The sequence below is a fragment of the Rhopalosiphum padi genome, chromosome 1 (genome assembly GCF_020882245.1).
Source record: "Rhopalosiphum padi isolate XX-2018 chromosome 1, ASM2088224v1, whole genome shotgun sequence".
Lineage (NCBI taxonomy): Eukaryota > Metazoa > Arthropoda > Insecta > Hemiptera > Aphididae > Rhopalosiphum > Rhopalosiphum padi.
The window spans coordinates 89,832,018-90,120,375 of NC_083597.1; the positions used below are offsets into that span (position 1 = coordinate 89,832,018).

A 288,358-nucleotide genomic window follows, 5' to 3' on the forward strand; every position below is an offset into this window, starting at 1 on the left:
TTTCTATGATGCAATAAAATGATTTAAATTTGATGGAATAATATCGATATCGAAATTAGAAGTAAGGATCATAAATAATGACCGCTATTTAAAAGGTGACCGTCCTATAGAGGTAACAGCACCGAAAGTATATATTAGTATTAAGAATATATAAATTGATAATTCAATTTGCGTATCTATTTGTAACTGTTTTGTTTGTCTATAGACTATTCCGGTGCTGGCGGTAATTTTTATTTTGATACCGATATCCGGTGTTTGTAAACCACCGGTATCTACGGGATTACCGGTGATACAGTATTTTCAGTAATTATTCGGTAATTACCAAACTACGGTAATTACCGAAAATTTCGAACTTCGGTTATTACAGAAACATACAATTAACAGCTACCGGAGGTATCATATAAAATGACCACTAATTAGAGGTGACCGTCCTATAGAGGTAACAGCACCGAAAGTATTTATTAGTATTAAGTATATATATATTGATAATTCAATTTGCGTATCTATTTGAAACTGTTTATTCAAATAAAGAACGCTATTCAGAGGTGACCGTCCTATAGAGGTAACAGCACCGAAAGTGTTACTGTATATATATATTATCAGCCGATAATATATATATACAGTATATTTATATTGATAATTCAATTTGCGTATCTATTTGTAACTTTTTTTGTAGGTCCATAGGCTATTCTAGGGCTGGCGGTGTATTCGGTATACCGGTAATTACCGGTACTTAAAAATCACCGGTATCCTATATTTTCGGTATTACAGAATACCGGTATACCGTGATTCGGTAATTACCGAAAATCGTGTATGGAAGATAATTCATAGTCCTACTTTAGGGATGGCGGTGATTTGTACTTTGATACCGGTATCCGGTATTCGTATACAACCGGTATCTACGGTATTACCGTAGATACGGTATTTTCGGTAATTATTCGGTAATTACCAAACTACGGAAATTACCGAAAATGCCGAACTTCGGTTATTACAGAAAATACCGAACTTCGGTAATTACCGGATCTTTTTGAATTTATAAATGTTTCGGTGTTTCTAGTCTAGAAATATGTAATTTGAATATCTGTTTTAAAAGTCATGTTAAAATAATTGAGTTCTACCAAAATTTTTTAATTATCTAATATTTAAATACTTAATTAATAGTTATTTCAACTATAATAATACATACTTCTTTGTATTTGCGACCGATCTCTATATTTTGTGATTTGTTGAGTATGCTTTTTTCGACTTGTTTTTCCCATTTATATCTATCTTAATTAAATATGTTACTGGGTTAATTTTTTTCAATATTGTACAAGGGCCTTCATTTATATATGCAAATTTAACATTCCCTACGTTAATTTTTAACAAAACTTTCTCTCCTACATAAAAGTTTATATCTTGTTTTCCTCTGTCTGCGTAACATTTCTGTTTATCAAAAACGTTTAGAAGAATGTTTGCTAATTTTTCTCAAATTGAATTAAGTTCTTGTATTTCTATGATGCAATAAAATGATTTAAATTTGATGGAATAATATCGATATCGAAATTAGAAGTAAGGATCATAAATAATGACCGCTATTTAAAAGGTGACCGTCCTATAGAGGTAACAGCACCGAAAGTATATATTAGTATTAAGAATATATAAATTGATAATTCAATTTGCGTATCTATTTGTAACTGTTTTGTTTGTCTATAGACTATTCCGGTGCTGGCGGTAATTTTTATTTTGATACCGATATCCGGTGTTTGTAAACCACCGGTATCTACGGGATTACCGGTGATACAGTATTTTCAGTAATTATTCGGTAATTACCAAACTACGGTAATTACCGAAAATACCGAACTTCGGTTATTACAGAAACATACAATTAACAGCTACCGGAGGTATCATATAAAATGACCACTAATTAGAGGTGACCGTCCTATAGAGGTAACAGCACCGAAAGTATTTATTAGTATTAAGTATATATATATTGATAATTCAATTTGCGTATCTATTTGAAACTGTTTATTCAAATAAAGAACGCTATTCAGAGGTGACCGTCCTATAGAGGTAACAGCACCGAAAGTGTTACTGTATATATATATTATCAGCCGATAATATATATATACAGTATATTTATATTGATAATTCAATTTGCGTATCTATTTGTAACTTTTTTTGTAGGTCCATAGGCTATTCTAGGGCTGGCGGTGTATTCGGTATACCGGTAATTACCGGTACTTAAAAATCACCGGTATCCTATATTTTCGGTATTACAGAATACCGGTATACCGTGATTCGGTAATTACCGAAAATCGTGTATGGAAGATAATTCATAGTCCTACTTTAGGGATGGCGGTGATTTGTACTTTGATACCGGTATCCGGTATTCGTATACAACCGGTATCTACGGTATTACCGTAGATACGGTATTTTCGGTAATTATTCGGTAATTACCAAACTACGGAAATTACCGAAAATGCCGAACTTCGGTTATTACAGAAAATACCGAACTTCGGTAATTACCGGATCTTTTTGAATTTATAAATGTTTCGGTGTTTCTAGTCTAGAAATATGTAATTTGAAAATCTGTTTTAAAAGTCATGTTAAAATAATTGAGTTCTACCAAAATTTTTTAATTATCTAATATTTAAATACTTAATTAATAGTTATTTCAACTATAATAATACATACTTCTTTGTATTTGCGACCGATCTCTATATTTTGTGATTTGTTGAGTATGCTTTTTTCGACTTGTTTTTCCCATTTATATCTATCTTAATTAAATATGTTACTGGGTTAATTTTTTTCAATATTGTACAAGGGCCTTCATTTATATATGCAAATTTAACATTCCCTACGTTAATTTTTAACAAAACTTTCTCTCCTACATAAAAGTTTATATCTTGTTTTCCTCTGTCTGCGTAACATTTCTGTTTATCAAAAACGTTTAGAAGAATGTTTGCTAATTTTTCTCAAATTGAATTAAGTTCTTGTATTTCTATGATGCAACAAAATGATTTAAATTTGATGGAATAATATCGATATCGAAATTAGAAGTAAGGATCATAAATAATGACCGCTATTTAAAAGGTGACCGTCCTATAGAGGTAACAGCACCGAAAGTATATATTAGTATTAAGAATATATAAATTGATAATTCAATTTGCGTATCTATTTGTAACTGTTTTGTTTGTCTATAGACTATTCCGGTGCTGGCGGTAATTTTTATTTTGATACCGATATCCGGTGTTTGTAAACCACCGGTATCTACGGGATTACCGGTGATACAGTATTTTCAGTAATTATTCGGTAATTACCAAACTACGGTAATTACCGAAAATACCGAACTTCGGTTATTACAGAAACATACAATTAACAGCTACCGGAGGTATCATATAAAATGACCACTAATTAGAGGTGACCGTCCTATAGAGGTAACAGCACCGAAAGTATTTATTAGTATTAAGTATATATATATTGATAATTCAATTTGCGTATCTATTTGAAACTGTTTATTCAAATAAAGAACGCTATTCAGAGGTGACCGTCCTATAGAGGTAACAGCACCGAAAGTGTTACTGTATATATATATTATCAGCCGATAATATATATATACAGTATATTTATATTGATAATTCAATTTGCGTATCTATTTGTAACTTTTTTTGTAGGTCCATAGGCTATTCTAGGGCTGGCGGTGTATTCGGTATACCGGTAATTACCGGTACTTAAAAATCACCGGTATCCTATATTTTCGGTATTACAGAATACCGGTATACCGTGATTCGGTAATTACCGAAAATCGTGTATGGAAGATAATTCATAGTCCTACTTTAGGGATGGCGGTGATTTGTACTTTGATACCGGTATCCGGTATTCGTATACAACCGGTATCTACGGTATTACCGTAGATACGGTATTTTCGGTAATTATTCGGTAATTACCAAACTACGGAAATTACCGAAAATGCCGAACTTCGGTTATTACAGAAAATACCGAACTTCGGTAATTACCGGATCTTTTTGAATTTATAAATGTTTCGGTGTTTCTAGTCTAGAAATATGTAATTTGAAAATCTGTTTTAAAAGTCATGTTAAAATAATTGAGTTCTACCAAAATTTTTTAATTATCTAATATTTAAATACTTAATTAATAGTTATTTCAACTATAATAATACATACTTCTTTGTATTTGCGACCGATCTCTATATTTTGTGATTTGTTGAGTATGCTTTTTTCGACTTGTTTTTCCCATTTATATCTATCTTAATTAAATATGTTACTGGGTTAATTTTTTTCAATATTGTACAAGGGCCTTCATTTATATATGCAAATTTAACATTCCCTACGTTAATTTTTAACAAAACTTTCTCTCCTACATAAAAGTTTATATCTTGTTTTCCTCTGTCTGCGTAACATTTCTGTTTATCAAAAACGTTTAGAAGAATGTTTGCTAATTTTTCTCAAATTGAATTAAGTTCTTGTATTTCTATGATGCAACAAAATGATTTAAATTTGATGGAATAATATCGATATCGAAATTAGAAGTAAGGATCATAAATAATGACCGCTATTTAAAAGGTGACCGTCCTATAGAGGTAACAGCACCGAAAGTATATATTAGTATTAAGAATATATAAATTGATAATTCAATTTGCGTATCTATTTGTAACTGTTTTGTTGGTGTATAGACTATTCCGGTGCTGGCGGTAATTTTTATTTTGATACCGATATCCGGTGTTTGTAAACCACCGGTATCTACGGGATTACCGGTGATACAGTATTTTCAGTAATTATTCGGTAATTACCAAACTACGGTAATTACCGAAAATACCGAACTTCGGTTATTACAGAAACATACAATTAACAGCTACCGGAGGTATCATATAAAATGACCACTAATTAGAGGTGACCGTCCTATAGAGGTAACAGCACCGAAACTATTTATTAGTATTAAGTTTATATATATTGATAATTCAATTTGCGTATCTATTTGAAACTGTTTATTCAAATAAAGACCGCTATTCAGAGGTGACCGTCCTATAGAGGTAACAGCACCGAAAGTGTTACTGTATATATATATTATCAGCCGATAATATATATATACAGTATATTTATATTGATAATTCAATTTGCGTATCTATTTGTAACTTTTTTTGTAGGTCCATAGGCTATTCTAGGGCTGGCGGTGTATTCGGTATACCGGTAATTACCGGTACTTAAAAATCACCGGTATCCTATATTTTCGGTATTACAGAATACCGGTATACCGTGATTCGGTAATTACCGAAAATCGTGTATGGAAGATAATTCATAGTCCTACTTTAGGGATGGCGGTGATTTGTACTTTGATACCGGTATCCGGTATTCGTATACAACCGGTATCTACGGTATTACCGTAGATACGGTATTTTCGGTAATTATTCGGTAATTACCAAACTACGGAAATTACCGAAAATGCCGAACTTCGGTTATTACAGAAAATACCGAACTTCGGTAATTACCGGATCTTTTTGAATTTATAAATGTTTCGGTGTTTCTAGTCTAGAAATATGTAATTTGAAAATCTGTTTTAAAAGTCATGTTAAAATAATTGAGTTCTACCAAAATTTTTTAATTATCTAATATTTAAATACTTAATTAATAGTTATTTCAACTATAATAATACATACTTCTTTGTATTTGCGACCGATCTCTATATTTTGTGATTTGTTGAGTATGCTTTTTTCGACTTGTTTTTCCCATTTATATCTATCTTAATTAAATATGTTACTGGGTTAATTTTTTTCAATATTGTACAAGGGCCTTCATTTATATATGCAAATTTAACATTCCCTACGTTAATTTTTAACAAAACTTTCTCTCCTACATAAAAGTTTATATCTTGTTTTCCTCTGTCTGCGTAACATTTCTGTTTATCAAAAACGTTTAGAAGAATGTTTGCTAATTTTTCTCAAATTGAATTAAGTTCTTGTATTTCTATGATGCAACAAAATGATTTAAATTTGATGGAATAATATCGATATCGAAATTAGAAGTAAGGATCATAAATAATGACCGCTATTTAAAAGGTGACCGTCCTATAGAGGTAACAGCACCGAAAGTATATATTAGTATTAAGAATATATAAATTGATAATTCAATTTGCGTATCTATTTGTAACTGTTTTGTTTGTCTATAGACTATTCCGGTGCTGGCGGTAATTTTTATTTTGATACCGATATCCGGTGTTTGTAAACCACCGGTATCTACGGGATTACCGGTGATACAGTATTTTCAGTAATTATTCGGTAATTACCAAACTACGGTAATTACCGAAAATACCGAACTTCGGTTATTACAGAAACATACAATTAACAGCTACCGGAGGTATCATATAAAATGACCACTAATTAGAGGTGACCGTCCTATAGAGGTAACAGCACCGAAAGTATTTATTAGTATTAAGTATATATATATTGATAATTCAATTTGCGTATCTATTTGAAACTGTTTATTCAAATAAAGAACGCTATTCAGAGGTGACCGTCCTATAGAGGTAACAGCACCGAAAGTGTTACTGTATATATATATTATCAGCCGATAATATATATATACAGTATATTTATATTGATAATTCAATTTGCGTATCTATTTGTAACTTTTTTTGTAGGTCCATAGGCTATTCTAGGGCTGGCGGTGTATTCGGTATACCGGTAATTACCGGTACTTAAAAATCACCGGTATCCTATATTTTCGGTATTACAGAATACCGGTATACCGTGATTCGGTAATTACCGAAAATCGTGTATGGAAGATAATTCATAGTCCTACTTTAGGGATGGCGGTGATTTGTACTTTGATACCGGTATCCGGTATTCGTATACAACCGGTATCTACGGTATTACCGTAGATACGGTATTTTCGGTAATTATTCGGTAATTACCAAACTACGGAAATTACCGAAAATGGCGAACTTCGGTTATTACAGAAAATACCGAACTTCGGTAATTACCGGATCTTTTTGAATTTATAAATGTTTCGGTGTTTCTAGTCTAGAAATATGTAATTTGAAAATCTGTTTTAAAAGTCATGTTAAAATAATTGAGTTCTACCAAAATTTTTTAATTATCTAATATTTAAATACTTAATTAATAGTTATTTCAACTATAATAATACATACTTCTTTGTATTTGCGACCGATCTCTATATTTTGTGATTTGTTGAGTATGCTTTTTTCGACTTGTTTTTCCCATTTATATCTATCTTAATTAAATATGTTACTGGGTTAATTTTTTTCAATATTGTACAAGGGCCTTCATTTATATATGCAAATTTAACATTCCCTACGTTAATTTTTAACAAAACTTTCTCTCCTACATAAAAGTTTATATCTTGTTTTCCTCTGTCTGCGTAACATTTCTGTTTATCAAAAACGTTTAGAAGAATGTTTGCTAATTTTTCTCAAATTGAATTAAGTTCTTGTATTTCTATGATGCAATAAAATGATTTAAATTTGATGGAATAATATCGATATCGAAATTAGAAGTAAGGATCATAAATAATGACCGCTATTTAAAAGGTGACTGTCCTATAGAGGTAACAGCACCGAAAGTATTTATTAGTATTAAGTATATATATATTGATAATTCAATTTGCGTATCTATTTGAAACTGTTTATTCAAATAAAGACCGCTATTCAGAGGTGACCGTCCTATAGAGGTAACAGCACCGAAAGTGTTACTGTATATATATATTATCAGCCGATAATATATATATACAGTATATTTATATTGATAATTCAATTTGCGTATCTATTTGTAACTTTTTTTGTAGGTCCATAGGCTATTCTAGGGCTGGCGGTATATTCGGTATACCGGTAATTACCGGTACTTAAAAATCACCGGTATCCTATATTTTCGGTATTACAGAATACCGGTATACCGTGATTCGGTAATTACCGAAAATCGTGTATGGAAGATAATTCATAGTCCTACTTTAGGGATGGCGGTGATTTGTACTTTGATACCGGTATCCGGTATTCGTATACAACCGGTATCTACGGTATTACCGTAGATACGGTATTTTCGGTAATTATTCGGTAATTACCAAACTACGGAAATTACCGAAAATGCCGAACTTCGGTTATTACAGAAAATACCGAACTTCGGTAATTACCGGATCTTTTTGAATTTATAAATGTTTCGGTGTTTCTAGTGTAGAAATATGTAATTTGAAAATCTGTTTTAAAAGTCATGTTAAAATAATTGAGTTCTACCAAAATTTTTTAATTATCTAATATTTAAATACTTAATTAATAGTTATTTCAACTATAATAATACATACTTCTTTGTATTTGCGACCGATCTCTATATTTTGTGATTTGTTGAGTATGCTTTTTTCGACTTGTTTTTCCCATTTATATCTATCTTAATTAAATATGTTACTGGGTTAATTTTTTTCAATATTGTACAAGGGCCTTCATTTATATATGCAAATTTAACATTCCCTACGTTAATTTTTAACAAAACTTTCTCTCCTACATAAAAGTTTATATCTTGTTTTCCTCTGTCTGCGTAACATTTCTGTTTATCAAAAACGTTTAGAAGAATGTTTGCTAATTTTTCTCAAATTGAATTAAGTTCTTGTATTTCTATGATGCAATAAAATGATTTAAATTTGATGGAATAATATCGATATCGAAATTAGAAGTAAGGATCATAAATAATGACCGCTATTTAAAAGGTGACTGTCCTATAGAGGTAACAGCACCGAAAGTATTTATTAGTATTAAGTATATATATATTGACAATTCAATTTGCGTATCTATTTGAAACTGTTTATTCAAATAAAGACCGCTATTCAGAGGTGACCGTCCTATAGAGGTAACAGCACCGAAAGTGGTACTGTATATATATATTATCACCCGATAATATATATATACAGTATATTTATATTGATAATTCAATTTGCGTATCTATTTGTAACTTTTTTTGTAGGTCCATAGGCTATTCTAGGGCTGGCGGTATATTCGGTATACCGGTAATTATCGGTACTTAAAAATCACCGGTATCCTATATTTTCGGTATTACAGAATACCGGTATACCGTGATTCGGTAATTACCGAAAATCGTGTATGGAAGATAATTCATAGTCCTACTTTAGGGCTGGCGGTGATTTGTATTTTGATACCGGTATCCGGTATTTGTAAACCACCGGTATCTACGGTATTACTGGTTATACGGTATTTTCGGTTATTATTCGGTAATTACCCAAAATACTGAAAATTTAATTTGAACATCTATTTTAAAAATCATGTTTGTAATTATTCATTATTGTTAAAATCGTTTAAGTCTAAAAATATTTTGTAATATTGCAAAATTGGAAGAGGAATTTTCTTCAAAAACAATAAAGCCCAAAAGTGCTACATATTTACAATCAGATCAAGAATACTAGATCAGTGAATCTCAAGTCTTTAAGTAAAATAGTGGAGCAGCATATAATTTACTAATTATGGAAAATACCGTATAACCAGTAATACCTTAGATACCGGTGGTATACAAATACTGGATACTGGTATCAAAATTTGAAATACCGCCAGCTCTTGTCTATTCCCTCCTTTTTAAAGCTTATAATAACTGTGAAATTACTTTTCCCGTGAAACGCGTACCATTATCAGATCTTACTATTCTCGGTAAGTAGTATTTTAATAATAAATCTAATAAAAATTGTGTACCTAGTCGATTTATCATCTGCATTTTTGTATGGTTTAGCGTAGCAAAATTTTGTTGCTCGACATGTAGCAACTAATATATTATATTTACAGTTTTTACACCCTCTTGGGCCCAGCATAGGTCCTATATAATCGGTATTAATTTCTTTGAACGGAACACCATTTTTTTTTTTATTTTATTGTAATTTTCCAACCGGTAGCCGTTTATCCTGTTTATGCTGTTGACATATTTTGCAAGAAACTGCATAATTGTTTGTATCGTTTTACATAGTAGGCCAGTGATATCGTGATCTTATTTTATTAAATACTTTATGGATGCTTAAACGCGCACCAGCCAGTTTTTCATTTTAAAAATGTTCAATCACTTCGTTGACTAAACTTACTTGTAATGCCATTACCCGTTTTGGCGCACCTTTTTAAATCTCTATAATACACTAGCCCAGCGTTTTCCAAACTGTGGTCCGCGGACCCCTAGGGGTCCGCACGTATACCGGAGGGGTCCGCGAACGTAAATAATTAAAAATACACAAAGTATCTATCTGTAAAAATGAAAATACTGATGTTAATATTCGTATAACGTGGGAAATTTTTATTTTAATTAAGGGGTCCGCGATCATTTTTATTATCTCGAAGGGGTCCGGCAGAGAAATAGTTCGGGAAACGCTGCACTAGCCTATCGTCGTTAATGCTGTACGATTTAGCCTTTCTAATCCATTTTATTTCTGATGACTTGGGATTATTATCATTATTATTATCCTATTATAGTTAGTTTTTTGTAAAAAATTGTCACGTGTTTGCAACAAATGAACGTTAATAGGTTCAACCGACGATACATTATGCTGTAGTGGCGTAAATATTGAAATTATTATGTCAATTGCTGTGTCACAAAAAAGTATTTTATCATATTAAAAACAATTAACCAATTTAATTCACCTGAGTCGCATGCAATCCTTGACATCGGTAGTTTTTTTATGTTATAAGTGCTATACAATAATTTTTTTTTTAAAACAATTTTAAGGAAGTAAATAATATTTTGTACGTAGTTTTATCAAAAATTGTTGATTTTGTAATTAAATAGATTTATAAATGACTATTAAAATTTAAATGGGCAATATGACCGATTATTTGTTTTATGCTTTTAATTCGTTTACGTGTCTAAATTTGTTTTTGAAATTAACACTTTCATTCATTCATCAAATTAAATGTTTTATCGAAGTATTCACTAAACAAATTTTGATTTACTTGTTTAATACTAAAATTAAATGTAACCCCTTTGCCATTATTATATATAAAATCATCATAAAAAATTGGATTGTACAATTTTTCAGTATAGAATTGATATTTATCAAAATTAAATCTAAATCGATATCGTAATTAATTTTTGCAGATTTATCAAACCTATTGGATGTCTCGATAAAAAATGTACTGCTTTGTTAAAAATAGGTACTTTGTTTTTATATTATGTTAAAATTCATATCCTATTAGTTTTGTTCTTACACGATTAAATTTATGTGATTCTGATTTTATTTTTTGGCCTCGGTCCCAGTTGCATACACACAACGATTAAGCGATTATAAGAATAATATTATTGATATGTCAAACGAAAAAAAAAAAAATTAAAGCAAAGAATTATTCATATTGCCTACCCATTGCGCCGGTTGATAACTATTTTGGATTGCATAATAATATTATAATATTTTAATATTATGTATCATTTTTCATCTTACACCATAAACATTAATAGGTGGCAAAGTATGTTTATTTTATTTCAATATGTGTCAATTTTCAATTGAATATTAAACCATAATACCATATTATAATATTATAATTTTTGTGTCTTTTTACTTTTTGTCAAACTTGTATTAACTATTAACAATAATAATTTTATGATTTCACGGAATACTTATAAAAATAGTTTTACTGATTTTTAAAAATATTTGCTGCTCCTTAAGTTATTTTAAAACAAATTTTAAACAGACTAATATATTTCGCTTACAATAAACTTTTTTTTTACTTTTACTTTTACTTTTAGAATCTATTTTTATGTATAATAATAAGCAAATTTGAGGAGAGCAGTAATAATTTAGACTTTTGAGTTAGGAAGCCACCCATTAGTTTGAGTTTTTATCTCTATAAGTGTTTTGAAACTATTTTTTATAATTTTATTTTATATATTTTTAATAATTAAATAATTTTATCGTTATGTTTTCTTGGTATCTTGTAGATACTCGTACATTGCAATGGCACGTACTGTGATTTTAACCGTAAAGTTTTCAAATACCGAATACAAGCTGTTGTTTTAATTTACAGCTCTCGTTGTTACTTAAAATTAGTTTAAGATAGTAATTAGTATATCGATACTAAACATTCAAAATTATATCGGTGTTATGAGGGACATTTTCTAACGTCTTTATAAAATATTATATATCATTATTTACTCGTTAAAATTGAATTATTTAAGTATTTAACTATGTACTCGTATTATAATAGTTGTAATATTAGTCTTAAATTTAAGTTATTGATGAAAATATTATTTTTAAGAATTAGGATTACAATTTATTATATTATTTATTTATGTATTATGTTATGTTATAAATTAGTACGTGAAAACGGAGATGAGTCAATAATGTTATTAAGTAGAGTTAATAATATAACATGCACATTTTATAGTTATGAAAAATATGATTTACTAGTAGATATATAAAATTCGTATGTGCCTTAACACGTTTTCATAAACACAAAAAATAAAAATAAACGACAATATTATAATGCGCTGTGGCCAATTAACTTAAAAAAATATATTATATTCACATAGAATAAAATAAAAATACTACCAGATTGTGATTTCGAATCAATTAGAAGATGAGCAAGAATTAATATATCATTTTAATGACTATAGTTTGAGGATACAAATAATTAATTTCAAACTGTTATACCATTACATTACATATTACATAATGATTATAGTGGAATATCAAACCGTTTTAAGTATACATCGGTAGAAGGCAAGATTCTCATGACACTAAAAGCGATGATGACCATTGTCATATTTTACAATTTTTCACTTTGCCTATCAAGTAGATTGTTTTTTTTATTTCTGTTAAGGACGTATGTGTGATTAAATATAATAACAAAAGAAAAATACGGTGTGTATATAATAAAAACCGTTTTGATAAAATAGTATCACAATTAAAGTTAAAATAAAATAAAAACAAAATATTGTTAACCATAAGAAATAGCCATAACCCTTAAAGACATTATCATTATATATATATACACATGTGTTTTTCATATAATAGAGCTGTAATGATATTTGTACAATAAAAAATAAAATAAAACAACAGAATATCTATATGAATCGATTAACATAAACATAAATCCTATAAGACTTTAAATAATAATATAATAAGCTAATAAGTATCGTTAAAAATGTAAAACTTGTTTAATATAATGTATAATATGAACAATAACGCTAAAAGTATTAATATGTACGTACGAAAAGGTAGTGATAACACAATTTATTTCGAAAATAATTCATTCCTCGACGAGGTCATAATAATAATAATAATAATATTTCACCACCTAAAACTTTAAATGTGTGTGCATTATTCATCGTAAATACAACGTATACAATAATAATAATAATAATAATATAAACAGAACACGCGGTATATTACGTGTATTATAATACTACTACTACTTATAATAATAATAATAATAACAATAATACGAATTTACTCATTAAAACAATATACTCTAATATCATGCGTATCATTTGCGCGTGTGTATAACAATAATAATAAACAATAATCATAATAATAATAATAATAATAATAATAATAATAATAATAATCGTATTCGTGTCATCACGACGGTGAAACATAATATTATAAAAGAAACGGGTTCGGGACAATCGTCATTTCCGATTTTCGTCTTAATACGTTCTGAGATAATTTTTTTTTTTTTTTAATTTGGTTTAAAAATAACAACGAAAAGATTTAGGTTTTTTTTACGATCCCATCTTGAGCGTCGACCATGATATAGCCCCGAGGCATTACACACCCCGTCAATGCATATCCGCGTCATCTTCTTCTTCACCCGACTTCAGCTCATCGCGGTTGTTCTCTCCCACGTCAATCATCTCTTCGTCGTCGTCGTCGTCTCTTTCGCGGTGTTCCGTTTTCACACTCACCTCGTCCCCGTCTTCCTCCACTTTGATCGGATTCTCGGACCGTTCGCATCCGTCCAAAGGCCGTGTTTCCGCGTTACCGTTAACACCGCTCATTTCTTGTTTGACGTCTATCGGTTCTGGCAGCGGTGCGTCTTTCTGTGGCCGATGGTGGTCGTACACGTGACACTGTAAGTCGGCTTGTGTCAAGAAGCTCTGATAGCACTCGGCGCACTTGAACGACAGTTTTTCGCAGATGGACATAAGCTTGTTTTGGTACTTGTAGAAATTCATCTGAAAATATATAAACGTTTAATATTTTGATAAAATAACTAACAAGTATAAATTATATGACATCATACTATACATCGCGCCCCACCATAGCAATATAAGTTAAACTCATAACAAGACCGTTTACTTAACTTTACGGACCGCATCCAAGTAGATATATAATATTATATCGCTAGTTCACACCTCAATAGGGGCTCATTAAGTTTTAGTTCATTTTTGTTATTTATTAAGCTAAAATATATATTAGGCTAAAATATAAATTGTCATCTAAAATTAATTTCAAAAGGATAATTTACAGAAGAGAAAGTATTTTTTTTATCGAAGAACCAAAAAAATGGATATACATAAAACAAATGGCTAAAAAGTAAAGTAAATATTGTAGTTTTAATTTCTGGAATCTCATTGCGATTAATCATTAATTACTGTACTATTTATATTATTTTTTAATACCCGATACGGCAATATCGCTTTGCCCCTATGCTGCGGCATGAATACGTACACTAAAACAACGACCGCGTTCGCGGTCATTCCTGTCGCGGTCGAATATCGTCATACACGTCAGACGCGCGCAGTTCCATCGAGGACCTGTCAAGTGTCCTGCGTTATACGAAATACTCACGTTGGCCAGGACGTCTTGTCCCTGGTGCTCGAGCGTGTGCCGGTCCAGCTCGGCGGTGAAGAAGAACTTGGCCTGACACCCGGGCCTCGGGCAGTCGTACGGCGGCGTTTCGGCCGAGTGGTCGACGGTCATGTGCGCCTGGAGACCGGTGGGTGCGGTGAATATGGCCGAGCACAGGTAGCACGTGAACGCCTTGCAGCCGGCGAACGTGTGCTCGATCAGGTGCGTCTGGAGACTGTTGGCCGTGGGCAGCACGCACGGACACAGGCCGCACTCGATGCCGTCCACGGAACCGTTGAGCGTGGCCAGGTGCGTGCCCAAATGGATCGTGGCTTCCTGTTGCGACTCGAAACCGATCTGCGGGGCAAAAACGGAATGTAAGTCGTCGGTCGAAAAAAAAATAACGTCATAGTGTGCAGTATACGACGGCGACGAGTCACGCCGCGGCGGTGCACTACGTCATCGTTTGTTGATACGATCGTACTCGTATCGGGTTAGACGTGCGCGTAATGTGTCACGTCATCGTATTCAAAAATAAAACCTGTTTAATCCTTCAAACTCCACTTCGAAGCCGTACGCGCGATTACGATCCTACAGCAGTGGAAACGTAATCGTTCTCTAAAACTACCAGGGTGACGGTGACACGTAGCGGACATTAATTTTTTTTTGAGGTTTCGTATAATTTAATGTAAATTTCCACGAAAATCCCAGATGCGGTCAGGTGTGGTAAACGAAAATCTACTCAGTGCATCAGCGTATATAAATTACTCGACTCGAGTGATACTACTGATAATCGAACTACTTAAATAGTAATTTGGTCTTCTCGCGGTGTAATAGTTGACGTTGATAATATAATATTATATACCCGTTTAGTGACAGTTTTAACATATTATACGTACGGGATTCAGTGCAGAAGTGAGATTTAGATTTTATATTTTAAATTAATATTTTGAAACGATTGAAATTCCAATAAGCGCGAACCTTGCAATGACATTATTTTTACGCGTAACACACTACGAGATCGGTCCACGACGGTCAACGAAATACAACAATTTGGTATGCAAATGCGCACCGCATCGACCGCCGTCTGTGCATAGTCGTGTAGTGATGTTTTTTCAGTTTTTGAGGCGCTTTACGAACGGGACAACGTACGCGATGTGCGTGAAATGATTTCGCTCTTACCTTGCACTTGAAACAGTGAAACGGTTTCCTGTGGACGGTAGTCAGGTGGTGTTGCAGCGTGCCGAAAGCGTCGAACGCCGCACCGCAGTCGGGACATCGTTCCGCCGCACTGTTTCTGGCCGGGTTGCAGCCGGCGCACGGCGACGACGCTGACCGCTTGTACCGGTTGCAGTTTCCGCACACGGCCGGAGATTCTTTGAGCCGGGACAGGTGATAGTGCACGTGCACCTTCACTTCGATGTCTGAGACGAGCGTTTGCCTGCATATTATGCACGACGTGGGGAACGCCACTTGGCCGCCGTTCGCGTTCGCCGGATTGCAGTGCTTCAGGAGGTGTTGATGGAACTGGTCCTCGTTGTCAATAATCATTTTGCAGTGACTACACACGGTACTCGTGGCTACCTGCGAATCGGAATAAGAAGAATGAGATGAAAATAAAGAATCGATTAATCGATCGAAATAGTTTCGGAGCTGACATGTAAATCGCGCGTATAATTGCCGTGTACCTATATATTATTATTATAAATATGCATACATTATAATATAATATGGTTTTGTGATGGAAATATGCCTAATATATAGTTCACTACGCGTGTCAACTAATAAATATCAAAATATATTATATCCACTCGGGAATGACCGTCAAGTATAATATATTATATTGTATACGAAAAAATATAATATTGTTTGTATCTACTAAAATCCACAATTACGCGAAATATAGGTTACACAAATAAAGTAAACAACAGGCGGATAAAGGTCAAGGACGCAATTAGAATGTAACGGTAAAACATAAATTATGGGGGTGAGAGGGGGCGATGTACACACTCTACCTGTCTCATAACATCATAAAAAATGATATCCAATAATACGATAAAAGCATAATATAGTATTTATTATTTTACTAGTATATTTGTATAGCCTTATAATCAACTTAATTGTTTTTTTTAAACTTTTTTTTTATTCTATATACTAACGCATTATAAGAGCATTCAATTTTACCAGTGCTAATTTATTATTTTCCGGTTCTAAATACCACCATGCCGGTGACCCCTCATAATTGTTCTAATGATAAAAATATCTAATTTCACACATATAGTTTTAATATATTTTAATCAAATAATAATTATTAAGATTTGGCCTTTTCTGATATAATATTGACTTAACTATAATCACTATAAAATAAATATACATACCTTGCAATGAGTGAGTTTGTGTTCGGCTAAGCTGATCGCGGACTGATAAATTTCGTCGCAAATGTTGCACTTGTGTTTTCCGACGTTCGAGCCGTGTTGTGAATGCGTCTTCATGTGGTTCTCCAACTCTGTTCTCGATTTGCAGTTTTCGTTACAATATGCGCAATGTAAGCTCACCTGTAACGGGCGTTTGAGAACGAACGGTTAAGTTGTTTTTGTTTTTTTTTTTTTTTGTAACTTAATCGCTTAGGATTATTATCTCACCTTTGTAGAAAGATTTGTAGGTTTCACCTGGTGCATCGTTCTTTTGTGGGCAATCAAGTCCAATTCGTTTCGAAAATCATTTTTCTCGCATATATCACACGCGTTCGTGCCGTTTTCCGTCGGATGCTTACCGCCGTCCGACGTCCTGGAAATGTACGTGGGCGACGTACACATGGAATTTGGCGATTCCCTGTGGTTCCGGTTGAGGTGACTTAAAATCTGTAATCATTCACAATGTATCGTTATTAATTTTCTGCCTCCGGCCTCCAACCCAACTGCGCACGGCTCAGCGACTTACGCTCGAACTGTGATGCGTTTGTATGTGTCTGTCCAACAAAAACTCGATGTGGAACGCTTCCGAACAAAATTGGCATTGGAATTGTTTGGAGTGACTAGCTAAATGTTGTTCCATATCGGACTGCGTGTTGAACGTAGCGTGGCATACCAAACACCTAAGCATCTGAAAAGAACACAGAGAGAGAGAGAGACGAGCAACATATTAATAAATTGTTTTCTACACAATCTCGTCGTATATAATCTATCGTGTTAATATACTGTGTAAATCTCCACCCCTCTACGACGACCAGACCATTTAACTATAACATAACTCACCAAGTTCGGTTGGACCGGCGGTGGCGATCTCGCGGAGTAATGGGCGTTGCGCAGGTGATCGATGAACTCGATTTCCGTCTGGAACAGCGGCCGGGACAGTCCCGTGCAGTTGTTGCAGCGGAACATTCGGTGTTCGCTGCCGTGGTTCATGCTGAAGTGCACCTTCAGGGCCGACTTGGTCGGGAACACTTCTTTGCACAGCATGCACCGGTAAAAGTTCTGCGCGTGCGTTTCCATCAGATGTTTCTGCACGTGTTCGGACGTGGCGAACGAAGTGGAACACTCCTGGCACGAGTACTCGGCGGCGGCCATGAGAAAGTGTCCGATGACATGCTGCTGATAGTCTTCGAAGAGCGCGAACGTCAGATGGCAGTGCGGACACGGCAATTGGATCTTGTTGTTGTTGGCGTGAATGATGTTGTTGTTGTTGTTGTTGTTGTTGTGGCCGGGGACGCCGGAGATCTGCGATGACGGTCGAGCCGGGGCCGGCTGCGGTTGCTGGTGTTTGCCGTCGTAAGCGTTGTGGCGTTCCTGTTTTATGTGCCGCTGGTCGGTCGCCGACGGATCGCGGCTGGGCGACGAACGGGACTTTTTGCTGGTCGCGTGGTGCCGCTGGTCGTCGGCCGACTTGTGCTTGCCCGACGACGACGAGTGATGGTGCTTGCCACCGCCGCCACCGTGCTTGGACGACGACAGCGACAAGTCCGTGGGACCCGTCTGAACGGTTTCCTCGGGCAACAGACCGCCGCCCGACGTGGAGTGCCGCTGGTGGTGGTTGTGGTTATGGTATCCGTTCGCTCCGGTTATTACCGGCCAGTTGTACAAGGGCATCGCACCGGTTCCGCCTTTGCAGCCGTTGGTGTTATTATTGTTGTTGCTGTTGCTATTGTTGTTATTGTTGTTGGTGTTTTGTATGTTGTTGTTGAGGACGGAACTCAGATAGTGGGCGGTCGTAAAGTGTTTTTGTAACGAAGTGACGGACGGGAATTGGCTCATACACAACCGGCACGAGTACGGTGGCAGGGCAAGGGCCGGCGAGTCGGCAAAGTTGAGCCACGGGAACGCGGCCGCCGGCGGTACGGCCGAGAAGACGTCCTCTTGCGGCTTGCCGTTGACGATCGCGGCTGTGGACAAGCGAAATCCGACGGTTAGGTTGGGAACTATAATTATTTTTATATGCCTTGTCGCATACGAAGGATTTCGGTGACTTACAGTGTTTGGTCTGGAAGTGTTGTTGCAGCGCGTCCATGCTGGACACTTCTTTGGTGCAGTACATGCAAATATACTGGTTGGGCGTTTTCGGCGGCGTCGAACGTTTCGAGCTCCGGGAGTTGGACGACAGTTGCTCGCCAAGATGATGCGTCGCAGTGTGATTCTGTGTACAGACGAATGATATTACAGGGTTGTTGGACGATTTCGTTAAGTGTAGGGTTTTTTTTTAAATAAATCGTTAAGTCGAAGACGTGGTAAGGATAATATCGTGGCCAAAACATTATTGTTCGTCGCAATTGAACGCTTTTGTCGGATTTCAATAAACGTTATAATTTTTTAAAAATATACGCGTAGAAATTGTCGGCATGATGCCACATTAAAATACTTGCGGTGTACCAATGCTTATCGTATTCGAAAACAAACTTTTCCGCTGTAATATATGCACCCGATAATTGCAGAACTGACGCTCTAAACCACCTACTTCAATATTGAGAATTCGCACTTAAAGTGAACACGGTTGACTAATGCAATGTCTTAATTTAAATGTTTTGTACAATAATAGATAATACCATTGAGTATATAATATACTCAATGATAATACGTAATATGCTATTGACGTACATTTTACTGTGCAATTTGAACGGTGCAAGAATAAAATATTTTATATTTCTACAGTACTATCTAGCGGTGATCGCGTCAAACAGATAAAATACTGAAAAACGCTAAACGTAACTTTCTGATGTTTACAACTTTCATTCAAAGTGACGAGTTTTTTTAAAATTAAGAAAGAATACAATATTGATATTAATAATAAGATAAAAATATTTTTTCCTCAAATTATTGCATAGAAGATAGAACCTATTTCACGTTTCTCCGGTTACATAATTATGTTGACGCATTATCAACGTTATCGCATTATCTGGGTTACAAAAATATTAAACAATCCAATATTATTACTTCGTGAATATTATGATTACAGGATAATTATCACATTATTTTTTTCAAACAAGTTATAGCACCTTTTTCGTATGAGCTTTTATTTGCTTAATATTATTTAACGATACGGGTTCAACAATTCGATTCTAGACTATTCAATAAGTCTTAACTTTTTATGACTCCTTTGTAAACAAACAAAACGGTTATTGTTTCGATTTCGGTTAATAAGTTTTTTTGCTGTGTCCCCCTAGTTTTTTATCCGGTTATTTCACTACGTAGGTACCTAAATAAATAATCATGATCTCCGATGTAATGTGCTTATTCTATTCTTAACCAAATTTGATACGGTCTGAAAGTATTGAAAAGTACATTTAACTGGAAACCTTCGGACTGACGGGTAACCTACTACCTAACTAATATCGTTTACAATACGAGACCGTATCAATAAGAGGGTAATGGAATAAAATCTTTTCCGGGAATCGCGTACGGGTGTATAAACGAGTTTACCAACCCCGTGTGAATTCCACAATATTTATCAGTCGTGATCAGGGGCGTTGGGTGTCGGGGGTGTCGTGTGGTAAGCGCGTGGGGAAGGGCGTGGGCATACGTCTGCTATCGCGGGGCGGGTGAATAAACATTAACATTAACATTTCATCGGGTACCGACCTGAAGCTCGTCGGGTTTGCGGAATATCTGCGTGCACTGCAGACACTTGTACGAGGGGCCGGATATCTGCGGCGAGTTTGCCCGTTCCGCAGCCCGTTTGTGGTGGTTCTGCATGTGCGACGTGAGCGCGGCCGCTGTGCTGTAACCTCTGTTGCAAACCGTACACTGGAACGGTTTTTGATTGTCGTGCGTTTTCATGTGGATCTTCAAGTGATCGCTAATTTCGCATAAAAAATAACCGATTATAGTGGGCATACGACGAATCGTCATAACATCGACAATAATTATTATACTATGACGGGGTCGCGCAATATTATAATAACAGGTGTGGCCAACCAATCGAACGTGATCGACCGGTCGAGATGGATTTGAGTCGATTGCGACACCCTTTAAATTTTGATTTATTTTTTCAGAAAACAATTAAAATATTTTTTTTTTTTTTGTAAATTTGTATATCTTTGTATATCCCAGGAATATAAAAATTATATTTAGAAAAAAAGCAATAAATAACTATGAAAAACGAGATTATACACAGATATTGGAATAAAAGAAGTGTAACAAGCTCGTACATAATATATTATAATATTATATTAACAATTTTTTTTTTTTTTGGTCGATCGCAAGTCTATGAAAGTTGGCCATCACCCCTGGTATATAATATCATAAAATTATGTATTTTGGTCGACAATCCGGACCCGCAGTGTTGTTTTCTAGATATTTTACGAATCGTCTATCGAATTAGTGTTGGTGACGACTTTATAGAAGTGTGCTCGGATTTGAAAAAAAAAATAAATAAATAAAAAAAATCGTATTTCATCACACGATTGTGCGTGCGTACGTACGTCCGTGTGTGTGAGGACACACGTCTTCTCAGTTCAATGTACTTGCGGCCACACGTCCACTCGGCGGCGGTGGCTGCACACAATAGTTTGTTAGCACATACATATATATACACCGTGTATTGTATACATATATACGCGAGCGCGGAGACGCGCGAGCGCCGACGATAATATTCTTTAGCATTGTATTCGGGAGCACGTCTGCATGACATTTTTTGGGTGGGCGTGCTTATATATATACACATGTGTGCAGGTATGACGTATTATAATGTGTGTGTGTGTGTGTGTGTGTGCATTTTGTCCGTCTGTTTGACAAGTTCACGACCGTATACACGACATGTACTTATACCTCTGTGTGTGTGTGTGTGTCTCTCCCCGTGGATAATTGTCGGACGCGTGGCCATCGGTAATTACGTAGGAAAAAAAATCAAAAAAAAAAAAAAAAAATCGAAAAAATAAAGAAAATAACCTATTGAATTCGGCGAGTATATTATAAGTCAACTAGGTACCAAATATCTTTATACGACGTACGTGACTATGAATTCACAATGGAAAACCGTGCGTCGTAGTCGCCGCGTGTAATACATATAATATTATGTGTTATACATATATATATATATATATATATGCACGCGCGCGTGTATGTGTGTGTGTGTGTTGTTATGTGGTCGCCGGTCGATACGGACAAGTCTCCGATAAATATATATATATATATATACATAATATATGTCTAATAATAATATATATATGATATAGTCATTACGTTCGGAACACACATAATATATATTATACACATATATACGCACGCGCACGTCTCGCTGCTGCAGGTATAGGTATAGGTACTCACCTCCTTGAAAAAGCATGGTCACATTGAGTACACTTGTACTTCTTGTCCCCCGTGTGTAATTTCACGTGCCGGTCTCGGCTGCGCTTGTGTTTAAACAGCCTCCGGCAGAATTGACACTTGAACGGCATTGATTCTCCATGAGTCTGAAATCAAACAACGAAAAATAAAACCGTCACTATATACAACTACTACATATATATGTTTGTGTGTGTGTGTCTGTGTAATGTTATTATTGTTATCATCGTCGTTGTCGTCGTCATCGTCATAACCGTCATCGTTACGATATAAATGTAATATATACACGGCGACTGTGCGACCGTTGCACCGAACCGGACTCTCGTAACCGGGCGACCAGCTACAGCGGAATATAAGCGATCGATTATCTGTATTGGATTCGGATATTCGTTGTCGATGAGCGACTTCGGTTAGAGACATTTCATCGTCGAGACACAAAACCCAAGTAATTTGGCCGTTATACAGGTTATTATATCGTTTAGTAACGAATATACAAACTTTTAGATTGACTACATTTTTATGTGATCTAATGACTTTTAATAATGTTTCATTTAAATTGTTTCCACGCAATGAATAATATATACTAATATAATGCTAATTAATTATACAAATTTTTCACGCGTTCAGCACTTTTATAGGGAACCATATAAAGAAACCCAAAACTCTCCGTCAGTGGCAAATCAAATATTTTTCTGATTTTTTTTTCACAATGTTCCGTGAACGGTAACCAAGTTGCATCGCTTTTAATGTGATTTATAGTGACATGTATATGTAGACTTTTTAATTATAATTACATAAATAAAAATAGTAAATAGTAAAAATATGTTTATAAACACTAATCACTGTAACTAAGCCGGTAAAACAATACGTAATTAATTGTGTATATAAATCGTATAGTTACTATCACACTGATATCTGCAAGTAATATTAGACGAAAACTTCGAGACTGAATCGACAGAAATATTTCGGACGGTGAACTATTACTGCGACACTGTGTTAAACGGACGGCCGACGCCATAATTTTTATCGTCGTAATGTGTTGTGTATACATCACTAATTGTGTATACAGGGTTACAGTCTATATCAGTGGCGTATTTATGGGGTAGGGGGTACAAAGGCGCCTCTCCTCCCACCATTGTCCATCCGTATGTATGATTTGATCAAAATATCAAGTACTACTATACAGGTAGCTGTTTAGTCTATACTCCTCTGTTTATAAACATAGAATATATAATATCGTGTTACTATCGAACACGACGTATTATGTATAGGTGCCTACTGATGATGTTAAACAAAGTGTACATTTTTAAACGGTGATTATACCTGAATGTACAATATTATGTACATGTTTGGTTGTTTTTTTTTTTTTTTGTGCCCCCTTCCCATTGTCTGTTTCGTACGTCCCTGGCCCGTAGGTATACAGCATAATCTGGACGTTTCATTGTACGCGGTCAGAACACTGCTATAGGACGGCTCACGTATAATATACAGGCATGATACACGACGATAATAATATAATATATACATAACGCGTGTAATTGGCGAGTATAGCGGATTGTATATTGTGTATATAGTGTTATTGTCGTGCGTTTTGTACGGACACGTTTTTAAAATTCAAACTGCGATTTCGTTGAAGTTTACGCGCAAAAGTTTTTCTCTCTTCGTCGGCGTCCGGCACCGATGACCTTACGACGTCCGCGGTGTGTGCGAATTTTACTGATGTTATGGACGCAGTTTTGAGATTTGGATCGCGGACGCCGCCAACGATAACTCCAATATTATTATTATGCGCACTGTACGTTCGACGCGTTTGAAGTACAAAAATCGAGCGTAATGGGTACCGCAAAAACGTGTTCTCTTTATGTGATTTTTTTTTTTTACATAATAATATTTACATTATACATTTGGGTGAGATTTTATAATGCGATCGGACAAATATGATTATTGGCATACTTGAAATAGTATGCAGCGTGCGAGATTTACAAAATGCATTCTTCTTATATCGTTTTAATGACTTATAGTAACCAAAATACGGTTATGGATTAAAAATTAAAAATGTTATATTAAAGTCTTTAGGAATTTTTATCGAATTCCACATAGAATGCTTCTATTGATATATTTAAAGTCCACGTGGAATATTTCCTTTTGAAAACGTGTTAACGATTTTAACATTGTGTTTTACATAAAATACAATAATTTTTGGTTTTTTTTTTCATTTTTTCATTTTCTATTTACCCGTTTGAATTGTACTTTAGCCACTTTAGAGCATTCGTAGGTATAGGTATACCATCGAGGAAATCCTAAAAAATAAAATTTTTAGAGTACCATTAATAATTGACGATAAATGACAATCCGTCTGTGCATGGTGTCACACAAAATGACAAAACTCGAGCACTATTCCAACTCGAAATGACGCTTCTCGGAAAAATAAAAGTAAAAAACCAACGACACACTGCTCGCTTGGCAGAGGATCTGAAGGAGAACAAAACAGGTGAAATAGTGATGACTGATGACGACGTGACGATTGGGTTTTTATTTTAGGATTAATCGATAATATTATTGTTATTCTACGCGCGCGCCGGATTTGGGTCGCGCGGTGAAAAGCGCGGTGACGATAGCACCTGTTGTTGTCGACGCCGCCGCAGCTGCAGGTGCAACGCGGTCCACGACGTCGCACGTCGACAGCTATAGCGTATAGTATATATTATACTTACCAAAACATAAATAACAATATATATATATATATATATGTATATATAGTTACCTATTATTATTATTATTATTATTTCGTTTTTTTTATTTTTTTACTACGACGTCGACGATGGCGGTGACCGCCTGCACCGCCGCGGATTCTGGGCACGCGCCCATCCGGCGAACCGCGTCCGGCGAGGGGGGAAAACGACTTTAAACTCGATTACACACGCACACTTACAGAATCACACGCGCGCACTTTGTACAAGACATCGCAACCGCGTTTCGAGGTCCACCACCACCGCCACCACCACCTGTCGGCAGATGGGTATCTACAATTGTTATTAGCGGAGCCGAAGGTGTCTTTGACGGCGTCGGCGTCGTGTTTTATTTCGGTTCCGTATCTGCTGCCACGGTTCTTATATGCATACACATTTTGTACGATTATGATATTATAATGTAACGCGTCGTATATGTGACGGCCGTAATATAAAATATCGTATACATTACTATGTATCTAATATCAAATATGTCGTGGTATACATCATACGTGCGTAGGCGCTTATTTTCCCGACCGTGTGACCCAAACGGTTTTTACGTGTTTTATATCGTACACGTAGGTATATATATATATTACGAATTTTATTATTTTATTTCTTCATCTGTAGCCGACTTTTGTGATCGTACCTGTTAGTCTTCGCGCGCGCGAGTGATGAAAAAAAAGAACGTGACGTCTTTCGGGAACCAACCGTCATCCGCGGTCTATACACGACGGACCTTAAAACTTCGCACGTTTAAAAAAAAAAAAACCATCACTCGCAGAACGCGTTTACGGGACCGTTTCATTTGGTATCCCACTCGGCCCCCACCCCCAGAGAGGAGGTTTGTCGGAAAAAAAAACCAAGTGACAAAGACGTCTTTCGCCTTAATACTTAATACTTGACATTAGTCGTTTGTTTTTGTTATCACTGCGAGATAGCTGAAACCACTGTGCTCACACCACGTGCTGCACGTGCAGCAGAGCACTGTGTACATATTATAATATATGTATAAATAATGTGTTGTATGATACGTCTGCGATTAAAAATTTAAAGTGAAAATAGTCGTGATTTATCATTTTTACAACATATTATATATAATATTATCCTCCATAATATGTATGTAGGTACAACGTACAAGGAAAATAAACGTAGAAATATTTGCAAAAGTAACTATTCGTTCAATTACTATCCAGTAATAAGACTAAATTTGAAATAACATTTGAAGTATTTCGAAACAAACTGTTTAACAAAAAAGTATATGGTTAAAAGACCTATTTTCATTCCGACGTACCAATCAATCTAATTATACCATATAGATTTTACAAACAATTTTTTATTCTATATAGTCTTGTTATTTATTTACATCCTATAAGCGACTCCTAAACAAATCAGATCTCGGTTTAAAAAATATATACATTAATAAGAATTAATATTAAACATATTTTTGTTAGTTCATCTACAATTAAGGCTTTAAAATTCACTATAAGATTCCTCGTACGTTGATATTCGGTAATTATAAAAAGAAATATATTATACAATGGACAATTAACCTAAATTTGCTTTTACTTGATTATTAGTATCAGAGTTTCTAAGCATCTAAGCGCCATCAAAAATCATAATCAAAGTTATATTTTAAATTTCACATTTCGAGCAACATTAATACCCTCGCATCCAACATGACCCAAGTGTATATTAGTTTTTTCAATTAGTTTTCTTTATATCGCTTCCCTAGAAAATATAATATAATAATACCATAATGCACGTATAGCGATACTGCATATACACCGACATAATCACCATAACCCCGAGAAACTAAAATTATTACCGAGATTTAACAGTTGACTAAGAAGTTTTACCATACAAGTTATGACTATAGCTGACTATACAGTATTAAAAGCGCACTACTCGGGAAGAACTTTAATGTATAATTATACAGTAGGTACCTATTATATATAGTCAAAGTCTCATAAACGACGACAGACTGCAGTGAATTTATCATTGTATTATCTCGTAGTTGGTCTGATGCGCTTTTACGGTTTTGTCGACGACTAAAATTTCGATAAATTTATCGCAAACGAAAAACCATTTAATAGGTATACACATAATTTTGTTCGTACATCACAGTGCGTTTATAAGTCTAAAGTGAATTGTCATATGCATACAATGACATTTGGCTTTCACAGTTTTTCGTCGGCCCGCTTTCTACGAAAAAGAGGAAAAATTAGAGCATGATAATATCAATTGAGCGATTTCTTTCACAGTTTCGCGTGTCGTTGGCGAAATATGACGATTCGACGACAGTTTTCGTGGATAGCGTTCCGCGACTCGCAATAGTATTATGTAAACGGCGTGACACTGTTAAACACACACGGCTATTAAGACTGTCACGAAAAGCAGCGACGAGTTTTTATCCGCCGACGGGAATATTATATCGCAATATACCAATATCTATATTATGCCTACACGTTTACATAACTATTTATTATACACATATTGTACACATTACAACAGGATTGAAGAAATATTAGTAGGTAAACAATTATGGAGCATTGTGGGCTCTTCGGAATTTTGTTCTTATAATGTTTATGATTTATGTTTATTCTTATTTATCGTATTTCGTATTGTACAGTGTAATCAGAAATCGGTCATCCCATAGTATAGTGGGAATGCGTGATGAATAATTATGTCTAACTATATTAATCGAATTATGTCAGTATATAAATAATAGTTATATTAAAAACTTGGCAAATAAAATTTAAAAACAATGTTATTCGGATCGTTATTGAGCTGTACGTCGCAAAACGGTATTCTCGAGTTCGCATAACTGATTACTATTTTCGGTTTGAACCATTTATTCAGCAACTGCATACGAGGTCTATAACATATATAGTTATGTAAATGTGTTTGATAAAACGCAAATATTGTCCGAGTTCGTAAGCCTAATAATATAATACTCATTCGGTGTGCCGTGTTTGTGGTGTGCCTATCAGTTTATTTATAATAAGCAATCAAACGAACACGGGCCGCGGCATCGTTTTATTACAATAAATCGGAGTGTGAAATGATTTCACTGACTAATTTTTATACGGCGGTGATGGTTATTTCTCATCGTTTTAGTTTATTTTTCGTGTTCGTGTAATATAATATATATATATATATATGATAACGAATAGCGTACAAAGACGATCTCTTGTGCGCATCTATTGTCTTCGTGTATGCATCATAATACATGCCGTATATAACACGCGTACAATATATTTTATGGTGGAACCGTCCGTGTCCTCGCGATCGCATAATAAAAATAATAGTACCTACTTAATATCTATATAGTATGATAATAATGTGTATATATACGTTTAGTGTGCGGCGGTAAACGGACGCGCAACGACAGAAATTCGTGTGAACCACTCGACTTCGCGTGTGGGGGCGGTGGCGGCCGGGGGGGACACGGACGTGATGGCATCGGGTCCGGCGCAATAATATGTCACCGCCGCGATCGTGTCGACGGGTTACTATTTTTTTTTCTCTTTTTTTTTTTCGTCCCCTTCAGTGCCCGAGCGTGTATGATAATACGTAAGCACGCGTATAAAAATAAAAGTAAGGCCCCGGGCGATAAATAAAAAATGTGTACGGGTACCTGCCTGGCTACATATATACATACGCGTGAAACCAGTTTTCGAGCCCATTTACAAACAAACAAGGACGCCGCGCGCGCTCGAGAGCACCAACCACCCAGGGGCGACGGCAGTGGCGGCGACGATGACGAGTGACGGACGTGATCCTCCGTCTCGGCGGTGGCGGTGGCGGCGTCGGCGGCAGCGCGACAGAAAGAGAGTGCGAGTGACGGAGACCGGGGAGAATACAATAATAATAATAATAATAATAATATATTATCGTTGCCATTTCCGTCCGCAGATGCTGCACATTGCTGCAACTTTGGCACCGCCGTTCTCCTCGAGCGCATTAGAAACGCATTACAGGTTTATATATATAGGTATACATAATATACGCGCAGAGCTGCATGACGTCGTTACGTGCACCGTCGTCGAACTAGACTGTTCTTATGCCATTTTTTTCTCCGGTTTTTGACATTCAATCGGTTCGAGATAATATACTGCAATTTCGTTCTTCTTATTGTCCGTCATATATTATATAGATCAATCGTGTCTGCGCAAATATTATATGTTATTGCAGTGTACGGGAGTCATAAAACGCAAACACGTTTCGTATAATATAAAAACTACACCCACGCCCACGCATTATTGAGTACATACACATAATATATATATATTTATATATGTATTATGTAATGCCAATAATCGTATTGTTTTTCCTTGAATTCCAATGCAAGACAGATATACGTTTAAGAGCGATTTGTGCAATTGTACTTTTTGTTTGTTATAAATGAAAACAAAAAATGCAGTCACGGAAGTGCTCGAGCAATGACAAAATTGTTTTTGTGTTTCATCGCATTTCTCGATCTTAGAGTTATGATAATATATAAACGATGACAATCCGAATGTGTATATAATATTGTTCTCGAATATGATATATTATATTTGACGACTGTCGTATCAGCCCGAGGACCACTCGAGATACCTACCAGGGCACCCGCATTTGACTTCCATTCTAATATCGAAAAATGAACACACATTATATTTTATACACAAGTGGCCAACCATCGTCCACCCGGGCAGTAATAACATTAATCATAATTCAGTTATCCCAAACAATTGAAAAATGACTCTTATATAATATTGATTTTAAAATATGTTGTATAACAATTATTGGTAAGCAATTTTTATTTTTCCTCATAATAGCTACTTGTATTTGTTATTTTAGTAACCATAGTTTTTATTTATTTTTTTTTAAACAGTGACCCCACTATGATAATTATAGGTATAATAAGAATAATATTATGATATTATTGTATGTTTATTGTTTAAAGATTTCATTTATTTTTACATTATTATAGTTTTATTTGTATAGCATGATTTTAACTATATGACAAACATTATTTATTTATTTAAATATTTAAGAAACTTTTTCAATAATTTTATAATACGATAAACGAATTGTCTCTTAATAACCGAAATATAATAACTTTAGTACAAATCAAGTAACAACAATTTTTAAGTGTCAGCAACTTATTGGTGGAACAAAACAATGTTGTATGTTTTAACATTTTTGCATTTACTGAAAAAAATGGATTTCTTAAATGTTCATATAATATAGAATGTAAACAAATAATAGGTAGGTATATTACAGGCACTTATTTAAAGACGAGCGTCTAAATGGAACGGTAGCTCATTAAATAAATTACGTCAAAAGAATTTAATATTATTTTTTTCTGTTAAACGGGTTAAGTCACTTCCCAAAGCCAGTATACCTAATCTAACTTATCAAAAAACACGGTGTCAATTTTAGTAGTTGCATGATGTATAAAAGATGAGTTGTATTTTAAAATTAAATAGTCGACGACGAGCCAGTCGATGTCAAAACACTTATCTGCATTTATATCCCGATATCTGACATTCATTATTCAACCTTAGAAATGTTTTTTTTCTCTTGATCGATCAATAATATTTTTATTACCCTACCGTATTTTATCCATCGGTGGCTATAATAATATTATCGAATATGGCGTTAACATTTTAAATTCAATGCAATTATAATAAATTATAGGTTTCAGTTATGTTGCGAATTTCAGCTTTGGTTTTATTAAAATTCTAAACGAAACTTTGTTTAGATTTAATGACTTTGTATATGGATTACGAATAAGTAAAAATTTGAATATGATTTAATATTAAACACGATCTAAATTTATCGTAATGATTTCGATATTTTTCAAAACACGTATAATAGGTAAATATTTTAAATATTATATAGTGCACGAATAAATTCATCCGAAACGCAATAAAGATTTTAAATGTAAATCGCTTGTAATTCACTACATCATCAACGTTTTTTTTTCATCTCGCGTGGTCCCTGCGTGGTCTTGAGAAATCTTTAATCTCTACTGTAATATGCATAACTACACACACACACACACACATACACAACGAAACACAATTTTTTTTTAATACATAATATACGTGTAAGTAAATCGGTCGAGTATTTTTTTTTTCGTGTGTGTACGCGCATGCCGCAGTTGTAGCTATAGTAATTTATATAATACGTATATAATATTAATACAAATGATAACGTGTGAACCGACGGTGACAGAAAAAAAAAACAGAAATCTACTCCTAACCGCTGCGCCACTAGGGGATCCCAATGGTGATCGCGCAGCAGATGCTGCACAGACGGCAGTAAACATAATAATAATAATGTAGGCGATTTTTCGAAGCACATGCAACTATCGTCGTACGGAGGTCGGTCGTCCGACGTATACGACACACGCACACTTGGTGTTTTAGGTCACACGCAAAGCCGCGTGTTGAACGCGAATAATAATAATAATAAATACACACATGATGAAAACAATAATATTAATATAATACGACACGGTTAGGTGTGCGCGTGTGTGTATGTGTATGCCTTCATGATACTCTATATATAATGTTATAGGTACCGCGGACATCTTCGGGCGAGTTGAGCGCCTTCACACCTTATCGGACGAGGCCGGGGCCGATTTCAGGCCTCGGTCAGCTATATATATATTGCCTGTTTGCCTTCTTCTTCGTCTTCTCGTCGTATTTATTATAGTAATATTATACGATATAATAATATATACATATATACCTACATAACTCGTAATATGCGCGCCATTTTATGTTCGAAACGCGAATAGTTTATGATGTTAGTTAACTTTATTAAGTTGTGTACAACTCATTACCTACTTAGTATACTTATGTTACCCACAATGATATCGTTGTCAATGTTACACCTATTGAATAATAACTATATTATATTATTGCGCTTCACGTGTAGGCAAAGCCCATTCTATAATAATATATTATTAGTTATTGTTTTAATAACACACACACATATATAATATATATATACATGACACAAAGTGCTTAGTGATCATCCCCTCCCTCTATGCTGCTAATACGATGGCCGACGAAACGCTACTACATACTAACATTATGCGAACATTAGGCGTAAGAAATTATGTTTTAATTATAATAATAGTATCCGGTGATAATAAAAAATATATTGGTATCAAATCAAATAAATAAGTTTTTCGTAAATCGGGTAAATTATAAATAAAAAAAAATATCGACCTAAATTAAAATCGCAACCATAAATGTATTTATTGGTTTTAAAATGATTATCGTTTTTATTTTTATACATATATGAATCTTTATTGTTATCACGTTTTAGTGGTTTTTCAACTATAGTCTTCATTTTTATGATTGGTTTTGGTATAGGTACCAAATTGAATCTTACCATAGAAACTCAAAACATTCCACTTTTAATTCAAATTAGAATTAAAATGTTTTATTCATAATGCAATTTTTAAAATATATTAAGACTAATATTAATCTATTATTTATAAATTTAAATTTAAAACGTTCAAAAATTTGTATTTGTTTTTTTTTATTATTATTAACAAATATTGATAATCTTTTGTCTTGATCTAAAATTTACAAAGCCAGAAAATGTAATACAAGACACAATTTAAAATAACCATTTTTTCCAAATAATTTTAGTTATTTCGTTCTAATTCTAAAAATAATAATTGTAGACTTGAAACTTGTTGCCATTATTATATTTTTTTGCACAATGAAATATTTTGACTAATTTTAAACTATTTATGCAAACATTTAAACGACATTCTACGTACGTTAAGCATATTGTTTATATTGGTTTTTAATTGTTATTGTTATAATATATTATATAATTTATATAAAACAGTGGTTCTCAGCCTTTTTTGATTCATATTACCTTTATCCGCTAGAATTAAACACTGCGTCACCCTAACATCAAAATAATAAGCAATCTTGAGTGCATATTTTAGAATTATTCTTTCAATAAAAAAAAAAAAAAACAGTATTCAGAAAAATAATAACTATACACTTTATTTGAGTTACTGGGCTTAATAAACGTTGACACTTTTAACTTTAAATTGGCAGATAGAAAAAAAAATAAGAGTAATAACAATTATTTGTACACATTTAATAGGGAATTTGATCCTGGTGGAGATTTCGTGTCACTCCTAAGCTGGGTCCATGTCACTTTTGGGTGACATGTCAGCCCGGTTGAGAACCACTGTAATATATGATGATTTTGTAAAAAAAAAAAATAGTGCACGTTTAACATTTCAACTACGGTATTACTTGTAGAAAAATGAACATTAGTAATAAAATTATAAAAATATAATATTATAAAAACCCTTAAGAAAAAGTAATCGAAGCTGACGCCTATGGTGTGCTTTTACTCAGAATTGGTCACACATATATTTTATCTGCACTAATAATGCTGTGACCTACTCAACAACAATGTACACTCAATATTTACTATGTCGAAGATCGAGTTTCCTGGTTTTTTTCACGTGATATCTTAAGCTAAATTATTCATTCAAAAAAATACTATTATTCGTCGAAATGACATTTTTTTGTATTTATATTAATCATTAAACGCTGTTTTAAATTATCGCTGGACAATCACGTTCTTTTAAAATTGTATATATTTTGTTTTGATTTATTATAATTTATTTTTGACAATGAAAAAAAAATACATGCAATAACGGTGACTGCGTATATACGAAATAAGTGTCACTCTTGAGTTGGGGGTTCGCTATTATTGGTGCGTCTGTTTTAACAGAGATATGATTTCAAATCCATCGGAATTACTGGATTGTTCATTTTATTTTGTGTTTCCGACTTAAGCTTTTCCCGGGATTCGCGTTTATTAGGAAAATTTGTGGACACTTCTAGTCTACCTATATATAATATAATATAGCTGGTGTATAAAGTAAGTGCAGCGTGAGTTGAAAAAGTTTAACGTACTATACGTATATTATTAATGTGTTTATAATAATAATAATAATAATAATAAAGTTATGTGAACGCACAAGCGTAAAAGCAAAATCAAAACAAAACAAAACTCCTCTGTTCCCGAAAAAGGTCGTTTATTGTTGTGATTGTGCTCGAATTTATGGAATATTAAAAGAATTAAATAAAACAAAACAATAATCTCATCGTGGGTATACCTACTTTTATACATAGGTAAACAATATTATTTGAAAAACACCCCAGCTGCACTGTATTACACGCACCGCGTGTATATTGTAATGCAATAATATTATATCGTCATTATAATGAATGTATGTAGGACGTGTTTACAGCACATGCTGCACCGGCCCCCCGAGGAACGGTTTTCCCCCACTATGTCTAAAAAAACGATAAATTTCATCAAGCTGGCCCCGACGACACCCTACCAGTATAATAAATAATAATAAATAATATATAATAGTACGTATTACGCGTATATCAGGTGTACGAATCGGGAATCTCGATAAAAATATCCGCATAGATATAATGCTCATAATGTCGAGATAAAAAATGTTGTAAAACAGATTTAACATCATTAATTAAAAAAGTAAAATTCAAGACGTTTAAGTGATCTATCATATACACATTTATATATATATATATATTTATCCGATGTAGATCAGACCTCCGAGAAAAATTGTCGATTCGTCAAATTATCGATAATGAGGGATGTACTTGTACATTTTTTTTTTTTTTTTTGGTCAAAAGGAGTTATCTGATCACCTTATGATTATAATATTATATCTGCTACCCGTGATTACAAATTTGATATAGTTTAATATTTAAGAAAAAAGTAGCAAGTGCCATTTTTCATAAACCAATTTTGTATGTTCTATTGTACTTAATTTAAATTAATCAAAACTAGAGACTGAAACCCGTAAAAACTTCTTATACTACAAATAGGATTGAATTTTCAGTAACGAATTTTACTTAAATTTATTTTTATTAATATTTAAAAAGTAGACGTTTATTTTATTTTAATTAGTAACTAATAATTATATTATATCCATTATATTTAAAAAATGTTTAATCGACTAATTGTTTGATCATTTATAAAAATTGAGTTTTGTCTTAATAATCTGGCGCGTCGTTCGCGGTAATTATTGTTATACTTGTACCTAGACAGGTAAAATACAAAAAACGAAAAAAAAAACGAAACCGAAACCCACCTGTTCGTGTTTTTTCAGATAGCTGCCTCGGGGAAACGTCTTGTCGCAGTATTGGCATGCGTATGGGTTGGCGTCGGTGGAGTTCGCTGCGGCTGTGACAGCGGCGACGGCAGCGGCGGCAGCGGCACCGGCCGTTGCGTACGACGGCGGACGGCTGTGGCGATCGCGTCGGTGGTCGACCGTGGAACCGGGCCGGCTGTTGCTCGTGGCGCAGCTGTCCGGCGACGTGTGGTCCTCCGATACGGCCGAACTCCACGACGAAGCTGCCTCTTCGGTGCTCGCCTCGCCCGCGCCACTCAGTGCTTCTGTGAAAAATCGCAACGACAATTATATTAAATTACCATTTTAACTTTGGTTTGGCAAGTATTTGATATCGAATAAAACTTTTATATACATCGAAATACATCGATTCACCTGAGAAAACGAAACGATCTCACGAGTTAAAAGTGTCTCGCACCGCATTCGTTTCCGTTATAGTTATACTATTTTTCTACTACATTATTGTTTTAAACTTTAAAACACGAAAACTGATAACATTGTCGGTATGACAGATTATAATATAAGTTACTAATATTGTTCATTAGTATAATTTACAGTATTTTTTTTTTTATACTCGAGATAAGAAAATTAAAATGTGTGTTCTCGTCTTTCTCCTAACCCAAGACGGCCAATTTATTTATATATTCTAAAAGTTTAATCACTTATTCCATTAAGTATTCAAATAGTTAAGTATGTTTGTGAAAGTTTAGGCAGAAAGTTAATATATAAGAAGTACATGTAGTACTCGGGCAACTGGTATCTTCTAAGGACGATCACGGTGAGACATTCTGTATAAGTATGTGTGCGGGTTATTGAGCACACAAAATACACCATATTGAGCACTAAACAAGTAGAGATGACACTAACGATACGGCAACGTTATAATAATATGATTACGCTAACACGATATAGTCTCGACTCCCAAGTGGCCAGTGGATACAGCCGCTATAATATGTGTATGTACAACGCGTTTCGTTCGAGGAGCGTGATATTATATTGTTATTATTACAACAGCATCGTCTCATCGATGATAAGCTGTATCGTTTCGCTACTGTATATAAATTATTCGTATTAAATAATATCTGTGTATTATGAAAAAACACGAATTAAAAAAAATATATATTGATACGTTATCGTCATTTCACAACACCGAAATTGTCGTCATAAAAGACAGTTAAATAGTTATTTAATTTATCACTTATTTTTATAGTATTCAGAGATATTATGACTAATACAAGTACAACGTGAAAAGTCAACCGACAAAAATTCGCCTAAATGACAAATAGATTGTTATGATATTGTGATTTGCAAATATTGTAATACAACATTCAGGAATACCCATCACACCACAGTTAAATATATGTTTCATGAGAAACGCATCATATCATTATTGTTGTTGTTTATCGGAAATAAATAACCAATTTAAATTATATTACCATTCACCAATGAAATGTACCAATACAAACATATATATTTTTTTAAGTTATATTCAAAGAATTTTAATGTTTTTGTTTCAGTATTTACCGAAATCCGATTACTATTACATGAATAAAAAGCATTTTTTTCTACATTGGACACAATTATAACTAATAATATGCCTAAAATTATAACATCAGTTTTTTTTTTTGTTCATAATGTATTAAAGATGTACTTTAGATATTATAAATAATATTAAAGAAAAATAAAGTATATCATTACCTTAGTGTAGAATAAGCATTTCAAAAATAATATAGTAATAGGAATATTATGAGTTATGATAGCTTGTGTCATTTATTTATACGAAAGATCATTGTGACTTATTGGCAAACTATTTCAACTGAACACTTAATACATTTAGCTTGACGTGTTTTATTGTTATCTTTCTCTACGATAAAATTGTTCTAAATGTTATACCTGCCATCACCTACGGCCAACGTCTTATTCCTTCTTTCGATAGTATTGCAGACACTATATTAGTTTCGACGTAAATATTAAAAACTAAATTTTACGAGAACTATAGCTACTAGCTAGTTTAATAAAGAATGCATGATATTATATTATTATTCAGACCCATCGGTTTTAATATTTCGCGATACCTTTTTACAGATTACAGTTATCACTTATCTAATAGCGTAAAGTCTTATTAGGTAGTTAAAAATAAAAAAAATAAAAACTATATATAAGTACCTGTTATCTGCAGATTTCACACCAGACGAAAAATGATAACGATTGAAACCAAAATACAATAATATGTATTATGACAATCAACTGTGTCACTAACAGTAATCGTGCGAAAAAAAAATTAACTAAAAATATTTTTGACACTGACAACCGTATATTTAAACGTTGGTTAATCGGTCTACATTAATCGTTAAAAACACGTGTTTGAAACAAAATATCCGTAGCCCTTGACACAAAACGCTTTGCAACCCCTATATGCAGTGATAGGCATCGGATGAGGGTTAGATTTAAAAGAAAAACATTTTCAAAAAAAAACTTAGCTATCGACGACGAAGACGGGACTTGTGGCGCGCGCTTTTATAATGTAAGTACGACTGCGCGCGACTAACGACGACACGTTATTATTATATTCCGCCCGAACGCCACGTCGTGATAATAACGTATTATTATTATTATTATGTCTACGCGTAAATATTATATTAACCGCGTTGAGGTATATAATAGGTACGTATGCTATAATCCCAAATATTATTGGGCACACAATAATATTATTATGTGCGTGCGGACGCGCGATTTGTACGTAACGACGACGAAAGGGGAACGCGCGATATTGTTGTCGTCGTGGTAAGCGTCTGCTGCAGGCCGCCGGCGACAGACACGCACCAACAGCGACACCACCACCGCCACCGCCACTGTGCAACTCTGCGTGGTGCAGTAGGCGTCAATTATTATTTTGATCGTTACGCGAGACGGGTCGCCGCATCCGCACGACGCGCCGGCCGTGTGTGGTAGATGATGATGGTCCGCCGCGCGTTGCCTACGCGTGCCTCACACACGCCTACTCGGTCCGGTCGTCGTCGTTTTCCGCGTTCGTCGTGCGTGCGTGCTGTATAGGAATATCTCGTAGGTACGTGTACGTCATCGTACGATATCGCATACATAGGTATACGATGCATTATACCTTATAGGTATATATATATATATTATATTATAATGTGTTCTGTTATAATATATAGTATTCGTATTATTCATATTATTATTATGATTATTGTTATAATTTAGCAGCCGTCGTTTTAGTGTCTTTAATATAATCACCGTAGTTCCGTAGATTATTAATCGCGTTTAATGACCGGACGCTATTTGTAAAACAGAAATAATATTCCGTTTCAAAACGAATATCCCTCCGCCCGTTTTTCACCCTTCCCTCGTCGCGCGTTCCGAATGTATATATATATATACACGTACACGCGACGTCTCCTCAATCATCTTTCATTGCACAATTGCATATATGCCTAACGTTCACCGACTCATATTATTGTTTATAACAATAAATATTATTTTATTAAATAGAAACACGTTGTACAGTGTCTGTATAATGTATAACACTATGACTTTATACTTGTAGTCGCGTACGCGGCGCAGTGTTTGAATCGGAATAAAGGTAAAAAGATGGCCTAAAAATCTTCTGAAGATTTAAAGACTTAAACGTCATTTAGAAAAATCATAAGGACGATCGCTGCAGTTATAATAATTTTATGTCGTTTTAAAATGTTTAATTGTGTACGTATATACTAATTACTGTATAACAGACCGCCATCGCCACCGAAGAATCCGGTGCGAATAATTACAGCAACGGAAATTATTGCATCGCGCATAGTAGTGATGCGATACGATTCACGTTTATTAATAATTATTGACATTGTACTCGCGACACCCGAAGTCGTTCTAATAAAAGTCTGTTTAAATTGAATTATGCTCGTTTTATATGACGTTGGCGGTTTAATTTTATTAAGTGATCTTGGGCCGTGGTACGATGGGACTTGGAGGGTTGGTGAAGATCGTTGTTATTGGCCCTGAGGTGTTTCTCGCCGTGTGCCGCTATAAGGGGACAGTGGACCATTATAGGAACGAAATTGGTTGACTAGATTATCGCGCTACGATAGGTGGGTGTAGAACGGTAAGGATATATGTTTTAGAGTAAAGTTCGTGTAAGCATTAGTTTTTGAGACCTTGGGGATAGAAAAGTCATTTAGTATAACGTGTCCCCTCGGGTAGAAAATGCCAGCCACTGTTTTTTCTTTTGCTTAATTTTTTTTAGAGTATAAAAAAAATACGACTTTTTACCCCATAGGTAACTCCGGCATCTAGATTAACAGAGTTGAACACTTGGATGATACGCACAATTGTAAGATCATATCGTTTAGCATTAGCAAAAGTTTATTAACAAATAATAGCAATAACTTAAGATTGGACATTATATTATTTACAGTACTTACGACTATACTTTATCAAACACGAGAATAAAACGATTTAAATGCATTTCGTATGCTTACTTTTCGTATCATAGACAATATTTTTTTACGGAAAATCACCCGGTATGGCAGCCATAAATAAAATATATACTTTATAGTGTAATTCGAATTATTATTATTGAACCAAGTTATAACCAATTGATATTGACATATTTATATAACTTGGTTTTTACCTAAATATTACCAATTATGTTGTAATTTTTGAGATTTAATATATTTTTTGATATTATTTCTTCACATAGACTACTTATCTACATATAAATTTAGATCAATAATAAGGATATATTATTAATTATATATAACCATATATCTAGGTGATTGGGGTAATATACTAAACATATACTAATATATACATAAAAATGTGAACTTCGATTTACAATTTCAAAATATTTTAATATATCAATAAACCATACTATATCTACCCTGTTACTGAGTAAAAAATATTTAAAAAAATTCATAAAATGTATTCATGTAGCTTGGAATTAAGTTTACGGTAGTTAAAATATAGGTATCTTTAAAAGTGTCGTATTTATTTAATAAATCTTTTTTTTATCCACTTACGAAAGCAGTGCAGTATTAACATATTTTATAACTTGATAAAATTATAAATGCACGAAAAAAGGTAACCATTATAATAAGTAACAAATAATTAAACTGTAGTTGTATATATTTATATTACATACAAAACACAGTATAATACTTTACTTAATAGATTAACAAAAGCTGTAATGCTAATATTGGAATAGTTTATTGTTTTATTTATATAACGAATGCGCAATCTCTAATCTATAATGATTGATATTAAATAAAGTATATATTATATTATATCATGTCATCTTACTATGCATAACAAATAAATAATATTCATTAGCTTAATTTATATTTTATAATTGGTATTAAAATATAGCATTCAATTATTATTACAAGTTAATAATAATTTAGAAGTAAACAATCTAACAAATAATATTTTAATCGTATTATCGAACTATAAATATTATCATTGATGAAAATTTGACCTGTGTCATTGATTACTTAAATAATAAAAATAAATATTAATGTTCGACATTTTTTAACACATATATTTGTTTAAGGAGGTGATATTAAACAAAATACAAAATACTTTGTTAGTTTAATAAATTCAAATAATAAAGTAAAAGCAATTAACATTATTGTTTAACAAAAATAACTTATCAAAAGTGCCTGATAATAATATTGTAAATCATATTTTAATTGTCTTAAATGTTTATAACAAATTATTTTAAAAGAATTTTTGTTAAAAAATTAGTTTTAAAAAATAACACAATACTTAATTGAATCTTTACAAAACTCTATTTAAAGATATTTTAGAGACTCGTAATTAATTGTCTACTATATTTTTGATATTTGTAATCACTATTGATAATTTAATATAATTATTAAATTGAATACTCATATATTGTTATATTATTATTATAACTACATAATAATAAAACAATTAAATACAACGAATTCCAATTCGATATGGATTATATTATTACCATTATTATACTACTACTATAACATTAATATATGCTTTTAAATGTTAATAATATGAGTTTCATGGTTTTGTATAAAATGTATTTATTTATAACTTATATTATTGTACTCTACAAAATCGTGTTAAAATATTTTGCTAATTAAAGTGTAATACTAAATATGAATACTATATGATTCAAGCATTAATAATAAAAACAAAACTAAATATTGATAACTGTAGTAAATTCCAAAAGTTTAATACCAATTTAAGACATTTTTGGCATAGCACCCTTTAAAACAAGCTGCGTGTTAATTGTATACAATTCTATTAAATTTGTATCGTAATATTATTTTAGTGTAATTTTAATTTATATGGAAAAATTATTACGATTGAATTAATTGATTTACGATGTATAATAAAATATGTACTTCTACCATGCACACCAATTCAGTTGTTTAATTGTAATACTAACCGAAACGATTGAAAAACATTTTAAAATCATTATCAGGCTACATAATTAATATAAAGTTTTAGCATAATTTATCTATTTTATTAAGAAAGTAATACGATTTAAAATGTAAGCAACTGTTTTAAATTATTATTTGTTCTTTTTTTTAAATACATAACCGTTTTGTATTCAATTTTTTAATGGTGAATTGACACTTGAACTACATCAAAAATATGTTTTAAAAGGTAGACAAGTATATACCTTTCTGCTTGTTGAGTGGGTCACTTTAATGGGTATGTTAAATTTGAATCCAATGATGTATCATTGTATACGAAAAATTATTTTAAGCAAAAATATTGAATGGTTTTTTTTTTGTTATAGCTGTTAAAAGGTTTATGTAATTTTAGATAATATAGTATTCAATTATTATAAATATATACATTTATACCATATTATAAAAATATAAATATAAACCAAAATGTAATGAATTTTTTTTATTAATACAGTAAAACAACTAAAATAGGTTCATAATATAAAAAAAATAATATTTTTAAATAAATTAAAAATGTCATTGCGTATAGTAAAATTTATAATAGTATAATATATGTAAAAGCTCTAGGGTTTTACGAATTATGTTTTTAAATTATAACAAATTAATTAACATCATTATTTATCGTTTAAATTAATAATTTTGTCAAAATTCGAATTTGATATGTTTATAAAAATAATTGCTTTCAAATATTTTTAGATTATATCGTTTCAGTATGAATTACTTATCATGAGAAATCTTGTATTAAATTTTCAAGCATGTTTACCCAATCATAATAATTATTGTTTAAGAGACATTTATAATCGAAAACTTCATTTGTCAATAAATAATTCTAAAAAGTCAAAATATTTTGAAAATTATACCACATACAAAGAATAATAATATAAATATTTGGCAAAATGTTTAAGTTTCTGTGGTTTTCAATCTGGTTAAAACGTAAAAATTCACTTTTTTCCTTCATTTCTTTTTTCTACGGATTATGAAAGAAAAATACTAGTAATTTTAATTTTGAGTTCTCTAAAGTACAAACTAGTTCTAATGTTTTATCTAAAACCATTCTCAAAGTTTAAAATTAACTTGAAAAAACATACCCTGGTAAAATATATACATTCAGTACTTCGCTCAGAATCTAAAAGTTAAAAAAATATAATATGCTGACTCAGTGTCAAAATTCGCAATATCATATTTAAAACACATGTCGGCATTTTTAAAATTTATTTTTTTTGCTGGCCAAAGAAAATGTTATAAAAATAATTATGTTAATCACACCCTGCACCTTCCTCTCATACAAATTAGTTTCTAGTAATACAACTAGTATGAATTAAGTAATGTACTAGTTGCACAAACCAGTCTCTTATAAAAAAAAATATATTATATACAAATAATTTATTATTTTTGACAATAATATTATAAATTACAATAATGTATTACGATTTTAATTATTGGCAGCTGAAAGCTATACCGCCAATACTTAAATAATACATATATATTTAATTTACGTAAATTCCTTCGTAATAAAACAAGAATACTGAATGCGTATACTAATCGAATATTTCTCGAATAATGTTTATAAATTACTATTATAATAATATTTGAGTAAAAATAAAAAATATATATAAACACGCTGAAAAATTAAAAGGGTTAATCTTAACTATACATTTTCAATTTATTTTTATATGAAAAATATAGTTAATATTATAAAAAAAAAAAAAAACGTGAAAATCATAGCATTTCAAATTATTGTAATGCGACACGCTTACTATCATAAGTTTCGGTAGTCTGCAGATTTAAATATTTAAGCTGAGTAAATTTATTTATTATTATTTTATCAGTCAGTTTTTTTTAACTTAAATTAAACATCATTATGGAGCTATTTATAATATAAATGTGATGTGTTTACTATAAGATTAACAGAAATTTCAATAATGTATTTAGATTCTAGACTAGGTAATCATTGCGTATTATTATCAAAACAGTAAAATGCAGTGTTTTTAATTTTCATATCAAATTGACTAATATACAAAGTATCAAGTATTCAAGTATAATCAATAGGTAAAATCAATACAAATTATTAACTCTTTATTCGTTACCAATCTGATTTCAATTTCTATACTGCAACTAAGTGCAGGTCCACGTCACACCCTTTTGTTTAAGAAAGAAGGGGGGAGGTATTCCCTAGGGTGTCTCAATAATAGCTCACAGAAAATTTCAACCTTATCGTAAATTGTATGTTGTCTCTATATATCGGTTAAGTATTCATATTTACTGTTTAGCGCTTTATATATATCTACTCACCAAAACCCTGCGCACGTGTCGAATTTCCCGCGCGAAAATCCATATAGAACCAAACGGCCAAAATTATTCAATAAAACTACAAATATTTATTAAAAATTGTATTGACGTTAACAACAGATAGCCATCATTCACGTATAACTAATATTTCCATTGATCGTCGGATGTTTATCGTATTTTTCAACAATTATAAAGTAAAACGGATTATGTTCCAATAGAAAAACTACTCCAAAACATCAGTGCACGTAAAAATAACACAGAATTTTACATTCCTATAATGTTTACAAGCAATAACCCAATAAAGTACAAGACTTGGCGCCACCCCGGTGTTGATATTAAAATAAACTGTGTACAATTATTCGTACAGGGTGCACAATGCACATATTACGTATATTTTAGATTATACTTTGATAGTATATACCTACTTCATACGTCTATAATATGCATACTTGTAAGTATCTAAATTAAAATGTAAATATTATTTATTTAATTTACGAATCACATGAACCTTCGTTGGATCGTTAATAAATCGTTCTGCCTACATATAATATTGAAACACGCGCAACAAGTGCAAAACAAGAGCAAAAGCAATAACAGATCGCAGAAACCTATATATATATTCTATAACCTCGGGGTGAATCGCGAGAACACGCGTCTCGCATCGATATCGCGGCTTTGATATAATATATATATACGTGTATTCAATAATATATACCTTCTATGTCTTGTTCGTCGTTGTTGTCCTTGTTGTTGGACTGTATCTTTTCGATGAGCAACTGTAGGCGACTACTGTTACCTTTGAACAGCATCACTGGTGCACGCGAAAAATTCGTAAATTATTATAAACTTATATGATTTATTATTGTCGTTGTTGTGACGCGTATACGCGGACGGGCGATGTCGGGAAACGTAAAAAAAAACAAAAAATAATAAACAAACCGTCGAATTGTAGAACGACGCGCGTCGGGGTGGGCGCGCACGAGAGACGTATAGGTACACCACGCAGACTCGCTGTCGGCGGCGGTGTGTGAGCGAGCGACGTCTCCGCGAGAGACGCGCGTACGACGCGGCGGCGGCACCCTCGTCGTCGGCGGCAGCGGCGGCGGTCGAGATAGAGGGAGAGACGGACGGACGGACGGAGACGGACCTTACGCGCGGCGGTAAATGCCGTGCGCGATGTTCGCGTCGGTCGTCGCGGTCGTCGTCCGCTGCGGATCTCGTGGTGTGCGCGCACCGGTCGAGGTGGACCGGAGGATTGGATGCTGGTGCCCCGGGTCCAGCCGATTGGACGGTCACCCAGCGGCCCGGGCGGGGCGTGCTGCCCCCACCGCCACAGCCGCGCACACACGCCGTCTTGTACGGCGGACCGGTTCGGTCGTACGCGCGCCGCCTCGCCCGCCTGCACAGGTATAATAATAATAATAATAATATAACATTATCGTACGTTGTGTTATGTTGTGCCGCACGTACGCGCGCGCGTTCTTCTCGCCGTACCGTCGTGGTATACGCCCGCCGCATCGGTCGGCCAAGGGTATATATACGAACGGCGCGGGCACAGATCTGCAATATCACTAGTATATATTATTCCTCATCTCCTACATTATAATATTATTATAGGCTTAAGAGGCCGTCAGGGGCGGCTTGTTACAAGAATACTAGGAGCGATTGCTCATGCAGCCCCGAAAATTGAGAAACAAAATTTTTTAAGTTTATGCATAGTTCATGACAGAAGATTGATCATTCAAGTGAAAAATAAGTGTATCTATATCATAAATTGTAAAAGTTAATGAAAAATTTGACGAAAGAAGAACCTAAAAATATTACATTGGTCCTATAGTAAATGTAGTTGGTGGGTGGATGGGTGGGTTGTTTAAAAACTTGCTCCTTGAGTTATAAAGACTCAAATCGCAATGTGTTGTCTCTGTCTTACGAACGTACATCATGGCAAATTTGCGTTTAGCAACACATTTTGCGATCGATGTCAGCTTTAATATTAGAGTAAATTTACCTATCATCAAATTTAAAGGCAAGAATATTGTCCTGCAGGACATCTCATACGCTTTTATTGATATTATCATTTTAAAGTGAGTTATGAACATTTTAAAACCATATAGTAACTATAGCTCACTTAGCATGACATGTCTTGCAAGACAACATTCTTGCCTTTAAATTTTATGGTATGTAAATTTACACAAATCTAACATCGCAAAACGAATTCTGCTGAACCAAAAATTGTCCGTATCGTATGTATGTAAGACAGAGACAACCCGAGTACGTCCTCTCAAATCGCGCTGTTGCAGCAGCGGTAGTATCCGGGTGTATATGCGCGCACGGAGCAGCGTATATAATATCGTAGCGCAGGTAAACGTCTTGTCGTCCTAATCGTCGTCGTCTATGCCTCCTCCCCGTTCGCCACCTCCTATCGGACTGCGGTCTATGAGTATATCATCGATAGTAATAATATATATCGTACCCATACAATCATTATTAAGTATATCAATAATTATTAACGTGCCTACTATTTGTCCGTCGCTACTGTATACGGCACGCGCGACTATATATGTTGTATCCGATTCCTATAATATATGGTATACATATTATATATATATACCTAATCAGGTTCACGGTCGTTGCGGAGCTTTTCGCCTGCACACACAGTGCACTATTATACACACACACACGTCATATCACGTGTTACGCGTAAAAGTATATGTACAGGTACGTATAATATAAGGCTTACCGGATAGTGTCGGGTACAATATGCCCTTATATACCCGAGCGCGAAACACCTGGCGATATAATATATATAAGTGTTGCTAGTGTCACATACCTATGTATATACCAATGTGTATACGATTTACACACGGCATACGTGCTTTGTCGAGGCACGCGTGGAATGCGCCGCGAAAATCTATTATTCCCGCGAATATGTACAAGTATACGAACATAATAAATAAGCAATAATAATATTACATATATATATATATTTATAATATATTACGCGTGCGAGTCGTCGTATATGTTCTTCCGCAACCCAAAGACGAATGCGATATTCGTTTACCTTATACATAACATTATTATGCACACGACACGCGCGTCAAGGCCTTTGAGAAAAATCGCGTTTACGGCGTCGTACCTACTGCGGCGAAATATGCAGCACATATCATCTCTATATAATAATAATAATAATAATAATAATCTTGTACAGTGCAATACTCGTCATGTCCTTTTTGCCTTTTTGTCGTATATAATATCGCGTATTTGTATGTGTGTGTGTGTTCTGCAGTATACATAGATACGCGTCTTGGGGTACGACGAGGGTCGATAAGGTATGGTTGTATACATGTATATGTAACGACACATGTCACCGCACGGACTATACGTAGACATAATACAACAATAAATATATAATACGTCTATATTATTATATACGTAGTTGTATTATCATTATAGCCGTGTTGTGTGCGGTTTTTTCGGGAAAATATCGGCCAGAGTTTATTGACGATATGGGTCCCGACGGACGGCTCCATAAATTATTACAATACTACCACGACGGGGTGAAAATCGCCGCCCGTCTGTCAGCGCATATATAATGAAAAATCGTAGGTAGCTATTATTGCCAAAAAAAAAAAAAAAAGTAAGTATAATAATAATAAATATATACGTTTTATATACACGTGTACACGTGTGTATACTTTGTGAGGTACTGTGCACCCATTGTCCACTGCTATTGTCACAATATTTCACCTCCCACAAAGTACCTACTACCTAAACTATAAATAACATGTATTATATATATACATATATTATCTACTCATCCGATCCCAAAGCGTCTGGTTCATATTCCAAATCCGATTGAGAAACCAAGTCAAACTGTATAGATGGTAGTCAACATTTCGATTTACCGCGTGTGGTATATACGCCATACACGGTTTTAATATTATATTATTATGCGATCGAAAATATCCTATGTAAAGTTGAAGTTTCGGTGCGGTTCAATTAATTTACAACTTGCTTATAATCTGGTAAACAAATTAATTAAATTTTAGGTGGTTTCTAAAGTGAAGCTCCGGACAAAGAAGCCTAAAGATCAAGGCAAGACGAAAATATGTAATTGTAAATTATTTGTAAACCAATAATAACGCATAAATTGCTTAAATCTGTTTCTATTTGCAAAAACCAATTCGATTACACATATAGGTATATTATTGCTATTTAATTAATACATCGCGCCATTACATTTTGATGGGATTATTTTTAATAATTTACATAAAGAAATATTAGGAATCTATCATTATAATGTGTATATATGTCAAAGATTAAATTCGATTTCAAACAAAAATAAATTTTGTTCCTTTTTAATTAAACATTGAGGGTATGAACATATCAATTAAAATATATGTTTCTGTACCTATTTTAAAATACTACATAATACAGCATCTGATGCGTCTTAGCGTTTAGTTGTATATTAACAGATTTATACACCATGTGTCACAAATTTGATTTTACTTTATATTATGTTATAAATCTCGACGCTAGTCGCCAAGGCTAATATCGTACGCATGAATAAAATTATAAAAACATATAATATATAATAAATATATATACATATATTATATAAAATATGTATGTTTGTGTGTGTAGTGCTATTATTATCTTTGATAATCGCCTTCAGGGTCGAAGGGTAATTTTTTTCTACAATTTTATTACGACCTGGTAAGTATAATACGAACCAGTATAATATACTCACTACTCGCTACTCAGACGTGACGCGCGTATTAAATCAAAACTCGTCCGACGACGTTAATTCACAATATTGTTTTTCCATTGACGTAGAATAAAAAAACGCGTTCTACATCGTAAAAATTATTTAATAAAAAAAAAACTAATAATAATAAAAACGACGACAACTAAAGACTATAGACGACAAAATGTGTTCATAGATACTATGTGATATCAACGGACGGAAACGTTAAACTGTAACGGATTTTATTACTGGAATTCGCATGTCCGTTGCGCACAATAGTAATAACAATATTAAAAAATACACCTGATAGTTATTCAGAATATTATTATCGTTCAGCTTTTTCGATAGTTTTTCTGTACACGGTTTTGGTGAATATTGTTGTTTTTTCGTTTGTCTCTCTTGTGAAGTTATAACTATTCGCGGGTTTACGTCGGCGAACCCAATCAGCTCATCATCTGCACACACCACTGCAGTAAAAAAAAAAAAAAATTTATGTGTTCCGTTACACGCGCAGACACATCCACAAATAATATAACATATTATACATACGTTATACATATATTTTAGACAGAATAACACGGTGTATCGTCAATATAAATAATATAATACGATGATGATGACGATGTTCGCATCATCGTGGACCGACACCGAATCGTGCATCACACTGTTTCGTGTGGTAAATTAATTTGTTGCGTTCCGATAATAATTATACATATATAATATTATATATACATACATATTGTAAACATAGAGCTAATTCTGTATATATATATATTCAGGATAACCATAGCGGTATCTAACCAGATACAGTACCTATATAGTATATATATATATATATATATATATATATACTGATATATTTGAACCAAGGCGTCGGTGGTCTGCATAATAATAATAATAATAACAATAACATACTTCCAATTTTCAAACGTGCCCTGTACGCGGTGTGCGGTGCAGTGTGGCGTTCGTCAAACAACCGTTGGCCGTCGCGCACCGAATATAATTCGCAATTTTTTTTTTATTTATATATATTATGTATATTGTATATATCATATTGTTTTCGCGCCATTCCGTACATTTCCATTTTCTACAGTCGTTCGTGCGTGGTGTTTTTCGCACCGGAAAACACCGCCTCTTCGTAGAAAAATGGTGGCAGACTCTGCTGTGGCGATGAGAAAAAAAAACCGAACCGTATCGCACCATTCTCTTATAGGTGGTATATTCTATAGGTCCGTAGTAAATTAAAAATATATTTACGTAGATTTTTATTTTTTTTTACCTCGGCTTGCCGATTTAAGAACAAACACGCACTCACGATTCTTCAGATCACTCCATGATGGCGTCGGTCCGCGTCGGCGGCGTGTTCCAACGATCTCATCTGCGGCTATTTACACCGTTCGCCACTCGTCTTTTCGTTATTATTATATTTTATTTTAGTTATTTTGATTACCGCATCGTGACCGTCGACTTAGATCAAACAATATACACTGCTATTATGTATATTATATACATATTTATTAAAATCATTTTTTGATATGAACGGTTTACGGACGTCTGCTGTAGATCCACTATTATAATACTTATATACCATATATTATGTTATCGAATGAGACAGTTTATACGTCATTATTATTATGAATAAATTCGGTGGTCACGGACGGGTGAATGCGACTGCTTCCGAGTACACTCACATACGACTGCGGAGTACACATTCGTTGTAATACTATTACGCGTATAATATATAATGTATTCTTGTTTACAGAAATCGTTCAAGGGACTTGACGTGCTTTTTACATTAATTTATGATTTTTCATTATAATATTAGTGATGATTATTAGTCTCGTAATTATATAACATCATGGTCCTTATAGATGCGGGAGTTGATTAAAAAAAATATATTATTTTTATCTAAGTACACAAATTGTTAACTCCGCTACGTTTTTTTTTATGTTAAAAGTGTAAACATTATAGATAATAGGTACCTATATTATGACAATATAATATGGAATCAACGGCCTATTTAAACTGTAGAGTTTAGTAGAATGCTTTTGAAATTACTACTCGTTTTAATTCTGACGTACAAAACGATTAAAATAATACCTAGCAAGTTCAATTGACTATTGTTTAAACAACCTTTTTTTTATTTTCTGATGATGATGTCACGGAAATAGGAAAAGTCTGGCCAAAGCCTTTATTTTTCTCTCTATGGTAATCGTTTGTACTATATATACAGGCAAAAACTCGCACAGACAAGTCCATTTGTCAACCTATTTTTTAATAAAGGATATAGTTTTTTTTACAATATTTACAATAAACCTGGCAGTATACAAATTACTAATTACTATGGATACTACACCACTATACACAAGAACATTTTTTAATCTCGTAAAATACAAATATTCTTAATGATATATCCACAATTCACATATTATGATATAAAGAGAAACACATTTTCTTAATAAGAATAAATAATTTTAAGATCAAGTTGCAAGTGTTATTATAAATATTAAAATATGTAATATACATTTAGTTTTGGTCGCGTCGTATTCATATCGAGGCCAGTGGGAAATTTTGGCCACATCACTAGACATTAAATATCTGAGTCCCCAGAAAATAGAATACTTTTAGATTCCCAGTTTTTGACCAGTTTTATGTAAACTAATTAGCTATATATCTGGTGCTAATCCCGTATTCCCATCATAGTTTATATAATCCAACTGATTGTGTTTTTTTTAGATATTATATGGCAATAGTTTTTAAATATAGCCGATATAGGAGTTTTGTATTAAAGAAATTTAATAGATTTTCTGTTGAATATTTCCAATTTTTTTTCCCGATTATTTGTGTTTTTGAATTTTTGCAGCAGTAGAAGTGCTAATGTATATTACTAAGCTTCTCGTTCGAAATTGGATTTTTATTTTTGGAAATACTCGAAAAAATGTAATACATTGGAACATACAATTAAAAATGTACTTGTATTTCCATTCAAAAAGTAAAAGTTTATTGCATTTTAGGGGTACAAAATTGTAATATAATTGAAAAAAAAAAGAAAACTGAAATAATAAGTTTAGTCACAAACAGTATCAGAAATTCCTATATCTACATGTCTAAATTGGTGTCAAATATACAGGTACTTACAGTAAATAGTAAATAGGTACTATGTGGTGTCAAATATATAAGTTCTTCGGTTAATATCCTATATTCTATAATATAAGTTGGTTTTTAATTTAAATAGTTTAATTAACGTTTATATTGTATAAAAAATATCAAAATTATTAGGAACTTCAAAATTAAATTTTATGCATTGTCATATTATTGTCGGTTAGTGATAAATTATAATAATATCGACGGCTACAGACGAAAACCTCGCAAGTCGAAATTTTCATTTTTTTTTTATATATGTATTGGATACACTGTATTTTTGCGCACATTTTGATATAATATCATATTATTTCCCGCTAATTTCATTAGATATCGTACAAAAACAAATGCTCAAACCTATATTATCAATATAAAAACGTCACAGTTTTTGCTGTTCCTGAACAATTTGATAAAAGTGACTTACGAGGTTTTCGTCTGTAGCCGACGAATTATGCTCTGTTGTCACATAACAATATACAGAAAAATTTTAATACATTACATCATACGAGTGATTTTAGTAGTTTAAGCTGATTATAATATCGCCTATATTATGACTACAGGAACAAAAACAATAATATATTATAGTAATAATCTAATGAATAATTCAATAGAATTTAAAACAATGTGAATTTCGCAACATCGATAAAATTAGTTCTAATTTTTTTCTGCAATATATATATATATATATATATTATGGTAATATTAAGGTGATAATGTCTAATCTGTAATAAATGCATTCTACATAGTTACTAAGGGTAAAATCGAAATAAAAAATAATTTTTCGAAATTATTTAATTTTTCATAAGCTATATTGTAGTAGTTCCTACCTATATACCAGATGATAGGAATGAACTCTCGAATAATAAAAGTATAATAATATGATGTTATATTATATATCATTAACATTTAAATGATATAAATTCATAACACTATTCGTACTATATGAGATAGACTAACTATTAGCTGCGTTATGGTAACAGCAACACGACGATCGCTGTTCGTCTGTCCACCGATGACCGCCGCCACCGCCGTCCGGTACCTAAGTATAATACATATATACCTATACGTTATGAGGCTTATAGACACTGCTCAGGTATATATAATATATACCGTATTACCGTATAGGTATCTGCGCGATAACGGGATTTCCGCGGACGCGTTCCGGTGCAGCGGCGTGATGACTCCAAATTACGCTTGTCACAATGTAATATTATAACCTCGTCGTCGCAATTGTCGTCGCAGTCGTTTTTATGTTATAATTTTGATCGCACATCGGATGCGTGTGCCGTTACAAACGAACAAATCGGTTCAGCCGCTCGGCAAGAACAAAACGAAAAATCGTTATCATAATAATAATTGTTATTAATAATATTATACACCTCGTCATGATTTATATACCTCCAAGTCGGCGGTCACAATAGTATTATACAGCGCGCGCATTTCATGACGCGATATTACAACAATATTACACGAAATGCGCGGTAATAAATATGTGTGCCTAATATAATGTGCGCAGGTAGGAGGTACCTACGACCCGTGTGCAGCCGCCGTTAATGCAATCAATCCTCGTCGTTGTCCGCGACCGAATAAAAATATTAATATAACAATATAAGTCACAACAACCATTCTGTTCGGACGACAAAACACGAACGCGTTTTGAATCCGTTTTATGTAATAAAATATATTATATCGTTGTCGTATTGTCGTTCTGCATTACAGTCGAAGTACCGCAGCGGTTTCATTATTATATTATTATCATTATTATAAAGTCGACTAGTTGAACGTCGTTTTACGGTAAAAATCGAAACGTACACGACAGGACAAATTCGAATTTATATACGGTACTATTATATTATGTTTTATATTATATTATGTATTATAAAAACTTCGGTGCACTATACGTTGTGTGATGTATATGAAGAAGCACGTTAAGAGATAATAGCGTTTTTAATACGGTTCGCGAAGAAGTCACCGATTTGTTTTCCATAATCATTATTTACGATACGCTGAACATGTCAACAACGAGTTTGTGTACGACAATGACGAACACGACGACGTACCTATATATACTGTTTATTACGCGAAGCTAAACATTTGTTTCGCACACTGCTGCGGTTACATGTGGTCAGATAAATTGCCAGTAAATGATAATTTAAGATTCAATCTTTTAGTGTGCAGTGTGTACATATTATACATAATATATATTATAATGACCAATAACATGAACCATTGTATGTATATAGAAACACTAGGCACGTCGGCTGTAGGAAACTATATAATGTAAGGTGAGTCGGCGCCCCGAACGTCAAACATTTCACAACGTTTTAAAAGAAAACAAGTCGAATAACGTGAAAACTAAAACGTTGTAGATACCTACCAAATAAACAATGTCGGCTGAGAAAATATTTTGGTGTTACTACCCTTCCAAAATTGCAGGCACCCTATTTTTTGCCGTAAAAAACCAGACCAATAGAGACCTTTTTTACCGTACACACTCAACGCGAGACATGTAAATTATAGTTTGTGATGTATTTGCCGCGTCTTGTCCTGATATAATTGCCAGATTAAAGCTAAATAATGCAATGCATTGGAATTAATTGCCTGCTGAACCCTTTCATACGATCTATACAGTCACTTATAATATGGGTCCATATAACAGGTTTGAATTTATTTCTATTCCGACACAGCAATAAAAAGTACTAAAATGACAACTAGTCTTAAAAAAAACGGCATGGTTTTTTCAATTTTCACATATAAAAACATACGTACCTATAATATGTACCCTACAATGATAAAGGACATGATAAGTATTATGAATTCTTATTTTTAATAGATTATAGGATATAGTTGTTTTTATTTAAGCTTCGGGGAACGCTCGTAATTTCCCGTTCCCACGAGAACTTAAGGATAACAAATGTATAGAATATAATATAGAATTGCAGTGTTTTTAAAAATATCAAGTCAATCATATTTGTATCGATTTATTTATTTTTTTGTCATTAAATATACAAACTTACTATAAAATATAATAAATTTATATAAATGTTTATAATTTTTAAATCATCTTCCCCCTACTGTCTAAACCCATTACTACATTATATTCTTGTGCATAAAATACAATAATTCGGAAATCGGTCGTTCAAATTTCGTTCAAGTTAAATAAAAAATTTGAAAAATCTGCTTAACGATTTACAGTATAGGGCGAGTCTAATTTAGAAAAGTTTGTTATTTCTCAGATGACAAAATCTTAAATAACATAAAATATGTACTATTGTACTTAAAGAAGTATGTTAAAAATTTCTGAACACAGAATTCGATTAAATGCATAAACAAATGAAAAATAGGGGAACGAAAATGTTTGGGAAATCACTTTGTATATATAATAAAAGAAAAAGACTTATTTTAAATTGACTCTGATATAATTCATCCATAAAGTTATTTAATAGAAGTACTTCAACAATCTATTTGATTATTCAATAAAATGTCAATTATTTGGACCGAAAGATATGATAAGTAAAAATATACTCAGGTCATAAAAGGAAAACATATACAAAGGCACAAAGAATTTTCTTTAAACCAAATTATTTATTATAGGCAAAGGGCAATCGAATTATCTTGTGTGCTAGTTTTTAAATTAATTTTATATAGATATCTAATATAGACAATTCATTAAGTATTCGTACATCTTGTTATACTTTATTCGATAAAAATATTTTATAGTTTATAGTTATTATTACAATTTATACATGTTCATCATAATAATGATGTTTAAATACTTTAAAAGTATACTTATACAATAATTATCTATACTATTCATTGTAGTATGTACGATACTAATTTTATTATTTGTAAAGAATAAATCATTGATAATATTAGTGACTATAAGTAAATAGGTATCTTTATCTGTTCTATACTTTAATTTTTTTTTAAATTGGTTTTCTAAAATACTAATTGTATACTAAATATATTTTTCGTAATAACAGTGTTATTCTTAATATTATTATAATAGGTTAATTTTAATATACCTATATATTTATATTTAATATAATAAATTTATAATAATTAAGTAATCATAGGAACTTGTCGTATTTGTTACCTTTAGTCTATATTATTAGTCTGTATTATACGATATAAATTGTTTAAATTGTAAATTGCTTGTAAAAATAGAATTAAAAAAATATTTATATTTATAAATCAGATTATTTGAATACAATGTTGATACCTAAGACCTAACCTATTAGCATTAACATGCATCCCGATAGAAGTATAAATATTCAGTAAATTGAAAATTATACTTACTACATTATACTACATATTACCTATGTGTATAACTAATTATAAAAGAGCAAATATAATAACATATATATTAAAAAATACACTTAAAAATTATAACTTTGATATCATAATTTAATTTAAAATAATGATTTAAAAAATCTTCATTATAGACGAACAAACGAGTTTAAATTTGAAAAAAAATTTGTTTGGGTGAACACATACCATTACATAATTATATATTTATTTTTTGAATTGACGATAAAGTGTATTTGGTTAAAAATGTATGACTTATGTCTATGTGTTACACTAATAAAATACAAGTTAAACGAAGACTTATTTTATGAGTACTGGAGTTAACACTTTCATAATTTTTTTCTACACGGACGATGTATCTACGTATATATTATTACTTGTTCTTTGTTCTTTTCTTGTGTATAAAAAAAATAAATACTTGCATTACAAATATAATTGATACAGGTCTCTGCTGACTAGTTTTATTAAAAATTCTTATTTCAGGTTTTATTTAATAAACAATAAAGGTACCTACTACTTACACCTAAACCATAAAAAAATGAGATTACTTATCTTTAAACTGCAAATACAATAATAAGTTAACTATTACGACATTACGAGTATAAATATTTTTTAAATGACGGTTAAATTTTCAATAAATCATGTTTGATAAGATATGAAAAAAATACGAAGACGTTTTAAACTTTAACAGTACAATAACAACAAAAAACTACATAAAACTTGATACTGGACTTTAAAATTGTTATCACATCAAAGTATAGGTACCTATTCATATAAAATGTACATTGGAAGTAGGTACCGACGCGATATCACAATATATTCACTATAAAGTTCTAAAAAGCATGTGAACTTTACAAAACACACAACAAAATAAAGAAGAAAAGTTATAATACATTCGCTTTGATGAAGTTTCGAAAAGTTCAAAATGATACGGTTTTATAACTTATGAAGTTGATTAAATGCAAGTTTTAGGATCAGTATGATATTTTATATAAACCTAAATATATGTGTTAATATTAAAAGTTAAAAATCAAATAATTTTTACACTTTTTGTCATGATTTATAAACCTTAATTAATAAATAATCAGAAATAGTGTATTTTTATTTATATTTTATAAATGTATCAGTTAATAATTTAAAATAGAGCGTTATAGAAATTTAACTAAATGGATTATCGTATTCGACTTTCATATAATATATTATATACTATATTTTACACCACAACTAGATATACATTTTATTTTTACGATAAATATCATAACGATTTCTGAGTTTTTAACTAAATTTAACATTTTAAACAAATGAAAGCGTTGATACATTATATTATGAATATTATATAAAAATTGTTGTTTGGTTACGAGCGATAAATTCAATTTTTCATTAAATCAACTGCTTTATTTCTATAATATAATGTTATTAAATACACTTCTTTGATATTATTTTTTAAATATTTTTAAAATTTCAAATAGATTTTATAAATTAAGTAAAATCTACATATCATATGTTGTATAACTATGTATTATATTAAAATATTTTGATTACCTAAATATTATGTAATAAAGTATATATAAGCGTCTACCTACTAATATTCATTATCTGTAATAATGACATGTATTTAAATGTAAATAACTCAAAAACATACATTATCTTGAAAATCATAGTTTAATATTTTAATTATAAATCAGAATTGGTTAACTTATATTATAATCTATATTATATTATATAGAGCTGTCGTCAGTAGAAGTGTAGAATACATGTTTTAATATCGATTGTAAAAATATAATATTATATAAACTATGTCTAACCTATACAACAATATACATGTAATAATATAATACTGCATTATAGCTAATTACTCGATAACTCTATAAGAAGGTTGAATAATACTAAGTAAATATATTAACGATGCAGCTGTGATCAGATATCTTTCAGATGCAGCTTTATCTAAAAGTTTCCGTCGTTTTGGGTAATCATTTACATTATTAACTAGTTGATAAATAACCGATATCACGATCACCTAAACATCAGACCACATCAATATCTTCCTCGAAACACGTTTAATTAATCAACGTCGTGGAAAGCTGAATTTTTGTTTGGGAAAAAGTTTCACGAGTTTAGTATTATATTGAACATGGCTGAATAAGGTAATATTCTGTATAGAATTTGTATTACCTACCTGGGTCGAGAACCTGCAATGAGCATATAATATGCTATACGGGACAAAAAACTTATAATCGGGCTATATGCACAAAAATATTAATTTTATGTGGCCGTTTTTACCTACTATTTACACCAGATCCAATCGAATAAGTTTAAATTTGTATGAAATTAGATATTTATATAATTTAAAAAGATAATTTATAAGGAATGTAAGTGATTTCTTTTTTAAATTTGAATTAGGTAAATGCAATTTATTCTTGATACATAAAAACAATAAAAATGATTTCGTCATGGAAATGGTAAAAAATATTAATCTATTTTAGTCTAAAAGTTATAACGTATAGGTAATCGTATGTATTAAAAAGTATTGACATACGAGTAGGTATTATCAATTAATTAATTATGTCACATAATGGTTTACTGACGAAGTTTTCACTTGGATGCCTGATATTTCAATTATGTCTGAAGCTGAGATCAAGACGCCGTCAACCTGAATGGTTCAAATCGAGCCAAAAAGCTAGACCACCTCGATATGGCAACTAATAATTTCGAAGGTCCACTAAAAAGACGATACAATGCCAAACATAGCAGTTATAACGTATGAAATTGGGATCGAAACGTCTTGCTTCTCGATGGTTTCAACCAAGTTAAAAAAAACCCGGAAAAACTCGATATGGAAAGCCGTAATTTAGCTAGCCCACTAAAAAATATTGCACGCCGATGTCGAATAACGCGAGGAGCCGAGAGTAAGAGTCCGCGTGGCATGATTGATTTAAACCAAGCCAAATTTTCCGAATAAACACAAAGTAACAATAAGCAAATATATTGCTGGTATAACACTTTCTAACCACACACAGTGATGGCGTATAGAACCGAGGTCAAGATTACCTCGACGGTTCAAGCGGAGTCACGAGGCCTGAAAACCACGGAAGGCTATGCTATATGTACGGTTGTCCACTGACGAAAGATACCCCTTTGACGATGAATTTTATAGAAAGGATATCTGTAAGAGTTTAACGTAAACGTCAATTATTGTGGTACCGGAGGAACAAATTTGTTAGACGCGTACCTATCATGGTTTATTGCGCTATGCGTAATACATATCATAATATAATAACTATAAAATGGCTACTGTAAATTGTATTGAACATAAAAATAAATGTTTTTAATTAGTAATTTAATTGTTTTTTATTTGATATAATATTAATAATAAATTCAAAACTCTATTGTAAAATTAGTGTATGCAACGTATGAAAACTATAACTAGGTATGTATTTTTGGGTTTTTTTTGTAAATATTTGATGTAAAAAAAAAAACTCATAAGAAAACTTGTATTGATTTATTTAGTTTTTTGACTAAGAAATATAAAATGTTTCCAACATACTTCAAACATACACTATAAAATAAAACAAAATATTTGTTCTGCTGTGTTGTATATAGGCGTCGAGTGAGTAGGTAATTGGTTGTTTAAATTTTAATCATTGCATACGAACGAAAAACGATTCTAAACGGAGACTATCAAACAGCATTGACATCTTATAATATAATATTATACTTCGCTAGAAATACTACGTTAGTTATTACAGAAATAAGGTTTTTATTTGTATTGTTTATTCTAATCAAAAAGCATCAAATCTGATATTGTTCTTAAATCTTAATTGTTATTATATTATGTACGAAATATCATAATAATAATAGTTATGTTGTGATTAGCTTTATAAACACGCATTATGCACTCGTCATACCTTATTTATTAAATATTGTAAAACCTAGAAGTCCGTGAATTGATATAGTATTTTTTTAAAAATGGTTTAAACTCGTGATGTGTTGATAAGAACATTTTCATCGAACTCGCAAAGTCAGACGAGTAGGCGACTGTTGTAGTCGGTGTTGTATAATATATATTATTACCATAAACCCGTACAATAATCGTGAGTTCGATATTCTGATCGGGTGTAGCTCATCGTCCCCCCACGGCGTTGAAAACCCATTCCGATGATTACAGCGGTAATTATAATATATTATTATGTACACGACAATATCATCGGTGTGTGAATATTATTCAAATAACAGTGCAGTGCGGGTCGCGTGCACACGACACTGATATTATTATTATTATTATCGTGTGCACGTGGTCGTTTTGCGCATATCATTATTATCGCGGGCATACTGCAGTGATGCACTCGGCGGGTTTTCGGGCAGTGTCGTGGACGGCGGCGGCACGACGAAGACGACGACGACTGCTGCAGTGGCGTACCGTCGCTCGGCGCAGGCGGCGCGTTACGCGGACGTGCTGCACTTTTTACAGCTATTTTCCCGGTACAAACGAGGGCAACTCGGCGGTGGCTATACCGTATATTTTATACCGAGAACCAGCCGCCGCCCGGTGCGCGAACACACATATATATATACGGATAATGCGCGTGTCGCATTCCTCTGCGATCGCGCGCGCTCGGTATATATATAATGTATATAGTCTATCTCGCGCGTCCTTTATACCATCGGCGGCGGCGGCGGCGGAGTAGGGTCATTAGCAGCAGCAGCAGCAGGCAACAGTGCAATCGCATAGGTACCGGACCGGACGACAATCACTCACCCGGTCGTCAAAAGGAATCGCGCGCGCAAGACCCAAGTGCGGATTTTTTTTCCCTCCTTTCGGTCCGATGCTTTTTTTTCTTTTTATTCCATACCTACCCAACTCCGCCGCTTCTGTGCGTGTACGACCTCTATTATAGACCGCCTGCAGACCGGTATTGGACCCGAAGCAGTTTGTCTGATTGCGTACATACGAGTGTGCACACACGCGCATTCATATTTATATATATATATATATGCGGGACGACTGCAACAGCAACCTGCACAGAGTGCCTTCCCCTCCGTCGTCTCCTTCGACGGCGGCGGCGACGCGTATAAACGCTACTGGTGCGCGCGGCTTGGCGATAATCGTCGCCGCCGCCGCCGCCGCCGACGACGACGACGACGACGACGACTGTAATACTGCTGCGTTCGTGTACCGGATACTCAATGAGAGGCGGCGGCGGCGGCGGCGGCGGCAGTTCCTAGAAAATCGATCTGCGCTCGTAACTGACCTGCACTAACTACGTACGGAATGACCTGATGGCGTACGTATAATATAACGCGTGTAGTGAGCGCTCTTGTGTGTTTATCCGCGTGAGTGTGTCTGTGTGTAAATGTGTGTAAACGTGTGTATATGTGTGCGAGTGTGTGTGCACCAGACGAAATATTCTGGTATTGAAACGTCACCGCCGCCGTGCTACCTACACCGGTCTCTCTCCCCGTCTGGTTCGATAATCATCGTCGTCGCTTATATATATATAATAATAATAACAAACAACGATACGCGTATTTCACAGACCATCTATGTGATATAATAATATCAGATATACCGCGTACATAACGTAATTATGTACATTGTATCGATGCAATCCGTTCGTCGACGACAACGCGCGTTGTGCAATTGTTTGCCAAAGTTAAACACGCGAGTCTACCGAACACGCGCCCACCGCATCATTAATTGTTTAATATACTAAAATACCTATAGCCACTAGCTATTTCCCCGCGGACGCGTGCGGATGTAATGTGCACGCGGCTTCCGCTAAGCGTCTCTGCTGTAACTACGATAATATTTTACACGTCTACTTCTTTTACCCCTCCGAACATCGATTCACAGTATAATATCGGTTATTATCAATAATACAGCGTATACCATCATGTACCGGATTCTGGTTACAGTCTACTGGTATAAAGGTATAATGTACTGGTACATTGTTGGTATAGCCTGGTTCATATTATGACAGTAAAATTAATCGTATTAAAATTAATTTGCAATTATAACACGAATAGTAATGTTCAAAACGAACTGACGAGTTTTATTCAATGTTGTAATCTTCATCACTGTATACAATTTATGTGTATACGCGTTTTTCGAGTTTTTCATATCTATCCGTTATTTGTTTTTTTAATTTTATTATTAAATTCCGCGCAGCCTTTTGGACAATGCATCCTACTTCTTCGATCTTATATTTGTATACGAAGATTCCATCCATTTTATTTATCTTCTCATTTTCTCCAATACTAAGTAATAATAGTTGAAGCGTGTTGGGGAGAGTGTATCTTCTTGTCTAAAACCGGTAATTACTTTAACTGGGTTTGATGCCATACACGCTATCTTAATCTTAATCTCTATACATTTGAGAGTTGCTTAAATAAATCTACAAATTTGTTTAGAAAACTCCAGTTGCCTAGAATATTATATTGATTAGACTTGGTATAATACGAGCGATTTAGGATTTTATTAAAAAAAAAAACAGCAAAGAGTATCATACAGTTTTTTTTTTATCAAATTTCAACGACTTGTAGATAATTTATCAGACACTAAAAATTGTATACTTTTATTAATATACCTACTGGGTCTGAATCACCTTTTCCGATTTACACGCCCATATTATAATGTGTTGTAAATGTTTATAACAGATTCGTGTACAGTAAACACGTTGACGGGCTGTACACCGGTAAAATGTAACAGATAATATCAAATTTAAGTTTTGATTTTTTATACATTAGCAACGATAATATACTATTTATTACATAACATTCCGTTCATTTTTAACTGATGAACAATACATTTGCATACAACTCAATATTTTAAATTTATGTATAAACAATAATAATAATATTAGTATAGCTATAATATAGCCACAACGGGCGTTCAATAAAAATCACTTCGCCACTTGTTGATTAGATTCGGAAATATCGCAATCCGTAAACGAATGAACTGTGAATAAATTATTAGTTATTACTGTTTACTAATTAGAGGTTTGGTATTGAAAACGAAATTACGCATAAATGAAATAATATTAAATGAGCAGCTATAATCAATTATGGCATTTTAAATTAGGTGTCTATTGCAGTACGAATTTAATTCACGGACATTTTTATAGCACGTTTTGCGTTAGTTTCAACGTCTAATCGTCTGTATTGATGTATATAGGATCCTTAATGTGATTTAGTAATACATATAATGTTAATATCATGGCAAGTTGAAATCCAATCTTAGTGGATTAATGTGGTTCGTAAATTACTTATGATACTTAAGTTGATTAAAACTTTATAAGCCGCTTACGCGAAATTTATACGGTTTGGTAGATTATTGTTAAGTCAAAATTCGGTTATAATGGTTAAGTAATCGTTTTACCTATGAATTCGTTATATCAATCATGGTCAATTGTAAATTGCTGATTTTGTTGATTCACTTGTCGGCCGTACTATAAATAATGAGTAATGACTTTAAAACCAACTTTGATCAATTATCTCAGCCAATCTGAAATAAGAATTCATATTTTCATCAGTGTAGGAAAATTATTTTATTAATTTTTACTGAAACCATTTAATATTATCGATTTAGTGTTTAACTATATATAATAATACTATATAGAGAAATATATTGATTCCTGTTCTTATATTTAGTATTAAACAGTACGATATTATCATACGATTAAACACTGTTGTCGGATTAACTAGAAGATACGATAGCCTCTGGAAATATTACTTATACTTATCTAATATTATCTAACAATTCAGTGTTTACTTGTTTACTAAGTTGTTTAATATGTATAGATTTAAAGCGTATATAACCCAAAACGACTAAAACCACAAATTCAAAATAACTATCATAAATATTTTAAAGAGAAAAAATCAGAAATTTAGAATGACTCTAGTGAAATATTTCAAAAAGAAACAAAACACATGATTTGTGAGAAATGTAAAACTTATAATTTATACTTCATAGGCATTCTATTTAATAAGTTTGAAACTATAAATTATACGATAGTAATATTATATATTACAATGTAATATCGAAAGTGACGAATATTAATTTTAGTAGGTACGACCTATAATCAATCATTATTAAACCTTAATTGTATTATTTAAACTATTTCATATTTTAATTGATAATGAGTCAATATTAATGAAGTAAGTAGCTACTTAAAACTTAACAAATAACAATACATAATGAATTACTACTTATTTAAAATAATATATTTAAAAAAATCGCAATTGCTGTAAAATAATATTTATAAAGCGAGTACTTGACATGTAATATATTATTAAAGTGAACTTAATTACGTCAACTTTTGAAAAATAGGCGAGAGTTTTGTATTAAACTTTTAAATAATAAATTGTTTTCCCTTAGGATAATCATATTCTCTCGTTTAGCGCAAGCCTGCGTGATTAAAAAATCATCAATACTCATAATAATGCTGTATAGACAATTGAATTCTAATCTTAATCACTTTCATTAGCTCAGTAATTAATAAATAAATAACTAAGCATATTATAAAATTATTCATAATAATATACTATAAATACTATAGATAGGTATTATGTACAATACGAATTTCATACTAGAGATGATAAAAAAGCTAATAAAATGCCTATAAATTCGTATAATAAACATTAACAGAAAAATACAAAAAAATCATGTGTGAACTTCACTTTTTTTTTAATTATACATTTAATGATTTTTATTTTTATAACTTCTAAGTGTACTTAAAGATTATTTTTTTAAATATTCAGATTTTTTATACGTATTATCATTGATTATAGATAATACTATCAATACTCAATGGTATTATTTAATTAAAAATACTAGCTTATTCTTTTTTTTATTTGTAAGAATCGGCATCGACGATTATTTTTCTTAGCAATTTCTCTATTATTTTATTTTATATACCATAAGGATATTACGTCCATAAAAAAAAAAATAATAAGGTTACCAGTTACCTATGATTATTTGAAAATTATAAATTGATTAATATTATAATATATCAGAGATTTATCATTTATAAAAATTGTCCAAGTATAATAATTACGCTAGACTAGATATATTGTGTTTATTTTTTATGTAAAACAATTTCTAAGGAAAATTTATAATCCTTAGTATCTTCATAAAACTAAATAATTAAAAAAAACCTTTTCATTGCTTTTCTATTGATTTAGGTGCATCAACATATTCAAAAATATAATATATTTTAAAATTTAATTTAAAAGTGGTCATTCTTATTTGAAAAAATTATGTTAATTCATCCAGGATACTCCTTAAAAGATATATAAATCTAAGAACTTAAAAATTTCGTCTAAGTATATTTAAAAGTTCCAAATATCAGAAAATGAATAAATTTGTTAATAAATAATAAAAAAGGAAAAGGTGAACACTAACCTCGTAATGATTTATCCAATAATTCATCAATAAACGTTTCAATTAAAATATCAATGAATGAAACACGTTTCCTAAAATATTTAACATTGAGTTATACGTATTATTGAACTAGTTTCATTCAATTCTGAATTTTAAATTTTATTTATTATTTTAAAACAAATTATAGATATTATTATCTTGGATAAATTACTAAAATTAGATGATGTTCTACTTGGTAAACTTTTAATAACTGAATATCGTGAATTATATAATATTAAATTATTATTTATTACTAAATTTTAACTTAAAAGTTTCTACCTATATAACATTACCCTCCAACATACTGGGAAAATTTTGGCTTTATTATTAATTTGGAGTTTAAAAAAAAACCAATTAAAATTATAACTATTATATAACATATATTATTAAAATTATTAATACATACATTTTAAATAAATATTTTTACGCTTTAAATTTGTAATATCCATATCATATCATTAAATATAAAGATATATTTTTTTTCACTTCACTGTTTATATTATTTAAATTTATTATATGCGTGCTTACATAAAATATATAATATATATAATAAACAGTTAGTAATTTTAACTAAAACTTTTTAATAAGAAATACTAATAAATCGTATTATTTTTGTATAACAGTTATTCTAGCTGAAATTGTGGTTACAATTATTAAATTTTCAGTTACATATCATACTATACATATAGTACATATTGTATTTGTCATAAAAATTATAATATCGTTGGCTGAACTTAAGAATAAAGTTAACATTCTAATTAGTTTACATTTTAGTTTAATTAAGACTTAACTACGAACAAATAGTGCTCGCAACTATAAAAATATAGCTATGCCACGTTCAAGTACATTTTACAGCAGCTGGAAATCGGAGTATAGACAATTATAGTTAAACTAATTTTTTTCCCATGACGATTCACTGTCTCGTTTACTCCCACAACTACATATTCGGCACGGATTTTGAACAATTAACCGTGCAGCATCTTTGACTTGCTCATCTCCCGCCGTTGGCGCAACCGGACGTCCGACAATATTACATTATTGTGTATAGGTAGTGTGGGTATAACCTACCCACCGTATCCCGCCGCGAGTAAGATATAAATTACCGAGGTTAATTGTACCCTATGGATAAAGATAAATACAGACCTGGCTAATGCGCGCGGTAGGACACCCATCTGATATAAATTGTTTAGGTCAACTGTACTCGATCCCCGGAGATATAAACATTATGCGCTTAGGTCGAACCATTCGCGGTATAAATCGCCCGGGTAATTTGTACCTATAGACTTAAACATTTGATATAGCACAGTGATATGATAACATAATATGTCTGCAGCCATTCCGCCGCGCGCAACACGTGGCGCGCAGTAGCTATAATACATATATTTTTTATGTACCTATATATTAATATGTATATTTATACACGTTATACATATAGTTACGCCGAGACGTACCGTTACTGATATGGTCGGGATCTGTCGATGATCCGAACGTTTTTCAATTATTAATCGACCGTTATTTTTCTGATGGTTATACGTCATCTCTATTGGACGTTTTTCTCGGCAAAAAAATTACATCAATATAAATGCGTTATTATGATCATGTTTCCCCTCCCCCTCGGGGAAATTTTTAATAATTGTAAGTAATGCCTCTATATACTATCTGCAGACATCTTGCACGCATCTACGGCGGCGCGGTGGATTATTCCTATGAAGAACAGAACTCTATTATACATTTTTAAATATATTTACAAGTACTCGTATTAAAAAACAGATATAGAGGTTTTTAAAAATCCGTCAAACACGCCGTTTGTTTTAGAGACCATCAAAAGTGCTGTTCGTGCTTTACCTCATAGTTAGGTCAAACTGCGTTACCCGTATATACACAGACCGATTAAATAGTCACGGGAGAAAACCTTAAAAAAAAGCCAATCACGAGTAAGATTCGTCGATCAATGAACATCACCATAATTATTTTGTGGTACTATATAATCATAGTACGTGGTTAAAATAAGGCCACCCGACATACGCCGTCGCCGTCCCGTAGCTATAGAGTATTAGGTGTATACTATTATAATAGTTTAATGTTTTCGATATGTTTACAAAGCATTACAGATTTAAGACTTGGAAATACAATTACACGGACACCATAATATTATAATCGATGTAGTTACGTCACGCAGACAATATAATATTATACCTATTATTATATTTATTATTGTTAAAATTATTATTATGTGGTTATATATCATATTGTGTACTATACGCATTATTATAAACCTGTTGCCGATCGTATACACTTTTGGGGAACAGACATTTTTACACAACTATATAATAAAAATTTAAATACGCCGGATAGGTGCATTTATTATTGCAGTGTACACGCCTATTATTATATAACGTGAATAAGATATAAGAATATTACATTGCATGCCAGCAAAACTACCGATTAAATCACAAGTAAAAATTTAACGTGCACACGTCGCGATGTGTCTGTATAGGAAGTGAATTTCGTCACTTGACTCTATCGTTTTATGATGCAACGAAATAAATTAAGGTCGTTTTTACAATACCGCGGGTAGTTTCATTGTATACTACCGAAACTATTACTTATTATAAATTAATATATTACTATCGTAGAAAGTCAGTAAATGGCACACGTTTTATTTTTGAAAACAATGATTACCTTTTACTTTCAAGAAAATCAATGCGTGCTAGGTGTAAGAGAACACATATAATTTTTATTTCACTCGGTGATCGGACGTTTAAAATTCCGCTTGGTTTTTTTCTCTTTTTTTGCGACTCGTCAATGGCTCTTTGAAAACCACATTCAATCGTTTACGTGTCGGATTCTTCGTCTGGGTGTCTGTCGTCTGTTGTCCTCTCTAGCGCGTCAACCCTCCATAATATTAATACCATTAATAACTGGTTTGAACCGTTCCCATCCTTGTCAGATTTGTGTATGAAAAAAATACTATACACTCGTATAATAATTTATTAATTTCAGTTTCAATTTCAACTAAAACATAAAAAAATAAAAAAAAATACTACGGTCGCATTGAATGATTAATTGGCTTAATGGGAATATATTATGTCGTCGATAGCAAAAAAAAAAAAACAAAAATACATTTATGTTAAACGTATTTGTTATATAATTTATTCTTTTTCATCAAACGATAATAATATTATAGATATATTTCGTATTCGCATGACTTCCGCCTGCCGATCGAAAATTCAATTTAACGTGCACATTTTGATTAATTTCCACATATTGTATTCAATAAGTCTCAATAAAATGTACGGATTTTCATTCCCGATAGTAGTGCCTACGATTTAAGTATTACCAACGTTATTGTACACGGTGTAAGGCGGTCTGTTCCTTGTTCGTTTCAATGAAGAGCGCAATGAATTATTTAGTTCTACGGGAGAATTGCAACGATAATTATGTTAGACATAGACGAACGTAAATAGTAATTTCTCGCGTTCGTTTTCGGGGTCGAAACTCAATAACAATCGAACATAATGTGTACCTATATATGGTGTCGGTATAATAGCGGGTCGTATAACGAAAATCAATGCTTTGCCGTTCCGACCGTTAGCTATAATTATTATCACTTTTCATTTTATTTAAGCATATTATAAGCGCTGCGAGTACAAAATTTAGGAACGCGAAACTTTTATTTTTACACTGGACAAAATAGGTTGCGTGATTTATGATGCGTTTAAATACCTAATGTTATAATATTCGATTGTGTCATACGAATTTTCCCGCCCCTCCCCCGCACTCCATTTATTTTCTTTTGTCGAGAACCGTGTACGTGTTTTGTCGCGTTCCATACCCCCCAAAGTGGTTTAAAAATAAACTTAAAAAAGCGATCGCTCATCCGTCCGTCGCTGCAGTTACGCCGCGCATGTATTAAATTGGCAATGCATGTACTCGTGTATCTCTAGGCGATTTGGAATTATTCGCAATAACTATAATGGGAGAATTATTATATATATATATATAACGTATTTAATACTGCAAGTATAAAACTAGCCAGAGGTCATTGCTAATACGCGTATTTTTTTTTCAACATCATACCATAGTTAGTAGGACGGGTTAGGTACGCGCGACGACTGGAGAAAAAAAAAAACGTTTTTTCAAGATCGCCGCCGTTATACTACGGATGGGACACACGCAGGGAGCTTGTGATGTGCTGCACCGGTGACTAGCTAGAGCCGTATTATATATATATATATAGCTATATAGTATGTGGTGTTATTATATTATATAAACTTTGAACGTCGTCGCACCGCACTCGGTCGTTATTATGTTATTTGTTCTCAGACAGACGTTGTCGCGTCTGCACCAGTCCTATATGACGACGACGACGACGACGATGATGGGCAACCGCAGCAACATCGTCGTCGATTCCGAGAGTCTGGGTGTACTGTCCGTAGAAAAATCCAATGCCTGTATACGGGAATTCTGTACGCGAAACCTGTTCTATTTACACGTGTGTGTGTGTGTGTAAATGTATGAATTTTTTTTCTACTCCGATGTGTGTACATGACGACGACGAGTATGGGCTATTTTTCTGCGTCTCTCTCGGCCGACTCCTATATATTATTATATATTATATTATCTTCTATGCGCGCGCGCGTTCCTTCGAGTTTTTTTTCCTACGTTTACTCCGCGAGTACGTATTATGACGGTTTACCACACGCTCACGTCTGCAGGCGGTGGCGGCGGAGGCAGCACATAGACGTCGTCGTCGTCGTCTTCGTCTTCGGTCCCATCAACCCCGTTTCCGATTAACGATCCATAATGTATTCGTCAACCGTATATCCGACCTGCAGTAGATGTGTGCGTGCGTGTATAATAATAATAACGTGTCTGGTAGGTATAAACACACACACACACACACACACACACACACTATACCTATGTAGACCAGAATAATATTTTATGTAATATTATTTTATATTTTGTACGATAGCCGCTACCGTTGTTATCGTCGTCTGCGTACCTAACGTTGTGACAACGCCGCCGCCGAACGGACGACTAAAGTGATGCGACGCACTACACGCATAATATAATATATTATGTATGTCGGAGAAACAGTAGAGATTTAATTTTTTTTTTTTTTTGTGTGTTCTTTTTTTGACGAGGGTCCGACACAAAACCGACGCCACTGTCGCCGTCGTCGCCACCACTGCCGCGCCAGACGGGTTGGGTGGCCCTGCTGTCACGGGCGCGCACGTTATTCGAGGGTGGCGGAGGAGGCGCAGGCTCGTCCGCGCGCGAGGTGTCAGCGCCGCCAAAATAATATTATCTTCCGACCGAGACTCGTCAGTGTTCTCTACCACCTCCTACCCCTAAAAAAAAAACGTGTTTTTCTCGTAAGCGGGGGCGCGCGCGCGCTACAGTACATAAACAATGCTCGACGAGTGTTGTATGTGTGAGTGTGTGTGTGTATCTCCTCTTCTGGGTCACCCGTTTTCCGTGGTTACAACGCGTCAGCTGTTATGCGTACTATGATAATAATAAGGATAACATATTATATCGACGATAATCACTAGTAATAACACATCTATTATAATATGTAAGTATATGTACTGTGTAATTCTGTACATTGCGTTTGTGCCCATCGGTTTTAATATTATGTTGTTTTCCGAATTACCATAATATATAATATTATGATCTATAGGAACGCGTGTAAAAATAATATTGGCCCGGGAGTCACAGTCGCCGGGAAAACCGACTAGGAGGAGCCCGGGAACACGATGACTTGCTGGAAACCCGTGACATTCCGCGTCCGAACAATGACTTGGTCCGTCACACCGCTATACATCACTATCGTGTGCGTGTTGGTCGTACGCGACGACGGCTATGTGTATAATATACACGCGGTCGCCCACGCAACAACGCAAACAAAAAACGAGAAGAAAAAAATACACGAAAAAAAAGACAGTTATATAAAAAACCACACACACACACACACACACACAATGGGAGCTCTCCTCGGACGTCGGCCGACGGTTTGATATCTTTATTAAAATGTAAACAACACGGACCGATGATAAGGCGAAATTTCCACCAGCAAATCGATTAGCCACCGTTTGAGGCGGTGGCCGCCAATCCGCCGTGTAAATCAACGACAGTCGCGTCGTTTTGTGTGTAAACATCCATCCTGCACCGGTGCTACGCTATATATACTATTATATTATATACCTATATACACGCAGTATATTATTATAGGCCCCGTGAGAATACTAATTTCGATCGAGAGCACAATATACCTATCTCTTATTGTCTTTTTTTTTATTATTATTATTATTATTATTATTATTCAATCATTACGTTTTTTCTTTTCCTCCATCGTATATAGAAGGAGAGGCTCTATACAGAGCTAGCACCAATTTACAGCGCGCGCGTTTTTGACAACTCTGACGACTATATTATTATTATTACTATGATATACACACAATATCAATCCACCCGAATCGAACGAAAAACAACTATTTTTTTTTTTATTCACTTTTTTTACAGACTACCAGTGAATTGCACGGGAATGATGATAAAATATTATGTATTTAAATATATTATTAGTGTACATACACAACACTATTCTTTTTTTTCTGTTTTACGATTGGTTTAGGAGTAGGTATATTCGATTATTAGGAATATTGTTACACACTATATAGTTAAACCTGTTGAATGTCATTCACGACGATGTTCGTGAACTAAACGGTGTTGAAATCTATAAGAATTCAAACTACAAAACGGAATTTCTGATCAGAAAATGTGTATAATGGGTCGGTAGTTAATTGTTGGAAGGTCGTAATAATGTACGCCTGGAACGTAAAAAATCAGAAAATATTTACTCAGGTCTGTACTATTACCGTGTATTATAAGACCATAACGACTAGGACTCGCCTTTTTCAAGGCATATCAAACACAATGCTTTACTGGTTTAATAGTATATATAATAACACGTTGCATATAATATATTGTTAATATTTAATCTGCTTGTATGTACTGGTATTGTTGACATGTATTAAAATATGTCATACCTACGAATTGAAGAACATACACAATGTGTACTTGACGGTTGTCTATGAATAAATACAAAATAATCACATTTGTTTAATTCTCTATGTTATTACATAATGCTATGGCCAAAAAAAAAAAATATTAAATTAAATTAGTTTTAAAAATATAACAATTTATAAATTGTTTGAAATTCAAAAACACTGAAGTTTTATAAAACAATGTACTATATTGTTATTTGTTATTAAACAGCTAAATATAAATACGTATTACTTTCTAAAACCATAATTTATATTTTAACTGCTTTTATATAATAAAAAAATAATATTATATTGTTTATAATTTATTCACTATGACGAAGTTGCAGATTTGTTTTTTCAACAATAACTCATAGAAATAATATGCTTATATTGTGAATATACCTTTATTTTTGTACTGTCACATGAGGGGTGACCGCGAAAGCATTATGTCCCCTCATGAAACATCTTTTATTCAATAAACAAATAAATAAATACACCAATGGTTGTCCTCAGCGAAGACCTGAATCTTCGCATAATTTTTACAAATGACGTATCAACAATAAGGGTAGCTAGTACATGTACTGACTTTCCTCCTCTTCTCAGTTTCATATATATCTTATTGTGAGTAAACTTACTTCGATATACGTATTTGGTATTCTTATTTTATACCAACGTGTTAAAATAAACTGAACACTAATAATTGTCGTTATCATATAGTTTTTGTTATATCACTAATGAACTAATAACGCCTATAATACCTTTGTGTGAAAAATGTTATGCGATTTTAATTTCACATTTAAAAATAGAAAATATGTATAAATGATACATATCAATGAACAGATTTACATTTTTTTCAACGCGTTGTAAAAGAAAATATCCAATCAATAATTAATTTGCACATACTGATGTTACAAGCAACTTTCAAATAGATAAGCAGTGATGTTTGTTAATTTTATTAAATACGTGTTAACATATTTTTTTCTATTGTGCAGGTTTTGAAGCTTTTAACTTTTATCATTTGTATGATAAATTTATTGAATTCATTAAAAATAATTAACTATTACAATATTAAACGAAATGGGATGTATAAATGTATAATATTATTTTTACTAAACACATAAAATGAAGAATAATAACATAAAGTTTATGTGCTCTTTCGTTGATGCACTTACGCTGTTTATTATAGTGATTCTAATGGCATCGTACTCAAATTTGTTTTATAAATTATTTTTAAAAATTCACCAAGAATTTTAAAACAACGCAGATAAAAGAATACTATAAATAAAATTATTCGTCCTTATTTATTTATAACATAATATATTATACTGATTTTATAAGTCATACGAAACACCAATATTGCAAAACAATGTAGTGCTCTTATTTGTATGGAACTTAAATGATTCAAAGTTTTTGATCTCATAGAAGATTCTATAGAAAATATTCGAGTTATTAAAACTAACAAATAATATTTTTGGACTTTTATTTATAATATTTAAATCATAAATAATTGTGTACTCAATTATTTAAAAGCTTTCGATATTAACTTTCTGAGTATTTCGAGAACCTTTCTTATATGTACAAATGAAAAATACCAAAAATTCCTAATCTAAACAGTGTAAGATATCTCATTTGATAATTCTTTATTTTTTATTAACATTTTCAATAAAATCTTTCCTAAATTACATTTTACTTATAAACTATTCGTCTACATTGTCATACAGCATTATAAAACAAACAATTTTACATATCTATAGGGAATTGATACTCATTTAAAATGCGACTGTACACAAACTGATACAGACCTTGTAAAAGGGTACTTTTAAATCGTTTTTCTTTTCCTCTGTTCTTTTTCTTTAGAATAGAAATTGTATTCGACAGGGAAAAAATTCGAACCATGCATTTATATTTATGCATTCTTTGAAAGTTGGCTCGTTAAACTTATTTATACAATAATATTAAAATGCACGTATATGTATTATAATTATTTATAGTACATATACGCTTAAATATGTACTTAAAATACGCTATATTACGTATAGGTCATATTATTACTTATACTTATCATAAGTATCATTATTCAAGTTAAATTTATCTGAAGTTTATTTAACCATTAGGTATATAATTATAATACTAAATAATATAGTATTTATAATACCTATTTTTACCTGAAAAATTCTAAAAAATTCTATAATATTTCTGTATGTGGTTGGTCATTAAATTCATACATTTTGAATTAAATTTACACAATACATTATTCACTATAATATTCCAACCTTTATATTTAATGAACAAAACAAACTATATGTGGTTTTATGAAACACACCAGTTCAGACAACCACAATAGTCGTGATTATAATTTAAGTTTACTTTGAATATGAAACTAAAACGGCAACTCATTAATGACAATTAAAACGGTCGAATTATAAATGTTTGAGACTCTGATGTGGACGAGTTTAATAAACTCGAATTCATTGCACACTATAGTAATAATGTAAATATGTGTCCGATGGGACAAATGAATAATCGGAACCCCAAATAAAACGTTTGCAAAGAAACGACTCTAATCATTACTCGATCGTCTCGCGCCCCTCGTCCAGATTACGCTCACCCTATTTACAATTGTGGTTATTATTTGTTTTTCTTCTTTAACAGTTATTGCGTAATTTTCGAGTCCGAGTTTATAACACACAGTGGTACGTATAGTTTTGTATAATATAATGGCGTATAGCGAGAGGAAAACTCGAATTGGCATTTTCTCGCATCTCGCGCCATTTCGCGCGTATTATTCGCGGGGTGAATGTTATGACGTATAATATCATATTATGTATAAAATAATGATTTTAGTATTTATCACGATGATTAATGCGGAACCTTCACTTCATAATATGTAATAATATGTATATACACACCACCACCGCGCCACCGACCATTGCCGACGGGCAATGATGGTCCGGTGTGGATGGGTTGCAGGGGGGTGGAAGAACGAGCGAGCTGGTTACCCGAGAGGATGGAAATAAAGAAACGGGACATTACATAAAAACTAGATAAGACATACACCCGGGGTGAAAGATTCGCGGGTGGGGGGGAGGCCCGGGGATTTTTATAATTTGTTTCATCACTATATAGCGGCGGCGGCAATGTATTATATATATATATGTGTGTGTACCATGCCACCAGACCCCGGCGTCGTAACGTTTCCGCAGCAACCAGTCCCCAGAGACGGACGCCTCAGAAGTAATCTTTGTTCGGTCTCCGAGACTCAATTAAACTTTAAGACGATATGCAAGCACCTCCGACCCACAGCCGGCGGCGGTGGACGTATTCCCTCAACGACCAACCTAACCTCAATATTCGTCTCTAAGCCGCGTGTGTGTGAGCGCTCGCGCGCGCGCGGGTGTGTATTATATTATATAACGAGGAGAACTAAAAAAAAAAAAAGTAATATTAAACATAAAAAATGAAAAAATAAGAAACCGTCGTCGCCGTCTTTACGTATATATATATATATTATATACGTATAGTGCGTTGGGTATAATATACACTTCCGAACGCGGTCCGACGGGAAATGTGTTCTCACGACAATGAGTTTTGTGTACGCAATTACAATAAAAAAATAAATAAATAAATAAAAATAATGACAATAAAAAATACCTAGCGCCGGGTCAAGAAAATCCGTATAGATATATGTATATATATAAGCACGGCGTTTGTGTAGCAGTGTGCGCACGAGGGTGAAACGCGGCACGACGGGGTCGAGAATATATACGTATATTAAAGTCCGATTTGTTACAATATCGCGCGCCGGCCACTGTCGTACAGTAAGTACTTAGCTAACTTATATATATAGTTTCATAGAGTATAGTTCTCGCCTCTGACCAAACTACTTATATATATATATATAACATGCCGTGGTCTACCCTTCGTCGCATGTTTAGTGTTTACTATGTATAGGACGACGTGCTCTATATAGATATTACGCTCATATACCGTAGTCCGTCTAGGCGGAGCGCGATAATGGGGTGCCTGCAGGAGTAATGCTCGCCGAGCCTGTCACGGGCCATCCGCCTCGGACAGTTCCCACGGTGTACATTATACATACCATATATAATACAATGATAATATTATATATTATATAGGATACTTGCGCACCACGGATGTAGGCGAAAGACGACGATATATATCTGTTCGGAAATACCGCGACGCGGCGGCGGTGTTATTCAGTAATGGCGATGACGGTATATTATAACCTATATAATATACGATATTACGATAGCACGAGAATTTTATTGTGCGCATGCGCGTTTAGGACAATAATATTATAATATTATGAATTATGATACGATATCCTGCGATATACTTATATAGGTATCGATCGGTGCAGGTGGAACTGCAGTGGCAGTGATCCATGTTACGATTTACGGGACGAAATACTAATATAATAATATATAATACTCGACAAATACGCGGTGCATATAGTTAAGTAGGTAGATACATAATATTATACGCATTACACGGTATACGGTCGCGCGGAGGTATGGTGGCTATACGTATAGTGACGAGGTGTAGTTCTCGTCACGGTGGCCCCGAAGATTTTCAATAAGCCCGAAGTAACCGCTCACTTGTCAACGAGCACGACGAAATAATAAATAAAAACTCCACCGCCGTGAAAGACCGTTCGAAAAATGTACGGTTTTTTTCTACGTTTCGGTTTACCGCGACGACGACTGTAGCGGCCACCTCGAAGTACACGTTTTTGGGTGTAAGCAACGGATTTTGATTTTTTTTCGTGTAAATTTAAGAATTTTGATTTTTATTAAAATGATGGTCAAAAAACAATATAATTAAATTAATACAATATGTGTATTATAAATACAAGTTAAAATATTATAATATTCCAATCGATAAAGGTGGAAAAATAATCTAACTATGCTGTAATAAGATAAACAGACTGTTATAGAATACAAAAAAAACTGATAAGCGGTAACAGGTAAAATGATTTATGATTTAATGCAAATTTATAAACATAGGGATTTAACAATTTTTCACTTGGTCCATTCAGAAGATATCTTCACTACATCGTGGATTCATTGTATAATATATTATGTATGTAATATTATTATTTATTATTTTTGATTTTTTTAAATTGTGCAGTTATTGTATTTATTCAGTATGAAATGATTAACAAAATTATAATCTTTTTATTTTTAATAACGACTAATCTTTTAGTTAGTATTCTGTTTTCAAAATATGAATTAATTAAAACTAACCAAAAAATACTACATACTTAATACATTTTTTAAATCACTGTAGTAATCTATAATCCATAATAATTATAGTTACTTTCAAATTTTCTCCAATAATACTCAAATAGAATTTGAAATTAATTTCTTTTTTATTCTTGATCTAGAATCAACAACTAAGGTTATTATCAACTTAAAAATATATTATTATAAGAGTTTTTAAGAGATAATTATTACTCTCAAATTAATTGTATTAATTTATATTATAAAACCAATATTTAAACATTTAATGTTTATACTATATGAAAAAAAATTGTTTTCAATTTAAAAATATGATTAAATAATACATTTTATTCCTATAAATCACTATAATATTATAATTCAACCACACGATTTTGTGAATTTATTTTGAAAATCTTAACTATTGTAAATTCACTACTAAGTTTACTAAGTGAATATTGTGACCTGAGTATCGATACGATGCTCAATATATAAAACAATTAAAATAGTAATAAATAACAAAAACTGAAAATAATTATTTTATATGTGTCAGTATTTATATAAATCATCCACTTTCAATGCGTTACCTAAGTACTATAGTGTTATAGTACTATTTTTTTTCTTGAGAAACCCAACACTCGATTTCTTTTTTGTAAACATAATATAATAGTCATTGGTAGATAATTTTTAATCCTACCCGAACGACCAGGTTAATGGGCTTCCAGTCAATCATCCGATTCGACCCATTAGGCACTGGGTGGCATATAGTGGACATAGGCTATTTATCTTTAAACCAAAATAAACATACATCAAATGTCAGACAAATTCTTTTATTAATTCCGTAGGTCATGCGTGAAGATTGGGTGCATTTTTCCAAACCTATATAATCCCCTCGCCATTGTCCTTCCGGTTCAAGTCTGTTGTTCGATTAAAGGAGATTAAAGGGCCAAAGAAACAAGTGTCAAAGAGGAGCGATGAAGTATATTATAAACGTATATATATATAACGAGATGCAATTAAAGTAATGGTGTTTGACGGTGAAAAGAGAACAAAACAGTTTTAATGCTTAAACGACTTTCGGGTAGTGTATTGTTTTAGCTTTTTTTCTCTTTTTTTTTCAGTAACAAACAAAAAATAAAAGAAAAGAAAGGGTCTCGGGGGACAATAATGTTCGAGGGGATCCAGGGACAGGCTTCAAAATAAGACCTGGGAATTGTTTCATTTTCTCGGACAATCAACGAGCGTTCCTTTTATTCCACCCGTTCAGCCCTATCCTGTTCGCACCGGTCAATGTCAAACTCCCGGATGGATGATTATCCCAGGGTCCCAAATCGCCCTTCTTTTTATCGCCTTTTCAAGACTGCAATTCGATTTAACGTCTATACTCGTTTCTACGTCAATTTGAGACAATTTTCATTTGATAGAAAATGGTATACCGTCGGTCAATATAATAAGAAAAATATATATACTATAAAGAAGAAGACACGTATACGGGCGGAGCAGAGGAAGAGAAAATAATAATAAAGAAAAAAATGGATACATGTTTCGATCAAAGGATGTGTGTATTTTAAAAATGACAATCGACTTTAACGGATCAATGAACGACGCACCCTTTCTGATCCCATATGCATGTGTGTCCGTATGTCCAAGTGTCAGTATGCGTGTACATTCGTACAAACAAATATGTGCTAAAGGCAAAAAAAGAGCAAAGGCATCTTATTTTGAAAAGGGATCGACAAGTGTATGATTAACGCGCGTTCCCGGAACTACACCCGTCTATTGTGCGATATTCTCTCCCACTAGAGAAATACAAATAACACAAAAGCCACCCAGAGTGTTGATTCCGAAAATGTTTGAACCCAATCGTAGCCGGAGATACCTTCAAAACGAATGCCAATATTATTCGTAAAAACGTACAGAACTCACGCCGGTCATATTTTATTGATATACCATATACCTCATTGTTAGATTTGCATTTTATGTGCTGTGTTCGATTAATTTAAACCGTCTGTGCCCCGAAACCGTGTTACGAAATTTACACGATGTAACGCGACAAAGGTATACATAACAATAATAATACATAATATTAATAAATTGTACATAGTAACTCGCGGTAAATAGTAATTATGTCTACTAACATTTGTTATGCTGTACGCACATAATAACTATATTTTACATAATTTTAAACAAAGTTTGCATGTTACTTAAGCGGTCTGCCCGATTAAACAGTTAACATCGAAAGTTAAATGTTTTATAGATACACATTACCTAAATGTAACATTGATGATGGAAAAAAATGTTTGTGAAAGCGGAAACAAAAATAACTGGTAGCTTAATTTTTAACGTACATTCACTACCTGTTGATTCGCAGACGAGATGTAAATAATATCATTTTCTTCTATTCTAGTAATTTAAGACAATAGACAAATATACACAATATATTTTAAACTATTTATAAACTGAACGAAACAAAAATATTTTATGTGTGTTCACGACACGCACACGTAGAAATTTGGAGTTGTTCTAACTACGAGTGTAAATTTTATACAAATTTGAACGTCGATTTTGCGCTAAGAATTTATAAGTGTTACCTTAACACCAGAACTGTAATCAAATTTCCAAAATCACTAATCGGTCATTAACACAACCCAGGAGAGTTATTTAAACTTCAAACAATGCATGTGATAAATTAATATTATACTAATTGATAAAATTAAAAAAGCAGTAAACTATCATACCAAATAAACATGTCACAAATATTTTATGAAAAAAAATATTTTTGTATTTTTAATAATTTCACGAGATTTTATTGGAAACGAATAGTATATAAGTATATGGATAATCGAGAAGTTTATTCAAAATTTTAATGTCAAACATAAATATAAATGATAGCTAAGTCGTTTAATATAACATGATTATTATATTATTTAAATATGATTCATAATATTATATTATGCAACAAGTGGATTTCTACCATCCGTATAGTCCAAGATTTAAGAATTTTATGGCAATTGTTACTTAACAAGGAAAATAATATATTAAATTCATGCCATATTATGCCATTTAAGTGTAAGACATGATTTCAACTTCTTAAAATGTATTAACCTTAACATTGATATACTGTAAACTAATGAGTAATAAGTTAAAATAAAATACAAATTATTAATTAACTATGAGTAAAATATGTAACTTTTGATAACGCTCTATTTATAGATACATAAATTATTAGTTTTTACAATAACGGCTACCACTTCCAGAAACAACTTCAACAAATCATTATGCACACAAAACCTATTAATTTTGTCTTTTTTTATATTTATAAAATGTATAATCTATTATCACTACACACTAAAATCAATGCTGTTCACTAAAATCATACAAATAGTACAATATGATTTTGGTCTGTATAAGTTTTACACTTTAGGTGAAAAATTGCATGCTTAGAAAACAATATTGTACAGAACTATTGTATAAAACAGCATACTATACTCAGTCATAAATGAAATACGTTCGTATTTTGTTTTCCAATAGATCGAATCATAATATAATATACGAAAATATCTTCTATTCGGGTCGTTTTACGGTAGTATGTATGACAACCTTATGAGCTACAGGTGATTTTGAATATACTGCACTATACACGGTATAATCTAGTATTATCCAATTTTATACATCATAGATATATAATATATATAGCATGCATATCGAATACAACAATGAATATTTAGTATAGTGACTTCTCACTTGTCTCTATGCTTTCCTACGGATGTATAAACATTTACATATGAATATATAATAAGTATAAAACTGGCATTCCAATTAAAATTGCAGTTTAGTCAAATTTATTATTCATACGGAGAAAAACGTATTCGTAAAAGAAATAATCAGAACGGCGGTACTGAAGGATTTTCGCGAGGGTGGTGGAAGGTAAAATATATAGTAAGTATTAAATGGGTAATAAATTGAATTTTAACGTTAATAATTTAATTGACCCCTGGCCGTCTAGAGGTATTTAAGGTTCGGGGACCCGGTTTATGCGGTGGAAGGGGGGGGAGGGGTGAGGAAAAATCAATATCGACATGAAAACCTATAACCGGCCCTTGAATTTTATCGCGGTCGTCCGGACGAAAAACGGACAGAGGTGAAAATAAATACGACGCCGCGGTTCCGTGTGATAGGTACGCTGCTCGGCCTTACTCTGGTAATTACCGAGTCCGGTGATCGCGTATATATACAGAAGCGCCGTCGTTTATAAACTACACACCTATATATACCTATACACGATACACGATATATATATATGTGTGTATTATATTATATGTGTATACACTACCGACGAGCTCGGAACGGCAGTTCGGGTAACAAAGGTGTCCCTAGTTAATTGCCCGGAGATGACCATTAAGCGCTCGGGCCCCGTCGGGTTATGGGCGCTCGGAGACCCGTTCGGAGGTAACGTTTATGGGTCCCCACAGGCAGTCCCGGTTCGACTCTTATTCCGCCGCCCGCAGCAGAATAAAGCTGCCGCGAATAAGAACTGCGAGAAGAATTTAGAACCTACAGCAAGAAATCCCCACATCGTTCTCTATCACACGTTTCGCTCGCACGCACACTATACGGCCGCTATATACCTCTCCCTCGTCCCTACATATATCGTCTTTCAGCCCCGCTACGCGAATATCGACAAACTTTCGTTGTACTGCACTTGAAACACACACACACACACACACACACACACAAACACAAAAACACGTATATATGCATTACACACGCAGCCGCGGACAGGGACGTTCGGCAGTGACGTGCGCGGGGACAAGTCAAGAGGAGGACCCGCGGCGGCTAGCCCGTTAAAACTATTTCCGTCGTATTACAAAACGGCGTACATACTTTCGTCCGGCGTGGTCGTGAAAATAACCCACTGACCGCAGTCCTGATACCGATACGCCGAACGACGGCGATTTATCGTACATTCCGAACGCATTACCGTAAACGAACAGACCGCGCGGACGATATCGGTACAACACCAGATTCCGAAAACGAATAGCTAACGTTTAGCTTCGCGTATAGTCGTTCGACGAACGTTTATATTGTTATGATCCTCCGCCGCGACTATTTCATTTTTCTCGATGAAATATCCGAAGACTGAAAACTCAACGAGCGCTTATCGCGACGCAAACCCGTACGGTTAACATATTGTTATACTTTTATATATAGAGCCTCCCGCAGCAGTGGTATTGCCCTAACGACGATACGCGAAACTGTATAATTTACTTATGTTTAACAAAAGTTAAAAACATTTAATAGTCAAAGTTTGGAAAACGTCTACCTTAAAATATAATATGTCTGTTTAATAACTCTTGCAGAGAACGCGCCGAGCGAGCAGAAATCTATCGTCGGGTATTAATGATATTACGTCGCGGGTCACAATGCATAATTTATTATTAATTGAGGTTTGTATGTGTCGGAGGTTCGTGTAAAATAAAATGTTTTGGAATAATTTGTAATAGGCTTTTGCGGAAAACTTCAACTCCACTTACGCGGTATCAACATTCACCGACGAGCATTTCTGAAATAAATATAAATGATATAAGATTTAAATGTATACGTTATCGTGGAACTAAATCAATATTCGTATCATAAAAGAATAAAACAATAATGTTGTCCTGATCAGATTATTGAAGATTAAATAATATATTATTATTATTTACTAACAGTTATTTATCGCGTCGAAAGTTATAACCAGATATCATTTATTTATTTACATTTTCATTGGAATTGCTAGTGATTGTCATCTTATAATATTTACTAATATGTTGAAGGTGAAAAAAAAATTCAAACTAATAAAATTGGATATTATTGCGAATTTTTGTTTGAAGAACTGAAAAAAAATTAGTTTCTGAAAGGTTAAATAATTCCTTTCATTGGTGAAGTACATTTAAAATATTTTTTGGAAAATTTCCTATAATTTCATTATGATTACTCAGTAAAAGTGACAGTGGCTTTAATAGTTAAAAAAAAAATATATTTTAATACAAACTGTGATGAAAAGTCATTTACTTATAAACCAATAAAACATATACATATTTTAGCTAAATATCCAAGAAAAAATATTGTTAATTATAATTTATTCATTACAATAAGTTATTTTTAACGCAGCGATTTTTATATTAAAAACAATACACTATATAATAACTTGTCAGTAAAAATCCGATTCTTTACGAATAAGAAGCATTCAAGTAATTATATTTATTGTAAGTATATAAATTGAAAATTTTATATATTATATAAAAATGCATAATATACTTACGTATATTTTTAAAACATTAAAATCAATAGTCAATAATTATTATCCTTTCGTATGTTTAAAATTATTCGCAAGTTATACTCGTATAAATAAATGTGTAATTTATTTATAATTTATCTAATGATAAAAAAATTATAAAATTTAAATTTTATATTTTTGTTTGACAAAAGATCTTCACTAAGTTTAAAACGAAACAATTAAATAAAAACTTTTCGAAAACTCAATGTAATAATACTTTATTAAGTGTTACCGACAGAATATATTATATTCTTTAGAATCATTATTGGACCTTTGATATTTTGCTATCATTATAAACTAACTTTCTTTCTTTTTAAATTACTTATCAATGGTTGTTGCATAGTGTATTTATTGAGGAAAGTATCGCGGTAAACTCGAAAGAATTTTATAGAAGTTGGGTGTGACCCCAAAGAGTATACTTTTACTGTCCCTGCAATACTTTTTGTCTCGAGGGAATACCGGAAATAAGTTTGAATCGTCAATAACTACATTACCGATTTTTTTCTTCAGTATTTTAGTCAATAAATTATAAGAAGTAACATCCTTAACGTTGAACTGATGAGATAAACTCTGTACATTTAAACTATTACAAAAATAAGGATATTTTCCAAAGTTATTTTAACCTCATTACACGTTTTTTATATTGATTATTTTATTTAATCAGTATTTATTTAACATATTCAGTAATTGTACATACTATTTAATTTAAAACTATCATAAGTTTATTATATGTTCCTAATTTATTACAATATTAGTACACACATAGTAGTGAAAATATCATTATAATTAATAATTTTTTTTAAATTATAGTTATTTACCAAAAAGATAAACAAATGTTTTTACGGATATTTTTCTAATAAAAAATTTATAAAAAATATAAATGTATGTTTCGTAAAAATGTTTAATTAACGTGATGTGATCAAACTATATTATTGACTACAGTAAAACTGCAAAATATAAATAACTAAATAAAAATATTAATAGACATTTTAATTTAAAATTATACTATTGATAGAAATTATATTATACACATGATATTTATTTTTTTTGATTTTTCGTCAAATAATAATGTTGTAATATTTGGCAGTATTATTCATTATTTTATGCATAAAACCACCTACATTATTGACTATGCATTTCAAATAAAATTTTGCAAAATATATAACATGATAATTAGTTAAATTATCACTTCCATTTAACGAGTACTTATACTAATTATTCATTGGGAAATTTACAGTACAAAATAGGTCAACTGTCAACGCGTTACGACCGCACATTTGAGCGGGTGAAAATTTTGGCACCGAAACGGCACCACATTTAAACGAATAGTATTTGCCATTGGTATCTATGTAAGTATATATGTTGCAGTAAATATCAGAAATAAGTTAAAACCAAGATTTACTAGTAAAAACTACTAAAAGGTGTTCGTAAGAACGCGTATTTCTAGGTAACACTTAGTTTCTACCAATTATTAATATAAAAATGTTTATTTACACTTAGTTTTTATTAAATTTTCACTTAAACTAGTTTTCACACACAATTCCACGATAAATACTAGTTTTTTTTATAGTGTGAGTATAATATTTTTAATTTATTTATAAAGATAATTTGAGTGTATCAAATATTAATAGTGATAGTTTAAAATGAAAAGAATGATTTTTATCCGCAATTATTGTGCCGAACATCGTAAATAAACCAGTGAGAACTCAAAGGGCAAATTAACTTGAACTTAATTTATAAAATGGAAAGCCATTTCATAACCAAAACCACGGATCCGTTGAACGTTAATCAGGACATAGTAAATTTGTTGACTTTGTTGCTCAAAGATAATAAAGCATTGAAATAGTCAGAAGATTTGGTATTTATACGTTTTATGAAAAATCGAGTTTGGCATTCTGATATTATCAGGGCCCTTACACATTTAATGCATTTTGAATACAACCTAAAGTAATTGGACTTTCGTTGGACTCTTCTTTTGTACGAATACAAATAAAAAATAATAACTAAATGAAATCTTAACAAAAGCATAAGGAGACGATAATAAACACGAAGATAGTGATTTTTAAATGTTCACAGCAATTTTTGTTTTGCACGCAGCTTGACACTTGATTAGTAATCAATATTACCAACGAAATTATTGTTTCCGAGTGATTGAAAAAATCGGTTTTTTTTTTTAAACGCCTCTAACGTGTTTTCGGTGCATCGTCGTGAACGCATAATGTATGTTGGTCGTTTTCATGAAAACTAGTGGAAATTCGACCTGTTTTCGGTAATATAATAACAGCGTACACGCGACGAAAATCGTCTCCACTGGGACCTTGTAGAGGTGATGGTTGTCGTACGAGCGGCGCGGGAGCGAACAGAATCAATTTCAGCAATAATGCCGGAACGATATATATATATACAATTATGTGCACCGAAGGTACAGGTAAAGTCACCCAGTAGGAAATACAAAACACAAACAGTTACACACACACACACACACACACAACATCGCAGTACACTGTACGCACGTGTAACACCTCGCCAGACACCTGGGGCGTGCGAATAAGGGTCCTCGGCCGCCGGTCCGACACCCCCCCGACTCCGCTGCCTCCGCTGCATTCGTCGCGCGCGTCGAGAAAATCAATTAGCCAGCGACACTGCGACTATATACTCCTATTCGGCACATTTTACGGTGTTATCGCCATTGTTATACTGCCGTCGTGCGCGGCCCTGTCGCCGACCTAGCTACAGCGGTCGTCGTAAAATCGCAGTGGACATTATAGTTGGATATGTTATTGTAGGAAAGACGTACGCACATTGCATGCGGGCATAGGAAATGCTATACGACGATCGATGTGATTTTTGTAATATTACGGTGGTGTGGTGTGGGCAGCGTCGTGCGACGTTTTGGCCGCAAAAATCGAAAGAAACGATATTATATTATGATTGTTACGATAGGAAAAGACGAGCGTAATAAAAAATAATTGCCCGTCGAAACCGCACGCATATGCGTAAAAAAAGAGATATTAAACTGTTGTTGTTGTCGTATGTGTTACTATTTTTGAAAGCCACAAACTAAACGGTTATTTATTACCGTGTGTCAGGTCGTTTGCTGGGTTAGTAAGCGTACTAATGTGTATGTAATGTTCAAGTACACATACCGTGACGATGTGCGTATTGGGAAGATGTTCTCTTTTAAATTATAAATATCGAAAAATTAAATTACATTTAAGAAACTCTCAAAAAATAATCATATTTCTATAGATTTGGCAAAAACAAAAAACAAAAAATTATGAAAGTTTGAAATAAGTTTTAGATGTTGTGTTGCACGTATTAATCGATATTATAATAATACTTATTGTATTGGTACAATTGTCATAAAATGTTATTTGCCTATATTATATTATGTTTAAAGCCATAAGTACAGTTAAAACGACGACAAATATAATTTTTAGCTATGGAACGTCAAATTTGTCTTGTATAATATAATTAGGGGAATATCGTATATAATATATATTATATATGACTAAAGAAAATATACTTCTTTAATATAATTATTCAAATCTAATATTATTTCAAAATATTTTTTGTTTTCCTTCACGAATAACAAAATTCGATTGGATAATAACATTTTCCATTCAGAGTACAATTTGATTTTTTCAATGAATTTATATGAGAAAAAAAGTACTTATAATATTAAACGTCAACAGAAATAATAGATATACTTATTTTCGTCTCACAAATCGTTTATTTTAGTACAGAATTTGAAAATTTCTCTCTACCCATTGTGTTTAATTTTCATTTGAACCAAATAGTTTAAAGATGAAAGTTTTTAACGTAAAAACTTTTTTCTTACTATTATGTAGAAACCAATCTACAACAAGATGAAAGGAAATAAAACCAAGTGTATAGCAAAGTGTATATTCATGCCATTGAAGTAAAAATTTCGTTTTAACTATAACCTTGTATCAGTTGTATCTTTATTTTTAAAACGAAAACTTTAACATTAAATAAACATGTACCCCATCGCCTTTTATACACTTTGGTATAATAATGGCTTTTGTGTTCAAAACAATTTCAGATGTACCTAATTAATGGATACAACGTAGGTATTTATTATATACCTTAATCTTTAGTCTGAAAAACATAATCGTTCAATAAAAATATAATATTTTAAATAGATTGTTTTTGGTAAATTATAATTGTTAAAATGCTTTGTTTTCATTGAAATTTTGATATTGCAACAACCGGTGCCATCCGAAATATTGAAGTATTCAAAAATAGAATTTTTCTGTATTTTGTAATAAGTTTATGTTAAAATATAATAAAGCAATAGAGCATGTACTTTATGTACAATTTAAAAATAAAATAAAATGTAGATATCCATCACACTTACATTGGAAATATTTAAATAAATTCTATATTCATACATTCATAAAAGTATCAAATAATTTTTGTATACGTGTGAATATGGTATTTAAACATCTTAAATCATTTCCATTTTCATTATTATTATTTTGTTAGCTGTTAGTTATCATAACGTAACTATATTAGTTTTATCTCTCTGCACGAAAATATGATATTCAATGCAAACATCACTTGTTACTTTAATTATGTACAGAAGAAGTAGCTATACAATGTTAAATTATCTTAAGTATTCAGTTTTAAACCATGTATTATTCAGCTGTACAGTTATAAATACATTTCGAAATACTAAAACCAAAATTTAAATTAAAGAGTATGTAAAGCACGAGTACTACGTATATGAGTTTTTAATTATTTATTTCTGAATAAGTCTTTTATGGCGTGTATAATATCATATACTTGGTTTATTGTACATAGCTGTAGTCGTATATGTTATAAACTTATATAAACAATGTTTGATAAAATTTGGATGGAAATGTAATTTGTCAATGAATATAAACTTTTTGATGGACTCGGTGTAAAAATATATTATTTTCTGCGAGTACGTAATACGTATTATTATACATAGTAGTACAAAAGTTGTGATACCGACTTTAATGAGATGGTGTTCAATATAGGTATATTGTGTAAAGAGATGACGAGAGATCATGGCGGTGACTGTGGTGTATATCCACCTGATCGTTAAGCATCCTTTATGCACAAAAGGCGGTAATAAAAACTGGAGAAGAATTTTTTTTCTCTCTCTCTGGTCGGAAAAATAATAATAATTAGGCTGAGAAAAAAAAAATACCCGACAACAGCGTATAATATTATACAGTGCGTTTCTATTGTTTTAAGAGCAAACAACGATTCCGTATCGTTTTCGTACATCTCATCTATTCATAACACAATACCGCGCGCACAGATATATATATATTCGTTCGCCCGTAATACACGCGAGTAATCCGAAATTTGGGTCCCCTTTGCGCGTGACGTGTCTATTGCGTGTGTGTGTGTGTGTACAATCCGGTAATGTGGCGTATATATATAACCCTTGTCCGAATTGCGGCAAAAATGGATTTTGTCTTATTATTATTATTATTATTATATCACCGCCGCCGTATTATCTCGGCGTGGGGGTCCCAGCACCTGGGTTTCTCGGTTCCCATAATTCCACCGCCCATTACTCACACAATAAATGACAAAACTATTGTGGTAGCAACAGCGGCAGCGGCGGCAGAGTGTGGATGGCATTTGGGGCCCGTCACCCTCCCGCTGTGCGACGACGACATAATTAATGACAGCTTGTGGGAGTCTGACATCGCTTCTGTTTTATTATTATTATTTTTTTTTTTAAATACTTCTCCTTCTTGGTTTTTTTTCTTTTAATCTTTCCCTCGAATATCTCTCGTTGAGTAATTACAATATTATTACTTCAACCATTTGTGTGTGTGTGTGTGATGCAGTCCTGCACGAATGTATATAATTATGACCAAGTTTTACGATTAAGCTTCAACCGAGACAGCGAATAATTGCAGTTATGGATTACGCACCCGACACTATAATATTACAGTCCGAGTAATCGAAACTCTCTCAAAAACGATATGTGAGGGTGGAGGATTAAGAGAGAGACCTTGCAGATGCTCATTTTGACATTCATTCCGTCAAGTGAATAACAACAAGTTATTCTAATATTCAAAACGTTTTCGAAAGAAACGGCTTTAATCATAATATATACGTATTTTAAGTTATAAACTTATAATCCACTTGCTTACAGGCGGGGTATTTAAAAATTTCAACGAAAATAACTTTTATTTAACTGATAAAAAATAAGTGTTAGATAATTAAACAAAACTTCTAAAACTCAATGTAGTATATCTTCAAATTAAGTAAGTAAAAATTGTTGAATTTATTTAAAAACTAAAATATGTCAGACTATTTAGATGTAAATAAAATAAATTTCTGTTATTTGTATTGGCTAAAATTTAAGACGTACAACACATACACATATATAACTTAATTCACGGTATTGGCCTACAGTATAAATATAAATTATTATTCATTAATGTACACGTCACATAACTATATATTAAACATAATTTACTGTTCCTATAGGGCTTACCCACCTGCGGGTAAATAAGATTCATGCGAGACAATTTGTTTCTACTTGTACTATAGGATTAGTGAAGTATATAAGAATTACATCCCTACTAATAAATCGAAAATCGACCGTGCAATTTTTTTTATTGCATTATAATCACAAGAATTTAGTATTATTATAGCCATATTAATCATTCTAAAATAGTTAATAGTTAAAAAATTAATGGTTTTTTTTTGTCATTTAGAACGAAATTTTCATTCTTTAGTTTTAAGATAAATTAAAAACATCACGATCGTGTCTCGTTTTAATTTAATTAATTTTTTGATCAATAGGTCATTTCTCAAAATGTTCAATAATAATATAATATTAATATTCAAAAAAATTTTGAAATTAAGTTTGAAATATTTATAAACAATTATCAAACAATAATTTAAAAAAAATTATGTATTAACGAATAAATGCAAACAAGTGCTTTTGACTTAACAGTAATATTGTTTTAACTATTTTTATTGAATTACACAGAAATTAATAATAATACAGCCCTGACGCTTACAATAATATGTTTTAAACGAATTCAAAACTTGGGAAATCTTGATACCCTGTTTTGATTTATGGACTAAACTATAGAAGAATTAAATCATGCGTGATAATCATCAATGCTTATATTATTTATACCGTAACAAATATAAAACGTTCAGCATGTTATTATCAACATATTATTATTATTATTTTTTATTTCCATAGAATTCAAATATTATATTATAATATCGTACATAGTGCGACTGCAACAGTTGGACACATTGTTTTATTTTGTTTAAGTTATATGTTGATAACCCAATCGCTCATACTGTGTAAGGTGTTGAATATTCTGACATTTCAACAGTAACTGGTCGTTGAAACAAAGGTCAAACCGAATATATTATTATATGGTTTCCATAGTCCATGGTCACGAGGTTCGCAGCAGGTGTCACCTGGTCTGTTACTAAACGACCGCGGACAACCAGTAAGTCAGAGTAAATGAGATGGAGGGAGTCATGAGCGAGTGATTGAGAGGAAGAGCGGGCGCGGAGAGCACCTGCATTACCACAAGCACGTGCCATACCCACCTGTAAATCGATTATATACGATAACTGTTCATATTATACTTATAAAACCAATGGCATTGTTCGAAATCGACTAATAAATAATAATTCTTGATGTTCCCAAGAAAAAATATTTTTTATTATAAGTAATAACAATGTGTAGTACACTTCAACATAATATTATTATTCATTAACAGAAAAATAAAAATAAATTACAGAATAAATACAACGCATTCAAATGTTTATAAGTTTACAGTACATTCAACCACTAAATAGTATGAGTGAACATTTTTAGATTTGTTTAAAAGCCATGACATATACATAATCGGTATTTATTAATAAATTAACTGTGTTCTTATTTAATTAGAACATAGTTAGTGACTAGTGTACGACGTACGTATTATTTAATAATACCTATACTGTAATGTAACCTAACGTTTGTCAATGAAATTTTCGGATAATTGACCTTCAAAACCAGAAATATAAACATTAGTTAGAAAATTACACAAAATAATAATACAAGAAATTAGAGGATAAAAAATATGTATTTCAAATTTTTAAATATTTTTCTTACGTATTTATTTTTATTTATTTTCGTTCATTATTTTAAAAGTTAATTCTAATTGTGTTTGTAAAAATATATGAAACTGATTTAATTATTTAACGGTCATCATTATACAAAACACATGAAGTATTAAATATTATAATAACTGTTCATTATTTAAAGTATAATATATATTTTAGTAATAATATTGTATTTTATTTACATAATAATTGATAATATATAAAAATGAGTAAATAATAGAATATTTAAAGATTCTATAAATGTATGATGCTATATAATTGTTTTACTTGTTAAAATAAAATTATATACTCTAATTTTTAAGTTATTTTGAATTAAAATTATTTTATATTCAATTTTTCTAAGTATAGAGGAAAATTAGATAAATACTACGATGAACGACATATTAGTTTTTAACCAAATCCATGATAGTTAATAATTTTTTCTACTTAATTAAAAATTATTTATAGACTTAAAATATTCATGAACTGTTTGATTGGATATTTTTTTAATTACATAGTTTGTAGCAATGTACATTGTACATGTACTTAAATAAACACTTGAAATGTTAATAACATAACACATATTACATATTTTAATAAATAGTCTGTACTCAAACTCTCTATACTGGCAAGTTTATTAATTTATTGAGTAATAATATTTCCCCTTCTATTTCTTCTTATTATGTTACTACAATTTTATAAGTTGCATATCAATTAAGTCAAATTTTTAAAATAATATTATTTAATTTTACGTTACTCAAATAGTAGTTTAATACTGTTAAGTACTCCTAAATGTTTGGTATATAATCAAGTAAATATAAAATATACATCAAAACCTTTGAGAAATATTTATAAATATGTTTTGAATTTATAATGAATATTTAAGTTAAAAACATATGTAGACACTTTGAAATATTTTTCTACATACAACATTTAATATAAATGACTATACATATAATTTAACAATATGCATAAATTGCAGATATACATCATAATATAATAGTTAATTATTATAACAAAAATTGTAAATATGTAATGGGAGATTAAAAAATTGAAGTTTTTTTGAGAATCATTTACTCTGTGTCATGTTATTTTAAAAAATATATTTTTTGCCTATAATAAATATAATAATAATGAGAAGTAATAATGGGAGTTCATTACGTCGCACCCTGTACTTTAAATATTTTATTTTAAGTGAATTAATTATAATTTCCATTGCAAATTTCATCTAAACACAACCAGTGTGAAGTTTATACAACAGAAAAAATTTAAATACATTAACCTAATCAGGTTTACAGAAGTACATAGGTGAAAATATATACTATTAAATACTAAAGGAAACAAATGACACTTTGAAATAATTTTAATAGGAAATTAGTAATATCTCTATTACAGCTGCAGATAAAATATTAATAACATTGTTACTGAATGTACAAAAATATAATTTATAAACTATTTATTAATTTTCATACACAAACGCAATATTATTGCCAATAAAATATATTATAAAAACGATAAAACGCTAAGGTAATTTGAAATTAACAAGATTAAACTATAAAAATTAAATGTCTTATAAACTTTTAACAACAAAGTTATTTGAAAATTTGACGAATTTTGTTCAAAATTTAAAACATCAAATGCTTATAAAAAGCTATGAAAAAGTAATTTACATATTTTAAAATTGATAAAATGACTCAAGTGAAATATTGCATTAAATTTTTAAAGTTTTTAACTGATGCTAGAAATATTTATCAATATTTTAAAATAAATAAATCAAAATCGCTTAAATCTAGTATAAATATTTAAACATTGTAAATTGAGTATAGAAATCACAATTAAGATAACAGTAAAATGTTTCAAGTTTCAACATTTACAAATAATACTTTAATATTTTTTTACATAAAAAAACAAAATTAGGTAATATAAACGTTACTTTACTCGTGAATGGTATTTTCTTAAAATTTAAATTTAAAACGCTTTTAAAAAAAAATTTGTAAATTAGCATTCAACTACTTTCTATTATTCTTTTAAGGAAAACGTATCTGGAATCTTGTATTATATTTTCAAAGGTATGTTTATTAAAAAACGTATGATTCTTGTATTACAAAATAATTTACAAATATTAGTAATTTAAACTAATTTTTTTAAATGATAAATGAAAATTTATGAGAAACCTTATATTAACAAAAAATGTAAAATACATAAATGGGATAAAAACTTCAATAGATTTAAAATTTAAAAAACCTATATTCTTAATAATAAAAATATTTTTAAAAAATATTTAATGTTTTTAATATGTTAATATGATTGTTTAGTGTAAAATTTAAGTCTCTACAGTTATAAATTTTTAAGTTTCAACAAAAAATTAAAATACATTTTCTAGAAAACTGTAGGTTTTTCCAAGTTATTTTGAAAAGTACCGAAATTTTACTTTTTCCCCTGATAATACCAATTAGATCTAATTTTCTTATACAAACCACCTAAAAGTGGTAAATCTAAGCAATTATAGTGATCCAAATGTTATCAACAAATATATAAATCGCTCAGCTCAAAATATAAGATAAATAAGTATTTAGTTACGTTTAAGATATGCAAAATAAAATGTTGTATTTTGAATGGTTAACTTAATGTTTAATCAATAAATTTGATTAATATATAATCATTTTTTCTGAATTCGAAACAAAACTTGCTGTTATGCTAAATCATAAAACTAATAGCTCAGCAAGTTATTACGCTGATCTTTGATCACTAATTAATGAAATGTAATCTTATAGTTATACACTATTTAAGAAGCTAATATTATCTAAAAAATAAAGATCCACTCACCACCACCACCACCACCATCACCACAAAACAAAAAAAAAAAAATGTGCCACTGAATACAATATAGAACACAAATAGTGTTATGAAAATTGTAAATGTAATTTACATTATTATAATCTTTTACTTACCTATTTTATAAGCAGTGTATGAATAACTTTCGGTTTGTGTTTTAAAATGATCAGATGTTTGTGACCAAATTTCTCCACTAATCGTTAATTAGTTATTAATTATAAGTTTATTAATTTTTAAATTGATATAATTGACAATAAAAACATAAAATATACTAATATAGTACATATAAGTCATATAACTGTAAAAAAAATGTAAATATAGCATAATGCATGAATGTAGTTGATAGGTAACAGGTATTTTATTATATTATTATATTAAATGTATATTAGGTAAGAATGAATCATTCAATTGTATCATTATTTATGTTACTTAATTAATACCAACATTTAAAAATATAAAGATTAAAAATTATATTAATATTTAAATTTATATATGCATTTCAACAATAACTAAATGGTGATTTATAAAAAAAAAAATCAATACTATTCGTAAAGACTTATGTTGTACTACTGTACGTATAAAAACAACCATACCATGCCAATCAAATATAATTAATTCATCAACTTTGTTTAGAACCTTTCAAATTTATTTAAATTTGTATTGTGTTTTATAGACTTCTCTGTTCAATTTGACTTAATATAGGTTCCTAATTATAAGTGAGCAAACCAATATTTTTAAATATGTTAAATATATGCTTGGCCTCCCACAGTTCCCCCTATAAATATAACCATCAATATGTACCCAAGGTTCTATAACCTATAAATAACTTATTTTTTTTTTTAGTTATCATTTGCACATTTAACGCCTTGTTTATGCAATATAGTGCCTGGTATAATACAAATAATTTTAAAAATTTTTCAAAGACAATTGAGCCATTACATTATTTTGTCACAAAACGTTAATTTTTCCAAAAATATAACATCATTTTAATAAATTTCGTACAATGTTTTATTGCTGAATTATGAATAAAACATACACCCATCTACTGTATTGAACCAATGCAATTATTTGACGCGTACAGCGCGGATCCAGAAAATATTTACGGAGGGAAGGAGGGGCAATATCATGTGCGTATCGTATTTTATCGATTGCCAAAAACAGACATCCTAAAATTTACCTGTGTTGTAGAGTCTACGGGGAGGGGCATGGCTCTTTGCTCCCTCCCCTCGGATCCGCGCCTGGACAAGTATACTTATATGATGTTGTTTAACCAACGATAACTACTCACTATTTTTGCTTACAAGCGCGATAACGACATTAGATTTGGATCACACGAATATTAGGTACCTACTGTTTTACATACGCGTTCATAGGAGTATAGGACCTATATCTAACTACCTATTATTAAATGTCATACACTCGCTGCACAAAGAGACCAGAGAAGAGTATAATATAATACATACATATTTTATATTTGGCTTATTTATATACAGGGTGATTCATCAAATATTCTCACCCCTTTTTCCTTTAACAATGCAGTTATTCAAAATCTGATTTTTAGAATTTTTAAGTATACTTTATGAACATAATATTTTCAAATTCTTGTTATTTTTGTCTTGTGGATGAACAAACTTATGTTTTTCAAATGAAAACAACCTCATTTTACTATAAATTATTTAAAGGATACATTTTCTGAAAATCAAAATTCAAACGAGTAGTTTTCAAGTTATATTTTACGAGTTCTTTGTGTTGTAATAAGTTCATGATAATGAGTTTGAAAGATATGGAGGCTATGTTGTTTTAAAAAATGTAGTAATTATTTTTAATTTAACAGCATTTATAATTTTATAATTTGTAAAAATTCCCCGATTATAATAAATACTAGACCCAATATAATATTATGTATTTTAGATTTTTTTTAAACCATTTTTAGAATTATTGTCCTATGTATAAACATTTTAATAACCAATTACTGGTTCAAACTTTGAATTAGATAGATCAACATTTTTAAAAAAATTATTGCTTAAATAATGTTTAGTAACAAAGGGAAATTTAAAAAAAAATGTTTGTATCGCTACAAAACACTTTTTAAGGAATAAAAATAATCTTAAAAACGTAAATAAATTAAAATTATTAAAGAGAAAAATGGAGAATTACCCTGTATAATATGTATACGCATACATACATAATACATATATACATAAATATATACATACACACATATAGATATTCATATGTGCACATTGCACATGGTATAACAGAGAAGCTGGTGAATATTTGTGGGGACGCGTATTATTATTATATAAATTTGTATATATTATGTCAGCGCGGGACTTATTCGTACATATAATATTATATATGTATGAATCCGGATATATATGCAAACATACTCCAAATAATTTGCACAAATGTTTTATACAGAGTGATTCACCAATAATTTTCACTTCTTTTTTTTCTTTTAACTATGTATTTTAAATTATTTATTCAAATTCTGATTTTTGGAATTTATGTAAGGACGTTACTAACGATTATTGTCCTTATTATTATTATTAGTTGTATTCCTCTTTAAAAAAAATAAATTATTATCGATACAGGACACTTATTCATAGTAACATAAATATTTTAAGCTATGATCTTACTGTGATATAAATAGTATGATCAAAAATTAAAAAATTGGAATTTCAATAATTGTAGTGTTAAATGATAAAAAAGCGATGGTCGTACTTGATAAATTACCCTGTATATACCCTTAATGCGCATATAATATATATATATATATATTTATGTATACACATATATATATATATATATACTTTCAGATAATTGAATTGCACTTTTGTACTAGAAATATCATTACGGGGCGTAGTGCATTTCTGTGTAATGTACGTGCACGAAGAACGGTGACGGAGAGACAGACTTGCAGGTACCTACGCGGCTATGATATTGTCGGGACAGTCGTCCTCCGCTGCTGCCGCCATCGCCGTCGCTAATTGACACGCGGCGCGCGTTAATTTTGTACGTCCTGCGGGCGGCGGTGGCCCAGCAAAAACCGCATATATCGATTTTCCGACGACGGCGGCCGAGGTCCGAGTGCCTGCTGCAGCGGCAGCATCAGCGACGAGAACATATAATATATTATTATATTTATATATTATATTATATAGACAGACGGTGTTTTTATTTTATTTCATTTTTTTTCTTCTCTACGGCGAACAGAGAAAAAGAGAGAGAGAGGGAGAGAGAGAGAAAGACAGAGTGAGAGAAAGAAAATACTTCTCATTTTTTCCCATCCACATTTGCACAACCGCCGACTGCCACCGAGGCAATAACAATCAAACAAAACGAACGTATATAATATAATATAATAATATATATATATATACACAACACATACCACCCGCACGCGATCTCCGCCGCGGGTTTATTATACGGTTCCCGCGGGAGGACCACGCCGCTCTTATGCATGCTTCCGCCGCAGCTAGTATGGTGAGCGGTGCGCAGACGACGGCGCCAGCAACTTTTAGCAAGGGTACAATTATATTCCCGCAAAACTCTCGCATAACCCATTCACGACGTTCGTCTCTCGCCGAGGCTCGAGAAAAAGTACATAAAACACGATAACGACACGCTTACAGCCGGCTGTGCGCCGCACTATACGTCTTTATACGTATAATATTATAATCAGGTACGACACACTCGTTTATATATAATATTATGCTGAGGTCTGCACTGATGTCGTTTATATATATATATATATATACATACCATGTGATCTACCTACAACGATGCAATATGATAATAGTTAGGTTAATACCATAATATAACATAGACCTATATAAAGTGATGAACTGATAATAGAGACATGCGGAGTGAGTGAGAGGTTGGGAATCAAACATTGTTAGACAAAGACAGTATAAAACTTAAGGTTGTCTATAGGCCATGAATAGCGAGAGAGAGAAAAGAGTTCAACGATTAAGATGACGTTATTTTAAGTAAAAAATAGCATACACAGGTATTGATCATCTCTTTCTGTTACAACATTGGCTCTTGGCAAACTTTAGCAGGGTCTGGCGGTCGCGAATTCCAAAAAATAATAATATTTCTACGAGCACAACCTTAAAAACTGTTCCAGCTGCAGTGTATCGAATGTTCTGCGATAGAATATCATCGTGATACCAAAAATATTGCACTAAAATCGTTGGAATTTCGTATACCATTCAAGAATTAGTCAAATTTCATTTTATTACATTGTCCAGTAGAAAATAAAGTGATCTCCGCCACTCTGCTTATAGATATCGCGCAGTCCTTTTAATACCGTATTGTTAACAAAAATACACCGTAAATACGTATTTGGTCTCATGCTGTGCTTTCTATTTGACCACCACATACACATCGTTGTTCTCAATTGGATCTTAATTTTGAATTGAAAATTATACCATATGGCAATGTCTTTAATAAGTAAATCCTTATTTCGGTAGATCTCATGACAAAACAGGAGTACCTTTGACTCGGATATATTATCAATAAAGTATTCTTACTGTGTGCGTACGGTTCTGTCCGCTACGCATTGCGGCGACCGACCGACGGAGCGGACTCCAACCACACAATCATCACATTATTATTAATTTTATTTACTCTTCACTCTTGTAACAATATTTGATTTGCTCGGCGTGTACGTATAGAGACTAGAAAAGGTGATTAAAGTCGGTTTTCATGCGGACCATGGCTGCTGTAATTATTTCCGGTACACACACCACCGCCGGACTAACAATGCTCGGCGTCCCATTGACGACGATGCGACCGTTCCGCTTCCGACGACGACACGGCTCGTCGGTGGGTGGTACGCGAGAGGGGACCGTGTAAGGGTTGAGTGTGTAACGGGGACAGTGAGGGGGGACAGTCGTCGCCGCGAAGACTTGCTTTCGTCAATAGTATTAAATGCATTACGGTGAAATGCTCCGAGGCAGTGTCACGCGACTTTCCATTCGGAATAATATTGTTACACAACATATTATAGGTACCAACCTACTAAAATAATTATGATAATGAACAATGATTATATTATACTAATCGGATTTTATAAATTTCCCGCGCGTAAAACAAACACGGGAAACACGAGGTATTGTAAACGTCGCACGTGCCAATGCGTACACTAAGATACACGTAAACAATATATTATTATAATGTAATGTCATAAAAAATCAGTATTCGGACATATTCTGCCTTACCCAACTAACCGTAAGATTTGCACTAATTTAAATTTTTTCATTCTTCATATATAATTTGTAGTAAATGTAAGTAATACAAATTTTCAAGTGTCAATTTAAAATATCATTTTAGGAGCGAAGGAAAAAGATATTATTTAGTATTTATAGTATCGATAAGATGTAGCATATTATATACATCGGAAAACTTGTACTTAAAGTCATATTATTGTAGTGTAATATATTATATTTACCGGAAAGCAGACTGTGGTTTGATCCCTCGGTGGAGCTGACCGACTGCAAGTCGTCGTCGTCGTCTTCATCATCATCATCGTCATCAACGGTGCACTCTTCCTCATCGTCTTCGTCTCCCTCGTCTTCATCGCTTTTCGTACTTCCAGACCCTACGGACGAAAATTAATAAATTTAAAAAAAATATTGTATGCGAAGTTTATACAATTTAAATATTGTAACCCAACACAACCAAAAATAAAATCACCTAAACAGTTTCATTAAAATAATACCAATCACAATATTATTAGGTACATTTTAAATTTGTGGGAAAATATATCCACTGCATATTGTGGTTGTTTTATTTTAATTCTACATGTTATAGACTTCATTACCTAACAATTTTCGTTGTAGTGTCGCTAACAAAACAAAAAAATATTTTTTTTACATTTAAAAAGTACCTAAAATAACACTATTATGTATTATTTTTATTTGTAAATTATGAGTTAAGAAAAAAAATAAAAATTAGTAACATTTAAAATATAAATCTATAAGCAAAAGTAATGCATATTTGGGTGCTAAGCACAGCTTATCCAAAAACCACGTTGACTTAAATAAATAAATAAAATATTATGTTATAACTATAGTTATAACATAAAATTATTACGTCATACTATTATATCTACTTAATACTTTTAACCAGACTTGCTATAGTTTACGAGAAAGCTCAGTATTGCCTACTTAAAAATTTGTCTATGACAATACGGTTACTGTATTCACTTTCTATTTTGTGACAGCTAAATGTATTGTTTTAAAAATTATGAATCTGGATACACAAAAATAACCATCATTGACAAAATTAATTCTGTTGCTATAAATATTTGATTTTGTATGTTATACTAATTTATTGTTTAAACAATAAAATCATGACTGACGATTAAGTTTACCGGATAATAATTAACATAACTGTTTTGTTAAAACTCACTGAATAATTTTTTCATTGCCGTATACGGGGGGGGGGTATATTATAATAAACGGAGGCCGGTAATATCCGGATTAAATAAGACATTTACGCAATAAGTTTTTTATTCAACAAAACAACAAACCTAAACGTCATGTAGAAAATCGCTCCATTAAACACCCACGTTTATTCATCGTTAACTTTTTAGTCAGTTGTATATTTTTTCTTATCAAAAAATTATCGTTTCAAAGTATACATAGATAATATAATATTACCTATAAATTATAACATTATAAATAATCATTTCTATTATATGTATACCTTGCCATCTTAGTGTAGTAACTTAATAATTTGGATTCTCTTTCAATCTGAAACTATTTTGGTATAAATTAAACAACTGGTTCAAGGATATATAATAAATCAAATGTACACCAAATACAAACAATTATAAAAAATATTGTTTCCACAGTCACTAATTTTATCAGTGCATTTCAACTGATTAGCTCAAAAAATATCCATTAATTTCGTCAGCAACTATTTACAGGTTGGTAAAAACTTACGTTTAATTAATTACTGAGATCTGTAATTATGGTGAAATTAATGATACTATAAACCATATCTAAGACGTTCCGTCTTCCATTTTGGAAATTAGTCGTATAGTTCACTTATTAATATTCACTTATTTATGTTGTGTACGTGGTATTTTATACTAGATATTTGTGACTTGTGTACAATGTACACTATACATATAATATTTTTTAATAACATACCTACAAATAAACCGTGGTTATACTAATCATAGAAATCATAGATTGATAACCATGGTCCAAAATAATGAAAAACCACTCATTGGTATAAATACGTATAATATAATTTACAAATAACAATAACATATTGTAGAAAACATTATTTGAATAATTACCGACCACTTGTTGATCAACAAGAGTTCAGTTTTAATTATGTTAATGTAATATAGGTATTGTGTACAGACTGTTAGACTAGAATCGAAATTAAATCGCAATATTTCGCTTACCTAACGCATGTAATTAATCATCACCAATTGCTTAACCAACGTCAACGAAAATATATGTTTTAATATTCGTTATGTAAAAAAAAAAAAAATGAAACAAAAAATATTTCGCGCAAGTAATCGATTTTTGTTTGTTTGTGATCTCGTTATAGTATAGCTTTGATGAAACGCTCGCTTTATACACATTTTTTTTATAGTTGCAAAAAAATTCATCAGCGTCATAAACTATAATTTTCGGTTTGGCAAAGTGCAAAGTCTTGAAGAAACAACACTGAATGCCTATACCTATATAGTATATACATTATACACACTATACACAATATACAATACATCCACAATATAAATTATCGCTTGTTTCCCGCCGGACTTATCAATTAAACGGCGGTCGTTCGTACCCGCAGGTTATTAGATCTGTCCCCCTCTCTCTCGCACTCTCTCTCTCTCAACTCTCACCGTTCATCCTCGCCGATTTACCGCCGTCCAGGTCATCGGTCTATCGGTCCCCCGACAATATCGACAGAGGCTGCTGCGTCGATATCCCGGAGAGGGTTTAATCCCCCCCTCCTCGTCGAACCCTGCAGTGAAACAAGTCTGCGTATGTATACATGTATATATATATATATGTTTATATATACTCGTGTATACATGGTGCAGACTCTCGCCGCACTGTTTGCCCTCGTGCATATGCCCGCCAGTCCACAATATATAGGCACTCCATTACTCACCTCTTGCTTATACTTTAAAACTTGCATAGCCACTCGCATACATAATGTGAATTCATAACTAATCTTTGTTTAAAACATTAACATAAATTAGCTCTATGAATTGGTTATCTCGGCCAGTTCACCAAACGGTGAACACGAAAACTATATAGAATTTTAATTTTTTTTACTTCAATTTTAAGAAAATCAAAAAATATAGCAACGATTGTAACGTATTAGATGTTGTCTTCAACGCAATAATATATATTAATAACAGAAGAAAAAAAATTAATATTCATCGCATGGACAAACACGCTGCGTGAGACAATGAGGCATTCTGTTTCTAGTATATAGATTAAAAACGTTATGCCGATATTTGCGCTATGTCGTTGCCATAAGAATAAAAAATAATAACACGATTTAGTGTGGTATATAATATAATCATTTATATTGTATAGGTATTTGCCACGAATAACGGTATTCCCGATAATTTAATTTCATACACCCCGCTGCGGCTGTGCGGTAGTGGACGGGTTTAGGTTGATCGGTCGATCGCGCGTTCTTCGTCAAATCGCTCTTACCTAAACAATATACGTAATGATAATAATAATATATTTGCACCGCAAACGGTGTTGTACGTATATACGGAAAATTGCAGTCGCAGACGTCCCGATGGCCAATACAAGGAATTCGCCGGTAATTGCATACCGAAACGCTGCACTGCAACTAGTGCACGCAGTGCAGATTTTATTTTTTTTTCTATGATATTGTATACCTAAGGAGGGATAACGACGATGATAATGACGATAATAATAACAGTGAATACTATCATTTGCGCCAGAATGTCACTACTATTATATTGTCCGATTACTCGAATTGTGATGGTATATATATATATATATATATATATATATATATATTGGTTAATATTATTGCATTACGCGCTACTGTCACTATATATATATATATGTATAGTATAGCGAGGCAGTAAACCACCGCCATCTGTCATGCATGCACTTTGCACATGGACATGCACATGCACTTTGTCGCGGCGGAGATGGACGAAAAACGAAAACTACGAGGAGCTGGGAAAAAAACACCACGTTAATAATTCATTATAACCGTGGATTGCGATAACATCAAATGATAGCATTCTATACATATTCGTACCAAAACAAATATTCGCCTACTGCAGACGACAACGACTGTAGGGGATCACGCGATTTTTTTTTTCCATTCCAATCAAACGGTATTTCAAAACGTTTTATGTTTATTTTTTACACGTAAAATGGATTACATTATGTGTATAAGTATAGTGTTTTATTTATTTTATAAAGCTTTTATCGACAACGAAAAAACTAAATCATTACCTACAGCTCAAAAAAAATCTACGTGTTATAATATTTGGATAAATTAATTAGAATTGTTTGTGTAGCCTGTGAAAATAACTTTTTGTCGGTGTATGTCAGTATCTATAAATTGTACACGTACGTATTACTATATACAATGTACGCAATATATATTTTTTTCCTTTTTAAATGTATAATATTCATGATTTTATGACCTATTAATTCGTTTAGATTCATTTGAATTTTTAATCTTTCCGTATAAAATCCAAATGTTTCATTGTAAAAATAATTTGAATATACATATACTAGGTAATTCGTTGTTATGTTACATCATTGTCATGAGTTTATGACAATTAATTATATTGTACTTAAACAATATAATATATTTTAGTAAAATAACTATTCTTTTCTGCAAGGTACTGTTTTGAACGTATATACATATCAATAGAGTTGTACATAAAATTATACATGAACAATGTGCAAGTTTAAAATATACATACTTTATGTTCTACACAATGTGATGTAGTGAATTAACAAAATACATCCTATTAAAACATACTTTTGTTTGTTAAACGTATAGTGTACTGCCAACACCAATAAACATATTCGTAAAGTAAAATTGTAAATCAATAATACTTTAATAAGGTTTTTTTAAATTTTTTAATTATAGTTATTCAAAACAGAATTTAGTTCATTCTAAATTCAAAATTAGTCAAAACCTTTCAAAAACTTGGTTAATTTTTAATTTTAATTTTGACAAGTAGGAAATTCGAACGATGACCAATATATTTTTTTAAATCAATTGCGATATGCTTGATTCAACAATTCCACTAAAAATTGTGTTTTTATCTTAAGAAAAACTTACTTAGTAAGTTACTGACTAAAAAACATAATTACTGAATACTTTAAACGCTATTATATCTCGCTAGTTGCTATTGTCTTTTTGACCTGCATCGACTGCATCATTTAAAAAAGTATAAAATATGTAAAAAGTATGTTGTTTTGCCGTAGATATCAATTAGAGTATTACAATTATTCTTTACACATGTCACATATTATCAGTGTTGTTCATAGATTCAAAAAGTTTTCAGAATTTGTTTGATCAAATAATTTAGCGAATGTTTCGATATATTATTTTAAGAAAAAATACCAATATTAGCATACATAACTCAAAAACTAAAGTCTACCAACAATAATTTTCAGCTGTTATGTCATCAGTCAAATGCAATCATGCAATATATTATTATTATTTACGTACGACACACAAATATGTTTAGAATGCATAATCTTAGCTTAAGCAAGCGACCTTAACGTCTCTGTCATTACAACAATTTTTTACTCATCTCCACCAGATGATATTCAGTTAAGTAATTCGGTTTTTTTTTTTAACATACTTTAATAATCAGCACTACTATATTATTAACTGCTTGTATTGTAATAAAATAAATAGATAAATAAATAAACCATACAACGTATTGTCATATGTATTAATTTATATTATACACATATTCATACTTTATGTTTATGATCAATTTCAAATTTCATAAGCAAAAAAAATTAGTTACGTTATTTTCATAAAAATTAAATCGCGGCACATTAATTTCGTACCATAACAACTCTGTATCATAAACAATTTTAAATTATATTTATAATCATGTATGATACCTCGCTATTCCAGTTTGTTAACACTAACATAATTTGCTTGCAGCTGATTGTATTTTTAATCCATTACATAATATGGAAAAAATATAATGATTCACCTTGATCAATGTTATTCGTTTGTATTATAGACATATTTAATAGCAATACGAATACCACAACATAACATTAATAATATCATACCATTTAATCATTATTTGTATGAATGTGCACAAAGCATATTATGAGTATCCCGATATTTTCAGTTGCACCGACAGACGCAACCTTCCTTTTATTCCGGATAAAATCGACCAATATTATACGACGTTCTTTTTTTTCAAACGTAAGTTGCGGGCGTTCATACAAGCGGACGTCGAATACCTGGGGCGTAAATATACGCGGCGAATTGCGTGCACAACACATCTGTATGCTCGCACGCGAAGGATGGGTGATAAAATATATAATGATCGATGCGAAAAACATATATCAATCAAATCATGCCAGATCGGACACTTCGGGCTACGACGTCGGTGCTTATAAAGGTGTAGGTATACGACATACAAACTGTCGACGACCATGACGTATATGTAGTAGGTCCTAATCACGAGGCCCGCCTGTCACCGACCGACGTACTTGTGAATAAACGTACGTAATTCGCTGCAGTAAACCGTACAAATATATTATAGGTAGAAAATTATATTATCAGAAATATCGGCGCGTGCATAATCCACTAATACCGATGTAGGCTTTGCGCTAACTGTAATTTATAGTAATAAATAAATCTTGTAATACGTACATTTACTTCATAAGTATTTTGTTTCCAGTCGCACGCGCGTACATTTGTGTAAACAACAGACGCCAATATCGTAAAATCAATTGACTGTCGTATTTCCCGTGACTAAATATATAACATATTTAGTATGATATTACGAGAATGTACATGGTTTTGCGCAACAGTGAATATAAATATACCTATCTCGTAATATACAGTAAACAAACTGTGTCACCAGTTAACAAATTAGTATTTATTAAATACGATTTTCGACAAATTATTACTTTATTTGGGAGACACATTCCTATTATAATCCATTTAGTTTTTATTTTTTATTTAATATCCGAGACGTTTTAAAACTTAGACGCGAAGCTAGTTGATGAGTATGATAAAAGTCAAAGTTAGTCAGCGGGCATGCATTGAAGAACAAACATCGAGTATTGATATAATATCGTCCATCAGCAATCGGCGTTTGTACGACACTATATACTCATAAAATCATATCACAGATATGCAAAAATATGTGTATGAAGGGTATAGCTTAAATACCTTGAGGGCTGTGGCCAGACACTTTTTTGGAAGACATACGTTATGTGTGATCCATTTTCAAGGCATGATTATGTATTTATGTGGCAATCATTATGAAATTTATTTTTTATTTTTCAAATGAAAAAAAAAATTGAAAAATCTATCATTTTCTAGGTAACAAGCAACGATTATTATAAAAACAGTTATCGTAAGTATTTTTAAGGACATAATATAATGAACAAATATGAAATAATTCAGAAATTGCGAATAATTTAGTACGCGTGTATTTTTGAGGAACACATTTCTTCAATAGCATCATACCCTGCGACCAAAGTCTGCGCCACTCCTATAGAATATGTAGTCATTAAATCTCATATCGTCGTATGCGCAGTGCGTTTAGTTCATTTCTGCACGTACACGGCTCGATACGTAATTGGTTTCGAATCTCTCTATCCGCCCTAACGGTCGCTGACCACTAGCTTGATAACTAGCTCGACTAAAGCACGGTACCTATATAACAGATATTTTTCAAACGCCGCCGTGCGACACATTTGACCCGAATCCGCGGCCGACCGTCATCTCTAAAAGACGCGGATCTTTTAAAAACAACTCTTTTACATCCTTATACACTAGTTCGCCGCCGCATCCGTCGGCGTGCTCCGCCGTACCCGAAACACAACGGCTGTTCGCGTCGTCAATTTTTCGCCGAAAGCCGAAACCGTTCCCCGTCGCCGACGCCGACGACGATTTTACGATCGCGCTTCCGCGTATATACACGTGTACGCATATAAATTACATTTCTCGCATAAATATACTCGTGCGCGCGCATACACACACACACACACACACACACACACTAGCCGGCGTATAAGACGCGTATATATAACAACAACTCGCGTAGAGCACCGCGCTGTGGGAAAGAAGTGCTCCCGGGAGTAGTTTTAAAATGCAAACTTGCCGGTACGTCCCGAGAGACGTTCGACGCCTTCGGGCGTTCAGCCGGTAAACAAAAGCCATGTGCACGCGAGATAACAACAATAACGTGCTATATATACATATACATACATACATATATATATATATACTTAGACACACGCGCACATAGTCGTTGTACGTACATGTATATACGTGTATATAGAGCTATGTGTATATGTTTGTGTGCGTATAACGTCTGTAAATATGTGTGTGTGTGTGTGTGTATATATTTATATGCTGTGCACGAGCGGGAGAAAGACTATAAGGAAGACGGCGAGGCGGGTACGGGGAGAGGTAAGCAGGTACCTCTGGGAGGCGACAGTATGATGTGCGCTCTCCTCCACGCCGCCCGCCGAGGGGTTGCACACGCGTATCCCCCGTAGACTAATATGTCAGCGAGCTACCGTTTTCCGAAGGTTACCTCTATACGCGAACGGCACCCCGGAGGCCGTTCGACGACCACCCCGCCCCGCGCAGCCGACACCGCCACACCGCAATTCGACTTTACCGCCCGACGCACTGCGGTCTCATGCATGCGTATATTATACGCCGTCGCTTCACGGCCGTTCGCAATGTACGCGTGTACGTTATGATATTATTATTATTATGATGATATGCGTGCCGATAAACGTGCGAGTCGATAATATGTTATAGTATATATATTATATTTTCCGTACACGAGATCAGACGGATTATCGTCGCGGCTTCGGGAAGACTATATGGACGTACTACACAGTCCTCGTCTCAGACCATAGGATACCAACCGGTTTCCCGCCGAATCTACCGGCGACTTACGACAGGATAATAATAATAATAATAATAATAGTGTCTCCTCGTGACGAGTCGGACGCGCACACGTCACCGTGCCAAGTGCACAAACACGCAAGCGCACGTGTTTAGACAGAGGTGCTCGTCGAACGATGCAGTGGCGCAAGAGACGTCTCGGTCGCGCCGCACACGCATGGAGCGCGCGTCTGACCCTTGCCGAAGGCGCCGGTGGTCGCACGCGGGGGGATGGAGGTGAAACCCGGTGTACACAGACGGTGCAGTGTGCGTGTGTGCGTGTAGGACTCATCAATTCTCCTAGTGGTTTCAAGAGTGGCGGGCCGCGGGGGCGAGAGAGTGACAAGCAGCGGGTTTTGCGTAGGTGCTCGCGCACGTGCGTGTGTGTGTGTACGCGAGTGAATGCGTATGTATGTATATATATATGTGTGTATGTATGCGCGCGTGTGTGTAAGTAGGATGAGAGGGACGAGAGGGGTTTAGTGTCGGCGGCGACGGCGAAGGCAGTGGCGGCGAAGAGGGGGGCGAAAGCGCGAGCGTTACTCTGGGGAAATTGCTGCGCCTCGCTAAGCCACTCTGATGGAGTTGCCGGCAATCCCAGGTGGCCGGCGGCCTCTCGGCTTATCTACCCGACCCTACCCCTTTCTCTACCCGACCAACCTCCACCGCCGCCGCCGCCGCCGCCACCACCGGAACTCTGAATTCGCACCGGTCGAACTCGAGCCCAACCCGCCCTCGCCCGAACGCTCGTCCCCCGACGCCGCCGCGCACCCGCACCCTCATCCCCGCCACACACCGCGACTGGTCTGACTCGCCTCTCCACCGTCAGCACCGCCGTCTACGTCACTCGAGAGGATATCTGCCGCCAGCGGAAGCTCGGTGCTTTTATTTTTTTCAGACGCCACCACCGCCCAACGAGGGGTTTATCATAACAACGTCGAGTGCATGCGAAACGAGTTGATTCCCCGACATCGACTAATTGAAAACCGCGCATACCATATATATTATACCTGTACTATATATAATATATGTTTCAAGTATATATGTGGTCTGAGATTTTCGTTTCCTTTTATTGAGACTTTAAAATAAAATTCGTACACTTATAATATCGTAGTCCGAGGTAAAGTATACGTATTTTACCTGCACAAAGTAGTGAATAGTTTTATGATATTTAATGTATGCGTTGCAGTTAATTATAAATATGCTTATTATACTTGTATAACGCTACCGAAACTCAATAAGGGTATCTTGCATGATAACATTATATATTATGTATAGTATATTTTCTAACGAACGTAATGCCGTACTTTAACGTTCTCGTTATGAACGTCTGGCAGAATTCATAGTGCTGATTTGTTACTTCGTTTATTCATGAAGAAAATATAGTGAATGATATCGAGCTATTAATAGGTTGCCATGACTCTACACACTATAAAAACATCATCAGAACACTATATAATATAATTATATAAGTTTTATTAATTCGTCATGCACGATGACGTATCTCTGTTTTATAAGCTAATAGTCATCTTCAAAAAGAAATTTCAGTGATGAAAAAAATTTAAAATCCTTTCAAATTTGTATTCTGTTTTTATTGAATTAAATATTTCTACATTTTACTGTGCTTCCTTTCTATACGTGATTTTCAAGCGTAAATCGCTGATAATCGTTAATTATATCTATTTATAAATTATGTTTAAAATTAAATTTATATGTAAGTGATTTCATTTTAAATATAAACATGTTGTTCTTTTCGTCATCTTTAGTTTTATATCATATCTATATATCACACTACCATAATATTTTATATCATCTTTCGGTAGTTTTCATATTTACTCTTCTTCTAGAACCAACATTAACTTTGCCTCCTATTTTGACTATATACCACACTATTAAATATTTTCATCTGAATTTACTTCGAAACTTTCTTATGGGACCTCATTTATCTCGCACCATCATGCATTTATACGTGACCTATATTAACGTCCATTCCTTATATTTTATAGTATTGATCGTTTATAGTTTTTATATAGTCCTTCAGAAACTATTCGAAATATTTAATTAATTATATTACTTTATCGTAATTTGTGTCATTACTAGAAAACCCGCACAGAAGAAGTGTAAAACTGATACAGTGCTGGTATAGCTATTATAAACACTATTTAATTATAATATGTAATATAATTAAGATACTTCATTCGTTTTAATAACAGTGTTTTATACAAAAAAAACTATTTATTAATAGTGTATTGCAATTTTTTCAATTTAAAATAAAAACTACTACTGAAGTACAAATTATATTTCATCAGTTACCTAAAATTGCTTTTAGTTGTTATTAGCTAAATTATGGTATATTTATATATAATATGCTATTCCACCTTATTTATACTAATTCGCTTACGAGTATATATCGTACTTTGATGTATTAAAAACCATTCTTATCAATTACCCGGATAATTAACTCGTGAAAGTAGTGTACCTAAATTGCCTAACTAAAGCGCCGCGTTACTATGGTTGTATTATTATTAAAATACCCACGTGATATTTTATTAGCAAATATTAGCATTTATCTTCTTACTCTTACACTATATAATATGCTAAGTAAGTAGTAAGTAAACGAAACACAATTAACTGTACTAGAAAACAGTTCAAAAAAAGTTTTTTGATAATTAAGGTTTCAGAAACATGAACAAATATCGGGCCACCGAATCTTCTTATATAATAAAATATCAACGCTACATAATTCGTTGAATAATGCAGCGTGCGTACAATATAGATACATTATTTAAATTAAATCATTTATTGTGAAGCAACATTATCAAATTCAAAAATAAAACAATGGTTTTTAAATGTTACCTGATTATAACAAATATTCACAATTAAAAATGATACAAGCATTTTGTATTGATATAAATCTAGTTGTTATATTGTTCCGAATTCAAATTCATTTTTATAATACTATTGCGTTATGCAAAAATTATTATTTTGTAACAATTTTAATCGTAATTTAATTATTTAAATATATCTATATATATATATATATATATATAATAAAACACTAAAATTGTGAAAAAAATGGTATTTAAATGTTACAAGCCGCAACTACACAAACAATAACTACTATCAATATAGTCAGGATATAAATTAAAAAATTGTATCCATTATAATTTATATTTTATATTTGGTAACCTAGGCATGAGTAATATTGTAGGTTAGTGAAATGTCATATACCTATTTAATGGCCAAGAATAAAATCATAGTATAATGTCTGTGGTATATCTTTTAAAAATGCATGGTGTGTTCAAAATTCAAAATAAACAAATATTGAAACAAAAATAATTTTTATCTCAAATAATTGTTTATAAATAAACCCATTTGAATAATAATATATTATAATCTAATGGTTAATTAAAAAAAACACGGATACATATTTAAAATAAAATTATAGTAATCATTGTAGTATATTACATTAAAATGTTACTGATATGTTATTAATTTGGCAACAGTTGTGGAATTACTACCCAATAGCCAAAAAATACACATAACATTTTGATTTATGAAAATGTGCAAGATTATTTTATGAATAAATATAATTAAACAAAAATAACAACAACAATCGTTTATCAGAAAACAGCTGACGCGACAGCAATGGGTCCTGCTAACTTCAATCCGTTCAGGCATGAAAAATTACTGTTGCGGAGTAAGCGGGGTCGCTTCACTCGACTTTCCCCCTCCCTTGCTATAAATTATGTGTGGATAATATTTTCTAAAACCACAAAAATATTTTTAAGGTCATCATTTTACCATAACGCTTTATTGTTAAAGATGTACACTACTTCTACTATGCACATTTAAAATTATTTCAACTTTAATTATAAATAATATATTTTACTAAATATAATATATATTTAAGAACTTAAAATACTAAACACGCTTAAACTAAATTTTTTTCAATACTTTAAATTCGTTTTTTATACGCTGTGTAGACACATACTGTATTACTGTTTATTGTCTACTATATAAGACTATTTATATTTACCTATAATTTTTAGAATATGGAAAGCAAAGATTTTTTTATTTTACTGGCATAATAATCATTATAATTTACAACAAAAAATATGTCAACGTATTTAAATATTGTTTTGATTATTTAATTTTTATATTGAACAACTGAATAAACCTGGATCTGGAGTCAAACAAAACAAACACTATTTAGCATCCAAATATAAAAAAAAAACGTTTATAACAACCACACAAATATATATTTAAAACCGTAATAGATTTCATGATGAAAGGGGTGAAGAAGGCATAAAACTTGTTTTCGAGTTTGTGGGATGCAATTAATCAGGCGCCGAAAGCGGGGCACGATGCCCCCGGGGGATACCACAAGGCGCATACCTAATATTGACTTGCCCGCCGCCAAGTCGTTGTACACTGCTGCTGCTGCTGCTACTTCTGCTGCATGTGCCGTAAGGGTACCCGGGAAAAAGAGAAAACGCGCACAAGAAAAACTCTGATTAGTCGGCAAACCCCTCGAGAACCATAACCCCCTAGCATAAAAGGTAAGTTTCTCTACCCCGCGACGCCGTCCCGATGGTTTTTTTCCCTCTTTTTCTTCTTATCTCTTCGTTCTGTAATTGAAATGGCATCTTTCTCTGTCTTCTCCCTCTCTCCATCACTCTTACTTCCTCTCACTCCCTCTCACTACTGACACTCAGTTTATCTCTCTCTCGTTCTCTCTCTGCCACTCTATCTCTGCCACTCTTTTTATATATATTATACATATACATCATTCAGAGATAATATTACACGGGGTCTGGGTTTTTATACACATATTTTCCCTTCTGTAATAAACGATAGAAAAAATATTATGAAAATCGTTTAAATGGAATTTTAATGTATATATTTTTTTAATGTACCTTAAGTCAACTTTTATAACATATACCTGTTAAACGAAAATAATCATAAAAATAAAGAGAGAGAGAGAGTGATGAAGTACGTAAAAAATAAATTAGAGATAGAGAACTGGTGAAAGAGTGTGAGCCGTACAGTAAATAGTTGAAAGAGTGCCGGATGGACAAACTGCAAAATATAATAAGAGAGGAGAGGCGAGAGAGAAAGAGATAGTCTGGGAGTTCGTGCGTGATGAGTAAGGGGGTTCGGCATTGATAGCGAGCAACGTGGAAGGACGGGGAGAACAAACCGTTCCCATTGGCATAATGAAACACGTATATGAACCGTGGAAATACCGCGTGAAAAGCGGCCAATTTAGTTGAAATGCAACCTCGCGTCGTCGTGCCGAGCTAACAGTGGACGTGGCCTGTAGTAGTGGAAATTGCAAAAGGGGTTTTCCTGCACCTCGTTTCTTCGTTACGGCCGGCCCCTAGGGACACCAAATATCCCCCTAGCACCTGCGGGAGTGACTCGAAAATCCTGGGATTTTTATTCACATATATGTTCTGTTGGGATGAAAACCTATATACAATATACATGTATACGTATAGTATACGTATATATTACCTATGACCTACCAACGAAAATAGAAGAGAAAAAGACGTGCGCGCGTGCTTATGTATGTGTGAGTATGTGTATGTGCATACGTTTATATTATACACGAAAGCCTAAAAAACGTGTGAAAAATCGATGTTTTTATGATTTCTGTTAAGTTTCTTATTTTACTTTTGTTTGTACTCACCTGTAGGAGACAATGGTGGCATAAGGTCTTCGTCGTCGAGTACGTCTTCCGCGTCAAGATTTCCATCTAAAAAAAAAATTAAAAAAAATATAAAATATATAATATATTACGTCTATTATTAATACGAAATATCATTTCACTGTCCTACACTCTACACTTCTACAGACTTATTATCGATCATTTAACGCTATAAAATATGACAATAAATTAAACAAGAGAAAAAGTCAGAAAATAGTCGTATCTTATAGATGACATTACGTAACTGCCAAATATATATTATAATATTAACTATGATAAACCTACATTATATTACATTTATGCCTATTGCTTATCAATTATTAAAAACTAAATTATTTTTAGTTTTATTTTTAATTTTATGGCAATATATAATATTATACACAAAAAAACGTGGACAACAGTATTATCGTAATTTGTTATATAGTCATTAGTCAACACCAAACACCTACACAGTAGATAAGTATAAATATGATAATTAAAATAGATACTTATATTTTTATAGAAAACGAAAAAAATAAATGAATATTTAAGAATGATTATTTTTTTTTACCGATAATTTTGAATATGAATGAACTCGTTTTAACAATAACTGATAAAACTGATAAACTGTTACTTTTATCTCAACTGTCAGCCGAACCAATAGATACCCACCCACCTTTTATTATTATCAATATTAAATACTATACAATATATTACATGATACAACGTACTAACATATACATAGAGAGAGATCGTAAATCATTTTTTTTTATTATTATTCACATCTTTAAATATCCATTTTGACTTTTGAGTATTATTTTGCATCATCAATCATAATAATAGTCACATAGATACTTTTAATAATATAGGTTATAATATAGTTATTAAGTATCATTATTTTATTAATTTATTGTTATTGAATTAAATATTTTTCAAACTTATATTTTAAATAAAAACAGTGTATTTTCAATATACTATATACATAATATTATACACGTCTTAATCAATTTAATATTAATATTAAAAAAATTTATATATTTGTTCTATTATATGAGTATAATCATTTACAAACAGGGGCTAAAATGTCAAGTATGGTACCTATTTCATTTGTAATTATGAATATTAAATATTATACATATTGTACTCCTAATTAGTAATTAAAACTAAAATATTCTTAAAGTATTCTCATTCAAACTTTTCACCTAAAATCAAAAAAAAAACTATGTATAGTAGAGACATACTTGTACATATTTCGATTCGATGAAATGTCAACATAACATTTTCTAAATAGTGGTATTCTTACTATGTGTACAAAATACTATAATTTAAAGTAGAAGTGATTTTATGACCGTTTAAAGGTCATCAAAATATACATTATTTACGGTGTTTTTCTTTTGAATATACGACAATGAGCAACCTCTTGTTTTTAAAACACGAATTAAGTATATAATTTGAATTTATTTGTAGTTGATCACATGATAATAATTATACATATATTACATATTTATACTGATGTTGTTGTTTTCTATTCTCGGCGGAGTAACGACATTATTAGATTCACTATAAATTTACTGACCTCGTTTAGAATATTAATTAGGTCACTATAGCCGTCAATGAGTGAGCGTGGCCAATATCAGCACTCACAAAAGTCGATTCGAATTTTACTAACATGAATATTGCATATTTTACTGCATCTGTGTTTATAGTTTAAATATATCATGTTACTTGCACAGTTGCGATACATGTTATAATAAGTAAATTTTGATAATTATGTATAAATACATATCCTACGGTAATATAATTCAACGTATTAAAGATTAGAATTTATAAGACAATTAAACAGCGAAGAGAATCAAAAGTAAATCTATACATAATCATTGACCCAATCGTACCTATACCAATGTGATTTAATTTATTACCACTAGTTCAGTAATTGATTAAGCGACCATAAAATGTTATCAGATTTAAATTAATATAATTTTTATTTACTTGTAATTTTTTATAATACAAGCGCAAACCCAAATCAATTCTTATTTATATACCAATGAGTTATAACCTCTAACTATATTAAGTTGAAGCCGAAAATTTCAAATCAATCAATATTATAAGTAGTATGGTGACAATACGTTATTTTGTCGGAGGTGAATTTTATATTACCTAACAATAATAATACGATGGCTTGTGTACCACAGGGGGTAAAATGGTATTATTTTAATCCAAAGGGGAATAACTGCGATGGGATTTCGATCGCGACTATTGCGCGTGTGCATAAGTGCAATGCGATGTATCCCATCAAAACGATAATTTACTTGTCGAATATTTTATCCTAATGGCTGCAGGTACCGTAATAATAATATAATACAACATATAATGCTAGCGCCGGCAGCGAATTCGTTATATGGGAAAAACTTGTGCTCCATATTATACGCGTAGTGCGTCAACTATGTACAGTATAATGCTAATATATCCCACAACACTACCCTGGGTATACGAGTGCATTAAGCCGGTGGATAATTCGAATTCCACGTAACCCATCATCGTCACAATTGAATATTTTTCGGTCTGTCGTGAGATTTATGCCAGCGCGAAATGCATTTTGCGTCGTATAATGGACAAATGCGTTTCAAAAGTAATTATTCCAAACGCTATTATATAATATTACACATTTACACTACATACGTGTACTGCATATAGTACAGTTGGCACATTTCACGTGTGAGTTTGTTTGTATGCCATTATACGTACTGAGACGTCTATAATTCAGTCTACGATAATTTGATGATGGTAAATTCGAAAGCTAGCGAGACACACGTCGATCTATATGTATATTGTGATATAAATATATTGAATATATTAAACTCAATTATAGTGGACACAATATAAACTTAACAGCGTCGAGGTACCTTCGCAGGTGCAGACATTTTGTTGTTTGTATCGGTTAGATATTTTATATAAAATGTGATATAAACATAAAAGTATTTTAGTCCTACCTCCACCGACGGGCGATAGCTGCAGCTGACAATACTAATACATTTAATAAACATATTATATGAATACTTAAGTGGATATAATAATTATATAGATTTTAGATACTCGACCTAACCAACAAAAGCGCAATAATAACTTATAATCATTTTATCTATACGGACTATACGTGATGTTATACAATATACGATATAGAAAATCAAAGACTATTGTTCAAACAAAGTAATAACTAATAAGTATCTTTTTCAAGCACGTGTGTTTTTAGATATAAACTAAAAAATTACTGACTATATTCTGTTTTTCAAGAGAACGGATAACAAGAAAAATGATTATCGTACACGACGAAATTTAATAATATAATTAGGTATCTATAATATACGTATTATCATTACGGCGCGAGATCAAATAGTTTTTAGAACGCGCGTACACTCCGTTATAACCCTCGCATAAATTTTAAATCGCGATACGAACGAAACACATTTAAGCCGAATAACAAATATTCTTAGAAAGTCACAGCGGCCGCCTCCGCTGCCAGTAATAACTGATCCGGCGGTCGGCGATACGTGAGCAGTGTACGTGCGACGGGCTATCTCGCCAACCCTTAAACCTTTCCTCCTTACCACCCTCCACCCACACCTAACCATCCCCTCTGGCGTAGCGTACACTTTATAAACTTGTACATTACCATAATTACTATTCACGCAACCGTAATTGAAAATATTATTCCGTATTATACTGTGAACACGCCGCGAGCCGTACTAAAATACCGTGTCGAACTTGTCGACCAGTCCATCACTCTTCCGCGAATAATAAAATACATACGAAAGGATGTTGTATGGACGAATCAATCGGCAATAGATAACAAACGCATTGTGTAGATAGAACGCGCGTTTTTCATATTGATTTTTTAATCTATTATTAAACGCACTACGTCCGTTGACCGTAGATAATAGGTATAAATGTATAATCGTTTTCTTTGAATTAACTGGAATACTGGATCACATACCCTATTATTGGGAACTAAATATAAATCGTCATTTACGGTCTCCGTTAAGTGTTAGCAATAGCTATTTCCTAATCTTATTTGTATAATAATAATAATTTAATACTTTAATCTGGATTAAATCTTAAATAATATGTCGACTGTATAATAATACTGAACTCGTATATACAGTGTCGTCCTGATTTACCAACAGTGGCTAAACCAAACTTGACCAAGTTTAAACGCAGAAAGCAAAAACAATTACGTGTCAGAGCGAGTTTTTTCGCGTAAAATACGAATTGGTGTGAATGACGACAAAAGGCGGTGCCGGACGTGAGGCCATATTGTCTGAGTCTGACATATATCATTACGCTCGGGTCACAAATTGGTCTAGAGAAAGAAGCGTGGTTCCTTAAAGCACAAAGACGACGATTACTGTGAGAGAAGTAAACGAATATGGAGTGTAATCGACCCGAGTTGAAGTCAAAGATTACACTGCGGTGAAAATGACGTAGATTTGGAGGAACATTTGTCCGATGCGACGATGTCAAAACCGCAACAAAAAGCATAATCACGAATCCTGGCGCGCTTCCCGAAGGGTCTTCGGATGTTAGTCAGGACCAAATGTTTCCGATCGGCGCAGTGTAAGCCGCTTAAAAAGCGACGTTGACAGGTCCGACAGACACGTAATTTAAGTACTCCGGGGTACTCCTGTGGCTCGGAGTAGAATATCGCCCTGCTCAGAATTTAAAATAAGACGCCGAAATGCAAAAAACGAGATAAACGCTCGACCTATCCCTAATTTCGACGTGCAATGGTGTATATAATGATATCAGAATTAAGAATTACTACTATCTACGTGACGCGGCGACGAGTAGTAGGCCGATAAATAGTATAACCACGATAATAAAATTATGTTTAGGTAAGCATTCCTTACCTTTATTGAATTTAAAAATTGCATTATTCTAACGTATAAGCTAACCTTCTTGGATAAATCACGATATTATTGCCATACAACAACGATGACTATGATGGGTGAATATATAGTGTTGATCAGACACTGTTTACAATATACTACAGGGCGCGTATCTATAATTTCCCAGATGCATCCTAAACATATAATATACGCATTCGTTTTACTGTTCATACTGTGACTGTGTGACGTACAAATACGTATGAAATAACGAATAATATCGTGTAGTGGTGATAGTAGCCACGTAGGGGTGGTGATGATCGCGTGTCACCGTACAATATGCATAGCCAGCGGCGGCGTCACGTCCATGTACGCGACGGACAAATCGCATTTTATTATCTGCGGGCGGTGGAAAAAGCGTACGATTATGTTTTCTCCGGGCCGAGGTTATGGGCGGCGGGTGTCGATGTCGATAGGGTTGACGATAGGAGGGGAGTTAACGTGTCGCGGGCCACGTCGAACTGCCGCGTACTCGGCCGCGCCCGTGCCAGTATTATACGTATTATCTCCGGAACGCCAATTAATCTGACGACGCGAATTCGTGCACACCGGGACTGGGGCCGTGTCATTCCTATAAGTACACGCCGTTGTGTATGACAGAAATATTATTATAATGTGTATAATATGTTTACAGCGTGTTCGCCGTGTTCGACGACGGTGGTGGCGTCAGTCGTGCACTTGTGCGTCGCGCTGCACACATTAGTACATTACAACCCCTGTATACGCGCGTCGTCCGTGATGCACACGACGAGAGTGGCGTTGACAAATCCGTCCCCGGGGAGGGTGGTGCAGGTGGTGGTATGGTCGTCGTCATTATATTATCATTTATTCATTATTGTTATTACCATCATAAAAACATAGCTACGCTTGCAACGACAGCGCTACAATGATATTATATACTTTTCGTCAGTCGCAGACTACGTAACGTCAGTTTCGACTTTAGAACAGCAAGGATGTCCGTCGGATTTTCGACAATTTCAAGACCGCTGGAAAAATTGTACGCGAAAATTCTGAAAAATCAATATTCACGAATTAATATGACGTGAATAATTTTAACCGCCGTGTAAATAATATAGTTATAAACAAATTCATATCGTAAAACCTATTCGACAAATGTATTATTACGTACACAGCATATTATATAATATAATTTTATACAAATGGATTGACATCGATGGTATCTGTACAAATTCTTGAAGTTTTCAGCGTGAATTCCCATTTAAACTCGAACAGTATTATAATATTATTTTAATTAAAACGCAATATTTGAAATCGTCAATTGGCATCGAAAAATATGTTTGAATATGTGCTCGCTCCTTTGAAACTATTCACGCAGTACTATGTAGATAGTATTTCTGTTTTCCGCGTGACTTCTCCGCGCCGACGTTTCAAACATTCCTTATTAGTATATATATATTATATTGAAGCACCGGACTTTGTATCAAAAGGGATTACGATTCTAAAAATAACATTTCTTGAAATCGCTTTTGATTTTGTATATACAATATGCACAGATAAAATTCGAATCATTTGTTATTCGCACTTTTACATTAATATATTATTTATCGAATTCGTGAAATTAAAAACTGTACGCAATTTATTTTAATTGACAAATCACATTTTTTATCTTTATATTTTATTCTTATGCAATCCACATAACTAATGTATAGTAAAAACTATAACAATTAACGGAGATAATGGTTTGTCGTAGACCCAAAACGATAAAAATAAAAATAATTCAGTAGTTGTAGAACAGCGGTTGGAACAGAGTCTAAAATCTTAATTTCAGCTTTTAAAGCTTTTGTTGTTTAGGTTACAGTCATTTTATTTTAGATTTGAATACATTTTAATGTAAATTATGTTATAAAACTTAATGATTTTGAGAAGAAAATTAAAATTAATAAATTTAAAACATCAAACATTATTGTATTTTTGAATTTATTTTTTATTTATGTTCATCATTTAACTAATTGTATTATGATTATGTAATATATTATTTATATGTACCAAACCACCTCATAAGTAATATTATTAATGATATCATAACAATAGCTATAATTTTTTAATCAAATATTTTCTGTTAAAAAAAATGCTCTTATATTTTTAAGAAATAAATATTTTTAAAAATATATTACTATAATTCCTATTGAACACCTATTCAAAAATATAATTATGTGAAGTGTAATCATAAGCAAGAGGTTGATATATAAGTAAATAATAAAAAATGGAAACGTTACAGAGTCCAAATACAATAAATATTAATATATAATATACCACCATAATATAGTGTGTATGTATATTATGTATTATTCATAATCATAATGCCTAGGAATCGTTGATTTTAAATTTATATTTTGATAGATTTTCTGAAATATTGTTACTTTTTAATTTTAAATAAATTATTCCAGTTTTTTAGTATTCTACACATCTTATCATTAGTACGCTATTTTGTACTATGTATATTAATTAATTTATTATGAATATTATTATTAAAATAAGGACATTGTGTTTGTGCAATGATATATTAATTAATATGATATCAATCAATTTATTATTGATATTGCTGTGGATTTAACAGCAAGATATGCTTGTATATTAAGTTATTATTATTAGTGTAAATTTTCATGGATATAACGTGTATTCACCACAAGCAATCGACTATTTTGAATAAAATTGCCTGCAAACTAATATGCATCACGGACTCAACAAAAGTCGTGTTTTTTTTTTTGACATAATATTTAAAATGGCGTTGCTATTAAAATCACGTCACTAGTCAGAGCTAGATAAAAATCAAAATTTCGAAACTTAACAATGAAACTCACATTTATGCTTTACGTATAAGTGATATGGCCGTATTGAAATACTAGTAAATGTATATGTAAGCCGATTTGTTCCCCATAGTTCGGTGAGGGGTATGAAGATTGCTTTATGGCATAGTCTTGAGGGCATATTCGTAACACAAACTACAGGTCGGCTCGCGATATGATAATAACACGATACAATTTTGAAGTTGCGAACGTGTGTTGTTCACCCGCGGTCTCGTCTCGTCACGTCGCCCACCACATTTCCTATACGCGACATCTGCAGCATAAGCTGCAGCACCCTTCGCCTCCGTCCTACCACCGCTGATACGAAAAGTGCAGCAGATATTTTAGGTATTATTATCATCGTGCGTATTGCTTTAACACAATAATAACGATATAATATAATATCGGGGTTACACTGCCCCGTCCGTCGTCGAGTTCAACACCGTAATAACGGCGGCCGAGTCATTCCCCTCCTATAATGTCCGTTTTTCACCCCATAAGAATATTATACAAGAAAGTTTTGCACGTCGTGTACCACCGCAGATGACGTGAAGTCGCGAACACATGACCGTCATATTATGACGTTTATTACGATTTACAATAATACATATTATATTATTATACAGCCTACTCTACTGCAGCCGAACCACTCGTACCGTCATAATATAGGTTGGCGGTCGAAAAGGTTAGGGCGCCCGACGAGACACCTGACAGGGTTTCCACACTGCCCATCTCCCTTCAAAACCACCTTCTCCTATAACCCGACCAATACACCCACGCAGCGGACGAGTGCGCACTCACGTTTACACACATACTTTAATTTATACGTGTTCGCGCACACACACACACACACACAGACTTGCTATCATCGTGTGTATATATATATATATATTATTATATACGCATGCACGTACATATTATATATACGTCGTACATCCCCCGGGGGACGACCGCCGTCGAGACGCTCGAGAGACAGCAGCTGGTCCCCCCGCTGCAGTCGTACCACCGAGAGCAACCGCCACCCACTCCTGCCCACACCCAACCGATATAACTACGTCTTCCTCCGTACTTGCAACACACACACACACACACACATAAATATATATATATATATATATATGTACGCGCCTCCAACGGTCGCACACGCACAAACCGGCATCGTCGACGACGCTGACGCCGCGCCCGTCCATCGGTGTGTGTGTGTGTGTGCGTGTGTATATATATAGTATACCCCCGAGAGACCGGCTGCGACGGCGACGACGACGACGACAACCACCACCACAATTCGTACTATACTGCCACTACTACTGCCACTGCTATGTACGACTGTTACTATATATTATTATTATTATTATTATTATATATACGCGTAACTATAGCTATACAATACGTGTACTAACACTATATACAAATGGTACTACGCGTACACGCGAATCGGAACGGAAAAGTTTGTTACCTCCACCGCCGCCGCCGCCGCGCGTCCCGTTAGCCGTCTAGTCGAGGTACGTGACGGCACCTGGGCCGAGAGGGTGGTGGCGCCTCGTCAGGGAAAAACGACGACTGCCACCGCTCCCGTGCGTGCGTGTAACGGGTGCGGGCGGCAGCGGCGGCGGCGGTGGAGCTGAAGGCGTACTCGCGAGAAGCGTATACCGGCGGGAAAACCGAGCCGGCAACGCCGCGTCCCCAGAGACCTGACCGTGCCCGTTGAATTTCCCATTGCGTTACAATGGGAATTCATTTTGACCGATGTTCCTGCAGCCGCCGCCACCCGCGCTCAACTCGCTGACGGACATCCCAAAGTAATTATGATCTCGAATCGATTTTTTTTTTTATATATATTTATAACATAATAATATATATATATATACCGGCGCAATAATTATTATGTTTCGTACACACGCGCAAAAAAACTGTACACGCGTACGTTATAATATGTATTGTGGTATGCAAAATATATTACCGTATTGTAAAACGGCGGCGGCCGGACGTCGGTCGATCGCAGACGATTTCAAGATCTGCCTTTGTTAGAATTATACATTTAGTAGACGCCTATAAAATACCAGTGATCGCTGTAGTAGTGTAGTCTACAATAGTCGTTCGTTTTTGTTTCTTCGAAGGAAAAACGTATTCTCAGGTTAGGATATTTATAAAAAAAAGTTTGATCACACCCGCTATAGAGTAGAGGTATAGGGCACGTCTTTAGAAGATTGTCGGGGTTGGTAAAGAAAACAAGAGGAAATAATGCTTCGACCACTTTTTGAAGGATTTTAAATAGGCGATAATAACAATTATTTTTCTAACAAATATAATCAAAACAAGAAATAATTTGAAATAAATTTATAAAAATAAATTACTAGTGATCTCGCATCGGTGCAATGATTGACGTAAATGATTTAATATAAATTTACGTGAAGCAAAACCATTCGATAAATATTTTCAACAATAAAACTAAATATTAATATAATAAATAAAGGTACGCCACAGCGGTGGTAGACTGTATCGAAAGAATTTCAAACGATATACCTAATATTCTATCATATTATCATATTATTGCTGTATATTTGCGTGTATAATATGAAGTTGGTGTGGAATGGTTATCACGATGAACGCATCACAAAGTTTTCCAAGCGTCCCGTGGTAATATTCGTAAATGCACACTGGTGGTAGAAAATACCGCTTATTACACGCTACGCTGTTGAAAATATAGCTGTGAAGAGATTCGACAATCTATTCAGTGATGTACGAATAGCTACGAAACTATAGGTACTGCAAACGCAAAGGGTTGATTGGTTAACTTTATATTAAAATACTTATGAAAAAAATATGATTTTTTTTTTTTTGAATCTTAACGTTAAGTATATTATAAGATATTTTACTACAATTCCTAATATAAATAATAATAATAATAATTATTATTATTATTTTTAGATTTATTAGATTCATATTTTTATCTGTTGCTTTTATACTCCCTTTATTATCAAAACCCTAGCTTTAGGTAACTGATGATAATATAAACGCCTGTTTTTTTTTTTACTGCACCTATCGTCCTAGCCCGTAATTTATTGTTGCATGGTGAGTATCAGTGGCATGTATATATATAGAATGAGCCTGAACAGGGGAATTCTTGCGGAAAAGGAAATTTGACGGATAAATTATCTTAGCTTAAACTTTTTTTATTATCCAATTTAAATAACTTATAAAATTTATTAAATAAAAACACTTTTACATATTTTATTATATGTAAATTTGAAAGATTTTCAAATTATAATTTATCCATACTTATATGCTCTGTCGTTCAGTACCTTCCATCTTAGAAACGAATTTTTATACAAAACGTCTCAATTCATATACGTCAACAAATTTGTAATACTGTAATAATGCAATGGAAATTTGACTATTTTCACACGACAACCTGTCTGAATGTAATGCCTGCATTATATTTATTTCATTCAACTAAAAAATATTGCAGTTGACACATGACTTTTAATCTAAAACCACATTTGAAAAATGTTGATAATATTAATAAATTAAAATATTTATATATTTAGGAGTTAGGATAGAATCATGTAAAACATATTATGTTTAGTGACTATAAAACCGTTCTGTTTGTTTATATTATTGCCTAATATACAATAAATCATATCAAATATCTAATCATATTTCATTATTTATCTGTGAAGAATGAAGATACTCTAATGGCTAAAAACATTGATAATTAATATATAATATAGAGTTTACTAATTATAATAAATATTTATGTGTGTGTTGATTGTACAGTTTTAACTTTTTATGTTTAGTAAATTAGAATAAACACAATAATTTATAACAAAATCAGGTTAGGCTTTAATACATAATTTGAACAAATTAATCATTTTAAACATATTAATTGGCTGTGCTAAAATCATGTTAATATGCAAGATGAAGATAGGTTGGAGCATTAATTTATTCAGATATTTTTCTCCAAAACTTCGAGTTTACTTCAAGTCTCAGAACTTAAATTTAAATATTGGAGCATGTTTGATAATTATCGTGGCTCATAAAAACTGATAATGGCCAATCGTTGCATAAAACATTTAAACATATATGAATATAACCTAATAGCATCCAATATTATTTTTTCAGTTTTTCAGTATTCAGTAAATTCTCATTTTAGATTTTTATACAATCTTACACAATTGTTACTAAATTAATAAGATTTAGGAATAATTATTAATGATTTGGTACCATACACAGAAACGTCGAAATTATGGAAATCATATGTAGCCATATAGGTATCGCCGATTGATGATAATAAACACCTCGCGTGTTTGTGGTTCATCAATTTTGTTGTTTATGAAAATAAAAATTTACATTGTACCTACTTAGGTTTACTATTTACTTAGTCATCGTGTCAACCGGTTATTCTTATAAAAATAATATAGACGAAAAGGCGGCAACAGTTGTCTGATGAGTAAGCGTAATATTGTATCCTATATAACTATGTATAAAAATAATAATTGGCGACACGTCCTCCAGTAACAGTAGTGAGTTCCCGTAAAGGTATTTAACACAATAAAAATCGACTACCTATTGTAACATAAACGCGGATATTAGTACACGCACATATAATATAGTTATATAACATAGGTAAGACATAATATTATTATTAAGCATATTTCCATATCTGTACCAGATTATCCGGTACAGTATCGAGATCGGTGAACACGCGGTGGCATTGTGGCTAGCTATATTATATGAATGTATATATATTGAAAATTATCATTTACGCATGTCCATACCACGCACGTTGTCTTTAATATTATTATAATTTATGATAATTTATTATAACTTAATAAAAAATATATGGTACAAATGTTGAAATGTATAAGTAAATAACATCTTACATGTAGCCACCTAGGATGAAATATTATTATGTGATGACGCATGATATTGTACACATCTCTCCGCCGTACTTATCATAATATACAGTCACAGTGTCTAAAAAGTTTCAAAATTTTTTACAAGTAGGTATACGGACGGTAGATATAATAAACGTTCTTTTGCAGAATTGTTCTGTATAATGTATAAATATATGTGTATGTGTGTGTGTGTAAAGTATAAATAAGAACCTCTGCCACTCGTTGAGGAAAAAACGTCATACCCCTCAGTGCTTTTGAAAAACACAAGTGGATTTATATCCCGCGCACTCCACTGCTGCATCATATGCACTATACACGATGCACGTATATACATTATACACAGGAGTTTCGAAAGCGATACTACCGTATATACATATCTATCGCATGCTCCGAGCTCGTAACTATAAAAGCCAGTACAGTGCACGTTCTAATAATGCTACGATTTCGCGCCACGCGGTAGTTGAACACAACATGTTTTATGGGTATAAAATAGCTATAGTGTATAAAATCGGTGTACTTACGTCTGAGCGAACGAGGTGTAGCCTGTTTCCTCCTGGACATGATGCGTGCGATACCACACGATTCGCGCCCGACCGCGTAAAGTTTGCGCCTTTTTATCTCTCTCACTCTATCTCTCTCTCTTTCTCTTTCACTTGCTCGTCTTTCCGCTCCTTTATTTTTATTTGTTTTTCGTTTTCGCACAAGTCCCCCTCGCTGCGCCCGTCGACGTAAATGCGATCACGCGATCCTCCCGATCGACCAACGGTAGCGGCGAGACCACTACGGCTGGACTGATATACCTACACGAGTGCGAGTTGGCGATCGGAGGATCTGCAGCACCGAACGTTTCCGGCTCCGCGCGCGCGTTTAAAACGTCCGTCCGGAAACGGTCGCACCACTCTCGCGGGGTGCAAAAAAAAGCACGACACGTGTATTATATAAAATCTTTTAGACACTTACGCACTGGGTGAACTGGTACGTTCACTATATTTATATAATATGCATATAAAACATACCATATAGATATTATAATATATATCACTATTCCCGCACTTTCACCGTCGCGGTCAAAAATATATACATTTGATTATTATTATTTTTTCTTTTTCGTACGCGACGACTATACCTCGAACGAGATTTCCCGATTCCCAGTACGATAGATTTGCGTGATGTGTACGCGATTAGCCCATTTACGGACATACATATATATACATGATGTACGTGTATTGTATTTACGCGCCGCGGCCGTACGTGCGTGTTGGGCGCGTGTAGCGTATACAGAACACTTCCGGTCCGGACAACGTCGGGCCAGTGACTTCCGCCGCCGGCGAAACGTTCGTCGCCAACGCCGCCGACGCACGGCCATGAGCAGACGGGCCGGCGCGCGCAACCCTTATATATACGCGTCGTGTGCGAGCCCGCTGTGCTGTGTACACAATATCATATATATAATATTATGTATACGCACCGTGCACGTGTACGATATGCGTGTAGTCGTGTAGACGGTAAAATAATTAACCTATCATAATATTATCGCTGCATTATCGTCATCACTGCGTTTTATTATCGATAATATAATATTATATTATATTTTGATTGTTATTATTTTAAACGTTCGAGTCGACGGCCTTGTGTCGCGCGGAGATAAATTAGAGCGCGTCGACGACGTCGTTATTAGGTCGAATCGCTAACGCGCTGTCCGCTCTTTGAAATTATTAACGTTTGCCGTGTTTATTTGTTTATATATATATTATTGTCATTGTTTACACTCTCCTATCAAAGTCCAAATGCTTTTAGTGGAGACTTTCAGACTTTTACTATTTACTACAAAAATATTTGATATCAAATGCCTGCAGTGTGCTGTACGCTACTATATATGTATAATATATGCCATATCGTGTACTTATTTTATTTTTATTATTTGTATTACAAGTATTCGAACTTTATACGTGATAACATAAATATCAACAAATATGGCACATATTTTATATACCTACTATATTGGATAACGGATCAATTAATGTTATATTCTTGTGTATAGTGTATATACGTTACCCGTTACCTACTTATTACAAAATCGAAAATCTCAGTTTTCTGTTTTTAAATCAAAGTTTGCACATAATTAGCACGAATTTACATTGAATTTTGTACACCACCAAAACAAACACTTTTTAAGCACAGTCGATTTCCACATTGACCGAAACTAATTTTTCAATGTTTATACGATTTAAAACATTATTTTTTAAAGAAATTTAATTTAAGAAATCATACTTTAGATTTGAGACTATAGTGATAGTCGATTTTGCAATAATCTCTGTTAATCGACACATGGTGGTTTCAGTAAATTTATATTGGTGGATAGATTTGCTAACAATAATAGATAATCAAAATTTAAATTCAACTTATTTTTAATCAAAATATTTTGACTATTGTCTTTACATTTACTAAAATAATTTTAAAATATTATTATAATAATAGATAGGAAATGTGGGGAGGTTTTTAATTCTCAAGAACAAGTCTCTAATGATATGCTTACTCAATAAAATAATAATAATAATAGTCCTTCTCCTTTCCTTCCTTCTTGAAAAATAAATTACGCCTATTGTAAATTAGGTATTGGTAAAATATAAAAAAAACAATGGAACAATTCATAAATTGTTCAATTTAACTACTTAATTGAAAATCTTAATTTGTAGACTAAAAAGTTATATGTTATTTTTTCATTTACTTTATCTTATTGTATCTATTTTGTTCTCTTTTATATACTTATTTTAAGTTATAAAGAAGTAACTCATTTGCCCCACCACAATCTATACTTATTGGGGTAAATTAATCAAAATGTATTATATTTTAATTTGATTTTCTAAAAAAAAAAAAAATCAAAGCTTCGACTACAAATGTTAGATGATATATTATTATACAAGTACTGGTATATCTGAATACATATTAGGTATAAAATATGTTCTATGCATATATATTATATTATATTTATTTATTTATGACTAAATTAGGTAATTAATAATTGTATACATACTTTATTATTTCATTGCTGTTTTTGGAAATGATAACAGCTAGATACCTATTTTCAAAGACAAAAATAAACGTAAATCACGTAATTACTGCCGGTTTTAATGTTTTATAATATTCACCGTATAAATATTTAACTACTTGCGCGTAGAATGCAATAGGTACCTATTATATTATTTATTATATAACGATTAACGGTACGTATAACATTTTACGTGATACAAGTCAGAACATTATTACATATTTATAGAGGTACACATAAATAATAAGGTTAAACGTTATTGTAGCTATTGTGATTTGTGACTAATGTCTTAAAGGATAATAATTATTATTATACCAACTCATTTAACCACACTCGCCAGTCACCACACTAATTGGAAACTATACATATTAATATACCATCAAAATTCATCAAAGGTAAACGTTACCTAGTTATGAATATGAGTGTATTACATATTTATGGGAAATATACAGGTAAATACCTAACCAGTAACCGATTATTGTAATATTATTACATTACCATTCATTGATAACCGTTGTAACCGCTTACCCGTGCGGATTTAACCATAAACACGTTTACACGCACCTGCCTAATCAAAATTATAAAAACATAGAATATATAAACAAAAATGACCTCAGCAATTGCCACTCATCAGTGCCCACTGCGGGAGCGGCACTGCCCACTAGGTATTTCAAATGTTTGCGATTTTCGCAAATGAACTTACACAAATTGACATTACCAACCATAATTAGTAATCTATATTGAGATATCTGAAAGCAAATATAAATGTGTTGTGGAGTAAACTTTTAACACAAAAAATTATCTAACATTATAATTTATAAAATTATTATATTCGGTGATTATAATACCTATGTTAATATGTTATAATCATTATTATTACAATTTAAGACTCATATATTAAGATCATGGCCGGAACTCCGTATTAATGTACATTTGCTAAGAACAAATTATTTTAAATAGGCAAATGTAATAAAATAAATTACTTATGTTATACATTTGTATTGTATTAAAAACATCAGGGTTCCCTATCAACCTTTGCCTTTTCTTTGGATATGATAGGTACAGAATGACTCTAATGAGTGGCCCAGTCTAATGAAAATGTCTAGTTCCGCCGATGTATAAGATCAAAAATTTTGATCTGTTTTCAGAGATAAACCATTAATATCAAATCATGCTAATATGCTATTTTATCATATAGCACAGTGTTAATACCATATACACCTGAAAAAAGGCGCACTATTGACTTTTGAAGTACACAAATTATATGGATAGTCATTAACATTGTTCGCACAACTGTTTAACACACCAAGTAATGAACAAAAAAAACGGTCCTGGTAAAGTACATAATTTTCGAATTACATTAATAACGTATATACTATATAGTAAAATACCAAATTTGAAATTGGTTAACTTCAAAAAGAAAATAAATGAATATTCCAAATTTTGAAAGTCCGACCAACAAATTCTGATTAAATTACACTATAATTTTTAACTCATATAAATACAAGAATTAAAAATTAAAAATTTCTTGAAAATAGTCAGAAGTGGTAAATAGACAAAATAGTCTTGTTCCAATATTTTAATAGTTAATTTAAAATATTGAATAACATACAGAACTACAATATTTACAATCGTGTGGTTTTAAATTAGGCAATAAATGTATATTTTGCAATGATGCATATTTGAATTATGATATGACTATGACTAAATCTCATACAATAATACAATATTATATAATAAATAATAATTATTAGACATAATATTATTATATCATATAAAGCATTAAGTCACCACGAATATGAAATATTTTTTGAATTACAATAAAATAACATTTTTTTTTTAAACTTTAGAAGTCAATAATATTTTTAGCGATTAAAATATCGGTTTACAAGATTAAAAAATATATTACTAGGTATATATATTATTATATATTAATATTAAAAATGTTATCACGGCCAAAGTTGGATTAACTGATAAAAACGACAGCATTGGTATCAAGCGACCGTACTGACGAGTTGAGGATCACACGTCATAACGGTCTGCCTGAACCAACCAGCATCACGGAAAGGCCTGCCGATTGGTATATAAATACCAGTGCATCGACAGGCCAAATCTACCATTTATTCATTCACTCTCCGGCTCCACAGACTTCCATACATCATTCAGATACCAAGGAGAAACGGAGAACACCCAGCGAAAAACGAGTGATCAAGAGCTCCATCAGCGACGACGACGACCATCGCAAGAAATACGACATCCGGAAACAGAGCTAGCCAGTGCTCTTGGCGACAGCTAGCACATCTGGGACTTGACCATCCTGACCGCAAGACAACTGTGGAGCTAAAATTGTCCTTATAAAGACAAACCAGTCTAGAGTAGTTCACAAACACGATATAGGTACCAACGTACTTTTACTACCCGCTAGGCTGAAACCCGCCGACGGTATTACCGACGTTGAATTAAACCCGTCCTTATCAGGGCGACCTCGGTGCAAACCGATCATCGTTCCCGCCGAACACTAACGGTCATCGTTTCCGATCCTGTGATGGGCCGACTGCAGATAAATAAACTTAACATCGTTGCGGAGACAAAATCAAGTTACTCACCGTCAACCGGACAAGTCCACCAACGAAGGATCCAAGTCAAACTTAACAGACACTCAAAACGGCCCTTTTCAGAGCCACCGAGACGAATTACAAATTGCCCTTTTCAGGGCAACCCTGCCTCGAAACTCCTGCCTTCTATTTTAATACGTGGCGATTGCCCGCTTCGGGCAAGCAGCGTTACAAAGATATACACTATACCTACTGTATAAATTGCATAAATTATTATTAATCTATTCTATATAATGCGTAGAAAATATTTACATAGGTATCGTAAGTATTATAGATTATTTCATCTAAAAATTGATATTTATATTAAAATATTCCCTTAATTAAACTATGCAAGTTGTCTTTTTGTTAATTGTGTTTATTTATTTGAATGCCTAGTATAGGCATAGAAAGAACAAAGCAGTTAAAATACGAGAAACATACCATGTTTGAGTATGAAGCCCAAAGAAAAAGACATAAATCCCGACATAGTCAAAGGTGTATTTGAGGGGGCGAAGGGAGCATTCGCCCCACTATCATTCGTATTTTTTCTATATAATACATTAATGAATAATTTATTTAAAATATTTTCTGTTTGATAACGATCGTAAATCGTATTGATATCATACTTAACATAATAAGAATTTTATGCCTACCTATTTAAGTAATCAACTGTAAATTATTTCTAGTTTGTATAGAATAAAAATTAATTTCGCCCCCCCCCCCATGGTCTCAACTCAAATACGCCCCTGGACATAGCTTTATCCATTCAACGACAGAACTAAAAGACACTCCACACCAAGCTAGATTACAAAGATGGAAAAATGAAACAAAATCAGACATTCCTATCCAACCTTTCCAATACCTACCACTTAGTAAAGATTTACCGTGGAACTTATGGAAAACTATTAATAGAATGAGAATAGGGGTAGCTAGAACAAAATCAAATATGGTTACATGGAGACTTAAAAATAAAGATGTCAAGTGTGATTACGGTGAACGCCAGACAGATGAACACTTATCCATATGTACCAAGAATCCAGCAATATGCTTCATGGATTACTTAATTTAAGCGAACCAAAACGCCATAGACCTTGCTACACACATAACAATATTGACTACAATATAACATTTGAAATTAAAGATTTGTGAATTATTGGCAATCCTAACTGGATACGACAAGAATAAGAGTAGGTATAAGGTAATATGATATTTGGTGGTGCTGGGACAAAGCTACTTCATCGATCGCTTTGTTTAGTAAAATACTACTCCTCAAAAAAAAAATTTCATTAAATCACCTATGTGCTATGGCTCACAATATTCACAGTACACATTAATATATCCTATATTAATAGGTACACTGTAGGCTGTAGCTTACTAGCATGTAGTATATAGATTTGAATATATTCAACATATATGTGGCATTGTGAGTGTGACGTGTACGTTTTAACTATAGGTTCGTATACTCTGTCCAGCGAGAGAACGCGCCGTAGACCAACCAAAATCAGTTTTTCTGCGCATTCCCCAATAATACCCAGCCATAAGCGAACCAGTTTTGATAGCATGATGACGTGGGGGGTTGCACTGAATCGGCGCGTTCTCTCGCTGAACAGACTATAGGTACCTAATAAGGTATTGAATATACGGAACATGACACTATACGGTGTTATACTATTGTGTAATGTGAATCCGGCTTTAAAGTAGCGTAATGAAAGCATAATGGTATTAGGGTATCAATTTGAGGGTTTGTCATTTAAAATATTTTATGTAGATATTACCTACATATATATATATGTTATTATTAATAGGAACATTTTACGACACAATTAACTGATCAATACGGAGTATACATAGTTATTTCATATTCAACAATAGGTACGTACTAAAAAAATATAAACAAATTAATTTTCATAAAAAAAATAATAAATTAATGTTTCGCAAAACTGGTACCTAGTTAATGCCGAGCGATGAGCTAATATACAACATAATGTACAATATTCATTCAAATTACCAACTAATAAATATTTACGAATTTAAGCGAGTTAATTGTGTGTAGATTGATTATTTTGAACAGAGATAGGCATGTTTTTGATAAATATTAAATCTCTCCGTACTTCGTAGTAGACCCTGGTTTTTAAAGAAACTTAAAAGGTAATTGGATGCGATTATTGCGATTCCATGTGCGTCAAACCATATTATTATCTATAGGGGCGAGACCTTTTCACTTTTCACCAAATTTAAAAAAGACTCTAAGAAATAAGAATCTGAGATAAGGTCTCGTCGTCTCTGTTGGACAATTACTAGTTACTATATTAGTACTAGTAACTTACATACTACACTACAAATTCAGGAATAGACAAGATAGGTACCTACTCAAAAATTAGTATCGCGATTACTAGATACTAGATACTTACATTTTAAGTATTTAGATACTCGATACTCGATACTTACATTTTAAATATTTAGATAATCGATACATTTAAAAAAATTAGTCATAACCTATGACGCATAGGATTTTTTTAAATTTTATTTATACACAATTAGGTAGGTTGTGAATCTAGACAAATGCATTTAACTTTAAAATTCCAAATATTAGTGAAGTATAAATATATTATAATAAGTCAATCATTAAATTAAATAATACATTTTAGAAATCATATCGAACAGTATAATATGACAGTATGACACGGCAAAAAATTTAATTACATTTAACTTTAAAATTTCAAATATTAATTAAGTATAAATATATTATAAGTCAATTATTAAATTACATAAATAAATAATAATAAAAATAAATTATAGATATCATATAATATTCTTATTTCCTTACTAATTTTTCAAAAGTAATGTCTGATCATTTATTCCTGGTAGGATTATGAATAAATCCTGCCAGGGATATACAGATATAACTTAATATGGCTAATATGTTGAAAAATAATTTCGTATAAGTTGTACTGCAATTAAATTATGGATTCATAAATTTAAATTTACCGCGCACATTATTTTACACATATTAATATAGTATTATACTAAAACATAGTCAAACTGTCGCGGTTGGTATAGGCGAGTAAAAATAATCCTGAAAAATTTATTTTTTCAAAGTATCGAGTATTATTCGATAAAATTGTTTTATTGTATGTATCGCGATACAAGATACTCAATACTTCATATAATCGTATCGAGATACAAGATACAATTGTATCTAAGATACATATCTTAGGAGAGCTATAGATATGAATCAGGAAAATATGCAGAGTTTAAGTGAGTTTAGGTCGGTCACGAAACCTAAACGGATATAAGATTGCGTCTTTAACTGATGTAGATCGTCAACTGCCAACAAACGCAGTTGGTCAGTGACTCACCCTTTTTAAAGATGGCCATGCGCTGAACAAAAGCCGTGTCACTCAATATTCCTCTGTAACTTTTGGTTTCGACTCGATGATTTAAAATTTACCCAAATTATAAAATTTATTAGGTATATGAACATATAGTGACTGCAGAAAAATAAAAAAAAAATAGCAAACAGCATGTGATTGGATGAATGTATGCCAATTTTTTCTTGAATAGTTGAATGCATATTAAAATAAAATTGAAGAAGTTGTAGATACAAACTAATTGATGTTTGATACGAAAAAATATAAAGGAAGACTTCGATTGTCTGATTTTAAAATACTTAATTATCTACCTACAGAATAATGTGGAGAGCAATTTGAAAAAAATTTGGTATATTAATGAAATATGTTGACTTTAGTTTGGTGGTTGGTATAAAACGTCATCTAAAATAATGCGACTATTTATCGTAGTTGACATTATATAGGTACCATGCTCAACATTTTTTATTTATTATAAATTCAATTTATATTTATTAAATTGTATAGGCATTTAAACATTTATAGTGAATACGCTAAAACCCAATACAAATTAATAATGCGTTAATATAATTTCTCGAATGAACTTAATCTATTGCATGATAACAATTACATATAAGTGTAGTAATTATGTATCTAATATAACCGTTTCGATTTATAAAATTCAAATTTCAAACTGTTTACAAGTTTCTTTACAAACAAAAATATTTAAACATAAATAAAACCAAATTTACTTAAAATGTATAAAATATACATAATTTATTTTTACTTGTATTATAAGAAAAGTTAATAAAAAATGAATATTACATTTGTAATAAATGGTATGTATTTATGTTTTTACAATTTTAATGACATCAAAATGTATTAGTGTTACTACTTAATTTACAATAATTCATCTAGTGTCTTAATAATTCTAAACTTTGAACTTTTCTCAGGATCCAATGGAGCGCTAGTGGGTCTTACCAAAAGAACTGAATTACAGCCGGCTTTTAAAGCTGCTTCTGCATCAGCAACTACGTTAGTTAAAAATAAAATATCGCTACAGTTTACATTTATTTCATTAGCAATATCTTTATAGGTGGTTTCAGAGTCTTTTGGACCCATATTAATATCAAAATATTTTGAAAATACACCAGACACATCTCCATAATCTGTATGTTTAAAAAAATTCTCTTGAAGTGATGTTTTAAAACAAGAGTAAGTGCATATTTTTTTACCCAAGTCAGTTAGCTTTTTTAAAACAGGTAATACATCTTCATATATATGACCTTTTATAATACCAGTTTCATATCCAAGGTTCCACATGTTAATAACATAATTATCCATACAGCAATTTAGCCTTGAGTCACTCATATTCCACGGTCTAATATTATTATTAATGATAGTTTTCATTTTTTCGCCTGGAAGTACAGGTTCAGATATGGAAACTTCAAATGCTTGTACATGCCATGATTTTAAATATTGTTGATAGCTCTCATCATCCTTATATTTTCCCTTGTGATTTGATACGTAATCCTGTAAGATACTGGCCACATGAGGAAATAATATTTCCCTAATATAGTTGATTGATGTAATTGGTTCTATAATGTTAAGGAGAATAACAGTCTCGTTCAATGGCATTTTGTATCATAGAGTTACCAAGACCTGTAAAAACAGAAATGCAAGTGTTTAGTATTTTTGTAAATACATCTAAATAAACTGTTTTTCTGTTAAGCTTTGTTACTCTATAATAGATAAGTACATTAACTCTACATCTGTACATTTTATTTTTAAAGTTAAAATCTATAAGTTTATTTAAATAGTAAAAAATTATAAATAATAAATATTATATTAAGTAAACCTCTATAGTAGGGGTGGCCAAATCGCGGCTTATACACATCATACATTGCGTCATAGACTTTTGTGGCTCGCAACTTATCATACCATTTTTACAAAAAAAAATTTTTATATGAATTTATGTATATTATATATATATGTATCACTTTTTTTTTTTTTTACATTTTGGCTCTTCCATATTTATTAATATATTTGATGGTTTGCGAATCTCTTCTCGCTGGCCACCCCTGTTCTATAGTGTACAATTACCTATTTAACTTAACTGGTATGTACAGAAAATATAAATGCTTTTGTTATAGAACAGGTAATAAATTACTTAATGCAATATGTACAAGTGATTTATTTTTTAATTTTCCAATAAGAAAAAATTACTTTATTACTAACCTCAATTGTGTATTTGTGACATAAAGCTAATATTTTTTCATGATACAATAAGATTTGTTTATGTATCTAATAAGAACTTAATATTAAATGTCAAACAATTACTTTAAATAAGAAATACATAGGTAATATATTTCATTATGTGTATTTATTACAAACGTTTAATAAAAAATAGTTTTAAAATATTACACCTGATTTTAACAATTATAATTATATGTCAATTACTATTAATTTGTTACACAATTTTGAGGTACTAACAAAATCACTTTCAAATATCTAACATATTATTTGGACCCAATTTTACCTTCCAAAATCCAAATGTACCTATATAATATATGCATTAGATGGGCATTATTTCTTCATAAAAATATTAGGCACACCAAAAGTGTTAATTATGTAATGCTGTAATAGATTAGTATTATCTATGCAAATTAAATGTATGCAAGTCCCTACTGTTTTTCAGGGATATACGTCAATTCGTCGCGGTCAATTGGACGTTATACGATATTTCGTCGCACATAATTTTGACTCATAATACATTTGGTCGCGCGTTAATTCGTCGCTTATCGATGTTGGCGATAATTATTTGACTATATATAGCTATAGCTGTATAAGGTTAGTAATCCTAAGGTTAGATAATTATATAACTTATATGTTTGATATCGTATTTTTAAAGTTTTTTTTAATAATATAATATGATTATTTTAGCATCAGTAAGTCGATATCGATTAGTATACCAAAACAGTCTATTAAACAGTAAATATACTTTGAAAATAAAATAAAATATGTCTTTAGAATTTATAAAAAGCCAGCGTGGTTGAAATCTCTTTTCACAATGGTTTTATTCTGAAACAAGAGAGAATGATCGACGAAGAAAATAATTTGGAGATATAATGAAAAAAAGGGTTGTACTGGCCGTACTCATACAATCCAAGGTAAAATTATCAATCTAAATAAATTAAATACTCACTTTAAACCAGGGATGGAAAACGGAATTATATTTTTTAAATCAATAAACAATAACGGAAACGGAAAAATTAAAAACGTGAGTAGTTGGAAGTATGTTCAAATGTTGATAATCATCCGATAAATGAAATTTTACTAGGCTTACCCATAATTTTAATTTGTGTGAATAATAAATTTCGTTTTTCCTATATTTTATTTTAAAGGAGCACACAACACAAAAAAAAAAAATCTTTAAATTATTTTTAAATGTTAAATTATTGTAACTATGGCTATATGAAATGATTTGGTGAAAATCCGATGTAAATAAAATTATTACTTTAGGAGATATTAAGAAATGTAAAATAGCCGCGTGACGTCATTGGGCCCTACTCTTCGTAATTGCCTATCTTATACGTGTAAAAGTTCCTCGCTTCTCACAACGATTTACCCACCTAAACATTTTATTTTTGAAATTTAATTTATGTAAATATGTGTGGTTTTATGTGTTTAAGACGACGCAAGAATCAGAATTTCAATATGACGTTTAGTTTTTTAAATATTAAAAATCTTATAAGAGACATTTTAGTTAAACAGCACGTCATGGCGAGCGGCGCGCGGCGTTCGAACAACGGATCCGCCGACCGCCATGACGTGCTGTTTAACTAAAATGTCTCTTATAAGATTTTTAATATTTAAAAAACTAAACGTCATATTGAAATTCTGATTCTTGCGTCGTCTTAAACACATAAAACCACACATATTTACATAAATTAAATTTCAAAAATAAAATGTTTAGGTGGGTAAATCGTTGTGAGAAGCGAGGAACTTTTACACGTATAAGATAGGCAATTACGAAGAGTAGGGCCCAATGACGTCACGCGGCTATTTTACATTGCTCATAACTTATTGAATAATGTGAGTAGAAACGTAAAACCTATACCATTATCCTTAGAATTGAACATTCTTTCAAATAAAAAAAACTTATTTTTTGTGTTGTGTGCTCCTTTAATTTTACTTTACTTTTTATAAATAATTAATATTTTAGTTGTGACATGTAGCCATGTAGGTACTCATTATATGCATATTAAATTATAATAATTTCAATGTTAAAAAAACCAATTATTAAATATTAAATTGTTGATACATTAACTAACCTTATACAACTATATATAGTCAAACAGTTATCGCCAACATCGATAAACGACGAATTGACGGGCGACCAAATGTAGTAAGCGTCAAAACATTATGTGCGGCGAAATATCGTATGCGTCCAAATAACGGTACACCGCAAGGTTTAAAGATAATATTATCTATAAACCTTGGGTACATCGTTTTTCAGCTTACATAATATAAACAAATACTGAGATATTAATGATATTACTTGCTTTAAATTTGTGTTAAACATATTTTTGTAAAGTAGTACATCAGTTCAAATTAATAAGTAATAACTACACAATTTGGCTACTTACATAGTATATTATGCAGAATAAACAAAATAGAGTAGTTATGTATATTTTACCTTTATTTTCTGGATTTACGCAGTCAATAGAACTTCTTCAAAGATGTTTGAAACAATTGTGTAGAATCACTAAAGCTTATAATCATAAATCGATAATGGAGTAATAGAAAAAAAAGTAATATTACTTGTTAATAAACAATAATTATTATTGATATAAAAATTTAAAACCACAGGATAAACACAAAGCACTGAACTCTATACTCGAGAGTTCAGTGACACTAAGCAAGCCGCAAGGTGTATTGATTAATACGGTCGACACAAAGGAATCTAAATTCTTATCAAAAAATGGACCATTATCTTAAACTTTACAGTGACTCCTGAAACAGACCTTCCCCTTTTTTTAAAGTTTACTGTTGGTACGCTGTTAACCGCAATTTTTGGACACAAGTTATTTATGAAAATCATTAATGACTTTTAAATTTTAATTAATGAACATTAATTTAGTCATTAAAAAGTATTTGTATTATTGTATTGAACATTAATCTTCCATAGCTAGTGAAGACAATATAGGTTCCAAAGTTAAAAAAGGGTGGGCAAGTGGACATCGCTTTGTTGTATAGTAAAGATGAAGAGTAGGTCCACAGAATAAATGATTTTTTTCAACTATTCTGTGGTAGGTCACTATAATGTATGTGTTAAATTTGAATGCAATGACAGTTATCATTGTATACGAAAAACGCTTCTGAGCGGGGATGATTTGTCAGTCTAGGATAATTAGTAGAATATTATTACCTATATTTAAATTGTAATATATCGTTATTTTGAGCGATTTCGTAAAAAAATTAAATTTCATAGGCTCATAAAATTTTTTCTATATTATTATTTACAGAAAAATTAAAAAATATCTTGTTAAAGGAACAAATTAAAATTAGATTTAATTTCCAATTAGTAGAGAGGGATAATATTACGTTAGGATGTTTCTTTCCAAACAAAAACATTTAAATAAATAGAAATAAAACCAAATTTACTTAAAATGTATAAAATATACATAATTTATTTTTAACCTGTATCATAATAAAAGTTAATAAAATATGAATATTACATTTGTAATAAATGGTATGTATTATTTATGTTTTTACAATTTTAAGGATATCAAATTGTATTTGTGTTCCTACTTAGTTTATAATAATTCATCTAGTGTCTTTATAATTTTAAACTTTGAACTTTTCTCAGGATCCAGAGTAGCGTTACCTGGTCTTACTAAAAGAACTGAATTACAATCGGCTTTTATAGCTGCTTCTGCTTCAGCAACTACATCAGTCAAAAATAAAATATCACTACAGTTTACATTTATTTCATTAGCAATATTTATGTAACTGGTTTCTGAGCCTTTTGGACCCATTTTAGTATCAAAATATTTTAAAAATACACTAGACACATCTCCATACATGGAATATTGAAATAAATATTCTTGAGCTTCTGTACTCCCTGAAGAGTAAGTGTATATTTTTTTACCCAATTCAGTTAGCTTATTTAAAACAGGTAATACATCCTCATATAAATGACCTTTTAGAAGACCACTTTCATATCCATCTTTCCATATGTGACCTTGTAGTTGCTTTAGAGCAGTAGTTTTCTTATCATTTTTCATCTGCCATAGTACATTATTAATGACAGATTTCTTTGCATTGTTGTCTGTAGATATTGGTACAAAGCCTTCAACATTGGAATCAATAACTGCTTGTGCGCGTAATAATTTTAAATCTTGTTGAAAGCTCTCATCATCCCAGTGTTTTTCTATGTAATCCTCTAAGACTTTGGTCACATAAGGAAATAATGTTTCTTTAACAAAGCTAATAGATGTAATTGTTCCTTCGATGTCAAGGAGAATAACATTCTCATTCAATGGCATTTTATATCCTAGAATAGCTATTATCAAAACCTATAAAAACAGAAATACAAGTGTTTAGTATTTTTGTTAATGTATCTGAATAAATTGTTTGTTGTTTGGTTTAATTACTCGATAATAGATATTTTGACTGTACATCTAATTTTTAAAGTTAAAATCTAATAATTCAAAATTATAAATAAAATATATTGTATTAAGTAAACCTCTATAGTTTACAAGTACCTATTTTACTTTAATGGTGTGTACAGAAAATATAAATGCCTTTGTTATAAATTAAATAATAAAATATTTAATGAATAATATAGTGTCTTAATTTTTTGAATTTTTAATAAAAAAAATTACATTATGATTAACTTTTGTTGTCTATTGGAGATTAATCTTTTTTTATGATATGATGAGAATTTTTTTGTAATCAGAACTTAATATTAACTTTTTATAAAAAAATGTCAAATAATACATAGGTAATATATTTTATTTTGTATATTTGTTACATACACGTAACAAAAATATTACTTTTTAAATATAATACACCTGATTTTAACAATTATGTCAGTTACTATTAATATTTAATATGTTACCTACATAATTTTGTGGTATTAACAAAATCACTTACAAATATCCAAAGTTGGTTGGGCATTAACAAGTTAAAAGTTAAAATTAAGTTAAAACGTTAAATTAAGTTAATTAACTTGTTACATTTTTTTTAAATTAACATGTTAACTTCAAGTTAATTTTATTCAAAAGTATCTAAATTAAGTTAATTTTTGTCTGAAGAATAATTCAAAATTTTAGGTTTTATTTTAGAAAAACAGGGTTTTTGATAACTAATTGGTACTAAAGATGTATCATTTTAAATTTTCCTGATAATTTTCTTGAGCATAAAGAAAAACTATCTAATTAATAAGATTATATGTCTGGAATTTTTTATTTTTGAAAAATAGAACATTTTAACTTTAAACTAAGTTAAGTTACCTTTTTTTTAAAGTTAACGAAAAAAATATGAGTAACTTTTACTTAATTTAACTTGATTCTTTTTAAAATAACTTAACTTAACGAGTTAAAAATAATCGTTAACTGGCCCAGCCTTGCAAATATCCAACATATTTGAGAACCCAACTTTACCTTCCAAATGTATATAATATAACTATAAACAAATAGATAGGTAATATTTATTTGTAAATATATTACGCATACAAAAAATGTTGTGCAAAATTATGCAATATACAAATAGATTAATATTATCTATGCGTGTTAAATGTATGCAAGTTCCTATTCTTATTAGCTTGCCTATACAAATGCTGTAATATTATTACTTGCTTTCAGTTTGTAGTTTGTGTTAAATATATTTTTATGTAGAACTTAATCAATAATTCAAGTAATAACTACACAATTTGTATAGGTAGTATGTAATTACTTATATTATGCAGAATAAACAAAATAGAGTAGTTATGCATATTTTACCTTTATTTTCTGGATTTATGCAGTCAAAGAGAACTTTTTCAAAGATGTCTGAAACAAATTTTTTAGAATAACTAGAGGTTACAATTGCTAATGGACTAATAGAAAATTAAGTAATTACTAATTAGTAATTAGGTACTTAATAATTATTATTATTGATATTAAGACATTCAAAAAATATTTCTCATTTTGTATGGCACATACAACCGGTCATTGATAAGTATAATTATGTGCAGCCTTATCGTCGTTATCTTATAACGCACTTAACCTACTATAACGTACCTAATCAGTAATCTGTTTTCTATGCACAGAATAAAAACTATTAGAGTACGTACTGTAGTCTGTAACTATTTAAAAAAAAAAGCAAATGACCTTGCTCCTGTCGTTTACACCTTCGATGCAGAAATATTTGATTTACCGGTATACTAATAACTGTTTGTAACTATTAAAATAATACAACACAGTACACGTTAAAATAATCGAACATGTGTTGTCTCAGTCTTACGTACAACACGACAAATTTGCATTCAGCATTGAGATAGTTTCAATTTGTTGTGTAGTAAACTCATAATTAAAGTGAATGAAGTGAAAATTGTCAAGTTCAAAGGTATAAACAGTAAACACTATAAATAGTATCCGAGTTTTCTCGTGGGTTTTTAAAATTTTAACGGTAATAATAAATTGCAAGTTGCAATTTTGCAAGTATATTTAATTAGGTAGGTAGATGTTAGTTAAAATACGAAAATATAATAATATAATATGTGTACATACATTTTTAAATTTTTAAATATTTAAAATAAGTATTAATTATATAAAATATTTTGTATTTTTGGATTTTTTTTATAACGGAATTTTTGTCTATGGACTTTTCGTCCTTGATTCTCTACAGGTATCTGTATACAGTATGTCAGTTTGTCAGTACACACAATACACGTTTGTACTTCGTACATGGGGGCATGTGATGTCTTCTTAAACTTAGGTATAAATTGTTGCCACTTGTTCAGTTGTTCGATATAACAGTCCGTCGTCACTTAGCAATCATCTACATTCTACTGTGAATTGTCCAACTTTAAGCTCTTTAAGGGTCATTCTCAGTTGTTTTAAGTTTATAACACTTGTATAGTTTCAAATGTTTCAATGGTTTCATATTCATAATTAATTAATAATAATCACTAATTAGCAATTGAGAAATGAGTCAATGAGATATTCTTCATCAAAGTCTCCTTGGCTTCGATTACAGTGGCGTAGCCAAGAGAGGAAGGGGTGGCTAAAAGGGCTGTTTTAAATTAAAACTCATACAAGATCAACGATTTTCCCTGTTTTTGACTATATAACTATAAATCATTATTAATATAATAATATTTAATAGCAGTAATATTGTGCTATTTTATTATTATTCTATAATTTCTTCATAACTCAGCTGGATGTCGATGCCTGAAATCCCAACTCTTGAAAGTTGAAATAGTATATTTCTTAAAATTATCAAACCACTTGTACAATTTTCATTATTTTTAAACATTCTTCTTCGATAAAAAAAAAAAAAAAAAACAATAAAAAGTATTAAAGATGGTAAAATTTTTATTAAACATTTCTAAAAATAAATAACAGAGTAATATATTTTTATATAAGAACAACTAATCATCTAATATGGTAAAATAATTTACAAATAAAAATAGTAGTCAAATCAATAAATATTAAATGGTTATTTAATAATTTAAAAAAGTTATACAAATATTAAAACTAGAATTCAGGTACCTTAAATTTGAAGTCATGTCGCATTTAAGTTAACTTGTTTTTAATAAATTTACATTGTATATTCCGTCTTATTTATAAACCAAAAACTGGCGGTATATATACTCTTTTTACATACGTATTTTAATGGGCAGAAAAAGACATTTAAATGATAACAAAAAAAAAAAAGCAATGTAAAAGAAAATAGCATATTAACAAAATCTTAACTATTTTTGTTCAATCAAGCTCCTTTAAAAATAACTGTTTTAATGCCTGCATTATTTATGTTCAACACTTGTATCTCAACACTTTTTATCCACTATCTATAAGCAGCTTTTTTATCATGTAATATATGTGTAAAAATTTAACAAAATATATATATATAGTTCATAGATGAGAAGTAGATATCACTAACATTGTTGTATAGTATTAAAAATAATTTAAGTAGTATGAAAAAGTAAGAACTTATGAATCAGAACTGCCAAAATTCATAGTTCTTCTTCTTTTTACAAGCGGTACAAAAAAGTGACTACTACTTTCAACTATTTTTTCTGTAACAATAGATTTATTGCTAACATCAATGTCTGTTTTTTTAGCACCATTAAAACTAGGCACTGGTGTTGAATAATGATCTTCTATAGTTATCAACTGAACACGTCTTCCTTTCTTTGTTTCTTGTTTATCATCTTTATCATCAAATTTTGAATGCATTATTACTTTTCTTGCATTTGATTGTCTAAAAATGAACCCTTGCTCAACTTCAATATTGATAGATGGTAAAACAACTTTATTAGTAGGACTTGTTTCAACTGGTGTATTATTGAAGGAACTTATACAAGAATTTTTAGAGTGTTTGGACTCAGTTGCATTATTTACACACTTAAAGGTATCTAAATTGCACGTGAATTGACTATTATTTTGTTGAGATGGACTTGATGATTCTTTATTGTTATTTACAGACAAACATTTAACATACTCTGTGGATTTGTTAAATTCATTTTTGTTTGAAAGACTCGTACAAGTAACACGTGAACGTTTTATGACATTACTTAGGGCAAGACTATTATTATCCTTTTCTATTACTCTTTTTCTTCTTTTAATAGGGAATTGTTCAACTTCAATATTTACAGACGGTATCTGATTTTTGTTTTCGCAAGTGGATTTTTGGTTACAAAATATATCTGTTGAAATTTGTTTTTCATCCATTTTTGAATCATTTTTATTTTTATGATCTCTAATACATAATTCTTGGGTGAATTTATTAAATGTGTTTGAAGAGTTATTATCGTTTTCTAATACTTCTGTTTTTCTTTTAATTGGAACTTGTTCAACTTCAATATTTGTAGATTTTATTTGATTATTTTTTTCAGAAGTAAATAATTGTTGGTTATGAAGTTTGTCTATTGAAAGTAGTTTATTATCTGTTTTTGAATCATATTTAGCTTTATGGTTTTTATCCTGAACACGTGATGATTGGGTAACTTTCTTAAATTGGTTTTGAATATTATTATCCTTTTTTATTACATTAGTTTTTCTTGTAGGACTTTTTTCGACAGGTGTGTTTTTGGAAGATCTTTTAATAGAATTTTTTGATTGTTTAGATTCTATGATATTATTTGTACACGTAAGGGTATCCAAATTGTAAGTAGATTGACTATTCTTTTGTTGAGCCGGACTTGATGATTCTTTATTATTATTCTTTACATTCTCTGATGACTTGTTTAATTCATTTTTGTTTGAAGGATTTATAGAAGTAACGCGTGAAGGTGTTTTTGCATTACTTAATGCAAGTGTATCCTTTTCTATTACAGTTTTTCTTCTTCTAATAGGGAATTGTTCAACTTCAATATTTAAAGATTGTATTTGATTATTTTTTTCAGAAGTGAATAATTTTTGGTTATGAAGTTTGTCTGTTGAGGGTAGTTTGTTATCTGTTTTTGAATTATACTTAATAGTATTATCTTTATTTAAAAGGCATGATGATTGAGTAACTTGATTAAATTTTTTTTGAGTATTATTGTCATTTTTTATTACATTAGCTTTTTTTGTAGTTGGAACTTGTTCAACTTCAATATTGATAGATGGTGTAACAGTTTTATTTGTAGGACTTGTTTCGACAGGTGTGTTTTTGGAAGATCTTTTTGTAGAATTATTTAAGTGATTTGATTCTGTGATATTATTTGTACACGTAAGGGTATCTAAATTGCACGTGGACTGATTACTATTTTGTTGAGATGGACTTTCTATTGTAAGTGGTTTATTATCTGTTTTAGGATTATATTCTGGGATATTATTTTTAATACATATTGACTGAGTGTCTTTGTTTGAAGATTTTATTATTTGTTTTTCTGGTGAATTTTTAATAACACATTGTGTTATTGAAGACAAATTGTTAATTTGGTTTAATTTTTTAATACTTTTGAAAGCTTTAGGATGTTTATTTTGAACATCAATAGTAGCTGGAGTGATTATTAATCTTTTTTTCGATTTAGCTGGTTGTTTTAATTTTGAAAAAAACGATTCTACGGAAACATTTTCTTTATCTTTCTCCTCATTGTCACATTTAATAACTGGGGTAGTATCGAGTTCACAGTCACTTGAGGTTATATCTGATTCACAAATTACTAGCGTAGAATTAATATCTTTAGATTCATTATGAATAAGAGAAGTTGTCATTTCTTTTAATATATTTTCATCATAATTAAGTTCTTCGTTTTTTTTATCTTTTATTATTTTATCTGCGGTATTTGTATTTTCTTTATGCTGTGTCATCTGTTGTTTAGATTCAATAGTTTTGTTTTGTTGAGCTAATTTTTGGCACATTCTTTTATAATAAATTGTTTTAGGAATTTCAGGGTTAGGCTTGATGATAATGGTTGTAATAGCATCATTATTATTTGGGTTTAGCACTGTAGTTTTTTCTACAGTATTCTTGATTTGTTCTGTATTCTTCTTGTTTTCAGATAATTTATTTACTTCAGTTTTTTCTATTTGATAATTATTAGTAGAACAAAACATTTTTGATGTGGATGGTCGTGAATAAAGTTGACTAAAATATTAATAGAAAAATTATTATTAACATTCAATAATGTAAGAAAAATACAAATCTATATTACATACCTTTTGCGAAGATCATCAATTATTTTATCTTTCCTTTGGATTTCACTGCTAGCAGTTTTATATAATGATGTGATATTTTTAGATAATACTACATTAACAGATTTAAAATGAGTATTTTCATTTTCCAATTGCTTAATGTGTTGTTTCAGTTCTTGATTGAATGTTTTCAATTTTGTAATTGAATTCTGCAACTATAAACATTTAATTATATATTAATATGCATGTAGCAATGGCATAAATAAGGGGGGAACTTAGGGAGTTAATAATTAAAAATATAAATATAGGTACTGCAGTATTATAAATGTACCCAGTACTTGGATTGGAAAAAATATAGGAGGGTAAAAAAGTATAAAAAAATGTATGTTATAAATGATTTAAATTTCAAATTGAGTAAAACATAATTAAAATAGGTACACAAAAATTATTTTAAAAGAAAAGAAATTTTTTGCCCCTCTCTAATTTGAACACTCGAGCATACTAAACAAAAGAATATCATATTATTGAAAATCCAAAAATTATCTACAGTACAAGTCTGCAGTATTAATAATAATGTTAAAACATTGTAATAGTAAAATAATACATATCACATTATATATTATTGATGGACTATAAGTATACATAATACCCCATGATTGCCAGGCACCAACACAACTTCATGTACAATCTTGTTAAAAATATTTAAACAACAATTTGTAACAAATAAAAATACTTGGCATGTATACTTTTTGCCTAATTTTACATGTTTAATCTATTTAATTGTAAAAGCAGGTAAAATAATTAATTTTGTAATTACTAATTAGTAACTATTATGACATGTATTTAAAATAAATCCTTTATTTTTTAAACATAGATATAGGGATATATAGGTAGTTTAGGAACAACAAACCAGAAAAACGAAATATATAGACTGACTGCATTTTTAAAACAGTGACTTACAAAAAAATATAGTTACAATTTACTATTAGAGCTAAACAAATAACAAATTTAAGGTTGTTCTAAGGTCAATTGTCATAAGTATTTTTTTTTTAATTTTACACTTCCGCAAAAACAATTATAGACCTACCTACTATAAAATTAAATAATAGTTATAAATACATTTCCATAATATATATAATTTAATTGATTTATACTGAGTTGTTAACATTATTTCAAATCCATATTTATACTTACATTATCAATTGTCAGGTCGTACTCAAAATGAGGAAGATCATCATACAAAGATACTAAAGCCATTTTGCCATCAATATTAACTTCACAAATGCTGTTGAGCAGTTTTTTTTTTTCATTGTGATTTTTACATTGCATAATTGAATACAATTAACAACAAACTAATAAATGTAATAATATTTTACAGTAAATACATTTGAGTAAAATAAAAAAATACTATCACAGAAATCAAATACAAATTACTCTGCACGAGTCAATGTTTGTACTAAATTTGTACACTGACAAATATGTATTCATTATAATAATTAATATTAATATAATAAAATATATATCTGCCTATTATAAAATTATATTACAGTTTATTACAATTAAATAATTTACAAATTTAGTAGGTAGTTAAAAATGTTAAAATACGAAAACAACAACAACAATAACGATATTAAGCATAACTACACAAATGAGATAATACCAAAGGGCGGTCTGTGATAATACCATTTGTGTCTGAGATTGATAGAGAATGTATATTAGTATTAATGACGTCATAGATTCGGATGTTTTTTCGTGCAACCGTTTGTTTTACGCGTACTGAAGTGAGAAACGGAATAATGAATTATCATTGTTTTGGTTATTGAAATTTTCAAATACGTTAATAATAATTGACAATTGTAATTTGTAAATTCTTTAAGTTTTAAGTTAAAAACATTCAATTTTATGATCTAAATATAAAATACATATATAAGTCTTATATTATCGATAATCCATTCACCATTGATATCGCAACACAATCACGGAAAACATGCGAATTTTAAATTTTTGCATTTTATGTCCGTGTTTGACAAGTGAAAAAATTAACTACTAACCTGCATTTATACTCGTGAATACGATTTAATTCTTTGAAATGATCGATTCTTTTTATTATGTTTGATCATCTATAAATCAAAATTTCTTTGTCATTTATAAACAATTATTTATAAAGTGCCTATTAATTATAAAAATAATTTTAATCATGAGGTATGTACCTATTCAAAAAATGATTGTCGTACAGTTTATACATTCACATATAATTTTAATTTTATAGGACTCCGCCAGAATTTCAATCAAAAAAAGCATATAATAAGGATTTGGTGAAAGACGCCATTCAGTTAACGATAAGTGTTAATCGAATGAAGCAACATTTTATTTGGGGAACTGTTAATGTCATAATATTGTCTATGCTCACTTATGATTTGTAAGTAATTATTTCACGTCATTTTGTACTTGATTAGGATTAAATTATTCATTGTTGTTATGTTTTTAAAATATAGTATGTTTAGTCGGTCCAGAAATATGACCATATAAATCTTAATATTTTTCTTAAAGATAAAAATGTATAGTTAAGAATACTTTTGTTTCTAGATTGGCATTGCCATATTCTTGGTATACTCCATGGTGGAGATTTGTTGAATCAGTGTCATCAATAGTCATATTATTAAGTCTTTTATATCATTTATTGTCCCTTACAAAATTATGGATAACCACCAACACCTTACACCTGTCGCCAGAACACTTCCAGACACTTGGCTTATCCAACTGTATGCATACAACTGAATTCATGTGATATACTAGTTAAATTATACATTATTATTTATTTTAGCTTATATAAAAGTAAAATCGCCAGACACTTCATCAAGTATATTAACACCTCCTGCGACTACAAGTACACCAATTAACTGGATATCTAACAAATGGAACAACCAAAAGTTTCATGTTTCACCTGGTGAGTTACCATGTCAAGAATAAATAAATAATATAATTTTAATGATCTATTTTAATATTTTTATTTTTATAAAAATGAATATTGTTAACTAATAAATATGTTAATTAAATTTAAAATTTAAAAGAAATAACTATTTCTGAAATAAAAACATATTATGCACTTTGTTACAAAAACAAGTAATTTTCACTTTTGATGGCTCATTTTTATACCACAAATAAATTTGTGATTTCATTAATACATTTTTGTAAGATGGATTTGGAGTTGTGATCAAGGCAGTAAAGGAGGTCCTTAATGGACTGTAAAAGCTTGGGAAGAATATATTTTTATAGTAATTTTACATTTTTGTACCAGTTTTGTGTATTTAGTTTAAATATTAGTGTGAAAAAGTCTATTATCAAACTTAATATTTAAAAATGCTCATAATTCACTTAAAAATGAAAGTATCATAAAAAAATCAACAAAAGAACACAGATAATGTTTTAAAGTGTACATAATATTAAGTATTTATAATTTATTGGAACACAAGTTAAGTTACAGATGATAAGATTATTTTAATTATTTAATATTTGTAGACAACTTTGGACCAGAGAAACGAAATAGAAATGCAACTAAGTATATGACCAGTAAAAATGACGAAACTATTGAAGATTTATCCACTTTAGAACAATACCTAAAAGACTACGACAACAAAAATAGTTTTTCTTTCACTGGTAATATTTTATTATAATGTATTACTTTTAATGTAAATCAATCAATATTGTATTTTTTTTTTAACTGAAGAGTTATGTTTGTTTGAGTACATTACACATGGTCAGATATCATACACAGGATGTTTGAATTTATATTATTTAAGTACACTTAACTCTTTAACAATAATTAAATTTATTTAAAATATAGAATTAAATTACAAATATTTTAAGACCATTACATTTTTCTACCAATTATTTCCTGAAAATAATAAACATTAATTAAATTTTACTTCTAGAACGTGATTCTGAACAACGGAGCATGTCTATGTGGGAACGTTCTGGTTGCTCAAACACATCTATTTCTTCAATGCTACAAAATTCTATTTATCAAGTAGCATCATCACGTAAGTTGGTGAAATACAGATTATTTTGAAGCTTAAATGTTTTAATTTTTTTTTTTTTTTAGCTGAACAATCAAAATCTGAACTTAATGAGAGTACTTCTACTGTTGCTATGGCTTCAGAAGTATGGCGTAAGTTTAAAGTCGATAATAATAAAGTTGAAAGATGGTCTGTTAATTTAAGAACTGTAAGTTTAATTTTTATTTAATATTAATTAAATTAAGTTTTGATAGAATATTGAATTTTTTTAGTGGATTTCACAAACAATTATTTCTCGATTGGTAAAAGAAATTGAAAGTGTTGATCGAGCATTGTATAATCAAGGATTTGTAGATGTATCAATAGGAAATGTTGGTTTAGAAAGACTAAAAAAAACTGCACATACAATTCAAGTTGCTCAAACTATACCTAGTTTACTGTATATTATTCCATATTTTGAAGTATCTCCGAATCAAGAATATATAGTTCAACGCATAAGAGGTAAATAAATAAATAATGATGGTATACTCCGGCGCTTAATGATAAAAGTTAACCGTATCCCGACAAAAACATATCATAGTTTAAGCATCCCTCACCTATTTTACTTACCAAAAATATCATACAATTAATGTCAATTAACATCAGTCAGTAGTCACTGAAAACCATGAAACTTCTTTTGTGAGTTGGAGACTGATACATGTATGTTATATTTATGTTTCTTTATTTAAAATGACCATAATTTAACTACACTTTTATGTCTATAAATATTATAATATACTGTTATGCATGTTTATTGGAGCTTTTAAATTAACAAAATAACAAGAGACAATGCCTTCTACATCAAACCTTATAAAGAGTTATTTATTAATATTTTTCTTATTTATCCATGCAAATTTATATTTACATATTAAGATATTTTTCATCATATCAATAAATGATACAATCGTGTATTTTCAAAGATTTTTTTGGTGGGAGGGGAAACAATAACCTTTTCATTAGTACCCAATTAATTGTATTAATTTTAAGAGTATATTATTATTTATTATTTAATGGTTTCAGAATTAGCCAAAGGTCCTTGTTTAACCGAATATCGGTGGAATTCTGGTGGAACATTTAAAGGAAAAGAATGGAATAGTGAATTACCATCTGACGCAGTTGTAAGGACTATTTAATGAAAATATATGATTAACATTGGTTAAATTAATTTTTTAATATAAAACTATTTTATTTATTTTTAGTTAGTTATGCATCTACTAGCTACATACTTAGATTCTCAGTTATCTCCATTAACACGTCTTAAGGGAAAAAACCCATTTTCTGTTCAACATCTGATCAAGTATCCAGAAAAATTAAAATCTGATAATAAACAAGTGGTAATTTTTCAGCAATCTAATGTCCCACCTCATTACAGTTTAAAAATTGGCAAAGAAACACATAATTTTCCAAAGGTAATTCCATTTTAGTAACATAATATATTATAAATATACAGTTTCAGATTTATGATTAATTTGACAATAATAGAATATTATTAACAATGATACAATATTAAAAGTAAAATAAATGAAATTTTATAAATTTTTAATTTTGTTTCAGGGTCGTAATAACTTTTTCTTTACGGTTTTATTGTTCCTGCATCATATTAAAACGACTGAAAATGGGTTGTTGGAGAGTGTCAACCTTGGAAAAACTGGAGTAAATATGCTCTGGATTATAGAATAAATTAAATTGTATTATTAATTTATTTTTTTAAATGCTTGCAAGTTGTAATATACTTTATTAAATATTTCTCATCAAAATATTACAGTTCTTTTTAAATCTCTTATCCACGATAAACCTTTGTCAGTATCGTCTTTTGGGGTATATTCTAAACCGATCCAGTCACTATAGTTAAGTTCTTCTAAAAGTTGAAAAATATAATTGTAATCTATTTCACCTGGGGTATTTGGTTCATTACGTGCAGGAACTTGAGCCAATTGAATATGTCCTACATAAGGTAGCAAGCTCTTAATGTTATTTGTCAGGTCTCCTTTGATCTGTTGCAAATGAAATATATCTAATTGTAGCTTCAGATTAGGGCTATTAATTTTTTTCAATACGTCAATTGCTCGTTCGTATGAATTTAAATAATATCCTGGAGCTGAATATTTATTGATTGGTTCGATTAAACCCGTAATGCCTTTAGTTTCAAAGATTTGTGCAGCATAAGCTAAATTTTTTTCATAAGCCTGATGATTAACTTCCGTGGGTTGAACAACGATGCCTGCCATTACGTGGATCTTAGAACAGTTCAAAGCTTTTGCATAAGATACAGCCAAATCGATAGATGAACGAAAACTATCCTCCATACTTGGAATCGCTGCAAAACCTAGTTCATTGGCTTCGCCCCTAGGTGCGTTTATCAAGATTTGTTGTACATTGGCATCGGTTTTTGCTTTCACTACTTTTTCCAAAGAATCAGAGTATGGAAATGCACACTCCACATAAGTAAATCCGGATTTAGCGGCCAAACCGTACCTCTCCAAAAGACAATTTGCTTCTTGGTACATAAACGATAAATTAGCACAGAACTTCAAATTCATATTGAATATTATGTAAAATAAAACTTTTGTCAGAATTTAATGCACTCCAACTGAACTAAATCTCACCTCTGATATTTGCTCTGTCAAAAAACCGATTTAAATGTTAGATCGCTTATCGCCGACTGTATTGTAAGTACCGAGTATATTGCGGTTCTCAGTATACTCAATAGTATGGACGTTTGAAACTTCGAAAATCAAATAACAATCGATATTCAAATACAATAATAATAGGTACTGTACACACGAGCGTGAATGAAGTTTGAACTTTCAAGTTTCAAGGCGGGTCGCCCAGTATCGCCGTGTATGTTTATCCGTGGTTTTATCACAAGGTCGAAACAAAACTTTTCAAAGACGATCGTATTTACCGCACGTACGATCTCTTTGCGTTTCATCGCACCCCTTTTTTTTCTCTCCGCCCACAAAATATCACTCGAAATAGTCCAAACTCCGAACCGCGAGCACAACAATACAACTATACAATACACTATGTTATAATCACCCGACGAGTGCAGATTACAATAGGTGGGTGCTATATATATATATATATATATGTTATTGTCCGTATACGACAATACGTATATTATACAACAGCGAATACTGGAACTGGATACGTTTAGACCAATTCAATGTTTGCGCATCGCGTCCGTCACTCCACTACTTCAGCGGCAGTGATCGCTGATCAGTGAATCCGTCGTCAGTCTGCACCCTGCTCAAATGATCGTCGTCCCGACAACGCGATCTTGAAGTCCGATATTATTATTATTATTCTACTCTCGATCGTAATTATTTTTTATCGTTTTTCAACGAGACATGAACGTTTTTTTTTTTACTGTTCTTTTATGTCCAATAACCAATAACCGTCATTAACCATCTCGGTCGACCGGATCAATTATCGTATCATACAATATTACCGTTGACCTTTGCACTAGCCGTCTTCATTATGAGTGCCGTTAAAAGGATTGTGTCGGTCGCGTATCTTCTGATGGTATTGGTCACGTTGGTTCAGTGTAAGTACTCTCCGAACTTTTGTGGGTTCGTTCGGATTCCGCACGTCGTCTATTGTCGCGCATCCGACAAAAATAATCTTTCTGTTTTCAGGTGAAAACTGTACGGTGAAGAAGACTTCTAATGGAACTTTTACGAGAGAACGGCTGATGACTTGCCCTTCGTCCGAATCGGCGAAAGATGCGAAATTCTGTTGCTACGACAAGTACGACAGTGTCGATTGCTGCAACGGTGCTGACCATTTACGTCACATGTAAATAATTATTTTGTTATTTGTTTGTATGAAGATACGGTTTCCAAGCTTAGACTAGTCGCAGCTTAAAAACAGTACCTTTAGACATTCGACAAAAACTTTTAAAGTTTATGATTATTATTTGATTTGATATTTTAATACATTTATTTTTAATTTTTTGTTTAGAATTCTAAAGTATATGCCCGATCTGTTAACACTTCTGATCATAATTGTTGGCCTGATATTGACATGTTGTATTTTTTGTATCTGTATTCCATGTTATTGCATCATGAGTCGTCGTCGCCCGATTTACAGTATGTATACATTCATAAAATATTCTAGTTTAAGGTATAAGTAGTGTAAGTAAAATTGTACAGTATCATTAATAACATTTTTTACAAAGACGACATTTTTCAAAGAATGGTCAAATTTTAAGGAAAATCTGTTTAGATCTTAACTACGTGTAAAAAATCACTAGGTTTGGCACTATGATTATAAATTACAATTTCTATGTATTAATTACATTTATTTAAATTTTATATTGGTTTCACAGCAAAACCTATTTTATTTTAAGAAAATCAAATTTTATTTATCCTCATAAATATAAATTACATTTATAAATATTTAAAATATTGAAGCAATGAGATATAGTTATTTAACTATTAATTAAACAGAAGGGCATTTATTTAGTAATAATGTATAGGTTAAAATTCCATTTCATATAATTGTTTTGTTTTGTATGATTCACCTGTGACTCATCCACTGAAATTCACAACTATTGATGTAAAATATATAAATATGGCATTCCTATCTTCACTAAACATATACTTAAGGCTATCATATTGTAAATAAAAATTATGGTTCTCACTCGCACAGAAACTGTGAGCAACAAACATTCAAATAAAAATGTCCCATAAGCTTAATATCAATATTTGAAACACAGAAGCACATTTCATAATACTGATTTTATGCTTAGTTAAGTAACTAAACATCAAAATCATACTATACAAACCATGGATCTTTGAAATTTAAATTAATATATTTATGTATCAGTATTCTATGGCATGTCTAATGAATTATTCTAATTCAATGCTGAAATATATTTTACTAAACTTATTTAAAATTTAAAATTTACATTTCAGAAATATACAAAATATTCAAATGTGTTCTATTATCTCATTACTTTTTAATAACCATTATTGAACTGTTATTAATTTGTTATCACAGATTCCTTATAAAACCCAAAAATCTAAAATTATTTTATATTAAAATAATAATTAATTCAATAACATCAAGAGGTATGATTATACTTGTATATTCTGTCCATTGAGAATATAATGCGACCTAATAAAAATTGATTGGTTCTACGCAACACCCAGTATTTCCACTTAGACTGTTCTATAAGACAACATAATTAAGTGCAGAAATGCTTATGTTAGCATTTAGCATTGTTGCCACTAGGGACAATGATTGCCAATCTACCTCTTTAAAATGCTTAGGTTTCTCAGAAAGGAAAATGAGGCCTCAGCCGCAAGTTCATATATTATAGAATTGGTACTTCTCTGGATGGAGTATTAGTACATATCATTTAGTACCTAATATAGCTTATGTATGCAACACAGGTGTATACATTGTGTATATTTATATAACTTGGTTATCAGTTTTAAATATGATGGTTTATTTTACATAAATTACATTTTTATTAACCAATGATGAATAGATATGGATAATAACAATTTAAACGAGTTGTTTCTTCTTAATTGTTATATGGATAGTATTTTTTTAAATAATAATATAAGGTTACTATTTTCAGTTTTTCTTTGTAAAAAATGTCCTTGGTAATACTGATCAAATTTACTAACAATAATTATAAAATCCCTATACAAGCAATATCAATCTATTTGAATTATAGCATAGAATATTATATAACTATATTAACATAATAAAATCGTAGGAATTAAAAAAGTAATAATTGTTTGTTAATTATATTTACTAATATTTAATAATTGGTAAACATTTGTATATATATACATACATATACAAAATACATATTTATTGCATTATTTATTTTGTGTTAAACAAAATAAAAGTATTTATTAGTTAATGATATCATTGAAATATTTTCTAAAAAAAATGTTTTAATCTACTTGTGTATAGATATATAACTAAAATGTTTATTATTTTTATCTAATAAATGATAAAGAAATCAGTACTAATACTAGGATTATGATAATATTATTGTATAATTTTTAACTAAGAACAATAGTTATGTTTATACTTAAAAAAAGATAAAATATTCATATTTATATTCTTAGTCTAATACTATAAAATATTTTCCATACTTATATAATAAAATATGTATTCACTATTTTTCAAATAATAATGTAATAAAAAATAGTATTGTTATTCCTTTACTCTATTTGGTATTTATAGCAACTTAATTGTATAAAAATTTTACAAAATAAGTAAACTTGAGGTAAACTTCCTCATTCCTCTTAAAACATAAATATTTTATTATTAACTAAAAATAATATAATATATATTATATACCTCATATATTTTTAAATGTAATTTCAGTATATACTTTTTGGTATATTTTTATTGATGTAAACTGGTAATTTTAATTTAATATAAAAATATAATATTATAAAGATTTGTAAAACATAATCACAAAAAATCAATATTTTGTATATTAATTTTAACGCCTTTTAGTTTTTATAATACTAATGAAATAACCAAAAAGTATAATAATTTAATTTCTTAAAGACAGTCTATTAAAAGATTCTGAGTAACATACTAAAATAATTAATTTGGTTTCTTTGTTTTGTTTGAAAAATAGTCCACAGTAATTTATTTAACTTCTAAGTTCATGAATATAAAGTTTTCAATTTTTATGATCATTTCTGTTTATACCCACATGGCCACATATTTCTGCCATGTATATTATATCATAATAAATTATTATTATTAATAACTGATTCATAAATCAATTGTACATCTGTAATTATTAAAGCCAAGTGGTAAATTGAAGTCAATTTATTTTTTGAACCTATATTAAATGTGACATAAGCTAATAAATAAAAAATCTGCTTATAGAATTTCCTTTTTTTCTGTTACACTAAACTTATCTTTATTGTATTATATTTAATATTTATTAATTTAAACAAAGGTATAATACTAGGTAAACAATCTGTTTCTGTAATAATTAATTAATTAATTAAAAATACCCAAAACTTAAACATTCATATGATATTATATTATTATTATATGAAACACTTAGCAGTTTTAAAGTTAAAATTAAAGGTGTTCAATTGGTATACTAATACTCACTTTATATTATAATATATAACAAAAAAAATAATATATACAATTTTCTAAAAATAATTAATTTCAAATTATTGATGTCTTTAATGTATAGAGTTAAAAATATATATATATATTTATTGTATATTTTAAATGTTTTATATTTTATTTTAATTAGAAGATTCAAATGATAATGCAAATATGGTTGCTGCCGTTTCTTTGCCCAATGAATCTCAAGAACAAAATATACCAAAAAAAGAAGTTACTCATCATTTACCACCAGGAGCTTATCCTGTTTATCCACAATTTATGGGTTTGTACACTATTATATTTGATCTGTCTAAAAATCATAAATACATGATCAAATATTCTATTCATGTTCTGTGTATTTTGTTTGTCTGAAAACTTTCCATCAATATTTTTTTAAACTTAACTTGAACTATCGTTGAACCCTTTTAAAATTCTTTCTAATAATTCATCTATCAGTATAAATAATATAAAAATAAGAATAAAGTACATTTTTTTCTAGAAAACCTTTAGTATTTTCAATACTTAATAGGTAATTCAATCTTAATAAATTTTAGTAAATCTCTTACTAATAATAAAATATCTAAGTTGTTAAAAGTAAATTCTAATATTTATCTTGTTATTTTGATGACTATTTTAATAAACAATTTGTTGGTGATTTATATAAATGACATGCAATTATCATTTATAGGTACCATACTATAAGTTTTGTTTTAGTAATACATGAAAATAATATTTGCTTATTCTTATTAATTTGAATTTAATTAATTATTTCAGGAATGCAACCATTAAAATCGACTGAAGTAAATTGTTAATTCACACATCACAATAACAATAGCTGTTCTTATAAAAAGCCAAAGCATGTTATTATTAATATTATTATATTTATTTGTGCCATCAACTGAGTAACGAAGGTTTGTGAACGACTAAATTTTTTTTCTTTTATCCTTATCTTTAAATTTTTGACTTTTATAGTCTGGCTATCAAAAGAATATTATTATCTTAAATATTAAGTTACCTAGTTTTGAACTGATTATGGTTAGAATTAATTTTCATATATATACATAAAAAATAAGACTTCGTGTGTTTGCCTTAAAATAATATACCAGCACAATTTTTTGTATATATATATGATTTATCATAAAATATATGAGTCAATTATGAAATAAATATTTTGAAAAAAAAATAGGATTATTTTTATATGTTTTGATAAACTATTTTTTTCTCAGATTACTTTTTGATTATTCAAAATTATTATTATTATTTTTTTAAATTGCAATTGTATACAAAAATTTAAATATTCTAAATTGTTTTATTTAATATGTAATAATTAGTTTTAGTTTTCTTTTCGTTGTTCCTGAGTTTTGACGATTTATTTGGAAAAAATAAAAATCGCAAGGCTGTAAATTTGTTTTAATATTATTTGTTTTCTGCCTTATTTGGTTTATTTTGTTGGTTCCTTTTCTAAACATTATTTGTCAAATACTGAAATACCAAATACGTATTAACTGAATTGTGATGTTTTACATATTGTGATTGACTGTCAGAATTAATTTTGGTTTTAAATTAATACTATTTGTGTGTATATTTACATAAATACCAAGATTAATATTTATACTAATAGTAATAGTAATTCAGTATCGAATTAAAATGTTTTATTTTGTTTTTTATTCGACAAAAGTTGTACGATCTTGAAATGTAATGTAATGTCTAAATAACTAGTGATTTAATTATTATAATATTATGACACGTGTTCTGCTAGAATATTATTTTTAATATTTTCCTTTTGAAAATTATATGATCTAAGTTAAAACTACTGTATAATCTGATACTATTGTATCGTTGAATAATCTCACTATGGTTGTGTATAAAAATGTCTTATTGATTCAATGTTCATATTTGAGTTCAATAGTTGTACTGTCTTAAAAATAAACAGACTTATATTTAATTAATAACTAATGCAATGATTTTTGATAAGAATGTGCATTTAAAAATATATAATGTTTTTATTATTATAATATAAAGTTAATAATATTATCTTATTTTAACAATGTACAATAATTCACCATTTTATAAACATTTTTTGCTTAAAGACTGGATTTATGTTATATTCATATTTTGAAGTAATATAAAAATGTGCAAATTGGTTTGAATTTGTTCATATTTTTATATACAGTAAAACCTCCTTATAACAAATCCCTAATAACGGAAAAATCAGTTGGTCTCGACTTCTTGAGCGAATCCATCATGAGGAAGTTTTACTGTGCTTTTATTACTTATAATAACGACTATAGTTTTCTTGATTATTCCACAATTTGATTGATAGAACTATATTTTATTACAACACTATTTGTTTGATGTAAGAAATTCTTGCAAATGTTTTGTACAGACAAGCCAATTGTACACAAACAGAAAAATAATATCAATATAATATCTTATGTTTAATTTATTGAAAATATAATTATGCAAGAATTTTAAATTGACACGAATTATTATTATGCTTTTATAATAATACCTAACCCGATACAACCTACTTATTATGTAAACAACTATATAAATATCACATTTACATCATAAATTTAATATTGTACCTACATAAATTAATATTATTTTTACCTTATAATTAATTCTACTTGTGTAGAAAACATATAATTTGTATACAATATTAGTAATTTAGTTTGAATAAAACATTTATAATCAATATCAATCGATTGTTATTTTGTCTCCCCCGATGCTTTTACTATAGACTATTAAAATTAATTTTTACAGAATATGGATTGTGTGCAAAGAACGGACATAACACATTGCCCATCTTGGATTTAAGTGTTAATATTGACTTGAGTGCGGATCTAGGGAGTCTTAGACGCTTAAAAGGTGTTTTTGGTACCCCTTACCTGTTTTTCAACTTTACAAGCATTTTTAAAACACATAAGTTGTACAGTTTTTTCAATGCGCATTCAGCTCTGTACAGGACTTGGCACTATAGCTGTATCTATGTTTGTTTATTAGTTAGACTGTAATGATTTTATGACTATAAACACTAAAACTTTTAAGAGGACCGTCATACCCGCATGTGTCTCTCCGTCTTAAAAACGTAAAACGTAAAACATGTCAAATTTTAGTTCAATGGAATCAATTTTATTCTGTTAGCATTAATATTTGTCAAATTGCCTATAATTAAACTTAAGAGGACGAAGAACCCGCATGACGTGTTGTCTCCGTCTTGCATACGTGCGACATAGTAAATTTTCGTTCACCAGTTTCAATATTGTCCTGCTAATATTGATATTAGTGAACTGACCTATTATAAAATTTAAAAGTAAGATTATTACCCAAGGCCCCACCTAGCCTTTTATTGATTTTGTTATTTCCAATAGTAAGTTATGATCATTTTAAAATGTACAGTTTCAAAAAGATCATAACTTACTTAAAAATAACAATATCAATAAAAAGCTACGCGGGGCCCTGGGTAATAATGTTACCTTTAAATTGTATAATAGGTCAGTTCACTCTAATATCAATAGGTACTAACAGCACAATATTAAAACTGGTGAACGAAAATCTACCATACGTAAAAAAAGTATTTGGTCAAAACACTGACTTACACACCAGGTTAAGATTATGTCGTTCGTTAAGTATAAATTTTGATCACTTTAAAAGCTTTGAGTTGCTTAAAATGTATGATAAACACCTAGATTTATTAAATATTTAAATTATTTCATTTATATATTATTTATTTATTTTTAGATGTAAATTTTCTTTCTCTTTTTTTTTTATCATAGATTTTCTCATAATATTTTTGTATACTTATATATATTAATAATTTTTACTATTTAAATTCACGTACCTATGTATTTCATAATATTGATCAGCACAAGCTTAGTTTTTAGGGGGTGCTGCAATATTGTAAGCCAATTAAATATTAAAAAATGTATTGTATATTATTGTAATAATATAGGATAATATATCACATAGGCTTTTATTGATACCTATTTTAAATTTAAAATGAATTACAAGAATTTTAAAGTTTTAACATCTTACATAACTATAACTCACTTAAAAATTAAAATATCAATAAAACCCTATGCAGTATGCGATGCCCTAGATAATATTCTTACCTTTAAGTATGATAATAGGTAAATTTACTCTGATATTTAAAGCCCACAAAATAAAATTGATTCCGTTGAACACAAATTGCTATGTTTTACGTTCGTAAGACGGATACATGACGTACTCTTAAATCCCATTTGATGACTGTTATGGCCGTTGGTTTATAAGCGTGTAGTTTTATTATTTTATAGCTTTACGCTTGTGCATTTAAAAATAATGATAAATCAATAATCATTAAAATGTAATCGTTGTGATAAAAATATGATTTTCATAAACTATTTGTTTTACTATACTCTTGAGTATATTAAATATTTTGGTATAGCAAGCCTCCTTAATCGCGTAAAATATTAGGTATATAATAGACTATATTTACCTTTCGATGTAAAAAAAAAGCCACCGATCAAATAAAAGCTTGAAAAGTTCATTTTAAGTATATAATTTGACAATGTTATTGTGTTTAAATTTAAAATATGTAGGCGATACACCAATATTATTATTATTTTATTAGCCTTTAGCATCACTATGTTTTTGTGTTTCTGTTATTCGTTTTTAGCTAATTATAAAAAAAAACTGTTCGATTGATATTCAAGAAAGTCAGAGAGAAAAGGATGTCAAAAAGCAGTTCAATTGGCTGGTTATTGCTAAAAATAACTTGACTACTATCAAAACGTTTGCCCCTTCCACTCTTCATAGTTCAAAACTTAAATGACTATATGATATATATCTCCAGGGTATAAACTATTTGTTCACCAAATCACCAATCTTCTTCACACATTTATGCTAACGACTAACCTTTGATACTTTTATTACGTTTAATTTAGGAAAAAATCATTCAAAAGTAGAATCGTCGTCGAGGTTACCGTCTGGTTGAGCAGAAATGACCCACACTTACGGCTTTTATCGACACTCGAAAGGGTTTAAATTGAAAACTATTAGGTATATCTATGGCACGGCCCTTGCACCTTACCAAAAATGTATGGAAAAGAACAGCGATCAAATGAAAAAATAGTTTAGACATCTTGCCGTAAGTCAATATACAGGTACACTTTGTTTTTCAATTTTGGTTAATTATTTTATTTTTCTTAGCATATAAGGACATTTATTTCTTAGTTACTATATACATCTATATCTATCATATATCTACCGTTGTTGACAGCACAGTCGGCGACGTATGCATTGTTTAACCCTAGTCCATAGCGAAATTTTCTGCTTCCGGGCATCACCAGTCTGTACCCTAGTCCCCCACGTCCCGTTTTCCATAGACCGAACCTGCGCCGAGTCAATCGTGGACCCACGCTCTTCCCAGCTGTCAACGGATCTCTGGCGGTAGTCGTTTACCGTCAAGTCCACCGCGTCAAACTCGTCACTACAATTCGGCATTATGACCGCACAGAAGTCTTTAGCGTAGAATTTGGCAGCATGCGGATCATCGGTAACGCAAAACCTGGACTCTCGCCGTTGGTCGGTGACCTGCAATTCGGAAGTGTAAAAGTCGATAGTTCGCGGATCGGTAGCCCGCTGTAGCTGTGGGTTCGGAGCTTGCGGGCCATCTGTAGTACTGCTGCTGCACGAGTCTCGGTCGGCTGTCTGAACTACCTCACTGCTGTGCAGACTGCGCTGCTCCCGGGTCGGAGCACGATCGTTGCAGTGCACGTCCGCTTCCGTGCTGGTCGTAAATCGTTTCCGGTCGGTCGCATTGACGCCGACCACGTCCGTTTTTCCGGACGTAGTCATCGATTTGTACGCACGTTGTGATCTCTTTGACGGCAGTTTGTCGTGGTCCGACGACGGTTGACGAACGACGACCTCGAACCGTGGAGTCGCCAAATCGAGTACGTGAACAATCGATCGATCACAACTGCAACTGTCGTCTGCGCCCGTCGTACTGCAACTGCAGTAGCTGTCTTCCATCGTCGCCATGTCCAACGTATATTGCAGGTATCTATCTACGTATTTTTTCTCGCGAATTCTCCGTAGTCCGTGTATATTGTATACATGATGATGGTATCAATGGTATCGCATGTAATATTTAAATATTCGTTTCGTCGCAGTTGTTATGCTGTGTATATAGTATAGTATTAGTATTTATATACTAAATACTAATTTATAATATTATAATTAGGTATTTAGGTAGAGTGAGGGGTGAGAATATAAAATATATTATATAATATTATATTAAATTAAGTCGTGACAGGTGAAACCTTCACTCTTCAGTATAAAATCTCAACCTTCCGTAGCAAAACTACGTTACCTAAAATAGATAACTAACTAGACCTATACTAACTAATTTAAATTTATGAAAACGCATAGACGTAAATGTACGGAAACGCTTTTAAATTATTTTGTTTTATTATGGTTATCTTCAAAAAATTATTGTTAAAACATTTTAGAAAAAGTATAATAGTTATTTACTTACATAATAAGTTACCTATTGTCAAAACTGAAAAAATATATTATTTCGAACAATATTAAATTTATAATAGTATAAAATAAATATAATCCATTGAAATTTGCAAGTAGCGAATACTTATTACAACCAATAGGGCAATAGCATTATAATATCAAGTAGGTATTTTAAAAAATTAAATAGATAACAAAAACTTAAATTTGGCGCTGTCTATACATACCTTATTTAAATCCTATACACTATACAGTATACAGAATATTACAATAGGTGCCAAACTGCCAACTGCGAACCTATACTATATTGTCTATATTTTATTCTATCTTAGATATATTTAAATATTTTAACTTTAAATTTTAAAATTTTACAATGAGGGAAATATTACATTATTGACTATTACAACATAAATCGAAAATATTACTATACTAAATACTATTATTATAATTATTATTTTATTATTAAATGTTATACCTAAACTTTTAAATTATAGTATATTTTACAGATAGGTACCCACTACCCACCTATTTACACATGCAGTCGACTGTCAGTTGTAGTGTAAAATAACTTGTGTTGTAACTTGTAAAATAAAAATATGAATATACGATTTTAGTTATTTTGATATAATTTTAAAATAATATTCACGGGTACTTAAAACATTTAACGAATATTATACACACAATGGTTAATGAAATATTTTTGGAAAATTTACAATTACTTTAATATAGGCATTATAGAAATATTCAAATATAAATGTATCATAAAATAATAAAATATACTTGGTGATATACTGATATAGTCTCATAGACCGTTAGCAGAATCGTTCAGAATCGTTTTTTTATAAATGTAATGATGTATTACTGAATTAAAATTTAACACATACATTACAGACTACAGTGGCTTACCTACTCTTCAATGACTATATGTAAACTTTACATTTTCAGTAGGTACATCAGAGAGTTTAGCTATTTTTTTATATGCTTACTTAAATGCGTGAGCGTGCCTATAAGTATATGTATAGACGTTTAAATACCTATATAGGTGTAGGTATTAATGTATAAACTTTGAAATTATTTATCAAATCAATTAAACGTTATTTTATAACTTAATGACTATTAAATAATAACAATAAATACTGACACAGACTAAGTGATAATAAAATAAGAAGGCGGGGTTCAAAATATAATATTGTAAGTTTATGTACAAACTACAATGCTTTGATAAAGTTGTATTGAAAAATCAAATTAGTAATACACATTTAAAAACAATAGGTAGTTATTAATTATTATAATACACACCTTTATTTATTTATTATTTTGACAATTGATTTGAAATTGCAGGCGGTACTGCGGTAGAGCTTCTAGACACGGGCCTACGACACTGCTATAAAAAAAATATAAAAAAAATAACACCTTAATAGTTATAAGTAAATTAAAGTTGTGAGAAACTGTTTTTTCTATTAGTATATCGGTCAATTCTTTATTTTTGTGTTGATACTTATGTGTCAATGACTTTTATCTTTCATAAAAAATTGTAATTATTACGATTATAATACTATATAAATAATGTAAATAATAAACATCTATATAATATATTTTAAAATAATAGTCTGCTGTTTGCCCTTGTATGAGAAATATTGAAAACATACTTTTGGAATAATTGTTCTAATTATACTTCTATGATACATATTGTATGACGAATACGTGGCGATAAAACTAATTTATATGTTGGCTGTACTACATTATTTCCGTTATTATAGTATATTAGCCATAGTGTGTACCTATTGTCTCTACATAACTAACTAAAAAATATTATTTTATCCCTGTATCTATCTCGTTATATAATAAATAACTAGATTTATATTGTACCAGAGAATATACTATGATTTATAAATTTATATAATAATAAACATGTTGACCTCAGTTCACACAAAAGTCATAACATAATACATCCAAAACAAGCGAGATAAGCGAATCAAAACGAACGTCCATGAACATGCATGGTACACTAAAAAACTGCAGCATACACTAAACTAACAAAAATCTATGTTATAAACTATAACAGTAGTTACGTAGGTACTGACTTTATACATTTTTATCAATCAAAATAATTATATTTTAAAATATAAACTATAGTCAGTAAGCATTTTTTAATCATTTTTAATATTTAAGTAAATAGTATATTTTGATATAATATCGCGTATGCATTACTGTTTTTTATTTCCAATACATTATATATTTATATTCATTTCTTTATATAACTATATTACCATAATTATATAAAATTTCCGCACACAACTTTTTGAGCATGATAGCCGATATAGGTATATACTAAATAATTAATATATGATTTTTTAAATTAATCGATGGAGCGATAGAAATCTATATAGTTAATTTTATAAAAATAAATAAACTTGGTTACAAGCTTTTACTAATAAATTTAAAGAAATAACAAGTTATAATTTAAAGAAATTTAATAAAAATGTAATTTTTCTTTTAAATGAACTATTTATTGGGTTTTGTTATAAATATAATACCTAGAAACTTTATCCAAATAATGAATTATACTTAAATATCACTGAGCTTACCTGATTCCCAATTTGAATAATAATCTTTAAAGGTTTGAAATTTTAATGTAAAAACTTATAAAACTATAAACTATAAAAACTTATTTTTAATGTATTTAATAACTCATTTTTACATTACAGTTTATAGTTCCGCGATTTTAATTTAAAGTTATAATAATATGTGTTGATACATACTCGTATATTATATAAATCAACGTATGCAATTGAAATTGTATTGAATTTATTTCTAAGTTCGTTTCGTCTTTCACGTATTGATAATATTGTAATGGTAATACCTATCTGTTGTTCTTTTTATCACACAGAAGTCAGAAACAAATATTACATATTAACAATTTCAATGTATACCTATACTTTTATTTGCAATATCTGCATGTTATTAACAAACAAGTGTTCTTTATACTGTAGTTGAATCAATGTGATTTATTCCAATGGGTTAACGATTATAATGGATACGTCATATAATTTAAGTATAATATATATTATGTTAAGTACCTACCAATGCAGCAAACAGTAAACATCTATTTTATATTTACTTTACCTATATTTTTTTAAGACTTAAACTCTACACAAATAGTAAAATTTATCAAAATATCTTGGAGTTTGAAGTTATATTTTTGTAAATATAAGTACATATTATTTTGAATATTCATAATTTAATTTTTTATAGTGTGCCTAATAAATCTGTATTATAACTGATTATAAAGTAATATAAACACTGTACAAACTATTAATACATATCAAATATCAATGATAACACGCAAATTCTTAGCTCGATAGTCTTTAAATATTTTAAATAATCATGTTTAAAAATATATATATAATATACATTAATTAATTAGCTAATATAAATAAAATTAGCAACACTTTTAGGAATTAAAATATAATATTATTATTTATATATTTTTTAATAACATAATAAATAATTAATAATAATTTTATTAGGTATTAATTTGTAGAAATGTATATTAATTTTTAATTTTTAATGTATAAATAATTAATAAGTTGAGCTAGCGATAAAATAATAACGATACTTACACCACTTTACTGTGTATACAGATCTGTTTTGTTAATTCTAAAATATTGGTTATTTTATTATAAATATTTACTGAATGATGCATGACTTTTTTCTGTATGATTACAGTATGAAAAATAACAAAAAAATGTAATTGTTTTTCTATGAGTTACAGTTCATTCCCCCTCCACCATATTATATAGACTATATATTGCTATAAATTACAATAGGTTTATGGGTAATCCATATGTTCGTACGCCAATATCATTTTATATCGTACCTAGTGCTTAAAGGCCTTTAACATTTTTTAATCGTGATTATTTTACTGTGCTAGTGAAATATAAATTTTAAATTTCATAATTTTTTTAAATAAAAACAGTTTCATAATTAACGGAAATACGGAAAATTAATGTCTATAATGTATAGTGTTAATTATGAATTAATAGAACTATTTCGTTCACTGTATGATAGTTTTTTTTACAGAGTTATTACATCAATTATTGTATCTCTCACTTTATGATAGGTAGTTTTTTAATTTTAACCAATCCTCGACCAACAGATACACCGTTAAATTATAAGTAGGTACTAAGGTACTTACTACTATAATATAATATATTGTTAAATAAACTTATAAATTTAAAAAAAATTAAGAGTTGAAACTTTTTTATTACGAATGTAGTCGTGTATTTCATTAATCATTATATATAGGATTGTAAAATCTAAGTTGATTAATAATTAAGCAGCTGTATGAAATCAAAATAAATTTATGTAGTAGTGTAGTACGAATTTAAACCGTGATTATTACTTAAGACGTCGTTCGTGGCTGCAGTAAGAGATGCTTGGATTATTTTCGTATATTTTGATTTTGACCATGGTGTTTGTAGAGGCAAATGCAAAGAGCCATGCCACTCAATTTTAATTTTCTAATTCTTATGGAATACTTCATATTGTATAAAATATTTTTTTATAATTAAAGTAAATAATGAATATTATATTTTTTAAATTATTGCTATTTTTGTTAATATAATTGATGCATGATAAATTCGTGTTTTTGAGGTAAATATCGATTGTGTTGGCCGTTTTATAAAACCACGTAACCCTGCTTAAATTATAACATTGTATATGATTTAAGAAATAACCAATGGTTGTTAACCATGTATGTAAACTATCAAATTTTAATAAAGCCATTAATAATCCACTAGATCATAAAATATAATATAATAGATAACGGATTTTTAGATGTTCTTCTATTTTACTTTATTATCAAATTCAATAATTTAACTATAATATATATAACTATATTAGGTGATGATTTATATGTAAATAAAAAATGTTGAAAAAAAACAATTAGGTATTGTTAATTTTATTTTTCTTAAGTATAAATGTATAATCATACCTATACTCATATAGCTTATGCATAATGTGTAGCTTAATTTTCACTGTAATAACTATACTTAAGTTTGGTACTTGAAACATAAATATTATCTATCAAGGATAAGCTAATAATTTTACATATTATGCCTAATAGTATGCATAATAAATAATAATTATATAAGTGTTTTGATAATTAATATTTTATCAACATATAATTTATTACTTATTATTATTAAATTACTATGATTAATTATCCAATAATTATTTTTTGTTTAGTTATAACTTATAACATATAACAAGTGATAAGACATTCAAAAAACTTATATAAAATCTATAAGTAAATGAGAACATGTTAATTACAATTTTTTTAATAAGAAGATCATTTACATATGGATATGGAATATAGATATAATCAGGGTTATGATAATTAGGGTAATGATATTTCATTATGACTAGGTATATAATTATAAAATATGGATCAAAGTAAAATGAGGATTGATCTAGACTAAAAATTAAAATATATATTTTTCATACTATACATAATTTATGTTAAACTTTGCATAACTCTTAAGGGCCTTTGCTATCGGGGGCATAATCAACAAGTGTATTAAATATAATAATATTTTCTGTATTAATAATATACAATACTTTATTAATCTATATGTATACAATATACATTATATATATAGTTAACACTTAAACCGTTAGTATATACTATATACAGTGTATATCTATAAGACTTATAAGAAATTGATAAAATACAATAACTAAATAAATATATAAATATATAAATTAAAATATTCACACAATTACGCAAAATTGAAAATTATTTTGTAGATATTTAAAAAATGTAGCTAACGTTAGCTAATGCTTGTTAATTTATTCTAGGTTCCTCAAAAGTTATTATTACGGCAATTTAAAAATTTCTAAAAATATATACGTAAGCTCAGTTAAAATTGATATTTTGACGAAATTAAATATACTCAAGTTAAAAATATTGATTAAAGTTATTATGTTTTAATTCGAAAATATTATTCATAGCCCATAGGTACTAAAAACTTTTCGCTATATTGGGATTAGTCGAGTTTTCTTTAGCGTATACCTTCCTACTCTAAATTCTAAATATATATGATGATACGTGAGAATATGACCGTATGTACCTACTATAATGGTTTATACTATTATACTGTTTAATGTTTATAGTTTATACGATCTATAGAGTTTATGAATAATACTTAATACTAAAATAATTATTATTTATTAAGATGATTAGGTTAAACTATAATTTATGTATTATTATTATATTTATTTGATGTGCCATTTTATTGTTAATAATAAAGAAAACTTTTTATAACTTTTTAGTTTTAATTAAATATTTTATAATTTACTATAAGATACATAACCCTTTTGGGTGAAAGATGGGGGCTGAAATACACTCATGAGTCACGGCAGTCTATGGCTCTATGCGCCCGTTGTATAAAAGACGACCAAAATTGATTTAGTAATGGAGCACCATTGTAAATTCTATGCTATTATATAAATAGTATAAATCGAATAATATCGTTTAGAAATAAGGGGTACCACTACGATGGAGAAAGCATCGAGAAACCACTGGATTAATTCCCAAGCAATCAAGCAATGAAGGTTAAATATAACAATAATAGTGGAATTGGGGTAACAACAATGAGATATGGAATCCATTCGGTAGGGGAAGATAGACTTCTCAGGTCGTCGACCAATTAAATTTATTTCAAAGGGTAGACAAAATATTAAATTATTCGAACCAAAATAGGAACATCAGTAGGCAAACACAGCTTAGAAACAAGAAACAACCTGGGTCTGAGGTGAAAGATTGGTCAGTTTTTGAAAAATAAATTTTAAAAATTTTATAAATATGAGAAGATAAAGTGATAACTTGTGTAGCCCATTTACAGAGTTGCAGATACATTCGATGACAATTTAAAAAAAATCTACCTATTAACAGAATGAACTTGTTTTGTACACAAAAAATAGTTTTTTAAAAGAATCGAATTGTTTTGAATTGTTTAAAAACAAGACTAAGGAATCATGTTTTTTTTTTCTTAAACAACGGTTTTCATATTTTAGTAATTTGATATAACTGCATTTGCATGTATATTTTAAAATAATAGGACATAATATAATTTCCAACCCAAATAACAATGTTATAATAATATCATTCTACCATTTGATATTCATTCATGGTTTTACTTTTTTACCTCTTAAATAACAAAATTAAATATTATTAATATTATTTTTAAATTTCCGCTTTCAAATTAACAATGTAATAAATACAAAAAACCACCCTAACGATGGTTGGACGGTTTACCCAATTTTATAACATTGACTTACTCAACGACGAAATACATTTAAAATCGATTAAACAGCAGTGACGTCCGTAATTTGTAATATTTGTATTTTACTGTTTACAATATATCCCTCGTACGGCTCGTTCCCACTCTTCGTAACCAGAAGGCCGAATTGGTATTATTCTATAAATAGGTAAGCACATTCGGATATTGAACAAAAAAACAAATGTATGATAGGGCACCGCAGCAACTGGTTTTTTTCAATGCCAAAGTCAAGATTTTAGATTATAGATGTAAAATTATATATATAATATTTAAATTAATTACATTATTGCTCAACTACCATCCTACACAGTTATGTGTGTCATAAATCATACTAAACAATATTTTACATATTACAAAGTTAGATCTTATAGATACGTATTAGTGTTATAGTGATGAGTGATGACCAAAGTCGTAATTCCGGCAACAGGAGAGAAGTAAACATTTTGTATGTTGTGTACTCGTCTCGTATAGGTAGGTAACCGAAATATTGTATTAATTATTTTGATTTTTGATCGTTATTCGTTATTACTGTTTTAGCTTTTAACGTTTGGAGTGTTCAGATAAGTATTCTAATTTCTAATGATTGACATTATAAATGAAATCTAATAAAAAAACATTTAAATTCACCGATAATATTATTAATGTATACAATTAACCAAGGTGGATTGATATAATTATATCAATCCACCTTGCAATTATTATCGTTACATTAAACATTACCGCGCGTTGGATTGATGTAATACTTTTTTATTTTTATAGATAAAATTTTGTTTGGTAGGTATACCTATTATACTTCAGACGACTTCTACCGCACTATTCGACACTGCTGTTGGTTTATTTTTAAGTGTGTGTTCAATGTTTACAATGTGCAATATGTTTATCGCTAATAGCCGTGTCGTAAACTCGTAACCGGATTTGGCCTTTACACTTAATAATTATACAATTTATATATAATATTATGTACGGTCGAAGAAAAATCACGTACGCATTATTTATTTTTAATTTTTTATATTTGCACGACGTTGTCTGTATTAACATCATCATCATATTATTTGTTCATAAACCACTGTAACTCCATAAGGAATCTCTGCGGCGCGACCAGTTTTTGTCGCCGACGACGGTCAGGTCTCGGCTATGAGCTAATAACTATTAGGCATTAGCTAATGTTCGTCCATCGTCCCCACAAACGATCTTCCGTCGATCGGATCGTGTGCTTGCCGTGCAGCGAATTTGGTGAAGCCACACCCCCGCGTCGCAGTGCGCACAAGTCGACTGCCGAGGTTCGTTCTTGACGCGAATCGCTCGGTGTGTCTTCTGATTTCCATTAGAATATTATATTCTTTGGAATCGTTTTTCTGATAACGACCACAGAATATATATGTATAATAAACATACGAATGGATAATTGATACAAGTTGGCTGATAAGGTACAATATGATATTATTATTTTGAATTGATAGTACAGTTGTGGTTTCGGCGATAACCGGATAATACATTGTCATTTGTTACGACGGAATCCTTTATATTACATTATTACTAATGCTTAAATCACAAAGGAAACGCTATTAAGCAATACTCGCGTAGTCGCGTTTCAATTATTTATTCAGATATAATCAGACGTCAGTTGTCTGTATTAAAACCTCAAAGACTGACTTGCGTAGAGTAAAACGATTCCTATTAAAAAAAAAAGAATAATAACATTCACTTACCTATAACGATTTTGGGTAAGCGTCGATTAATGAAGTATAATATTAAATTATAATTTTACATTATTTGGCTGAGACCTGTAAATATTGCATTTAAAGTTTTGCTGATTTAATCACATTTGTCGAATTCAATGTTTCATTCTCGATTATATTCAAACAAAGCGTTTTATTAAAATAAATATTTATTATCTTTTTTTATTTGTGCTTTAGTAATAAAAACGTTGTAAAAATAGTTAATATTATAACAGCGTTTTTAAAATAGATTATTTTTTTGCTGTTTAGTTGCATTGATTATTTTAATGGAGTATTTTATATAAGACATTGAAATAATGAAACCTGATGAGTACAACTAAAGTATATTTGATAAATATTTTGATTTTTTAAATGTGGTGATTTTAAAATTTTTAGTCATATATGCAAATAAATTCTATTTAAGCAATACATAATTGGCTTATAATATTATACTATTGTTAAATTCTATATTATTATATTTAATTGTTATCAGGATGTTTGCCAAGAAACACTTTCAAACCAACAATTACTAAGCAACAAAGGATTTACTAATCATGATTCGTGCCAAAGTAATGAAACTTTTTATTAATTTTACTATTAGAATATACTCAAATATATTATGTATAACATAAATATTTATATTTTATGTTTAGAATGAACCATTTTCAAATTTTAATTCAAAATTACGTTTCCGAACAAAATCATCAAAACAATATGATATCTTACCAAAACATGTGAAGGATGCAGCATTCAAATATGAGAACAACTCTAAAGGAATACGATCAATACCTGCAGGATCACATCATTTTTTATTATGTATTGTAATTTCGGTTGCTATTTATACAGTTTTAGCTATACTAGAAAAAAGTTTACCCGAACCTGTGACAATATCTAATGAACACAATTATCCGGATCGATTTGTTGCGGAAAGAGCCAGAAATCATTTGGTTAAATTGACATCAATGGGACCTAGACCTGTAGGAAGCAAAGAAAATGAAATTTTAGCAGTGCAATTATTATTAGATGAAATTAAGTCAATTATTAAACAAGCTGATCCGTCACATAGAGTTGAATGGGATCTACAAAGGGTTAGTGGAGCATTCTCATTGCAATTTCTTGATGGCATGACGAATGTATACAGGAATGTACAAAATATTGTTGTTAAAATTGGTCCCGTTCAAACGTCTCGTCATAGTTTGTTGATTAACTGCCATTTTGATTCAGTAGTGGACAGCCCTGGTAATATAAAAAAAAGATTAACATTTTTTAATTTTTATAAAAAACTTTTTTTTTATTAGGAGCAAGTGACGATGGTGCTAGTTGTGCCATTATGTTAGAATTATTACGTGTAATATCACGCCTTAAAACACCTTTAAAAAATAACATCATTTTTCTTTTCAACGGGGCTGAAGAAAATATGATGCAAGCATCACATGGGTTCATTACTCAACATCAATGGGCTTCTAGTATACGGGCATTCATCAATATGGAAGCTTGTGGTGCTGGCGGTAAAGAAATACTGTTTCAAGTTGGTCCTAATCATCCGTGGCTTTTGGAAGTAAAACTTTAAATTCAAGATGGGTTAAATTTATTGAATTAATTATGTTTTTTTTAATTTTTAGGCCTATTCGGATACTGTGCCCTATCCTTTGGCCTCTTCTATGGCTCAGGAAATATTTCAAAGCGGTATCATACCAGGCGATACTGACTATAGAATATTTCGTGACTTTGGTCGTGTTTCTGGTATGCATATTTAATTATTAAATAATAATATTTTTAACTTTAGATTTTATTATTTTTTTTTAAGGTCTTGATTTCGCTTGGTCAGCTAATGGTTATGTTTACCATACTAAGTTAGACACGGTAGATAAAATTCCTCTTGGTACATTTCAAAGGACTGGAGATAACATGTTACCTTTAATTTTAAAACTAGTGAATTCAGTACAAATATCAGATGTTGAAAAGTACAGCACGGGAAATTTAGTAAGCAATTTATAATTTATATATTTTTATAGATATTTATGTTAATTACCTTATTTTATAGGTGTTTTTTGATTTTTTGGGTATATTTATTGTTCATTGGAGTGAAGTATTATCTGATATAATCAATATCAGCGTCATTATTATTTCTCTACTAGTAATTTTGTACAATGCTAGTCATACTCATGTTACAGGTAAAACATTTAATTACATTGATCATTTAAAATATGTTTGACATAGTCACATATTATTTGGTTAAGATGCACCTTTTTTGTTTAGGTTTTAGTGTTAAAGATTATTTTAAATCATGTTTTAAGTGCTCAAGCTTAACTGTATTAATATGGTTAGCAACTCTATTCACAATAGCCGTATTATCACTTACTGTTGTGATTCTTGATCGCCGTTTGAGTTGGTTTGCTCAACCAGCTTGGCTCTTATTTTTATATATTACACCAACTGTTTTAGTACCAATGGTTTTGTTGGTTTTATTCGGTCGTAAATTCCTATGGGTAAGGCTATTAAATATACAAATTTAATTAAATACTTTAAAATCATCAATTGTTTTTGTTCACAGGGTAAAAAAGGTACCCATTACCCACAGTCCTTAATGTATTGCATTTCTCGTGATGGCAATCAACTGTTATACATTATGATTCTTTTGCTATGTGTATTATTGCGTATTAGGTCAGGATTTGCAGTTGCCCTCTTTGTTACTTGCAACACAATCAGTATTTTATTACATAACACCATACTGAAAAATGATTACGGTACAACGTTTTTTTAATTAGAAATATTTTTCTAAAATTAAAATTGATTTTTGTAATAATTAGGCTATAAAGTATTGTGGTTACATTGGGCCTGTATGCTAGTACCATTTGTGTTATCTGCTTACATGATACAAGCGGCGCTTCTCTTAGTGGTCCCTATCATGGGTCGATCAGGATCTGGAAATCATGCTGAATCAGTTATGTCACTCATCACATCAGCTATGTTTACACTTGTATTCAGTTTTTATGTAAGTTATATTGTAACTGGCACAATAATATAAATGATAACTTTTGACAAACTTATGTTTAATACTAATACATATATGTCTTTTTGTTCAGAACCCGTTGGTGTTACTACTTCAAAAAGTGTACACTGTGTTTAGTTCGCTAGCAGTTGTGTTATTCGTTTCATTTTTAGTATTAGTATTTACGCCGCTCGGATTTCCGTATTCTGGTGATCCCAATAATTTAGCACCTCAACGGTTTATGATAGCAGTAATTTTTTTTTTTTTAATAACTTGATTTATTATTTTGATAAAATTTTGATTTTATACATTATTATTTTTAGCATGTCGAACGCAGTTTTTATGGCTATAACGGCTCACTGAGGGACCATCAAAACGGATTGTGGATTGTAAATCTGGATGTGAATAGTCCACAATCGGTCGTCAGGCATGCACCAGACTTGATGAATGCTCGTCAAATAAGTCAGGATGAGTGTAATAAAGAATTGTACTGTGGACTACCTTACTTCATACCAGTTATAACATTTATATGGTTTGTTGACTTAGTCTGTAAGTTTGTATGTAAAAAATAATTTTAAACTGTTGAATATTTTAGGAAAACTCATTGGATTGATACGAAACCATTAGATGTTGATATACCATTGAGTCTTAATTTAACATATAGAGATCACAGATTAAATAATGTTCAAAGGCTCTCTTTCTCTGTAGTTGGTATGTATTAATTTATTTCATTTTTAAAGAATACTTAATTCACTTTAATATGAAAACAATGTGTTTCTGATGCACAGGTCCTGACCATATAACATTCATGCTATCAGTGTACGATGGTATCAAGTTGAAAGATTGGAGTTTAAGTAATGGCGAACCTCTCAAAGGACCAGCATGGAATGGCCGTCCTACTTATTTTGTGTATTATTCATGTGCCAACGATATTATTCCATGGGACTTTTGGATCGATATTGAGGTAAATATTAAATAGAATAAATACATATTTGTTGTTCCGATGCAAATATAGACGGTCACAACTAATATTAATTTTTAAATAGGTTCCAAAAACTCATGTGGGACCTCAAATTGAAGTTGGGTTATCTGGGCATCGAATGCACGGTCCACATCAGTATACACCTGAATTGAAAAAATTATTTAATCAGCTCCCACAATGGACTACTACGACTGGCTGGGCTTCGGCTTATAAATCTTATACTTTGTAAACACAAACACTTATATTTTAATTGGACTTTGTTATTATAAATTATTTACGATGTTTAATACGCAATTATTAAACTCGACTGGTATCATGTAATTTAATTCCTTATGGTACTATTTATATGATCTTTTTTTTTCTATGTTAAATTTAATTAATAGATTGTATTCCTATACAATAAATAATATATTTATACATAATAATATATAGTATATTTAATTTATACACAAAGATTATAAAAGACTTTTCTTATGTGCAACTTTTAAATAAATTATACATAATATTTTAATTCTTAATTGAACACATTTTCTTTTGTAGATGCCACAGTAGCGTCGACGAGAAGGTTGTAATCAATATCAGCCAACATGGCTAAAAACAAAATATAAATACATAAGAATTATGTAATGGCAATATAATATTGGTTAAAAGTTATTACGTACACACAATGGAACGAGACCACAATTAAGATAGTTTTTATTTTTTAATGTGGGTTGATGAGTATAGAAAATAAATGATAATAGTCAAACTTGAATAATTTTATAAAATGGACACATTGGGCACACATAGTTTGTATATGTTGGTGATACCCAACTCAATAATATCAATAAAAATACTTATGAAAATAAAATGTAGGAATTCTAACAATTACGCCAAAAAAGAGTGAAATTAGTTAATATTTTCTTTAAGTAAGAATTAAAAAATATATAAAAATAATAATAAACTATACTCTGTCTAGCGAGAGAAGCCGCCAAAATTAGTTTTTTTTGTGCATTCCCAAGTGACATCCTGCCATAGGCGAACCAGTTTTGATAGCAGAGTAACGCGGGGAAAATGTGCAGAATCGGCACATTCTCTTGCTATACAGAGTATACTACTACAACTCAGAAAATGTTTATAAACTATACTTGCCTTTAGCTGTGAGGAGTTCTAAAAATGTTTCCAGTGGTGACATGCGATTTTGAGATGGAAAAGCTGAAGTTACACCTAAATACAAAAAATAAAAAATATTAATCAGTTATAACTACCAATAACAGAGAATTTGAGTGCTTAAACAGAAAGCTAAACTAATAACATTACCTGAATTTGATCGATATTTTACATTGCGGCGATAATTGGGAGCCCTGATTGACATACCGCCCAAAATCTCTGCGGCATGTTCTCTTGCTCTCAACATGACAGACATTGGATGAGACCATTGATTCATTAATCGTTTAGCTCTTGAATGCGGTAAACTTTGTAAGAGATCTAATTTTTTCAAAACTCCCTCTTTATTGTCGATTATATCTGTCAAGTATATAATAATATTAATAATATGAATGTATAATAAGTAAATTAGTTATAATATAATGAAATTAACATAAGCTATCGTCAGTTACTCATCAGTTATGATGAGCAATACATACTTCTCATTTAAGATATTTTTATTTTATACTATCTGTACAATAAAAATTAATAATTGTGAGTGAAATAATCAAAGAGAACATTATGATATCTTAATTTTTAAATAAGTGTTGTAGATTAAAAAAAAAATCATACTCTATATAACATTTATTTATTAGAAACAATTATCATAGTCAAATTAACCTTATTATTACCTACTATGACTGGACCTAATTTACAAAAATATAAGTGATTCTTACAATTTATTTTTATCATAAAAATTTAAACAATTATTTTTTTAAATGTTTACAGATTTTATATTATATACAGCACATTGTACTGAGTACATACATTATATAAGTATGTTTAATCCAGTGCCATGTCTAACGGGGGGCAAAGTGGGAAATTTCCCCCAGCTTCATCATTTTTATATGTTAAGAACGGCGTCCATTTACCATACAGGCGTGATAGAGTTTTTCATTACTATTTTGTTGATTTTAATTACATAAAATAGTTAGATTAAAATGTATAAGAACAATTTTCAGTACTATCAATATGGATTTGATTAAAAAATCATCTAATATTCTAATGTCTACATGTAGCTATGGAGAAATTTAATACTAGGTCACATTCTTTTAATTATTACAATATTCAAATCACACCAGAAGAGTATTGATATTATCAGTTTACTTACCAGCTAGTATTTTCTTCATAACATCCACATTGAGCAAAAATGTGTTACATCGAACATACTGACTAAACATGGTAGCTGACATGACTTTGTATCCGAGGTATGTGATGAATGATGGAAAACCTTGAGGCAATGGGAAAGCCAATGTGTCTGCAGCATGTATGAGTCTCTGTAATACCATTAATAGTGATCGGCGTTGTTCATCTTCAATGTTATCACTGAAAAACCAACAAAAAATAAAAATATAAAAATAGTATTTTAATTACACTTCCAAAATATAAAATAAAATTCTATATCAAACAGTATTTACAATATACATGTAAAAGGATTTGTAAATATAAACCTAATAGTTATAAATATTATATATCTTTTTTGTTTACTGTTTTGTATTATTAATATTATTGGTCTATAGGTTAGAATTTTGAAACAGAAAACAGCAAAACAATTTATAGGAAAATGAAAAATAGATTTTTTCAATCACAAATTATTTTATAATGGAGTGTCGATTATTCGCACTACAAAATTTTTGAAGAAAAAGAAGTATTTTAATTTTATATTTTTAAATTTAAATTAATTATATTATATATTTTTAACAATATAAATATATCATAATATATATGTATGTATTTTATTATTATACTTTTATATATTATATCATACATACAGTATGTACATACTGTACATACATACAGTATTTAATTTTGAATTTTATAAAACATTCAAATTCCTGTTCAATGTTTTAATCATTGTTTGATTATTCTCATCCCCTTGGACCCAATTATTGTGAATAATCTATTCTCCACTGTACCAAAAAACAAATATTTAAATATTTAGATAAAAATTATTAAAAATAAGGAGACTATTTATAATTAATTATCTAATATATATTATATACTACTAATATTACTGGTATTAGCGTACATGAGTTGAAAACCGATTTGTTTATGTAATCTTGTGTCTACACCAGCGGCAAGCGTTAAATGAGCACACAATGATCTGGAGATCTCTAACTGAGATGATGCATACTTGGTGGCCACAGCATGTACATGCATGGCATTAGGTTCAGACATGGACCGATTACGCAGTTTGTTAGAACGCATTGAACTTTGTTTTAGCAGATGCATGCTCAGTTCCCGGAGGTTCTGTAAAAACACAAAATCAAGTTATGCTATAATAAGAAAATTATTATTTGCAATAGTTAAGCTTAACTCACAACAGAGATGACATGTTCTTGTTTACTGGCTGCTGAGGTATCAGTTTCCACAAATGGTAATTGTACTGATGATGAATGAAACGAATGAGATAGATCAGATATTGCAATGTTTGCAATGCTGTTAGCAAGCATCGATCCTCCAGGTGACAGAGGGGTACTACATCGAGAAAGTACTTCAGGCTGAAAAATATAAATATTTAAAGTTCATTCCTTTATTGAATTACAACAATAAATGTAAAGACATTTTCTATTACCTGATAACATACTAATGATACATTAAGTTTGACTGCGACAGTCGTGTTTGAAAAACGAGGAATCTCTTGTCTTGAAGTAGCATTATCTTCTATAATAGACCCACCAGGTAAGAGTTCCCATAATCTTGTCCACAAGTCATCACGAAATGGTATCAATCTCTGTCGAGGAGACAACAACATAACCCTTGGGTTTTCTAACATTTCTTGAGAAAGAGAAAGTGTATATCCATTCACCTACATCAAAAGTCAAGTATTAAAAATATTTTTTTGAAGTAAAGAAAAAAAAATACAAAAAAAAGTAACAGGTAAATAGATTAGAAAAAAAAAATTTAATGAATACAATAAATTTATAAAATACTGTAAATACATTGTATTTAATCACATTCTCAAAGAAAAAGTATCATTTAGAACAACCACTACATTTTTCATTGTGGCACATTATTATAAGTCATACCGCAATTTGGATAAATATTAGACAATACTTTACTGAAAATTACAAGTTATATGAATAAACACATATAATGATTGATGAATATGTAAGTTCAAATTATCACGACACATTTATGTGTCATGACCACTCTTTGAATAACATTGATTTAGAATTAAATAACTACCAATATAAACATTTTTATTTTTAATTTAAAGTGAATATAATTACCTTAACTTCTAATGGTATATTATGTTTAGATATTGTAATAGGTAAGTATCTCGCTAGGCTTACAGCATCGGACAGTAAACTACGTTTGACTTGGGCAAAAGCACTTCCCACTAATATTTCTTGTAACAACTTTGAACAGTTAATATTTAAACCATTGTCCACAACCGAATTTAAAAGCTATATGATTTTTGAAAAGTTATTATAACTTCAATTTTAGAGCCAAACATAAAAACATTACTTGGTTAACAATATCCATGTCTCGCCTGTGTACAATAAAATAGTGTAATATGGCTTGTTGATTTGCGAGTACGGCACCTGGTTGCTTAAAAGCTTCAATTAAGTGGCGCTTAGTAATTTTTGTTTCAAATACAGCCATTGTAGATAAATCTACCACTGTGCCCGCAGATCCAATTGTTGTGGCAATTGTACTCTTCCAACTTCTGTTTTCATCTGCACAAGGTATAACAATATGGCAATTTGGTTCATGGTCAGGGCCTACATCCAGAAGCAATGTACACATGTTGGGAAAGTGCACCAATAAATGTTGATCTATAATATAAGAAAAATATTATTTATTTATTTATTTAACAAAATAAATAAATATATTAGTTAAAATATATTTATACATAAAAACAAAATGAGTTCAACATAAATAAAGACAATAAAAAATATAATTTATAATAAGCAATGTACAATAAATATTTGATCCATTCTAATAATTGAATACATATATATGGTATCTACAAATTACTTTATATTTTTTCACTTTTTAACAGCACATATATTTTAAGAGGACGTAGAACCCGCATAATATGTTGTCTCCGTCTTACACACGTGTGACATAGCAAATCTTCATTCATAAATTTCAATATTATGCTGTTAGTTTTGACATTAGAGAGAACTAACCTATTATAAAATTTAAAGGTAAGATTATTATCCAGGACCCCATGTGGCCTAATATTGATATTGTTATTTTTAAGTAAGTTATGATCATTATAAAATGTAGTTTCAAAAAGATCATAACTTACTTAAAAATAATAATATCAATAACCTATATATCATATCTTAAATTTTATAATAGGTCAGTTCACTCTAATATCAAAACTAACAGCACAATATTGAAACTGGTGAACGAAAATTTGCCATGTCTCACATGTGTAAGACAGAGACAACACATACGGCTACTACGTCCTCTTAATGAAATATCATGGACACTTTATGACATAGAGTGCTCCAAAAGTATAAAGTAATCAATTCATCTATTGACTGTTTATTAAGTTTAGATAGAAGGTAAAACTTTAAAGTAGTTTATAAATTTTACTTATTGAAGAAGTACAAAATATTTCTGTTCTTAATAGCATTTAAACACAGTAAATTAATATTTAAAAAGATAAAACAAAAAAATAAATCAATATAGAAACAAATGTTTTATAATATAGTTTATAAAAATAAATATTTAAACTCATCACTTACAAAACACACCATGCAAAATATTTGGGATGCAGATTTAAATAATTTCATGCAATTATTGAAAACTTTATTAACAATATTTTTTGTAACAAATTAACAATAAAAAAAACCCCACAAATAATTAGCATAATAATAAGTCATAACTATTATAGTACATTCAGAAGTTAAAAGTTTGAAACTACCTCCTTGCATGGTGAATATTGGACGAGACTCATATGCACGAACCATAGGTACACCAGCTATATTGCAATGAACTACACTGCCATGGTGCAGAAGAGTAACAGAAAAAGCCAAATACACTGTTCTCAAATGATCATTGGCTAACGGAGCACTAACTCCCTAAAATTAACAATATTCACTTTCATACCTAAGCAAACCACTTATATAATACAATTTATTGATTAATTGTTATAGGTTCGCCACTTCAGAAGATCTCATAACACAATAACAAAACCACAGATTATTTTCTTTCTTCATACAAAAATAATGAATTTAAAAATGAGTTTTTTATGTGGAAGATATTTCTTGCAAATGCCTTAAGTAGATAAAATATTTCATTTTTTACAACCAATCATTTTAAAAGCTAGAATACTAAGATATAGAAATATAGGATTAGCATTTATTATTAGTTAATATTTCTTATGAATATTGTATATTGGTAAGAAATAAAAATAATAGGTTACATACTTGATATAAATAATAATGACAAACTGCAACAAATCCTCGCGCATCCGACAATACACGAACATCTAACATACTGTCATGAACACATAATGGTACAGGAATATCAAAATAACCATTTGAAAGATTTTCTGCTGTTCTCTTTCTGTTTGGCAAGTTTAGTGGGACATTTAACTAAAATATTATTTAATATTAAATTATTATTAAAAACAACTATACTAAAATATCAAATATAATAAATAAATACCACAGTTTCATGATGTGGTTCGTCATGGAATTGTAAAGCGGAGAGACTAGCTTCATCTGAATTACTGTTAGCCATATTTGAATAATGAATGTAAAATAAACATTGATGCTGAGGTTCCCATTGAGCCCATGAAAATTGATTCACAACTTGATCTTGCTTTTTTATATTTAAATGGTTCTAAAAATTACAATAAAACTCAATAAAATAATTATAAAGTAAATTATAGGTAAACTATAAAATAATGTTGAGCATGCTATTATGAAAACTGTTCACCTTTACATTATCAGTTTCCTCCACTTGATTAAGTGTTATAGCTAAATAGAAGCAATATTAATTTTCTATCAATTGTTAGGTTTTGATTAATTTTCGATTGAAATGATTGAATATTCTCATGAATAAACTTATAAGTATACATTTTTTTTAAATAAAATAACTTACATGTTTCATGAATAAATACTAAAAAGCGATCGTTGCCTGGCTGCTTACGTTTCCTGTATAAAAATTGAATCATGGTTTGGCGACGGTTGTTAACATTTAAATCAACAGGCTCAAAATTAGGATAGTCGAGGTGGATGATAAAAACACGATAATATTCCATACAGTCTTCAAATGGCTCTTTGGTTACATAGCCTAAAAATAAATTTTTTAAATATAATGAAATTCATTAATGTCTAACAACTAGTGATAGTGTTACCAAGAACTGAGTTTTTGTAATTGATCGAAGCTTGAACAATATTCACCAAATGTTTAAACTTAATTAAAACCTGAAAATTAAATAGTTCAAAATAAATTATTTTGTTTTATAATTAAAATTATTTATTTTAATATCTATATTAAAAACTCGTGTAGAGGATAATTATTAATATTTATAGGAATTTCATAATTTGATTTATTACATTATACAAATTTATGTAAATTAAATAAATTTTTAATGTATTAGTGAATTAACTACTACATACAATTAGTTCAGTAAACTTAATATTATTACACGAGGTGCAACTACCACAAATTAACAATAAACTCTATGTTATATTATTGAAGACAATTTTGTAATTTTAAAAACTAAGTATTAAAAATAATATAATAAAGTTTACCAAATAATCAATTAGTAGTCACAATAAATTATAAGTACAGTAAAAAGGCATTTCAGAAAAATTGATTCATCCAAAAAAATGTTGGGGTTATGTGTGTCCTATAAGACCACAGCAGTAATAACATCTAATTAATATTCACTTGTATTTTTTTGATGGTGTAAAAAAACAATCCTACTGCAGTACAAGATCCTCCCGGACCACTTAAGTTCCAACAAAGGATAAACTCTCCATTTTGTTCTTGTCCCAAAATTTTGCAATTGGTAATATCTATTTCAAACATTAAAGAGGTAAGTAAAAGGTTAGGTACACTAAGGCATAAATAAAAATAAAAATGTGTATTAGCTACTCGCAAACATTAAGCCCTACCTTTAATATCAACTTCCAATAAATGAGAAAGTACACTGGGAATATCCAATACTTTTTGTAATATTGAAGTCATTGTCCTTGTTTGTATTAAACTAATTAATAAATGAACAATATAGTAGCTTAAGTATAAATTTAGGTATATATCAATTAAATATTAATTAAGAATCAAAATATTAAATGGTAGATCTTAAAAAAAAATTTGTCATAATTAATAATTATTATAGATAAGAATGTTATCAGAAACTTCGTGATACGCGGTTTGTTTTCGGGCATGCGTCTGTGGTACGTTTCAAGCATAGAGTAATAATTACTGTATGGTTTTTCATGTAGTATTTCACTGTTTATAACTTTGTATAGCACACAAGAACAAACCGGCGATATCGTGCTTACGTTACAAAGCAAAGTTGACCATAAAACACTGTAATAGCGTCCCCAAAACGTTATGAAACATAAATCGCACAGTGGGTACACTAGTCAGGATTGGCGACGATCAGTTTACGTTAGGTGGTGGGTGATGGGTCAACCACATAGTACCTACTCAGTGTGTCAGGTATATTTAATTCAGTGTAAATAGATTGTTCATTTCTGTTGAATTAGTTTTCAAAGCTAGGTGGTCTGCCTATGCTGCAGATTTGCTTGAATTACGAGGATTACATTAGCAGTAATCCAATAGCAATAGATAAGAGGCCCAGTGTATCCCAAACCGGGATGGGTACAGTTGGACCCTGTGATAAGAAATTATTGGTGATAACAGAAATTAAAAGTTCGAACACTAACCTCAAATCGCAAAAATTCAAATTAATACCAACTACCAACCATTCAACATTGTAAATAGTTCTACTACGATTTTTGAGTATGTGAATTTCTCACCCTGGTCGTCAGAACCGGATACATTATTTGTCCGTCGTATTCCGTTGGTCGAAATTAATAAATGACCGTTATTTAACATTTTAACGACTTTAACGGGCAACGGATAATCCGATAATGATTACTTGTTTTACATTTTCTGCCCCTGGCTGGAAGTTTTGTTCAACATTTAACAAAAGTAAAACTAGTATAAAATAAGTACCTAGATCAATCGTTTGTAATATATTTGAATGTTTATTAATAAATAAATATCCAACTAGTAAGTACTACATTTATTTTTTACCCATTGGCGCAACTATAGACCTAAATAACAAATTTTTGTTATACAATTTCAACGTTATTACTTATTTGTATGTTGTACATTAACAACTTATATATTATTACACTCATAAAGTAAATAATTTCCTTGTTATTACAATATAAATAATATAATACATTAATACTTTATATTTATCATTAAGATCATTACATGTTATTTTAAAACTTTTTCTTTGTTAATTGTCTTAGTTGTACCGTGATCTCTATGTTGCACTGTCCTATAAATTTTAGTATTGTATCTTGTATGTGTTATGTGTTTTATGTTTCGTTGATAGATTCATGTTAAACATAATTAACAACGTAACAACAATTCATAACAAAATTAGTAAGTTCCATCAATATATGTATTTAGTCTAATATATAATTTGTTTTTTATTTGCTCTGCTTATTTATCATATTGCCTTCGTTGTAAAATTTGTACAATTCCCTTATTAGTATGGAATCATTGATGAGAAAAATATAGTGGATATTTTTGCTTTATTAATGGTGTGTATGAAAACAAATTGCTTTTAATTATTGTTATTGTTGACAATATTATACCTATTATTAAATTATAATTAATTTATATAATAAACAGAAAAACAGTCTTTCAAAGACTGACTATTGTTGAAAATCAGTTCTTTTAGAATTACAACAGTATACAAATAACCTCACAGAAATTGTATAATTTTTATTTTCTGAATAAACATGATTCGATATGTTTATGGTTGAATAATGTAAATTGTAATTACTTTTTTAAATTAGTAATTATACTTTCAGATCTGAAAGAAAAATACTACAAGGATTATTAGAGAATCTGTACAGCAACTGAACAGAAACGATGACCTGTTGATGTTTTGTTTTTGAAGAGGACTGTTCTCCAAAATCATGGTTATGTTCCACAACAAATTGGACCTTATCCCTTAGTATCTATGTTGTAAATACTGTGAATATTGTAATTCATTTAAATTTTATTTTCTACTTGTCCACTTACAAAAAATAATTCAACTGGGAAATTAATTGTAATTATTATTGAAGGAGGTCTGTTATTGTTCAATGTTATAAATTATTACGTTCCTTTTATTATTAAATTATGTAATTTATTAAGTTTATTGTTATTGAATTATTTTATTTAAAAATGTACTGTTATTCAATTATATTATTTATTAAGTTAGTAACTACTATAGTTAATTATTACTAGTAAAATATTATACTATATTTTTTCAAAAAAAAAATGGTTTTTAAATAAATTGTAGAGTTACTAAACAAATGTACACATTACATTGATTTTTAAATATTACTTAAAAATAAAAAAGTAATATTATTTTTATTTTTATTAATCTTATAATGTTTATAAACTGTATTTAAGTATTTTCAGATCTGTTGGTTGCAGTAAGAATATTTATGAGAAACTTTGTTTTGTTTTCAATTTTTAATCCTAACTATGAAAAATTGGGTAAGTGGGTGTTGCTTTGCTGTACAATAGGTTAATAATGGGTGTAATGCATGGTGTGACATTTAAATACTATGAAAAATAATAAGATATGAGTAAGTATTTATTACAGATTCATACAAGCCAATATTAAAAATAGGTATTAAAATATAAAGGTTATCTGCAAAATCTTTTTAAATTGAAAACGGAATTACTGCAGTTTTATTCTATTTTATTAAAATACATTTAGAAACCGGGGATTTAGAATGTTCGCAGAGTGAGATTTCATAACTTATTCTTAAATTATTATTTTTTAATATTTGAATTAAAATGTATTTTCGACATATAAACTAAAAACATTTATTGCTACTGGCTACTAATATTGACGAGTTACTATGATATTTATGTTGTTAAATACATATCAATAATAATATTCGTTTCGGTCAAACAGTTTATTATAACAGTCTTAGTATAGAATACGTCGAATAACATATTCTGGTCTTTTCATATTTCAGTTCTTGTTTTTTGTATCAACGAGTAGTGACAAAGTATCCGTTCGCTCGTGGTACCCTGTCCTTCAAATTTGTCAAAAACCGTTCTGACTGCATCGGACAATCAGTATTAATATTTATTCATATTATTGTTTTGCTTATAAATTGTTACGCAGGGAACGATCAATCATACTTTCCGTTCAAAGACCAATCTGTTTTTACAATGCATATTAAGGGGCATCATTATTTGAGTTCAGATGGAGAATGGTCGATCTTTGGAAGCGATAGCGAAGAGTCACAGTCCGAGAAAAAGACATCTTTGAACGTGTGTCCAGTGCCGGCAGTAGAGTCATTGGCACCGCGGGCGAGTATACAAATATGCGACACTCCACAAGTAAATATTAGTCATAGTTTTAACATTATATCATTGAGTCGCCCCGCTTTCAACAAGCGTCCTGGGCTTAGACACAGGTCGCCCACCCCGAACGCCGATCCTGCGTCGGTGTGACTTACCGAAAACCTTACCACCAAATAAATTAATAACTCAATTTTAACACAGATAGTACAACCAATATCAGCTAGAAACTCAAAAATTACAGTGCCGGCAGTAAAGTCATTGGCGCCGCGGGCGAGTAAACAAAAATGCGGCATTCCACAAGTAAATAGTAGTCATAGTTTTAACATCATATCATTGAGTCGCCCCGCTTTCAACAAGCGTTCTGGGCTCAGGCACAGGTCGCCGACCCCTAACACCGATCTTGCGTCGGTGTGACTTACCGAAAACTTTACCACCAAATTAATTAATAACTCAATTTTAACACAGGTAGTACAACCAATATCAGCTAGAAACTCAAAAATTAAAGTGCCGGCAGTAGAGTCATTGGCGCCGCGGGCGAGTAAACAAAAATGCGGCATTCCACAAGTAAATAGTAGTCATAGTTTTAACATTATATCATTGAGTCGCCCCGCTTTCAACAAGCGTCCTGGGCCCAGGCACAGGTCGCCGACCCCTAAAACCGATCTTGCGTCGGTGTGACTTACCGAAAACTTTACCACCAAATAAATTAATAACTCAATTTTAACACAGGTAGTACAACCAATATCAGCTAGAAACTCAAAAATTAAAGTGCCGGCAGTAGAGTCATTGGCGCCGCGGGCGAGTAAACAAATATGCGACACTCCACAAGTAAATATTAGTCATAGTTTTAACATTATATCTTTGAGTCGCCCCGCTTTCAACAAGCGTCCTGGGCTCAGGCACAGGTCGCCGACCCCTAACACCGATCTTGCGTCGGTGTGACTTACCGAAAACTTTACCACCAAATTAATTAATAACTCAATTTTAACACAGGTAGTACAACCAATATCAGCTAGAAACTCAAAAATTAAAGTGCCGGCAGTAGAGTCATTGGCGCCGCGGGCGAGTAAACAAAAATGCGGCATTCCACAAGTAAATAGTAGTCATAGATTTAACATTATATCATTGAGTCGCCCCGCTTTCAACAAGCGTCCTGGACTTAGACACAGGTCGCCCACCCCTAACACCGATCCTGCGTCGGTGTGACTTACCGAAAACTTAACCACCTAATAAATTAATAACACAATTTTAACACAGGTAGTACAACCAATATCAGTCAGAAACTCAAAAATTAAATTTCCTAGTAGTAACGCAATTAAACGTCACTCGTGCTGTAACTCAAAGGAGCTTAATTTAGATTTCTCGTGCGGCGATGTAAAAAATCGAAGTATGAACTTTAACAACAGTGGTAGATATGATATCAATGGAATAAAACACGAAAAAATGTCCATCAAGAAATCTAAAATTATAAAAAAGAAACAAATCATAAATTTGTACACAGACAGCATGAACAAGGTAAAAAATTCGGCACCTTCTGTTAGGAAATCGTCGTCTTTTATTAATCGTCAGGCGAAACAAAGGGAAATAGACCGAACCAACTACATCTTATTACAAAAATTGTTACGCGTGAAAGCATCCGTTAAGACTTTTCGCTAATTTAAAAGTAAGGAACATTATTATCTATGAACGACAAGCAAATAACATATAAATTTATAGGTAAAAATAGGTGCTAACAGTCGTTTTATGTTGCAGGTCTTCTGCGACGGATTGACATCTAGCACCTGGGAACTGACAGCTTATCGTCTATGGCAATCGGCGGCTAGTGAGTCTAGCTACAATATACATAAACTATTTTTTTGTTAGAAAATAATTCGTTGGATAAAAGATATTTATTTATTTTAAATATTAAATTTTTAAATAAATATATTCATAGACATTATATCTCTTTTTGGTGAATAAATATATTTATAGACAATGTATGTATTGTTGATGGCAGTCACGTATACTAAATAAAAAAAGGGGGGTTAGGTATATAGGTGGCGGGAGTTTATAAAATTTAGCAATATAAATTGTGCAGCAACATAATAAAACAATTTTTTTCTGGCGCATCAGAGTTGGGTCCCGAGTACTAGAGGCTAATTGCAGGTTGTGTATTAGTAGGGTGTCGGATTTTTATAGGTTCTACACTAGTTGGGTCCTGAATTATTTTAGGTATTACACTTGTTCCTGAATTTTTTTTGGTAAGTACTACATTATATTAACATTTACCTTCTCATTTTAACAGACTTAGGACTGTCTATGATCTATTTAGACCACAAGTATGGTTAAAAATGTTTTTTTACAGTTTTAGATTCTGAATGGAGTGATGAATGTATTGATTTTACAATGATGTGTTTTTTTTTTATGGCTGTCATCACTTTTTAAAGTAGTAATAATGCTTCGATTTTTGACTTCAGCCCCTCTTTAAAAAGGATAATTCATCTAAGAAAATAAGAAAATAAAAATCGAAGCATTATTACTTCTCAAAAATTGATGACCGACATAAAAAAAAACACATCATTGTAAAATCAATACATTTATCATTCCGTTCAGAATCTAAAACTGTAAAAAAACATTTTCAACCATACCTGTGGTCTAAATAGATCATAGACAGTCCTAAGTCTGTTAAAATGAGAAGGAAAATCTTATATAATGTAGTACTTACTAAAATAGATTCAGGAACAAGTGTAATACCTAAAATAATTCAGGACCCAACTAGTGTAGAACCTATAAATATCCAGGACCCAACTAATACACTACCTACAATTAGCCCCTTGTACTTGGGCCCAACTCGAATGTGTCGGGAAAAAATAGTTTTATTATGTTGCAGCACAATTTATATTGCTAAAATTTATAAGTTCCCTCCCCCTATATACCTAACCACCCCCTGGAATTTTTATTTTGTATACGTGCCTGTCATCGACAATAGGTATATTTCTATGATTATATTTATTCATTAATAATACATATATTGTCTATGAATATATTTATTCATCAACAATAGATATAATGTTTATGAATATATTTATTTAAAAATTTAATATTTAAAATAAATAAATATCCTTTAACCAACGAATTATTTTCTAACAAAAAAATATAGTTTATGTATATTGTATCCAGACTGACTAACCGCAGATTGCCGTAAAAAACACACATATCATTGTAATATCAACATTCAACACATTCATCACTCCGTTGAGAATCTAAAATACATATTATATAATATAAATATAGCCATATAGGCAAATTAAAAAATATTTAAAATGTTAAAATCATTATACAATATAAATAAAAAAAAAATAATATTTTTTAAAAATCACTTTTGTGTTGGTAAAAATGTATATGACATTAATTTTACAAAATCAAATCGATTTATTGTTCCTGCAATTTTTTTATTCATATTGTCAGTTATAAATTTTTCTTTTAGTAAAATGCAGTTTCTTATTTTTCCTAACTTCAACACTTCTCATTTCAATATATAAGTATCAATTTGTACATTCTTTAAAATTTCTAGTAACTGATAAATATTAGGATGTGCGGTGTAAAACATTGAATTAAAGTGGGAATGAAATGATTCACAGGAATTTGTGGTTCGCATTATCGTTGGCCGTTGCATTAAATTCTGACCAAATATTTGGTGGAAATCTCGATTCTTCATTAATATAATTATCAAAAACGTTGTCAGTGAATTCTCGAATTCGGCTGTCATTTGGTTGGATAGACATTAGGTCATCAGTAAAACAATGTTCCACCTCCTCTAGGTGTAGAAATGGTAAGCTAAAAAAATATTTAAGATATTTACTAAATTCAGAGTCACTTTTATATTCATTTGACATTCCTAAACTTTGAATTTTCCGCCATCATCTCTGTCCTAAATGGAATCTACACCCTTTAATATTTGTTTCTGGCCATACTGATAAAATAGAATTATGAATAGCTTCTTCAAAGTCTACATAAGTTGTTTGAGGTGAAAATTTCAAATTAAGTTTTTCGCATTCATTACATAATATCCGAAATTGTTTTTAATAAGTGTACAATCGTAACGTGTTAAAGTATTTATATCATTGTTTTTTAATTCAGAATATATAGTAATTTAGATGGTTTTTCACATATATCGTCTTTAGCTTTTCTCTTTAAATTATTATTCAATATCTGCCTATTTAATATTTTCTCAGAATCACAATTATGGTTGTGTATCAAATCTTGATCAATAAATTTATTGTTGGTATATTTAAAAAATGACTTACATGATCTGTGAATACATCTCCATCGTTCAATATCATATTTCAAAAGTTTATGAAATGGAATTTTAAATCCTTCTATAATCATATATGTTTTTACCCTTTTCACTGAATACAACGTTAGAGTCTTCCATAGTGCTAGTCGTTAGAACACAGAACACTTATACTAGAACTATAGGCGTGCAGGCTATATAGTCGTCGTCAGATAACTCGTCGACAAACAGAAAACCGGCATTTATCGCTGCTTCAGATAGTTTATTATAAGATATGTCAAAATAAATGACTGAATCTAACGAAATTATCAGATATTACCGATAACACTGATATTTTATTACACGAATGCTCGAAAAATCCATAAGAGAAAACTACTTACGTCTTTTTTTATTACGAATATCCCAATAGTAATATTATATACATAGGTAATTTTCATTTACTTTTCAATTTAATAAAATTGTATTAATATTATTATTTTTTTTATTTTTTATTTTACACAATAATATATACAATCTGTACAATTTTGCACAATTAGCATATTTGATAAGGGTTACAATAATACATGAGTACGTGAGTAAGAAGCCACCCACTAGTGGCACTTGACTGGAAGTTTATGAAAACTAGCTATATTTTATATACTGATTTTTTTTTTTTTTTTTGATATTTGATATTAGTTCCCTAGCAAATCGCGGCACCATCTCCTTTTTAATCGACACCTGGGGTTGCCAGGTAATGTTTGGATAGATAGGTTTTTAATGAGTGGGTTTTGGTGTGTTTGCCGCCGGGCATGAAAGATTTTGTAGGAACGTATAGCTTCTTCTGTCATAGTTTTAATTGACAGGTCATTATGTATAGTGTAATTCGAAACAAAGGGTGGGGCATTTGTAATTTTTCGAAGAGCGATATTTTGAAATTGCTGAATTTTATTTGTATTGGACGCTTTGCTGTACCCCATAGTTGGAGACCATAAGTCCATAAAGGTTTGAGTAATGTTTTGTACATAAGAACTTTAATTTTTAAACTGGAGTGTTTGTTATTTGTGAGTAGCGTTCGTAGTCTGCGAAGACGGGCGTTTAAAGCAAGTCTTTTTATACGGATATGGCTATTCCAAGTGAGGCGCATATCCAAGTTAAGTCCAAGATATTTGACTGAGTCAGATGTGGGAATAAGTATGTTATTTAAATATACATTAGGACAAATGGAGTGGCATAACGTGAATGTTGTATGTACTGACTTAATGGGATTTGGTTTAACGCGCCAATCGGTGTACCATTCAGACATTAGGTTGAGATGAGTTTGAAGATTTTCCGAGGCCGTAATAGGGTTTTTGTCAATTGATATGATGGCTTTGTCATCCGCGTAATCAGCTATAGAAGTGTTCTGGGAGATAGGTTGATCAGAAGTGTAGATATTAAAAAGAAAGGGGGAGAGGATTCCACCCTGGGAACTCCAGCTAAGATTTTCTCGATTTTGGATACTGAGGAGCCAAACCGGATTTGAAAATGGCGGTCGCTTATATAAGACTTAATTAATAAAAATAAACAGGGCGAAAGAAATTTTTTTAGTTTAAAAAGTAAACCTTCATACCAAACTCTATCAAACGCTTGGCTAATGTCGAGAAAGGCACATGTGCAATAATGCTTGTTTTCTAGGGAGCACGAGATTGCGTCAACTAGTCTATGTACCTGGTGTATTGTATTATGAGCTGAGCGAAAACCAAATTGCGAGTCAGGTAAGATCTTGTTCGTAGACATGTAAGGTAAAAGTCTTTTAAGTATCAGTCTTTCTAGTATCTTACTCTGTACGAAGAAGGTAGATCAGGTAGTTTGTCTGGTTTGGGAATCATGACTATGTTTGAGAATTTCCATAAAAGTGGGAAGTATGAAAGCCGTAGGGTTGCATTAAATAAATAGGTAAGGAATAGGATAGCTTTTTTCGAAAGACATCTAGCAACTTCTGCAGTAATAAGATCAAAGCCTGGTGTTTTTTTGGTGGAATATTTTTGTATTGCTGTTTTTATTTCATTTTGTGTAAAACACTTTTCAGGGTGATGAAGAGGCATGGGACAATCTAAGTACTGGATAATCTTAGAGGTGAGATTTGGATTATTTACGTCGGGATGTGGCTTAAATATCTCCGCTAGATGCTGAATTAATATTATTGTATAATATTTGTCTTACGCTATACTAACTTTCCAATACTATAATTGTAATATCTTATAAGGTATCATAATAATATAGTTTACTGGAATAAACAACTTTACTTAATTTTACATTAATTAAAATACAAGAGTCTGGAGCGCACATGGTTTATCTCTGGTTCTTGAAACAATAATATATTATACATAATAATTATTAGGTTATGTTATCACATACATTATCATATGACGTTATCACAGTCCTTATCCCTAGTTACATCAATACATATTACATAATGAATAATAGTTAATAGTTAATACATATTTAAATCTTTTACATTATATAAAATCAACAAAATCAACTTAACTAATAAACTTAATACAACAAATACAAAACCTAAATAATTATATAATAAAAGTTTATATGTTCAACATATTATTTGGTTTTTTTCTCTTTCTCTCAGATCTTTTTGGTAAAGGAACTTCTACTTCTTTTTCTAAACTTTCATTTATTTCATATTTTTTTTTATCAATAGCTCCTTCTTTTACTTTACTAATTTTCTTTTCTTCCAATTTTGTTTGTTCTTCTCCTTTCTCCTTTACTACTTTTTCAATACTCTTTTCATTTATCTTACCTACTTCGATTAGTTGGTCAATGTGCCTTCTCCATATCACCTAACACTTCTTCGGCTGTTCCTTTCTTCCATTCTTTTTTATTAGGGTTGGAATAATCTCTAGCATAAACTATGTCTCTTTCTTTAAAATATACTTTTCTAAATCTTTTTACATACTTATTTTTTTTTACAGGAATGCATAATTGATCTAACTTAGTTTTAATTTTCCTTCCAAACATTCTATAACTTGGTGACTTGCCAGTTATCCAGTGTGGTGTATTCCTATATGTCAGTAAATATCTTTGAATTAATGTATTTAAAGAAACATATTTATTTATTTTATCCTTAACTGCTTTTAATATACCATTCTTTAAAGATTTAACAGCATTTTCCGCCGATCCATTTGTAGCCGGATGATAAGAAGGGGACGTCACAAACCTAATCATATTATTTTTACAAAATTGTATAAACTCCTCTGATCTAAATTGTGGTCCATTATCTGACACAATTTTGTTCGGTAATCCAAACCTAGAAAATATCTCTCTTAACTTTTCAATAACCGAACCACTGTTCATTATTTTCATTTCAGCTACTTCTGGCCATTTTGTAAATTATTCTTTGGTAAAACAAGAGCGTCTTATCAGTCAATACAGCAACAGATCTGAGTGACGATGAAGAAGCTGAACAGTGGCGAGCTAGAAAAAATAAGAAAATAGGCTATTTTAAGCAAGGCAGCTTAATGGAAAATATGAAAAAATTTAAACCTATTCAAAGTATACACAAGAAAACAAAGATAGCAGTTGATTTAACTACGATTAGTGATGAAGATAATCAAATGACAGAAAATAATATGGTCACCCCAAACGCAGTAAAAACTGTAAAAACATTTTTAACGCTTGGTAATTACTGTTCGCCTATTGATAAAACACCATTAAAATATGATACTTACCCTAACAAACTAAAAAAAGACGTAAATTTTTATAGACAAATGATCAGAAACAACGATAACAAAAATAAAATCAAGTATACTGTAGGCATATATAAACACGTAGAAAACATTATAGGTTACTCGGAAATATTGTTTTCAGATTTTGATACCATTATCCGATTATCGGTCGGAGAGTCCTTATGAGTTATGACTGCACAAAAATGTGGGTTTCTATAATTTTGTGATGTCTATAATATTGGCTAGCTATTCTGTGAAATATAGCAAAAAGTCAAACACATAAATATTCAGTTCGGATTTGGTTTCTGCTATTGTTGAAAAACACAAATATTATAAGGAGAAGGTGACCATTAAAGAAAATAGTTTTCTCGTTATGCCTTGGAATGTAGGAGGTTCACATTGGATAATAGCATTTGTAGATTTTTGTACAAAAGAATGTTTCATAATGGATCCTATGAACAAGAGCGTTTCAATAAATTGGTTAAGGGACTTAAACTATACTGTTCGTATGGTGTCATGGTGAACATAAATGGTTTCCAAAATTGAACTTGAGTAGGTAACCATAAACTACAAAACGTTCCGCTACAGAAAGATTCATATAATTGTGGAGTTTACGTACTATATTATGCCGCTACGTTGATGAACAGAGATTGTTTTGATACGTTTTTCGAACCTATGGGATATAGGCAGTATCTCAAGACATATTTGTTGGAAAATTCTGATTTCATGAGAGACATCTGCTTTTATTGTGACAGGACTGGTTATTCTCATAGAGCAATGTGTCATAAAAAAGATGTTGAATGGGTTGAGTGTACGGACTGCAACCGATGGATGGTGATTCGCTGTATTCCTGATGAGGATAAATTAGACACAACAGCAGACTATGAACAGAGTGATTTTAAATGCCTTTTGTGTCAGGAACAACATTAATCAAAAAAAAAACCTATAAAATAAAAGTGAAGACATGAACAATCATTAAATAATTATAATATTATAATAATTATAATATTATAATAATTATGGTTTGAGTAGTTCAATACAAATATTAAGTAAATGCCCAACAGTAAGTACATAAATAGTTTAGTAGTAATACCAGATACCTAATAGTAATAGTTTAATTTGAATACATTAAAACACTAAGTTTCTATTGGTCAGTGAGTAATAGTCAACAATAAAACCATAAATTATAATTAAACAATAATTACATACTGGTGTACCCGCACGTCTCACACTAACAAGTTTAAATCTATCATAGTAGGTATAGTGAATTAATTAATAACAATAAAAAAGATGTGTATAATGGAGAGCAAAATATATTAAATATATTTTAATTAAAATTTTTATTTTTAATATATACCTGTCTAACATGAAACAAAATAAAATGAATAGTTAAGATAGGTACCTACTAACATAATGAATAACTTGCCAAAATTTAAAACTAAAAACGCAAACTTTGGAAGGCTGCAACTTCAAAAATAACGGTTTGCGCAAATTTATTTTTACATCATTGTTCTTAACTCATTGAAATACATATGTTTCCAAAAAATGTTAAAAAAATCGCGTGGTAGCTAAACTGCAATTATACCCACATTATTAACGCTTTTAATACACGGAAAACGCCGTGACGAAAAAGCTAGTTTTTAATTTTTACATAAACAAAAAAAAATTATGTTTTTGATTCCTACGTCATAGAAACGCCGTGATTTCTAAACATAAGTTTAGTCACATTAATACATGTTACTGAAAAATAATAAAATATGAGTAGGTATTTATTACAGATTTATACAAGCCAATATTAAAAATAGGTATTAAAATATAAAGGTTATCTGCAAAATCTTTTTAAATTGAAAACGGAATTACTGCAGTTTTATTCTATTTTATTAAAATACATTTAGAAACCGGGGATTTAGAATGTTCGCAGAGTGAGATTTCATAACTTATTCTTAAATTTTTATTTTTTAATATTTGAATTAAAATGTATTTTCGATATATAAACTATAAACATTTATTGCTGCTGGCTACTAATATTGACAAGTTACTATGATATTTATGTTGTTAAATACATATCAATTATAATATTCGTTTCGGTCACACAGTTTATTATAACAGTCTTAGTATAGAATACGTCGAATAACATATTCTGTTCTTTTCATATTTCATTTCTGGTTTTTTGTATCACCGAGTAGTGACAAAGTATCCGTTCGCTCGTGGTATCCTGTCCTTCAAATTTGTCAAAAACCGTTCTGACTGCATCGGACAATCAGTATTATTATTTATTCATATTATTGTTTTGCTTATAAATTGTTACGCAGTGAACGATCAATCATACTTTCCGTTCAAAGACCAATCCGTTTTTACAATGCATATTAAGGGACATCATTATTTGAGTTCAGATGGAGAATGGTCGATCTTTGGAAGCGATAGCGAAGAGTCACAGTCCGAGAAAAAGACATCTTTGAACGTGTGTCCAGTGCCGGCAGTAGAGTCATTGGCACCGCGGGCGAGTATACAAATATGCGACACTCCACAAGTAAATATTAGTCATAGTTTTAACATTATATCATTGAGGCGCCACGCTTTCAACAAGCGTCCTGGGCTCAGGCACAGGTCGCCGACCCTTAACACCGATCTTGCGTCGGTGTGACTTACCGAAAACTTAACCACCAAATAATTTAATAACTCAATTTTAACACAGGTAGTACAACCAATATCAGCTAGAAACTCAAAAATTAAAGTGCCGGCAGTAGAGTCATTGGCGCCGCGGGCGAGTAAACAAAAATGCGGCATTCCACAAGTAAATAGTAGTCATAGTTTTAACATTATATCATTGAGTCGCTCCGCTTTCAACAAGCGTCCTGGGCTCAGGCACAGGTCGCCGACCCCTAACACCGATCTTGCGTCGGTGTGACTTACCGAAAACTTTACCACCAAATTAATTAATAACTCAATTTTATCACAGGTAGTACAACCAATATCAGCTAGAAACTCAAAAATTAAAGTGCCGGCAGTAGAGTCATTGGCGCCGCGGGCGAGTAAACAAAAATGCGGCATTCCACAAGTAAATAGTAGTCATAGTTTTAACATTATATCATTGAGTCGCTCCGCTTTCAACAAGCGTCCTGGGCTCAGGCACAGGTCGCCGACCCCTAACACCGATCTTGCGTCGGTGTGACTTACCGAAAACTTTACCACCAAATTAATTAATAACTCAATTTTATCACAGGTAGTACAACCAATATCAGCTAGAAACTCAAAAATTAATGTGCCGGCAGTAGAGTCATTGGCGCCGCGGGCGAGTAAACAACAATTCAGCATTCCACAAGTAAATATTAGTCATAGTTTTAAGAGGACGTCATACCCGCATGTGTTGTTTCTGTCTTACAAACGTAAAACATAGCAAATTTGCGTTCAGCAGAACAGATTTTGTGATGTTAGATTTAATATTAGTGTAAATTTACCTATTATCAAACTTAAAGGTAATAATATTATCTAGGGCATCTCATGGGCTTTTATTGTTATTTTAATTTTTGAGTGAGTTATAGTTACGTAAAATATTAAAACTTTAAAATGCTCCTAATTCGGTTAAAAATTAAAATATCAATAAAAGCCCATGAGATGCCCTAGATAATATTATTACCTTTAAGTTTGATAATAGGTAAATTGGCTCTAATATTAAATCTAACATCACAAAATCTGTTCTGCTGAACGCAAATTTGCTATGTTTTACGTTTGTAAGACAGAGACAACACATGCGGGTATGACGTCCTCTTAACATTATATCATTGAGGCGCCACGCTTTCAACAAGCGTCCTGGGCTCAGCACAGGTCGCCGACCCCTAACACCGATCTTGCGTCAGTGTGACTTACCGAAAACTTTAACACCAAATAAATTAATAACTCAATTTTAACACAGGTAGTACAACCAATATCAGCTAGAAACTCAAAAATTAAAGTGCCGGCATTAGAGTCATTGGCGCCGCGGGCGAGTAAACAAAAATGCGGCATTCCACAAGTAAATAGTAGTCATAGTTTTAACATTATATCATTGAGTCGCCCCGCTTTCAACAAGCGTCCTGGGCTCAGGGACAGGTCGCCGACCCCTAACACCGATCTTGCGTCGGTGTGACTTACCGAAAACTTTAACACCAAATAAATTAATAACTCAATTTTAACACAGGTAGTACAACCAATATCAGCTAGAAACTCAAAAATTAAAGTGCCGGCAGTAGAGTCATTGGCGCCGCGGGCGAGTATACAAAAATGCGGCATTCCACAAGTAAATAGTAGTCATAGTTTTAACATTATATCATTGAGTCGCCCTGCTTTCAACAAGCGTCCTGGGCTTAGACACAGGTCGCCCACCCCTAACACCGATCCTGCGTCGGTGTGACTTACCGAAAACTTTACCACCAAATAAATTAATAACACAATTTTAACACAGGTAGTACAACCAATATCAGTCAGAAACTCAAAAATTAAATTTCCTAGTAGTAACGCAATTAAACGTCACTCGTGCTACAACTCAAAGGAGCCTAATTTAGATTTCTCGTGCGGCGATGTAAAAAATCGAAGTATGATCTTTAACAACAGTGGTAGATATGATATCAATAGAATAAAACACGAAAAATTGTCCATCAAGAAATCTAAAATTATAAAAAAGAAACAAATCATAAATTTGTACACAGACAGCATGAACAAGGTAAAAAATTCGGCACCTTCTGTTAGGAAATCGTCGTCTTTTATTAATCGTCAGGCGAAACAAAGGGAAATAGACCGAACCAACTACATCTTATTACAAAAATTGTTACGCGTGAAAGCATCCGTTAAGACTTTTCGCTAATTTAAAAGTAAGGAACATTATTATCTATGAACGACAAGCAAATAACATATAAATTTATAGGTAAAAATAGGTGCTAACAGTCGTTTTATGTTGCAGGTCTTCTGCGACGGATTGACATCTAGCACCTGGGAACTGACAGCTTATCGTCTATGGCAATCGGCGGCTAGTGAGTCTAGATACAATATACATAAACTATTTTTTTTGTTAGAAAATAATTCGTTGGATAAAAGATATTTATTTATTTTAAATATTAAATTTTTAAATAAATATATTCATAGACATTATATCTCTTTTTGGTGAATAAATATATTTATAGACAATATATGTATTGTTGATGGCAGTCACGTATACAAAATAAAAATTGGGGGGGGGTTTAGGTATATAGGTGGCGGGAGTTTATAAAATTTAGCAATATAAATTGTGCAGCAACATAATAAAACAATTTTTTTCTGGCGCATCAGAGTTGGGTCCCGAGTACTAGAGGCTAATTGCAGGTTGTGTATTAGTAGGGTGTCGGATTTTTATAGGTTCTACACTAGTTGGGTCCTGAATTATTTTAGGTATTACACTTGTTCCTGAATCTATTTTGGTAAGTACTACATTATATTAACATTTACCTTCTCATTTTAACAGACTTAGGACTGTCTATGATCTATTTAGACCACAGGTATGGTTAAAAATGTTTTTTTTACAGTTTTAGATTCTGAATGGAGTGATGAATGTATTGATTTTACATTGATGTGTTTTTTTTATGGCTGTCATCACTTTTTAAAGTAGTAATAATGCTTCGATTTTTGACTTCAGCCCCTCTTTAAAAAGGATAATTCATCTAAGAAAATAAGAAAATAAAAATCGAAGCATTATTACTACTCAAAAATTGATGACAGACATAAAAAAAAAACACATCATTGTAAAATCAATACATTTATCACTCCGTTCAGAATCTAAAACTGTAAAAAAACATTTTCAACCATACCTGTGGTCTAAATAGATCATAGACAGTCCTAAGTCTGTTAAAATGAGAAGGAAAATCTATATATTGTAGTACTTACTAAAATAGATTCAGGAACAAGTGTAATACCTAAAATAATTCAGGACCCAACTAGTGTAGAACCTATAAATATCCAGGACCCAACTAATACACTACCTACAATTAGCCCCTTGTACTCGGGACCCAACTCGAATGTGTCGGGAAAAAATTGTTTTATTATGTTGCAGCACAATTTATATTGCTAAATTTTATAAGTTCCCTCCCCCTATATACCTAACCACCCCCCGGAATTTTTATTTTGTATACGTGCCTGTCATCGACAATAGATATATTGTCTATGAATATATTTATTCATCAACAATAGATATAATGTCTATGAATATATTTATTTAAAAATTTAATATTTAAAATAAATAAATATCCTTTAACCAACGAATTATTTTCTAACAAAAAAATATAGTTTATGTATATTGTATCCAGACTGACTAACCGCAGATTGCCGTAAAAAACACATATCATTGTAATATCAACATTCAACACATTCATCACTCCGTTCAGAATCTAAAATACATATTATATAATATAAATATAGCCATATAGGCAAATTAAAAAATATTTAAAATGTTAAAATCATTATACAATATAAATAAAAATAAAATAATATTTTTTAAAAATCACTTTTGTGTTGATAAAAATGTATATGACATTAATTTTACAAAATCGAATCGATTTATTGTTCCTGCAATTTTGTTTATTCATATTGTCAGTTATAAATTTTTCTTTTAGTAAAATGCAGTTTCTTTTTTTTCCTAACTTCTACACTTCTCATTTCAATATAACTTATAAGTATCAATTTGTACATTCTTTAAAATTTCTAGTAACTGATAAATATTAGGATGTGCGGTGTAAAACATTGAATTAAAGTGGGAATGAAATGATTCACAGGAATTTGTGGTTCGCATTATCGTTGCTATTTACATAGATCTTTTCATCAGATCTTTTTGGTAAAGGAACTTCTACTTCTTTTTCTAAACTTTCATTTATTTCATATTTTTTTTTTTATCAATAGCTCCTTCTTTTACTTTACTAATTATCTTTTCTTCCAATTCTGTTTGTTCTTCTCCTTTCTCCATTTCTACTGTTTCAATACTCTTTTTATTTATCTTACCTACTTCGATTAGTTGGTCAATGTGCCTTCTCCATATCACCTAACACTTCTTCGACTGTTTCTTTTAACCGATATCCATATCCTACTAAGCTACTTCAATTCCGCGAAACCATTCAATATCAAAAATTAATTTTATTATATCTCATTACACGTACCACCAGTACCACGGTGAATTTAATATTTATTACTATGTAAATATGTAATATGTATAATCATATATTATATTAGGTTTTTATATTGACTAGGTATATAATTATTATTATTCAACTGGGTTGAATCAACTTCAATGAAAATAATAATATTATTTTTATATCGTTGTCATTCGATTTTTTATTTTGATTATTACCGTAAATCTAGGAATTCAAATTTCGTCGCGAAAAATGCGATAATGGATCACACCCACTAATGTTCATTTATTTCTCACACATGACATAGCCAAAATGTACACGTAATATGAAATGCCTAAACACTAATCCTTAAAATATTTTATGCTTCAACTATACTATTAGGCATTAGCTATATTTTTATCATACTGTACCTAATTATATAACTAAAAATTAAATACTATTTAGTATCTTTCTATTCTTTCTGTAAATACCGTCGAACAATAAAAATATGTTCATAGTATAAATGGATTATTTATAAATTAAAATAAATATAAAATATCATTGTGTATAGTAATATTTATAATAAAATAAAATATGTAAACATTTTAAGTTCTCACGAATAATATTTTTAAATTATAATAAAATAATAATTGACATCGTTAATATTTGCATAAAAAAGTCTTTATTTATTTTTTAGATTTTATAGTTGTAGTGAACTATTTCTTCTTTATTTCTTATTCCGTGCTACAACCCCTTGTAAGTAAAACACAAGCAACTATACATGCAATATTCTTGTTACCACTTTTTTTTTTTATCAGAAAGTGATAAAAAGGTAAACAATTATTTACTGGAGTTATCTTCGTGATAATATAATTTTTATCTAACTGGTAAACTATATTATGAAAATATCAGCTCTTGGAATTTGTAATAACGGTTTGAACGGTTTGGTGATTTAAAAACAAATTCAGCATCGATTTATTCTATTACATAAGACTAAATAGCCATGAATCGGAATTATTATTGTCAATTTATAAACTTACACTAAGTACATAACAACAAAAGATTTTTTTTTTTTGCATCAATTTATAGCTGGTATGTTGCACTTTTTTCATTATATCATTTTTGTATTGTTATGTTGTATTTATTGTTAATCATTTTTAAATAATTTTTGTAGACTAATATGTACAGAAATATAAAACCACATTACTTCTCAATTGATGCCATTATGGCTGCTCAAGAAAAAATTCAATGTTCGTTTATTAAAAAGGTCGAACATGTTGGTAAGTTTTTGTTTGTATTATTGTAAACTATGGTCTTCTCTTGTATACCAACTCTCATATGCTAAATATAAGTTTTCTTTATCAATTAAGTTGTTTGCTGAAGAGTAAAATTGGCATTTTGAAATTTCTGAATTCTTTTTAAAATTTTCATAGTTTTACTATTACCAGTATTACCTAAAGGCCATAACTTTAAATTATAATGACTATATTAGTGCGTTATAACTTGTTCACTTAGATACAATGTTTTATGGAAACAGTAAATCTGTAATTCTAATTCTAAATTACAGCTACAATGTTAATCATTATAATATAATTTAATCATAATCAACAAAACAAAATTCAATAGATTCACTAACTTGGTTTTTTAACTTATGGAAAGTGTATTTTATTTTATTGTTTAGTTATTAATTATTAAATATGTGTTCTTTAAAAAAAAATATTATATAACATTTTTTGTAAAACTTTTTTGATTTTATAAGAATGACAAATTAGTACAAACGTTAGTATGTTATAGCAACATTAAATACATTTATTAAACCCTAAAGTAACTATAGTTGTAAATAAATGTTAGAAATCCTAAGACTCGGTAGGCCTACCTAACGCTGCTTTTCACCTATTTTTTTTATACTAAAATAAAACTAGAATAATATACACTTGTATTATATTTATATACTGTAATGTGTATATTATATATGCTGTTTAAAAAGAACATTATTTGAGATAGGTTTTACATAACATAGTTTGAAAAACGTAGCCAGTAATAAAATATTTTCATACATATTATTTTAGATTTTTTAGATTCAATTAACTCTGATAAAGATGAAGAATCAGATCCAAAAATTGAACTTCCCTTGTGGATGGTTAAAGTGTTTTTAGTAGGAAAATCAATTCAATTTGATATGCCTAAAGCATATAATGAAATTTACAGGTATACATTAAAGTAGTATTAAATTTTTTGTTTTAGTTTAAGCTATGTTATGTTTAAACATTTATGTTTTCTTTTAGGGGTGTCTTAACAGCTGATGCTAATGTAGTCGATTTATTTAAATTGTGTAAGCATTTCTATTTGTTTGGAAAATTTTTATCTCAATTAGAACATCGAGAAGCATATGAAGTCAGAAGAATTCTAATTCAAGTAATAATGATACAAATATATAAATTATTATAACAAATCCAGATAAATTATATATTTTCTTATTTTTGTTCTTATGTAGACTTTCATTGACCGATTTAAACAGACAATGGATTGGGCACAGAATATAGATGACAATCAGCCATGCTTTAATAGACTCGACTGTCTCGAGAGGTCAATATTTAATGATGCTCGAGTAGCACAGCAACATTTAAATACTTATTTAACTGAAGGATCAGGTCAAATGGAAATTGCTGCTATGATATTGAATTACAGAAAACGGAAAATTCATGAAAGTCGTGTATTAGAATAAAAATAAAATAATTTGTTTGGCAGATGTTGATGGATTTGTGTTAAGTAACCAAAGTAAATTGTGATACAAATTAACATAATAGAATTGTAATTGTATAATAAGGTATTCATAATAAAATTAATTGTAACTAAATTTGTATGTCAAATTAGAAAATTTTATTTTATTTACATTATCAAAGAGACAGGGGCTAATATCAGTAGATAACCATGGTTTTGCAAATAATAATACAGTTGGAGTTACTAGAAGTATTTCTGGACTCTCGGGCCACATTCACGAATTAAAGAGTTCACGGGCCAGACAAAAATAAAACATTTATATTCTTAAATTATTTTCTATGAAAAAAAAATACTGTCTAAAACTTTTAAATAATGAAATGTATAAAAAAAAAAATTTTGTTGTTCTAAAATTTAAAGCGGACCATATACAATAACGGCGTGAGCCACTGGCTGCTAACCACTGTACTAGACTGTATCAAAGATAGAATTACATACAATATTGTGTTGATAATTTTGTGTAACTGCTCCACCAAAATTTTATGGGTGGCTGGTAAATAATTTTGAAAACTTGAAAATTTTGAACTTTTTTTCTAAGATTAGAATAGTTGAAGATATATCTAATATTTTATTATTATAATAATAGTATAATTTATTTTATTTAAAACTTTAACAAAGAAGGAAATGGGAATACGTCATAATTTATATTAATTCAAGTATATAAGTATTATAACACGTACAATTTATAAATATATTCTATTGCTACAAATGTTTTCCTACGAGATTGTCAATTATTAGTTATTATTTCATGTGCATTTATGAATGTGCGAAGGGTATAATGCGTGCAATTTTGGTAGGTATGTAGATTTAAATAAAATATGTGAATATATCAAAATATATGAGTGCCGAGTGGTATAACTTGTTGAGTTCATCTTGATTCTTGACCATCTGCTGATGTCAATAACTAACAATACAGTTTGTATTACTTTACATTATAAGATAGTAATCATAATGGTCGCTGATGGTTAAGATGAACTAGACGGGTTACATGTTTAAATCTTTGTTCCATCAGTAAAAATAGTTCAACATGCCACTGATTACAAATGAGTAATAGCAGGATTTTCCTTGTAGTAAAATTTTAAATTGTTAAAAAAATTTTAGTTAATTATATCAGTTTATTAATTGAAATATTAGATACAATGTATTATTGTAACAATTAAAGTAAACATAAACATGAAATATTACAATAATACATTATTTATTTAGTCATTTTTACGACTAACTATAATATTTGATTACAGCCTACAAGATTAGTAAAAGTGCAAAAAAGTTGGATGAATTTAAAGCCTTTTAATCTATTAAAACTTGCCACACAAATTGAATCATTTAATTTTCTTTTTGCTTCTGAACTTAGGTAAGCTCTCAGTAAATTTTGTCTCGCCATTTTTGATATGAGTAAATAATTAATAATTTAATTACTGGTTTCCTTGATTTTTTTAACAGCATTTTACTTATTCCTTACATTACTGGTTACCATAGTAAGTGCAGAAAGCAAATTCTCAAAATTTTAATTTTTTAAAAATTAACCCAGAAGTAATATACACCCAAACATGGTTTAGTGGACTTGCAATGAGTTCAATAAAAAGTAAATTTTAATAGGTGATTTGAGTAATTATAAGCAACAATATATTTTTTTTTGTAAATCTGATAAACATTTATTATAATATTATACATTACGTCATTACATTACTACAATGAAATTTATTTTCAATATAATTTATACTTTAAAATTTATAGTGTTATAATAGTGCGTGTTTCATTCTTGAATAGCACAGTGTTATAGTTTCAATTAGCTAATAAAATATACAATTGATTTAACAACAATAATGCAATATACAGATCAACAATAATAATAATAATCATTGATTTACAAGCTCCAAATAAAAAAAGAATTTCTTTCAAAAATTACAATTATGTTCTTATTACCTATGTCTTACTAATTACATAAATTATTAAAATATACAGAATATAGGTTTTCAAATAAAAGTATAAATTACAATTTTCTTATTTATTTTAATTAAAAATGTAATAAAAATTATTAACTCTATAAAACGATTGAATTATTATACATAATTTACCTACCTATACCTAATGTCAATGTACAAAATAGTTATTATACCATATAGTTTGGACAGTATTTGAATACATATATATATATTATTGACTGTGAAATTGTAGTAAATTAACACGATAAATCCAACATAAATAGAAAAAAATATAATTTGTTAAATAAAGGTACACATATGTTTGTATTGTCAATTAGGTAGTTTGAATATTTAATCAAGGTTATCGAATAATTTTTTTTTTTTATTGCAGGTATAGTAGGGTTATAGGAGATCCTAATCTGACTATTGTATTACTAGACTTATCGAGAGAGAGGGGGGGAATACATTACACAAGTCTTAGTACAATTATAATAATAAAATAAAAATAAAACAATAACAAAAAATAGTATGTTAACCAGGTATTTAAATTAATAGCATCGCAATGTTAAAATTATTATTCAAATAAGTCAGGGCAATATATTATGACGATTATTAACATTTAACATAATATGTAAAGTGAATATAGAAGTTATCAACCTATATACGTAGCTATATTATAAAGAATCCAATGCTCTGGTCAATCGCAATAGATGTTCTGGATTGTAATGAATTATTTAGTTTATGGCACATTGATGACATTGATGTTTTTGTTATCTTGATGGGCATTTGCATCAGCATCAATTGAAGCTCCTGTTCAATGAGAAAAAAAACAAATGTAGTACAATCATTTCATTTTTGGGGCTTCCAATGGCAGAAATTATTAGTTAAAAATGTTAAAATAAAATACTGTCAAACTAAACCATAACCTTTAACTTTACTGAATGCAAATCAAAATACTCAAGTCATAATTTTTTCAACTAACCCTTGAATATACCTATTTTCAATTATTTTTAATCCTAAGAATTTAATAATGCAATGTAAGTATAAGGTATATCACTCCCCGCACAATCGTGTACTCTTTCTATCTCTACTCATTTAACACATCCTAGTACCCTATTTTTCTACATGTAAAATAAGTTCACTGTCTTCAATATTTCCGCAAATTGCAAAACAACGAAAAAACATAAAACTTTTCTTTTCATGTCGGTATCAATAGGTAGCAAATAGCAATGAAACCGTGGCTCGTCTTTCCTTACAAGTCCATTGATTTATTTTTCGCCTTTAAAAATACTCTCACAGACCTTTGTATGATACAAATTGTATCCATCGCAATCATAGGCGTGCGCAGACCTGAATTTCGGGGGGTGTGCCTACAATTTTTTCGGGCCCTTTTCTTAATTTGAACCCTCTCTTAATAAGACATGTACATATTTTAATAAATTATAATGCTTGATAAACATTACTTAAATTATATCACATATTAATCAGTATTATTACTAGTACCAAGTTATATAATATTTCATTAGACAGTTGGACCTAAAATCTATTTTTAAGATAATTGCAATATATTTTATTTATTATTTTTACTTTTGTAGTCAATAACATCTAGCTGTTATAATCATAATAAGTTTTACCACGCAAATTTAAAATATTTTAAGTTGTATTATTCTTTTTATCCCAAAACATAATTTTTTACAACTTATTTTAGAAAAAATATAATTTTTATTCTAGTAACATTAGTTAAAATACGGACCCATATAAATGCTATAGGAATTAAATTTTAGGGCCCCAATTACATGTCGAGGGGTGCCCAGGCACACCTATGATTGCAATTAATTTAATTTGGAAAGCTTGAAAATCTTAATACTTTTAGCTACGCTTCACAGAACAGACGCGTCAGTGCGTCACCCACAAATATTCCTTTCTTCTCTCGCGGCTTAATTATTCACCTCGAGGAAGCTATTTATTATTTTGAACACATTCTCTTTCATTGTCCATAATAATTTTCATCTTGTAAAACAACCCTCCCTCTATCTTGTCTGTCTCCTGATATCTGAACTTCTAAATGTTCGTTCTCTTCCCGTCATCATCAATATTATTTATATCACTAAATCACCAGACTTCCTCACTTAACCACGTTTATAATTTGTAAAATGTAGAATCACATTCGTGCTGTTAATAGTGGTGTTAAAAACGTTCAAAATTGTAACTAAAAAACGCAACTAAAACAAAGTTTTTTAGTTTCCTATATTTGTTTGTAGCTTATCACCTATTTAAATTTTTTAGGGGGCTTATTTTAACCACTTCTATTGTGTTTCTCCGATGCAAATAATTTTGGTAAAAGTCGCTCGCTGACTTATTCGAGTATAAAATTATCAACATTATTTTTATTTATATCGTATATAAGCGCGTTTATACCTCCGAGTAGCATCTCCTGTAACAGCGGTTCGATGTGTGCCATTCCAAACAACTTTGCGAATTGAATTTGTTCGATCATTTGCCACGTGATCGACTGCAACGCCGGCAGTGTGAGCAACAGTTCGGCAAACCGACCGCAAGTCTCGTATTGTCTGTCGCTGATGTAGTCTTCTAGGTTTCTGTGGATCTGCTTGCGCATGCGTCTAACGCGGTCCGATTCGTTCAGGCCTTTGGCGTCTGTGTGGGTGGAAAAACGAGAAAAAAATTCGATCGTTAAAATTTTAATTGTACGCCAAGACGGTATCAGCAAAATATAGAACTAAATATCATCAGTATCATCTGACATGCATGATGTGACCGTGTCATAATATACCGCGGAGGCGCGAAAACGGCACGGTGATACAATGATAAAATAAAAGTAGGTAAGTAATGTTAAATTAATAATTTGTTTACTTGGATCGAAGAAAACAATGGCCTTTAGACACGCGAATTCGGTGTCGTCGATCTGTACGTCGTTCAACGGTTTCACGAGCTCGTCCAATACGCGCGAGCCCACTCTGCTTATGTCCAAGTCCGACGGGATCCCGTTGTCTGGTGGTTAAAATACAAAAATCGAAAGTTAGACGCATATTAAATTATATAATACTTAAATAATATAGTCAAAACCGCGTTTGACAGTGTTTTGGAAATGGGGAGGGGAGGAGGAAATAAGTTTAGATTTGCACAATTGAGATTACATTATTAAATACGAATATATGTATAAAATACAGTATAAAATCGTGCGACAAATTGAAAATTAATGTACAAAATCGGCGCAATTGAGGACGTGGCTTGTGGGGCTTATCTAACCGAAACGCTGTAAACTTTACAGTGTAAAGGCGTTAATACATATCAAAATTAATATGATATAAAATAAATATTGAATGTAAATTAACATGTATTTGAAGTTAGATAACTATATAATGGGGTTTTCCCTAGTAAATATGTTAGGGGACTGGGGACTTAGGTCCCGAAAAAAAAATTAGCGTATTTACGCGTTGTGCGGGGTCTATCATGATATACCATATAATATTTAATTTTTTTTTGTAGGCAATTAGTAAATATTATAAATTTATTGGTTATAAATTATAATGATTAGTTTTCACTTACCGGGTACGTGACGGGTTATAACGCGATTGTTACCCAGCAGTAGTACATCCTTGAGCATTAATGATCTTTTGGCCAAACCCAAGAGCAAGTGTTCTCCCGCGTGAGCTCTTAACAACGAAACCTATAATAGAACAGAGCGACACGTTACATAAAACAGGTACTTATACAATCCTTTTGCATAAAAAACGGAATCTAATATTAATGTACCTGGTCGTTCAGCTGTAGTTCTGTGAACGCGGGTATGCGCTTGGCCCAGTCGACCAGGAAAAGCAATTGGGTTTTCATTGACTCGCACACGTCCCCGATATTCGCCACGTGCTTGTTCGCTAGGTTAGTGTCCTCAGCCGTCTGTAAACCGTAATAATTGACAATAAACATTGGAGTCAAATAAAATAACGAACAATTATAATGTTGTTACATACTAAAATAAAATATTCTTTTTACAAAGCAACGATTCGTACGTAAAATATATTTTGATCAGACAAATCTATTATTTCTATCTGACATATGCAGTTAAAATTATTATATTAAGGAGCTTTTAGCATTGCACGGAGATTAACACGAGGACGGACCTTTCGTGAACGCCGGAACTTTATTATTTATTTTATAGGTTTGATTTGTTGATTTATATTTAGATATGTTCTAAAAAATATCACTGTAAATGGACTCTGGTATCATGATAGATGGATAATAAATATTAACCTAAATATCTATTAAATTATTAATTTTGATAGTAATTTTTGCATGCATTTATTTTTTAAGAAATTCATACGAAAATAATTAGTTTTATTTTTATTTGTATTCGGTTATTGTATTTGATATGTTAATTTAACAGATATGAATACTTGACCCGTTTGGCTTTTGAATATTTAACTCGAAAATATTCCATTTTTCATGTGTATACTGTGTATATACATTTGTCACAATGTTATGACGCTTGAAATTAAAATTTTAATTACACCTATAGATAGACAGGTATGGTACATAAATAACTGTAATACTGTTCGTTAATACGACGTAATACGATTTGAAATTATTCTACGAGAAAAAAATGTCAGTGGAAACAGATTTTTATAATCTTGTTAAAAAAATGTTTAAAACCTGCAGGTGCTTTTCACACGGTACTTATTGTAACTACTATAACTATTGTATGATTAAAACGTTATCAATTTTATTACTTACATCGGATTCGCTGCGGGATAAGATTTCGGCGTTCAATAGTGACGTAACGGATAAGCCACTGGCGCACGGTTGTTCTTCGTAACTGGGTCGTCTGCAGTTGATTCGGTCACGTTCGTTCTGCACGGCTGGAAAGTTCATCAAACGATAAAATAATTTTTAAAATTTAAAATATGATAGGTGTACCTAACAATATGCGCAATTTCAATAAAAAAAAAAACTGAGGATGCTTAGAATCTGTATTTTCTGAGAATTTAAATTAAATTAAATAATTATAATTTATGTGGCAGTAAGAGCTTTTTTGAGCAAAAATGTTTTATTACAATTTATAGTTACTTTATACAAGAGTTATACTCTATAATAGTCTGATATTTGATGACAATAGTCAATAAGCTGTATTTTTTTTTTTTGGAAGTAGAGGTTTTGAAAATAAACACAAAAGAGGATGCTAATTTTAAAATTAGGGGTGCTGATACTCCATAACCATGAGCCCCCCTTAATTACACCTATGGATGTATTATATTATAAAAGTCAAATTTATTATGAAGTTATTTAATAATCCGCGGACTTTTCACCGCAACTTACCTTCTTTTCGCATCCCGGCTTTGAAACATTTCCGCAAACGACAGTATCGGCACTGATTGCGCTTGTCCTTGTTAACGATACAATTTCTCGAAAATCTGTACAGGACAAAGATGCATACAAACAATGTTAGTATATTATAGTTATATTAATCATTAATGCTTTGTATATAATTGATACTACATTTACAACAAAATTCATCGACCACGCGTGTTGCAGTTTTGTCGGGAGGGAATGACAAACTGCGGTCGATTTGTCGTGTACGAAAAACGAAAAGCAATTTAAAAAAACGCTTATCAAAAGTACTCGCCTGCATGAATAGAAATGGCTCTTGCGAACGGACCGACGGAAGAATCCTTTGCAGCCGTCACAGGACGCCGCCCCGTAATGTTTGCCGGTAGCTCGGTCACCGCAGATGGAGCAAGCCTGGTTCTGGTTGGTCATGGGCGGCGAGTGTATCTGCGGCGTTTCGATGGTCTGCAAATAAGTCTGCTCTCGGTGTACCGGCATGCCGTTGAGGTCCGATTCTGCTATAAATCAGTTTCTCTTAATTTACTTGTAACAATATATTTATCATTGTTGTACAGGTGAGTCACAACATGATGCATTATTCTTTGACTGCAGTCGTATATAACATAGTATATTAATAAATAACCGCAAAAAAACCTTCCTTATTTTGAATGCCAACTTCAAAGAATCAAGCGACATGGATACATATTGTTTACACGAAAATCTTAAGATAAGTAAAACGCCCAAAAGTTTTTAGTAAGTTATAATAACAATTATTCGTATGTATAATAGAAAATACTGTGGAAATAAAAATAAGCTTAAAGAAAATGTGGGTTAGGTAATAATGAGAATCAGTTATCTCGCATCATTCTCTTTAATGATGCATTTTTTGAAAATTTAGTTACCCCCAGAGACTAAAAAAAATTCGTGTGATTTGGTAAGTCATTTTAAAAAAAACGTGTATCAAAATTCGTATATTTTTTTATTATTTAAGTAGGTAATCGATTTAATCGAGTAAGTACCTATAATATAGTGATATAAAAATATTTTTACAGAATCATTAACATTATAGATATACTGAATCAAAAGTGAGTTGCACTAGATTTGCAATATTATAGGTATTTTTATAAATGAAATAGATTAATCAATACTCATTAGTCATTAGCCAACCCTCGAACAACTAAGTATGTGTTTATGTATAGTCTAAGGCACCAGAGTATCATACTATCTCACCTATACGAAATCACAACTCACAAACAGCTATAATAGTGTTTTCTATAATATAGCCGTTTTAATATATGTAATAATGTAATACCTCCCAATTGTTCGCTATATTTCCATCTTTTCATTTCAGTTGCGTAAAATATTTTATCGATATAAATTACGTAATAGCTATATAATGTGATTTATACATGGTATACGATGTGGCTCGCAATCTGTTGCAGTTAAAAATTAAAAGCAATAAATTAAAATATCAATAAATTGTATTGTACGTGATTTGACCGACGTTAAAAAATAAAATGCATCAAATAACTTTTAGCTCACTAATATAATATATTTACCTATATAAGAACTAACATGATAAATTTTATGTGGCCTGTGACTTAGGAAACGCGTAGTCAATGAGGAAGTCAATATTGTATATTTTGATGCTTCAGTCCTAATAGCGTATAATAGTAATAGTAATAACTAATAATAGTTATATAGGTCAGTAAATACAAAATTTTCCTCGAGACGTTTATTATTTTAGTAGGTATTATAATTTTATTGCGATACAATTTAGATCTTATTTAAATAATTTGTTTATACAGATTTAAAAATAACTTAATTATTAATTATCATTATGATAATGATTGTTTGTTCGAACTTATCAATGTTTACAGCGTTTGTGTACCTATGATATCATCTATGGTATAGACGACATTATGGGCATCATACAATGCAGAAATATTTCGTTTCAATTTACCTATTTCAGAAGGAGGAGAAACAATATTGAACGTTGAACCTGAATAAAGCAATCACAACGGCCCCGGTGACAAAAACTAATATTTACTGCGTTCTATTTGACTTTTAAAACAAAAAAACAAGTCAAAATGTCGAGGCGTTTGTAATCGTACCGATACTACTAATGAAAGAATAAAGAAAATCCACAATAACATTTCCGAAACTATACAACCAGCCTATTGTAAACGTATAGGTTCATATTTTATGTAATCCCTCGCCATCTGGTATAAGCTAAGGTATTCTAAACGTAACAATAACATATAGAAGTTTTATTAAGAACAGCGTCATGAATAATGTGTTTCCGAGTTAAAGTAAAAGAAACTATTCACTATACTACTACAGTAAATCGATGTTTAGTGCAAGTATGATAGGTGGTAATAATTATAATATTAATTATGCATATTATGAATATGCATTTAAAATATAAAATTGTATACTGTTTATATAGCCGTTTAGTAGGTATAACTACAGTAACCTACGTAACAATATTAATGAATGTTCAATACCAATAAAACCATTTAAGTCTACAACTATGATGAATGTATATTATAAGCCGATGGACACCAAAAAACAATATACGTACCGAAAACCAATGCAATTCAATAATAATGTATTTATTAATACGTCTCTCGTAAATAACTTACACATTTCCGCTTGGGCGTTTGTATCAGTGCACAGGACACTGTTGAACTTCGTACTTTACCTACGATATTATTACCTATAATATAAACGGGACAGTCGAAAAATGTTTACACGGGAGAACGTTTGGTGGCGACGGACGGACGCAGGAAATATTTTACAACGATATTACAATAATGATGATCAAAAAGAAAACAAAAATAATACTAGAACAATAGTAACGGTCGGGCATGATGGAGGCCTACATACACGCCGACTACATATATTATAATATTAAAATATTAAAATACCGCGCAGCCGTCTGCGATAATACTCACCGGACAGCGTTTCTCGATTTACTGCCGCGCACACCTACCTATGATCGGGTGCCTATACCGTCCTTTTTGACATCATCGTATTTGTGTTTACAAATTAATATTCAAATTACCTTATTTACTAGGTTTTATCAATATAATATATTATGTATGTATATATATATATATATTATATTATAAGCGCACGGCTCGCGGTTTGGATATCATGAAAACCAATAGATAATAAAAACTCATCTCTGGCCGCGGACTTTGTCCGATGTATACAATTTACCTACACACCGATAATAATGAGTATATAGGTACTTGCTTAGCGCACAATAATAACATACATAGGTACTAATATTACGAGTATAAAATAATGGTATTAAGCACTCTGTGTACGCTTTATCATTCCTTTATCATTTAATATGATTGCATTAAAATATTATATTTGAATTTTTATCGTTATTTAAGTTTATATTTTTATAATGTAATAATAATATTATGTGTGTTTAACGGCAATAGTGCAATAGAGCACCGTCGCACGAAACACGGCGCACGCGGCCGTTACGCACACCAGAATTTTATGCACACCATAGCGCCGTAGTAAACTCAGGAATACTGCACAGTTATACATTGTAATGACGATACAACATTAATTATTGTGATAATAATTCAGTAGTTTGTGTTTGTCCCACGTGCGTATACGCGGTAAAACAGCTATTAGGTAGTGCATCACGTTTGGTGCGTCCGGACATGCACACATGAAAAATGTCACATTGTTAAGTCGTTGCCCTCATATTCTTTTCACGGGGGAGACTCACAAAGTTAAAATGTCTTATAATAAATTACAATATGTTTGATATTTGTAAATAACATATTAGAAAACTGGTGTAAATAAAAGGAGCTTAGGTAGTACCTATGCATTTATGGTTTTTTATATATCACGCCAAAGTATGATAGTCAATTAAAATAGATAAAAAAATAAATAATATTACCATGAATCAAGATATAAAAATAAGTAAATCACAAAAAAATATTTTAAAATTTTAAAATATTGGACTAAGTAGAATTAAATAGATGAATTTTCAGTACTATTGGAACAGTCGAACATTCTAAGATAGTGAGATAAAACTTCTTAGCATTCTCTTTTAATGACCAAAAATCAAAAATTTAATCGCTTACACGTTTAACATGTACAGGACATAAGCAAACGATGAAAATGTGAAACGCATATGAACCAATTGTCATTGTTAATATAAAAAACAAGAAGAAGAAAATAATATATTTGAACAATTTCACGAAATCTTAGAGCACTGTAAAAAGTATAAATCTCAAACTAACCATAATTTTTATTAAAGAGTAAAAAACCAAAGAATGTAAGTACCAAAACATAAATATAATTAGTAAATAACCATAGTAGTAGAAGTTAAAAAAAGAACAAATAAAACAAATAATAAAAAATAAGTATCAGTAATCATTAATTGTAATTATAATTAACAACTATAACGTCAGATTAACTTTTCGAGATAGGTACCTATTAATTTACCATTCCTAATTTTGATTTAGATACATCAACTTTCTCAAAAATATTTAAAAATGTACACAAAAAAGGCTGATTCTCGTTTGATAAACAAGTTAGGTAGTAGGTATCACATTTGTTAAAAAATATATGTAATCTAAGTATTTGAAATTTTTTTTATATACGTATTTTAATAATTATATTATATTATTTATTATGAATTAAATATTAATATGTTATTATTTTAATTATTCTATATAGATTTTTATAATATAATTTTTATTTTTATCAACCCATAGGTTAGGTGGGTCTAGAACTATCCAATATAGTGGATTTCTTGTCCTATTTTTTCTTGTTCTTTAGTTTTAGTTATGATTCTTGCGTCATTTTAAATTAGACCTACATTAAAGTTACGTTTTTTAACTAAATAAATAATAATAAATAATACATTTCGAGGACTATAGTGCACACTTTTCTTGCCTACTATAATTATATTATATTCATTTTATTATAGGTTACAATATTATATAAATGCATTGTTATCCACTACTTTATAGTTACTACCTACTGAAAACATTAATAATAAATGCGTATTCTAAATTTAAATTAGTTTTAATCTAAAATTAATAAATCAGTATTCCACATTTGTGGAATAACAATGTATTTAATAAACTTATAATATGTTAGAATAGTTAGATGATGAATAAACATTAGTTTTTCATCACACAATTAGTAAAATCATGGATAAATAATATTAAATATGAATATAAAATGTTGTTATATAATAAAGAGATCTCTAAAGACTTAAAATTAAAATATGATAGCGTAAAACTTGAGCACGATAATCAGACGTATATGTATTAATTAATATAACATCAGCTACCTATATTCTCTTCAATATCACATTATACATTTGGATTTCCGATGCATTTTTATTTTATAAACATTAAGAGGCCAATTAAGGAAAGATCAGAGATTATCAACATTTTGCCTGTAGGTGCATTAATTATATTTTTATTGTTACATTAGAACTGAAATCAGTATATGGTCGGGACTTGGTAGTACAGCGTGTTTTTTGTATTTGATACAGTGATGCTGTACAGACACAGTAAATTCAGTATTAGCATTGCTATTATTATTACGCAAATATCAAACGTAATATTAGAAAGCAAATGTATCAAAAATAGTATACACCTAATATACCTACTCTGGTGTCCGAAGAACTGATAATTTTAAACTTAAAAAAAAAATCCATTCATAGTGCGTACAGTTAACAATAAATGATCTGCTTTTTGTTAATAAAATTATTCTAAGCGAAAACACAAAATGATAAGTTTGAAGTACCTAATATTGCGATTAGCCATACTTAGCGTTAGATGTGAGAAAAAGCCAATAGGTACATAAATAAGAGTTATTTTTATTTGAAATATATTATTCAAAAGTAGTCGAACTGAGTAACTGACGGTGAAAACATTTATAATTATATTTTAAAATTCTAAAAAAATTAAATATATTTTTATACCTATCTAATGTTTTATTTTTAAATGTAATTAATTTAATAAAATAATATAAAACAAGCATAATAATATCTTGTTTTCATTATATAATGATGTAAAAACTGAAACCACGGTTTAATAAACTATTTTTTTAAACTATAATTATAAATAACACCATTTTTCCGATATGGATTTATTACAGAATACTTACCTACTTACATATTTGATAAGATAAGACGAACGATAAATATCATTCGGATCAATATTATTATTCAAATTCCTGTATTATTCAATTATTTAAAAATTTTAGACTAATAAGGTTCAATAGACCTACAAATTTAAAAGGTAAATAGATACTCATCGTCAATTTAAACATTTTTGGTACCTATTATATGAAATTGGTTTTAACATTATATGATATTTCATTATTTGTATTATTTAATGATAAAAAATAATGTAATAAAATATGTTAGCTTCTAAGTTTTTACATTAAGTAAATTATAGTTATACGAAGTTGTACATTTTATAGTTGTAACATATTTTTTTTTGAATATCTAGGTTTGTCTAAGCATACTATTGTCTATTTATCTTAACATTTAACAATAAAAAGCTACTACACATACCAATGCCAAATCTATACTTTTTATAATAATTATTATACATTTTAAGCATTTAAGCAGGTCAGTTTTACAAATAAATACGTGACACTGTATCAATACCTATAATATAATGTCATAATAATATTAACATTCAGTATACCTACGTCCCAGTTAAGAATTTTATAATAATTTAGTAATGGATATAACAATGAGTGCAACGGGTGATAAAAAAAAAAATATTAAAAAGCTAATAATACAAAAGCTTTTGAACTATAATATACCGCGGGAATTCGCAAACACTTGACTGTCAAAATTATTTAGATATGGAACATATTGATTTTATTGATACCTACTAGTTTACTACACAGCATCTCAACAGATACTTATTAGAAATTTGTTATTACTTAGTCAGGTTAATACTAAGATACTAGACAGAGTTAAAATACCACGGAATATCCTAAACTGAAATTAATTTTAAATTATTATTGTAATTTTTAATTAAGCTGCTTGGTATTATTTGAGTAATTATTAATTAACAATCGTATATTCATCATTATTTATAATAACGCAATGTGCCAATGCACAATAGGACATATTTTAATATAATAAAATTGTATTATAATCTAATTTCATATTGAAAAATAGAATTTAAATACGTATAATTCAACATTGGAGATGAATTAGTGACTAGGTGTATAGTAGTATACTAGTATATTTAAAACAAAATTAAAAAATGTATGAATAAACTCAATAAACATTAAAAAGGTTTTCAGCTAAACATGAATAGATATTATTGGTCCAAGCCATAGGCCACAGCGCCAGATTACGGCGTTAAAAATATAGTACCATTAAGACATCGAGACCGCTCACAGCACTGACTATACACATTCTATATCTTACAGTGATGTTCATAAGATCTAGTTACAGACTATATACAGTATCTTTATCCCGTAATAGTAATAACAAAATATATTCAAAAAATAAATCTATACATTATTTGAAGGAATAGACGTCAATCAATTTGATATTATTACAAGTAAATGAAAAGAAAAATGTCGATGTAAGATTTTAAATTTAGTTGGGTACGGTACCTACTACCTACTTTATAAAGCTAATAAAAAAAAAAATAAAGAACCGCAACAAGTGATAACTATAATAATAATAATAATAATAATAACTAAAATAATGAATATAATAATTAAATAAATATACATTTATAGTTATAGTTATGAATAATATATATATAGTTATTCGAACATATAACCTAAAGTATATTTTTTAGGACATTAAAGATGATCGTAATATTTTAAAATACAATAAACAAAGAAGTTAAAATAGAATTTATAACTTGTTTCCCAATGAATTTACAGGCAATTGAACAAACAGGAAATATAGTTGCTGATAATGCTTACGAATTATTACTAACACAATATGATCAATAATAATAATAATCATAATAATATAATTGGAAAATGTAATAAAACAATATATTACACAAACTGCATAATTCAGTTTAATTAGGTACGCACATGGTATACCTTTACCTACCTATGCCGTATGTATAATATTACTTATATTAATATTATATTCATATAATATATACCTAATATGCTCGAAGGTATATATTATTAATTATTATGATTTATGAGTATAAATATACACTTTATATAACCCTCGTGTACAGTTGTTAATGGTTTCGATTGGAAAATTGAATATAAATAGAATAGTATTAGGTACATACTACCTAATATTCTTCTCCACATTTCTATTATTTACAATTATGATTTGTCAACCCGTTTTGATTATACCTGATGTACATTTGTACACCATTCGTTGTTGTGAAAATTATTACCTGTTATCCAAACGTTTCCATTGTAAATGCCTTCACTAAACGGCTCGGACTTGAGTACAAAATTGTTGTTGGACGGCATGGACTCCATGAATGGATATTCGTTAATGAACATTTTCAAAGCAACAGGCGTGGTTAAAGTAGAAAAAAACTATGGTAAAAACGGATATCACCTCAAAACTCACGATATTTGCATGACGTTATACTTTAAAATGTATGAAATAAAAAATGTTCAGGTATAGAATAATAACAGTAATAACAACAACAGCAATAATATACGAAAACCGGTGCACGCGCGCTTAATCTCAGTATAAATAATAATGTGTAGACTCCTCTGCACCGGGACGCGTATTGTACGGAAATAATCGAATTATTCGATTGAAAAATAGGAACACATTTGACTCAAATGCTCGACTGTTGCCGCCGCCTATTCACAGAGATAAGACCACGCGGTGGGGCCCATCGGTTTATTATTGGATGTATCTCTTATCGCCAAATACGTCATTATCTGCATTAGATTTTCTAAACCACCCTTCACTCGTGTTGTCCTATATTATAACGTACAATATTATGAGTCCGCACATGACACGAATAATATTAATTTACAATATTATGCCGTCTTTCTAGGCCTATAGGACATGGGTAATGATAGTTTTAATCGGTCGTGAATTCTATACCAACCAGCAGGTAAATCTAGCACCAAGAATAGCAAGAATATTTTCATAAGTGTCCCACTGTCTCAGGACGTCTATCGGGTATTTCTCCCGAGGAGAGGGGCGGGCAAATAAAGATGGGCATCCTTCGTGTTTAGTTTAGTTTTATTTCAAAGCATGTGACTAATTTTTATACAAATAAATCGATTTATTTTCGATTTTTTCAAACCGTTAGAAGTCTAGTCCATTTTTCATCAACCTAACCGTCTTATGATTTATTGCTTGGTGTGATCGATGCGTTTTTTAATTTTTTTAATTTAATCGACTATTTTTATCGTAGTGGAGAATATGACCCCTGCCACCCACTTGTGTACAATGTAACCAATTGGTAATTTGTAACACAACACGAATACACGATCATAGCTAGCACACGAACAAAATAAATCTTCATAGTTTATACTGACAAGAATATACAAGAGAGTAATCACGTAGAGCCCTCTTATCCGCACTCACATCTATATAAAGTTGGAAAAATATAATTTACAAAATTCATAAAAATACATTTTTTTTTTAATAAATAAGTTAGTAGATCAAAATCCGTGATATAAGCTATTAATCCCATGTAGTGTGAACTTGAAATTTGAATTTAAAAATGTCATCGAAAAGTGAATTTTTCAGTCAACTGTACACTACAGGTAATAGCTATGAGACAATTTTTCTACACCCGCACGGCTATGACTACATTAATCTAATAATCAAGATTTAATTTTGGTATACATTGTATTTAGGTATTTAATTTCGTAATAGGGCCTATAAACTTGCGTGCATCAACGATTTCCCTTGGTCGATAATTAATTGATACCTAACCGATAAGTCTTATTTACTTAAAACTTTGAACAAGAACGTAAATTTCTATAAGAGTACCTCAGTGACCGCAGTAGATGCACAACACGTTTAATATCTATTATCAGTACAGGTATACTTTTAAACTTTTTGAATGTGATCAAACATTTTGACAATAATTTATAATAGCATTTTAAATAGTTTTTATTTGATTATGATTTAATTAAGAATAATTTATATTAAAATATTCTTTTGCTTGAGAAGTATAAATTATAACACTTTTATAAATCATCGAACTATATCAGATACCAGCTACGAAGTACCTTACACTTTTACAATTTCAATTAATGCCTGTTTAATTTAATTATAATTTTTATCTTTCTCAGGTATAAACCTAATGTATAAACGTAAGTATCAAAGTATACAAAATAAATTTGATAAAATATTATATTGAAAATAAATTAGTTTACAAGTACAACAATTAATTATTCCTTTTCTTTCAAAATATATTTGATTATTGTAATTCTTAATTATTATCTTTGATATGAAAATAACATAATAATAATAATATTAATAATATGTAAACTTAAATAAATATTTTACATTTTGATAATTACTATCATTAATATTCAATTGGTGTATTTTATATGATAATTGATAGTGTTTTATATAGGTATTTGCACAATAAATTGATTCTTAATCGTTCCAATGTTCAGTTATATTCCTATGTACATGCATTTAAAACCTTAAATGAACAATCTATATACAAATTAAATTTAAAACAATTATCTTGATAAACACAATATTTTTATTGATTTTGTATTAAAATTCTATATCTAGGTATTCCAAGTTGATTTACAATATTTACATTTATCGAAAAGAAAACATATTTTTCAATGTTTCAATATAAACCGAAGTAAAATGTACACAATTTGTATTACCTATCTATTAATATATATAATATATTATACTATGTATTATTTAAGGGATAAAGGGATTTAGATAGACATATGAATAAATAAATAATAAAAAGTAATTAGTTAAAATAAAATAAATTTTCATTTGGAACCAGTTAACTGCCTTATAAACTATATATACATATATAATATAGTCTACAAGATATGCAACTAACAAATAAGGAAAATGTTTAATTTTTGAAGCTTAGAGAACGAATAAAACGAAAAAGACAATCAACAAAATTATTTTGAGATACTATAATAATATTATCATAATAATTACATTTGTATTGTATTATTAATTTATTATTTTACGTACCTACATTGTAATGCGGTAATCGAGTAAACAAATATATGTAATAATAATAATTGTTTTTATACAAAATAAACACAATTAAATATTATAATATAAAAATTGTGAGTATTGTATTTTGTATAAAGTGGAAATGAGTGATTACCTAGATATTTCATTACCTACATAGTTGAATACCATATAGATTATATACCAATAGTTATGTTATAATTAATATTGATAATTATTAATAATTATAATTCACAATAGTTATAGTTATATTTTGAAATATTTTATAAGGATTTGTGTATTGTGTTTATAATAATACTTAACACAATACATTATGTACTGAATGTCTGAATTATAATGTTATAATAATATATTATAAGTTATAACTACACACTACATAAATACTTAATATATAAGTTCTGTGTTATAACTATGTTGTTGCAAAATACTTATGAAATAATTTCATTGTATTTATAATAAATTCGATTACATTATACTTATATTAAACACAAGTATCCAATATAACAATATGCCAATATAGAATTCCTTGACTACAATAATACATAAAGTGATTATTTTAAGTTTACGACATAGGACACTTATTATATGGAAAATTACTAATTTTTTTGGAAAAATGTATGCATACGTAGTTTAAATATTTTATATTGGCTTGGTTTTTCAACTTTGTGTTTGTTGGTGACAAACTGACAACTGACTAGTGACCAGAATCGCCTTTTTTATTTTTAAATATCAATTTAAACAAAAATCTTAATGTTGAGGTTTTTAGTGAAAATTTCGACGAATAATATAGTCAAAAATATTGATCGAATAACCATTTTTTATTAATACGCATTTAAAGATTAAGGTAGTTAAGAGGATTCGATGAAATTGCATCTTAATAATACCGAAAAATTTGTGTCTGTAAAAAAATGTATTAAATTAATACTTTATTTATTCTTGCTAACAAAGTTAATATTATAATATATGTAAATAATATAATTATAATTATAATTGTTATAATATAAATGTACATACGACTAAAAAATCCCAAGTTTAGGTTAGAGTTCCCAAGATATTTAAGATCATCTTAATAATATAAAAATAAATAGCAGGCTTAAAAAAAAATTTAAGGTAAAATAGAGAAAAAGTTAAATATTTTTATATTTTTTCAGTTTTTTTTTTATGAGTATATTGTCCACCGTGAAAAGAACCATTCTGTATATTGTAATAGTACGTAAATTATTATAATATCCGTGCCTTTCGATTATATTATAATATTTTGCCCAATACAATTATTAAATTGTACTGAAATTTCTATGAGTCATAAAATAAATCCACATTGCACTACCTTATCTTCGCCACTAATAAATGGTTTAAAACGACGGTTGACGACCACCTGCGGTTACCTACGTGATTTCGTAGATTGAATTCAAAGGATCTTTTTTTTTTCTTATAGAAAATACAATACTACAAGTTTTAGTATTGTATTATTGTTTTGTTATAGTCCTGTAACTATACAATATCTATCTAGAATATTGGCAGAGCACTATTATAATGGCCATTAGTCACCTATACGGGCCGTCTTGTAATGTTATATATATATATAATAAATTACATACCTATCGGTGTTTACTTAGAGTTCAGATTAAACAAGTAAACAAGCATAATAATATAACATATTATACATAATATTATCACAAATTTAAATTGAAATAACTTGAAATAGGTAATCAAATAGACTATATTGTTATTTTTGCCAATGTTTATTTTTTGATATACGTAAATTAAAAATGTAAGGTTAAGATTATTTGAACGCTACTATTATATTTGACATAGATACCTTCCTTTTCTATACTCGGCAAGAGTCACAATAGCTCTTATCTGAAAGGCAAAGGTTGTTTGGACAACTTTATAAACACAATGTTGTAAAAAGAAACATTTTGTATATATTGTAATACTATCTATAACTCTTATTGCTGAAATTATGTAGGTAGACATTAATATAAACAACTATACACGGTTATATATATACTTACAAATGATGATTGATAAATAAATTGTTTGAAAAAAAACTGGTAACGAGCAACGAAAATGACTACATTTTATATGAAAAAGAACATAATATATCAATGTAAAATCAATATATTCATCGCTCCGCTCAGAATCTAAAGAGGGGGGATGAGATAAACCAGAAAAAAAGTATTTAAATGCTATTGTGTATATAAAAGATAATCATATTTTTGAATTTCAAAAAAATAATCAACTCGGTTATTCTTGTTTTTAAATATTAAATGTTATTATATTACATATTTTTTAGTTTCAGAACAAATTATTTATGACGAATCTATTATTACATTTTCAATCCACACTTATATAAATAAATTAAACATCTTATAAATTTATTCTACAACTACAAAATAATGTGTAAATTTTCGTCATTTTGACAATTTTTTAAAACAATTAGAACTTAAAATGCTTATAATGAATGCTTATTTATCTTTAATAATTTTAAAAAGTTTAATAATAACTAATGAGGAACCTTATATAATATTTTTTACCGAACGAAACATATTTTATCGACATTAAAAAAAAAAATTTTCATAATGTAAATGTCTATAAATAGCTTAATAAGATCTTATGAACATTTTACCATGTATGGAAAATGTTATTACGCGCATTTGATGAAATTTCTAGTATTTACAGTTATTATTTTATTAATTTTTGAGTTACACCAAAATCGAGTTAATCTAAAATTTGTTCTGTGTAAAAAATCTCGGTTTCGAAATTATTAAAAAATTAATGGAAATATTTTACTTTTGACCCTCCAAAGGATCAACCAGTTGTTTATTCAACAGTTTTACTGTTTCAAATTTCAAAAGCTGATAATCGCACACACAAAAAAAAACACATCGTTGAAAAATCAATGTACATTCGTCACTTCGTTCAGTATTTAAAATAATAATAAAAAACGCTACCGGTTTCTGAAATAATCACTAGACCAATATCAAAATATATTATATAATTTATGGAAACAAATTTTTTAGTTAGAAAAGGGTCTCTTATTATTATCACTTTTTATTTGTGAAATGTTGAACCTTTTTAACTATAATCACATCTAATTTTGGTAAAATTGTTAAAAAAGATTTTTTCTTGGTTTTCCTAATAATTTAAAGACTTAATTCGGGATATAACTTTAATTTAAACTTTAAATATTTTATAAGTAGTGGATATGTTACTATAAAAATCCATATAAATTAGTATTTAGCTAATTATTACATTAATTAAATCAAAAAAACACTGTTGACTGTTCGCATATTATTAAGTAGAGGTTATACATTAAAAATACTTGAGATTATATTTTTGTATTAATTTTGTAAATTAATACAATTTGTAACAATGTTCACTCGAAAACATATTTTTTAGCTGCTCATCCAGTGTTCATGTGATATATTTAATCAATAAACCTAGGTCAGAGTTCATATTATTATGTTTACCACCCGATTTGCACAAAATATTTTGTTGTTTATCATTTTTAATGTTTTTTGTAATACCTATAAAATATATTTTACTGTCGTAAACATAAATATAATTAATAATTTACCTTATGTATAAAGTTGTATAGGTAATTGTAAAATCTCTTATATAGAACGATAGGTATATCTAATAATTATTAATTTCTGTCTTAATTATATATAATCTAATGTTTGATAATTATTAATAAGTAATAACTTGACAACATTAATTTATAATTATTTATTTTACGTTATCTGCTAAAATAGCGTACAGAAAAGTACCTAATTAAACGGTAAGTAAAGTCACATAATGATAATATATTGTTGAAGTTTGGAAGAAATTGGTCATTTAAACGTAAAATAGCTACTTCCAATTTTAACGCAGTGGCTGTAGTGCAAAAAAATATTAATCATAATAAACTTGAAAAATTTCACTGCTAATAAAATTGTCATTTCTTTATAAGATAGTTTTACAGTCATTTTAAAATGTTGGGAATTTATAATATGCACGGTGGTATTATAGTAATTATAGTAATAGTATTTGAAGTTTAAATTTTGACAAAATTGAATGTTTAAACGAAAAATAAGGATTTCAATTATTCTGTTATAATTCTAAAAAATCTAAATCCTAGGGATTTGAAACTTTAAATCGTTGCGTACTTATATAAGTATATTATTATTATCAATATACGTATACATATACATAGGTAATACAATATTGATGAACTCTATTTATACCATAAGCCCACAAACGTATTCACACCGACGACACCATTGACCATTTCATTTAACCGTACGAGTGTACGACACTATGGCAGTATTGACTTGTATAATATACCTATATATAGTTTTAATAACAATAATGTATAATATTAAACGTATTACATTATAATAACCGTATTAAATGAACAATAATTAATAATAAAATATATGCGATGTTAATATGTTATTGAAAAATATAATTTTAACCTACTGTATTATTAATAAGCAAATCAATTACAAATAGTTATATAAATAATAATTATTAAAATAATATCCTTATAAAAATATAGAGGCTGACACAGCATCTCTGACTTCTTTCCGCTCACAACTATTGATTTATAATTGAAATAAAATTTTACTCGTTATCAATTACAATGATAAGGTATACTCAAAACTTACTATATAGTATGTAGTATATATAGAACAGAGTGATTAGGTACTCGGGTTTTAATAATTTTTTTGGATAACACCTTTGTTGTTATTTCACAACTATAAAATATGAGCTTAATTTAAAAGATAATTAAAAATAAATGGGCCATACAATGATGTTCCAACCATTTACAATATCTAGACTTTTATGTACATAAATGTATAATATTTCAATTATTTCAATTTTATCAGTGAGAAGTGATAATTTTAATCAAAACGCGTATAAGTATTATAACGACTTAATAAACATTAATATCACTAACTATAAAACATACAATATACTTATAACTTTTATAGTTATTAGTTATTACTTATCAGTTTAATCATCCACGTTGTACTTGTTATGTATAGGTTCGAATCTAAGACGTTTTACTTACGTGCTTTTCCCTCTGATTCTTTAGAGTTTCCCCTTCCCAAATGGGATAACAAATAAAAAGTAAATATATCAAATAACATATAAATGCAAATAAATATATACAAACCGTTAAATTAATATAAAAATACAATTCGAAATTGGCGTTAAAAAATTATAATAATACCAAATTTAGGCACTAATATAAAATTATTAAAAAATGAGTGAGCAGTAGGTACTAAACAGCTGCACGATAGGTGTCAAGTTGATCACTATGATGGTCGTGTTGAATTTTAATTCAATGGTATATTATCATTGTATACGAAAAACTATTCTGAGCCAAGAGGGTCTATCAGCTTATACCACTTAGTATATTTCGTGTTATGTTTTTCAACATTACTATTAAAGAAATTTATTTTACTATTAGTATTACAGTAGGATAAATTAAACGTGGTTTTTGAAAAATTTATTGTGCATATAAAATATAAACGATGTAAGTTTCAATAAGTATCCGTGAATCATATTATTTAAATTATAAAAAAATATAATATAAATACATTTATTTTTTGTTTAAATATCTAATTTGATTCAAATATTAACTTAAATGTCTATAAAAAATATTATGCTTATATGTTTTTATATTTTTTAGTTACCAATCTCTAAATTGAAAATCGAAGTGTTTTTACTGTTCCAAAAGGGGACGACACTATGACAGACAGAAAAAAAAATAAATAGCATATTATAGTAAAATCAATATCTACAGTCTACGTTTCACTTAAAATCTATAACTATGTTTAAGAAAATTATAAATTTTAAATAACTGTTATTTAATAATAATTATTCATTTTATTATATTATAAATTTGATATTTTAAAGGTTATACTCGTAGGTACTATTGAAAACCACTCGTCATTATTTTGATTATGAAATTATTATGCTATTATCCAAGTTAAATTACCTATTTTATTATGCTACATTACCTACTATCTTAACGGATAAGTACTGAATTCAGCTCTTATTTAAAAAACTCATGCTACACTTTTTTATGTTACTGTGTAAACTTAGTGTGTGGAGGGACGAAGCCAAGAAGCTATATTGTTAATACAATTTATTATAATATAATAATATTTATGTAAATAAATTGTTGTACTGCACATAGAGATGCCAATTAAAATACTATATATTTAAGGAGCAGGTTAGTTAAATAATTCCAAACATAAACTATAATAATACGTAATAAATGTCTTTTTTTTTATTTTCAGCATAAAGCAATAAAAAACAATTTTATTTAAAATGAATTCTTCCATAAATAATAATTATATTTAATATTACAATTTATTATTATTTATGATGTATAATAATTAATATTGTAGACTAGACATATCTATAGTATAAGATATAGTAGATTATAAAAAATATTTATGAATTATAATATTGTTTATTTATTTATTTATTTATTTATAGAGCTTTTAACAAAACATTACAGAATAATGTATTAGATAATTATATAGAAATTCGTTTTATTCTTTGTCCATACGGTTCTTTGATATGGAAATATTTCCTTTTTATAAATAAATACCTATAGTCTTGCAAATATTTAAGTAGGTATTCATATTTACACATTAAAATAATAAATAATGTTATCAACAGATTGACCTTTATGAGTTAGATTCTCAGTTAGGGATTATTTTTTAATTATTTAAAATACTAAATAGGTACAATATATTACTAATTGCCACTTCATTATCTTTATTAAACAGTATAATTTATGTGAAAGAAAAACGAAACATAGTAATAATTTCCTAAAATATTAAATCCAAACCCATCTAAATAATCTTTTTTCAGATATAATATATCTATTGTATATTATACAACCTGCACCCAAGGGCATAATGAGAATAACATCTGGTTAGTGAATATAACTTATATTGCCGCCAATTCCGTGTTGAAAGAAGTCATAATGGTAACGCATTCTGTTTGTTTATTTTTATATTATAATTAATAATATTAATAAAATGTATATTAATCTAGACATACGTATCGCTCTTCACCTCGATGCGTGATAGGTGGTGATAGTGATGCATTATTATTAATTATTAACAATAATTTAAAGTGTTTGTTTTAAAAAGATCTTTTGTTAAAATGTAACAAGTGTTTAGTAGGTACTTCTTGATTTCTTTGAAATATTGTAATGTTTTTTTTTTATTATTATTAACTTTAATACAATTACATAAAAATAAAATTGATTGAAATTAATATTATCTACCTTCTGTAAGCATTGCTCATGTTGAAGGTAGAGAGTTGGCTGTTTCATAATATGTTGATAGTTAACATAAGATAATATATAAACAAATAAACAAATAAAAAATAACACAGGACTTATAGATAAAGCTTCAACAGATTCACTCTTAATCTATAGAGACATAAATAGCAAAGAATTTTTGTCACTTGGGAAACTACTGAGAAAACTTACGTCAGGGTAGTGTTTACAAGATGTAGAAAAAAAAAATTAAAAATAGGTAACTTTAAAATTAATACGTTCATCGATTTTGGAATGATACGCATTGAACCACATCTGCAAGGTATATTAATTATTATTTTTTTTTTGTAACAAAAACGCATACCTATATGATTTTAATCCCTATGAGTTATTAATAATAATACTAACAATCTTATAATGTTGTTTGACTTCCGTGAGTTAAATAACAATGACGGCTATGGGTCTATAATCTGTATAATTATATTATACAACAATGTATACTGTGGAAAATACAAAGAAGAGATTCAATCGAAACGTTAAAATAATATACCAATACAGTGATGTTATATAACGACTTAGTGATTGCTTATGATGATTTATAAAACAAAATAAACTCAACATCATAATATAATATCCTATTAACCATCGTATATATGAAATAAAACTAAATAATATGCGTGTGTGCGCGTGCATACTGTATGGGTTTCTATATACTGTTTAACATTTGATAAGAATATAAGATATTTAATTATCATACAGCCGTACTGTATAGGTATAGCTTATTTAATTATCACGAGATGTCTTTTGTTCATTTATCAGCATTTGATTAATGATTACCTGATGTACTAGGTTTTGCTGTATATATATATATATATATATATAATAATAATACGTAACGCGAAGACTATAATATTATAGTATCTATAAAATATTATTTTAATTACAGTTAATATTCTTTTAATTGCGATAAATTAACGTTTTACACCGTTTCTCAGTCGACGTTATACTGTTTAATAATTATTGCGAACAATTTTTTGCGTTTAAACGATTTACCGTATGCGTTACGTAATTCGTTATAATGATACAACTTTGGCGTAAGTACGCACTTGGAAATTTGACAGTTGTCTTGCAAAAAACGCGTCGAATAACCGCGTCCGACATTCGTATGGCCGCCGACAGGTGTATGTACGAAATTAAATCGGCCGTAGGCATTACTTGGATTGGTAAATTTTCGCGGAGCATTCAAAAACCGTTGTTGTACATATTAGTGTATATTGAAAATGTATACACATTTATTTGGGCTACATTCACGTCGTCAAACAGTCGTATTGCGTACGCCAATAGTTCGACAATTTATTATGAAAAAAGCGTTGAATAATACTTATATTTTATATTCCCCAATTCCAATCGGATAGCTATTTATTACAATTTTTTTTCTCTAGATAAAATCATTATATAACCAATATTGTTATTTGTAATGCGTGTGTAATTATAGACCATTAGAAATGAAAAATGTTTGTTTTTTCTGAATTCGTTACGGATGGATTTAATTACAAATGTCTTGATATTAAAAAATATACATAAATAGTAAAGATGAAGTAAATATACAAAATCATGGAATGAAACGTAACAAAATTACAATATTATCATTATTATCGTGTTCAATTAAAATGCAACTGCATTATATTATGTTATATAGCCGTTGCTGATAAATGTAATGTAACAAAAATGTAAGTAATATAAATACTCCAATTAACTCGGCTTTTGAAATCGTGTTTCTGACTTAATTATATAGGCAGTACGTGTAATAAACAAAAGGAAATTAAGTCACGTGTGAGCCATACGGCCCTACGAATAGATATAAATAAGATAAATATATAATAATTAATAGTAATAATATACAGCAGTGAATATTATAAATTGTTACGAATAAAATAATATATGTACCTACCTAGCTTATAATAATTCATAGTTTTATGTTCACGGATACGGTACACTATGAGTCGCCATTAATATTGACATCCGGTTTGTGGTTAAATTTAATATTTACAGTTGAAATGTCAATAATTGTTATATTATAGTAAAAAACAACATTTGTATCAATACCTACCTAAGTCGATTAACAAAGAATAAATGAGTAATCTATGAAACTATAAAATAAACGTGTCTAGAATTATAATTATAAATGTTGTACTTAATCGAAAAGTGACTTTAAAAATTATCGTTAAGAAGAGATCACTGATTAGTGATTAGTGATGACCAGGGCTCGGGACTTATAGCACTTAAAATCAAAAAATTTATTTAATCAAAAAAAAAAAAAAAGGTTAGGAAAAGTTTCTAACTAAAAATAAAAAAAAAATCTTTATATTATAAAAAAATCAAACTTCACTTTCGAGACATTTTGCTTTATTATTTATAGATTTCCCGAGGGATTTTATGAAAAAAACTACAGAAAGTATTGGTCAAAAAATCAAAAATAATCACAAAAATTGGAAATAAGCATCTTTTTATAAAAAATCGTCGAAAAAAGCATTTTCAAATTTCATAATTGATCTTGTTGTAATATGACATACACTTCCATAGCACTCTGCTACATTTTAAGTCAATCCATAAAAATAAGCAAATGCTTTAAGCCCTGATGATAACTGATTTTTTCATATAGTATATACAAATATGCAAACTAAATCAAATTAACGCATAATGTGATAACTGATGAGTGAATAAAAATCATGGCAGGAAACTTAGGAAATTGATGAAAAAAACCAACCAATTGATGACACTTTATGTTATGTATGTTTATTATGTTACGTTTGATACTTTGATACGTACACGAGTATAGAGAGAGAGAGGTTAACTTGTTTTGAAAAATTGAATTTTATTTATATTAGATTTTTTATATTTTACCATAACCTAATCCTTAAATTCAAATTGGGTTTAAGAGAGTTTTGTTCATAAAAAAGTTTAATTTTAACGAGATTTATTATTACAAATAGACGAAGAGTTTTTAGCACGCACAACGGATACTTAAAATAAGTATTTTGAAAGACAAGTTTTTGGGGGCTGATGGTATTATGCAAGATTCTTTTAAAAATAAATTATAATAAATCACATAATAGTTTTGAATAATCTTTTTGAATGTATGAATAATAAATATTAGATTTAATATGCAATTGCTAATTGGAACTTAGGTACTATTATAAGCATGTTATTTAATAATAATTGTGATTTCATAACTATAATAATTATACTATAATGACGAACATTTTATTTAAAGTTTTATTGTTTGTTGAATAATGTTTTTAAATATCTGAAATCACAAGGGATTTGGTAGTTCAAACAAATATTTTAATTACATAAAGTTTAGCATTTTTTTTTTGACCTAGTTTTATAATTTTTCGAATGCTTATATTAAATGGTCGGTGTCTAGATGATACTGCAGGTATAATGTTATCTAACAATTAAAACAATCTTTTGATATAATATAGACTAAAATTATCAATATAAATTTCTTTATAAATAAATGAATTCAGCGGACGTGAACATACGATATTTTAAAAATAATAGTTACCTACTTAACATTGGCTGGAAAATGTTCAATCGTGTTAGGAATGTCGTCCCATCTCAAATGAGTAGTCCATACAATATTATATAAATTGAACTTACTAATTCATTAATTTATACTCAACATATAAACTAACCATTATACTTTTTTTCAAATATCGTATTCATATTTTATATATTGCAAAGATTTATTAAACGTCCGAAACAGAATGTGTTTGTTAAATATATATTTTTAAATACTCAAGTAAAATGGATGTCTGTATAATTATCAATTAGATTAAATACCTATAGCTACCCATTCTACCAAATTTAATCTAAACATCGTGATTAGTTCACTCATATGATTATTATACATGAAACGTATACAATTATAATATAACACCGGTGAAAATTATAGTTTATAAATCTCGTCTTTGTACATTTGTAAAAACATAATAGGTAATTTATTCATTCGTTTCGGCGAAGAAGTCCGTATTAATGATCGATTGATTAATGTAATTTTATTAGCGCCATAAATATTAACATTGTGGTTATACATATAAATAAATCTGTAAACGTTTTTGCAATATTTTGCAATCTCGATAAAATGGCAAATATAATTGTTTAAATGTAAATTATGCATATTTAATCTACTTTTACCTTGCCCCTTTAATGGCATTTATAATGTATTTGTAACCACAGATATAATCATATTTTAATTTATTGTCTCTTGGATTTTTACGAAAAATTAATTAACAATTATTGTTATATTCAAAATGTATAAATTATATCAGTTTATTTTATAACTAGCACTTGGCATATCGTATATTACGTAAAAAACCATTCATCTAACAAATGTGTTGTTTGAAAATGACTTTAAGATATATTTTATTGATTCAATTTAATATTAGCTTTTATATGTCTGTTATCAACACACAGTGGCAGGTTATTATTTAAATCACAGAATAAAATATTTTCATATCATAATAAAAATAATCGTATAATTCAGACGACTTCTTACAATGTATAATATAATACGCTTTTATTAATAAATAAATAATACATTTTATTTTTTAAAACGCAGTGATGCAAATATCGCCGCTCGAGTAAATATAATAATATTGGTTATTATGGTCTTTTAGAACACTCGTCGTGTTCCTCGATTGTTTAATTATTTGGCCAACAGAACGACTAATAAGAAATAATATCTATAGATTTTTTAATAAACCATAATAATAGCTTATACTCGCGTATTGCTCATCAATTATTATTATAAGTAGGTAACCATATTTTTACATATTTATTTCTTCGGAAACCTCCTACCTGTTATAATGGGGTTACTCGAGGTTATCACCGAGCCTATTCTCATCATAGTTATAGAAAAAAAATATGTACGAGTCGTTATCAGTATGTAAAACTCGAGTTTTTATCAGCTCACCGTGAAGAAAATGCTAACGTATTGATAAATATTTAATATACTATATACATACACATATATTATTATTATATATATATATATATATACGGTACACACACACACACTCAGATATTATATACGTACGCGCACCACAGATAAAGAATAAAATCAACCCTGCGCGAGTAGATTTATTCGTCGGTTTATTACAATATATATTTTTTTTAAGTTAATGAATATAATAAAATCGTTGAACGCACGTAATAACAGAACGAGAATATTATTATTTTACGACGGACGTTTACGCGCATATAAACGGATGCGACCGTTTCTAGGGCAATATAGTACGTACACTGCAAATGCGTGTGCGACGCGCGAAGCCCTTAACACAACTTTTTAGCGGCTTCTTCAATTAATTAAAAACCACACACACACACACATATATATATATATTATTGTTGCTCGTCGGTACGACATCTGCGTTTGTCGTGCGTTAATTGCGTTGAAGGTTAAAGTGGTGGGTTTTCTTTATTTTTCACGAATGCGTTTATCACCCGTTTGCGCCCGTCACGCGTTTTTCCATCGCCGGTTAAGATACACGCAGAACATTCGAAATATATTGCATCGCGCGTAGAGAATCTATTATTATCTGTGTTTTAATAATATATCATAATATATGCATTATTGTTATAATATAATATATAATATTATTATAATATACACTAAGCGAGAGCATGTTTCACACCACGTAGACCAATAAATAACCATATGTGCAATAAGTAGGTAATAACACTAATAACTATACAAAATAACGTACATATAGGAAATACAATATGTTGAACAAAGCATATTATATACATTTATTTTATAACTATATTATTATGATATTGTGAAGTTATGATATTAGTACATCACGTACATAAATAGTATTGAGTCGATGTTAAACGTGTACTATATGTATATACGTATAGAATATAATATTATACAGGTTGATTATTTTAACAGTTAACGTCATGTATTACATAAAAAGTATTATCTATATAGAGTTATAGAAAATATTTTTTTTCCATAATTTTAAGTTATTAGAAAAATAAAACATTATATTTTTACAATTATATCGTTACACATTTTGAAATGTTTTTTTAACTTTTTAATTGACAACATGTATTCTTTCATACTTAGTTATCCGAAGTTGAATATTTTTTTGAGAATTTTGATGTATTTAAAATATCTTATGTTTTTTAACGAGCAGTTTAATTAAATTATAGTTATGAATGTTTTAACATTCGAAAAATAATAAAAAAAATTATACAGGTACTTACACTCGTACCACATCATTCTTTCGAAATTCTTAGAAAAATATTCTGTTTATGTGTGCATACTGCATATACGATAAAACTTATAGACAGTTACACTACCTATAGTATATAGGATATAGATACTTCCCGTACAGTGTACACGAGTATATTAAATTAGCCATTTATTAAATAAAATATAAAAACGTGTCGTGTACTATGGATTAAATAAATACAATTTTGTGTATTTTAAAATAAAAATAGAAATGCATTAAATACAATAAATACATTCATATTGGACATAAATTGTGTGCATTAAACACGCACTATATAATAGGTATAAATAGCTTTTGTTAGTCTCTCTGGAGAATTCAAGATAATACGGTTGTGTCATGACTCATAATTATCATAATATGGTTTAAAAAATTAAAAGTAAATATAACAGTAAAAAAGTTAATCAATATAGGTACATATATTTATACGTATATTTTAAAATCGACTGTATATAGGTATATTGAAAAAAGGTATAACATGTATAAATAATAAATACGAACGACGGTTTTACTTTAGTTTCGATATTTTTGTTTAATGCACTCGCGTAAATCACTTTACATTAAAAAAAAATGGCAAAAATCAAAAGTAAATTATTATGTTTTACAAGTGTACAAAAATATATACTTAAAAATTCAAGCTTAAGAAATAAATTTTGGACAGATGATAAATACTCATCGTAAGTATATATATAAACGTCGATTTTTTTATTAAATATCTGGGATAATGTGTACAAATAAATGTTTTTTATATATAAAATAAAAAGTTTTATTTTAATAAATACAGTATTATAATAAGCAGTTTATTAAACAAAAAGTAAATTTAGTTTATAGTTTTTTTTTTTCGTACAATAGCATCTTAAATGAATGACAGAAAATTAAGTCATAGAATTGAGAGACTTGATGATTTTGTTTATTAGATGATCAGATCATCAACCGCAACAGTTTAGTTTGTTATTTTGGTAGATTTTTAGGAAGCGCACTTGAGGCAAGTTGTGAGATGAGTTGGTCGGGATTTGAATAATCTTTTTCTTAGGAGCGTTTATAAAAAAATAAAACAGTTTTCTTGATACAGCAAATTTTAAGATGAGATTGAAGGGTTTAATTTGATGTGTACATGATATATGTACGTTTTAAGGTATAGAATACTTCACCGTGACGCGAAGGTATATGTTCTAGAATGCTTGCTATATAGTTTTCATAGTATATCATGAGTATTTGGTAAAACTCCAGATACGCCCAAAGTGGTCACAGACAATACTTATACATAATGAGTATGTGAGTTAATAGTAAGTTCAAAGTTGAAGCGAAGAACTGTGCTTTTAACCGGAGATGTCTCAAACTAATTTTATAATCAAATTCCAATGTTTCATTTTTGGATCTTCTCGAAATCTACTAAAAGTTTAATTAGCAAAACTAGGACAGCTATAGTACTGCAAGCAGAACCTACCTACTTCAAAAGCTTAATAATGTAATATGTTTTACAGGAAATAGGAAGTGAATTATTAAGACTTAGTAATTAGTTATTACTATTATTATTTATTAGTCCTTAATCATTATTATTCTTTGCAGTATATAACTCCACAATATACACACTATAGGTAAAGTACTTTATACATGTTTAAAGTATCATTTATTTTCGAGAAACTTGTTACTATCTTATACAATTTTCTCTGTATTAGATGGTGACATTACTAAGATTATTTATAAAATTTTTGCTATTTGAATTTTTGTCACATTGTATTTTGTAATAATTATAACTTATAAAGATACATCATACTACGCTGAATTAACAGAGTTTTGAAGTTTTAATTTTTGTAAGATATCTATAGCGATTTAAACTGAATATAAATAGTTAATTACTTAATACGGTACATGTTTGTACAATCAAGACTGTAGCCAGAAAAATATTTGGGGAGGGGGTTAGAGTATAAATATGTTATATTATGTAAAAAATATGAAATTATAAAAATATTATTTTATTAAATCTTATTTCAAGAAAAAATTTGGCGGGCGGGGGTCCGAACCCTAACCTCCCCCCACGGCTATACGGCCTTGTGTGCAATGGTTATTTAGCTATTTATGTCAATAAAATATCAATATCACTATATGACTTAAAATAAAATACATTTATTATTTAAATTACTGCAATACAGATATGGATTTGCGATTAGGCATGTGGTTGAAATTAAATTTAATAATTGTAACATATTATTAATAATTTTGTTTACAGGCTCTACTGGATAAGCGTATTAATTGGATCTTTTGCATTATGTGTATTTTTGTCGTACGATATAGTCTTGAAATGGTATGATTCCCCAGTGAACAGATTTAATATTAATGAACCACGGCACATATCTGAAAATCCATTTCCTGCAATAACAATTTGTCACAACGATCCTATTAGTTCAAATATAATGAACTTGGCCTCTGTACTGAAATGGGAGCGACAAAACAAAACCGACGAAGAGTAAGTATTTGTATACAAAAATGTTAAATTTTATAGTATCTAATTATATTCCTGTATGAATTAGTAAAACATAAATTTATAAGTAGCACAATCCAAATTTTAGAGAAGTCAGAGACTTAATATATACAAAATAATTCTCAATAGTAATGATGAAACCATTATTTTTTTTCAAAATATAATACATACATCAGTACAGTAAGTATATTCGTAAAAACTTAATAAAGAAAAAAAGGATAAGAAAATATTCAATAATGGCACCTCAGAAAATATTTAATATTATTTATAAAAATAAGTAATATTATATTGGCTTAAGTCGCTTTAGGCTTATTTCTTTTCAGTCTTCTAGTGGAATTTCTTAAAATACTTGTAGTTGAGGAAATAAAAGTATGATTATGACGTAAGGCTTTTCAGTAAAATCTATCGTAATAGTGATACACTAATTTTGTGTGTGGCATATGTAGAAGGTTAAACAACTATAATAAGGAAACCTGTCGGTATTTACTCGTAAGTTAACCACAATTTGGATCCCATACAACCAAACCGAAGCTATCATAATCTTATAAATAATAATTTTATTTTTGAAACTAAGTTTGAATCATAAAATTGGGTGGAAAGGGGGATGGTGTAAATTAAGTACTTACATGTATTGTTTCCTTGATGACACTTAATCACGCCTAAAACAAGGGTATTATAGAAATAGTAATAAACCAAATAATATCCACTGGTACTTTTTTAAATCTCATTTTACAACTAGACTTTGACATATTTAATAATACTGTACAACGTCTAACATGACGAGGGAAATGTCATTAGGTATTTAGTACTTTTGAGTTCAATATAAATTTATAATATTACTTAATTACAAAAATTAATACTATTAATAATAATATTAATTTTTAAGATTAATTGTTTTGATAAATAATTTTAGAAAATATAATTATTGGTTATTTTTGTAGATGGCAGACACTGAACGTAGTATATGAAATGTGTCATTGGAAACATAAAATCGTTAAACTAGAAAATATAGATCCTAAAATCGTCTATAAAGTACTGAAAGTATGTTAAATTATAAATCAATTAAATTACAATATTGTTTTGTAATTATATTAATATTAAAGCATGATGATTGATATGTGTAATATACTAATATAGGTACCGACTTATGATTTAAATTAAAAAATATATACTTAAATTTGAACATTATTGAAAAAATAAATCATACTTAAATTAATGATTTATTATATATTTATATAGTTATTTTAGATTATCTTAGCTAAAAATCGTACAAAGTATTGCCGTATGGGTATGAATTGAAGAATCTTATAAATTCTTTAATTTCTTTGTCTTAATAATAATAATTAAAATGTCTTAGTGACAAAACTACTAAAATTCCCTCTTTTTCCTAAACAAATGTCAAATTTCAACTAATAAGTAATAACACCTCTAAATTTAACTTTTAATTATACGTATATTACTATATTATTTTTGTTTTATCTCCAATTTCATAAACATTTATTTTATATTGAAAAAAAATTTGTTTGATTTACTATGTTTTAAAAATTTAATGTTAAAGAAACATTACTATACCAATAAAGAAGTAAAATATAAGGTAACTACTTATTTAAGAAATATTTTAAATTTATTAAATCGCTCAAGTGGATTGATTGATACGTACTACAAATTATTTGATTAATTATACCTAATTTTTGTACACAATTTTATTAATTGTACCTATATTCTACCTAATTTTAGATTTTAGTTTTTAGGCATTCAAATGCCACATACGACATGCTATATAAATGGGTAATGATTAAATATTGATGAAGTTTGCAAATCGATGATTTTATTTTATAATACTTATTTTATGTGTTATTATACATCTAAAGATGGATATTCTCAAAAACAATTTTTTTACTTGCAGGAATTTTCTACTAAATGCGAAGACACTATAAAACAAATACGATGGAAAGATAAAATCATTGATCGTCCTTGCGAAATCATGCAGCCTATATTTTTATTAAATAATTTATGTTTCAGTTTCAATGCATTACCATATCATGAAATGTATAGACAAGTTCCATACAAATTGTAAGTTTATAAAAAGCGTGTAGCAATAAGGTAAATATTTTTTAATAAACAGTGTTCAAAAAATCATATTTACTGTAATATTTGAGTAGGTAATTTTCTAATTGATTAATTATAATTTAGGATAAGTTTTATCTTTTATGAGTTAACAGTGGCATTAAGATTTTGTTACAATGTTGATAAAAGCTCAATGTGACTAATGAAAGACCAAAGGGGACCTCCCTTATACTTGCACTGTAGACGTTGTTATGTCGATATTCAAGTGGTATTCAAATAAACCTGCCCAAGCAGTCGTTGACAGTAATCAAGTTAATAAGATCTATATTATAGATATAATAATATAGATTATAGATGCTTGTTTCCAATTCATCAAGCTCTCGCGGAGCGGAGTACCTACATAAACATTGATTTTTTTTGTAACCCTAAAGAAAAAATTGCATACTGCAAAATTCGAAGAATGAGGTGGCTAATAAGGGAAAAGTGGCCTTCTGCTGATTGGTTGGTATTATAATGGCTGTGTCTGAAAATCACACACTTCGATTTCGACTTAAAAAAAGTTGATAGAAAAAAAAAACTCACACTATCGGTTCAACCTGTAGCAAAATACCGCACACTTATGATGGGTAAAAACCACGCACTAATTAACAATTTGTAGACCAGTTGTAAGACGAAAGAATAGATAAAATAAAGATGCTACAATAATCAATAATCACGTATAAAATCAGCGAGAATTGTAATGTTTAGTCGTCACTAGTCGTTGTATAGCCGTAAAGGTTTTTGATATACATGTACATATCGCGGTCAAAAATAATGTTTTTTTTTTCGATTTATACTTCTAAAATTTACAATAAATATTAGGTGTACCTAGTAGAGATATAATTTTTTAAATTTCAAACAAAACTATAATTTATATTTATAATTATTGTTCATGACAGAATATAGAAATAACTTGGTAACTTATTCGTAATTCGTATAGAAATATATTTATATTGGTATATGAGTCATGAATATTATAATATTACAACGTTTAAGTCGTGAATATATTTAATATATTGAATATTGATATTATATTTAAATACTTACACTCATATTATATTACGATTTATTTTATTATGCAATGTTTTATGTATTATTCATGTTTTTTATTTGTTTTTTTGCTAATTAGAATTATTTTATTTTATTAGACAGGATGTACTTCAGACAGGTAAAAAATGGTCAAATTTAACGAGTAACTGGAATTTAGATGATGGTTATAGTGATAATTTAACATCAAATATACCATGGAATATGAAATCGACATCATTTTGGAATACTGTCGAGTTTATATTGGCACAAAAAGATGCAGCTTATGGTTGTTCGAGTAAACAAGGATTTACAGTTAAGTATAATATACCGATTTTCAGCACATAATGTTTGTATTAAAATTATTAAATTATGTGTGTTTGTGAACGTGTTATCTAGTTAAAATATTTATACACAAATGTAAAGAAAGATAATTTAAAAGTTTGTATTTCATTGTGTTATTTTTCTGTGACAGATTTATTCTTAGATCAGTTTTGTGTAATAACAAAATTCACACAAGCTAACCACATGAAATTAATTCATTTTACTAGTTTATTTACAATTGCGGACTAATATTTTTAGTAAATTTAATTTCTCGTTGGCTTGATGAACATTTTATCAATATGTTTTTTAGATTCCTTTAAATGATTCAAATGTATTTTCAGTTATTTAGATAAATTTAAATTCCTTTTTACGAGTATTTAGTTATATTTTATGATAATATTTATTATAAATGCAATATAATATATACATAATTACTTGTGATAACACATCATCGTCTTGTTGCCATATATTAACACACCATTTAAATAATAAATATAAATTTATTATTATTATATTAATCTTGTTATAACACTCATTATAATTAATGTATTTAACATTGGTTCTTAATATTCTGAAAAAAAAAAAATAATAACTAATTTATATTCAACTGCTTATTTTAGGTTTATTTTCATAGTCCATCAGACGTCCCAGATTATTCACATTCTTCCTTAAAACTTTCAAAAAATAGTCATAGCTATGTTCAAATATTAACTCAGTTATCGTTGACAGACGATGGTTTAAAAAGTTGGACACCTCAAAAACGAGGATGTTATTATTTGAAAGAGAAGTGGCTGAAGTACAACACAAAGTATTCGTATATAAATTGTTATGTCGAATGTCAGGTGAATTATACTAAGAGTTTGTGTGGTTGTGCTCCAATTTTCAGAATGAGTATGATTATATATTATTTATTTATTATTACGATGCTTAATATCCTAATATAAATAGTTTTTATACTCTATGAAGTATTTTATTTAATCTTATTTATATTTATTTTTTCAAAAGACCGATTAAAAATTAGAATAACAATAATAAATTATAAAGACACAATCATTTAGTAAAATTTCTGTTTTTATTTTATTTTTTTATAGGCAGTTCTTTTCCTGTGTGTGGACCCAAATTAAAACATTGTCAAGCAAATGCCGCAAGTAAATTACGCACAATTTTGAAACTAATGTTTATTAAACTCAGACCATAATAATAATAGATTAATACTAATTAATACAATTTTAAAATCGCTATATCTACCATTTCTTCTAAACAATCTAAAATTCTAAACCCATTATCATGATCCTATTACCCGTAGTACACAAAGTTAAATAATTCAAAAACTATTAGTTTGAATTTTGTAAGAAAAGTCTACTAATTAATTTAACGTAGAAAATAACGGGGAGTTCTCATTTGAAAAACTGAAGTTTTTATCTCCATACGATACTCCATAACAATTACAAAAAATTTCAACAATTTAAAAATATGTTCTTTAAAGTTTAAGTATATTTAAAAATTCCAAGAATCACTGCATTTTCTGCATTATTGAAGAATAAAAGAGGCTGTGTGCTTGGTGAATCACTCTGTATATTACATAATAAAGCGAAAAAACCAATAGTTGTTAGGAACATTTTTAGCAGAGTAGAATTTAGTTTGTTAGGTTAAATATTATTTTATTCGAGAAAGATATCAATAGTTATAAATGTATAACAAACAATTTGTAACATATACCTGAGTATTGTGTGTATAAAATATTATAATATAATATAAATAACGATAAAGTTTTATTAAAATGAATGTTTTAGTAATTATAATAAAATAATACATCTTAATTTTATCTCATTACCCAGTTCATATACAGAGAGCATATCGTACATGCAAATGTTTGCCATCTTGTACGGACATTGATTACGAATTATCTTATTCGACGGTATCTAAAAACTTCAGTTATATAAAAAAATCATTAATGTTTTTGGACAACTTAACTGACAGGTGAGGAAATTTATTTGTTATTAACTTAACATCATTCAATATTTTGTTTTACATATTACTAATATAATATATTTTGATTAATTTACAAAATAATTAATTATACAAAAATTATTTAACCTATGTCAAAATATGTATAAAAAAGTTTAATTATAGTACAACTTGAAATAAACAATAAATAATAAGCTTATACTCATTTCAAAAAGATTCAATTTTTTCGAAAATACTTCTATAATGCCATAGAAAAAATATATTTTAATAATTTTAATTTTTTAATTTTTAAGTTTTTAAGTTTACGTAGATTCCGAGCGGATGTATGTATTGATTTTTTAATGCTATATGTGTGTGTGTGTGTTTGTGTGTTTTGTGTCTGCATACACGATAAGTAGTCGATAAAATGGTTTATGATAGAAAATTAGATCTAGTTTGTACTTCAGAGAGATCAAAATTGAAAATTCCGTTCTTTTTTTATAATCAGGAAAAATGTGGATTTTTACGGTTTTTGACTAAATTTATTTTTTTTATAATTCAAAAACAAACATTACAAATTACAAGTATTGTATGATAAAATTTATAAAATCTTTAATTTTTAAAACTAATTTGATTTGAAGATGCAATTGATGCAATATAATACTCTTCATAAATATTTCATACTGGAGCTAAAAAATCTATAAAATATACAAACACAATTAATTTTACAAACATTTGAAAATGTTCAAATTTGAACAAAATTACTTATTTTAACGATAGTATTAATTATTTTGTTGTAAAACAAAAACATTATTCGTGGGGTTTTAAAACGTTTACGTATATTATATTATTATGAATTTTACTATACGCAATGACATTTTTAATTTATTTAAAAATATTATCTATTTATACTATGAACCTATTTTTACCATTTAACGGTATTTACAGAAAGATGTTATTCAATTTTGAGTTATATAAATTGATATAATGTGGTATAAATACATATTATCATAATAATTAAATACTAATAAATAATAATATAATAAATGCAATATTTCTGGAAAAAAATATATTAACCTACCGTAATACTAAAAGTAAAATTAATGACTTTAATGCCTTAATGACTATATCAAAAAAACATATGAAATATGATTAGTAATACACATAGGCTAACACTCTGCTAGCTGACCGTCTCCGCTCGGAATCGTTTATCGTATGCAATGATATACCATTGAATTCAAATTTAACACAGCGATAACAGTGACTCACTTGAACTTACTGCCTAATGTATGATATGTACAGCATGTATGTACAGCAGAAGGATAACCATTTGCCTACCTTTTTTTTTCTTTTTAATGAAATTGATTTTTAAATTCTCTTAAGTAGAATATTTTTTGGAATATTTACGCAGGTACATAAAATTCGAATGAGTAGTTAATTAGTTAATTAGTCATGAATACCTATATTTACCTATTATTCAAAGTGTATCTAAAAAGTATATCTGGGTAGTGCACTAACACTGCCATTCTACTTTACTCGTAAAAACTTTAAATATTTAATTATATATAATTAACCAATCATTCAAAATTCGATTTTCAAGTATCGAAATATTTTTATACTCTATAAAAAATATATGTGAAAATATGATTTTGAAAATTAACTTTTTCGGAATAATCATTTAGACACTCAAATGGACCACCTATTATATCTGTTATGTAAATTACAATAGCAATACATACATATAATATGTAACTTGAAAGTGTAATCACTAATCATGTAATAGTATTTGTAATATAAACAAACAGAAAAAAATATATTATTGTAATGTTGGAATGTGATAATATTATTATCAATGTTATTTCACAACTTGAAAAACCTAAAACTCATATCATTAGATAAATATATTAGTCAATTAACAAACACTTTAATAATAATGTAATAGGTGCATAGGGCCGGGAATTTAATGCCTTATAAAAACTAAGAAAACGCCATAAATATTATTGAAGAATGCTCTTATAAATTTCTCCAAATTGTAAAAAAATAATAGGTTTACAAAATAACTTAACAATTTAATATGCATTGTACATAATATAAATATGATATTACATTAATTTAATAATGCTCAATTTGGCTTATTTGTATACAGTATTGGCGTGTTCATTATAAAAGTGTTAGATTTCCTCACTATACCTTAGTAGACATCTATACTTATAATAATATATTGCCCACTCACCGTATTGATTTTGAGTTATATTATGGAGTTTAAAATGCAAGATGAAATTCATTTAGTTGTCTGAGCTGATAGTAGAATATATATATGATTTAATTTGTCTTGAAATAATTTTTAATTTAAATTTCAAAATCTTAAAAATGAAAAAATACCATTAAAAACCAAAAAATCCGTAGGTTTATTTAATAAGAGATGAAACAAATCGTTACCAAAATGAGTGTAGTTTAGTTGCAACACTAAAATTAATTGAGCATCCTATCTCTAGTTATATAATAATATGTAACCTCTCTTTGTACAGCAATGATTTGGCCAGCATTGAAGCCACAGTTAATTTGGAACACACGTGGCCTTTGAGAAGAAACGCTGAAGATACTAATTTAGGATATATAGGTTTGTTAAAAATTTAAAATCTAATTAAATAGGTACATTATTATGGATATTAATTTTGAATTAATTTACTCGATAATTACATTTTTATTTAAAGGTAAAATTGCCGGGATGACGAATTTGTGCCGTGGAGTGAGCCTGATTTCAGTATTGGAAAATTTTTATTTCTTTTTTATCAATCCTTTTTTTCAATGAAAAAAAAATATTTTATACATAATAACTAATTAATTAATTCATTCGAGTTAATGGTTATATAAACCTATAAGATTTAAGATAAATATATCAAATACCTTCATGTAATATGTTATGTTAATTATACTAATTGGTAGTTTATATAATAATATTTATTTATGTATAACAAAAAATATACAAGGATAGTAGGTTGTAGGTATTATATTCTTTATAATTTTTTCTAGTTATAAATTGTATTCATTATAATATAATTATGAAGATGGTAGAGTAAATCATAATTTCTGTACTAACGAAAAAATTAACTTATGAATTATATACGATTTAAAAAACAACATTGTTTTGAATAATATTCAATTGTTTGTGAGAATTATGTATGACATGTATGTATATCAGTGGTTTAGAGTGGAATTTATTGGACTTAAGATCTATCGGTGGCGAACGTCTCTTTTAAATTTATTAATATAAACATACATTTCATTATAATAGTAAATAAAATATAAAATAAATTATTATTAAGGCATGGATTTGAATATAAAACGTATTTTTTTTTGGGGGGGAGTTCTGAGAAATGGTATTCAAATACAAAACTCGTTTTATGAATCAGAGAATTGAAAATGTAAACTTTTATTTTGCATTTTTAACAGTTTTGGTGTTTTTATAGCATTTTTCATAATACACCGGGCTATACGCCCCTAATTATTATAATATATTGATGCTAAAACTAGAAGTTCATAATATTATAATAATGATATGAAACTCATGTTCTATAATTCTATTATCATAAAATATTAACACTGTATTTATGTATCTTTTTAAAATTATTTAACTATTTAAGCTTTTATTTGAGCAAACTGATCAACAATTTATTTTTTAAATTGAATGATAAAACTCACGAGGCCCCTTTAACTTGCAGGACATACCTTGGACGCCTTAGGGCCTTGGTTTACACCACTGATGTACATGCATACATTTTATTCGAGTTTCTAAAAATATATATTAAATCAGGTTGATTAGAAAAAATATGTATTTGTATACCTTATAATCCTTAAAATAGAGCTTTATATGTTTTTAAACTGTAACTAGAAGATATGGTTAAATATGCGACCTATACAGGTAATTGACCTAAGATTATCGATAAGGTTTTATAAGTTTATGATATAATCTAAAAGTAAATATGTATAAATGATTAATCTTATTAATTAACTCTTTAAGTTTAGGTAGTTATTAGTTAATTTATTCGACAAAGATGGTCGAGATACTTAAAAATTAATATTTTGATATTAGATACAGAATATTGTATATGGAGTATCATGGTTCTAAATATTCAATACTCTATTCAAAAATTATTCAAAAATAAATAAATTCGATGTTGATTATTCTTAAAACAATTTCATCTATGCATCACGCGTAGTTATTAAAGGTGTTTTATTTAAACAGTCAAAATAAAATGAAAATCAGTTCATTATTTGAATTTAATCGTTCTAAAATTATAAAATCAAGACCCTACAATAATTTGATGTTAATGTTAACGATTTACGGTAAATCGTAACCGGTAACTTAAAAGTTTAAAGTCTTAAACATAAGCGACAAAAATGTTTTAAGTTTAAATGTTATCACGCAAGCAACTATAATATTACTTCGTAGTATAATGGTTGTGTTGCCATGTTGGTTAATATTGTTCATATGTTTGGATACTTAGCTAAACTTGGCAATATCAGTTAGGATAGATAGGTGAAATTTAAAATCCAAAATCAAAACGGTCGATAAGAAGATCGATCGTATCACGTTGACCTTCAAAATATTATTATTATATTTATTATTTGTTACAATTCATTTTATTATTAAATCCTTGACTAATTGACCTTATTATTACCTCTCTCGCGGAATGTTTTTTTATCACAAGTTACATCAATGAGTAGTTTTAATACAATATTATATTATTACACTCATATGTGTGTACAATAAAGTTATTAATAATTAAATTTCGTACATAGTGTATATTATGTCGTATGCACTTTATATTAAAATATGTTTGCTCAATTTATCTAATAACTTTAATAGGTACAGTATATAATATAGTATGCATTATTTTATATGCTATTGTCTTAGACGTTTTAGTGGTATGGTCGACCGAGTATAATGTAAGCACAGAACAATTTATTTCAAGTGACACGTACGATTTCCAATTTTACGATTAGTACAAACATTTTCAAAAAAAAACTTCGATAAACGATATCGATCTATCTGATCTATCAATATGATTAAATCGTGTTAACCACTACGTTAACAATTTGCAATTGATTTCAATAGGTTCCTGATGATTATAATATATTAATAATATTAATATGTATAATCATTTGTTGTGTACTTACCTAAATATTTATACCGTTTTATAGTTTGTGTACCTAATATATACGCTTATATATCTTATCCACTGACCAGTTTTCGTTCAAATCTATCCTAACCCGGTAAATTTAAACGGGATTATCGGGAAATGTTGGCTTCAGGTTCAACGTAATTGTTAACTAAAGTAGTTAAGAAGATTTAAACCTTAAGTCTTAAGTTCTGTTACGAAAGTTTCTGTTTGTGACATTTTTTTTAAGTCCACTTTTATTTAACTGCGACTACTTTGATCTTAGGTACCTACTTTTTAAACACAGAAAGCTACCCACTATGTCACTTTATTAATTTAAAGTATAATCAAACGATTCAAAATCGTTTTAAATTATTATATTAAAAAAAAAAACAATTCTGAGGGGCTATCAGTCTATATTTGTAAGGATATTTTGTTATATATTTTTATTGCTATTAGGTAATATTTTTTTTCTATAAGTAATACAGTAGATTTAATTAATTTTCACAAAAACAAATCACATATATTATCATATTACCTACGCAAGCATTTTTTTTTTTGTCTAACCAATAACTTCTTCAATATACATTATGTATAGTAAGAATAAAATAGATTTATCATTAAAGATACATTCTAGAATAAATTGCACACATTTTACGCAAATGATGACGTTAAAGCAGATAAAAAATGAAAAAAGTAATACACCAGTAGCGCCATCTGCTTAGTGAAATAAAATTTAAAAACAAATTTTACCGGTTGAAGTCATAATATTATATAGGCAATACTAAATATAAAAACAATAGTACATTTGTATAGTAGAAGAGAATAATAGTTAATAGGGACGTAACTAGAATTGTATTTCAAAGGGGATGGGAGGGAAGGGGTTTAAATTTAAAAAAAATGGATAATAATTTTAAATATTCTTATTATTTCAACAAAAATCAAATTTTTAATGACGTATATTACTGTATAGAATATTTTAAAAGATGTATCATCATTTGGTAATTTTTTCTATAACTTAAAATTAATCTAGTTCTTTTGAAAATGTTATTGAGTGAAGTAAATAATAATAAACGTAGTATAAAACAGATTGGATTAAATATAATATTACTTTTAAATCATAAGATTTCGGACTTCACGTGTCTCACTCTAAATAATGCATAGTCAGTAATGATAAGTATGGAAAAAAAATTTTGAGATCAGAAATAAGAAAATTAAGTTTAAAAAAAATATGTATATAGCCATCGGTATCTAGTGATGAAAATAAGTGCAATTACTGCTGGTTCTTTGTGCATGCGCAGAAAAGTTTAAAATTGCACAAATAGATGTCACTAACGTTACCTTCCGAACGCTTCGACTAACTGTATTGCAAGTAGTTGTCCAGGGTCTACATAAAAGGTAATCACGCTAATCACGGTGTCCAGTGCTCCAGTACTTATAAGTTACAGTTTAATACGACTATTTATAATAACTTTTTATTTTTTGTATCTGTCGTCGTGTTTGAAGTAGTAAAAATGCTTTGATCTTCAAATTTGTGTGGTTTCTGACATAAAATTTAATCTAGTTGGTAAGTACTTTGGAAAGTAAAAATAGGAAAATCCCAGTACTTCTATTAATAATTAGAAAAACTGTTCTCAATTATTTTGTAGGAACGTTTGACGTAATTGAATATTTAAGCATTTTAAGCGCAAACGAAAAATAATGAGTTTTTCTGACTGGACTTCAGTTTTTTTTTGTAATTCAAAAAATATTAATCGTTATAACATAAATCGAGCTGTAAAAAGAATAAAGGGTATTTATATTTTCCTTAAAAATAATATAAATGACCCACATATTTTTTTATTAATAGATTGTAAAAATAATATTTTTGATAGACATTTCGGGTAGGATTATGGCTTTTTAATAGCCTACATACTTGGAATGGCTGGAACTGGTAGTTTAGGTTTTAGAATGGTATTTCTGAATACTAATAAAATAATAATCCTAATGAACATAAGAACACATAGAACATAAGAAATTAAAAAAACAAAAAGGAAGTACACGCGAGAAAATTTGCATACATCGAAAACAATATAAATCAATTTAAAAATAATAAAATATCATGACTAAATCTTGTCAAAAGAATGGCATTTAAAAATCAATCTAAACAGACACTCTAAAATAAAAAATAAAACAATATTATTACGCTCACCTAAACTTAAGGATGTGAGCTAAAATAAAAATAATAACATAAATGAGAATCACAAAATATTTTTGGGGCATAAATTAGTTCACCTCCTCTTGGTGCACCTGGATTATAACTCTAAATGAACTGGGACACATAAAAAATATGATATTTTTTCTTCGGTAAAGCACGATTGAGCATATTATTATACCTTTTTAGCAATACGATTGATCATAGAATATTTTATGCGATGTTGCCACATTCACGTTGCCAACATTTTGTAATTTATTATTATTATTATTTAATATTCAGCCTTATTCTTAAGGCGCACTCGGGTGATACCTTATTCCGGACGCACTAGGAACATTAAAAAAAGGGTAATTTCGGGACGCACTCGAAACCCCCCTGTGTTTCATTGGCCTATAGTATTTGTCCTTCAGCGAATTCTATCGATGCAAATTAAATGCACATATTTATATTTTATTAGTCCATTAAGATGTCGAGCAATCGACCATTTTAGTAAATTATTATTAGTTTATTACTTATTATATTATAATCAGTACGGTTAATGTGACATTTTATGCAATACAAACGATATTGGATTATTTGTTTTTTATTTCTGCATGTAATGTGGCGGCATCTAGTGGTATTTCAGTAACTCTAATAAATTGAGTGATGCATACACCAGATGTCGATGAATATTAAACGGTCATTGACATTAACAAAGATAACAAATAAAATAATATGAGTGCTTTAGAGGCCACGCGCAATTAGTATAGATTCTAAGGATCATTTTATAGGCAACTGCATTTGAATTCGGCCGTCGGCCATGTCATGTACTTAAGTCGTAAATGATCATTAGTGTGATCATACGGGTATAATAGTAAACGTACACGAAGACTCGCTGATGTCAACAATCTATATTCTGTGGCTGCGAAAAATGTAGGTATGTTTTATTTTACACTCAGACGATAATTATAATTTCAATAGCATTGATTTTGAAAATTGTTTAGAATTATCTATAATATTTACAATGGCCGAGGCATATTTTCAAATTTATGTTTATTTGATTAAAATATAATATAATATATTATTATTATTATATATTTTGTATTTTAGATTAAAATCTTGAAAATTAATTTGTTAAAATTCAAAGGACAAAACATGTGGCTTCGTATTTTACTAGTATAGACGTATTATAGTAGTGTGTAATGAATTTTAATATTTTTTAGAATTTAAATCAGGAGAAGGTGATACGACGTTCTGTTGGAATTAGAATGAGTACGTTTTTACTAAAAATACGAGTCACTAGGCCTTTTATAATGTCATACTAATTACCAATTCTTTAAGTATTTAAAAAAAAAACTTTAGACTATAATATAGTTGTGTACTAGTTTAAAGATTAAGAGTAAACAATAACACAGTACACTGCCATTTACTTAGTTTTTCTTTTGTTGAAAAATAAAAAGTTAAACTTATTTTTTAAGTATTTTGAAAGTTATTTATTATTTTGTATTTACTTCTAATTTATGTATGCAAAGTTAATATTTTGCAACCTAACTACATATTATACTCGTAGTACGTATAATAAAAATGTTAATTTTATGACATTTATAATCATTTTCGTCTTGTGTGGTATAAAAATATGTATTAAATTTCCAAACAATAATAAAATTAAAAATAAACTTCTTTGTAAAATAAATACAATTTTTTGTCATAACGATATCAAATATCGTTATACAATTTTACGGAAACGCACTCAACACACAATTAGACCGACGTTGATGTATAATTATTATTATTATTATTATAATATGTGATTATTGTGAAACAGAACGTCAGTATTTCATGTACGTATTGTGGATAAATTAAAAAACCTCTGGTGAGTTTATGGAGAGGGTATTGGGGTCCAACCTCCTCACGTTATCAGTATTAAAAGCCTTTTATTCTAATTATTAGTAACGGAAATTGTGCAAATTTTAATGAATTTTAGTTGGAAAATTGTCTTTAAATTTTCCTACTGAAAATGTCTGAGTCAATCCCTGTGCGGTATAGGCACTTCATCAAAATAGTGTCGTTGTGACGTTGTTAAATACAAAAGTTTCGTTACAACCTTTACCACATGGCATTCTATTCAAAACCTTGTAAATATAAAAAGTAAAAGAAAACATACTCGAAAACATTGATCGAAAATGATACAATAATGCTTTGAAATCCTACACTGTTTACTGTGTGTATGTTTCGGTAGAAATAATAAAAGTATACAATACAATATCGGCCGAGGGTTCGAATAAAGAACCTGAAAATCTAATCAATCCTGTACGGTGTACATACATATTATATTATATTATACACAACGGTTGACGACGCACATAAGCCGTTTACAGGGCGTGTCTGTTTTTTCCCTTTTCCTCGTTCATTAACCGATGAGTTATAATTTATCATCGTACGCGTCCTACCTAGTACCTGTTATAGTTATTTCATTTCGTATACACACATACACACACGTGTTTCTCTACACAGATCTTTAGAGTTCAGACACAAACAATAATTATATAATGATAAATAATTTATAAAATTTGTTAGCCAATTAGTAACGTTGCGAATGTTGCGATTATTATCACATTAATATATTTTAATAATTAACAAAATCACGAAATATTATAATGTAGATAAATATTACAACCTTAAAAAATAAAATACATTATAATATATTATTCGTATATATAAATAATTTTATCTTGTATTTTATGTTTCGGTTTTGTCACGATTATTAAAAAACACGTTTTGAAAATTAATGTCGAAGTTTCGAAGAACTTTATTGTTAAAACTATAAATCCAAAATTCTTTTTATTTTTTATTGTTCGCCACATTGTTTAAAGTTTTTCAATGTGCTCTCCAAGAGTAACCCTCACAATATCCAACCATTATTTGATATCCCAGTTTATCCTCAACCCTTTCTTATATATCGGTAGGTAGTGAAAGTTTGAAAACAGCGGCGATCGGCGTTTTCAATTTCTCATATTCTGAGACATTGGCGGTGTAAACCACTTAACCTTTTACACATCCCCAAAATACAAGTTCCATGGAGTAATGACATATGGCCTGAGTCAGTATTGTTATGACAAATTGTTATATATGAGGAGTTTTCAGACACTGCAGGTTTGGTATGAAACGGCATCGGCTTTCGCCTGCTATTAGTTTTGACGCTTTGACGAGGAGATAAGACACGTTGGTTGGAGTTTGCTACCACTGCGGTTATCGAAATCTTAAAGATCGATAAATATTTCTGTTTGAGAGTTAAGTAGGTAACTTTAGTGACAAAGTAACATTTCTGCAGGTGCGTGGAAAAGTCAATTGTCATAATGTAAGAATTTGGTGGTTAGAAAATGAGGATTACCACTACATTTCAAATTGTTATTCCCGCGATAATATGTTACAGTGGGTTTGCGATGAACTGGAATATCGATTGGATATTTTGGGGAATATTTGTAGGGTACATTGAACAATGTAGGGAGCGACTAAAAAAAATGAAAATTCTTTTTGGTTTAATGATTTTAACAAAAAAGCTTTTTGGAACTCACGATTTATTTTGTTACACTCTGTATAATATGAACCAATAATTGTCTCATAAAGATTTATTTATTTCGAACTAATAACATCATCAGTAAATGCTAAATGGCAATGGAGAATGGAGTGTTATGATGGTATATCCTTCATAACACACATTTATTAATTTATTATTATATCAAAAACGAAGTATACAATATGATAATAATAAATGAATAATTTTCTGCAATAGGTTTTAACTGTTTTAAGGTTTTAACATTTCAGTTATTGCACGTTTCATACTTTTATACTATATAATGCAGACCATAATATTATCGTCATATTAGGATTTGTGTGTGTGGGAAACACTGTGGCTATTCGGAATTTTTCAAGGGATAGAGGAGTGCCATAAATATATATTATCATTAGAGTATACTGTGTGCTGTAGAGAGAAATCGTGTTCACAAATCACAATTAAATCGCTGCTTTAAAAATGAACGCATAGTCACTAATCCATATCATTATTCTACTACGGGTTTACGATTTTTCTTTATAAGCATCAGACATTTATTTCTTAAAAACAATATTGGTAAAAAACTATATATATTCAATGGTTAATGACAACTGGTGTAGATAAGGTGTTTTTAGCCCCTTAGCTTAGTTGTAACATTAAAATAAATTTGTGATTTTGTTATTCGTAATACACTAATACCATAATAATTATCATTGTGTATTTTTTTTTTTTTTTTATAAACTTAAAATTTCCCCGATTTGGTTATCAAAACTATTTGATACAATATAATACATTTTTTATCGTTTGAAAAAGAAATAGCAGGTTATATAATAATAATAAGTAGTAAATATGAATAATAAATAATAATAATAACAGTTATATACAATAGAAATATAGTGATTAACATTAGTGTCTTTTTTATTTATGTACCTACTTGTTATAACCGTACTATAATCTTTTAAGATACTATAAGTAATAAACTAATAACGAAATTTTATTTTCTATTAGATTATTAAATAACAATTGGTATAGACAATTATGTAGATTCTCTCTAGACATATTTGCCTTTAATAATGCACATGTATTACACAACATGCTTATAACTCTTAGAAATAATAACTTTTTTACGTATAATTAAATGTTATATTATGTTTCTTTGATAAATAATTTTAATGAACATGTATAATATTATTGATATATTAACTATATTAACTAATAAGTGCTGCAAACAAATATGACTTCTTCCAACGAGTAATTCACTGTTTTATTCAATTGTCGGAGATTTTTATTGTGCCCCCTAAATAGAACGGATTGTATACATTATCTATTAAAAACAAAAATATTATGTTTTACTGTGATAGGTATATTTAAATATTATATCATATTTTGTGTATGTGTTTACTGTTTAGGCATATAGTATTTACTATATTATGTATATATGTATATATTTTATTTTTATTTTATTAATACACACAGGTTAAAACCTTTAATACACGAGTACGGTGTAAAATTCGAGTTTATAATATTAATATAACTATAACATAACTTAATATTTACTTACTTAAATTACTTAAAATACATTAAAAATTAAAACTGTATATAAACTTAACCTAAATAACTAAGTATTAAGTTTACAGCATATACATATACATTAAAATAACGTATATATACCATTATACCCATGTACGTTATAATATGTACAATAATATCCGTTTATATTTTATTATAATATTTTAGGACTGCGATGACGGTGTGGTGTAGGTACTATAGGTAAAGGACTTATCCTCATGTGCTTTATCTTATATTATATACTCATATGCATAGATGGGGGAAATAAAACCACGTTCTGCAGCAGTTTTGTAGTCGTTGAATTTTAAAATGAAACGTTCAATATAATAATCTGCTTAATATAAATTATGCGGGTAATCCTTTTTTGTCGTACTCAAATCCAATACCAGCCTCCACGTGCCTCCGCGTTTTTCTATAATTTTCTGTCGAAGACCAGCTGTAATCATTGAATTCGTGTAAAATACTAAAATTCCTGTCGTTTGTACACCTGATGTTACATAACTGAATATTTTCTGCTATAATTTTTGTATTTTAAAACCGGTGGCGTCGTTTCACCAAACGAAGTGAAAAATAAACCTAAATAATCAATATCACATATATCGAGACCGTTTGTTTTGCTGGCGAAATGACAATGCATATATTTACATGGAAATTAAAAAGAAATCACGTAGGGGTTGCAGTTACAGTTATGCAAATGCACACCTTTGAGTCACACGAATTTCGCCATTTGACAAAACGTTTACGTTAATGATATGTGTTGTATATATTTCATCAAAAGAAGATAATATAGGTAAAGGGTTCACAAACAAACATGGTTTAGCGTATTCTAATAGGGTTTCTCCTTTTTTAATGTTTGTGCTTTATAGACTATGAAAAATATTTATTTAGTACGTTTTTGATTTTAAATCAGTTTCCAGTAAAGTTATTTTAAAAATGCTATAAAATGTTATTTATTCATTATTATTATACCAAATAAACTTAAATATTTTTCTTAGAAAAATTGTATATTAGGTTTATTATTAAATTTTACACTGCATAAATATATGATAAAATCAAAAATATTATTAAATTTATGATTTTTTGCTTAAATAATTATAATAATCAATAATTATTAGTAACGAATATATTTTTTTTGTTTAATCTCAATTCTATAAATATAATATAAGTACAATAATTTTTATATATAATCTTCAAAAATATTTATTTAATCTTTCATACTCTGTAGGTTAAATATAATTTAATTTTGAATATTAAAAATGGTTTATTTTATCGTGTATCGTCTTACCTATACAGAATCTATATTATAGATCAACATTAATGCAGCGTATTGTAAAAAGCTTATGGATATTCCATGAATGGAATATCGTACATTTATATACGCGTTGTTCACGTACGCATATTATTATATATGTTATATGGCCGGTTATGCAATCGGTAAGGATTATTATTAACTAAGCCTAGCTCTATACACTTACGGGGATTTAAGTGATTTAACACCATTTCGACGATACCGGAAATTTCGACAACCCCATGCCATTCACGATTCGCTGTAGGATTTAATCCCTCTTACAATTGTTACTTAGCTTGTGTGGTGTTTCTGAAGTAACCCCCGAAAACACAATATTTTGAGGGTTCGACAATAACGGTATTTAAGGGTTGCAAATAAAAGAAATGTTGACGAAATGTTCTTGAGAAACACGAAAACTAAATAATTATTTCAATGGCCTCTGATATATTTTGGCATATATTAGGTACACGTCGATTGTTGCGTGATCACGAACTGTATTCAAAAATAAAAATAAAACTTTTGTTCTCGATTAATAATAAATTATAATTCACACACCATATATAATATATATATATATTTTAACATTTGTTTATATATTTAAAAATTACAATCGTATTCAAAACTTTGTATAAAATTACATTTTTTTAAATATTTCATGGTGCTGCATATGATGTTATCTTTATTCTTTGATTTGATGTAGAATAATGTTAGTTTTATGCCAATAATTTTATCGAAAATACCTATCTATAATTGGCAGAATGACAGATGACGGAGAGCGTGTTGGAGATGTCAGTTTTGTACATAGGTATTTAAGGTATAGTATAGAGAATATTTATAGCTATTTTTCAAATGTAAAATCTGACATTTTCATTAGACTGGAATGACTGGATGTCTGGATCATATCTTGTAAAAGGAAATACGGTTGCGGGGATGGTCAATTAAAAAATACATTGATTTATTTGCATATTTTAAAACAATTTTATGGGTTTTATGTTAATATAAATTCATAATATAGTTTTATCATCTAAATTTATATCTCAAGATATAAATTTTATTTAACAATGATTAGTAATGTACCTATTTTTAATAATCTATAAAAACGTTTAGAAACGTTAGAAATATTTTCTGTAACATAAAAAAATGTATCAAAACAATTAGGGAACTCATATTGTTGTTTATATTAATGATAGATTCAGTATACCGTATCGCATTAAGTTTTAGATCTATTGATATTGATATTTCTATTGGTAATTTATTTTACTATACTGATCAATATTGTCCTTTATTTTAATTTATTTTGACAAAATTTGAACTTCAAACAGATACAAAAAAAAAAAAAAAATTGTACCTATATATTTTTAAATTCCTATAAGTATAAGAGCGACTTAAGTGGGATGTTCGCTGATATCTGCAGGCAGTATTTATAATTGTGAATAGTGTTACTGTTTATTAATTATATGGTATACTGCTAAATGTCTTTAATGTAAATATTTATAATATAAAATATAACAATATTTTTATTAAAACTTGTTATTGGGTATACACTTATTATCAACACTCTATAAGTGGTGTATTATATTATGTCGTTCAATAATATAATAACACATTAACGCATTGATAATATTTATTTGGGCTATATAGGTACTATGGTCTACTGGATCAGTGCATTGCCGTTTAAGGAATAACGTTTATGTTAGATTGTAAGCAAGTGTATGTGAAGGAAATATGTCGATTTCATATTATTATCCTAAATAAAATAAAATTTATTTCTGCGCTTTGTATTGGCATACATTTATTTATTTATTTCAACAGAATAATAAGTATACATTAAACATGCATGATGTGTATTTATTATTGAGTAGACTATATAGGAAATAACAAAATTAATTATTTAACAAAAATGTAAATATCTATAAGCTATAATACGAGTTAATGACCTAGCTAGGTGCAGTCATACGTACGATTAGCTTAATGATATAGCATAAGATTTATATTTTTTTTTTTTACTTAAATAAACTCGATAACTAGAACCTAAACCTATTTAATTGTAACGTGGTTGCTTAAAATATCATAATTCGATTGTATATGTACGTTGCAGGTGTGAATTGAATTGAAATGTTTAGTAGAATAATATCGTTATTACTTAATATTATTGCACCACATCCGTTCATAAATACATATTTCTTTTAAATAATTTATAAATTGTTTTATATACTTTGTATTTATAGTGGGGAATTCTGCCGCTTAAAGTATTAATAATACAATCTAATCGAATGAAAAATTAAAAAAACTTTAGGTTAAAATTATTCATGAGTAGGTTTAACTGTTCATGTTAAGCGTTTGAATAGTCGAACTGTATAAACGTATATAATACTATATTATATTAGCTATACACATAAATCGGATATATCCAAATATACAATTAATGAAATTGACATCGACGTATACATTTTCTATTTAAATTTTTAAAACGTATATTAGATGCCTAATAGAAACCAGTATATTGTATATTTAAGTAATAAATAATAGTAATAATTTAGCTATTGTAAAAACAGTAGTAAGTTATTACTCAAATGTTTGCTCTATAATATTAAAGCTTTGATGGTTATATTTAATCCGTTGCACAAAAGTTAATGTTGATAATATGTTCCATTTAATATTAATCTTTACAAGACTTGCCGAATTGGGATCAAAATTTTATTATTTGTTTACTTGGATATTAGGTTTCGATTTTTTTATTTTATTTTATTTGGAGATTAAAAACACAAAAACAGGTTTTCATATTTTTACATTATTTTGGGTATACGATGGCGGATCTCAAAAATACTGTCATAATATTATACATTCCAGTTTTTGGTTTTTATAATAATGTAAATGTAATAAATTAATTTAGATTAATTTTTATATCTGAACTTTGTAAAAATTCATTTTATTTTATTTCAATTAGGTAATCTAATTTTTACCTAATACATAATTAGTTTAATTAATTAATTAAAATTTAATGGCCACCAATAAAAATGCAAATAAAAAATAAAATGAGATTATGCATTTATTTAGTTACTAAAAAATATTTGTGTATGGATTTAATTGCAATGTATCAATATTAGGTAGATAATAGATTGGTTAATTAAAATTATGATATAAATACAATTCTTGCCGTAATACTACGTTGTGGCTGTAATGATGTACCTACATTGTAAAATTTATATTTTACTATTTCATAAATAATTTAACCATGATTCATGATATAAAATAATTAATTTTTATTTAGGTATTCGAATTTCATATTGTAAATAATGTTTTTATAAAAAATTAATTTCAGTGGCGTAACCGAAGGTATATTATTATAATTAAATATTTTTGTGGTAGCGAAGATCTTTACACCAACCCCGCTCTTTCTCCTATATCATAAATCACTGCAATTCTTATCCATAAAACATCCCACCCACTCTAAGCACACATTTCCAAAGCGTGATGGACGAGGAGAGCTTAAATAAATCAAAAATAGTTTCATACTTTATATTTTCTTTGATAGTTCAAAAACAATAATTTAGTATATTATAACAACTTATTATAATAACATAATAAACTTTTTCGATGTAATAACACAACGTTATAACTTATTGTAAACCATATTCAATTAAAACTAACTCAACTATTAAATGTACTTATTGCAACTTTTTTTTAACTCGCAAAATCGTTAAATCATAATAATAATTGTTAACAATGTAACTATAATAATGTTCGGTTTATTTAAACAATGTAACAAACTATAACGCATACCACTATACATGGTTACAAGCATAGTGTATAAAATAATGTTCATGATACGTAGCAAATAGATTGTTATAAAAAAAAAATAATTCATCAGCCAATCGAAATAGAGAGCATCACTCCTTAAATAATAATAAAAACATAAAATAGGTATAAAACATCCTTGATTTGATCATCATTTGAAGCCGGCTGTCTTATTATATTGTTTGTGTAATCATTTGCCAAAAATCTTCGGAATTACACTGGCCGCTCACATGTTTTGACTAAAACCATGTTATTTAATTTTCATTAAAATAACATAATAAAATATTGAATTAAAGTAAATTATTGTTTAAATATAAAAGCTTAAAATAAATAGTTATTTAAAATTTGTTTTTTTCTCGTACATATAATATATGAGAAACATACATAATTCGGGTTTTTATGAATACCGGTTTTCATCGATGTTTTGATTTCGGGTAACGTTAGACATCAGATTTTAGCATTAATTCAACTTTGTGCTACCTATACATATATCTAGTTTTATACGAGTATAGGACGTAGCATAATTCATATAAAGGTATCGGGTGAATTCGGGTTCAGGATCCTGAATAATTAATAATTTTTTTGTATATGTGACTGTTCGTACATATATATTTCGGTGACAGCCATTACGAACCGTCAAGCGATCTACGATGGTTATGTGATATCATATGCCTATATGTATTATGTATATAAGCCGTATATAGTTATATATAATACTTTGATAGTTATTTTTATTGTGATTTTTAAATCGCCGTCAGTCCACAAGTTCATAACTCGTCTTATATTTCGAATTCGTGTGGATATAATAACAGTTTGTCGGTTTTTAACACCTATTATATTGTTATGTACTCCTAAGTAGGTATACGCATATTATGTTATTATTATTTTTTAACACACGAAACTTTTCGGACACAAAGCTTTGCCGAGACAATTGGATTATTTCCGCAACGAGGTTACTATATATACTTATTATATTATTGTATTTTTGTATAGTGCGCTTATAATAGTGTGCGACCCACACACACACACACACACATGCGCGTGTACGGTAAACATATTATCTATATGTATTTGCTATAATTTAATGTATGCGTATAATTAGGTTGGACCCAAACATAAAAGTCGGACACGGGAGTGAAAAAAAAAATATATTAAATAGTCTCCTCGACGAAATTACCTTTTTTTTCTGTCAACCGATGGAATAATGTGTGAATTTAATTACAATTATGCAACTGCGACTGCTATATACTATGTACATGCGCTACATTACAGTATTACACATTATACATATATTATAATAATATGCTAAAGGTACTTTTTGCATATATATATATATGTATAACTATAGGTGCAGTTGTTCTTGTCTGGTAAACACGCGTGCTGCTTGCGGAGACCCGGTCGCCGCGCCGTGGGAGAAGGGGGGTTTAGCGGACTGCGTGCGAAACCGCAAAATATTATTAGAGGGTTAGACTTAGGTTAGATATGTACAATGTGCACTGACATCGCATTATGTTTATACACAAACCTCTTCTGCGTACGCACACTTTTATAGGTATATACACATGGTATATCATGATACGAGTTGGTATATATACACATAGAACGCACATTATATATACGAAATACGAATATTCTTTCGACCATTGCGAATATAATAAACATATAATAATAATAATATGCTGTGCGCGCCCGCGACAACTGTGTGCACATTTCGAAACAATATTATGGGTAGTATATATCTCCAGTCATGTATATATTATGTGCATACGTAATATTATTCAATTAGTATATTGGAGTAGGTAGGTATATTATTATTATTATTATTATTATATACGTTACAATATGATATATTGTACGGTCCGGTCGAAGGGTATAGTGGCGCAGTTCACACCGTTGACACAATATATACGTATACGGTATTTAGTATCTACTTGGCTATACCTATATTTATGCAAATATTGTGTAATAATACAGTCCCTTAAACACGCGCGTTAAAAAAAAACTAAAACACGTCACATATATGATATATATACGTATAATGCACCATGTTTAAGATATTCAGGTGATCAAAAGGTTTATAATAATATTTTTTCTCGTGGATATTGTAGCAATATATAGATCGACATTTTAGAAAAAAAAACTTGTCACAGATAAAAAATAACTCAAAGCGTTTATAATAATGGTACAGTCATATTATAAAAACATTAAAAAAATACTCCCCCCACCAAACAATGACTGTCGAGAGTTATTGAATCACTTTAAGTATAGGTATTATACGCTGCCGCAATATGTACAATTTTCGTTAAATTTTTTTTGGTTATCGTATTGTGTATATGCTTGCATCGTTATACATATACTATTAGGTCTATAATATATGAAGGTACCTTTTATTCGCAATGATAAATAATTGACAATTGTCATCCACATAATGGTTTACTTGTATATTTAATTACAAACACATTATGTCGTATTATGCGTGTTTATCATACCGTGAAAATAAACCAATATAATAATATAGTGGAGTCAACGGAGAAAGTATATATATAGGTAGGTATACTATAATACGTACATGAATATTTTACGGATTTCAACTCTTGGCCGCGGATAAGTGTAAAAAGTAGGTACTAATGACTAATCGAACCCACGTATATAGCCACCATTTATAATAATATATGCATACGATATTGAATTCGAAGTGTTTATTGCAGTAGGCAGTATGCGTATAGAGTTGTTATACGTGCTGACAGGGTAATTAAAGTTAAAAATCTTGCAGAGTACATGATATTGTATCGTACACTTTTACGGACGTGCATGTATTGTTTTATTTAATTCTGACGTATATACTACATTATAGTGTTGTGAGTTATGACCATGGCAAAATATATATCTGCAGAAATGTATGACGATTATAGGAAATCTATACAAGAGATGTATGTACAATATTAATGTTTCGTCCCGTTCTTGCAGCTCTCTGTCCCCTATATGCATTGACTCAAAAATTATACCGAACAGTTTTCGATAAAAGTTATATCAATAGATTCCTCGAGACTCGAGGAGGGTTTGTCGCTGCATTTTTAAACTCTTATAGGTCACACATAAAAATCGAATTATTTTTTTGCTCTTATAATATTATAAATATAGGGAGTTATCGGTTACAAATAAAAACTAGTTAATATGAATGGATATAATTTTTTGTATTGGTATCGGGTTTTGTCATTTAGCTTATATAGTTATTTTATACGAATTTAATTTATATGAATTTAATAATTTGAGTAACAGCTATTATATAAGAGATAAAGTGTGCATGCAGTTGAGGGTTTGTTTACTAAAAAAATTAAAAAAATCCTCGACTGATTTTGACAAAAAAACAATCGAGAATAATTCAACTGAAGCAAAACGGAAATTATTACATTATTACTATATATTATATAATATGCTTGTATATGCGCGTATATTATATACATTTATTTATCGTGATTATATTTTACTCGTAATAATCGTACATCCCGAGTCCCCGACGGGTCGCCGGCAGGCGGCAGCACACAGACTTTAGTTTCTTTGCCGCATAAACTTATTCTCGGCAGACAGAGCTTTCCGAGCATATAAACATAATATTGACTAAGATCATTTTCAATGTTATTTTTCTCGAGTATTTATCATCGCGTTCTCTCGCCATATAGCCGCATTTTACATATTATAGTTCCTTCACACCGCCTCCGTTTAAGTATTACATCGGTTTGTGTTTGTAAAAAATGGTCCGTTCGTCTGTTGGTCGTGGGTACAGACAAACGCAAATCATGTAAACAACCAATTTATATACACATAACACGATATTATAGGTATATATAGCGAGTGAGACAGCGACTCCTTGCAGGATAGATGTACGACTATAACGATTATAACCTCAGAAACCTGTCAAGTGCCAATATAAACGAATGATGTTCTGCCAGATCGTTTCGTTTATTAAAGTATCTAATAAACTAATAGCTCTAATATGACGTCCGTATACATATATATATATATCCGAAACAATATAATTTAACGACCTAACATCGAACAGCGTTAACGAGCTCGTTTTACTCATATATATATATAAATGCTGCTCGACGCGGCGATCACTCGATCGTTGGTCGCGGGAAGAATATTATACTTTCCCGTAGTGGATACGACAACTTATTGTACACATAGCTACTGATAATGTGAATTTTATTTTTCTCGGATTGACCATCAGCACTACGCCATTTAATAATAAACCTTTACTCTGTAGTATAGTTTTCGTATAGTATGTTATTATTATTATGTGTAAACGGTTCGTTTCGCGAGGTCGTCGTCTTCGCGATAACTATATACAATCTGTTATATACTATGACATGCCTATACACGATGGCAGTGGCGTAGCCAGGGGGGGTTCAGGGTGTTGACCCGGGGGGGGCTTCGACCGTATTTTTATCAAAAATATAATGTTTATAATATATAGGAATATACAATCATTTAGTCGTATTCACGTTATCGACTGCACTGGTGATAATAATCATTATCATTCAATTATTTTATTATTTTAACACGGTTGTAGATGTATTTTATTTTATTACTTAACCCCCCCCCCCCCAAAAAAAAAAAAAATCTACGCCAATACATGATGGTGATGTATTGCAATGTGTTACACATATTATGCGTATATATATATATATATCGAGCACCTTATATACATAATATTTCACCGAGTCGCCCGTCACATAATAATGTGATACATAACATATATATTATTTTAATACATTTATATAATAAATATAATCATATCAAATGTACTTTTTCGTCTAACGAACCGTCACACACTCAGACGACACGGTCGTACGTATACATATATAATATGATGTCGTTCGCGAAAAGCGCGCCGAGTCGACCGGGAGCCGCGCAGAAACGCGAGAAAAAAAAAAGAAAGCGCTCTGAGCGGCGTCGGACGGGCGAGGAGGGGGTGCGCGCGGCGGCTCCGGTGATTTGGCGGGCGCGACCGCTTACCACGCTACACGGCCGCCGCGAGACGTGACGTACGAAATATTATTCCATTATAATAAACGCGAAAAAACGTACAATACATAATGTTCTACGTGATATACACACGCGTGTACGTTGCGTTGCGTATCGCGCGCGCGCGTTTTCAGTGGTGCGCAACATGGTCGGGCGACGCGATATATAATTCGCGAACGTTCGCATAATATTCGCGTACATATAATATTATAATACATAGGTAGAGGTGTACGTTATGTTAGATCGGCACTCATTGTGTACAATAATAATAATAATAATAATAATAAATAATAATATGTTATTACCGGGTGCGACACACACACACACACACACACACACACACACGGCATTGCGCGCGCACGTCATCGTCGTCGCGTATTGGCGGCGGCGGTGGTGCGTGGCGGCGCGCAGGTAATGTGTCGGACGGAGAGGGGCCCGTGGTCTGTGATGGTGGGGGGCGGGTGTCAGACAGATGGCGTGTGTATGTGTGTGCGAATAACGTCGGCGGAGAAGTATAATATGAGGAGGTGGTTGCGTACAGTAGAAGGAGTAGGAGTAGGAGTTGGAATAGGAGTAGGAGTAGGAGAAGGAGGAGTAGGAGTGGGAGGAGGAGCAGGAGGAGGAAGGGGTTTGGCGGAGTTTTTATTCCGTTTTTTCTACACGAGCACCGCGGCCGCCGAGTGAGAAGCGGTCCGGCGAACGGTGGGGGGAGGTAGGGGAGCGCGTGGCGGCCGCCGCGTTGGTGGGGGTCTCAGGAGGCCAGTGGTGGTGGTGACGGCGGCGGCGGCGGCGGCAGCGGCGGCGGTGGCGGTGACGACGGAGGCGGTGTCGGGGGGTCGTCTAGCCGGTCGGGTGAAAGACCCAGACGGCATCGCCGAGCGGCAGCGGCCGCGGCGGGGAAGTGTGGGCCCCGACGGCGAAGTGACGTGCGGCGGGGTACGGCATACAAGGGGAAGGGCGCGGGCGGGGAGCGACGGAATACGGTTCTCCGCCGCTTCGGCGGTATTTGCTGCCGCCCGCCGCCGTCATTCGGTTGCCAACTTGTGTATGCGTACATGTGTGTGTGTTCGTGTCGGTGTCGGTGTGTGTGTGTGTGTGTGTGTACGTGTATATACGACCTGCCGCTGCCGCCGCTTTTTCACGCGACCGCGAGCGCCAAGTGCCCGACGGCGGCGAGCGGCGCGCGCAAAAGCTGCTGCTGCTGCTGCTGCTGCTGCCGCCGCCGCCGAGCGTTGCGGGCCACCGAAGCAGGCCTTTGCGCGCTACGCCGCCGCGTGCGAGCGAGTGTACGTGTGCGTGTGCGTGAGTGTTTGTATGCCGTCCGGCATCACATTCGCGCATTCACGCCGCCATTCGTCGGCGGGCCACCGGCTGACTTTGTCGACGGCAAGCTGACTTTTCAAACAGTATTTTTCTCTCTCTTTTCCTCAAACGCGCGCACACACACACACATACACATATATATATATATATATACACACAGTATAAAATTATTTTTTTATATCATTTCGATTATTATCCAATTTATAAATTTCTATAAATAATTTTCGTTACCGATTTTCGGAACACGATTATTCGTATATACTTGTCCAAATCCGTTATTTTAATGCAATTTTATTTTTATTTAATTTTCTTGCGCCATCACCTAATATAATATATGACATATAATTATATAAATATATTATATACCGTCGGAAAAGCAGACACTTAATGATCGTCGCCAATTCTTCGCCACCGACGACTTCTGATCGCTACCACCTCCACCGCGAGTACGCCGACCAAGGTTCTCCGACCAGCAATTATACAGGTAAAAAGTATAAAAATAAGTTTATAATTTTTTCGTAATATTTTTTTGCTTATTTGAAATAGTCTTCACGTAAGAAAAATTAACATTTGTGCAAAAAAAAAAAAAATAACACTAGTCATTAAGTATATTATAATATTATCGGTACGTTAAATCTCGGCGGGCAAAAAGCGCGCTCTCTACAGCGGTTTATTTTTTTGAATTTTCGCGACGCGCTAAAAAAAATGATACCGCACCGTGATACCTAATATATATATATAGGTACATACATATGGTTTGTGCTATATATATATACATATATTTTTTTTATGTCTAAATTACACGCGTGAAACATAGTCTGCAGCAGTACACCTCTAAACATGCAATACATAATTCGCGTATACGTAATGTACCTATATATATATATATATATATTATATTTATTGCAAACAGCAGCGGCGGGGCTTCTCGTAAGGGTGTACCTATATATATATAATATTAACGTAAATTCCGGATGTTACGCGTGCGGTGTATATATAATAATATTATGTCTGCGAGACTTGCGAGTGATGTGCAATCAATCGGTATACAATATATATTATGGTATAGGTATATAGCATTGTATCGGATATTCCGATGTATTCGCGCACTCGCGGTGTATATATTCGCGCGGTCGGCCCCGTTTTACGGTTTACATACGCGTACATGTGAGCGCGTGTGCGCGAATCGGCGTGGCACATAATATAATATAATATAGCCGAGGTCAACGTACCGATCTGGAAATTGCGCGTTGGCCGAATCCCCCGGGACGTGTGCACGTGTACGACCAAAATACATATTACATAGGTACCTGTATACCTGTGTGTGTGTCTGTGTGTTCGTATACTTATATATATATGTATACCGCGAGCCCGACGAAAACTTTTGATTTTCACCGCGAAAACGTCGTCGATGTAATAATAATTACAAATAATATACACACCGCACATTATTATTCCGCGTGGTTTTCGGGGGGCAAGCTGTTGCGAACACGGTCGGCATTGCAACGGCGACGAGATGATGACGACGACGACGATAATATCATAAATTTAATATTAAAATACATATTATTGTCATCATCGTAATATATATATGCGCGATGTTTAAGACGCGACAGCGTGCAGACTCCCGTCCGCCTGCGAATTTATATTTTATTATTATATAAAAACGTACATATTATAATAATATACAATTTATATAATATATAATAATTTCAGCTCGCCGCGTGTGTGTGCAAATTATTATTATTTTTTTTTTTCGCAAGATTAAAATATAACGTTCGAATTAAAAATTTCAAGTTGCCCTTGAGATTATACGCGCGTGTACACACACACACACACATTAACACTGCACAACTACAATAATTATCTAACCGTGTCTGTCTGGGTTTTCTTATCTGTACAGAGTACGGTCGCGAGTACTGTACGCGTACACCAGCGCAACATATAATAAAAATGTATTTAATGTACAACGCGCGCGTTATTTCGCGATATACAATAACGCCCGTGTGTATAATATTTGCACAGTACAATATTAATAATGACATTATATACGTATAAAGTTTTCTCTCGGGTTTTTCGTTTTTCGTTTTTTTTTTTTCATTCCACCGCTGCTGCTGCGAACAATATTTCGCGATAACGGAATGTCCGAAACGCCCCTGCCGCGGTCTCTGTAAATATTATATTTTTTAGTATAATAATATACGTATGTTGTTACTTTTTGTGCATGCAGTCACATTGTTCAATGACAGACCGCAGACGCCCGCCGCCGGTTGTCCTAATGAACTTTTATCATTACAATAATACGTAGAATAATATTCTGCTTCGGAACATGAACTTACAATATTAATGTGTGTTGACGTTCTATAAAAAGTAAAATTTCAAAAATAATTAAAAATAATAAAAAAAAAAGCGTAAAAAATATCAGATTTTTTAAAAAAAAATTTGTCTTGCACCGACTTCAAATTATGTAAAAAAAAATTCCGATAAACGTTAGTATATAGTTTTAGAAATAATGAGTGTTTTATGTTTAACGAATCGCCCGATATATTATAAAAATGGTAACGCGAAAACGCTCGAAACGCGACGACAGCGGCACTGTTTGTAACTACAATAAGATAGATATAATAATTTATTATAAAAACATAACGCGTTAAAATAACAGTAGCACAAAACAACAGCCAATTCGGTGCACGCCACTCCGTAAAGCGTAATAATTGTTACGTTTTATGCACAACCGTACTTTCGGTAACAACGAAATATTATTAAAGTTTAGAGGTATATCCGCCGTATTGTTGATTTGAGTTTCAATACTTCGGGTTTTGTCTAAGGGGAGCAATAAATTATAATATTATTAGGCATATTATATATTCAATAATATTTGCGAGCCTTTGGAAAAAAAAATTTGCGGTACTCGAAAGTATAAAGTATTTTTATCAATATATAGTCCCATGTATATAAACGTAGCATAATAATAATATTATTATTATTGTCTTCTTTTTTTTTCATTAGTATACAAACACAGAAATTAAACGGTCTGTTAGTCGTTACCAAGGGTAACGTTGTAGTTTGTTATTAAAAATCGTTATAGTGTAGGTACGTATATACTATATATATTATTATTATATAATATGTGTGTATTTACAGGAAAATATATATGTATAATACATTTTTTCGTACACCCACCGGCCACCAGACTGTATTTGTTGTGAGCGTGTGTGTGTTCGGTGTAGTATAATATACAGTTGTACATAACGATGAGTGTATTTTTGATAAATTACAATTTATACATAATATTATGATCGTACACTTCTTCAAGGGTTGGCTGCTATAAAAATAATGTAAACGATAATAATCGAGTAATATTATTTTAAAGCTTTATTAGTAATTTATAGAGACGGTATAAACGTATATAGTGATATTCTTTCTACAAAGCGCAAAATATAAAAAAAAATACAAAAGTATAATATTTTATTTCTAGATTATTTAAACGATACGTCTTATTTACCCCGAACGCAATGATATGGTACTAAAATAATAATAAAATAGGATTAATGACTTTATCATCCTTACTATATAGTATATATATTGAGCAATAAGACATACTAACTGATTTCGGGTGAACAAATTAATAAATTTGCAACATTTATGCGAACAGTATTTACCTAACATATGATATTATTATTTTTCCGACATTAACGTGTCTGTGAGTTTAAACACAAATGAAAACGACACGTGGAAGAGCGTGGGACATTTAAACGCGTATTTGTTTAACCTCATTAGTGTATTGTCTATAAATCACCGACGGTTCGAAAAAATGCTCTGCGACGTACTTATTTGTTTGTTTGTTTATGTTGTCGTTGTTTTTTGTTTTTTTGTTTTATATTTTAATAACTTTTCTGATTAAATAGAAAATTTTAAACGCGTTGTAAAACGATTTCCATTATATTATATTACATGTTTGGCTTTGTGCCGTATATACGCGCCAACGCGATTACAGTGTTTAGCCCACCTTAATTGTTCAGACAATATCAAAAGGATGTTATTTCGGAATCACCGTGTGGCCTTCAGTTTTTTCGGAAATAATTGGTTCCAGACAGATGAATTTGTCATTGATACGTTTCACTTCCGAAAAACCAAAATACGACACGTATAATATAATATCGTGTATAGTATATCACTGCTTAACCACAATTCCTGGCGTGAACGATTTTCGCATGCAAAAGGGATTTTATTGTTGGTATAGATCGTTAAATTCAATAACCATTGGTAATTCATTATATTATAATTTATTAATTTATATGTAGGTATACGTGCAAGTGATAACGTGTTCGTTTGTTCGTTGGTTTTGTGAAACTCGCGGTGTAGCGCGCGCGGGAGCGAAAATCGCAGAGGAGCAAAGTCGATAACCCCATGTATATAGCCACGTCCGTAAAGTCGATAAGGAGCCAATTAATGGCTATTTGGCCGATAAAATGAGGTATATCCGATAGTGTATTATGAAATGTATAAAACTTATATTTTATACCCACGCGATTTGTTATATTCAGTGAGTTCGTTTGTATGTTCCAGCAAGGGTAAAGAAAAATTTTTAAATTTTTTCTTCAAACGATTATTAGTCTGTGAAATGAATGCGTTTATCGTCCGTGATGTGTTTGAAACACGCATAAAAAGTATATTTTGTAATAGGATCGTTCTTTTTTGAGTACTACCGCGCGTTTGCAGCGACAAATATAATAATAATTATTATTAATTGAACGTTCCCGTCATCAACCGAGACACGGTCGCTTATGGTCGTGTGTAACTTGTGAGTTGTATGTCGTGGGTGTACAAAATGTTTAAACGTATTATAATTTATAATATGTATAGGTACAACGTACGCGATGGTTTATTGCTGTAGTATTATTATTTTATCGTTTATTAAATGATTGTTCAGGTTATTTTTTATTTTGACCTATAGACTTGAGTTTAATCACAATCTGTAGATGCTCATCATATTGTATTCTCACGGGTTGTTCAAAAAAAGCTCAACCCAAAATAATTAATCGAACGGCCTCTTTTGGCCTCTCACCACCTATTAATCTCCTGTTGATACAATTGATGATTTTCGCTTTTTGTTTAATATTATTAATATATTTGAAACACAATAATTCTTGAATCATTTAATAACATTATAATTATGGTTATTTTATTATGACTAGAGGTGAAATAAACAATATGGTATCGAACTGAAATCGAATTGAACTTTTTAATCATATAATATATCGAACTGAACAATTCAGTACCTACAAATTACGATTTATGAATATCAATAATTAATATCGACTATATCATTTTAATATTGTCCAGCAAGTTACGAACTTTGGTTTTGTAAACAATACAAAGTCAAAACTGAAAATAATTATATGTTTGTCAGTTATTACATAAAAAATTCAATAACACAAGACATAATCGCTGTTTGGATAATAATATGGTTTTAATTTAATTTTTGTAGTATTAAAATTAAAAATAACAATAATGGAACTATAGGATAAACATTCAATTTTACACTTTAAAAATAATTAACAGGCAAAAAAATGGATGTATTTTTTGTCAATCAAATAGACAAAATACACATTTAAAAATAAACACCGGAAACATTTTTTGTTCTCAACGTTTTGACGTGTTCGAATTTTTTTTGGAGTTTGTACATTTCTTTGGAATTCAAACTATTTCGGAGTTCGTATTAATTATATAATTTTGAACTTTATGTTCGAGTTTTGTTTGGTTCGGTTTTTATAAAACTAGGTTTGACTCTTTGACTTTAGAACTCGAATCAATTCGATTTTTTAAACTTCTAACAGCCTGGCTCATCTTAAAATATAATTTATTCTGAAGTTATTATGGCACATATATTATTATATAGTTTAAATAAAACATATAATATATAAATCAACAAATCATCAGCGACTGTACTTTAAATCTTAATAACATTAATAATATATTATACTTATATTAGTTATATTCTCTAAGCAAACAATAAGTATCTACCTTGAAATAAGTAGGTGACTAATATTACACAACAATCGAGTAATATTTAAGTAGCAATATGAAGTATTATGCTATTGACTGCGACATAGTTAAAGCGGCCGTGGCATTGCAGACTGCTGCAGTCGTCTATACATATCATAGGAGGCCGGAGGTGATTACGTGAATACTTGTCGATGAATCTACAATAGTATTATAATATTATTGTATTATTCAACCACAATATAAATTATAATATAAGATGTTGTGTCGTTTTCCCAATACGAAAACTGTTGTCCAAGACAACTGACAAGGTCTATGCCCCGTCCACCGATGCGTGATCGTCAATGCATATTTTACATAATATAAACGCGTATATCGTATTTATATTATTGTCGTATGGAAAATTATTATTCAACTCCGATCATCGCGAATTCAACAGTTAAACGGGAGGAAAGATAAAGAAACAATATAAGCCCCATTGCCTCGCAATATTATAAAACAACGCGCGCTGTTGGTATAGGTGTATTATATATATTATGTATAATAATAAATTCGCATTTCAATTTAATAATAATTCACACTCAGCTGCTGCTGCGGGCCGCTGTGCGATCCGTGTAAAAAACTGACCGGTTTGTTCTTTTATATTTGCGAGTGCAGCACAGCATAATACACTGTATATACTGCACGTGTGTGCTGTATACAGACGCGCTTATTGTAAAACCTCGATTTCGCAATTTAAAAAAAAAAAAAACAAAAAAAAAATTTCCCCCGTGTTTCCGAGGGAGGGTAAGTCCCGGCGTCGCATTGTCTTGCTCTCCCTGATGGGTGCGCACTTGTGTGTGTATTCGCCAAACCGAACAATCGTTCGCGTTCCGCCGACTCCGCGGCGCACATATTACGCAGCGTTCATTATATATATATACACACACACATATATACATCATATATAACCGAACGCTCAACGTATAGTTTTTACGACCGCGAGCCCTGTACATAATATAATAATATATGTAAATCGTTTGGAAGAAAAATCATGTTTTTTTTTTTTGTTTGCCCGCCAATTTATTGTTTTCGCATTCTCTTCTCCTCTGGCATTGTAGGTGTGTTTTTGGGAAACCGTTATATATTATTATATTTTATATTATTCCAGTGTCTGACGTTTCTTTTCTTTATATTATACGAATTCACAACGATGACGTAATCTGATTTTTATTTACCAATATTCCGCGGGTTGTGTTGTGTATATTATTTAGGCGGCGGTTGTTTGTAACTTTTTTTTACTTGCCGTCCAAGTCTTACGTACGCGTATAAATAATTACTAAGCGCGAGGGCAAAAAATAATATCGAATAACGCGTAAACGACATATATACGTATCATATATACAATCATCATATATTACATGTAGTATATATAGCGCAGCTACATCGTGTATGATTTACGTCCGCTTTATTTTTTGATGTAACACTCTTCGAAATAATATGATTTTTCATTTCGAAGAGTGCGAACTCTCTGGAGGTAACTTGCATGTTACAAGTTGAGGTTCTATATCGTGAGTGCGGCAATCAGACCGTGATGGCCGAATATACCTACATATTTAGGCCCCAGACGTCAAGATGAGTGTCTCCCGAGGAAAAAAAGGTTCACAAGCAATAAATTATAAATTTCATTTGAAACAATCAACTTATCAAAATTTAAATTTAAAAATGTCAGGTCTGCGACCATATGATTTCGGGATTATTTTATTTTAATTTTTAATTTTTTTGCATTTTTATTTCGAAATATTTTGTGTAGGATAAACAGAGTGATCATTTTAACGTAACATACTCATTATTTCAGAAAACATTATAACGTTGTTGAAAATATTTTTTTACATAATTTTTAATCGTTTAGCACAAAAAATATTTTTTTTAAATTTTTTTTTATCGTTATCATTTTCAATGTTTTTAGTTTTTTGATTGGCAAATTAATTTCATATTCCGAAACGACCGAAACAGTATTCGAAGTATTTAAACTATAGAATAAACACATTTTAGATGAGTAGTTTATTAGTTATAACTTATTTACTTACTTTATTTTTTATTCTATTAGAAAAATAATCTATATAAAATTAATATAATGTATTGAATATATTAATGTTAGGTACAAAGACAGGAAAACTTGAGTCAAGTGGGTATCTATTGATACTATTGTCTATTTCAAATAGTATTATGTATAATCTTATTTATGTTAGCCATTAGGTAGTATACTTTAAATAAAATACATATGTGTATACACTTAATTATATTAATACCTAGTTATGAAAAAGTCATATTACCACAAAATTAAACGTTTATTATCATACATTTTCATATAAATATATAAATGGCACAGCGACCGTTCGTATTCACATGTATTAATATAATATAGCCATAGAGTTATCGTGGCAATTATAATAATATAATATACCTATTCTAACGTTGAATTTACCACTGAAATAATAAATTATTATTTATTTTACTGATTTCGCGGAAAAATGTTCGACGATTACATAATCGGAATCATAAATTCACGCGATTTGAATGTACATAGTGATATTGACATTTTATAGTTTTAAATTATAGTTATTAGATACCTTATATATTTATATACATGCTGGCAGTAAATGTATAATTTTAATACTGTAATAATATAATATAATATGTTGAATACTAGTTTTAACTGTATTTTCCTTTACAATAATATATAATATTTATTAATATACGGGTGACTCGGACAGTATATATTATAATTATTAGGTAGGTACACTTTAGGAATTATAATACAACATTCGAATTTCAAGCATAAAATAACTAATTTTGGCGTTGCGGTATAGGCGTATTATAATTTATATATATATATATATATATTCGAATCCGGCGGTTTCCATTTCACGTACTTACTTTTATCACAGTGATCACACATACATATAACAATAATAAAATAATAATAGTACAATATACATCCATCACGTCTGCCGATCCCAGTCGTCGATCAACAAGCTCGTATACACTGCACATGCGCGTATAACAACGAGAGTCCGGCCAAACACCGCATATATTTAAACGCGTTATACGTACACCTATATATATATACAGCAGTTTTGGTAGGTGTGGTTACTGCAGGAGGAACAAAAAATATAATACATTTTAAACCCACTTATTATAATGTCCTGTCCCCCAAATATATAATATCATATCAATTAATACGCACGTCGTAACTCTTGGCAAAAACAGTGGCCGTCACCTATGCTCCCCCGCGACGGAGACCACAAATCGCCGCGGACCACAAATTACGACGAATTATCATCACAACATTACGTTAAAACGTTTAAAGGCGTATATTATGCAGGCGCAGAGGCGTAACTCACGAGCCACAAATGTTCGATGAACTTTTACACGCGCGGCGCGCGTTATCATTATCGATTATGATATTATTATTATTATTATTATTATTATTATTATTACTATGAAAGTCTGTATAGTTTTTATACCGTCAAAAAAATTGAATTTATATCATATGTACGCTATCGCGTTCTGTATATAATATACCTATAATATCGATCATCGTTATGTATATAAATCCCAAAACTGGACCATTTGCGTCGATAAGATTATTCGGTTTATTTTTTTTCGTATACGTATAACCAAACGGCCGTCGCTTCGGGCGGAAAACTGCTGTAGTGTAGAGGTATAGACGTCGCAAAACGTCCAAAATATTTTTGTTTTTCGGTATAATATATATAATACCGTACACGCGCGTAAGTTCAAGACGTGTGCGGGTTACCGACCGCTGGCGGATCGATGTTGTGCGTATACATACGCACCATCATAATATTGACGTCTTTAATTCATTAACCGTCCGCGACAAATCCGCAAACGGGAGCGTGACGGCCGCGCGGAATACGGTTCGCGTTGCGCGGCATACACGAGCGGTACGAGAGAGCGTGCAGGTTGTTGTGTCTCTGCGAAAACGGCCTCAATAATAACAATAATAATAATAATAATATTTGCGAGAGCTCGGGCGGCCGCCGCCACGGGTTTTACGGCGGCGGCGGCGGCGGCGGTTTTTGGGTCCATGACCTCTCGGGCGAGCCGGGCGACTTTGACGCGGCCCCCGTGTACAGATTGGCTGGGGCGGAGGCGGCGGTGGCGGTGGCGGTGGCGGCGGCGGCGGCAGACGTCACGCGGCCGAACGTCGGCGGCGGCGGCAGACGTCACGCGGCCGAACGTCGGCGGCGGATGCGGCGGCGGGTGAACGGGGCGGCAGCGGCGGAGACTACCGCTCGCGCGAATTGACGAACGGCGCGAGCGCGCAATGCCGCCGGCGACCGTGGCGGGGGACGCGCGCGACGGTCGGCGGTGTCTCGCCGCAGACGGGACGACCTTGGTGTCCGCCACCGCCGCCGCCGCCGCCGCGCGTCTGCTCCAGCTGCCTGCGAGTGTCGCTTTTTACCGCTGCTGTGCCCGCCGACGCCGCATAGTGTCTGTCCGTCCGTTCGTCTGCATGTCTGTCCGTCCGTCCGTCTGTCTGTCTGTCTGTCTGTCCGTCTGTCTGCGTATGCGCGTCCGTCCGCGCGTATTATGCGCGCGAACAGTGTGTCGCGCACCCGCCACCGATGCCGCCATATTTTTATGCGAGAAACCATTGATTCGTCGCCATGTCCCGTGTCTCTGGGCTATACGCGTTATACCCATAATTATTATTGTAACGTCTCATGCGAACAATATAGTCTGCAAACCGCGATGTCGTTACGCTGCCGATTTTTCTCCCGTTTTATTTGTTTTCAATTCATTTTCCCCGTCACTTCACGGTTGTTCGCAACACGGAAAACCTCGTTGCGCCTCTTCGACACGATCGCACACAACATCACTGTCGTACGGGCGCCTCTACCTACGCGCCGCGCCGTCGTGGACCGCTCGCGCTCGCTGCACAGTTTCGATTTCTATTTTATTTTTTTCGTTCCCCGTGCGCGCCCGATCGTCGTCATTATAATATATTATTATTGTAATCGTTTCTGATTCGTCTGCATATACGCGAAAGACATCATCACCGGAGCAATTTTTCCTCCTTCCACCCCCCTCGCTATAACCTAACCCCGATCTCTCTGTATTAAATACGTATATATCTGCTGCATGCAGTATACAGGTACGTTTACCCCCATTTCGATAGTTTCATCCGTTTTTAAATAAATTATTGTTTTTGTGTTTTTCGGATAAGTAGACGGGTGCTTTTTAAAAAAAAAAAAAAAAAATAAAAAAACCTTAAATTTCATTCCCAACTCCCTCGTCTCTCTCTCCGTTACATCAAAGTTATACGCCGGTTTATATATACATACACATAGATACCATTATATAATATGCAGAGGATTTCTTTCTTTTGTGTATGCCGTGTACTTAGGCCTGTCGGTGGATTTGATTTCTCGAAATTGTATTATATTTTTATATTATACGGCTACATAATATTATATGTGCGTACGTATAGTGTACAAATATACGAGCAGCAGTATTCGATTCGTTTTAATATCGTTTACTGCTCGGCGTGTTTCGATAAAACACTAAAACGGTTTCACTTTTTATCTCGCTGTAAGACAAAAATGGCATTGCAACTGCGACACGGAAAACTACAAATCTCATTCGAAACTGCGGCCACATCTGTATTCAACAATCCTTCGCGTGCGGTATGTTTCTAAGGTAAACTATAAAATATTATGTTCTATAATTATAATTTATTTTCGTTTGGTTTTTATATTTAAACGCGCGTTGAGACAACGATTTACGCCCCTTTTATTATTATTTTTTTTTTTTACTAGATAAAACATATATGTTATAAATATTATAAATAATAATAATAATATAATTTTAAAAGTTTTCGGCTGCATATGAAAATACTGTGTACATAGGTATAAGAGTCTTATATATATTATCGTGCAGAAGCTTATATATTGTATAATATATGTACTATTATTGTCAAACTATATAGAACCAGCCGGCAATTTAATAGCATTGAAATTGAATTTCTATTTTTTTATCGTTTGCGTTAAGATATCCAATAGAATTGATTGTACGGAATCGTCGTCGTGTCCTACGATATACGTATATAACAATAATAACTTCTGTTACTACATCTTACGCCGTCGTCAGCAATACACGATAAATCGTGTTTGATCGCTGTGCATGTAATTTTATAATGTTATATTATTATATATCTATACCTAGTACATTCATCCGGCCGAATCGGTTCATAAAATATTATATATATATAGGTAATCGTTTTGTGTGTACCTACGCGCGCACTGATATATAATATAGTGTTTGAATCACGGAGTTTAAGCACTGAAAATGCGAGTCCTTAGTCTTCTATTATAGGTATATAGTTTAAAGGATGTGACGAACAATAAGAGAGATGAGACGCGGCCACTCTGTCCGAAAACGAATTATTATATAACAATATTATATATATATATAACCATCATGGATACATGTATATAATAGCTACCGCGGTGAAATTTAATACGGTTGTGTAGAAAAATTTTCGTCCGTCTACGCACGCGTAGGAGCCGCGGAGGCCATGTCAATTTTACACGTCTCTATGTGTGTGTGTGTGTGTGTGCAATATATAACTACGTGTACAGTACCTCGCGAAACCGGCCCGTACAATACGTATAAAATACGATCGTTCGTTTTCGTCGTCGCGAATTTCGTTCGCGATTCGCGACTGGTCGGGGGGCGCTGCAGCAGCCGCGACGAAAACGTCCATTTTGTCGGGGCCACCATATTGTTATATTAAACGCACACGTCGCGTCGGTCGTATAGAAAAGGTTTTTTTTTTTTTTTTCCGTTGTTGTTGAATTAATCGCACAATATTTATATTCCGATGACTGTGCACAGTGTGCCGCAGCCGTTGCAGCCTGCCGCCGTCGGTGCGCCGCACGCACACGCACACACACACGAGCGCGAGCGCTGCAGCAGACGGGCCACGCGACGTCGTGCCGCAAACAGCCGTATTACATTACATATATATATAATAATATTTTAAATATCCGCACAGGGCAGCGATATTGTATAACTTATTTATCGGACTGATCAGCAGTTTTCCGCAATTTCGTATGTCGCCGTCGCCGTACGATGATAGTAATAATATATGATATTATGATATATCAAAACCAAACTTTTTTTCTCTTCAAAAACGCGTTCACCGCGGCCGCGTCGGCGCAATTTTTTTCACGGCCGCGTTTCAAACGTCACACGCGTGATGAATGATGAAACGTCTCGACTGTTTTGCCTCTATACCAGTAAACTATACTGTATGTCTGTATAATATACAATACAGAATATACAGAGTAATTCGAAAAAAACATGTCCATCTCGATTTTTTCATTTGATAATATTCTGATATTCAAATTCTGATTTCTGGAATTTTTAAATGTACACGATATTTTCAAATTCCTGAGATGTTTTGTACAATTTAAGGAGTGTCCTGTGGTGATTTAAACTTTTGTGTAGCAGACCGGAACCCTCCCCCCTTCACTATAAATTATTTAATGGTTAATTAGTTGAAACATTTTAATGTACACCAAATTAAAAATGTCAATCTTATACTAGGATTATTATCCTTAGTACCCAAGGTTAAAGAACTCCTAAATTACTTGTCCAGATTTTGATGTCGATGCGTCGATAAAAAAAATATCAGCTAAATAATTTACAGTTAAAAAGATGATTATCGATTGAAAAACAGAAATTTGTATCTTCATAAAACATTAGTATAAAAAATATCAAGAATTTGAAAATATTGTGTTAAGCATATAAAATGAAAATTCAAAAATTAGCTTTTGAATTACTACGTTATTGAAGAAGGAAAAGGGGGTGAACATACCTATACTTAGTGAATTAATTTTTTAATATACTGAAGTGTACATCTATTCTATATTATATGATGTCTGTAGTATATATAATATTATGTTTAAATATTATAATAACGATATTGTTATGTATGTTATGATGACTTATGACTGTCACCGCCACTGTTTTTGGATGTAACTGCTGTAATTTCGCGATTGCGACCGGGCTGCGTTTAGGAACCACTGTTTTCAGTTTGCGCTTGTTCTTTATAACGCGCGTGTAATATACGACCGACTTTTTGAGGTCAATACAATTTAATATCAGTTATACGTGCGTGTGTATGTTTTACCACGCAGCACATTTGCAATATATAATATTCGCAACAGCCATCGCAGCTCGACGGTTGCGAGTGCGCACCCCGTGAGTTTGTTTGTTACATACCTACTACATCAAACGCGACTTAAAAATTATGCTGCATACGATCGATATAATGGTATAAACTATATTACTTATATAATTATATTGTGGTGTAGCACCGGACATTGATAATAAAATTTATTAAACGCCGTTATGGTTTTACAAATTATGGAATTGTCGGTATTCATGTATATATATATTATATACACT

At 30.4% G+C, this 288,358-nt stretch overlaps 15 protein-coding genes and 1 long non-coding RNA gene across 28 annotated transcripts; 8 read left to right on the forward strand and 8 right to left on the reverse strand.

Moving 5' to 3' along the window:
• Nucleotides 1-12,832: 12,832 nt before the first annotated feature.
• Nucleotides 12,833-129,258, reverse strand: LOC132924246 (zinc finger protein 521). 5 transcript variants are annotated; one of them, XM_060988449.1, is made up of 14 exons: nt 128,468-129,258; nt 115,305-115,370; nt 100,896-101,045; nt 35,447-35,748; nt 22,529-22,671; nt 20,843-21,059; nt 19,241-19,403; nt 18,029-19,152; nt 17,715-17,876; nt 17,417-17,635; nt 17,153-17,329; nt 15,957-16,358; nt 14,775-15,131; nt 12,833-14,158 (listed from the first exon to the last, which is right to left on the reverse strand). In XM_060988449.1, exons 1-14 carry the CDS (start codon nt 128,505-128,507, stop codon nt 13,763-13,765), a joined length of 3,918 nt encoding a protein of 1,305 aa, XP_060844432.1. In that variant the 5' UTR covers nt 128,508-129,258; the 3' UTR covers nt 12,833-13,762. The 5 variants fall into 5 exon arrangements, with proteins under 5 accessions (XP_060844432.1, XP_060844424.1, XP_060844439.1 ...); XM_060988441.1 differs by having other exon boundaries at nt 35,447-35,751; XM_060988456.1 differs by lacking the exon at nt 128,468-129,258 and adding an exon at nt 121,087-121,105 and having other exon boundaries at nt 35,447-35,751.
• A 6,918-nt stretch (nt 129,259-136,176) lies between these two features.
• Nucleotides 136,177-141,889, reverse strand: LOC132917270 (enolase-phosphatase E1-like). Of its 2 annotated transcripts, none has more exons than XM_060977928.1 (2): nt 141,636-141,889; nt 136,177-138,598 (listed from the first exon to the last, which is right to left on the reverse strand). In XM_060977928.1, exon 2 carries the CDS (start codon nt 138,572-138,574, stop codon nt 137,837-137,839), a length of 738 nt encoding a protein of 245 aa, XP_060833911.1. In that variant the 5' UTR covers nt 138,575-138,598; nt 141,636-141,889; the 3' UTR covers nt 136,177-137,836. The 2 variants fall into 2 exon arrangements, with proteins under 2 accessions (XP_060833911.1, XP_060833922.1); XM_060977939.1 differs by lacking the exon at nt 141,636-141,889 and adding an exon at nt 141,271-141,295.
• A 709-nt stretch (nt 141,890-142,598) lies between these two features.
• Nucleotides 142,599-145,158, reverse strand: LOC132917280 (enolase-phosphatase E1). Its single transcript, XM_060977952.1, has 2 exons — nt 144,946-145,158; nt 142,599-143,517 (listed from the first exon to the last, which is right to left on the reverse strand). Exon 2 carries the CDS (start codon nt 143,485-143,487, stop codon nt 142,756-142,758), a length of 732 nt encoding a protein of 243 aa, XP_060833935.1. The 5' UTR covers nt 143,488-143,517; nt 144,946-145,158; the 3' UTR covers nt 142,599-142,755.
• Nucleotides 145,159-146,502: 1,344 nt separating this feature from the next.
• Nucleotides 146,503-151,422, reverse strand: LOC132917202 (putative uncharacterized protein DDB_G0277255). The gene is made up of 3 exons (XM_060977823.1): nt 150,964-151,422; nt 149,794-149,984; nt 146,503-149,722 (listed from the first exon to the last, which is right to left on the reverse strand). The coding sequence occupies exons 1-3, from the start codon at nt 151,096-151,098 to the stop codon at nt 147,139-147,141; spliced, it is 2,910 nt and encodes a 969-aa protein (XP_060833806.1). The 5' UTR covers nt 151,099-151,422; the 3' UTR covers nt 146,503-147,138.
• Nucleotides 151,423-151,597: 175 nt separating this feature from the next.
• On the forward strand, nt 151,598-155,581 carry LOC132917244 (transmembrane protein 209). The gene is made up of 11 exons (XM_060977892.1): nt 151,598-151,971; nt 152,039-152,188; nt 152,356-152,531; nt 152,594-152,716; nt 153,289-153,426; nt 153,702-153,809; nt 153,872-153,993; nt 154,058-154,286; nt 154,845-154,942; nt 155,024-155,233; nt 155,379-155,581. Exons 1-11 carry the CDS (start codon nt 151,967-151,969, stop codon nt 155,502-155,504), a joined length of 1,485 nt encoding a protein of 494 aa, XP_060833875.1. The 5' UTR covers nt 151,598-151,966; the 3' UTR covers nt 155,505-155,581.
• On the reverse strand, nt 155,238-156,676 carry LOC132917253 (putative hydroxypyruvate isomerase). Its single transcript, XM_060977904.1, has one exon. The coding sequence runs from the start codon at nt 156,362-156,364 to the stop codon at nt 155,576-155,578; it is 789 nt and encodes a 262-aa protein (XP_060833887.1). The 5' UTR covers nt 156,365-156,676; the 3' UTR covers nt 155,238-155,575.
• Nucleotides 156,677-156,925: 249 nt separating this feature from the next.
• On the forward strand, nt 156,926-163,638 carry LOC132917287 (uncharacterized). Its single transcript, XM_060977964.1, has 5 exons — nt 156,926-157,371; nt 157,463-157,622; nt 157,788-157,915; nt 161,083-161,217; nt 161,709-163,638. The coding sequence occupies exons 1-5, from the start codon at nt 157,305-157,307 to the stop codon at nt 161,744-161,746; spliced, it is 528 nt and encodes a 175-aa protein (XP_060833947.1). The 5' UTR covers nt 156,926-157,304; the 3' UTR covers nt 161,747-163,638.
• On the reverse strand, nt 163,404-166,961 carry LOC132917263 (uncharacterized). Its single transcript, XM_060977916.1, has one exon. The coding sequence runs from the start codon at nt 166,959-166,961 to the stop codon at nt 166,182-166,184; it is 780 nt and encodes a 259-aa protein (XP_060833899.1). The 3' UTR covers nt 163,404-166,181.
• On the forward strand, nt 166,861-180,997 carry LOC132917211 (endoplasmic reticulum metallopeptidase 1-like). 4 transcript variants are annotated; one of them, XM_060977860.1, is made up of 15 exons: nt 166,861-166,979; nt 176,999-177,074; nt 177,159-177,744; nt 177,804-178,063; nt 178,128-178,248; nt 178,313-178,488; nt 178,550-178,679; nt 178,765-178,994; nt 179,060-179,252; nt 179,316-179,500; nt 179,592-179,747; nt 179,821-180,029; nt 180,093-180,208; nt 180,286-180,461; nt 180,544-180,997. In XM_060977860.1, exons 2-15 carry the CDS (start codon nt 177,060-177,062, stop codon nt 180,706-180,708), a joined length of 2,718 nt encoding a protein of 905 aa, XP_060833843.1. In that variant the 5' UTR covers nt 166,861-166,979; nt 176,999-177,059; the 3' UTR covers nt 180,709-180,997. The 4 variants fall into 4 exon arrangements, with proteins under 4 accessions (XP_060833843.1, XP_060833835.1, XP_060833825.1 ...); XM_060977852.1 differs by lacking the exon at nt 166,861-166,979 and adding an exon at nt 175,113-175,258; XM_060977842.1 differs by lacking the exon at nt 166,861-166,979 and adding an exon at nt 175,493-176,214.
• LOC132917230 (protein pigeon) lies at nt 180,891-189,381 on the reverse strand. 2 transcript variants are annotated; one of them, XM_060977872.1, is made up of 17 exons: nt 188,756-189,381; nt 188,529-188,656; nt 187,990-188,059; nt 187,734-187,925; nt 187,569-187,609; nt 187,296-187,472; nt 187,055-187,222; nt 186,550-186,706; nt 185,136-185,446; nt 184,898-185,074; nt 184,240-184,473; nt 183,986-184,165; nt 183,694-183,914; nt 182,776-182,990; nt 181,779-181,985; nt 181,611-181,685; nt 180,891-181,070 (listed from the first exon to the last, which is right to left on the reverse strand). In XM_060977872.1, the coding sequence occupies exons 1-17, from the start codon at nt 188,826-188,828 to the stop codon at nt 180,994-180,996; spliced, it is 2,703 nt and encodes a 900-aa protein (XP_060833855.1). In that variant the 5' UTR covers nt 188,829-189,381; the 3' UTR covers nt 180,891-180,993. The 2 variants fall into 2 exon arrangements, with proteins under 2 accessions (XP_060833855.1, XP_060833863.1); XM_060977880.1 differs by lacking the exons at nt 187,569-187,609; nt 187,990-188,059; nt 188,529-188,656; nt 188,756-189,381 and having other exon boundaries at nt 187,734-187,872.
• A 2,519-nt stretch (nt 189,382-191,900) lies between these two features.
• LOC132927357 (uncharacterized) lies at nt 191,901-193,142 on the forward strand. Its single transcript, XM_060991869.1, has 3 exons — nt 191,901-192,236; nt 192,666-192,764; nt 192,930-193,142. Exons 1-3 carry the CDS (start codon nt 192,066-192,068, stop codon nt 193,140-193,142), a joined length of 483 nt encoding a protein of 160 aa, XP_060847852.1. The 5' UTR covers nt 191,901-192,065.
• Nucleotides 193,143-193,188: 46 nt separating this feature from the next.
• On the forward strand, nt 193,189-194,043 carry LOC132923780 (uncharacterized). The gene is made up of 3 exons (XR_009661261.1): nt 193,189-193,292; nt 193,458-193,863; nt 193,953-194,043. It is a non-coding gene; the product is annotated as an uncharacterized LOC132923780 (long non-coding RNA).
• An 8,252-nt stretch (nt 194,044-202,295) lies between these two features.
• On the forward strand, nt 202,296-203,079 carry LOC132927365 (uncharacterized). Its single transcript, XM_060991881.1, has 2 exons — nt 202,296-202,701; nt 202,867-203,079. Exons 1-2 carry the CDS (start codon nt 202,531-202,533, stop codon nt 203,077-203,079), a joined length of 384 nt encoding a protein of 127 aa, XP_060847864.1. The 5' UTR covers nt 202,296-202,530.
• A 5,077-nt stretch (nt 203,080-208,156) lies between these two features.
• LOC132931592 (DNA replication complex GINS protein PSF3) lies at nt 208,157-210,134 on the forward strand. Its single transcript, XM_060997462.1, has 5 exons — nt 208,157-208,369; nt 208,452-208,557; nt 209,347-209,485; nt 209,563-209,692; nt 209,772-210,134. Exons 2-5 carry the CDS (start codon nt 208,458-208,460, stop codon nt 210,000-210,002), a joined length of 600 nt encoding a protein of 199 aa, XP_060853445.1. The 5' UTR covers nt 208,157-208,369; nt 208,452-208,457; the 3' UTR covers nt 210,003-210,134.
• Nucleotides 210,135-212,250: 2,116 nt separating this feature from the next.
• LOC132932298 (transcription factor HNF-4 homolog) lies at nt 212,251-226,089 on the reverse strand. Of its 4 annotated transcripts, none has more exons than XM_060998605.1 (9): nt 225,723-226,089; nt 217,619-217,835; nt 217,312-217,406; nt 216,730-216,854; nt 215,755-215,895; nt 215,548-215,668; nt 214,852-214,989; nt 214,399-214,635; nt 212,251-212,790 (listed from the first exon to the last, which is right to left on the reverse strand). In XM_060998605.1, exons 1-9 carry the CDS (start codon nt 225,832-225,834, stop codon nt 212,720-212,722), a joined length of 1,257 nt encoding a protein of 418 aa, XP_060854588.1. In that variant the 5' UTR covers nt 225,835-226,089; the 3' UTR covers nt 212,251-212,719. The 4 variants fall into 4 exon arrangements, with proteins under 4 accessions (XP_060854588.1, XP_060854586.1, XP_060854590.1 ...); XM_060998603.1 differs by having other exon boundaries at nt 217,619-217,838; XM_060998607.1 differs by lacking the exon at nt 225,723-226,089 and adding an exon at nt 219,966-220,271.
• A 16,559-nt stretch (nt 226,090-242,648) lies between these two features.
• Nucleotides 242,649-252,872, forward strand: LOC132918067 (pickpocket protein 28-like). The gene is made up of 10 exons (XM_060979137.1): nt 242,649-242,766; nt 244,320-244,556; nt 245,513-245,612; nt 246,478-246,644; nt 247,826-248,018; nt 248,648-248,918; nt 249,119-249,175; nt 249,866-250,007; nt 252,503-252,594; nt 252,689-252,872. Exons 1-10 carry the CDS (start codon nt 242,660-242,662, stop codon nt 252,784-252,786), a joined length of 1,464 nt encoding a protein of 487 aa, XP_060835120.1. The 5' UTR covers nt 242,649-242,659; the 3' UTR covers nt 252,787-252,872.
• Nucleotides 252,873-288,358: the final 35,486 nt, after the last annotated feature.

What these genes read in the sequence shown, in the direction of transcription:
- LOC132924246 (XM_060988441.1), bottom strand. Translation starts at nt 128,507, where the DNA reads ATGTCCAGGAGGAAACAGGCTACACCTCGTTCGCTCAGAC. An exon ending in AAACCACAGTCTGCTTTCCG is followed by an intron (nt 35,752 to 100,895) that starts GTAAATATAATA and finishes GATTTTTCACAG; the next exon opens with AAGCACTGAGTGGCGCGGGC. An exon ending in CGCCGGTCCAACCGAACTTG is followed by an intron (nt 17,877 to 18,028) that starts GTGAGTTATGTT and finishes TGTTCTTTTCAG; the next exon opens with ATGCTTAGGTGTTTGGTATG.
- LOC132917270 (XM_060977928.1), bottom strand. Translation starts at nt 138,574, where the DNA reads ATGCCATTGAACGAGACTGTTATTCTCCTTAACATTATAGAACCAATT.
- LOC132917280 (XM_060977952.1), bottom strand. Translation starts at nt 143,487, where the DNA reads ATGCCATTGAATGAGAATGTTATTCTCCTTGACATCGAAGGAACAATT.
- LOC132917202 (XM_060977823.1), bottom strand. Translation starts at nt 151,098, where the DNA reads ATGCAATGTAAAAATCACAATGAAAAAAAAAAACTGCTCAACAGCATT. An exon ending in ACGACCTGACAATTGATAAT is followed by an intron (nt 149,985 to 150,963) that starts GTAAGTATAAAT and finishes AAATGTTTATAG; the next exon opens with TTGCAGAATTCAATTACAAA. An exon ending in ATTGATGATCTTCGCAAAAG is followed by an intron (nt 149,723 to 149,793) that starts GTATGTAATATA and finishes TTAATATTTTAG; the next exon opens with TCAACTTTATTCACGACCAT.
- LOC132917244 (XM_060977892.1), top strand. An exon ending in TCTATGCTCACTTATGATTT is followed by an intron (nt 152,189 to 152,355) that starts GTAAGTAATTAT and finishes TTTTGTTTCTAG; the next exon opens with ATTGGCATTGCCATATTCTT. An exon ending in TATAGTTCAACGCATAAGAG is followed by an intron (nt 154,287 to 154,844) that starts GTAAATAAATAA and finishes TAATGGTTTCAG; the next exon opens with AATTAGCCAAAGGTCCTTGT.
- LOC132917253 (XM_060977904.1), bottom strand. Translation starts at nt 156,364, where the DNA reads ATGAATTTGAAGTTCTGTGCTAATTTATCGTTTATGTACCAAGAAGCA.
- LOC132917287 (XM_060977964.1), top strand. Translation starts at nt 157,305, where the DNA reads ATGAGTGCCGTTAAAAGGATTGTGTCGGTCGCGTATCTTCTGATGGTA. An exon ending in GCTGACCATTTACGTCACAT is followed by an intron (nt 157,623 to 157,787) that starts GTAAATAATTAT and finishes TTTTTTGTTTAG; the next exon opens with AATTCTAAAGTATATGCCCG. An exon ending in TGTTTATCCACAATTTATGG is followed by an intron (nt 161,218 to 161,708) that starts GTTTGTACACTA and finishes TAATTATTTCAG; the next exon opens with GAATGCAACCATTAAAATCG.
- LOC132917263 (XM_060977916.1), bottom strand. Translation starts at nt 166,961, where the DNA reads ATGGCGACGATGGAAGACAGCTACTGCAGTTGCAGTACGACGGGCGCA.
- LOC132917211 (XM_060977860.1), top strand. An exon ending in ATCATCCGTGGCTTTTGGAA is followed by an intron (nt 178,064 to 178,127) that starts GTAAAACTTTAA and finishes TTTAATTTTTAG; the next exon opens with GCCTATTCGGATACTGTGCC. An exon ending in ACTTTTGGATCGATATTGAG is followed by an intron (nt 180,462 to 180,543) that starts GTAAATATTAAA and finishes ATTTTTAAATAG; the next exon opens with GTTCCAAAAACTCATGTGGG.
- LOC132917230 (XM_060977872.1), bottom strand. Translation starts at nt 188,828, where the DNA reads ATGACTTCAATATTACAAAAAGTATTGGATATTCCCAGTGTACTTTCT. An exon ending in GTCATTATTATTTATATCAA is followed by an intron (nt 186,707 to 187,054) that starts GTATGTAACCTA and finishes TGTTAATTTTAG; the next exon opens with GGAGTTAGTGCTCCGTTAGC. An exon ending in AAAATATCGATCAAATTCAG is followed by an intron (nt 181,686 to 181,778) that starts GTAATGTTATTA and finishes TTTTGTATTTAG; the next exon opens with GTGTAACTTCAGCTTTTCCA.
- LOC132927357 (XM_060991869.1), top strand. Translation starts at nt 192,066, where the DNA reads ATGCATATTAAGGGGCATCATTATTTGAGTTCAGATGGAGAATGGTCG. An exon ending in AAATATGCGACACTCCACAA is followed by an intron (nt 192,237 to 192,665) that starts GTAAATATTAGT and finishes ATTTTAACACAG; the next exon opens with GTAGTACAACCAATATCAGC. An exon ending in AAAAATGCGGCATTCCACAA is followed by an intron (nt 192,765 to 192,929) that starts GTAAATAGTAGT and finishes ATTTTAACACAG; the next exon opens with GTAGTACAACCAATATCAGC.
- LOC132927365 (XM_060991881.1), top strand. Translation starts at nt 202,531, where the DNA reads ATGCATATTAAGGGACATCATTATTTGAGTTCAGATGGAGAATGGTCG. An exon ending in AAATATGCGACACTCCACAA is followed by an intron (nt 202,702 to 202,866) that starts GTAAATATTAGT and finishes ATTTTAACACAG; the next exon opens with GTAGTACAACCAATATCAGC.
- LOC132931592 (XM_060997462.1), top strand. Translation starts at nt 208,458, where the DNA reads ATGTACAGAAATATAAAACCACATTACTTCTCAATTGATGCCATTATG. An exon ending in GCATATAATGAAATTTACAG is followed by an intron (nt 209,486 to 209,562) that starts GTATACATTAAA and finishes GTTTTCTTTTAG; the next exon opens with GGGTGTCTTAACAGCTGATG. An exon ending in TCAGAAGAATTCTAATTCAA is followed by an intron (nt 209,693 to 209,771) that starts GTAATAATGATA and finishes GTTCTTATGTAG; the next exon opens with ACTTTCATTGACCGATTTAA.
- LOC132932298 (XM_060998603.1), bottom strand. Translation starts at nt 225,834, where the DNA reads ATGTTCATTAACGAATATCCATTCATGGAGTCCATGCCGTCCAACAAC. An exon ending in AGCCATTTCTATTCATGCAG is followed by an intron (nt 217,407 to 217,618) that starts GCGAGTACTTTT and finishes TGTCCTGTACAG; the next exon opens with ATTTTCGAGAAATTGTATCG. An exon ending in AGCCGGGATGCGAAAAGAAG is followed by an intron (nt 216,855 to 217,311) that starts GTAAGTTGCGGT and finishes TGAACTTTCCAG; the next exon opens with CCGTGCAGAACGAACGTGAC.
- LOC132918067 (XM_060979137.1), top strand. Translation starts at nt 242,660, where the DNA reads ATGGCAAAAATCAAAAGTAAATTATTATGTTTTACAAGTGTACAAAAA. An exon ending in CAAAACAAAACCGACGAAGA is followed by an intron (nt 244,557 to 245,512) that starts GTAAGTATTTGT and finishes TTATTTTTGTAG; the next exon opens with ATGGCAGACACTGAACGTAG. An exon ending in TTGTCAAGCAAATGCCGCAA is followed by an intron (nt 249,176 to 249,865) that starts GTAAATTACGCA and finishes CTCATTACCCAG; the next exon opens with TTCATATACAGAGAGCATAT.